Source organism: Podarcis liolepis (assembly GCF_965112155.1).
Source record: "Podarcis liolepis genome assembly, chromosome: 13".
In the NCBI taxonomy this organism is placed as follows: Eukaryota; Metazoa; Chordata; class Lepidosauria; order Squamata; family Lacertidae; genus Podarcis; species Podarcis liolepis.
In genome coordinates this window covers 2,348,670-2,630,582 of record NC_139573.1, presented here as the reverse complement: position 1 = coordinate 2,630,582, position 281,913 = coordinate 2,348,670, and the positions used below count along the sequence as shown (strand labels likewise).

Sequence of the window (281,913 nt, the reverse complement as noted above, 5' to 3'; positions counted from 1 at the left end):
TTGCGTGCTCAGAGGCACTCTTGACTTTACCATGGCCCCTGAATATTGGCTCAGTGGCCAACCTGACCGCAAACGAAATTATTTATTTGGTCAGCTTATTCCACATACATCTTGATTCGCTTACGCAGTGGTTAGACTATATTGGACTTTTGTCGAGCGCTACTGGGGTGTGCCTGCCTCTGCCTGGGAAAGCTTAAAAACAAAAAAAATTCTGTGAAATTCGAATGGATAGTGCAATTTTTAAATTCGGACGCACCGGAAAACAAAAGCGCCAAAGTCGCTTTTGGTTCAAAATGGCGCCTGGCGTTGACACGCCAACAAAATCTACCCCCTTGAGGAAAACTCGTTGGCGAGGATTTGGAGACGATATCTCAAGAGGCGGCCGAACTTATCCCAAAACAAGGGCCAAGTCACACCCAAGTGACGTTTGTCCACCATCTTGATTCAAAATGGCAGCCGGGCCAAAATACAGGAAAGCCGCTGTTCCAAAATATAGAGAAAACTGGATCCAATTTGTTTTGTTGGGCCATTATGTGAGCCTTAATCCCGATTTCCTGTGTGGGGTGTTCACACACAATCCCGTTCACCTCACGAGATATCCAGGAGTGTTATGAGAGAGCGAGAAAAAACTTTTCTCTACGCACTGAACACATTTCCTCCTCACTTCCTGAACAGCAAAAACCCCACACCAGTTTCTTTTTTTAAAAAAATGAATTTATTTAATCCACTTTAACTGCACACACTAAAAGTTTCTGGCGTGCGCTCAGACCCCTGGCGCAAAATGCGGCCATCCTATATCTCCGTCCCCCCGTTAACCGAATAATGGTGAATTATCCAGCCCGTTGGCCCCACAACCTCATTCAGAGACCCCTCTCTGCCCCACAGAACTTGTCGGGGGAAAATCCAGCCATTATGGAAGGTCAGCAGGCAGAAAAAGTGTGGCCGGCTTGGCGGCACTTTGCTCTCCTCCCCGTTGCCCCCTGGGTTATCTGGCCTGGCCAGCTGCAATCAGCCTCCTGTGGGTCAGCCGTGGGTCAGGAAACAGAAGGGGCACTGCTAGCCTACGAAGACCAGACACAAGCCATTTTTTTGGGGTAGAGATATCGCAATTGTTTCATGGGAACCAGAGGCGATTTAAAATAGCCAGCGGGGTGCTTCCTGCTGGAAAAAGGCACCGATTTTATAGAATTGTATGGCTGGGAGGGACCCTCAGAGGTCATCCATCCCAACCCTCCTCTTGCAATGGCAGGAATTTTTTACCCAATGTGATTCTCGAACCCAGGGCCCTGAGATTATTAAGAGCCAAAAGCAAAAATGTTCAGAGATTTGTTGGGTTAGAACGGGCTTCGCCGACCCGGCGCCACCCCAGAGGCTTCGTACTACAACTCCCAACCGAGGGGCGCCAGGTTGGCTAAGCCGGGATTAGAAAGAGGGTCGCATGACTCTGGAGACCGGATTTCCAAAACCCCCTTAGGAAGCGGAGAGGGGGTGCTGCTGCAATGATTTGCCCTGTGAAGGCAAAAGGGGTGCCGGGTTCTGGATTCGAGTCCTACGTAAGTTGCAGGGTGCCCGTTTTAAGAAGACATGTGGGGAAAAGGAGGGGTGTTTTTAGGCAGTTTTTAGGGGACGCAGTCTGATTTCGATCACATTATCTAGAATAGACCCCCCCTCTTCTTCTTCCTCACCCCCCAAGAGGGGCGGATGGGGGGGGGTGTTGTCCGCACTGACTTTCACCAGCCCATTCTCTCTCCCCCCTCGCACCCGGATCCATTTCCCTGCTCTCGAGAGTCTTAAATATCATCCCGGAGAAAAGATAAATGGAGATATTAAAAACACGCAGGGATGCTCGACAGATGAAGACCATCTGGGCCGGTGTGTTTGGGGGGGGTGGGCAAACACCCCCCTCCTCTCCATCCGGGATCCATTTCTTTTTCCTGCCCCCAACAAACCACCCCACACTTTTCCATCCCGTCAGCAGGCCTCTTTCCACCCCCCAAAAAAACCTCGCATGCAAAGGGGTTCGCTATCGGTACCCTTAAATCTTAATTGGGGGGTCTCCTTCCTCTTTTATCTCATGTCAGGAAGTGGGGTGGGGGTCCAGGGTCCCCTCCAAGTCCGGATGCGGGGTAGAAATTTATCGGGGTGATGTGGGGCAGAGTGGGGAGTGAGGCCAGCCTAATTCGAAACAGACTGTGTTTTTATGGAGCGCTCAGAACTAGCCAGTCGGAGACCGCCGTCTCCCCCCACCCTAAAAAAATTCCCCGAAAAACACTCAAACACCCCCCCACCTCCGCCTTTCCTGGACATCGCTGTCTGGAATCAATTTATGTCTCGAGTTATGAGGCCTACCCCGGTTTTCCCGGCGAAAGAGGCCTTAAAGGAAAATGGGGGGGTATTTAAATAAACGGCACCCCCCCAAATCTCTCCATTTGTGTAGGTGCCACCGGGATTGAGGGTTGCTAGGCGCTGGACGGCACAGAAACTGACTCGGTAGAGCGCGAGGATGAGGGTGGCGAGTTCGAATCCCACGCCGAGCCAAAGATTCCTGGCTTGCAGCGGGTTGGAATGGATGACCTTCAGGGGTCCCATTCCAACTCGACAGTCCTGTGACGCCAGGAGCTCGGATGGTGGCGGAATCCCCTTCGCTGGAGGTTTTCCGTTTTCAATTTATTTAACATGATTATTACAAAAGACAAGCAAAATACTGCAAATACATACATATGTATTTCAGACAAGCACACGCATATAAAAAAGAATAGAAAAGAAAAAAGGAAGAAAAGAAAGAAAGAAAGAAAAAATAAGGAGAAAAAGAAGAAGAAAAATTGGAAGAATTTCTTCCAAATTTCCTTTACAAATATCTCAACAATAAAATTTCATTGATTGACTTCCGTCGCATTCCAAATATACATTCTAAGCAAAATTCTATCTGTTATTCTGTATTTTCCCCAATCTCACACAAATATTCTAATCCAATAAATTTTCTAAATCTTTCACAAATCTATTCTAAACACAACCAATGCCTTACACTTAACCTTTGCCTACATAAATAACCATTGAAACATTTCCATCGTTTCCGGAGGTTTTTAAGCAGTGGGGTTGGAATAGATGACCGCGGGGTGTCCCTCCCTGAATTTGAGCTCCCCCGCCGCATCTCCTTTTGCCCCGCTGACCCTCTCCAAGAACCCAGGAGGCGCTTGGACCTTGTCTCCATCTTTAACTCGCTGGCTTTCGGCCCCTAAATCCTATTCCCTAACACAGTGTTTCCCAACCGGTGTTCCGCGGCACACTACTGTGCCGTGAGACATTGGCTGGTGTGCCGTGGGAGGAAGGCGGGCGAGTCGGGCGGTGAGAGGCGGCGGCGGCGGCGAGGATCCGCGTCGAGCCGGGGGCGGCTCCGCGGTGGTGGTGCCGAGCGGCGGGGCAGCGCGCGCAAAAGGGAGGAGCGCGAGACAGCGGAGGAGGAGGAGGCCGGCATGTCCGGGCAGCAGCAGCAACAACAGCAGCAGCAACTCCCGCCGCAGCCCCCTCCTCCGCCTGCTATCGCCGCCGCCGCCTCAGCTGCCCTCGCTCTGCTGCCTCCTCCCACCCCGGCAAGGGGGAGGGAAAAAACTTTCGCTTTTGTGCGTCCCTCCCGGCGTGACGCTGCGCGCTGACGTCACGGGGCGGGGCTTTAATGGTGGTGTGCCGCGAGATTTTTTTCCGGCTAACAGGTGTGCCGTTGCCCAAAAACGTTTGGGAAACACTGCCCTAACAGATGATCTCCGCAGACAACTGGATCAAGACGGGTCAGGGCTGCTGATTCTCTTAGATTTGTCAGCAGCCTTTGACATGGTCAGTCAATATCTTCTGAACCACCGCCTCACCGACACGGAGATACAGGGCATAGCCGAAAAATGGCTGTGGTCTTTTATCTCTGGTCAGGGACAGAGGGTGGCACTAGGGAGGGAAATGTCGTCGCGCCACTCCTTGGTGTGTGGAGTGCCGCAGGGCGCAATCTTCTCCCCGGTGCTTTTAAACATCTTTATGTGATGTATGGAAGTGAGAGCTGGACCATCAAGAAGGCTGATGGCCGAAGAATGGATGCTTTTGAATTATGGTGCTGGAGGAGACTCTTGAGAGTCCCATGGACTGCAAGAAGATCTAACCGATCCATTCATAGAATCCTAGAGTTGGAAGAGACCACAAGGGCCATCGAGTCCAACCCCCTGCCAAGCAGGAAACACTATCAGAGCACTCCTGACATATGGTTGTCAAGCCTCTGCTTAAAGACCTCCAAAGGAGGAGACTCCACCACACTCCTTGGCAGCAAATTCCACTGTCAAACAGCTCTTACTGTCAGGAAGTTCTTCCTAATGTTTAGGTGGAATCTTCTTTCTTGTAGTTTGGATCCATTGCTCCGTGTCCGCTTCTCTGGAGCAGCAGAAAACAACCTTTCTCCCTCCTCTATGTGACATCCTTTTATATATTTGAACATGGCTATCATATCACCCCTTAACCTCCTCTTCTCCAGGCTAAACATGCCCAGCTCCCTTAGCCGTTCCTCATAAGGCATCGTTTCCAGGCCTTTGACCATTTTGGTTGCCCTCCTCTGGACACGTTCCAGTTGGTCAGTGTCCTTCTTGAACTGTGGTGCCCAGAACTGGACACAGTACTCCAGGTGAGGTCTGACCAGAGCAGAAGACAGTGGCACTATTACTTCCCTTGATCTAGATGCTATACTCCTATTGATGCAGCCCAGAATTGCATTGGCTTTTTTAGCTGCCGCGTCACACTGTTGGCTCATGTCAAGTTTGTGGTCAACCAAGACTCCTAGATCCTTTTCACATGTACTGCTCTCAAGCCAGGTGTCCCCCATCTTGTATTTGTGCCTCTCATTTTTTTTGCCCAAGTGCAATACTTTACATTTCTCCCTGTTAAAGTTCATCTTGTTTGTTTTGGCCCAGTTCTCTAATCTGTCAAGGTCGTTTTGAAGTGTGATCCTGTCCTCTGGGGTGTTAGCCACCCCTCCCAGTTTGGTGTCATCTGCAAATTTGATCAGGATGCCCTTGAGTCCATCATCCAAGTCGTTGATAAAGATGTTGAATAAGACCGGGCCCAAGACAGAACCCTGTGGCACCCCACTAGTCACTCTTCTAGTCATTCTGAAGGAAATCAGCCCTGAGTGCTCACTGGAAGGACAGATCGTGAAGCTGAGGCTCCAAGACTTCATGAGAATCTCCATTCTTGTAACTTGAAGCCATGGATTCGAGTCCTGCTCTCCGGAGTAGCAGAAGAGACAAGTCCATCAACCCTTGCTGGCCAAGCAGGTGACCCTACGAAGACTGGAAGCAAAACCCAAGCATGAGGGGCAGCCCTCTCCCCATTTGTGATTGGAAAGGGCAAAAAGAGACCTTCGCACGGCGCCTAGTTAGACTGTGGAACTCCCTCCCACAAGAGGACATCAATTTGGATGGCTAGACTATAAGAGAGACAAATTTATGGGCTATTGATGGCTACTTGCCACAGCTGCTGTATACAACGACGACAATAATAATAATTAATAATTGTATTATTGATACCTCGGCCATCTGGCTGGGCTTCCCCAACCACTCTGGGTGGCTTACAGAATATATGAAACATAATAAAGCGTCAGAGGTAGTATACCTTTGAACACCAGTTACTGGAAATCACAGCTACTGGGGAGAGTGCTGTTCTCACACTCAGGTCCCAATTTTTGGATTTCCCGTCATGCGCATCTGGTCGGCCACTCTGGACAAGATGGAGCCCCTGGAATAAATATTGTAATATTAAAGCTATGTAATCACTTGAAAGGAACAATTAGGCCTAGGATAAAAATGGAGTTAAATTTATAAAAAAGAAAATGTACGATAAGGAAAGTTATGTAAGATGATTAGGACTGTGATATGGTCTTTTGAAACACTGATATTGGAAACTGCTAAATATAATTACTAAGAAATTCAGATGGAAGAGATATGAAGATACGGCTCCCAGTACGTTTCCGAGCACAATTCAAAGTGTTGGTGCTGACCTTGAAAGCCCTAAACGGCCTCAAAGGCCCAGTAGACCTGAAGGAGCGTCTCCACCCCCATTGTCCAGCCTGGAAACTGAGGTCCAGCTCCGAGGGCCTTCTGGCGGTTCCCTCACTGTGAGAAGCAAAGCTACAGGGAACCAGGCAGAGGGCCTTCTTGGTGGTGGCGCCCGCCCTGTGGAACTCCCTCCCACCAGATGTCAAAGCAATAAACAACTACCTGACATTCAGAAGACATCTTAAGGCAGCCCTGTTCAGGGAAGTTTTTAACGTGTGATATTTTACTGTATTTTTGGTTTCTATGGAAGCCACCCAGAGTGGCTGGGGAGGCCCAGCCAGATGGGCGGGGTATAAATAATAAATTATTATTATTGTTGTTATTATTATTATTATTATTATTATTATGAAGATGGATTGTACTTAATTTTAATTAATAAAGTGGTAATATGTTGTATGTATTTTTTTTCTTTTTTTGTGTGTGTCTTTATTATTGTTAATCTTTTCTTTTTTTACTATGTTCATTTACTGAAAATAATAAATATTATTTCGAAAAGGAAAAAAAAGATGGAGCCCCTCAGACCGGATCCAGCAGCCCAGGCTCTTATTATCATTAACATTTAGCTTTCCAAATAATAATAATAATAATAATAATAATAATAAATTGGATTAAAAACTCAAACCGTCTTCCCAAGAAGTGTTGCCATTTAAACCGCAAGTGCGGAGAAGGAACCCCAACAAAGAAAAGTGAAGGTGTAACCAGCCCTCTGCCCGATGGCTTTCCTTGTCTTCTAATTAATCTATACAAATCTGTCGCCGGCAAATCTTGTTATTGCTTCGTATCACTGGAGCCACACATTTCTTACCCGGGAGGCGGGTTATTGCTTTTTTCGTTTTTTTGCTCCTGTTTTTATTCCGCATTCTGTGTTTTTATCTCATATTTTTTACGCTGTGAGAACTCGGAACGAAGGGCGCTATGCAGATTTAATAAATAACAATAATAATTGCAGGGGTTGGACTAGATGACCGCTGGGGGTCTCATCTAACTCTGTGAATCTACGATTCTATGAAATATCCCAGCATATTCTAGTCTTTGCTCCTCCTGCTCTGAAAAAGGCCCAGAACTCCGCTTCCTCGAATTCAACCCTATGAACGTTTATGGGAAATAAACCCCATAGAAAAGATGGTTAGGATGAGACGGCAGGGATTTCAGCTCGGGGACAGAATTACCCGGATTTTTTGGCAATTTTGGAGAGTCCTGTCGCCCTTCCACAGGGGACCCAGGAGTCCGGAGACAGGAGACATAACATATACACTCAACCAAAAACAGAATTTTCTATCTCGGCTGCTGGCAGAAAGAGGGGAAGCCCTGTGCTATCATTTCTGACAGTCAGCAAAATCTATTATTTGGCTGCTTCCATTATATATCTCCCCTGCAGACCTCTCCCGTTCCCATCCACCCAGCGCTCAGGAAATTCCTGCACCCGCTGCCAGGCATTCATCCGCGGCGGGTTATTGTTCTGCCACCAACTGCAGCGGAAACCTTTATCACAGAGGAGAGGGCAGATCTATCCGTGCAAAAAAAAAAAAAATAGGGATATTTTCCAGAGGCTCTTCGGGCAAAGACTCAGCGCCGCTCGCCGCCGCTCATTGGATCTCCCCGCCTCCTGCGGCTGCGCCCATTTCACAGATGAAGGGGCCGGAAAACTGAGTCCGGCCGGCAGAGGGAACTCCAAGGCTTCAGTCGGAAGGGGTGCTTTGCCAGGGTCCTTGACTCCATGGGCATTGGCTGCATCTGCCAGCGGTTCTTCAGATCCCAGTCCCTGTGGATGATGGGAGTTGTAGTCCATCACCCTCTGTGGGTTCAAATTTGAGAAAGCCTCGCTTGTGAGGACATGGTAGTATTTTTCAAGGGCACCTTTTTCTAACCCGGCCATGGCCAATCTGGGGAGCTTCCTTTAAAATATATATATATATATAGAGAGAGAGAGAGAGAGAGAGAGATATTTTAACATATAAATTATAAAATGTACCACAAAACTTATCACTTATACAATCTTTTTGGACTTCCATCAGCACCTCTGATGACCCACCGTTTTAACCACTTCTTATGCATTTCTTAACCTTATATTGCTTTTACATCTCTTAACAAATCACCCTTCCCCTTCTCCATTTTTGCAATACTTCCAATAATACTCCTCACAAAACTTCTTGCAAACCTACAAACGCCGTCTGATCTTCACTAATACTTTTCAAATAGTCCGTAAATTTACTCCAGTCTTCCGTGAATTTCCGGTCCCGCCGGTTTTGAATCCTTCCTGTTAGTTTATCTAGTTCTGCATAGTCCATTAACTTCATCCGCCATTCTTCAATCATCGGTAATTCTTCTTGCTTCCATTTTGGGGCCAATAATATTCTTGCTGCTGTTATTGCATATAAAAAGAGCTTACATTCCTTTCTATTTATATCACTCCCAACAATGCCCAATAAGAATGCTTCTGGTATCTTTATAAATGTATATTTCAACATTTTTTTTCATCTCATTATATATCATCTCCCAGAATCATTTCACCTTTTTACATTCCCACCACATGTGATAAAATGTTCCCTCTTTTTCTTTACATTTCCAACATTTATTGCTGACTTTATACATTTTCGCTAACTTAACAGGTGTAATATACCATCTATAAATCATTTTCATCACATTTTCTTTTAGGGCATTGCATGCAGTAAATTTTATTTTTTTAAAAAAATATTTTTATTACATTTTTCAGATACAAACTCCAAAAATATAAGAAATATAAGAAAGAAGTAAGAAAAAAGAAAAGAAAAAAACCAACTTTCCAAAGCTTTTTTATACAACCTACTGGACTTCCCCACATCTTCCTCACCCTGCGTTCTTTACAATAAAAATATCAGCAAATTATTACCTTGTTTCATGTCTTATTTTGTACCTTTCAGATATTATGTTTTTGGATTTAAAATACTTTTTATCAATTACTTGTACCTTAAGTTAAACATAATATTACTTTAAATTTCAACCTTTTCTTACTTATAACTTAGTTTCCTGTTTCACCAAATCAAATTGCTGAAGCTAAAATTTCCAAATCGTGCAAATTCTTAACATTCATACAACTTATAATATTTTTGTAAATAGTCCTTAAATTTTTTCCAGTCCTCTTCCATTGTTTCTTCTCCCAAATCTCGGATTCTGCCAGTCATTTCAGCCAGTTCCATATAGTCCATCAATTGCGTCTGCCACTCTTCCAGTGTGGGTAGATCTTGTGTCTTCCAGTATGCATGCAGTAAATTTTAAACCTTCTTTCCCTAATCTTACCCAATCACTCAGCTGTATATTATACCCAAAATCTTTGGCCCAGTGAATCATAACCGACTTAACCTCCTCGTCCTTCAAATGCCAATCTGGGGGGCTTCCAGATGTGTTGGACTACAACTCCCACCAGCCCCTGAAATGCACTGATGGGAGTTGTAGTCCAACACATCTGGAGGGCGGCAGGCTGGCTTCCCCAGGGAGAGAATCTTGCACCAGGCAATAAATTGGCAATAAATTTCCTCATAGCTAAAAGCACAAACCCCTCTTGAATTTTGTTTTGTTTTTCCGGGGCCGGGGAGATTAAAAGGCAAGTGGTTTTCCACTGATAGCCTTATTACAGTTCTTCATTTTTTCCTTCTTAAATTTTTATTGATACAGCAAAAAGAAAAAAGAAAAAAACACATATACCAAATTACACGCAGGAATAACCATAGACACATAATTTTCTTAACAAACAAGAAAACATATATTGGTCTTCACACTAAAGACCCGACCTCCCGTCTATTCCGTATTTCGATTTCGTATTATTTATTGCCAATACACACTTTTATCATAATTAAAGTTTTTCTAAATAATATCTGATTTCTTATATCTGCCTTGCAACTATTACCGAAGTTCCTCGAATGCTGCAACAGAATTTAAACTACTATCGGGTTTCTGTTTGCTTTTAAAATAAACCTACTGCAGATTCAATAAATAAAATAAAATAAAATAAAATAAAAATTAGAACCACTGAATCATAGAACTTAAAAGTTGCAGTGGATTCAAATGGACACCTAGAACGGTTTTCTGAGCCTCCTGCAATTGTTATTAATAATTACTTTTATAATAATAGCTATGAATATTATTAATTATTTGTTATTTGTTATTATTAATATCTATGCCGAGAGCTGGTTTCGAACCCGCGGAGATGTGACTTTTTTGGCCGCCATCTTGCATTCAGAAAGAACCTGATGCGCAGGCGCAGCTTCCGCACCACCCTGATTAACCCAGAAGGCCGCTCTTGCCTCCCTCCCTCCCTTTCCCACCGCTCATTCTCTATATAGAGCGCTCCCAGCTCGGCCGCCATCTTCGATTCACAACGAGGCTACGCGCCAGCCCCCGCTCGGCCCCGCCCACAGCCCCGCCCCTCGGAGGTTACGCTTGCAAAGCCTCCTACCTTTCCATAGAGGGCGGGAGTGTTACGCCACGGGAATTGCCGGACTGGGCCTTGCTGCGCCGCGCGACTCTATGGTTCTCCATGGCTTTAGATAGGGCGTTTTCAGGACAGGCGCCATCTTGGACCGAAAACGAGGCTACTCGCTTCCTTTTGCACCGCCCGCTTCAACCGTCCCCAGATTCTTCCCCGCCGGAGGCAAAGAGTGGAGTTTAGACGAGGGAGAAGCCGAGAAGTGGAGGGGCTTGGAGATAAAAGGGGGTAAGGGGCCGGGTTGCACACTGGGGGGGGGGGAGGTGGGGTGCAAGGGGGAAAGGGGTGCAATGTGCAATTTGGGCTTTGCAGAAAATGTGCAAAGGCGGGAGGTTGCAAACTGGCAGGATCCTGCAAAATACTCCCCCCCTAAAACATCAAAAGATCCCTGCGGCATCCGGATTCGACCCAGGGCCGGACTAAGACTTTTGCAAGCACAGCAAAAATTTATGCTGTGAGGCTCCCCGCCCTCCTCCCAATATGTAATTCAAAATAAAAACAAAACAAAACACTAAACTTCCGCATGATGAATTCTGCATATCAGTTAAATAAGCAGGGAGACAATATACAGCCTTGCCGTACTCCTTTCCCAATTTTGAACCAATCAGTTGTTCCGTATCCAGTTCTAACTGTAGCTTCTTGTCCCACATCCTGCAAAATAAAAGATAAAGGGACCCCTGACTATTAGGTCCAGTCATGGCCGACTCTGGGGTTGCAGCGCTCATCTCGCTTTATTGGCTAAGGGAGCTGGCGTCCAGCTTCTGGGTCATGTGGCCAGCAGGACTAAGCTGCTTCTGGTGAACCAGAGCAGCGCACAGAAATGCTGTTTACCTTCCCGCTGGAGTGGTACCTATTTATCTACTTGCACTTGATGGGCTTTCGAACTGCTAGGTGGGCAGGAGCAGGGACCGAGCAACGGGAGCTCACACCGTCACGGGGATTCGAACCGCCAACCCTCTGATCGGCAAGTCCTAGGCTCTGTGGTTTAACCCACAGCGCCATCCTCATCCCCTCCTTCAAAATAAAAGGTAAAGGTACCCCTGCCCGTACGGGCCAGTCTTGACAGACTCTAGGGTTGTGCGCTCATCTCACTCTATAGGCCGGGAGCCAGCACTGTCCGCAGACACTTCCGGGTCACGTGGCCAGCGTGACAAGCTGCATCTGGCGAGCCAGCGCAGCACATGGAACGCCGTTTACCTTCCCGCTGGTAAGCGGTCCCTATTTATCTACTTGCACCCGGGGGTGCTTTCGAACTGCTAGGTTGGCAGGCGCTGGGACCGAACGACGGGAGCGCACCCCGCCGCGGGGATTCGAACCGCCGACCATGCGATCGGCAAGTCCTAGGTGCTGAGGTTTTACCCACAGCACCACCCGCGTCCCTACCTGCAAAATACTCCCCCTTAAAACATCCCAATATGTAATTCAAAATAAAAACAAAACAGAACACTAAACTCAGTGCTGTTTTCCAAAATGGCCCAAGGCTTACAAGTATGCTGAAACGGGCATGCATGGATGCCATGCGCAACGCTTGGCTGGATCTGATTTCCTCACATTATTTTGGTTTAATGTTAGGACACTGTCCATCCCACCCCCCTCCAGTTTAGGTGGGGATAAGGAATAAAAAGAGAGCAGTAAAATGGGTGAGGAGTGGAGGGTTAGGAAGTTTCTATCCAAATGCGATTTCGGTTTTAAACGCAGTGTAAGGTAGTCTCTCTGGGAGTAAATTGTATTTAATTATGGGGTATCAGAGTTTTTAGGGGGTTAACCAGGCCTGGATAGCAGGCTTGTTGGTTTTTGAATGTCTGGTGTAGATTTTTTCAATTTTGTTGTTCTGTATGGGACAATGACAATAAAGATTATCCTATCGTCTAACGAAGTCCTGATTTTCCCCTTGATGAATACTGGGATGCAGTACCAATATCAAATTCACAGAAATAAAAATCTCATTTTCCTCATGTCCCTGCTTTTCTGGTGCCCTAAACAAGCGACCATCACTACCAGGTGGGCGGGGTAGAAATAATAAATTATTATTATTTATTATGGCAGTGAATTCCGCAACTATCCATGAGGATGGGCTCCTTCCAATAAAAACAGGGGCGCTTATCTCTTCCTCCTGAAGCTCCTCTGCTATGTCCCCCCCCCCCAAAAAAAAGTAGAGTCCACTTCTCGGGCTTAGTTAGGACAGCCTGGTGAAATCCAGATGTTTTGGACTACAACTCCCATCAGCCCCAGAACCTAGTGCAAAACAAGCGGATAGCGCCAGGCTGGGGACTGTCTGCTCAGAGCAGACGTTTGGAAACAGCGCCCTCTGCTGGCGGGTTACTGGAAGTTTGCACTGCTGCCGCTTACATATTGCATCATTGGCTCCCAGAGTGTGCAGCAGCGCCCCCTGGGGGCCGGTGGGATTAATTGTGCATTTAATTGTGTTTTGAATGTCATTGCGTTACTTCTCTCCCTTAGCTGTTCTGCACAATGCTTTTTTTATAGGGTGGGGAGTTTATCGAACAAAGGGGCAGTAGAGTCGGCCCCACCTGGCCTCAAAAATTGGAAACCACTGGTTTGAATACTCTTTTCTCTTATCTACAGGTTGCATTCGTCCCATGATGGCTGCTGCCCCCACTCTCACCTGCAGCGATGACACAGACAGCCTCCCTTGCGCTGCACCCGTGCCCCTCCCACCCCCGACTCCCCAAGGCTTGGTCCCCAAGCCTGAGATGGTGCTCACCCCCGAGCGAGCCTGTGTGAGGAGGCCGGGGGGCGGGATCCTTCGGCGACCCCAGCAGGGGAAAGCACACCGTAGACAGGTAAGTGGGAGCTGGGAGCATGAGGAGGAAAGTGGAGAGGAGGTGGTTTGAAACTACCAAATCCGTCGCCAGATTTCCCATTAATTGGGAAATCTATGCAGGACGGCGGGACGCAGGTGGCGCTGGGGGTTAAATCACAGAGCCCAGGGCTTGCCGATTAGAAGGCCGACGGTTTGAATCCCCACGACGGGGTGAGCTCCCGTTGCTCAGTCCCTGCTCCTGCCAACCTAGCTGTTCGAAAGCACACCAGTGCAAGTAGATAAATAGGTACCACTCTGGTGGGAAGGTAAACGGTGTTTCCGTGCGCTGTTATGGCTTGCCAGAAGCAGCTTAGTCATGCTGGCCACATGACCCGGAAGCTGTACGCCGGCTCCCTTGGCCAATAAAGCGAGATGAGCGCCGCAACCCCAGAGTCGGCCACGACTGGACCTAATGGTCAGGGGTCCCTTTACCTTTATGCAGGAAGGCACAGAGGTAGGACTCGCCCACACCCTCTCCAGAGGGCAAGGGATGTAGATCAGTGGGAGAGCATCTGCCCTGCACCAGAAGGCCCCTCGTTGCACCCCAGAGAGGGAGGCCCAGGATAGGTGCTGCCAGTCAGTGTCAGCAGTATTGAGGTATAAGGACCTCCATGGTTTGGCTCATCTTTCCTGTCTTCCTGAGGTGTTTGCTGCACAGAACTGAGGTTCTTCTGGTGCTTTTAGGGCCTTTTTCCCCCAAGAGGGCCAGATTTGGTGAAGTGAGCATACGTGAGGGCCGACCAAAGTTGTTGACCTTTTTTTTTTTAAGGATTGAAGCTGTTGAGCTTTCAACAACAAAAGGATTTGGACTCCTTGGCAGGTTTTGAATAAACATCCTCAAATCTATTAGTAGAATATATGACAGATAAGGCAGTGATATGTACAATGTTTAACATGCAGAGAATAATACGTGCAAATACAGTGGTGCCCCGCAAGACGAATGCCTCGCAAGACGGAAAACTCGCTAGACGAAAGAGTTTTCCGTTTTGGAGGTGCTTCGCAAAACGAATTTCCTATGGGCTTGCTTTGCAAGACGACAATGTCTTGCGAGTTCCTGCTGGTTTTTTCCCCTCCCCCCTTTTTCTAAGCCGCTAAGCCGCTTATCAGCTGATCCGATAAGCCACTAATAGCGCTAATCCTCTAATCCGTCAATGGGCTTGCTTCGCAAGACGAAAAACCGCTAGACGAAGAGAATCACAGAACGGATTCTTTTCGTCTTGCGAGGCACCACTGTAAATCAGAGGGGGGAGCTGAGGGAAGTCCTTAGGGGGTGAGAGAAGGGGGGAAAGGGGGGGAAAATGTAACTGGTTATTTTGATTGATAATTAGTTTTGTTAAAATGGTTTAATAAAAATATATTTATTTTTAAAAAATATTTTTATTAGGAATTTAAACAACGCATATTATCTTAAAACATATCATCCTTAATTCCCCCCCATTTCCCCCTCTCCCCTCCGTAAAACAACCCCCCCTCCCCCCTGACTTCCCTCAGTTCCAATCTCTGGTTTCTCTATAGATGCTATTCTCTGCATGTTACAAAATTGTATAAATCCTTCATTTATCTGACTGATTATTATCTATAAAAAGTTTGTGAGTGTTTATTCAAAGCCTGCCAAGGAGTCCAGTTCACTTTGTTGCTTCTTTAAATACTTTGCAAAAGGTTCCCATTCATCTTTAAAGTCACAGTTATCCTTGTCCCGCAGTTTATGTGTCAATAATAAAAATATATTGAAAAAAGAAGTTGTTGAGCTTTTTTTTACAATTTCCCCCCAAAGCTATTGAGCTTATTGAGTTATGGAGCTTTTTTAAGGATTAGAGTTGTCGACCGCCTTTTAGGATTTGCCCCAGGAAATAAACAGCCACAGAGGCCGGAATAAACTGACCGGCAGGCCGGATTAGGCCCCCGAAATGGACTTTGGACATGCCTGGTCTTATGGATTTCCTCCTGGATTTCCTCCTGAGCCTTTTCTTCTGCGGAAGACGTTTCTCATTTTAGCAAGTTGTTCACAATTCACCTTTTCTTCCCCATCTCGACTGTCCATTTCCAGGTTCGTTTCAGGCTGGGATCCAAATCCGATGACATCGGGCCGGTCCCCTCAGATGCCCCACAGCCTGGAACGGAGGTTGCCGTTCCTGCGAGGCGGGGATCCCGGTCGGACGATGTCCAGATGGTCAGCTTCAACCCCCCCAAGCCCAGAGTGGAGGTGGTTCACAGCAGTGCAGGAGAAACTCCCATCACCATCACGCTGGCGAGAGAGCCCTTCCCGAGTCCGGCAGGGGAGGAGAAGGAGGAGGAGACAGAAGAGGGATCGTGTCCGCCCCACAACCTGCTGGCCGGCCCCGTTCCCCACAGCACTCTTGCCCTGGTGGCAGAAGTCCACGCCGTCCGGGAGCAGGGCTTTAATGCCCGGCAGGCGGCTGAGCAACTGGTGCAGCGCTCTTTCGTCGCTCGCTGCGCTGTGGAAGCCCGGGCTGGCGAGGGTGAGTATCGGGAGATGAGCGTTGGGAGGTTAAAAAAGAAAAAATCCCTTCTTTGTGTGGCGCAGGGTTAACCTATGGAACTCCCTGCCTCAGGAGGGTTATCAGTGGTCGCCGGCCAGGATTGCCTCCACATCTGGAGGAAGCAAGGCGGCTTAATTCCAGCTGCATAAACAGCCTCGGTCCAGTAGACCTGAAGGAGCGTCTCCACCCCCATTGTTCTGCCCGGACACGGAGGTCCAGCTCCGAGGGCCTTCTGGCGGTTTCTTCATCGCAAGAAGCCGAATTACAGGGAACCAGGCAGAGGGCCTTCTCAGTGGTGGCACCTGCCTTATGAAATGCCCTCCCACCAGATGTCAAGGAAATAAACAACCATTTGACTTTTAGAAGACATCTGAAGGCAGCCCTATTTAGGGAAGTTTATAAACTTTTCGATGTACCGTATTTTTCGCTCCACAAGACGCACCTAGTTTTTAGAGGGGGAATGCAAGAAAAAAAATATTCTTTAAAGGGAGCTCTGAGCAGAGGCTGTATGCGTCCCAGCCCGTCTTTAAAGGGAGCGCGGCTCTTGGGGGCTTTTCCGGGAGGTGGGGGAAGGGACAGAGGGGCTAAGCCAGAAGCTAGAACAGCAAGAGGGATCTCTGCGCAGTGAAAGCAGCAGTCCCTCTTGCTGTTCCGGCTTCTGGGATAGCTGCACAGTCTGCATTCGCTTCATAAGACGCACACACATTTCTCCTTACTTTTTAGGAGGGAAAAAGTGCGTCTTATAGAGCGAAAAATACGGCACTTTTAATCTTTGTTGGAAGCCGCCCAGAGTGGCTGGGGTACAAATAATGAATTTTAGTCCGTCTTCGAACATTCAGCTCCAGTGGATGGCCCAGGTTAGAGTGCGACGAGAGGAATGAGAACTTCTCTCTACATCCACTTTCTCCATGCCATTCCTCGTTTTATTTTTTTTAATATAATATTTTCTTAGGTTTTATCAACAGAAAAGTTCGAAAAAATACAAAAACAGAAAAATACAAAATTACAAAATACAAAAATACAAACATTAAACACAAAAAAGAAGAAACACATATAAAAGACAACAAAACTCCCTCTTTCTTAATTTCTCATCTGTAGTTAACTTATTTTCCTGACTTCCTCACGTCTCCCTTTTTTGTATCCCTTTTAAAAATTGGTTCAGCAAATTCATGTCCTATTAGTTCATCTATTATCAATCCCGTCTTACATTTTACCTTATTGCTAGAGCCCCTTCGATTCATTTCAATGTCATCAGCATTCAAAAATTTTGCAATGTTTCTGTAAATAAGCTTTAAATTGCCATTCCTCGTTTTATAAACTCCTCGCCTTTTCTCCCGACACACCTTTTGCAGGTATGAACATCCGTCGGGAGCAGCAACTCTATCAAGGCCTCGTCAGCCTGGAAGTGCCAGAAGTTGAATTGCTCAGCTCAGCTGTGCAGGAGAAACTCGCCCTCGTTCGGACCCGACCCGAACCCAGGAAGGTGAGCAGGGAAGGGGGGGGGGTGGCCTTGAGGATTCCCCAGAGCTGGAGGAGACAGGTGACTTTAAATTTTTTTTAACCATTTTTATTGATTTTCCAATTAAAAACATCCAGTTAATATATCCAATCATAATACTCCAATTAAAATAAAAAACTAAAATAAAAGAGACCGAATTCTAGTCCAAATTATAATTATTAATTTTTTGGAGCTCCCCATGGTCTGGATCTCTGAAGCATATCTCCACATCTCAGTCCTGCCTCTCCTCGTTGCTTCCATATTTTCCACATATAATAATAATAATTATAATAATTTATTTATACCCCGCCCATCTGGCTGAGTTTCCCCAGCCACTCTGGGCAGCTCCCAATCAAGTGTTAAAAACAGTACAGCGTTAAATATGAAAAAACTTCCCTGAACAGGGCTGCCTTCAGATGTCTTTTAAAGAGAGGATAGCTGCTTATTTCCTTCACATCTGCTGGGAGGGTGTTCCACAGGGCGGGAGCCACCACTGAGAAGGCCCTGTGCCAGGTTCCCTGTAACCTCACTTCTCGCAGGGAGGGAACTGCCAGAAGGCCCTCAGAGCTGGACCTTAGTGTCCGGGCAGAACAATGGGGGTGGAGATGCTCCTTCAGGTATACTGGACCGAGGCCGTTTAGGGCTTTCAAGTTCAGCACCAACACTTTGAATTGTGCTTGGAAACGTACTGGGAGCCAATGCAGATCTCTCAGAACCAGTGTTATGTGGTCCCAGTCACCAGTCTAGCTCTCACATTCTGGATTAATTGCAGTTTCCGGGTTACCTTCAAAGGTAGCCCCACGTAGAGCGTGTTGCAGTAGTCCAAGCGGGAGATAACCAGAGCATGTACCACTCTGGCGAGACAGTCTGCGGGCAGGGAGGGTCTCATCCTGCGTACCAGATGGAGCTGGTAGACAGCTGCCCTGGACACAGAACTGACCTGTGCCTCCATGGACAGCGGTGAGTCCAGAATGACTCCCAGGCTGCGCACCTGGTCCTTCAGGGACACAGTTGCCCCATTCAGGACCAGGGAGTCCCCCACACCTGCCCGGCTCCTGTCCCCCAAGAACAGTACTTCTGTCTTGTCAGGATTCAACCTCAATCTGTTAGCCGCCATCCATCCTCCAACCGCCTCCAGGCACTATTTTGACGCTTTATAATTCTCCGTCCCCGAGTCCACAATTCTCAATCATGTCAGACATCATATACTTTTTCATCGAGACAGCTGACTTTAACCCCACCCCCCAAATTTGGAAATAGCAGGTGGGGTGTCAAGCAATGGTCCGATGGGTTTACACGAGTGTTACGAGCGTCTCTCCAAGCTGAAGGTCCAGCAACGGGGGTGAATGTGCTGAGTGATGTCCTGTGGAAGACGGGAAGGAGCGCCCTTAAGATCATAATAATATTTTTTTATTTATACCCCGCTCATCTGGCTGGACTTCCCCAGCTACTCTGGGCGGCTTCCAACCAAATATTAAAATACAGTGGTGCCCCGCAAGACGAATGCCTTGCAAGACGGAAAACCCGCTAGACGAAAGGGTTTTCCGTTTTTGAGCTGCTTCGCAAGACGATTTTCCCTATGGGCTTGCTTTGCAAGACGAAAACGTCTTGCAAGTGTTCCGATTTTTTTCCGCTTTCCCCCCCTTTTTCTAAGCCGCTAATAGCCTTTTAGCTAATCCGCTAAGCCTTTAATAGCCGCTAAACCACTAATAGCGCTAATCCGCTAATAGGGTTGCTTCGCAAGACGAAAAAACCGCTAGACGAAGAGATGTTCACAAGGATGACTGCCTCTTGACACTACTGACGACAGCTCTCTCCTTCCAATAATTTGTCTAATCCTCCTTCGAAGTCCTCCTAGCGGTGCTGCAGTAAGATTGCCAGCACATTTGCAAAGCTAAGGTTGCAAATGGTTGGCGTTCCTGAATTGCAGGGGTTGGACCGGACGTCTGTTGGAGTCCCTCACGGCCTCCTGCAGGAGGGGGTTCCACAGTTTAATAATAAAAAATTTTATTTATACCCCGCCCTCTCCAGCCAGAGCTGGGCTCAGGGCAGCTAACACCAATAAATCACATTTAAAACGTAATAAGGGAAGGGGAAAACACACCAATTTAAAATACAGGTTAAAATGCAATTTAAAATGCAGCCTCATTTTAAAATAGCTGATAAATCAAGACCGTAAGGGGAGGGAAACATAAGGGTCAGACCGAGTCCAAACCAAAGGCCAAGCGGAACAGCTCTGTCTTGCAGGCCCTGCGGAAAGATGTCAAGTCCCGCAGGGCCCTAGTCTTTTGTGACAGAGCGTTCCACCACGTCGGGGCCAGTGCTGAAAAGGCCCTGGCCCTAGTTGAGACCAATCTAACCTCCTTGAGGCTCGGGACCACCAAAGTGTTGCTATTTGTGGATCTTAAGGTCCTCCATGGGGCATACCAGGAGAGGCAGTCCCGTAGGTACGTGGGTCCTTTAAAGGTCAAAGCCAGCACCTTAAACCTGACCCTGTACTCCACCGGGAGCCAGTGCAGTTGGTAAAGCATTGGATGACATTGTGCTTTATTAAGGACTTTAACATCACACTTCATTAAGGACTTTCCCTCCTAAGCAACCGTCCCGTCTCTTCTCTGCTAGGAGCTGGACTGCACAGGCCCCGACCTCCTGGCCTTCTACGACCCGGAGCAGCTGTTCACGGAGAGCCCCTTCCTGGAGGTGGAGGGTCTGCCCCCTTTGAAGCTGCAACCTCGAACTCGGGACCCAGCCACCACTTTCTTCATGTACCGGAAGCTGCGCCAGTGGGACAGTTAAAGGGCCTTAGGGGATGATGGCCGTCTGCCCCCCAAAACTGGACTCAAGACTGCTGTGTGGCGCAGGACTATTTATTCAAACAGGGCTCCCTTTTGCACCAGAGTTCGCTTTTCATACATAAAACTTAATTGGAAGCACATGTCCTCTCCAGTCTCCCAGTTATTGACCAACAGGGTGGCGTGTCTTCGCCAGAACGCCAACAGCCGCCCCAGAGTCTCTTTTAAAAAACCGCTCAGACCCTCTTTCCCCAAATGTGGAGTTTGGCCCAACCTGCACACAAAACACACAGATTGGTAATAATCTGTAGGCTTTTATTTATATATAGAATCAACTTTTTTTTTTAAAGAAAGAACTCCAGAGAAGGGGTCCCCTTCAGATACACCCCCCCCCCAAAAAGGCAGAACGGCTCCCCAGAAAGGTGATGTTTTCTTTGTGGGAAACAAGATGTTTTTGTTAAGAGTCGTCTCCCCGTCACACGCAAGGGCTGAAGGCATCAGACTTGACGAAGATGGGAAGGGTATGGCCGCAATCCAGGCATGTGTCTTCCTGTTGGCTGTGTGGGGGGAGAATCCTCGTTGCCCCAGGGACTCTGGAGTAGGGAGGCCTCAAACATCTACTGCTGGCCAAGGCAGGGAAGCCCCCCTCAGCTCCCCAATACAGATGTTAAAACACCCTTTGCAGGAGGTGGGTGGAAGCAGCAGCAAAAGGCTGGGTTTCCCTGTTCTTCCAACCCAACCTGAAGCTATCAAGGGACGATCGGACGCAGCCAACCCCTTTCTCCACCAGCTTTTGAATTCTCTCTCCCCGGCTGAGGTGCTGATGGGGGTTGTAGCATAGCAACGCCCAGAAGGCGCCCGCTGGGCTGTGGACGCCTCTTGAACAGGCAATGGCAAAAGGGACAGAGAAATAATTTCTTCTGCTGTGCTAAAACTCCCAGCCATCCGATCTCCCAGCTCCCCACCCTGCCTCTTCCCCCCAGATGTTGCTAAACTGTTGGCTTGAGCGACAGGGAGCTGAGCACCCAACATATTGGGGGGGAGCTGCAGCCCACATACACCCCCCCCGCTCCGGGGACTAAGAAAACGCCACCTCGGTGCAAACGCCACCCCCCTGGAGTGCACCCCATAACCTCTCAACGCCCCCCACCCCACCCCATAACAGTAGTCAAGGTCCTGCGCCAGGGCGAATCTCCGCTGCCCCACTGCAGTCTCTGGCTGTCTTTGAAGTCTGGCTTGCTCCAACCGGGAGGAAAGGCTCTCCCCTCCTGCCAGCAAAGTGTCCAACATTCATCCGTGGGGGGGTCGCGTTAGCCCCACCCCCCAGCCCCAGCAAGTGGCTGATTCGAAAAGGAGGGGGCGAGGCGTCGGCGGCAGAGACACTCTCAGTGGGCGCCAGGGCCGGCCTTGTGGAAGAGATAGATGGGTCGCTGGAATCCTGCGGGGAAGAGGAGAAGAGTTAAGGAGGAGGCAGAGGGTGCGTTGAGAAGCCCCCCACCCCTTGTAAAACCTCAGGAAGCCTGGAAAAGGGGCCTCTAGAGCAGTGTTTCCCAACCTTTTTTGGGCAAAGGCACACTTGTTTCATGAAAAAAATCTCGAGGCACACCACCATTACAGCCCCGTGACGTCAGCGCGCAGCGTCACGCCGGGAGGGACATGAATTGCTAGCAAATTACATAATCACCTCCTTGAGGGCTGGTTCATCTTCTCCGAAGGCAGAACCCCATTAATTAACAGCACAGACTCACACCATAGCCAAGACGAGGGGGGGGAACCTCAGTCATGCACAGTCATGCACATGTGGGGGCTAAATGAGGACGAAGACCGGGCAGAGAGCAGGGTTCAAATCACCCCACCTGGCCAGGACAATCCCTGGGTGCTCCCTTGGGCCACTCGCCTGACCCACCTCACAGGGCTGTTGTTGCGAGGATAACACGGGGAGAACCACGCGCGCCCCCGGGAGCTCCTTGGAGGAGAAAGCGGGCGATGAATGCAATGCACGAAATATATGAGAGGCGACCAGGTTTTGCAGGTGAGGGGCCCCTGCCAGCCTCCGCTTCCAACACCCGGCGCAACGACTACGAAGTTTCCCCCCGGGCTCGGCTCGGGGAGCAGCGCTGCTCCCCCCCGGCTCCCCTTTGCCCTCCCGGCTCTCTCTGCCGCCCACTGGGGACCCCCCTCACCTGCCAAGTCCGGAGCGCCGGTGGAAGTTGCATGCATGCATGCAGGGCGCCGCGTTGCCATTGCATTGCACTGCACTCCATGCAACGCCTGCACGCATGCATTGCCTTGCACGCCCGCCAAGGGGTCTCCCCGCGGTCCGATGCGTCCCCTCCGGCGCGGATGCAGCATTGCGAAAATAAAAAACCCCCGACGCAGCCCTACCTGGGGGGCAGCCTCCGCCGCTCCGCCTCCGCGGGGATCCCCGGGCTCCATCCTGCCGCCCGATCTCCGCGGGGGCGCAGGCAGGCTGCGCGGGGTCTGCGCGGAAGAGCCCCTGCCCGCCCGGCCGCCGCCGCCGCGCTCATTCCATGGCCGGGAGAAGAGCGCTTCAAACAAAACGCCCGGCCCGCCAGGCCACGCTGAGAAACGTAGTTCGCGCACCCCACGCGGGCGCGGAGCCCAAGGGCGAGGGGACTACGGATCCCGGCAGCCCCCACGCCGGGGACGGAGGGGGAGAGGCCGGGTGCAGGGATGGAGGGACGGGTGGGCGAGCGAGCGAGTGAGTGGCAGCCGCCAAGCCTTGGCCAAGAGCCAGGAAGGGCCTCCCCGGAGGAGGAGGCGGGAGGCGCAGAGCGGGAGGGAGGGAACCCCAGGGGTCATCTAGTGACGGCGCCCCAATCGAAAATTTGACTTTAAAAAAAAAAATCTTTCGAATTTTTTAATTTTTCCCGCGGCACACCAGGCAACATCTCGCGGCACACTAGTGTGCCGCGGAACAGTGGTTGGGAAACACTGCTCTAGAGCAGTGGTTCCCAAAGGGGGGGTGCTGCCCCCACATGGAGGGCGGTGGAATTAACTCCATGGCCTCTGGAGATCTCAGTGGCTTATCAAGACTTTGGAAAGCTGCTATCACTGGATGAAGCTCATCCATCCATTTTGTCGAATCGAACCCATTTAAGTTTTAACTGGGCTCTGAACGGACGTGGAATTAATTGCTACCGTTTTGAACTCAGCTGCGCCATTCGCTTCCTTAGTGGGCTGTGCAAACTGCCACTGCATAATGGGTTGGGTTTCATTGCAGGGTAATACAGTGGTACCTCGGGTTAAGTACTTAATTCGTTCCGAGGTCTGTTCTAATGGGGCCTCCTGCTGCCTTGCGATTTCTGTTCTCATCCTGAAGCAAAGTTCTTAACCTGAGGTAATATTTTTGGGTTAGCAGAGTCTGTAACCTGAAGCGTCTGTAACCTGAGGTACCACTGCAGTAATTTTATTATTTATACCCTGCCCATCGTGGCTGGGTCGGGGGGGCACTGCGGAGTACCGATGGAACCAAGGGGCCAAAATGGAGAAGGTGGAGTACAGGGTCTCATTGAGTTTTGTGTGCTCAAAATGGCACAATTTGGATGGGCATGGATAGGCCACAGCTCCCCCCCTTTCCCAAAGTGCCAGTCTTTCAGCAAAAGCTGTTCCCAAACATCATTTCCCCTCATTCAAATCATGTGCTGTGGTCTCTGTGCAGTGGTACCTCGGGTTAAGTACTTAATTCATTTCGGAGGTCTGTACTTAACCCGAAACTGTTCTTAACCTGAAGCAACACTTTAGCTAATGGGGCCTCCTGCTGCTGCCGCGGCGCTGGAGCATGATTTCTGTTCTCATCCTAGAGCAAAGTTCTTAACCTGAAGCACTATTTCTGGGTTAGCGGAGTCTGTAACCTGAAGCGTATGTAACCTGAAGTGTATGTAACCCAAGGTACCACTGTATTCCAGTGGTTACCCTCCACGCCCCCAAAATGCCGATTGTTTGCTTCCATTCTGTCCAATCTCACAATCTAGACCCCCCCTCCATTTCTCTCTCTTTTTGAAAACTCTGTTGCAATTCAGCTCAGAGCCAAGCCTAGCCCAGGATTTAAGAGGTTCTCTGGCAGCACAACTGAAGGCGGCAAACCTCACCCCTCCAGACCCTCGCCTTATAAACACGTGAGGTGGGGCTCCCCTTCTTCCCGCCCCCAGCCAGAGGTTGAATTCAGAGGCTTGATACCTTTCGATGTGTTCCTGGGTGTGGCCACCAATTCGTAGCTGCAGAAGCCCACTTCCGGCGAAGTCAGGTAAGAGGGGAACTGGTCTGGCTTCAGCTTGATCCGGTAGTAATGCCTGCATATTGTTTCCTGGGAAAGGAGGGCGGAGAAGAAATCAGTGCCGGCAGCGGCCGCAGCGTACGGCTGTATGATGCAGTAGGTGGTGTTGCAGGGATTTATGTATAGGTTGGGGGGGGGTTGCCCCTCCAGCAGATATCAGGCACCTGCAGCCCACTACCAAAACCAGCACAATCACTTTTGGGACTTTTGTGATTTGTCCCCACAAAACACTTCATCAGAGTTTCTTCTTGCCTGTTCAAAGGGCCTTTGCTGCACAATACCAAATGTAAGAATTCACTGATAAATGTACCTATGTACTGGCTCACTGGGAAAACTTCACAAATTCATCTAGACAGGTGAGCTCAGCTGCTCAGCAGCCCCTCTGCCTGAGTGATAATTCCTGGCCTCCTGATACCTGAGTGCCAGACAGGTAGCCATTCCAGAAAGAACAAACCCAGATGAAGACAAAAGGGTGTGATTAACTTGGCTGGGAAACAGGGAAATGTAAAGATCTCTTTTGTTCCACTTGATGGGTGTTTGGTGGAGGGCAAGGAGAACCATGGGGCAGGGTCCAGGATGCTCAGATTACTGCTGCCAGACCTCCCCTTTCATGATGTAGTTGGGGGGGTGTAACATGGGGATGAGCAGCTAATAAAAGTTTGGGGTCTCTTTTGTTTGGGGCTTCCATCTTGTTCCACCTGGTGGCAGGTGGGAGTCCTGTGGCGACAGTCTTCAATCAAGACCAAGCCGACTGGCTGCTGTTTTGCTCTGGGATTCCTGGCTGGTGTCCTTGTTTTTTGTCCAAGGGAGCCCTCAGATTTCTCCGTTAACAGTGGGGAGCCCCAAGCATGCGCAGAGTGCTCTGGCCCTTTACTCAAACAGAAAACACAACTGGCTCTGAACACGTTTGGGATGACACAGCAGAACTGGACCCTGGCAGCCCTCGTTTCGTATGGCATGAGGAAGGGCCTGCCGTGAATGCAGAAAAGTCCAAAGCTGCTTCCTTGCTCCTGTGTTGGGATCCTGACCGCATCCTCCCACAGGGAGGCCAAAAATGGAGAAGGGAAGAGGAACTTAGCAGCGGGAAGGGATTGTGCCACGTCAATCTCGCCTGCTCACTTGGCCCTGGGGCAACTGGCACGTACCTTATTTTTTTCTCTACAAGACTCACTTTTCCCCTCCTAAAAAGTAAGGGGAAATGTGTGTGCGCGTCTTATGGAGCGAATGCAGGCTGTGCAGCTATCCCAGAAGCCAGAACAGCAAGAGGGATCGCTGCTTTCACTGCGCACCGTGATCCCTCTTGCTGTTCTGGCTTCTGAGATTCAGAATATTTTTTTTTCTTGTTTTCCTCCTCCAAAAACTAGGTGCATCTTGTGGTCTGGTGAGTCTTACAGAGCGAAAAATACGGTAGTTAAGCTTGGCGACCTGTGCCTGTTGGGCACCGTGATCACTACCCCTCCACCCCCCCAAAGTTGGCTGCTCTCTTGAGCCCACCTCTGCCTCTCTCCTCCCTGCTATCTTTATTTCTCTCTGGCATTTTCGAACAGGCACAGCTGGCCATTTTGGCCTGGGCTGCCGAACTGCAGCAAGGCCTTCCGGGGTAGGAGCGATACGGTGATGTGAGAGCCATCTTCAGATATCTGAAGGGCCGTCACGTGGACGGTGCAGCAAGCTTGTTTTCTGCTGCCCTGGAAGGGGTGGGGGACGCAAAGCAACAGATCCGAAGGACGGGAAAGGAGGTTCCGCCTAAACAGCGGGAAGAACTTTCTGGGAGCTGTTCCTGGAGGAAGAACTCCGAGGGGAGAGACTCCATCAGGCAAGGCCTCCTTCCACCTGCCTTGCACCACACTGCTTCTCAATGTGTATTGTATTGTTTTATTGATTATAGTTTAGATATTATTGTAACAGTTGAGTGGGTTTCTGTTGAGCATATAACTTTTATATGTTGATATTATTATTTTATACTATTCCAATGACTGTTGAATGTTACTTTTTGATGGAGGTTGCCTATTTTAAAGTTATGTTTTATTACCACATTTTTGTATTGCATCAGATTGCTATAAGATGTACATTTTTTCTTTCTTTGGCTTGTAAACCGCATTGAGTATTGCAAGATAGAAAGGCGGTATACAAATTAAAAATGATGATGATGTCCTCGGAAGATGGCGCGCTCTCCTTCGTAGGTTTTTAAGCAGGGGGCCTGTCTGCCAAAGATGCTTTAGCTGCGATTACTGCATTGCAGGAGATAGGAGTGGATGGCCCTTGGAAGTCGCTTGCAATTTCAGGACTCGAGAGTCCTAAAATTCTAGTATTGGAAGGGATCCTGAAGGTCACCTAGGCCGGCCCCTTTGCACTGCAGAATCCTGCCCGCAGCCACCCCTGGGTGGGCTCGAACCACCAACCTTCTGGTTAACAGCCAGATGCACAGACACACTGTGCCGCCTGCACCCAATGCTGCTGCGATTTCCCTTGGCAGACAGGCCTGTATCTCAAGGAGGGCAGCAATGCCCGACTGCCCCACTAGGAACTGGCCACACTAAGCCACCTGCCTACAATAATAATTAATTTTTGTTGTTATTTATATCCCACAGGTCTGGGTGGGTTATGCCACATACAGTGGTACCTCTGGATACGAAAAGACCCTGATGTTGGGAAAGATGGAGGGCACAAGGAGAAGGGGACGGCAGAGGACGAGATGGTGGGACAGTGTTCTCGAAGCTACCAGCATGAGTTTGACCAAACTGCGGGAGGCAGTGGAAGACAGGAGTGCCTGGCGTGCTCTGGTCCAGGGGGTCACGAAGAGGCGGACACGACTAAACAACAACATGGCTGTACAAGAGATGAGGAGGCAGAGGAAGCCAAGCTCTCCGCCCCCCCCCCAGCCCAGCTGCAAACCTCTGGGCTCACCGTCAGGTTCTTCCTCTTGCCGTAGGAGGACCAGGCCTGGGGTTCGAGGATCAGGATTCCGCCCGGGTGCAGGTGGCGGTAGAACCGCTTGAAGAGGCGCTTGAGGCCCTCGTCGCCCCAGTTGAGGTGCACCCACTTGGTGAGGCTGAGGCACAGGATCACGTCGTACTCGGGCTTCTGGGCCTCCAGCAGCTCGTCCTGCTCCAACACGTAGTTGCCCTGCAAGGGGGAGTGTGGAAGAGAAAAAGTAGGGAGGGAGATCCATTAGAGAAGGCCAGCTGAAGACTAATCCATTAGATGCACATTCTGCTACCCAAAGGGCGGCCCACGTTGGCGACCCCTACCCAGCACGGTCCAAATGCAACCTGCCCCATCCCTCACCAAAATGAATAAAAATAAGAGAGCTGGTCTCCTTGCACAATCTCCACTGCACATGTTGAAAGTCTAAGGCAAGCTCTCCCAACAGGAGAAGGGCAGCAAGGCCACAGCCGCTCCTCAGCCGAGCAAATAAACAGACTCCAGAATATGGGTAAAGGTAAAGGGACCCCTGACCATTAGGTCCAGTCGTGGCCGACTCTGGGGTTGCGGCGCTCATCTCGCTTTACTGGCCGAGGGAGCCGGCGTACAGCTTCCGGGTCATGTGGCCAGCAGGACTAAGCCGCTTCTGGCGAACCAGAGCAGCGCATGGAAACCACGTTTACCTTCCCGCCGGAGTGTTACCTATTTATCTACTTGCACTGGTGTGCTTTCGAACTGCTAGGTTGGCAGGAGCAGGGACCGAGCAACGGGAGCTCACCCCGTCATTGCAGGGATTCGAACCGCTGACCTTCCGATCGGCAAGCCCTGGTCTCAGTGGTTTAACCCATAGCGCCACCCGCATCAGAACATGGGTAGCAGGGGAGAAAGTGCTATTCTGTGCCCCACCCCCTGCAAAACAAGCAAACAAACCTAAAACAATAGTCCCGTAAGAACACAGTGGTTCAGGCCAAAATGGGCCCCTGTAGTCCAGCATCCTATTCTCACTGTGGCCTACCAGATGCCCCAGAGTCTGCCAATTAAGCCACTTCCAACACCTTGGCTAGATAGCTCTGGAACTAGCCCTGGCAGAGAGGGGCAACCTCACCCAGAGAGAGAGAGAGGGGGGGGTGAATATTGTCTAGGCAAGTCCACTCTTCTGCTCCTGCTGGGACAGGGAAGAGGGCCAGGAACACAGCTAGGTTTTAATCACAAACGTTTGGGGGGAGTTTATTGGCTTGTTTTTATTTTATAGTGTTTTGTGCTCTCATTTTGTCTTTTTATGTTGTGAACCGCCCCTCTGATCTTTGGCAGTATACAAATTTAATAAACAATAGTAGTAATAATAACTCGGTCCTGTATACCTGAAGGAGCGTCTCCACCCCCATTGTTCTATCCGGACGCTGAGGTCCAGCTCCAAGGGCCTTCTGGCGGTTCCCTCCCTGCGAGAAGTGAGGTTGCAGGGAAATAGGCAGAAGGCCTTCTCGGTGGCGGCGCCCACCCTCCCATCAGATGTCAATGAAATAAACAACTATCTGACGCTTAGAAGACATCTGAAGGCAGCCCTGTTTCGGGAAGTTTTTAATGTTTAATGCTGTGTTGTTTTTAACACTCGATTGGGAGCTGCCCAGAGTGGCTGGGGAAACTCAGCCAGATGGGCGGGGTATAAATAATAATAATAATAATAATAATAATAATAATAATAATAATAAAAAATAATAATACAGTGGTACCTAGGATTATGAACTTCATTCGTTCTGGAGGTCCGTTCTTAACCTGAAGCACCACTTTAGCTAATGGGGCCTCCCACTGCCACGCGATTCCTGTTCTCATCCTGAAGCAAAGTTCTTAACCCAAGGTCCTATTTCTGAGTTAGTGGAGTGTGTAACTTGAAGCGTCTGTAACCTGAAGTTTTGTATTTTTTCTGTATGAAATATTTTTTCCAGAGTTGCAAGGGCCCCAAAATCAGACCACTACACACACACACACACACACACACACACACACACACACACACTGCTTTCCAGGGTTGAAAGTGTCTCTTCCACACGTCACCCTCGCTGGACCTGTCGGGTGGGTGGGAAGCCAGCCAGCCAGCCAGCCCCAATCAACCTCTGTATAGCTTTCCAGTGGGCAGAGCTAATCAGCAGCTTGGCTGCAGAAGGAGACAGCCAAGGGATCCTGCCCGCCCACCTATGTGCCAGAGGGCTGCTCAGCTCCCAGCTCCAACAGAGCTCCTTGCTCAGGGGGAATTGGGCTTGTTATTAGGCCAGATGAGGTGGGGACGACACTTGATCTCCCTTTTGAGCCCAGCGCATCAAAGGCTGAGGGCAGGCTGCAGTCACCACAGCACAGGGGAGGGTTTCTTTATCCAGCTGGCCCTATGAACAAGGTGCCTGGGGGAGACTTCAGCTGAGCTCTCCCTTTCCTGCATCCTTCCCCTCCCAATTTCTGCATCAAGGCCTTCCGGGCCTCACCTTGACTGCAACCCCGCTGCCAACACAACCAAGGATCCTCGTCTCTGTACATTTTCTCCCACACGGCTGCCGTCGGGCACCAGGGGGCCCTGTCATGCCAACGGTTTACACAGGAGGAGAAGCCATTAAGATGCACATGATTTGTGGCCTGTTCCACCCAGCGCCGCCGGGCTCCGGGTAAAGGGTGTCTCAGCTGTGGCATCCTGCTGCCCAGGATCCTTCAACTGGAGGTGCCAAGGGGTGACCGTGGACTCCCTTCCTCCCCAGGAAGTCCCACTGCCCGCTCAATGGGACAAACTTAAAAGAGTAACAAGGAAGCACCCCCCCAAAAAAAACCCCCAAGCAATTGTCAGGATATCCTTTCCCCTACCATCTCCATCCCTGGAGAAACATTCAACGAACAGGTCCAGTCAAGGAACTGAAGTTAAACTGCGGAACTCCCTCCCACATGGCCACCAGCCTGGATGGCATTAGAAGAGAACTAGGCAAATTCATGAAGGAGAGGGCTAGGCCCTATACGCCTAGGACCCTCGTACCTATGGGACCTCCTCTCCTGGTATGTCCCACAGAGGAACTTATGATCTTCAAACAAAAACATCTTGGAGGTCCCAGGCCACAGGGAGGTTAGGCTGGCCTCCACCAGAGCCAGGGCTTTTTCGGCTGTAGCTCCGATCTGGTGGAACGCTCTGTCACAAGAGACTAGGGCCCTGCGGGACTTGACATCTTTCCGCAGGGCCTGCAAGACGGAGCTGTTCCACCAGGCCTTTGGCCAGGGCACAGCCTGACCCCTTCCTTTGGCAATCCTCACAGAACGTCTAGCCCAATGGCTGCCATTAATTTGATTGGAATTAATTTTATAATGAAATGATTTTAAAATGTTTTATCGTTTTAGTGTTGTTAGCCGCTCTGAGCCCGGCTTCGGCTGGGGAGGGCGGGATATAAATAGAATTTATTATTATTATTGTTGTTGTTGTTATTATTATTATTATCGATGGCTACTTGTCACAATTGTCCACAGTCAGAGGCAGCAATGCGTCTGAATGTCAGCCGTTGGAAATCGCAAGCCACCATCAGCAACAGAGAGGGGAAAGGGAACTAAATCGCAAACTGCGCTGGGCATGAACGCAAGAACAGCCTGCTGGATAAGGCCAGTGGACCATCCACCTTGTTTTCACAGGGGCCAATTAGATGATTACAGGAAGCCCGAAAGCGGAATTCAAGTGCAAGAGCTCTCTCTCCCCTCCTGCGGCCTTGAGCAACCAGAATTCAGAGGATGATCTGTGCTATGGAAGCCGATCTGGCAACTGGATTTATTGCAGGCTGAAATAGTGATTGTTCTTAACGACCCAATTAACCGGAGGGGGGGGGAGAGAGACGTTCTACACCCCCACAACCACTACTCCTTAGAAGGAAGAAGCACATGGGTATTGGGTCTCACATACCTTACCCCAAATCCTCCCAAAGGCCCATTTCTTTATGTGGGGCCTTTGGGCTTTCCCCAAAGCAAAATCCTTTCTGCTGTTCCCAAACAGCTAAGCCAGATGCCTGGTCCAATCTTACCCACTCCCCCTCCTCCTGGACAGGAAGTTCCCTCCTAATTGTCCCACCCTTCCACCCCAATTGGGCCAATCGCGTCACTCTGCCGAGGTCGCCCAGTCAGAAGGAAAAACCTCATTGGCTCCTCCCTTCCGAAAGGTGGCCGACGCCTCCTCCCCATCCTTATTCCTTCACGGCATGCCTGCACATGTAGGAAAGCAACTGCCATGTGGAAACACCCCCCCCCCAAGTCTTGCAGGGGGTTGGGCTAGATGACCCCTGGTGAAATCTTCAAAGCCCACAATTCATTCTAAGCCCACCAGTCCTTGCACTGGGGAATGCTGGGAAACGGCAGTTCTAAGGAATGTTGGGAAAAGGAACTGTGACAAGGCAACTGGTGCCAAATCAACTCTAAACTGGCGTATTTTAAAGTTGCACCTTAAAAGGCAGAGCTGAAAAAGCCAGGTTTTCAGACCTCTTCCCTAGAGCTTCTACAAGCTGAGAAATCCTAATTTTGGAGGTCTCCTCTCTCGCCTTACCTTGACGAAAAACACGTTGTTGGGGAAGACCGTGGCGTCCACCCCGTCCTGGGGTACCCTCGGTGCAGCGATGGGCCCTCGGCTGGCCATGAGGGAGGCCGGGAAGGTTTTCTTGGCACGCCTGGCACCTTCGCTGCTGCTGCTGGGGCCACCACCATCGTGGTCCCGCTGCTGCTGCTGCATCTCCTCCGAAAGGTAGTGCCGGATGTTCTGGCGGGCCGAGTGGATGAGGGCGCCGTCAATGTCCACCCCCACTATTCTGGCGGGCCCCCACTTCTTGGCCACGCTCAGGGTGAGGTGCCCGACGTTGCAGCCCACGTCCAGAACCTCCTTGCCCTGGAACCACTCGGGTTTCATCACCCGCAGGCGCGGGTCTTCGCAGTTGGGGTTGCGGTAGCCGTAGTACTTGCAGTAGTTGCCGTACTGGAACTTGTGGCGCGGCGGCTGGCGCCGGACCGACTGGCCAGAAGCAGCTGCAGGGTGGCGGCCCCTCGGCACGCTGTGCCCCCGGTCCGGGCTGCTTCGGCAGGGCTGCTCGCCGGACGTGGAGGCCCCCGGATGCCGGCCTCCTCCTCCTCCTCCCTCTGACTTGCTACTAGTCCTGCGCCGCTTGCGGTGGTGGCGGCTGCTGCTGCTGCCCCCGGCCGCCCAGGAGGCCACAGAAGTGCCCGACGGCGTGGCGCCCCCAGAGGCCTGCTGCCCAGACTGAGCCTCCCCCGCGGCCGGCAGCAGGGGCGACACCACCTCGTCCCGGCAGTTGATGGCCGTGTTGAGTTCGTAGGGCTGCGGCGTGGCCCCGTTACACGTCTTCTGGCACGCTTTGCACGAGGCGGGCAGCGGGGGTTTGCCGCCGCTTCCTTCCAGCCCGGCCGCCCCCCTCTGCGCCCCCCGGTGCCGGTGCCGCTTCCGCCCGGGCTTGACAGGCGACGCCAGCACCGGGGGGTCCTCCTGGGCGTTGTTGAGGCTCAGCGGATCGGTGATGTCCTTGGGGATGAGGATCTCCACGGGGTCCCGTCCCTTGGCGGGCAGCGGCGAGGACTTGGGGGTCTCGGCGTTGACCGCCTGGTTGACGTCTTCGTCCAGGAGGCTGTTGAGGTTGAGCGGGTCGAAGATGTTGCCCCCCAGCAGGAACTCGGAGGGCAGCACCGGGTCGCACTCGGAGTTGACGCGCCGGCGGCGCTTGAAGGCCGGGTGCTTGAAGCCTCCGCCGCCGGCATTGCAGCTGCTGCGCCTCTTGCCCCCGCCGGGGGCCCGGGGCTGGTGGTGGGGCGGGGGCTGGAAGCCGTTGCGGGGCCGCTGCAGCTCGGAGACGCTGTCTTCCCCTTCCTCGGAGGCTGCTGCTGCGGAGAGACCCCCTCCTTTGGCTGGGGGTCTGCGCTGGGTGGAGGGTTGAGGGTCCTGGGGCCCCTGGTTCACCCTGGCAGAGGAGGGGCCCCTATGAGCAACTCCTCCTGCTGCTGCTGCTGGCTGGGCGTCCTCCTGGTGGAGCTCCGCCGGGGCGGCCCCCTGACGCAGCTGCACCAGGGGGACGTCCCCCCCTCCGGCCCCGCCCCCTCCTCCTCCTCGGGGCGGGGGTTTGAGGAGGGGCGGCGGCGGGGCCGGCACTAAGAAGGTCTCCTTGTCCGCCGCCATCTCGATCATGCCTTGCATGGGTTGGCGGAGGCGGCGGCGGCGGCGGCGGCGGGGAAAGGGTTAACGGGCCGGGAGCTCCTTCCTCGTCCGCCTCCCGCCGCACACTGAGCTCGAGGCTGCCGAGGCTCCTCCTCCCGCCCCGCGAGAGCCCCTCCTACGCCTGCGCCGTCGAGCTCGCCGCTCGTGCGCAGGCCCGGCGCGCGTGCGCAGTTCCCCCGGAATTTCAGGTCCCGGCGCGCACGAACAGACTCATCTCTCTCTATCTCCGTGTCCGCTCCGCCCCAAAGTCCCCAGCGCATGCGCAGCTCCGCAGCTAGCCAGAAGGAGAGCGCTCCGCGCCCGCTGCTTTCCTGCGATGGCCAGCTCCCCCTGCGCTCGGGGTTTATATGCGCGGAGGGCGGGTCCGCCCGAGGGCACGCCCCCTCACCGCAGAAAGGGCCAATCGGCGTTCGGAGCTGTCACAGCCCGCGTGGATTCTTGGCCAATCGGCGGCTTGGCCACAGGGCTCTCGAGGAGCCGCGGCTCCCCGCCTTCCTCCCGCCTTTTCGTTTCCCTGTGAGCCAATGAGGAAGCAAGGCCGGAGCGCCGGCGGCCAATCAAGGCGCAACACTCCAAGCTAATTTTTCTCCCGAACGTGGGTGAGGGTCCTCGTTTGCACGGGGCGGTCCTGGTCAAGCGCCTGCGGCAGCGTTACGTCAGGTTCCAAAGCCGGAAAAAGAAACGACCAACCTAGGCACATAATATTCCTGACAGATATTATTAATAAAAAAGTTCTCAGCGCAGGGCGAGTGCTGACAGCTGCGAAAAATATGCCCCCAAAATCTAGTCAGTGTTTTTTCCAGGCATTGATTTAGCCACCTAACCAAGCTCCCGGATCTTTTCCCCTCAGAAACATTGGCTCTTGCCAAGCGCTATGGACAGACTCCTCTTCAGTCTGAGGGGAAAGGCGCTTCGGAGTGTCAGCGCCTTTCGCCTTTGTGTATAATGAAACTCCACACAAACACAAGCAAAGAACGCTGTTTTGGGGTTTTTTAAGGATCCCAATATGGACAGTTGCCAAGGGTCACGTGGCCTCGCTTCCCTAGGACCCCGCCGCACGCAAAGCCCCCTGGGACTCGTAGTTTGGGCTCGGAGGCTGAGGCTTTCGCGCATGCGCAGGGGCGTATGCCCCCCTCACGAGCTCCTTTTATCTTCCGTGGAGAGCCATGAACGTGGGAACGGTGCTGCGCGCGCCCCTGAGTGTTAGTGACTTCACGGGAGTGTTGTTAACAGCCCTCGGCAATCTTGGCGTAGGACGCGCTCCTACTCCCGAGTAGGAAGCCGCCTCCTTTCGCTGCCATTCCTGCACTGAAGGGGGTTGGACTAGATGGCCTTTGGGGGGTCCCTTCCGACTCTGTTGATTGCGCTGGCTCGGTATTGCCAAGCACTGACTGGCAGCAGCAGCAGCAGCACTCCAGGGCCTCAGGCAGAGAAAGATCCCTTTCACATCACCTGTTACACAGAATTGTAGAGGTGAAAGGGAAGTCCCTCAAATATCACAGAGTTGTTGTTGAGTCGTTTAGTCGTGTCCGCCTCTTCGTGACCCCCTGGACCAGAGCATGCCAGGCCCTCCTGTCTTCCACTGCCTCCCAAACTTTGGTCAGACTCATGCTGGTCGCTTCAAGAACACTCTCCCACCATCTCGTCCTCTGTCGTCCCCTTCTCCTTGCGCCCTCCATCTTTCCCAACATCAGGGTCTTTTCCAGGGAGTCTTCTCTTCTCACGAGGTGGCCAAAGTATTGGAGCCTCAGCTTCAGGATCTGTCCTTCCAGTGAGCACTCAGGGCTGATTTCCTTCAGAATGGAGAGGTTTGATCTTCTTGCAGTCCATGGGACTCTCAAGAGTCTCTTCCAGCACCAGAATTCAAAAGCATCCATTCTTCGGCGATCAGCCTTCTTGATGGTCCAGCTCTCACTTCCATACATCACTACTGGGAAAACCAGAGCTTTAACTATACGGACCTTTGTTGGCAAGGTGGTGTCTCTGCTTTTTAAGATTTAAGATTTGTCACTGCTTTTCTCCCAAGAAGCAGGCGTCTTTTAATTTCGTGGCTGCTGTCACCATCTGCAGTGATCATGGAGCCCAAGAAAGTAAAATCCCTCACTGCCTCCATTTCTTCCCCTTCTATTTGCCAGGAGGTGATGGGACCTAGTTGCTAGACTGCAACTCCCATCAGGGGGGAGCCAAGGCCAATCTAGTCCACCCTGCTGCAAACACACATGTTCGGAGGCCGCCCAGCCCTCCGCTTGAAAGCCTGTATGGCAGGCATAGGCAAACTAAGCCCTCCAGATGTTTTGGGACTACAACTCCGATCATCCCTGACCACTGGTCCTGTTAGCTAGGGATGATGGGAGTTGTAGTGCCAAAACATCTGGAGGGTAGAGTTTACCTATAACTGCTGTATGGGAAGAGAGAGAGAGAGTCGTTCACCTCCTCCTCCTGAGGAAGCCTGTTCTGCAGTTGGAGCAGCTCGCTCAGTCTACCAACTCCACCTGGTATGCAGGCTGAGACTCTACCTGCCCGCGGACTGTCTGGCCAGAGTGGTGCATGCTCTGGTTATCTCCCACTTGGACTACTGCCATGCGCTCTACATGGGGCTACCTTTGAAGGTGACTCGGAAACTACAGCTAATCCAGAATGCGGCAGCTAGACTGGGGACTGGGGGCGGCCGCCGAGACCACATAACACCGGTCTTGAAAGACCTACGTTGGCTCCCAGTACGTTTCCAAGCACAATTCAAAGTGCTGGTGTTGACCTTTAAAGCCCTAAACGGCCTCGGTCCAGTATACCTGAAGGAGCGTCTCCACCCCCATCACTCTGCCCGGACGCTGAGGTCCAGCTCTGAGGGCCTTCTGGTGGTTCCCTCATTGCGAGAAGCAAAGCTACAGAGAACCAGGCAGAGGGCCTTTTCGGTAGTGGCGCCCGCCCTGTGGAACGCCCTCCCATCAGATGTCAAAACGATAAACAACTACCTGACATTCAGAAGACATCTTAAGGCAGCCCTGTTCAGGGAAGTTTTTAATGTATGATATTTTAGTGTTTTTTTTGGTTTCTATGGAAGCCGCCCAGAGTGGCTGGGGAAACCCAGCCAGATGGGCGGGGTACAAATAATAAATTATTATTATTATTATAGTCTGTGCTTCTTCGTAGCACGAATTCCCCCCCTTCTCATTTCAGCCCCTTGCTTTGGATCTGACCCTCTGGAGCAGCGGGGAATCAAATTTAGGCTAGGAGGCCGTCTCAAGTCAGGCCACCCGTCCAGCTAGCTCAATGCTGTTGGCGTATATCTGAAGATTGCGTTCGCATCCGATCGCCTCTTCAACAGGCTAGGCAGCCTTAGGGTTTGGTCTTCAGCACCCCTCTCCAACTTTGCCACCCTTCTGTCAATGCCCAGTATATTGATATTCTCACAGAATCATTGAGTTGCAAAAAGGTAAAGGGACCCCTGACCATTAGGTCCAGTCGTGGCCGACTCTGGGGTTGCGGTGCTCATCTCGCTTTACTGGCCGAGAGAGCCGGCGTCCAGCTTCCGGGTCATGTGGCCAGCAGGACTAAGCCGCTTCTGGCAAACCAGAGCAGCGCACGGAAACACTCCCACTCCTCATCCAGGTCCTAGTCTGACTACACTTGACTCTCACAGTGACTTTAGGCTGCTTTAAAAAAGGCCTGTCACAATTCAGTTGGGAGAGCATTAGAGTCTTAATCTCAGGCTTGTGGGTTTGAGCCCCAGTTTGATCCTCACAGCCCCTTCCAACTCCACAATTCAAATAACTGAAAGCCTCTCTTTAAAATGAAAAAAAAGCAGGTTAATTCGTAATTGAAAACAAAATCTTGTTTGCCAACCTTGGAGCAAGGACGCTGGAGGTGAGAGAGCGCCCGTTTTCGAAATAAGCAAATGAGCCGTCTTGTTTCCATGACGCTGTGATACAAACCAGAGTTAAAAGACACTACAGGAAGGGCTGTGTATAGAAGGTTTCTTTGAGGGTGTATGGAAACCAAGCCGTCTTCTGCTGCTTCTTAGCCTTTCCCCCAATGGGAAAACCCAACAGTGCATCTTCACTCAGCAATCAGGAAGTCTTACTGAAGTCCAGGGAGTTTTACTTAGGATCTGATTTCTTTTCACAGGGCCTGTAAGACAGAGTTGTTCCGCCTGGCCTTTGGCTTGGAATCAACTTGATCCCCTCCCTCTCTTTTCTTTTTCCTCCTGCGATGGAACTCCTATTTGGGGACTTCCCTGGCTTTTTTTCTGGCCCACATAGGACCAGTCTGGATAGTTGGCCTTGGTGAAGACGTGTCAATTTCACCCCCCCCCCCAAAAGTTTTTGATTTGAGTTTCTACTGAAATGAGGCTGCATTTTAATGCTGCGTTTTAATTTTGCTTTTAAGTTGTATTTTAATCAATTGTTTTTATACTTGGTTTTAGCTGCCCTGAGCCCGGTCTTGGCTGGGGAGGGCGGGATATAAAGAAAATTTATTATTATTGTTGTTGTTGTTATTACTCCCAAGTAAACCAGTGGTGTTACAGCAGTTACCCTGGTTGCCTTTTGACCTGGAAGAGGCCTGGGTTCAAATAATAATAATAATCCAGTCTGAATAGTTGGCCTTGGTGAAGATTTGACGTTTTCATCCCCAAAGTTTTTTTATTTAATGTTGTTTTTAAGTTGTATTTTAATCAATTGTTTTTATACTTGGTGTTAGCTGCCCTGAGCCCGGCCTTGGCTGGGGAGAGCGGGGTATAAATAAAATTTATTATTATTATTATTATTATTGTTGTTGTTGTTATTACTCCCAAGTAAGCCAGTGGTGCTGCAGCGGTTACCCTGGTTGCCTTCTGACCTGGAAGAGGCCTGAGTTCTAATAATAATAATAATAATAATAATAATAATAATAATAATAATAATAATAATAAATCCCCATTAAGTTCACTGGGGCGGCCTCACTATGAGCCTGCCTACCTCACAGGCAGGGATAAAATGGGGGGCACCATGTACATGCCCCCTTAAGCTCCTTATTTATTGCTCAATGCAATAAATAAATAAATGGCACAGAAATGAAAAAAAAAGTCTTCGCTGCAGGAAGGAGAGCAAAGCAACGTGGGTTTATTTTCAGCAGCGCCTCCCACTGCGCATGCGCGATGGATGGCGGCGCCCAGGCTCTTTCCGCCCGGCCCCGACGAATCTGAGCATGCGCGTGTTCCTTGAGGGCGAGCCGAGTCCTCCCTTCGCATTACCGCATTTCCAACTTCTCCCAGCGACGTGACCCGGATTGGGCTGCGGCGCGTGCGCAGTTCGGCTTCCTTTCCCCCTCCTCGCGAGCTCCGCTCGCTGGAGCGAGGGTTGGTTAAGGTGAGGCGCGTGCCTGTGCGCGTGCGCGCCGCGGAGGGTTTTTCTTTTTTCTTTTTCTTTTTTTTGTTTTGGCGCATGCGCGAGAGCGACCGGGGAGGCGTTGAGGGGGAAGGGGCGGGAAGGAAAAGGCGGCAAAATTCTAACCTGAAAAATCTGAAGCGCTTCCCCTCAGTCAGTTTCTGGTGAGGTAATTAAAAGGGAGGAAAAGCGCTACAGTTTGAGTCAAGGGGGAAAAAAAGCAGCAACCAGAGGCCTCTGATTACATATAAGAAGACTCATTTTGCCGGGGTCTTAGAATAAAAGACCTCGCTGAGGGGAGGAGAGCGCCTTTTCCTGATAGGTATTTGTGAGGAAAAAGGCAGTACCTCAGCATCCACTAATAATAATAATAATAATAATAATAATAATTTATTATTATTATGCTCCTCTGACTGGGTTTCCCCAGCCACTCTGGGCGGCTCCCAGCAAAATATTAAAAATAGAATCTAATAATAATAATAATAATAATAATATATTATGTATACCCTGCCCATCTGGCTGGGTTTCCCCAGCCACTCAGGGCGGCTTCCAACAAAACACTAAAATACAATAACCTATTAAACATTAAAAGCTTCCCCAAACAGGGCTGCCTTCAGATGTCTTCTAAAAGTCAGATAGTTGTTTATTTCCTTGACATCTGATGGCCCCCAGATTTTGACATCATCATTATAAAGCACAACAAGCAATAAATGAGGTTTATTTTACCTCATGAAATTCTCCTCAGCGGCTCCTGGCTGCTTCGTGTGAGCCGAAAATAATAGTGGCGATAGGCAGCAGAAATAGTAATAATTGCCAGTGCTGCAGATATCAAAACAGAGCCATTCAGAAAGGGGCTTTTATACTCAGTTGGAATAATTAATGTTTATTTCAAAACTGAACATTGCCTACCAGAAGCTTTATGTGTTTTGATCCTTAAACTCACTTGCCAGTTTAAAAAGGGATCCAATGGATCTATCTCTCTATACATGATTCTATGAGAAATTTGATGTTATCTTGTGTAGTATGCGAAAAAGGGCATCCAAATTTGGCTCAAAGGCAGCAAAATGGTGTCTTAGAAAAGAATTTAGGTTTATCCTTTGTGAGTACAATCCTGCCAACATTCGCACTTTTCCCATTTCCGTTTACTTTCTTGCGACCCTTCAGCTCATGCTTCAACTTCTCCCACTGGGGGAAAAAATGTATTGATTTCAGGTTACTTCATCCCAGCTTATTGCCAAAAGAGAAAAAAGTGCTTATGGACAATTAAAATAACAAAAAAAAACCCCATAAATACAAGTGTAACAAGTTCTAAACATCCGTAAAAACCAGCAATTGTCTGAAACAGGGAGATCTGGCAGCAAATACCAGTAAAATATAATTTAAAATAAAATAAAATGGTGGTAAAACAGTTGTACTGATAATATTTGAGGCCAGCTTTTGCCTGGTAACCACCACATGCCTAATTTTCAAAGATGGCGGATCTACAAGCAGATCTAATTTGGTGTGGGTATGAATGAATGAACTTTATTACGGTCTCAGACCAGGGTTAAAAAGCATATAGATAAAATAGCAGTTAGGATTTTTTTTTAACCGTTAAGGCATAGGATAAAACATCTGGATAAAATACAGGATTAGACACGGATGGTGGATGGATAAAAAACTGAGAATTAAAACAAATAAGAACTAAAAACAAACAAGGACACGCAGTTAAAACAACTGTGAGAGCAAAAGAACTAAAAGGTTTGCAGTTAAAACAACTATAAGGGGCTGCAGAGTGAAAGCCTCTTAAATAGAGGACACTCGCAACATTAAAAACGGCTGTGCAGATATGGTTAAAACAGACAGTTAAAACAATGCACAACACTAAATTTAGCAGCAATGTGCAACTGTAAACTGACCCAGGGTGTGGGTAGATTCCTATGGGAGAAGTTGATCCCTATAGATACGGCCAGCACTGCCACATCCTCCAACAGTTAGTTTCATCAGAATTTTTAGAAGGGGCTTATTTACAATCTCCATCAAGCCATGCACGTCTGTGGGCAGATCATCTCTCCCCTGGAGACACTCTTCATATCTGAATGTGCTTAATCTTACCTGAATCCTACCTAGTATATTTAAGAGTATTTTGGGTGCCCAAGTTGCGGCCCAAAGGATTCCCAAAAGCACCCAACATCCTTGTTAAAACCTGCCATGCAATCCTATAGGGAAGTAAAGCCCTGTTGGTCAGTGAGGCTTACTCTCAAGTAAGCGGGCGTTAGAGCTCTTATCTTTAACAATCATTCATTAAACCCATTTAACTGAATAGATTTAAAGGCACCGGATAACTTGATGTTGGATTGCGGCTTTCTTCAGACAGTCGTTTTTAGATCCTTATAAAATAGTTGGCTAAAGAGCTCAAGATTTTAGACACAAGAGATGTATTCAGGTCATTTTGTATTTTCACCACTGAGTTTGTAGCTAAAGAGAGTTTAATTATTATTATTATTTTCTTACAATATCCTGATTTGAGGTTTGGGTGGCAGGGCTGTGATGAAATTCTAGCTCTGTAAAAAAAAAAAACTCTCAATCCCACTTTTTATTTTTTATTTTATATTTTATTTATTTCTTGAGAGTTGTGTAATCAGAGAAGGAAATAAACACAACCCCACATTTATGATCACAATGAAGGGACAGAAGTCCCTTTTAAGCAAATCCAAATATGCTATTGAAAGAGGGGACCGACACATGTGGTTAAAAAAGAAAAGTGTGAGAGAAAACACATTTCACATCATAACTCCCAGACTCACCAGCTATAAAAACAAGCTCCTGCTTGTTCTGAAACCACAGAGTCTTTCAGTTTTTCCCCTTCGCAAAATTTAAATGGGTAATATTTGTTTCTCTGGGTTTCATGGAATTGGATCCAGACTATGTTACCAGATCTTGCAATTACATATTTCTCTGTAATTTGTAAAAGAAGTTAGTATAACTAGATTTGCATGTGGTTTAAGAACACAATTGCATTAAGAGCCCTGCTGAATTGCGCCAAAGGCCTGTGCAGTGGTGATCCTCAGGGTCCCTTCTAACTCTGCAGTTCTGTGATTCAATTTCTATTATTGTTTAGCTCTTGATCTACTCCCCTTCTCATTTGAATTAGATTGGAGTAGTCCACACCGGCGTGCATTTGAATTTGGGGAGCAACTTTGCTCTTCCCCATTCATTCCCAGGAGGCATTCCTACTTTGGGCTCCTTCACACTTCCGCTTGTCCTGCCTCTTCCCCCAGGGGAAGCCTGGCTTCAAGTTACAGAAAGGGAGATTGTGATTTAAAAACAAGGAATAACTTTCTGACCGCAAAAGCCATTCAACAGTGAAATGGTCTCCCTCTGGAAGTAGTGGACCTTCCTTCCTTGGAGGTTTTTAAGCAGAGGTTGGATAACCATCTGTCACTGATGCTTTAGCTGAGATTCCTGCATTGCAGGGGGTTGAACTAGATGACCCCCCAGGGGTCCCTTGAACTAGATGACCCCCAGGGGTCCCTTGAACTAGATGACCCCCCAGGGGTCCCTTCCAACTCTACAGTTCTTTGATTTCTATGAATCGGAACAAACACCAATTGGGCTTTCCATGAAATTGACATTTGATCCGATTCAGCGATAAAGAGTGGGCTTTCCTGGGGATGGGACGCGGGTGGCGCTGTGGGCTAAGCCACAGAGCCGGGGACTTGCCGATCAGAAGGTCAGCGGTTCGAATCCCCGCGACGGGGTGAGCTCCCGTTGCTCGGTCCCTGCTCCTACCAACCTAGCAGTTTGAAAGCACATCAAAGTGCAAGTAGATAAATAGGTACCGCTCTGGCGGGAAGGTAAAGGGCGTTTCCGTGCGCTGCTCTGGTTCGCCAGAAGCGGCTTAGTCCTGCTGGCCGCATGACCTGGAAGCTGTACGCCGGCTCCCGTGGCCAATAAAGCGAGAGGAGCGCCGCAACCCCAGAGTTTGTCACGACTGAACCTAGTGGTCAGGGGTCCCTTTATCTTTTACCTTCCTGGGGAAAGTGACAGAATGCCTCTCAGGCCTGTGCTTTCTAGACATGAGACAAGGGGAGATGTGGACAAGCTATGGGCATAGCCAAGGGGGGGGGCAGGGAGGGGCAGCTGCCCTCTCAAATCAATAAAAATAAATTGCTAACTGAGGTTCTGCCCACCCCAACAAAACGCCTGCCCCTCCAACTAAAATCCTGGCTACACCCCTGGGATGTAGCCCCTTAGTTGAGTTAGTTGATTCTGCAATGCTGATTAAGTACCAACAGGGCACGCACACAGATTTCCCTCTCTCTTTTTTTGGGAAAGAGAGTGCTGGAAAAACCGTATTTTTCTGTGTATAAGACGCCCCCTATTTTGGGGGACTCAAAATTAAGAAAATGGGGGGAGATTGCCCCCATGTATAAGACTACCCTCCTTTTTCCCGTCTTACATACGGAACAGTACAGTAATTCCAAGCACAGCCAGAAACTAAATGAAAGCATTGGGGAAGTAGTGGGCATGGAAAAGGACATAGCAGAAAGTGGTGACTGATATATCCACCTCAAAACACTGAAATAAATAGTTAAGAATCCTGAGTGGAGTGGTTTGGAGCCCAAGCCCCCTGCAATTCATTGGATTATGCTTGTTATAGCGTAAACTCCAATATACAGGGAGGAAGCGCTGAGATTTGTGTTGTTTGAGGGTAAAGTCAAGCAGACGATCCGAATGGGTTTTGTGAGAACTTTGCTGCTAGGGGTCAATATTCCCACATCTTTCTTTGCTTGTGCTTTGGGAGGGAAAGCCCAACTGTTAAACTTAGATTTCTTACACAGAAATGTATTTGGTGTAGAAAGCCTTGTTTCAGCCCCCATGCAAGTGATATCGGGGGTCCTATTATTCACCAGTTACTTCCGCCTCATGAGAACTAGAAACCTGTCTTTTTTTAAAGAAAACAAAAAAACCCTGACAATATGATTGCTGGGAAGGCAGAGAACGCCCAAGGCACTGGGAAGTGCTCAGAGCTAGTTGCTTCACCGGGCAACTTTTCCTGCTTTCTGATTCTGCGCTCCTCAGAATGCGAAGAAGAGACTCATTGTGTTATATGGAGACTCGGTGTTCTGAAATGAAGAGCAGGCCTCTGGAGTTTCAGGTTCAGAGGCAGCAATGCCGCCCAGGGGAATATCAGTTGCATCAGGAGAGATAGTGAGTGAGACAGCTATTGCCTCCGTGCTCTGCTCCTGGGCTTCCGGCTGGCTACTCTAGTAAGCAGAAACCTGTGTTGTGAATATCTATGTGCATTTTATTCATAACAGCTGGATTAAACAGGCCTTTGGTCTGAGCCAGCAGGGGTCTTCCACTGTTCTTAAAGACAAGGACTCCTTTGCACCTCTGCTATGTTCCTGAAAGATCACAGTCCCTTGAACTCACCGTACAAGAGGGTTGAACTTATTTGAGATCGCATAGAAGAATTGAAACCAGTCTGGCGTATGTACCGTATTTTTCGCTCTATAACACGCACTCGACCATAACACGCATGTAGTTTTTAGAGGAGGAAAATCTGTAGGCATGCCACCCATAGGCATTCCCTCCATAACACGCACAGACATTTCCCCTTACTTTTTAGGAGGAAAAAAGTGAGTGTTGTGGTGCAAAAAATACGGTAACTGTTGTAAAGCAGCACAGATTGTGATTACAGCTTTGTTTCTAATGGGATAACTGGTCAGACACCTACTGAAACATTTTTGGTGTGCAGAGTGAGCAGTGTTTAAACTAGTGAAGAGTAGATTTTGCTTGTAATCACATACAGTGGTACCTCAGGTTACATACGCTTCAGGTTACAGACTCTGCTAACCCAGAAATACTACCTCAGGTTAAGAACTTTGCTTCAGGATGAGAACAGAAATCGTGCTCTGGTGGTGCGGCGGCAGCGAGAGGCCCCATTAGCTAAAGTGCTTCAGGTTAAGAACAGTTTCAGGTTAAGAACGGACCTCCAGAACGAATTAAGTACTTAACCTGAGGTACCACTGTGCATAGAAAATAATGTACCGGTAAGTAAGAAAACTACAGTATTTACTGTAGGAAATACCTATCTTGGATAGAAAAATTAGCTCCTTTGCTTGCTCTTTTGTTTTCTCAGAGGGTAGATGACCTCTCATTTTGAAGTCCAAGAGAGAAGTGTGAGGAGGAAGAGAAGGAAATTGTAAAATAAGTCTGTCACTGAGATAGGAAGTCAGATCACGAAGTTAAAAGTCCAGGGGTAGTCTGGGATTCTGGAGATTCCTCACTCCGTTTCAACCCATGAAATACTACTCAAACTTCCACAGCATCCACTTTGATTTTTAAATAATAAATGAAAAGGCAGGGCTGATAGTCGTATTAAATAAATAAAACCAACTGTTCCTTCTTTTTCCTGCTAAGAAGTTTCTGACCACCTGACCAGCAGTATTCACTCTGCTTCCGGGGCCTTGATGTGTCCTGTATTTTTTTTGACAGGAATGAGGCAGCACTGGCGCCGTTTTAATGGAGAGAGGCCATTTGTCAACCACCGTATTTTTCGCTCTATAAGACGCACCAGACCATAAGACGCACCTAGTTTTTGGAGGAGGAAAACAAGAAAAAAAATATTCTGCCTGCATTCGCTCCATAAGACGCACACACATTTCCCCTTACTTTTTAGGAGGGAAAAAGTGAGTCATAGAGCAAAAAATACGGTTAATTTTTATTGATTATTATTGATTTAGGGGGGCAGCTGCCCCTCCCTGTCCCCCCCTTGGCTACGCCCATGGTCTCTGCTTTTTTCACAATAGGCAGAAATCAACAGGTGGTACCTCTGCAGTGAATCTGAATACCTTACCAACTGGTTTTTGGTTGCTGTGCAGTGCAATAATGAATGTAAGAATGTAAAAAGAGCCCGGCTGCTGGATCAGGCCAAAGGTCCATCTGTCCAGCATCCTTTTCTCACAGTCGCCAGACAGGTGCCCATTATGGGAAACCTGCAAGCAGGATTTGAACACAGCTGTGTTCTCCCCACTTGTGAATCTCAGTATCGGGTGTTCAAAGGTATCCTTAGACAGTTGAGGTCGAACATAGCCATCATTATTAACAGCATAAAGGTAAAGGGACCCCTGACCATTAGGTCCATTTGTGGCCGACTCTGGGGTTGCGGCGCTCATCTCGCTTAATTGGCCGAGGGAGCCAGCGTACAGCTTCCGGGTCATGTAGCCAGCATGACTAAGCCGCTTGTGGCAAACCAGAGCAGCGCACGGAAACGCCGTTTACCTTTCTGCCGGGGCGGTAGCTATTTATCTACTTGCACTTTGACGTGCTTTCGAACTGCTAGGTTGGCAGGAGCTGGGACCGAGCAACGGGAGCTCACCCCGTCGCGGGGATTCGAACCGCTGACCTTCTGATCGGCAAGTCCTAGGCTCTGTGGTTTAACCCGCAGCGCCACCCGCGTCCCATTAACAGCATAGATCCTCTCTATTTTTAAAAAAAATCAGTTGTACCAATGGAGGAAAGCTATAAGGTCCAATTTACATTTGAGAGAACGTTCGAAGATCACACTGTTTAATTTCAAATTAATATTGAACAGCACACTACACACACACACACACACACACACAATTCTGTAAATAATGCTTTGACTGCATTGAGAACAGCTCACAGATTTTAACTGTGGTTAGATTACGCAGTTGGGATTCCTATCTGAAGGTAGGGTTTAGGAAATGCAGGGAAATCCTGGGGGCGTCCCCCATCTTTTATCTTCTCAAAGAACATAACAACTCTTTAAAATGAAAAAAACAGCTAATCATGTATTTTTATTGCTTTCTCTTCCTTCCCCTTCCCTCTTGTTTCTTAAGTTAGACGAAAAACGCACACCTCCCGGTGTAGACACACCGCTGATACATAATGACAAGTCAGAACAATAAAGGCGGTAAGATCAGTGTGTGCTCCATTTATTTATTTTAAAGGAAGTACTGTGTGGTGTGGGCGTGTTTCTCAGGCGCAAGTAGTGCACGGGGGGGGGGGGAGCTGCTCCTGCTCCACACAGTGCTACAAAAAGCACCCCCCCCCCGGCTCTTTACCACCACCACTTTCTGCAAGCTCTTAAATAAATTGCAAAAACTGCTCCATTTTATCCTCCCAGGGGAGGGAAAGAAGTGTGTGTGTGTAAATTTCACTCTTGTCAAAAGTAGGGGTATGAGATTGACAAAGGTCACGGTATTTTCCCCTCTATAAGACGCACCAGACCACAAGAGTTTTTGGAGGAGGAAAACAAGAAAAAAAATATTCTGAATCTCAGAAGCTAGAACAGCAAGAGGGATTGCTGTGCAGTGAAAGCAGCAATCCTTCTTGCCGTTCTGGCTTCTGTGATAGCCGCGCAGCCTGCATTCGCCCCATAAGACGCACACACATTTCCCCTTACTTTTGAGGAGGGAAAAAGTGAGTCTTATAGAGCAAAAAATACGGTATTCTCTGCTTTGAGAGGGAGTATGAAGTCACACCACAGTCTTCCGATGCAGAAGTTTGCTCATATTCTGGAGCATTAAAATAAAAGAATGGCAGCAGTAACCATCATTTTTTTTAAAAAAACACAACCATTTTAAAAACAAACCATTTTTTTTAAAAAAAGACTAGAACAGGATTTAGAAGGCTTGAGCAGTGCCTTCCAGATGTTTTTAACACCACCTCCCATCAGCTCCAGCCTGCACAGCTGGAGACTTGACAGGTTGAGGAAGGCCTTGGGATTTTCTGTCTCAGGCAGCAAAATGCATTCTGTGATGTTACTATGTTACTAACCATATGTTATTATGTGCTAAACAACATGATGTGTTTTCTGCAACTTCAGAAGCTGGGAAAGTGCCCAAAAGAACGTTTGCTTCCCCAGTAGCTAAACCTCATGAGCTCTTTGCAAAAGGGGAACTGCTAGAGCTCCAGGACAAACAGGAAGGTGCTGAAACTAAAGGCATTCCTGCTCCTCTGCACCATGCCCATGCCCCACGTGACAGAATTGCAGCCAAGCCCCTCAAAACAACGAAAGCTCAAGATAAGAGGAAGAAAGGGAGCCCTCCTGCTAGGACTGTAAAGGAAGAAGACTGCAAGAAGGATCCAGGCATGGCCAGAAATGTAGGTGGTGGAAATGCAGATGATTATCATTATTTATTGAATTTATATACCACTATTTATACTTATATTTATATACCCCTATAGGACGGGGGTGGCGCTGTGGGTTAAACCACAGAGCCTAGGACTTGCTGATCAGAAGGTTGGCAGTTCGAATCCCCGCGACGGGGTGAGCTCCCGTCGCTCGGTCCCTGCTCCTGCCAACCTAGCAGTTTGAAAGCACATCAAAGTGCAAGTAGATAAATAGGTACCACTCTGGCGGGAAGGTAAACGACGTTTCCATGCGCTGCTCTGGTTCGCCAGAAGCGGCTTCGTCATGCTGCCACATGACCCGGAAGCTGTACATTGTCTCCCTCAGCCAGTAAAGCGAGATGAGCGCCGCAACCCCAGAGTCGGTCACGACTGGACCTAATGGTCAGGGGTCCCTTTACCTTTACCTATTTATTATATAGGTTTGCTCCATCAAGGGAGGATTTTTCCAAGTCAAATCTTCAGAGCTCTCTCCTTGGAAACTCTTGGTAGATAACAACTATTTTAAAATAGTTAACATCCCACGCCACAGAAGCCACTAAAAGTTTTGCCCTCGTTTTCAGAGGATGCTTAAGTTGAGGGTTGCTTGGCCTGTGGATAGAGGGCCTGCCCTGATTGAGGGAAAGACCCCTCTGCATATGTTCAGAAGCACCCTCATCTTTATTCTCCCACACGCCCCAGGGTTGATCCCTGGCAATGGATGAAAGCTTGTTAAATTTTGGCTCGGACTAAGCTATGAATGAGTCACATTTACGTCTGTACCGCTCGGGCACCGTGACGATACTTTGTGTTGCTGGGATGTAATCAACATACGTTAGAGACACACTGCTTCAGGGACCTTTTTCCTAGCTCAGAGTTTTCTGCTGTTGAGAAAACTTGGGAAATGTGGTGTTTGCAGTCAACAGCAAAGGCATCTCTTTCTCTGAGAAGGTGTAGGCTTAGGACTAATCTACACTGGTCGGTTATAACATTAAAAATGAGTTATAAAAATTTGACACCAGTGGGAGCTGCAGAGCTGCGAACTGCTGGCCATGGAAAAATACACTGAGCGATATATAACAATATTTAACATTGTTTTTACAGTCATACCTCGGGTTGAATACGCTTTGAGTTGAGTGCGTTCGAGTTGCGCTCCTCAGCAACCCGGAAGTAATGGAGCGCGTTACTTCCGGGTTTCGCCACTTGCACATGCGCAGATGCTCAAAATGACATCATGCGCAGAAGCGGCGAAAAGCGACATGCGCGTGCGCAGACGTGCCGTCGCTAGTTACGTTTACTTCTAGATGTGAACGGGGCTCTGGAACGGATCCCGTTCGTATCTAGAGGTACCACTGTAATAGTGTTTTTAAATATTATTGTAGATCCAGCCTTTAAAGCCCACATGAAATTTATATTCCTCCCCCCTCTTTTTTTCAGTTGGGGAATAGTTTGCCAGAGGTTATGATTTTCTTTGGCAGTTATTAAACATGGGCCCTGCTAACCTTACTTTTTATGCAAATTTCTTCCGAAGTTCAATAGTTCCTCTTCAGCAGGCCTTAAGCTATACTCACGAAAGGCAAGAGCACCACCCAGATGTGAATTAAAATGCGTGGAAATAACTTCAGGCAATGAGCAAGTGGTGCTGTGGGAAACAATTACCGGTAGATAAATTCCTGCATTGCAGGGGGTTGGACTAGATGGCCCTTGGGATGCCTTCCAGCTCTGATATTCTGTGATTCTATGAAAACTGTTCCCGCAGGAAGCAAGCTAAACCTCTCTGAGGGAAGGTGCAAAATCTTGCACTGAAGGAATCTCATTATACAGGCCTCATTTTGCAGCTCTGTTTTTCTGGGACGGAAGAGGGCTATGGTTACGACCATCAGGTGCTTTCTTACCATTCTTCCACCAGTAAATACTCAGACCAGTTAACAAACAAGGCCAAAACCCACCTATATAAATAATACATAATATTAAAGATTAAGACACATTAAAAACTATTTAAAACGTTCAACTAAAATAATAAAAAAACAGGGCTAAAGCTAGCGATTCAAAACTGGTTTGACTAAAAACGTTTTCCATTTCTGTCTAGAAGACAATGGAGGGAGAGCCGGGTGAATGACCGCAGGGAAGTCATTCCAAAGCCCCAGCCAGGTCCCTCGTGCTCATTTCCTGGGAAGCAGAGCCTGCAAGGCAGGTTTTAAAGTGGGGCAGGTTGACCTGGGAGCAGGTGGTCCATGTGGCAGCTGGGTCCAAGACCATTTAGGGTAGGGATTCCCAACACGGAGCCATGGTGCCCTCAGACATTGTTTTTAAAAACCGTTTTTTTAACCACCATGAGTTGGGCTGGGCTGGAAAATAAAGAGCAGGCACATCGACGACCTGCCCTTCCTCCAGAATGTTTCTGGGCCTCACATTTAATCATAGAAATGTTGTGCTGGAATAGACCTTCCGCAAGGGTCATCTAGTCCAACCAAAAATAATACATTTATTTATTCACAAAAGTTTTATTCTACTTGATTCTAAGCAGTTTGCAGTTGTGGGTATTTTGCCTGTATTTTTCTTTGGTTTTTGAGAGGGTTGCTTTGTTTTTGTTTGTTGGGGGGGGGGCGTTGCTTGTTTGGTTTTAGTGTTGCCTGCTTTTTATTTTTTTATTTGGTGTGTGTATGTCAGTGTTCTGCCTCATGCTTTTTTCGGAGGGGGTTTCTGAGAACTGGCAGTTTTTCTTTTGTGGTATTTTATAGTGACTGTAGCTATGCATAAGATACATAAATGGCCCTTGGTTTAAGGCTTTACACTAGCAAACGACCTTGAAAACAGAGCAGTAACAAAGAACTATGTAGAATGAATCCAGAGACAAATACATTCTGATCATTGGGGACCAAATAAAAGCCTGGCTGCCGCATTTTGGACCAGCCGATGTTTCAAAACTGTTTTAAAAGCCGCCCCTCTGCCAATGCTAGCCGGGGGCCTATGCTTACTATGCAGGGCGTGGTATTGTTGTTACATTTGCTCATCTTTTGGCAGGAAGAAGGTGGCCTCACCGATACACAGTTCGAGGAGATTGTCCAGAGTGCACTTCAGAAGCCTTTGCAGGAGTGTATGGGTATGTTGGTTGGGGTCGGGGAGAGACACAAGGGCAGAAAGATGTTGCTGTAACATAGACATGGCCACTAAAATCTGAGGCACTTCACACACAAACACTTGGTCTTAATTTCAGTTGGTTTTATTGCATGGTTCCCCTTGAGGGGGAAGGATGGAACGGACAAGGAGTGTTTAGTCCCCCCAAAGGCCCTCTGAATGACCCCTCCCCACAGCAGCAACATAATATTGTGTTAACAGAAAGGAGGAATGAAGGAGGCTAGAGACGGAGAGCTTCCCCCCCTTGGTTCCCGCAACTAGATGCTGCTTAAACTCTTGGAGTACTTGCTTTGCCGTCTGCCATGAGTTGTGCCACTACAGTTGCAATCATATTCCTACTTACCTGGAAGTAACCCCCTTGAATTCAGTCATACTTACATCTGAGAAGCTCTGTTAATGGCTGAAACTTTGGAAGCCTGTCAACTTTTGAAGATAATGTTTGGGAGCTGGCAGTGATTATCGCTCAAGCCAACATCAAACTATTTTATGAACTCATAATCCTCCAGGGCTTAGCTGTTTAAAGCTGTTTTGCTTTTTTATTTCCAGAAGACTCTGCGAAGAGAACCATTTCGGCAAAGCCTACTGAGAAACAAGATCTGGGAAGGTGAGTTGCACGGCTGCATATTCGGCCTCACTGCTGAAGGCGGGGCGCTCTTCACGTTCCCAGAGGCATTCCCAAGCCGTTCCTCAAAAACAATTTCTGTAATTTGCACCTTGAACGTTGTGGGCTTGTTCTTCGCTACTGCAGGGAAGGAGCTGACCGGAACCCAAAGTGCTGCAAGCAAGGTTACCCTAAAGCAGGGCCCAGAGAACCTTTTTCAACCCGAGCGCCACATTGCCTCCTAGAGAACCTACTGTGGCAGGGGAGTGTGTGTGTGTGTGTGTGTGTGTGTGTGTGTGTGTGTGTACCTGACAGTGGTGGACAGTGCCAGAGGCAAAAGCAGGCAGGGCAATGGATGCAGATTTTACCTTTGTACAGTTTCTACACATACTCTCACACCCTTCTCTATCCTCCATCCAGGCAAGCAAAGTGTTAAGTTGTGGGTGAACATCTCAGACGACACAGCGATTCTCCAAACAGCTCTTGTTTATTCACAGGTCTGAACAGAACTGAACTGAAGGGTTCAGCCAGCCTGCTTATATAGAGCTCCACTACAACGCAACTGTAACACTTTCTGTAACTATCCAATCACTGAACGTCACTTTCGATCCCTTATTTGCATATGTGGACCTGAACTATCTACAGTATCCCCCTGTTGGCCCAGGGTGAGAACTTCAGTACATAACGCAAAGGGCATTATCAGTGGTCAGGAACACATTCCAGCCAAGCACAAACACTCAAGGAGGGCGCAAAGCGGGGCCGTTGAGGGGTGTGTGGCCTGAGGAGAGTTCCAAGTCCCAGACAGAAATGCCTGTAGTGTTGCACTTGACTTCTAAACCTGACATTCCCCATTCCTGGGTGGACAAATCAGGCCTGTATTCCTCCTATCTTTGACATGGCGCGGTAACAAAGGCTATCAGATTTATGTACCTGACACTGTAAAGCAGGTTTGTTGAGCCTTTCCCCACCTGTGTCTTTAGCAGATATGTGACAAGCAGGAATTCAGGAGGTGGAGCAGTTCAGCTCTGGTGATGGAGGAAAAGGGTTGCCTGCTTGGTTGTGCTACTGGGAACTTTAGTTAGTCAGTATGAATTAGATAAGAAATGTGTGGCGATTTTCCAGCTAAAAGTGACATAGGAATGATAATGAGCGTCTTGTAACATCACAGGTAAATCTGAGAGCTTGGATGGTATGGTTTTATTAAGAGGGCAAGGGAAATTATCTCTTGCCAGAGGGAAGAAATGTGAAGGAGGCAGTAAACAAGTCTTGGTGTTGTGTTCCCATGAGGGCACACCAGCCCCAGCCAGTACAGCTATGTGGAGTTGTAGTCCAAACCATCTGGAGGGCACCAGGAAGGCTGACCTAAATTAATAAAAAAATCATAGATCTCTACCAGCAGTTTTATACTGCGAATTGCTAAACTTGCTCTGATACTCCCTCATACGGCCTATTTCAATTTATGGGAGTGTTCTGTGTAAGTTGTGTGTGAATGTTATCTATTGAAGGACATAATGTGAAAGGAATGACTGCTATCAGTGTGGGGTTTTCATTCACGTTTGCAAACCAGTGAAAGCAAAAGCTGATTTAAGCTTCAGTTGCGTAAAAAAAGCCCCGAGGCTGCCTACCTGGGCAATATTATTTAGAAAAGCAACGCAGGAATCTCCAGGCATGTGAAAATCATGCTTTGGCCTCAGGGTGGTGCCCAAGTACAGGAAATGTCTATGTAGCAGAGTTTAGTTTTAGTTGGTGTTCCCAGGCACCCTCCTTAGAATATTGTTAAAGAAAACCTCCAATGGGAGGATGTTTAGTGGAGAAACAAAGGCAGCAACAACTTTGGTTTCTTACCTTCCCTTTACCAAAAGGTTCATGGGCAACTTAAAATTCAGTTAAAAACAGTTTCAAACCAATTAAGGTCACAGGATTAGGGTAAGTCTTGAAAATATATAACAGTGGTACCTCGGGTTAAGTACTTAATTCATTCTGGAGGTCCGTTCTTAACCTGAAACTGTTCTTAACCTGAAGCACCACTTTAGCTGATGGGGCCTCCTGCTGTTGCTGTGCCGCTGGAGCACAATTTCTGTTCTCATCCTGAAGCAAAGTTCTTAACCCGAGGTACTATTTCTGGGTTAGTGGAGTCTGTAACCTGAAGCGTATGTAACCTGAAGCGTATGTAACCTGAAGCGTATGTAACCTGAAGCGTATGCAACCCGAGGTACCACTGTATCTCAAGTGTCACAGAGACCAAGGCAGGGGTGAAACTAGGATTTCTTTCACCAGGGTCAAAGACGTTGTTTGGCACGCACGCACGGGCGCACACACACCACACACTCATTTGCATACACATTCATACAAGCTGGGAGCCTCATTGTCACCCCTCTGCAGGGGTCACCAGGGCAAACCCCAGCCATGGCTCTGGCCAAGGTAAAGAGGTGTGTCTTCTGCAGAAGGGACGTGGCACTTAACCCTTTCTGCACATATCTTTTCTCTGCCCAAAGCAACTTCCTCTCTGTATCAGGGGGCTCTAAATGTAGCTAAATGTGCCATTTGGATACAGAGGGTAGACAATTAGAACCGAGAAACAGTAGCAGGGGAAGAATTAAACTTATTCTCTTAAAAAGCAAACTTTGGGGCTGAAAGAAGGTCCCTTATGTTTCTTGGGAGTGATGTAAAGTTCAGGGAAACCTTCACACAGCATCACTTCCCCTTGGATGAGGAGAGTGCACTCATCTCCATGTTTATTTAGCTACAAATTTTGGGGAATGATCCAGGAGGCTGAAGCCTGTTATGACCTAAGCTACAGCCTTCTCAGGTTCAAGTAGTGGTGGTGAGCAACATTGTTCCTTCCTCTAGGAATGGGGGAGACATTCAAACTCAGTTCTCATTTTAAGGTGAACCTAATTTGCCCTTTCTGAAACACTACGAGAACAAAGCCCCAGCTACCCCTCAAAATTCTCATTTCTCTGAATTTTGAAGTACAGTTCTTCAAGCCAAGTAATGCGTTCAAAAATGTACATAGTAGGTTAAAGTGTGTACAAACATGTGTGCATATTAGTGTAAATAGCATACAAAGGTATTACAGTTAGGGGAAATTGGTCTGCAAAATTATTGGTCAAAATTTTATACAAGCATGGGTATATTTGGAAAAACTAGCACTAAAATGCTGATGACTTTTCATGAGCACTTAAAAAATTCACAAAAATATGGACAACTGATCTTCCCACTAGAGAAATGAGAAACTGAGATTTGCTCACCCCTGTTGGAAACATATCAGTGAAACTTGTATCAATGTCCCCAAGCAGACTAGTTTTCAATATTCCACCCTACTGAAGTAGGCCCCAACTGTGTGCTTGTGCTCTTCAGGAAGACTTTGGGGGTCTCTCCAGTGGCGGAGGACGTTGTCTTTGGAAAGAAAAGTGAGGTGATTGTTTCAGAATTGGATCAGAAGCGGCATCTGCTAAAAAAAAAGAATCACGGAACACATTCTGTGAATAAGGACAGACAGGAGAAAAGTAAGCCTATGTACATATTACTATTTACTCTGGCTCTAGTACGCTCCCGCTGCTAGTGTTTGAAACTATGTACACATGGCTTTGGCACAATTCATATCCTGTGGTTTCTTGATAAACCCTGTTGTTCAAACTATCTTCCATCCAATTTGAAAAGGAAAGCCACATTCATTTTGCAGTTAAGCAGAGGTATGTATGCTTGAGTCAGCCACTGAGCATGCTCAGATGACAGTTTTGTGAGTAGGAGTTTTGTGGGGAGGGAATGCAGGCATGGAAAAACCAAACAGGTAATGTGCATCAGGTGAAGACACCCTTGCCCTCTCTTTGGTGTACACAGCAATGTGCAAATGCGATTTGAACCACAGTGGCAGAAACTACCTTGCTATGTTTTAAACCCCTAATGTGTACATAGCCTAAGTCTCTTGCATGAACAAACACTGAGCAAAACACACCAGGGATAAACCTCAGTTGAAATGAATGGGGGCTGTGCAAGATGGGAGCAGCAGGTGCCATTGGCCATGGGCTGAACATGTCCGGGTGGGTGGGAAGCCTGGCAAAGGGAAGTGACTCAGTACCAGTGCAGCCCTAGGGAGAGGGGCCACAAGCCCTGTGTAGGGCAGAGATCCACATTCTTTCCAGTGTTTCAAAACAAGTTGCTGCTCTTGACTGCTAGGCAGCTCACAGTTTCCTCCCCGCAGTCACCAGCTCCACTGCTGCCACCCCACCACCTCTCTCCCGGTGTTTTTGCAAAGCTTTGCAAACACGGGCGCGCACAACAACTTGTTTCTCTTTGTCTCCTGGCAGATGAGAAATCAGGAGGAGACAATGGAGGGCGTAAGGAAAACCGGAAAGGTGCGCCCAAGAAGAAAGTTCAAGGCAACACCCACGTCCGCCTTGACCAAGAGGAAATGCAGGAGAAGGAGGAGGCCGTCAGAGGAGGAAGTGGCTGCAGTGAGCTGAACCCTTCCTGCTGCTCCAGAGGGTTTTTAGGGAGGATGGGGGACAAATGGGGATGGGGGATCGAAGGCAGATCAGCCAGGCTGGCTTTGGAGCTCTGGTGGGCTGCAGTGCTCCTGCCGTTTTTTTTTTGTGCACAGTCCACAGGGGAAAGTCTTGGACGTTTGGTGGGGATTGATGCAACCTTAAATAACTTGCTGTAAGAACAAGAAAGCTGAATGGCCCACTGCTTAATCATAATAAAATGAAGTGCATTGCCTTGCATAACACCTACAAAGGAGGCTGCAGAGCTGTTGTTGTTAGATATTCCATTAATTATGGGGAAACTGCCAAGGGTCTTGTGGCACCATAAAGACTATGATGGCAGTAGCTTTCTTTCTTGGCTAGACTTCACCTGCATGAAATTGGCAGACCCATATAGTTGGGAGTATTGGAGGGTGGGGAGGGGGGTGTAGACAGTGGTCCAGAGGGCTGTGGAATATAAGGCTGTGTGACAATGCTTTTAAGCCAACCGTAAATGCAGGTAAGATGAGCACAGCGACCGCCATTCACAACAGCAGTACTAATAGGTGGCATTAGCACAACGATCACTTTGTGAGGTTATTTTACCACCTGTAGTGGGAGAGGAAGCCATTCTCCTGATTTCTAGTTCAGCAGTTTCATCCTGAAGTCTCCCTTTCGAGCTCCTTTGTTGAATAATGATATTTTGGACAGCCGCAGAGTGCCTTGGGAGATTCAGGACCTCTCTCCCACTGGTTTCTGAGTTGTTACTGTCTTGGATGACAGATTTGAGTCAATTTATTATTTTACATGGAGGTTGCCATGCAATAGAGGGGGGAAAGCATAGATATTGGTCCACAGGAGAAACAAAATCCAAAGTAGGACAACCAAAATGTCAGAAAATCATGAGCACTTTTAAGTTCTCCAGAACTTAAACATCCATCAGGCTGGATGTTGAGGAAAACAGCGGGGGCGGGTGTGTGTGTGAGAGAATTTGGCATGGTGTTGCAGCCACAAAGTATGCAGTTGGTCATTGTGGCTTTAACATCATACCAGCTTGCTTTCTCTCTCTCTCTCTCTCTCCACCCTCCTTCAGTTATCTTTAATATCCAGCCCTTCTAGCTATTTTCATTTTTGTTGTTTTTGTTCTGTGTACATGGGGAAAAGACATTGTTGGCAGGTGATAGCATCTATCGCATTCAACAATGAGCAGGTGAATGTTTTGACTTGTGTTCAGCAAGGACAGGCTTGCCACCTAGGGCACATGAGAAGGAAGTGCCATTGTCTAAACGGGCTGTAAAATCATTGCTGATACTTTGGAGTGGCTTTAATCAGGAGCTGTACATGACAGCAAGTGGAGTTGTGTTGCTTACTCTTCTGTGGTTGTCTTGGGCACAGCTGAAGCATCCTGCATTTCGGAATCGCTGAGTACCTTGGCTTGTGGAAGCCCCAAGGAACAACCACAGATGGACCCACATCTGAAGAGTTGAAAGCCCCAGTCTCCTCAGAAGATAGGAACACATATCTTCATATGGTAGCCCATAGCATAGCTACAATTCATATTAAGACAGATTGCTTTAATCCCCTCTAACAGAAGGATCCGCACACTTAGAGTTAGCCTGAGTGATGCTCATCTACTCCACCTGCACCTCCACCTTGTGCAGCTCCAAGCATGCTCCATAAAGCTGATGTCCACTTCTTTCATGATTTCCCCCTTTTCATCACTCTAGGCTGGTGCATGGCATGGGTCCAGTGCTCTTATCCAACCTGTGAGAAGTGGAGGCGGCTTAGCAGTGACATAGACCCATCGGTTCTTTCTGAGGACTGGACATGTAGCCAGAACCCAGGTAAAACAGAAGGGAAATGCAAGCCTTTTCCTGCAGGGGCTGACAGACATTTGGTGGTCTCTCCTCCCCTCAGTTAAATACGAAAAATTGTGACTGCTCAGGGTCCTGCAGAACCCCTGTCTGCCTGGGCAAGCTGTGGCTCTCCAGATGTTTTTAAGCTCCAGCTCCCGTCAGTCCCAGCCAGCATGGTCAGTAGTCTGGAAAGTTGTAGTCCATAAATCAGGTGAAGGGAAATACTACTTGAGAAGCTAGAGGGCTGCTGCCAGAACAGACCAGGCTTGGACAACAGCTCCCACCAGCCCTGGGCTGATAAAGAGTTCCAGCTCCAACATTTGGAAGGCACCAGGTTTGGGAATACTGGAGTATCAGTCTGACCTAGGTGGCCCAATGAACATGAGATTATAAGGCATCACCATCATCATTCATTCAACTTGTTTTTATTATTGCTTGTAAGCCGCTCTGAGCCCGGCCTTGGCTGGGGAGGGCGGGGTACAAATAAAAATTATTATTATTATTATTATATGCTCTTGACCATTGTAAAATCTACCCTTTCAAAACGAAGGCATCTTGTGGGAGTCTAGAACCTCTTCCAGTCACTGCAATGGGTTGCTTTTGGTGCCTTCTCTATGAGTTATTTTGTTTTGCTGCTGTCACTATGTATTGTACCTTATGCAGCCGTACAAAAGGAAGGGTCCCTGCCCCAAAGGGGCTAGTATTCAGTAAAGGGGAGGGAGAAGTGAAAAGGAGCCGGGGTAGAGAAAATGCATTTATTTCAATTACACAGACTTCCCAGATTCTTTTCAGCGCGGTATTTATTTTCCGTTGCAGATCCCGAGCACAACAGCTGCAGCATTCCAGAGGAAACATGGTCAGGGTCTGAAAACGAGGTGGTCTATGCTGTTTATATTCCTGGGTCAATCGTGTGGGCCAAGCAATATGGATACCCATGGTAGGGAAGGAACACACAACTCTCGGGTGCTTCTAGGCAGAGGTCTGATATCACAAATGAGTCATAGAGGCTGCGTACACACTGTACCTTTAAAGCACATTCAAAGCACATTATTTCCCTTAGAAAATTCTGGGCATGTACTTTTCCCTCCACAGAGTTACAGTTCCTGAAAGCACCCTTTGACAAACTACAGTGCCCAGAATTCTTTGAGTGGGGGAATGTATTTTAAAGGCATAGTGTGTACGCAGCCTCAGATACTGCAAACAGGCTGTTTTATAACATTTGATTTTCTGTGGATTAAGTGGGAAGAAATATGGGCTGGCATTTTGATGCTGATGAAGTTATGTAGACGCTGGAAGACACCTGCATAGATGAGCAGCAGCTCCCATCCCACAACAAACTATCATGCTTGTTACTATGTTTTTATCATGGGATGTTTTATAAAGTGTTTCTAATGTTGTACACTGCCCTGAGATCTTTCGGTAAAGAATGGTACTGTATATAAATTGAAATAATAATAATAATAATAATAATAATAATAATAATAATAATAATACTACAGTGGTACCTCTGGTTGCGAACAGGATTCGTTCCGGAGGTGCGTTCGCAATCTGAAAGGAACGCAACCCGCATCTGTGCGTGCTCAGGTCACAATCTGCCGCTTCTGCTCGTGCGTGTGATGTCATTTTGCACGTCTGCGCATGTGCGAGCAGCGAAACCCAGAAGTAAGCCTTTCTGGTACTTCCGGGTCGCATGGGATGCAACCTGAAAACACTCAACCTGAAGCAAACGTAACATGAGGTATGACTGTAATGATAAGTCCCCCTTTGCCCTTAACATAGGCAGAGATCCTCAACATGTGTTACAGGGATGCAAGTCCCATTGAAACGAATGAGAGTGCCAAATTAGAAAGAGGGAGCCATAAACACAGCAGGGTTTATTTTTTAAAAAACGGGCTTCAGGATATCGTGCAGTGCAGTGGCAAGCAAGTATTGATTGTGTGGGCAGCATACTACACTGTGCTAAACAAACCAGTTTTCCATTGCCAACTTATCGTCAGGCTTGGAGCACAAAACAATAGTCCCAGCACTAGTTAACCAACGCGCCCCCCCCCCACACACACACTCCAAGGCAAAAATACACCTGCCCAGGTCTCTCAGAGTGAAAACCCCCGTTTTGCTCTGCTGTACTTAAAATCTCAGCTCCTTAAAAACCTCAGTTCTCTGTGTCTTGATCCCTGCAGTTTTTTCAGCTGCTGACCCTCCTCGAAAGGCTTAGCCAAAATAGCCAATCTTTCTGAGCACCCTTGCCAGTACAGCAGCTGCAGTCTTTTGATAGAAAAACTGGCCAAGAATGGGGCCTCTAAGCCGCAGAAAGGGGAGCTCCCCAGAAACACAGCTTTACTTACATGCCCAGCGCATCTCTGGGCTTTATAGAATCATAGAATCTTAGAGTTGGAAGGGACCCTGAGGGTCATCCAGTCCAACCCCCTGCGATGCAGGAATCTCAGCTAAAGCGTCCATGACTGATGGCCATCCAACCTCTGTTTAAAAACCTCCAAGGAAGGAGAGTCCACCACTTCTCGTGGGGGTCTGCTCCACTGCTGAACAGCTCTTACTGTCAGAAAGTTTTTCCGAATGTTTAGTCAGAATCTCCTTTCTTGCAACTCGAAGCCATTGGTTCGAGTCCTACCCTCCAGAGCAGGAGAAAACAAGCATGCTCCCTCCTCCATGTGACAACCCTTAAGATATTTGAAGATGGCTTTCATATCTCCTCAGTCTCCTCTTTTCCAGGCTAAACTTACTCAGCTCCTTCAAGCGCTCCTTATAAGGTTTAATTTCCATACCCTTGATCATCTTGGTTGCCCTCCTCTGCATACGTTCCAGCTTATCAACATCCTTCTTAAATTGTGGTGCCCAGAATTGGACACTGTATTCCAGGTGTGGTCTGACTAAGGCAGAATAGAGTGGTACTATTACTTCCCTTGATCTGGACACTGTACTTCTGTTGATGCAGCCTAGAATAGCATTGGCCTTTTTTGCTTCTGCATCACACTGTTGCCTTATGTTCAGCTTGTGGTCCACCAAGACCCCTAGATCCTTTTCACATGTACTACTAGTAAGCCAGGTGTCCCCCATCCTATCCCCATCCCCATCTGGTTCTTCCTGCCTAAGTGCAGAACCTTACATTTGTCCCTTTTGAAATTCATTTTGTTAGCTAGCGCCCAGTTCTCCAATCTGTTAAGGTCATTTTGAATTCTGATTCTGTCTTCTGCGGCATTAGCTACCCCTCCCAGTTTGGTGTCATTTGCAAGTTTGATGAGCATCCCCTCAATTCCTTCATCCAAGTCATTTATAAAGGTGTTAAAACAACAAAGGGCCAGGACAAGAACCCTGTGGCACCCCACTTGTCACTTTTTTCCAGGATGATGAGGAACCATTAATGAGTACTATTTGTGCTATCCTCACAACAACCTTGTAAGGTACCTACCTAGACTGAGACATTGTGATTGGCCTAAGGCAGTGATGGCCAAACGTGGCCCTCCAGCTGTTTTGGGACTACAATTCCCATGATCCCACTGGTCCTGTTAGCTAGGGATGATGGGAGTTGTAGTCCCAAAATAGCTGGAGGGCCAAGTTTGGCCATTACTGGCCTAAGGTCACCCAATGACTAAGTGGCAATTTGAATCCAGGTCCTGCCACTTGTAGTCTTCCTCCATCCCATTCAGTTTTCCTCATGTATCATGTCTTTTTAGGATTTACTGATGGTTTTCGCAAGCCACATTGGGAGCCTTTTTGCCTAGAAAGTGGATTTAGAAATGCTTAAAATAAATAAAAAAGCAGCCTGACAATCTAACCACTAATTGCTCCTGGAATTGCCTCTTTTTGTTTTCCTCAGTGTCAAATTTTAGCTATCAAAAGAAAAACCAATGGAGCTGGGTAATCAAAGTCTCCCCACTCCCTATCAGAAACTAGCATTGGAGCAATTAAGGAAGGCTATTGAGAGGAGGCAATTAATAGGCTGTTCCTCACTAATCCCCCACTAATCAGGAAGCAATAAAACAGGCTGAACTTGCAAACAGGAAGCATTTAATTAAAGGCACAGAATCCCTGAAAAGCCTCAATAGCACTTGACCCACACAGGTCAGAGAGACACCACAATGATGTTTTATTGCAAAAACAATATGCGGCACCACAAACCATGTCTGAAAAAAACAAAGGAAAGCAACACAGAAAAATCCTGGTATGCAACAACCGACTGCTCCATAAAAAGTATGTGAGCGAAGGATGACAATTGTAGAGAGACAGATTACTGCAGAAGCAACCACTGTATGAGGTCACTGTACGCATCTCCTTTTGTTGACACTAGTCGTTTGCGGGTGTGATGAGAGAGAAGGGATGCACTTGCTAGTCCTGCTTCCTCCATGACAGCTGTATGTCCAGATTCACCACTTTCCTTGCATTGGAGGTGCAAGAGATTTGGGAGGCCTCTGCATGCACTTAGAGCCCTGATCCCACACCTCCATGGGAGCCTCTATGAGAACAGCAAACTCCTGGTTCAGACCTTTGCTCTCAGAGCATGCAGAGTGGCAGGTTCAGACATAGGGATGCAATGGATGCTAAGACCTCTGCTCTTCCTCAGGCAAGTTCAGTGGAACCTCGGGTTAAGGACTTAATTCGTTCTGAAGGTCCGTTCTTAACCTGAAACTGTTCTTAACCTGAAGCACCACTTTAGCTAATGGGGCCTCCCGCTGCCACCGCGCCGTCGGAGCACGATTTCTGTTCTCATCCTGAAGCAAAGTTCTTAACCCGAGGTACTATTTCTGGGTTAGCGGAGTCTGTAACCTGAAGCGTCTGTAACCTAAAGCGTCTGTAACCTGAGGCACCACTGTTCTGTGTGAAAACTGAATGGCTTCCCTGCAGAAGCCATGCTGATTGCTCCTTAGCAAGGCTTGTTCTTCTATAATATACGACCTGTATGCTTAACATTTTAAGCCTTCAAAATAACTTTCCACCAATTTACTTCTGGACCGAAATTGGTATTGCATATCTTGTCCTCCAGTCCTCCCAGAAGGGTAAAAGGTAAAAAAAAAGACCTTTAATAGTAACATTTGTTAGTTAAAAGATGAACAAATTGGCATTTGAGGTCTTCAAAAGCTCTTTTGGGGTCATATGGGCCATATAGAAGAAGTTGTTTGCTTTTTTTAACGGAGCTTCAAAACATTTCCCAGTCCTCTGTTAACAGCTAGCAGAAGCTAGGGTTGGCCTGGCGGTGTCTTCACAACAGTGTCTTTCTCTCTTTTCCAACCATGTGTTTATAGGTGGCCTGGGATTATAGAGGCTGATCCAGACATTGGAGAGTACTTCCTGTTCTCTTCTCAGGCAGATTCACTTCCTGTTAAGTATTATGTATATTTATATTATATTGTGCTTGCATGTCAGTGGGATAAATCTGACTTTATCCCTAAGTCAATTACTACTCAGCTCCAGCTGAAAGGTTCTTACCCACATTAGTCCTTATCTGAGATGTGTTCACACGCTCTCTCTCACAGGCATGGCCACCCACCACAACTGACACGCTCTCGGTTTCCATTCCCATTTCAGTGCAAGTACCATGTGACCTTCTTGGGCAGCTCTGTGACCCGGGCTTGGATCTCTGCCTCCATGCTGAGGAACTTTGAGGAATCTTATGTGAAGGGAAATGGTGTGGTAAGTGGGGCTTTTTGCTAATGGCGGCTTGTTCCCAAAATAAGGTGTCCCAGTCTCCATGAGGTTATGGGTTCTAAGAGGGTCCAATGAACAGGAGGTGCCTTTTGAAAGGGAGCAGGATCTAGAGGAAGTTCCAAACAATAGCTGAGAAAAGTGAATACTCCCCGATGCTTGCTCTTTTGCGGGTGGGATCCAGACCAGTCGCATTCGGGCATAAGAACCTAAGAAGAGCCTTCTGGATCAAGGCAATATGGCCCATTTAATCCAGGATGCTGTTCTCAGAGTTATCAGTCAGATGTACCAATGGCAAACCCACCAGCAGGATTCTAACACAAGAGCCCTCTTCCCCTCCTGTGGTTTCCAGCAACCAGTATTCAGAAATATTGCTGCCTCCAACTGTGGGGGCAAAGTCCTCTGGCTTTTTTCCGGCCCACCTAGGACCAGTCTGGATAGTTGGCCTTGGTGAAGATTTGACGTTTTCATCCCCCAAAAAGTTTTTGATTTGAGTTTCTACTGAAATGAGGCTGCATTTTAATGTTGTATTTTAATCTTGTTTTTAAGTTGTATTTTGATCAATTGTTTTTATACCTGGTGTTAGCCGCCCTGAGCCTGGTCTTGGCTGGGAAGAGCAGGGTATAAATAAAATTTATTATTATTAAAGCATAACCATCATGGTCAGTAACCATCAACATAGCCCTCTCCTTCATGAATTTGTCTGATCCTCTTTTAGAGCCAGCCAAGTTGGTGGCCATCGCTGCCTTCTGTGGGAGCAAGTTCCATAGTTCAATTATGTGCTGTGTGAAGTATTTCACTTTGCACGATTAAAGTGGAACGGGCACTCTGGTGCAACAAACCTGCTTCCCCCTCAAAAAAAAGCAGATGTTATGCAGTAAGGAAAATGACAGGAAAATGCACTGGAAATTATGGGGTAACAGTTGCCTGATACGACATTGTATATCCTCCCTGCAAACAAATCAAAATGAGTGCTCAGTAAACAGGTTGTCTGCAAGCTGCCAAAATCTGCTAGCAAAGCTGGTGTGTGATTTCTGCAAGCTTCTTAATCTTAAAATCAGAGGAGAACTTTGTCCCCGTCCCCCATTCCCTCCATCTGCAATCCAGCCCTGCAATTTGGAAAGACAGTGGCCTGATTAGGCCCCAGCTGCACAATGAACTTGGATTAATTTCAGAGCTGTCCAGCTATCATGACTTCCCCCAAGGCACCTTGGGAATTGTAGCTCTAGGAGGGTCAGTTTAGGCACAGTAGTGGCAGATCTGTGTATTTAAACTCAGATTTGCCCCAGACTTGTAGAAAGAGGAGCAAAAGTGGCATGCAGATAAGGAATTCAGAATTCCCCCCTCGTCTGTTTCTTACTTCCCCACAGCCACCTTTCCCAAGCATAGAGGAGAGAAGCTTTGGGAGTGACAGACTGGGGAGGTAAACCACACATGGGCCAAGTGTTTAGCAGACACCCCATTGATGTTAAGAAACAGCATCCATACTGTCCCTTTCTCCCTCACTTCTTAAATCATAGCTATGTTCTGTATTTTCTTTTTGAGGCCAAGCTAAAGAACAAAGGTGACAAGAGGGATTTTGAAGCTGCTGTGAAGATGGCAAATGAAGCAGAGCAATTAAGCATTCAGGTGTGACACAGGCAGGTTCCATGACTCCCCCCCCCCAATAAACCTAGGTTGGTTTCTCTCTGGAATAATTGCATCCTTTGCTTTCACACTTTTTGCAGAGGATGTTATTGGCAGATCATTGGGGCCCAATATCTTCTGTATTCCTGTATTTTCTCAGCCATGATCTGCGTAGCAATTTTTGTATGGAATGAAATGGAAACCTTATTGATTTATTTAGAACATCCCACTTTACAGCAAAGAAGAGCTATCAAAGCAACTTACAAAACATTCTTGCAATGGAAAATCCCATTCTAGTCTTTTATCAGAAATAGAAATAACATGAGATTCTTAAGGATGCATTTCCTGCCATCATACTTGATCTTCCCTGGTGTTGCCCTCTAACCTCTGCCTACTAGGCAGCAACGCCCATTGGGAACCTTGGAGGCAAGTGAGTGACTGAGCAGCTGGAGCTCGCTCAGATTTCAACATCATCCTGTCTGCTGTGGGGTAGCAAAGGTTATTGTGGGTCTTTAGAGCCACTGATTTTTTAAAAAAAGAATTAAAAAACTTCTCCCTTCCAGCTTTGGCCCGTCATTGTTTTCTGTTGTGGGATTCTTGGTACATTGCTCCTTAATTAGTCATTTTATGTTCCCTGTGACTAATGTTTGTGTGGGGGAACAACAAGGGGAGAGGACTTCCTTTCGTTATTTCGTTTCATTTCATTTTCTATCATCACTAGCAACTTGCAGCAGCTGAATAGCAGCCTCGCAAGCCCTTGTGCTAATGCACAGCTCCCCATTCACATCTGTGGGTGTTGCACGATGGTGTATTCTGTGAATCCCATTTTGAATGAGTGGAGGAAGTGCAATACTACTGCTTGCACAATTTTTTTGTTTTGTTCTAACTTTTAGAATGATCCCCTTATGAGCCTTGTTATGTACTGAGTTGAATAGGATCCAAAAGGCAGCAGTCTGATTGGTCCTAGAACAATAGGATTCAGAATGCAGCAGTCTGATTGGCCCTAGAACAATAGGATCCAGAATGCAGCAGTCTGATTGGTCCACAGGAGCCACCCAATCCAGCTCCAGGTGGAAGTGAATCCGCAACCTGATTGGCCTACAGGTGAATCCCGGAATTAGCCAATCACGTGGGGCCCATTGTGTAAATAATGTATATAAAGCAGACATTCTGGGGGAACTTCCATTCCTCCTCACCACTATGAGCTGAATAAAGAGCATGAAATCCGCTCTCGACTCCGAGTATATTTCAAGCCTTTTCTTTCCTCACCTAAAATCTGCCATGGTATAAAACGTGCGGCCACACGAGGTGAACTGCTGCTGTTACATGAGGAAGTTGTCTAGCTCCACTGTTGGTGTTGCATCCCTTCTCCTTGGATAAGACCACTATACAGCAGGGGCTGATAGTTTTGCCCTGGGTCTGGATTACTAATCTGCATGCATGTTCTTAACCCAGTCCAACCCAGATCAAATAGCAAGGAAGAAATGCACTCAGATGCATAGAATCATAGAACTGTATAGTTGGAAGGGACCCCAAGGGTCATCTAGTCCAACCCCCTGCAATGCAGGAATCTCAACTAGATCATGCATGTCAGATGGCCACCCAACCTCTGCTTCAAAACCTCCATGGAAGGAGAGTCCACCACCTCTCAGGGGCGTCTGTTCCACTGTCTAACACTTCTTCCTAAAGTTTAGTTGGACTCTCCTTTCTTGTAACTTGAATCCATTGGTTTGGGTCCTAGCCATGAATATATTATGTGTGGGGAAGAAAATCCTAGCTTAAGCCAACTGGGGCTTCTAGTTGAGAAGGGCTAGTTTATAATGCCAAAGCTGTGGTTTGGATTCTGTGGCATAAGAAGAGAGTGCTTGTCTCTTAGTTGCCATACATTTGGAGCTGGGGCAACTGACCTCCAGGGCAAAAGGCATGGCAGCCAGGAGCCCCAGCCTTTCTCTCGTATTAGAAATTGGGCACTAATTGAAGCATGTCAGTACTATAACACCTACTCTTCTCTTTCACCGCACCAGGAGAGAATAAGGATATTTGGATTCTATAGCCGATTCAGCGGGAGAGAGTCACCTAAAAACAACAGAGACTTGAAAGGTACCTTGACATGCAGGAATGGGGTCAGAAGTCAGAATATTGTCAGACGAGCTGAAAGACAGACCCCCCACCCTGCACTCTTTGTTTCTTTTTGCACTGTAGATCATGTACATGCTACCTGTAAGCCTCCTGCCAAGAGGATCCGAGAACCAAAGGGTGGGAAGAAAAATGTATCGGCATCAAACAAGAGCCAAGAAAAGGTTGGTTCAGTCTTTGCACTGTTAGAAATGTTTGGGCATCTCCCTGCTTTTAACAATCTGGCTACTACAGACAGCCCCGTCATATATTTTCCTAACAGTCCATTGTGATGTTATTGGTCTAGTGAAGTTTTAGTAGGTCCATCACGTTCTCTCTGTTAACATTAACTAATAGTATCTCTCTCCTAGCTTCTGCCTGAGACACCAGTGATGAAATCTGATGGAGATTTCAAAAAGAAAACCAACATAAAAGGTGAGGTTTTGACCAGTCACCCTCTCCAGCAACCTCAACCTCAGGCCTCCCTTCTCTTTTAAGCTATGTGCCATAACTATGAGTGCAAGCTAGCGTGGGCTACTGGCAGGATCAACTTGGGGTTTTTCCAAACTGGTGTGTGGTTTTTTTTGTGGGGGGGGGGGGCAGGGTGTATTCTGCAACATGTCGTCGATGCAATCAAGACTACAGTTTCCACTTTATTAATTGTTCTTCTGTGCTTCCCCAATGCTACCAGGTTGTTCCCATCTGTAGGGGCAACTTTTGTGCTACAGTAAAACAAAAACCGGGCAACAGCCACCCCGGAACATTTGTGTTTACTATTTATTTATGTATGCAAATATTTAGAAACTGCACTTTTGTAAAAAAGAAAGAAAGAGAGAGAGATACAAATCACAAGGTGGTATACAACCTGAAAACACAACATTGCAGTAAAAACAATTTTAAAATGTCAGGCACATCATTAAAAGCTGGTTGGCAAAGAATCTGAGGTTTGAAAGGCCCATTTAAATACAGTGGTACCTCAATTTACGGACTTAATCCGTTCCGGAAGTCCATTCTTAAACCAAAACCGTTCTTAAACCAAGGTGCACTTTCCCTAACGAGGCCTCCTGCCGCTGGTGCCCTTCCACCATACGGATTCCGTTCTTATATGAGGTAAAGTTCTCAAACCAAGACACTGTTTCCGGTTTTGCAGAGTTTGTAAACCAAATGGTTCTTAAACCGCACTGTTCTTAAACCGAGGTACCACTGTAATACAGTTTTTAGAAGACATCTGAAAACAAACAGGGATGACTCCTGATGAACCTCTACTAGCGAGGCGTTCCACCGGGCAGGGAGTTTCACAGGGCTCGGTCCCTGGTAAGGCCACCAGAACCTGAGGGGCATGTGGGGCCTCCAAAAGTGCCCATCAGAAGACCTTTGTGATTGAGACGTAGCATAAGGAACCAGGTGGTCCTTAGGGTACTTTAGGCCCAAGCTGTTTAGGGCTTTGGGAATTAACACAAATACCTTGAACCCAGCCCTCTGGCTAATTGCTAACCAGTGCAGTCTTCTCAGCAGCAGAGTGGTATGCTGTCAGTAGTCTGCTCCTGTGAGCTGTCTGGCCCCCACATTCTGCGCTAGCTGCATCTTCTGGACCAGCCTTTCTCAGCCTTGGGTCCCTGGATGTTGTACTACAACTCCCATCATCCCTGACCACTGGTCCTGCTAGCTAGAGGTGGTGGGAGTTGTAGTCCAACAACAACTGGGGACCCAAGGTTGAGAAAGGCTGTTCTGGGCCATATAGAAGGGCAGCCCCATGTAAAACATGTTGCAGTAATCACGTCTTTGGGGTTATCAGTACATGAACTCCTGGGGTCAGGCTTTCCTAGTCCAGGAGTGGTTGCCGCTGGCATACCAACAGAAACTGGTGGAAGGCACTCCTAGCCACAGAGGTCACTTGGGCCTCTAATCACAAAGATGGATTCAGGAATACCTCCAAGCTGCGAACCAGATCCTTTGTGGGAGGGGAATGCTACCCTGTCTAGAACAGGCAGTTGACCTTTACCCTGGACACAGGAGCCACCCATCCACAAGGCCCCCGTATTTCTAAGTGTCAAGGTCAGCTTGTTGGCCCGCATCCAGTCCACCACTGCATCCAGGCACCGGTCCAGGGCTTGCACAGCGTCTCCTGACTCAGGTGTAATGGAGAAACAGAGCTCAGTGTCATCAGTATACAGATGACACCTGGCACCACGCGTCCTAATGACTACTCCCCATGGCTTCAAATAGGTGTTGTGTAGCATTGGGGGGAAAGAGGTGCCCTTTGGCACTTCACAGGGTAAGCACCAGGGCCCCCAAAGAGCATTCTCTCTACTTGGGGCATGATCCTGCAGGGTAGGAAGAGAGGCACTGTGGCACAGTGCCACCAGTTCCCATCCCGCAGAGTCAGCCCAGAAGGATACTGTGGTCAATGGTATCAAAAACTGCTGAGAGATTGAGCAGGGCTGCACTCTCCCTGTTCTTTTCTCTATAAAGGTCATCCATCAGGGCAATCAAGGCTGATTTGGTCCTGAACCCAGGTCTGAGCCCAGACTGGGATGGATCTAGTTCAGTGTTTTTCAACCACTGTTCCGCGGCACACTAGTGTGCCGCGAGATGTTGCCTGGTGTGCCGTGAGATGTTGCCTGGAGGGAGGCGGGCGAGTCGGGCAGCGAGAGGCGGGGCGGCGGCGGCGAGGAGAGGCCGCCCAGCGCGGGGCTCTCGCCGTCTGCCTGCCTGGCTGCCTGCGAGCTCGGCGGGCAGCGCCTCCATCCACAGCGCCCGCCTCGCAGCTCTCATTCCTTGCCCCAAAGCTCACCCAGCCAAGCCGCGCTCTCCTTCCTGCCTCGCTTTGCTGCCTCCTCCCCCCCCACCCCCAAAGCTTGGAGGTTCCCCGGCGCCGACCCGCAGGTTTGACCCCCTTCTCACACCTGTTCGCGCTCCTTGCACGGAATGGGGAGGAACGGGGCTCGCCGCTGCCTCCGCTCGCCCTCCCCCCCTCCGCCGGTGGTCCCGCGATTCTTGGCTTTTTGGCGGTTGGCACAGAAGGAAGGCAAGGGGGAGGGGAAAAAGTGAAACTTACACTTTCATGCATCCCTCCCAGCGTGACGCTGCGCGCTGACGTCACGGGGCTGTAATGGTGGTGTGCCTCGAGATTTTTTTCATGAAACAAGTGTGCCTTTGCCCAAAAAAGGTTGGGAAACACTGATCTAGTTGATCAGTCTCATCCAGGAACGTTTGCAGTTGTTTCGCCACAACCCTCTCTATCGCCTTCCCTAAAATGGGGATATTTGTGACCAAGATAGTTGTCAATTGGGTCCATAACCAGCTTCTTTAGTAGTGGCAGCACTGTCACCCCCTTTAAAGGGGCAGGCACCTCTCCCTCACACAGTGAAACATTCACTACATCTTGGACCCACCCGATCAAGCCCCCACAGCTTATTTTCACTCGCCCTCAAAAGCAGAGATCCATAGGGCATGTAGTCGGGCACATACCTGCCGGAACCTTGAAACGTTATGAAAAGTTATAGGATTTTAGCAGGAAGGTATGGGGCATACACCAGTTGCAAATAAAGCAGAGTGACCTCCCTGAAACTTCTGAAACCTGGAGCGGCCCCAGGTTAACCTTAAATCCATCAAAAGGAAGAAGGAAAGTAGTATATATACAACTTGTTCATACAGGGGCAAAAAAAGGCAAGTCATCAACTGAAGGTACCCCACTTTCGTCAAAGAGGAGCAGGAAAGAGATGGCAGTCCCCAAAGCTGCTGCTGTGCCGAAAGGATCTGTCCAAACGAAGGCACGTTGGGATGCTCAAAAAGGTAAGAGAGAGCTCCTTGCTCTGCATGTGAGAACATAGCTGTCAACCTTCCCTTTTTTCTGGGAAATTCCCTTATTCCAGCGCTGCTTCCTGCTGCTATCCCGGATTGTTAGATATCCCGTAGACTGTCCCCGGGACAGGTGAGGCTGCTGATCCCTTATTTTCAAATCTGAAAGTTGACAGCTATGATGTGAGAAACCTATAATGTTTGCTGCTATGTCAGCCCAGAAGCACAACTGGGAATGAAATCCCAAGTTGTGAAGCCTTTTTGTTATAGTTCAGTAGTTGTCTGACAATCTATTTAGCACCCGGCAAAGGAAGGCGGTAGAAGGGACTGTTTTGCTCTGGCGAGACGGGTTGTTCTACGCCCTTAGATACGGGAGAAGATATCATTCTCCTCATGCAGTAGAACTCTCTGGGGAGATCTTCACTGGCTTTTGTGTTCCTCTCAAGGTTCTAAGAGCTCGTTCGCTGCTCCATTGTCTAAGCGTGCCACAGCTGAGCAACTCAGCTCTTGCAGATACGGCAGCAGCCCTCCCTTAATGCCCTCCAGTTATCCAAGCAAGGAAGACAGTATGAGCAAGGCTGATGTCTCCCCAGTGGCAGAAAGTGAACTGATGTTGAACAGGGGTGTTGTGGGCCTTGAGGAGTCAAGTGAAGCCGTGGCCCAGGAGAAAGAAGAAGATGAAACCTTCAGCAGCCAGGAGATGGCTGTCTTTGCTGAGGAGAAGAATTACTCTTCTGATGAATTTTCATTGGTCTTGTTTGAAGAGTAGCCTTTCAGAAAGGGGTGTGTCCTGACCTCAAGTGTAAAGGGTGGATAATTTCTTCATCTAGATAAGCCTTCCCCACCCAGCCTGGTGCCTTCTAGGTGTTGTGGACTACAACATAGTCGTGAGTTTGAGAGCACTGATGAAAAGTAGACATACTAAGCATAGAAGGATGTGTGGAAAAGGTTCTTGCAGCTTTGATTCTTGAGTTTAATCCACCTAGGAAGTTTGTGACAGCTTGTTTTTAAACAGGGCTGTGAAAATCCCCCTTTCCCGTTCCTCGGTTAAACAGGCAACTGGAATCACAGCTATAAACAAGGCAAGGAAAGTAAATTCACCCTTTAATAAATCTGATTGACTTGTTTAGAACTTAGTGCAAAAGAGAAACCAGGTGAAATGGCAATCAAAATTTAGGAGTTGTTTTCCACCTATTTGGAAGGTTACAAAAGATCTTGTCTGTGTTTAAAGATGTACAACATTTCCCCCAGTTGTTTATAATTACAATTCAGCAAAGCTCTATTAAAATCTGGTTTTGGATCTAACCCAGTGTCCTCCTGTTTTACTGATATCATAAATGCTAGAAGCATGGTTGCACACTCGTACGGAGACTGATAAAATGTACAGTGAGAGCCAGCGTGGTGTAGTGGTTAAGAGCGGGAGTCTCGTAATCTGGGAAACCGGGTTCGCGTCTCCGCTCCTCCACCTGCAGCTGCTGGGTGACCTTGGGCTAGTCACAGTTCTCTGAAGTCTCTCAGCCCCACTCACCTCACAGAGTGTTTGTTGTGGGGGAGGAAGGGAAAGGAGAGTGTTAGCCGCTTTGAGACTCCCTAGGGTAGTGATAAAGCAGGATATCAAATCCAAACTCTTCTTCCTCTTCTACAACACACACACAGCTACCCCAGTTGGGAGGAATAATTAAAGCCACTCATTCACAAAAACATAGACTATGGAGTGATAGGCTGTTGTCTGCAACAAAGGCACCAACAAGTTTGTATCAGAAAGCTTTGCATTTAACTTCTGAGCAACAGCCTGATCTTATTAAAGTTTTATTCAAGGTACAACGGCACATGGACAGCAGACCAGGGCTGGGGAATCTGCGGCTTTCTCAGTGTTGTGGGAAAATAGTTCCCATCATTCCTCACCATTAGCCTTCAGCAGGGGCTGAAGTCGTCCCACAATATTTGGTCACAGGTTTCCCTGCCATACACAACCAATCTTGAAAGAATCTTGTTCTGTCACTTCTCACTTGGCTCACTAAACAGCTATCTAATGTGTTCATGTCAGCCCTATATACTTCTTTCAAATCCATTAGCCTGCTTGTCTCCCTGCCTCATTCAAGCTCAGTGCATGAAAGATAGGGACGCGGGTGGCGCCGTGGGTAAAACCTCAGTGCCTAGGGCTTGCCGATTGCATGGTCGGCGGTTCGAATCCCCGTGGCGGGGTGAGCTCCCGTCTTTCGGTCCCAGCTCCTGTCCACCTAGCAGTTAGAAAGCACCCCCAAGTGCAAGTAGATAAAAAGGCACCACTCCGGCGGGAAGGTAAACGGCGTTTCTGTGTGCTGTGCTGGTGCCGGCTCGCCAGAGCAGCTTCGTCACGCTGGCCACGTGACCTGGAAGTGTCTCCGGACAGCGCTGGCCCCCGGCCTCTTAAGTGAGATGGGCGCACAACCCTAGAGTCGGACATGACTGGCCCGTACGGGCAGGGGTACCTTTACCTTTTACACTGAAGTGTGCATTGCATTGTTGTTCTTCTACCTGTTTGTTCTTTTAACTTTGCTGTAAGAAATCGAAAGAGAGAAACTCTGGGCTGTAGGAAGAGGAAGAGGATAATTAGAAACTATAGTTTCCTTGAGATACGCACTGTATACACATATTCTTCAATTTCCCCTTCGTTCTCATTTATAGAGCTCAGAGCAATGTGGTAGAGTGGTTAGAGTGTGGTCTGGAACCAGCCCGGCTGTAGGCAACCCAGACACAAATTGCCATTCAGCCCTGTAGTTCACTGGGCGGCCTTGATTCAGACTGCCTCACAGGTTTCCTTTGGAGATAAAATACGGGAGAACAATGATCAATTTAAGTCCTGGGAGGGAGGCTAGGGTAAAAGGCAATAGAAATACAATGGTAGTAGCAGTAACGACAAAAATTAATTTAAAAATAAAAGCACCCGAACAGCTTGTTCAGCAATGGAATTTACCATTAAATGGAATCCTCTATTCTCTGAACTCGCTGAACATCATTCTAGCTAGTAGAGAGGAAAGGTTGGAAGGAACAATCAATGTGCTAATAGCTTCACACCTCTCCTCTATAGCTTCACAGTGGGGTGGCACTAGCCATGTGCCAAGATTCAGAACTCCACCTGCTTCTAGCTGTCACTTAACAGCTGATAGAAAGTTCCAGAATCCAAGTGTGGTTTAAGTGGTCCAGGTACATGTAGCTAGTGAGCCATATCTTGATCAGTTTTGCTGCATAAGTAACTCCTTCATTTATTCTCCTTTCACCCAGTGATTGGAATTTAAGGAAGGCCCTGCTGGATTAGACCTGAGAACTCGGGAGAGGCAGAGCTAGCCAAAGAGCAGTGCGCACGTGAGACCAGTGGCGTAGCGTGGGTTGTCAGCACCCGGGGCAAGGCAAGTAATTTGCGCCCCCTAACCCATGGATTTGCGCCCCCTAACCTGTGGATTTGCGCCCCCTAACCCATGGATTTGCCCTAACCCCAGATGTTGTGCCCGGTGCGGCCGGCCCCCCCTGCACCCCCCACGCTACGCCACTGGGTTGGCCAGTTGGTGTTAAAAAAAGATAGAACTTTTTTTATGTATGCTACAACAGCAGCAAGAATACTCATTGCAAAGTATTGGAAGACGCAAGATTTACCCACACAGGAAGAATGGCAGATGAAGTTGATTGACTGCATGGGATTGGCAGAAATGACTGGCAGAATCCGCAACCAGGGAGAAGAGTCGGCAGAAGAAGATTGGAAGAAATTTAAGGACTATTTACAGAAATACTGCAATATTAAGGAATGTTGAATGATGTTGGATTGAAATTAAGTGGTTTCTAGCTGTAATGGTATAAAAGGTTATGAAAAAATGGTTTTTTAAAGTAAAAGTTTAAGTTTCAAGAACTTGGATAGAAAATAAGGTGTTATTTAGCGGTAATGCTATGAGATAAGGATTTGCTGAACAAATAATTTGAACTAGAAAACAAGAAGGGGAGGTATGAGGAGGTCAGGGAAATATGTTATTGAAAAATAAGTTGTGAATTTTATGTGTTTTTAATATATATATTTTCTATTTTTTTGCATTTTTCTCTTTGTATAAAATTGAAAACTTTAATAAATATCTTATTAAAAAAAGGAATTTATTAAATTTATTATTTGTGGAGCCCCCGCGGGCCGAGGCAGCCGAAGCCCCCTCCCCTTGGGCGCCCGGCGGAGGAAGGAATCACGGCCCGCCGGGCGGCCAACGGCCTCTCTCCCGGTGCTGGGGGTGCACGGAGGCGGCGGCAGCGGCAGCGGCAGCGGCGGCTTCTCCTCCTCCTCCTACGGAGGCTGCCCCAAGGTGAGCCCGAGCCTTTCTCCCTGCTCCGCGTCTGGCTGCCTTGCTCTGCCGCGGGGGCGACAGGGGGTGTGTGTGTTGTGCGTTGCGTTCTGCCTCCCGGGGCGGGAGGGAGCATCCCGGAGCCGCCTCCTCCTCCTCCTGCGCGGGGCATGTGCCAGAGGAGGCTCCCCGGGAAATGGCCCTGGGCGCTGGGGGGTCTGGGCGCTGGGGGGTCTGGGCGCTGGGGGGTCTGGGCGGCATCCGCGGCGGCGGCGCTGAGCGAGGCGAGGAGGGGAAGCTGCCGGCGGGCGAGGGATGCGCGGGCTGAGCGAGGGGCGTTCCCCTTCCCTCTGGACTCGCGCCCCCCCCAGAAGTTGCGCCCGGTGCGGCCGGCACCCCTGGCACCCCCCACGCTACGCCACTGCGTGAGACAAACATTTGTTTGAGTCAGCGTCCTTCCCCAAAAAGCACTGTGACTAGGGATTCCTGATAAAATAATTGCCTCTGATTAAAAGTTAGACCTGTCAGTCACCTTGGACGATTCCTCCCTCTCAACCAAGGGTGCATTCTGTAAGCTTGGTTTTGCTTTTTGCAAAAAATAGCAGGGTTTCTTTGTTGTGACTGAGCGAGCAAAGCACCACAAGGTTTCAGAGGGAGGGAGCGTTCCCTACTTCAGCTTGCGGGGGCCTCATAGAGATCCCTCCACGTGGAAGCACCAAAACACTCCTGATTCAGCTTGGGGTTTGTTTCTACTCCTCTTTGCTTTCGAGAACACCTTCCGAGTTTCTCCATGTCTTTCCGCTCTTCCTTCCTCGAGTCTTCCTTGCAAAAAGGGGATAATCAGATCATTTGAAAATGTCTCACTGACGTTGGCTAAAAGTATGGAAAAACTAAGCCGCTCGCTTAATTTGCATAATTTATTCAGATCAGGGAATGTGACTTTCCTGCTGTTTTGCAGACTTGGGGCATTTATTCTTGGTGGAGATTATAAGATATTTATTAAAATTTTCAAAGTATTACAAAGTAAAAAAAAATAAAAAAATACAAAATACAAAATAAAAATGGTTAAAAACAACTCATTCTTTCCATTACTTATTTTTCATTAGCTTATTTCCCGGACCTCCTCACGCCTCCCTTTTTTGTATTCCAGTTCAGTTTGTTGGTTCAGCAAATCCTTACCCTCTTTGTTTATCCTAATCATTGATCTTAAAATATTGTAAGGTTAAATTTTTGCCTATTAATAATCCATTTTTCATATTCCCTTATAGTATTACAGCTGAAAACCACTTAATTTCTATCCAACATCATTCTAACATTCATTAATTTTACAATATTTCTGTAGATAGTCTTTAAATTTCTTCCAATCTTCTTCCACCGACTCTTCTCCCTGGTCTTGGATTCTGCCAGTCATTTCTGCCAGTTCCATGTAGTCCATCACCTTCATCTGCCATTCTTCCAGGGTGGGTAGATCTTGTGTCTTCCAATACTTTGCAATGAGTATTCTTGCTGCTGTTGTAGCATACATAAAAAAAGTTCTGTCCTTCTTTGGCACCAATTGGCCGACTATGCCTAGGAGAAAGGCCTCTGGTTTCTTCAAGAAGGTATATTTAAATACCTTTTTCAGTTCATTATATATCATCTCCCAGAAAGCCTTAATCCTTGGGCACGTCCACCAAAGGTGAAAGAATGTACCTTCAGTTTCTTTACATTTCCAACATTTATTATCGGGCAAATGATAGATTTTTGCAAGCTTGACTGGGGTCATAGAATCATAGAATCCTAGAGTTGGAAGAGACCCCAAGGGCCATCGAGTCCAACCCCCTGCCAAGCAGGAAACCCCATCAGAGCACTCCTGACATCTGGTTGTCAAGCCTCTGCTTAAAGACCTCCAAAGTAGGAGACTCCACCACACTCCTTGGCAGCAAATTCCACTGTCAAACAGCTCTTACTGTCAGGAAGTTCTTCCTAATGTTTAGGTGGAATCTTCTTTCTTGTAGTTTGGATCCATTGCTCCGTGTCCGCTTCTCTGGAGCAGCAGAAAACAACCTTTCTCCCTCCTCTATGTGACATCCTTTGATATATTTGAACATGGCTATCATGTACCACCTGTCTACCATTTTCATAATATTCTCTCTTATTCTTGGTGGAGATTACACGGTGCATGGAGCATAATTAAGATCCCTGCCCCCACAGCATATATTCTCTCTTTGGATTAGTTTATCAGTACCTTTCAGTTAAATTGGCTGTGGCCTGGAGTGCCACAGGGTGTGCCTGTGTCGTGGGACCGAATGACAGATGAACGGCAGGTGGGCGGGCCGCCGCTCAAGTCTTTCTTTGGCGTGGCTTCCTGTCTCTGGACTCTTGCTTCTTGCCCGCCCAGTGGCTTCTGGAGGAGAGTGGCTAAGTTTTTTTGACCCGAGGAGGAGCCACCAGCTCTTTGCTGCCTCCATCCACCCCTTTGTCTCTCTCGGCTGCCTCTTCGTGCCCTTGAAGGCTTTCGCCTGAGACGCTGGGAGAGGAAGAGGCAAACCACAGTGCTGAGGGAAGTGGCGTCTTGCCCAAGGTCACCTATGACAGAGACAGGAATAGAAAGGGGGAAGGGGAGCCACTTCCTGGCTTCCCATCCCACGCATGCCGTGGCTCAGAAATAGGAAGTTGGCATGGGATTCTCACACTGATTTAATATACATGACTGGGCACAACATGCTTTTTTGGCTAGGAGGCAAGAACTTGAAAGTGACTTCTACAAAAGAGACACCCAAAATATTTAGCTTAACAGGACCTGCCTTCTCTCTCTCTCCCCCCCCCCTTCTATTCATCTTCCTCCGTCTCCCCTCTTTCCTTTAACTATGTCAAATATCTTGGATAAATTGCTGAGGCATTTTATTCTCAAAGAACAAAAAGGATTCTTTCGATTTGTGAAAGGGAAAAAAGGCAGGCCCTGATTTGGGGAGGGGGTTGTGGGGGAAGGATATTTCTTTTTCTCTCTTTTCTCTTTAATTTTTTTTAACCCAATAGCTTGAAGTTCATGCAGCATTTTTAGGGGGTGACTCAGCGTTTGGCTCCAGCCACTTGTGTGTTCCAGACAGATGCCCTGGTCTAGATGTTGAGAAATGCTTGTTTTCGTGGCCGGCTGCCTTGAATGAGGCCAGTCCATCCCTGCAGCATTCCGCTTCTCCCCCCCCCCCCCATTTTCTTTTCCATATGGTAATGAGCATTGGTCTTGTGCATGAGGATTTATTTATTAATGTGAGGTATTCAGACAGACCTGGACTTCTGTCTTTATTTGGGTGTTTTTTTTAAAAAAAAAGTTCTTCCCCACCTTTTCCACTTCAAACAAAAGCACCCATCGTGGCAACAAACAACTGGGATTGAAACAAAATTTGAAACGTCACCGCACAATCCAAAACCGGCAGGCTGATGCCTAAATTATGGAGAGGGAGACAAAATCAAGCAAGGGCCAGACCAGGCAAAGAAAAATGTCTTAAGAGGGCAGAAAATCAGCAATGAGATGGATTCGATGGATTCTGAATACAGTGGTACCTCGGGTTACACACGCTTCAGGTTACAGACTCTGCTAACACAGAAATACTGCTTCAGGTTAAGAACTTTGCTTCAGGATGAGAACAGTAATCGTGCTCCGTCAGCAGCAGGAGGCCCCATTAGCTAAAGTGGTGCTTCAGGTTAAGAACAGTTTCAGGTTAAGAATGGACCTCCAGAACGAATTAAGTTCTTAACCCAAGGTACATCTTAAAATCTTAGATCTGTTGCATTGGAAGGAACCATCTAATAGTCCAACTTCCTGCAATGCAAGAATCACTGCTAAAGAATCGCTGGCAGACGGCCATCCAACCTCTGTTGAAAAACCTCCAGTGGAGGAGAGCCCACCAACTTATGAGGGAACCCCTTCCAGTGCTGAAGGGCTCCTACTGCCAGGAAGTTCCTCCTAATGTTTAGTCGGGATTTCCTTTCTTGTCATTTGAATCCATTGTTCTGGGTCTTCCCCTCCAGAGCAGCGGAAGGCAAGCTTTCTCCATCATCCATGTCACAGCCCTTCAGATGGCTCACTTCTCAGTCTCCTCTTCTCCAGGTTTCTCCTCCAGCTTGCCAATACCCTCCTTAGACACATCCAGCTTTATTCTGCACATTCCCCCCTGCCCCCCATGCCTTGATTGCAGCCTTCTCCAACCATGTGCCCTCCAGCTGGTTTGGACAACTCCCATCAAACACCAGTGTGTGATTGCCGGGAGTTGCCATCTAAAACATCTGGCAGGCACCATGTTGAACCAATTGGGGCCTGCGTGGGTTGGCTGGAGCAGAATGAAACACACATGCAGTTCATTATCAGACAAGGGAGAGTTAACATCATCATCATCATCATCATCATCATACTTTTTCTTCTTTGGCAGTTACAGATAGGTAGCCGTGTTGGTTTGCCATAGTCAAAAAAAAAAAAAAAAAATTTCAGTAGCACCTTAAAGACCAACTAAGTTAGTTCTTGGTATGAGCTTTCGTGTGCATGCACACTTCTTCAGATACCTAATTTTCAGATACACTGAAACAGAAGTTGCCAGAGCCTTCTATATAGTGAGAAGGTGGGGAGGGGTATTACTCAGAAGGGTGGTGGGAATGGGAGATTGGCAAATAGCTGAGATGAGCCTGTTGACGACTCTTAATGACTGCAATAGGTCTTATAGGAAAAGGCAAGGGGTGAGAAGGTGAGACATGGCTTAGTCATGTATAATGAGATAAGAATCCAATGTCTTTGTTCAAACCAGGTCTCTCCATGGTTTTAAGTTTGGTAATGAGTTGCAATTTAGCAGCTTCTCTTTCCAGTCTCTTTCCAGGTATCTGAAGAAGTGTGCATGCACACGAAAGCTCATACCAAGAACTAACTTAGTTGGTCTTTAAGGTGCTACTGAAAAAAAAAATTATTTCTTCTTTGGCAATCACTCGTAGCTGAGTAATATTGTCTTCCATAAACACGGTTTTAACAATGAGTCCGTAAGTGACTGTGGAGGCCAATTCTGGACCCACACATCCTTCCACAGTGGGGACATTGGTTTCCGGGCAGCAGTTGATCACGTTGTGGATTTGCCAAGCGTGCCTTCCTCGTAGCACGTTTCTCCCTTGCGTCCTGAGTCCGAGTGTCTTCAAAGCCCACGACACCTCTGGTAAAGGCTGTTCTCCAACTGGAGCGTTCGCAGGCCAGTGTTTCCCAGTTGTTGGTGTTTATACTACAATGCTGAGGTTAAACCAACACTCCCATCCCTTTTCTCCTTTGCTTTGGAATATAAGGGTTATGCCCAGGGCTGGGGTCCCAGTCATTGGAGGCTGGACCATTCAGGCCAAGGAAGCACTGCCCCACTAACCTCAGCCTGCCCCAGCCTGCCTGCCTGCCTTCTTATTTACACCCAGCAAGGGCGTAATTGACGCAGGTGGCGCTGTGGGTTAAACCACAGAGCCTAGGACTTGCCGATCAGAAGGTCGGCAGTTTGAATCCCCGCGACGGGGTGAGCTCCCGTTGCTCGGTCCCTGCTCCTGCCAACCTAGCAGTTCGAAAGCACATCAAAGTGCAAGTAGATAAATAGGTACCACTCTGGTGGGAAGGTAAACGGCGTTTCCGTGCACTGCTCTGGTTTGCCAGAAGCAGCTTAGTCCTGCTGGCCGCATGACCCGGAAGCTGTACGCCAGCTCCCTCGGCCAATAAAGCGCCGCAACCCCAGAGTCGGCCACGACCGGACCTAACGGTCAGGGGTCCCTTTACCTTTACTTTTTAAGGGGGTAGTTTGGGCTGTCAATGGCTTTAGCGCCACCTACTGTTGGGCTCCCTGCCTCCCACCCTACCAGCCTCAATGGGCACCAGCCACCACGGCCTGGTACCTGCCACATCTTTACAACCACAGCTGCAAAACTTGCAGGGAAAGGCCACAGCTAGGTGGCAGCTTCCCCAACAGCATCTCCAGGAAGGGCTGCCTCCTGAAAGAGTGTTAGAAATTAGCACTTTTCTTTTTCTTTTTTTGTAAAAAAAAAACCCCTCAAAATCATTTTATAATGCATACGAAACAGAGAGAACAAAGCTATAACGACAGATGAACATTGAAAGAAGAAAAACAAAACCTGTAACACGAAAAGCACTTAGAATGAGTACAGTTGCGCGTCAGTTAAAATAACAAAGCCCAAGTAAAGAACATTAGCATTATCTGATTCTTAAGTGTCGTTACAGATTTGCCAGGATTGTGTCTTGAGAATTGTCCTTCTGCTGTCTATGTAATAAAGGAATGCCGGATCATATAAGAAGCACCTGGAGGTTCTGGTCCTTGTGGACATCTCAAGTTCAGCCCCCTCATGTCACCATCACAACCCCCCCTGGGTGGTAGGTGAGTCTGAGAGGTAGCAACCGTCCAAGGCTGCTCCAGGGGAATGAAGGCGGATTTGATCTTGCCTGGGGTTAGACCTGATGAATGATGCTGGGATCAGTGGCGTAGCGTGGGTTGTCAGCACCCGGGGCAAGGCAAGTAATTTGCGCCCCCTAACCTGTGGATTTGCGCCCCCTAACCCAAACCCCCAGATGTTGCGCCCGGTGCGGCCGGCCTCCCCTGCACCCCCCACGCTACGCCACTGGCTGGGATGGCAACAGATGGCTGCGTTTGCCAACCTGGTGCCTCCAGATGTGCTGGGAATGGTGGTCCTGCACATCTGGAGGTTGACAAAGGATGCCATACCAACGAACGTTCCAGGAAATCTCTCCCCGTCTGAGCTTTGCACGCGACGCCCAAATTAGTATCTCAAAACATACTGCGGAATCACACACAAACACCCCCCTACCACCACCACCACAACTGAGCCCCTTTTGTGCAAACGTCTGTATCAATTTACGCAAGCGGCGATGATTCCATTTTCTCCTTGCTCTCTCCCCTCTCCCCACATTTTCCTATCTTTAGGGCAGGTTTAAAAAATTGCAGCCATCCTTTTCCTCTCTCATTCATTCCCCCCACCACCTTTCCTGGAAAGAAAGGGGGGGAATAAACACACACACACCCCTCCATCTCCCCAAAAATTGTCCCTTCCTGGCTGACATTGGGATGAATGGGGGTGTTGGATGGGGGGGGGGGAGATGCCCCCTCTTTGCTGCTGGAATTCGGGTGTTGCAAGAGGTGGGTTTAAAAAATATATATTTTAGGTAACCAATTCTCTCTCCCTTTCCCCCGTTCCCCTCCCAGCTGTGTGAGAAACCCCGGATCCAACGGAAATCCGTGCTTTTCCATGCCGGATACGCGGCTTGCAAAAGCTCTCTCTGGCCGCTGGAAAGGGGGAGGCGGGGGAGAGAGGAATGGGACCCGATGGTCACAGCAGTAGGGGAGGGAGAAGGATCTTTCGCGGTGGGGGGGTGGGGTGGGCTGGGGAAGGAGGAAGAGCCCCTGCATCCTTCAAAACCAAGACCTAACCTTGCCTTCTCTTCTGATTCAAGGATCCGGAGACACGTAAGTCGCTTTCTTTTGTTACAAACCCCCTTTTCCAGTGGTGGGGATAACGTAGACCAAGTTGCCGGCGGCGGAGGGGGGGGGGGAGGAAAAGGAATATATTGATGGGGGCTACCTGCTTCGTTCCTTTGGGGACTCCAGCTGGCAAAAGCGAGGAGGGTTCGGGTTTTTATTTTCCTGTCTTCACTAGGAAATATCCAAACCCACCCCCCCTTTGCCAAAGCATGCGTCAAACCCAACCACAACAGCAGCACCCCACTTCCTTTCTAGAATCTAGACACAGAACCGTTTCCTTGAGTTTATGGGGGCTGGAGGGGGGGGGTTTGCTCTTGGAAAGGTGGGGGTGTCTCACCCCACCAGATGTTTCAGATACACATTTAGATGTTTCAGATATGATGGGGGGGGAATATTCATCCTGTCTCTCCCCCCCCCCATTCAAGAGCCTTCCTTCCCTTAGAGTCTCTTTGATTATGATTAATTCTATTTTTTTATTATTTTTTGCAACAGTTTTTGACTGCAGGAAGGGAGGAAAATGGTTGGCTGGCATAGAAGAGAGACAGCCATGAGGCTCAGACCAGCCGACAACGGAAGCCTTGCAATGAATTCCTAAGGAAACTGTTGGATCCTTACACACACACACACACACACACACACCCGGAAAAAAAAACACCCCACATTTGCACAAGGGGGAGAAAAGAACCCTGAAAACCCTCAACCCCACCGATTTCCTACCCGTTGCTCTAGAGTAAGCAGCCTCAAGGGGGTGATGACGCACATGGGGGGGTGGCAGGATCTTTGGAAGGGATGCGCTTAAAAGACTCACCTCCATGGACCTGGGGGGAAAAAATGGGTTTGATGGCTATTGACCGGGCTTGGGGTGTGTGGGGTTTTCTTTTTTTAATTGGAGGGGGTGGGGAGACTCTTGTCTGGAAAGCTGAATGATCAGATTTGCTCTCGGAGAACTGGACGGTGTAGAATTTTCGTAGCAGCATTCTTCTAAAGTGTCACTGTCTTTGTATAATGTAAGGTCGGATGTGTCTGTGTGTTTATATGTATATTTGTGTGTGTAATGCTATGGAATACAGTTGTGTGAGGGAGAGAGATTTATCATATGCAAACCTCTTGGGAATGACTTGTGCAAGAAAGCTGGTATTCTTGCTTCCTCCAACCTGGTGCCCCCCCAGCTGCTTTGGGCTACACCTCCCACCCAGCATCTGGGAAGGCTGAAGAGAGTTGTAGAGCAAAGCGGCTTGGACTGGAGGTCTCCAAAGCAACGTTGCCCACCTTTGCCGCTTCACAACAACAGAATCTCCTTTTGGAGATTCACCAAAGTCCCGCTCTGAACATTTTCCGGGAGCATTGCAGGGATTTGTTTATTTAAGTTGTGGCAGGGAGTTAATCTTCTCAGGGTCAGATTTAACCTGGCTGTATTTTAAAACACGTTTTGTTTTTTTTAATACGTCCTCCCAGAGGTTGCGCATTTTAATAAACCTGTGGTATTACCTTGCTAGCACAGAATCATAGAATTGTTGAGGAAGAGAAAGGCCAAGGAAGGGCCATCTAGCGCGGCCCCTGCAATGCAGAAATCGTGGCTAAAGAATCTGATGAATGACCATCCAACATCTCTGTAAAATATCTTCTAAGGAAGGTTGAGTATTGCACATTTGAACGGATGCATAAAGCGCTGCTAGATCAGGCAGTTTCTTTTTGTTTTAGTCCAGCATTGTGTGTGTGTGTGTGTGTGAGAGAGAGAGAGAGAGAGAGAGAGACTCAGAATTGCAGAGTTCCCAAGGATCATGTAGTCCAACCCCCTGCAATGCAGAAATCTCAGCTAAAGCATCCATGGCAGATTTGCCATCCAACGCAGTCTCCATGCTGCTAAAACAAAACCCAGAGACTTGCTTCTAGCCAAGGCTTTGCTGGAAGTCATGAACCTTGTTGGCTCTGGAAACCTGTGAATCTGTTTGCTGGTGTCGTCAGGCAAGAGTGGGCGGGTGCGTGGGCCAGATCAGTTCCCCAAACTGGGGAAAGGGTTACCATCTGAGTCAAATGGTGAATCCGCAAGGTGCCATCTTTTCAGTGCAGTAGGCAGAGACCTTACAGGCTGAAACCCTCTTTCGCGGGGCTGCATCTATATAATCTTGGGTGGCCAATAGCAAGGGGAGGGGTGTGTCAGTGGGTGGGGCATGTGAAGCCCAGCCTCCCACTGGGGAGGAGCCAGCCAATCCTAACCCTCCTCTCTCTGTGTGTGTCTTCCCCATCTCCAGGCGGACAAGATGCTTTAGCCTCCTGACTCTAGCACCGTGTCGCGCTCCTCCTCCCCCTTCGCAGCCATGCCGCCGCGCCCCTCGTCCGGGGAGCTGTGGGGGCTCCACCTCATGCCCCCGCGGATCATGGTGGACTGCTGCCTCCCCAACGGCATGATCGTCACACTGGAGTGCCTGCGCGAAGCCACGCTCCTGGGCATCAAGCACGACCTTTTCAAGGAGGCCAGGAAATACCCCCTTTTCCACTTGCTGCAGGTGAGCCGACCCTGGGCAGCTAAGACAACGGAGGCTGGGAGAGGGAAAGCTTCAACCCACTCTGCAGGAGAGGGATTTAGTGAGCCAGGAGCAAGGACCTCTGGCTTAAAATGAGTTGCCAGTGTGATGCAGCAGCAAAAAAGGCTGATTCAATTCTAGGTGGCATCAACAGAAGTCCAGTGTCCAAGTGAAGTAATTGTTGTTGTTGTTTAGTCGCTTAGTCGTGTCCGCCTCTTCGTGACCCCCTGGACCAGAACACGCCAGGCACTCCTGTCTTCCACTGCCTCCCGCAGTTTGGTCAAACTCATGCTGGTAGCTTCGAGAACACTGTCCCACCATCTCGTCCTCCGTCGTCCCCTTCTCCTTGTGCCCTCCATCTTTCCCAACATCAGGGTCTTTTCCAGGGAGTCTTCTCTTCTCATGAGGTGGCCAAAGTCTTGGAGCCTCAGCTTCACGATCTGTCCTTCCAGTGAGCACTCAGGGCTGATTTCCTTGAGAATGGAGAGGTTGGATCTTCTTGCAGTCCATGGGACTCTCAAGAGTCTCCTCCAGCACCAGAATTCAAAAGCATCCATTCTTTGGCCATCAGCCTTCTTTATGGTTCAGCTCTCACTTCCATACATCACTAAGTGAAGTAATAGTTTCACTCTATTCTGCCTTGGTCAGACCACACTGGGAGTGCTGTATGCAATTCTGGGCCCCTCAGTTTAAGAACAATATTGACAAGCTGGAAGGTGTGCAGAGGAGGGTGACCAAGATGATCAAAGGTCTGGAAACCAGGCCTGATGAGGAACGGTTGAGGGAGCTGGGTGTGTTTAGAAGGGAGAAGACTGAGAGATAATAGGATAGCCATCTCTAAATACCTGAAGGGTTGTCACATGGAAGATGGAGCAAACTTGTTTTCTGCTGCTCTGGAGGGCAGGACCCGAACCAACGGATTCAAGTTATAAGCGAAGGCTGGGAGAGACTCTCAATAAACAATAAACACACAAGACGTAACTGGCTGTACGTTTGAAAAAATAATATATACTATTCATTGTATTGAATTGTAGATTTCAACAGAAGTAACTCAAAGTTCAACGAAAAAAGTAGAAGCCCAGTGGATCAGTTCATTCTCTAACCAGTTTATGCATAAGGTCCATATATGTGAAAGTGTCTGTTCCACCTGTCTGTTCATAAAGTCCAACAATCCACACGAAAGGTTGTTGCAGTTCCACAGAATCCTTTCACAGAGTCTAAGACGAGGATTTCCGGATTATTGGCCTTGTTTTCGCCATCTTGGGCTTCATCAGTAGTACAAACTCTTAAGTAATGCAAATAAATACAATACTGTATAGTAATCTCATATATTTTAAAGCAAAATTAATATAAAAACCGTCAACAACCGTACATACCATATATGATATCACAGGACAGTTGTTCTTATAGCATAGTAGTAGCTGCTGTAAGCAGCAGCTTTTACAGAGTAGGGTTATATGGACAAGCACAATATTGATTCAAGTAACTTTTGGGTGAGACTCTCTGCTTGAGCCACTTCTGCCACTCAGTGTAGACCAGATTGAGCTAGATGGACCAAGGGTCTGACTAAGGAGAAGGCATCTTCCTATGTTTCCCTATATCATCCATCAGTTTCCTTTCGAAACTATCCAAGCCCATTGCCACACCTTGTGGCAATGAGTTCCGTAAGCCAGTGGTGCGTTCTGTGTGGCCAAGTTACTTCCTTCTGCTCTTCCTGAACCTATCCCCACATCAATACCATTGGGCGACCCTGCATTCTAGCATTATGAGCGAGGAAGGAAGGAAGACATAGAATGGCAGAATCATACAATCACAGAATTGTAGAGTTGGAAGGGACCCCCAAGGGCCATCTAGTCTAACCCCCGACGATGTATCTGGGAAACGATTGGGTTAGGGAAGGCATGGGAAGTGCATGGGAAGATGGGTCTCTGCGAGGTGTTCAGTGTCTGCCTTTGCTTCCCTACCCAGGAGGAATCTTCCTACATCTTCGTAGGGGTGACGCAGGAAGCCGAGAGGGAAGAATTCTTCGACGAGTCCCGGCGCCTTTGCGACCTCCGTCTCTTCCAGCCCATCCTGAAGGTCATTGAGCCGGTGGGAAACCGGGAGGAAAAGATCCTCAACCGGGAAATTGGTGAGTCCGAGGCCAAACTAGACAAGGGGGGGGGTCAGTCGAGTGGTACCCAGAAGGCTTGATGGTCAAGTGTCCCTACTTTGCTCCCAGGGTTTGCGATCGGGATGCCTATCTGCGAATTCGAGCTGGTCAAGGACCCCGAGGTGCAGGAATTTCGGCGGAACATCCTGTCGGTTTGCCGCGAAGCCGTGGAGACCCGTGGATCTGCGGGGCCCCCGAGTCAGGCTCTGTATGTCTACCCCCCTAATGTGGAATCCAGCCCAGAGTTGCCCAAACACGTGTACAGCAAACTGGACAAAGGTAAACAGGGGCTTTATTAGGGCCAGAGGGACAGGAATTGGGTGTTTTTCTAGAGCATGCATTTAATTTTTACGATGGAGGGGCGAAATGTTTTGGCGAGGAGGCATTGTTGTGTGTTTTTAAAATCTGGAGAAAGGAGAAATGTGGCTGGAGGAGAGATACCCCTTTCCCCCTGAGTGAACCCGATTAGATTAATTTCCTGATGGCTTCCCTACAAAGCCATTTTGGACCATTATAGGTTCAGGTCAAATCAAATAGATTTTTATTGCATTAGCCGTGAGGCCATAGCATGATATACATTGAGATAACAACATAAAATAGGGGTGGGGAGATAAAGGTAGATATCGTCCTAGGCGATTACTTAAAGAAAGAAAAAAAAACAACTGCTGAGGCTGGAGGAGGACCGTTAAAGGGTCCTTCAGCTCCTCAGATATGTCCTAACTCTATTGTCCTTGTACAATAAGGCTACTTGGAACTTCGTTTGGTTGTGCGGCGTATTGACTGCAGCTGTGGTGTTAAGGAAGAAGTTAGTGCTGCTTCAGGTCTTTGTGACCTGTTTCTGCTGTTAGTATCTGTGAGAACGGAAGTTCAGTTATAAGAGAAAGGATATGCCCGGGGTCCATTTTTCCTCGCCGGATGTCCCCTTGTGATGGGTTGCGCACAAGACACATCATATGGGGACTTTTGGCGAGGAAAAATGGCAGGCGCCACAGCAGCGAGCAGCTCCTGAAGCCAGCCAGAGCCAACTGCGCTACCAGGTTGGCTCCGGGCTGCTGAGGCTGTTGCTATCACGTTTCCTGGGGACAGATTTGCAAATCTGGGGACGGGATTTGTCCAGGGACAAATTTGCAAATCCAAGGATGGGATTTGTCCAGGGACAAATTTGCAAATCCGGGGATGTCTGGTATCCCTACTATAGAGTAGGCCAGGCTGAGATATAGTGACTTCGCCAGAGGGTCCTCCCATTCCCTCTCCCCCCCGCCTCCCCCCACCCTGGCCACGCTGACCATGCGCTCTCTCTCTCTCTCTCTCCGCCGCACCATACCAGCTCACCCGAATGACAGTTCCTTGTCCTGCTTTTCCCCCCCACCCTCCTTCCGTCTCCTGAAGGTCGGATCATAGTTACCATTTGGGTTATTGTGTCTCCAAACAACGACAAACAGAAATACACCCTCAAGACCCCCCACGACGCGCTGCCGGAGCAGGTGATCGCCGAGGCCATCCGGAAGAAGACGCGGAGCATGCACCTGTCGCCGGAGCAGCTGCGCCTGTGCGTGCAGGAGTACCAGGGGAAGTACCTCCTCAAGGTGTGCGGCTGCGACGAGTACTTGCTGGAGAAATACCCGCTCAGCCAGTACAAGGTGAGGTGGCCCTTCCTGCCTACAGCCCTGCCTCCCTCCCTTCCACACCCCACGCCACTCACTGCCTCCCCTCTCCCTGCCTCCCCAGTACATGAGGAACTGCATCACCATCGGCCGCCTGCCCCACCTGATGCTCATGAGCAAAGAGAGCCTCTACAGCCAGCTGCCGGCCAATGTCTTTGTGCTGCCCTCCTACGCCCGCCGCTCGGCCACCTCTTCCCACGTCAACGGAGACGTCCCCACCAAGTCGCTCTGGTCCATCAACAGCCTCCTGCGCATCAAGATCCTGTGCGCCACCTACGTCAACGTCAACATCCGGGATATCGATAAGGTTGTGGGGGGGAAGGAGCAAGTGAAGCCAGGCATCCAAGTTTCTCCTGGGAGGGAGTAGGGGGGCCATACAACTCGCATTGCACAGACCAACTCCCTGTTTATTTATTATATTTTGTTGCATTTATATACAAAGCAAAACAAAGGGTGGCAAATTTTGCTAAATTTATTCTGTGGGAGGGTGGCTCCTTGGAGAGGAAGGGGCCAGTGGTGTTAAGAGCAGGAGACCCCCGGACTCTTTTCTCTCTTCCTCTTAGGACTCATAGAAGGGACCTTGAGAGTCACCTAGTCTGAAATATACTCTGAGTCGAGAGTGGATTTCATGCTCTTTATTCATCTCATAGTGGTGAGGAGGAATGAATGTCCCCTCAAAGTATCTGCTTTATATACATTATTTACACAATGGGCTGCACGTGATTGGCTAATTCCGGAATTCTCCTGTAGGCCAATCAGGTTGTGGATTCACTTCCACCTGGAGCTGGATTGGGCGACTCCTGCAGACCAATCATACTGCTGCATTGTTCTAGGGCCAATCAGACTGCTGCATTTTGGATCCTATTCACTCAGTACATAACATAGTCCAAACCCCCTGCACTTCTGGAATCTCAGCCATAGCATCCCTGATTCAGATAGCCACCCAACCTCTGCTTAAAAACATCCGAGAAAGGAGATTCCACAACCTTCTGAGGGAGTCCATTCCACAGTCCATACCGTCAGAAAGTTCTTCCCAGTGTTTAGTCGGCATCGCCTTTCTTGTAACTTGAATCCATTGAATCCCTTTCCAGATCTACGTCCGGACGGGGATTTTCCACGGCGGGGAGCCCCTCTGCGACAACGTCAACACGCAGCGCGTTCCGTGTTCCAACCCTCGGTAACTGTGGCATAACTAACGGGGAGCTGCCTTATACTGACCCAGGGTGTTGGGGGTCCACCTCACTCAGAACGGCCTTCATTGAGATCTGTGGCTTTCAGAATTTCAGGCGGGGGGGGGGTCTTTCCCAACCCTGCCTAGAGATGCCATTGAGGATTCGACCTGGGACCCCTTTTTGCATGCAAAGCTTAAACTGCCCTTCTCTGGTGGGGGAAGGAGAAAAGTATGGGGACGAGGGGATCCGGCGCCCTGAAGAGGGTGGTGGGGGTGAGTTTCCTCTGCAGCCCCCCTGTACTGACACCCCACTCCCCCTCTTCCTCACTGGCAGGTGGAATGAGTGGCTGTCCTACGACATCTATCTCACCGACTTGCCCCGGGCTGCCCGACTCTGCGTTTCCATCTGCTCAGTGAAAGGCCGGAAAGGGGCCAAGGAGGTGAGCCGGGATTTGGGATTTCCCCGTGGTTTAATTCAAGGGTCAGCTGAGACCTGTAGAAAGCTGGTTTGTCCTGAGTCAGAGCATTAGTCCATTCAGCTCAATACAGTGGTACCTCGGGTTAAGTACTTAATTCGTTCCGGAGGTCCGTCATTAACCTGAAACTGTTCTTAATCTGAAGCACCACTTTAGCTAATGGGGCCTCCCGCTGCTGCCGCGCCGCAGGAGCACGATTTCTGTTCTCAACCTGAAGCAAAGTTCTTAACCTGAAGCACTATTTCTGGGTTAGCGGAGTCTGTAATCTGAAGCGTATGTAACCTGAAGCATGTGTAACCCAAGGTACCACTGTATTAAATACAACAATGACAGGCAGCGGTTCTCCAGGGTTTCAGACATTCGTCTCTCAGCCCTGCCTGGGACTGAACCTGGGACCCTGCGAACCAGGTGCTCTCCCACTGAGCTGTGGCCCTGCCTTAATCCTTGAATGTGTAAAAGGGTGGTGAAGAAGAGAGCACAGCCGAGGCTGTGCACAAGCCCTAGGCCGTGGGTAGGCAAACTAAGGCCTGGGGGCCGGATCCGGCCCAATCGCCTTCTCAATCCGGTCCGTGGACGGTCCGGGAATCAGCGTGTTTTTACATGAGTAGAATGTGTGATTTTATATAAAATGCATCTCTGGGTTATTTGTGGGGCATAGGAATTTGTTCATTTCCCCCCCAAAAGTATAGTCTGGCCCCCACAAGGTCTGAGGGACAGTGGACCGCCCCCCTGCTGAAAATGTTTGCTGATCCCTGCGGGCCTAGGCCTTCCTCCAAACTGCAGCTACAGGTTAGGGGTCAGGCGGTTTCAGGAGCCCCAGCACCTCTTTTCTTTTGGGGAAATTAAGTTCAGCCTGCAAACCAAGACACCTGGATTGTCTGTGATGGGGAATCTGGGGAAGGGCAAGGTCTTCAACCGGCTGGTTGGGACACATGACAGAGTTCCGGCCCGATTCAAGGCGGGTCGCGGCAGCAGCCCTCCTGCCGTGCAAATAAATGTTTTTTAAAAGTAAGAAGTGGTTCTCCAAATACATGTTTGGGTTAAAGGTGGGTCCCCTGTCTAAAAAAGACTGCTGTTTGAGGGCCCGCTAGCTTAAGGGACGGAGGCACTCCTTCTGCGCTCTGACTCAGCCCCCCATGGTCTCTCTGCCCCCTTGCCTAACAGGAGCACTGCCCCCTGGCCTGGGGCAACGTCAACCTCTTTGATTACAAAGACACGCTGGTGGCTGGGAAAATGGCTCTGAACCTTTGGCCCGTTCCCCATGGCCTGGAGGATTTGCTGAACCCCATTGGAGTGGGGGGGTCCAACCCCAATAAAGTGAGTCTGCGAGTCAGCTTTGCAATACCGTTGTTGTTGTTGTTTTGTTACTGCATTGCTTTTTGTCCAAGCTAGGTTTTATTACTGTTTGTAGCCAGGGGCCATTACAATATGGACATAAAACACGTATGTGCAAAACACACATCACCAAACCAATTAGAATACAAATAAGCTGGATTTAAAATAATAATAATAATAATAATAATAATAATAATAATAATAATAATTTATTATTTATTCCCCACCCATCTGGCTGGGCCTCCCCAGCCACTCTGGGCGGCTTCCATAAAAACCAAAAATACAGTAAAATATCACACGTTAAAAACTTCCCTGAACAGGGCTGCCTTAAGATGTCTTCTGAATGTCAGGTAGTTGTTTATCGCTTTGACATCTGATGGGAGGGCGTTCCACAGGGCGGGCGCCACTACCGAGAAGGCCCTCTGCCTGGTTCCCTGTAGCTTTGCTTCTTGCAATGAGGGAACCGCCAGAAGGCCCTCGGCGCTGGACCTCAGCGTCTGGGCAGAATGATGGGGTGGAGATGCTCCTTCAGGTATACTGGACCGAGGCCGTTTAGGGCTTTGAAGGTCAGCACCAACACTTTGAATTGTGCTCGGAAACGTACTGCTCCATTGTGTTAAAAACTTCCCTTAACGTGTAGCACTGATCTGAGTGAGAAAGGCCTCTCTTTATCTTTTTTGCTGCTAGTGCAAATAAAGCGGCCTTTAACTAATGCCTGTTTCTGCATCAGCCTGCAGCCACCTTATCTTAAAACCATCTGGTTGGTCTTCCAAGAAAGTCTGAAAAGGGAGAATAAAGGCTTGTCCCGCTTTTTCCAGGCACAAGTCCACGCTTAAAAGCTTTGTGTCTGAGCGTTTTGGGGTTTCTTTTGCCCTTTCAAAAACCCACTCTTTAGCGCTCAATCGGAACAATAGCCGATTTGTGTTTTCCATGGATCGTCGTTGGCTCCGATTAAGCTTTAAAGGGTGGGTTTTCTCAGGGAAAGCTCTGGGGCAGAAAATAGGTGCTCAGACAAGGAGCTTTAAAGCACAGACCATGCCTGGAAAGAGCAGAGGAAGTGTGGATAAGCTCTAAACAGAACCCTTGGTGGATTTATAAATAATAATATAAGATATAGTGCACCACATCTGAAATATACGCAGAGTCGAAAGTGGATTTCATGCTCTTTATTCATCTCATAGTGGTGAGGAGGAATGAAACTCCCCTCAAAGTATCCGCTTTATCTACAGTGGTGCCTCGCAAGACGAAATTAATTCGTTCCGCAAGTTTTTTCGTCTAGCGAATTTTTCGTCTTGCGAAGCACGGTGTGGGAAAAGTTTTGGAAAAGCTTCAAAAATCACCAAAAACCTCAAAAAAGGCTACCACACCGCGTTCTATGAGTTGCTCCTCGAAGTCAAGTTGCAACTGTATTAACGGTGTTAAGAAAAAGGAAACAAACTTGCAAGACGTTTTCGTCTTGCGAAGCAAGCCCATAGGGAAAATCGTCTTGCGAAGCAGCTCAAAAACCGCAAAACCCTTTCGTCTAGCGAGTTTTTCGTCTTGCGAGGCATTCGTCTTGCGGGGCACCACTGTACATTATTTACACAATGGGCCCCACGTGATTGGCTAATTCGGGGATTCTCCTGTAGGCCAATCAGGTTGTGGATTCACTTCCACCTGGAGCCGGATTGGGTGGCTCCTGCGGACCAATCATACTGCTGCATTGTTCTAGGACCAATCAGACTGCTGCATTTTGGATCCTATTCAACTCAGTACATAACAACATCTTCAATTTGTTCTCCATAAGAGTACATATGTATGCAGAAACATTCCTTTACTAGCTTCTTATAAAATCTGCTTTGGGCCCCTCCACGCATCCTTTTTATTCTGCATTCACAACGACTTGTGCTCATCATGGTGTCAGGGTAGTTATACACAAATTCGCTTTCAATATCATTTGCTCCCGCAAAAGGTTTCCGAGTTAGTGAACACCTTCGTTGCCAATTGGCACAGGTCCCCCCATAACTTCCTGCTAAAATCCTGCAACTTTTCATCCTGGAAACATTAAAGAGGACCCTGTACTTGCCCTACATCTGTAGTAATAATAATAATAATAATAATAATAATAATAATAATAATAATAATAATAATAATTTATTATTTATACCCCGCCCATCTGGCTGGGCCTCCCCAGCCACTCTGGGCGGCTTCCATAAAAACCAAAAATACAGTAAAATATCACACGTTAAAAACTTCCCTGAACAGGGCTGCCTTAAGATGTCTTCTGAATGTCAGGTAGTTGTTTATTGCTTTGACATCTGCTGGAAGGGCGTTCCACAGGGCGGGCGCCACTACCGAGAAGGCCCTCTGCCTGGTTCCCTGTAGCTTTGCTTCTCGCAATGAGGGAACCGCCAGAAGGCCCTCGGCGCTGGACCTCAGCGTCCGGGCAGAATGATGGCGGTGGAGACGCTCCTTCAGGTATACTGGACCGAGGCTGTTTAGGGCTTTAAAGGTCAGCACCAACACTTTGAATTGTGCTCGGAAACGTACTGGGAGCCAATGTAGGTCTTTCAAGACCGGTGTTATATGGTCTTGGTGGCTGCTCCCAGTCACCAGTCTAGCTGCTGCATTCTGGATTAGTTGCAGTTTCCGAGTCACCTTCAAAGGTAGCCCCACGTAGAGTGCATGGCAGTAGTCCAAGCGGGAGATAACCAGAGCATGCGCCACTCTGGTGAGGCAGTCCGCAGGCAGGTAGGGTCTCAGCCTACGTACCAGATGGAGCTGGTAAACAGCTGCCCTGGACACAGATTTGACCTGTGCCTCCATGGACAGCTGTGAGTCCAAAATGACTCCCAGGCTGCGCACCTGGTCCTTCCTGTAAGATTCGGGACGGATAAAAGAAGGCCTTCATGCAGCGCATAGTTAAAAGTATGGAGGCACCGGAGGCCGCCAGGGCCACCAACTTGGATGGCCTTAGAGGAGGCTTTTGGTTTTCCCTTTGGGGCATCTGCGTGGCCACTGAGAGAACAGGATGCTAGGCTAGAAGGGCCATGGGCCTGATCCTGCAGGCTATTCTTAGGTTCTTACACACCTGCGACCTTATCGCCTTTGCTTTCCCCTCCGTAGGAGACCCCGTGCCTTGAGCTGGAATTCACTTGGTACAGCCACACCGTCAAATTTGCTGACGCCACCGAGATAGAGGAGCACGCCAACTGGGCCATGTCCCGGGAGCTTGGGCTCAACTACTGTATGGTGGGACTGGTAAGAGACCCAACTCCATCGTAGGACTTTGCTGCGTGAAGCAGAGGCGTCTGTTGGGGAGGAGAAACTGCTCTCGGGGGCAGAAAGAAAGGGGCGTCTGACTTACTCAGGCAGGTCTTCCTGTTCCACTGCACTCACTTTCCTAGGCTTGGGGTGAGAAGACAAGGCAATGCCACAGGACACAATTGAGTGCCGTCTGAATGTTGTTGGACTACAACTCCCATCAGCCACAGTCTAGGGCTGATGGGAGTTGTAGTCCTCAGCATCCAGAACAGTGGGCAGTAGTGCCCCTTGGGGGGGGGCGTTACTTAGGCACTAGGAGGCACGTGGGCAGCAGGAGGGCGCTGGAGATGGAAATGACTACAGGGTCTGAAAAGCTGGTATCGCCGGATCCAGCTCATCCATTTTGCTGAATTAATTAAGCTACATGTTTTTAACTGGATTTTGAATAAACGTGCAATTCATTGTTACTGTTTTGAATTTTACGGTGTCATACTCTCCCTTAGGAGGTTGTGCAAACCGCAATACTGAATAGTGCCTTTTGTAGGGTAGAGGGCAAGGGGGATGAGCTTTTATAGGGCCAAGGCTAGTTTGGAAACCACTGGTCTGGAGGGCACCAGGTTGGGGAAGGCTGGGAAACACATTAAGGCTTCTCCTTCTTCTTGTCAGATAAAAAAAAAAGACAATGCTGCAAGAGAAAACGAGAGAGAAAAGTTCCCTCGTTTCCATAGTGAAACCTTTCCTAGTCAAGAGAGTAGATCTATATATATTTAGCTGAAGCGCCTGGCAGGGAAACCAAATGTAGGACACATGGATACAAGGCCTCGGTTTTGCAGCTCAGTTTGTTAACTTGCCAGGGATTGTTCCACTGCATAGGAAGCATCTCTGAGGCTACACATCACTGATCTGGGAAGGGCTGGCCGGCCAAGTGATCGAGGGAGGGATGGGAAGGAGCCAAACTGCAGGTTCTGAACTGGGCGTGATAACCTTCTTCTTCTGTTGCCTTCTTTTCCCAGAGCAACCGCCTGGCCCGGGACAGCTCCCTGGATGAGAGTGAGCTGGAGCAGCTGCGAAGCATCTGCAACCGAGACCCCCTTTCGGAGATCACGGAGCAAGAGAAGGACTTCCTGTGGCGACACCGGTGGGTGGGCGCCGGGGATCCTGGGTGATCTCTGTAGCGGGAGAGGGCCTCCTGCCAGATTTCTCCACCTCCCTGCTAGATGAGATTTGCACATTCAAAGGGAGGGGTGACTTATTTGTTTAAACAAAGAATAAATGACACTGGGCCGTCTTAAGGCAATGGGTGCCCGTCTCTGATGAAGAGAGCACAGCAGAGGTTATATTTTCTGAGAATCCTCCGGAAAAACAATCTCTCAAAGAAGCTGTTGGTGGCATTTTACCATTGCACTGTGGAGAGTGTATTAACTTATGGTCTGTGTGTGTGGTTTGGGAGCTGCACGGTCAGGGGAAAAACAACGCTGACCAGGGTTGTAAAGACTGCGGAGAGAATAACTGGGTGCCCTAAGAAAGCTGCAGAGATAGCGCAGGATAGTGCGCACCCCGGAAATGATCTCTTTCAGCTTCTGCCTTCTGGAAGAAGGTCCAGGGTTATAAAGACCAGGATTAGCCGCCTGAGAAACAGTTTCTACGCAAATGCAATTCTGGTTCTAAACGCAGCATAAGGAGTCTCTATAGTATATTGTATTTTAAAATGGGGTTTCAGAGTTTTTAGGGGTTTTTGAATGTTTTATGTAGATTTTCAATTTCATTGTTCTGTATGGGACAAGGACAATAAAGATATCGTATATCGTAAAGGCAGGCTGGCATTAAGACTGCACCTGTTAGCAGAATTAGTTTCAGTGGGTTAGCGCAGCAGATGGGATATGGGGCTGGACTCCGGGGTTTGTGAGCGGTGAGAACAGGAGGTCTGGGTCCTGTCTATCCCTCAGGGGTTCTTTAGCTGTGATTCCTCTACTGCAGGGGGGTTGGACTAAATGATCCTTTGGCCCCCTTCTGACTCTACAGACCTATGATTCTCCCCCCCCTTTCCAGGCACTACTGTGTCAACATCCCGGAGACCCTCCCTAAATTACTGCTGTCTGTCAAGTGGAATTCGCGGGACGAGGTGGCTCAGGTAAGACTAAGAACTTTCTTGGGTGTCTCGTCAGAGACACAGGCCACCTTCCCCCTCAAAGCTCCTGGCTGGGATTGGATAATAATAATAATAATAATAATAATAATAATAATAATAATAATTATTATTATTAATACCCCACCCATCTGGCTGGGCTTCCCCAGCCACTCTGGGCGGCTTCCAACAAAACACTAAAATACAATAACCTATTAAACATTAAAAGCTTCAGCTGTCTTCTAAAAGTTTGGTAGTTATTTTTCTCTTTGACATCTGGTGGGAGGGCATTCCACAGGGCGGGTGCCACCACCAAGAAGGCCCTCTGCCTGGTTCCCTGTGATGATTTCCTGCAAATCATTTCCCTTGTAATTCCCAACCTGCCTCTTCCTTCTCCCTCCGCAGATGTACTGCCTCCTCCGGGAATGGCCGCTGATTAAACCTGAGCTCTCCATGGAACTCCTCGACTGCAATTTCCCAGATCCGGTGGTGAGGGAGTTTGCTCTGAAATGCCTTGTGAAGGGCCTCACGGACGACAAGCTTTCCCAGTATCTCATCCAGCTGGTGCAGGTAACCACCTCTGGTGTTATTGACTGTTATGTACTGAGTTGAATAGGATCCAAAAGGCAGCAGTCTGATTGGTCCTAGAACAATAGGATTCAGAATGCAGCAGTCTGATTGGTCCTAGAACAATAGGATTCAGAATGCAGCAGTCTGATTGGCCCTAGAACAATAGGATTCAGAATGCAGCAGTCTGATTGGTCCTCAGGAGCCACCCAATCCAGCTCCAGGTAGAAGTGAATCCACAACCAGATTGGCCTACAGGTGAATCCTGGAATTAGCCAATCACGTGGGGCCCATTGTGTAAATAATGTATATAAAGCAGACATTCTGGGGGAACTTCTATTCCTCCTCACCACTATGAGCTGAATAAAGAGCATGAAATTCGCTCTCGACTCCGAGTATATTTCATTGACCATGGTTGGCATTTTAAAATTATTATTCTATTCCTCGTAAGTTCGCCTTAAATGCATGCTAAACAGAAAGAGGGACATGAGTTGATAAACTCAATTAGACTTTGCCAACCTTGTGCCCTCTAGGCGCTTTGGACCGCAATTCCCACCAGCCCTAGCTAGCATGGCCGTGCAGAGATACAACAATGGGGATTTCTGCCTCTTGTGCACTTTTTGTCCTGGCAGGACCAACACGGCGACAGGGCAAGCTGCACTCCTTCCGTGGCTCTTTCTCTTTTGCATGGCACGGCACGGCACCCACAAGCTAGAAATAAGCACACACACACACACACACACACACACACACACACACACACACCCTTTGACACCTTTGACTCTCCCCCTTGAAGGTTCTCAAGTACGAGCAATACCTGGACAACCCCTTGGCTCGCTTCCTGACCATGAAAGCCCTGACCAACCAGCGGATTGGGCATTTTTACTTCTGGCATCTCAAGTAAGTGCCGGGATGAGAGATGTGGAACTGATGGGTGTGGTGGGATTAATAGAAGCGGAGCTGAGAAGGAAGTTTGCAAGTGTTTGGGTTGGGACTTGGGGCAGGACCTTTGTCTACGCTGTGTACACACCATGCATTTAAAGCATCAAAACAATGCAACGTGCTGCGACATTTCATCGCAGCTCCCACTTGTGCGCTGTCACCGTTATCGTCACCATCGCCAGCTCATTTGCACGCATGCTGCTTTTCTGTGTTAGAGCCCAGCTACGTGCAGAATAAACGTTAGCAACATTTCGTGATGCTGTGTTAATGGTTTCAAAGCAGAATGCAGTTTAAACAAGAATCATAGAGTTGGAATAGACCAAAAGGGCCATCGAGTCCAACCCCCTGCCAAGCAGGAAACAGTCGCACTAATATCAATCAATAGGGCAAAGAAACATTGAAGCAATGCCTACCAATAAAATAAAAAAATTAAATCACAGCAGCAACAATATCCAAGGCAGGTGGAGACACTTGTCCTTGATGGTTCCAGCAGACTCCCCAGTAGCAATGTGCTGTAGGAGGGTACTGTAGTTCCATTGAGCTACTATCCCTCCCCAGCCCTAGAAACATATAATAATAATAATAATAATAATAATAATAATAATAATATATTTATACCCTGCCTATCTGGCTGGGTTTCCCCGGCCACTCTGGGCGGCTTCCAATGGAATATTAAAATACAATAACCTATCAAACATCAAAAGCTTCCATAAACATGGCTGCCTTCAGATGTCTTCTAAAAGTCTGGTAGTTGTTTTTCTCTCTGACATCTGCTGGGAGGGCGTTCCACAGGGCGGGCGCCACCACCAAGAAGGCCCTCTGCCTGGTTCCCTGTAACTTGGTTTCTCGCAGGGAGGGAACTGCCAGACGGCCCTTGGAGCTGGACCTCAGTGTCTGGGCAGAATGATGGGGGTGGAGACGCTCCTTCAGGTATACTGGATTGAGGCCGTTTTGGGCTTTAAAGGTCAGCAGCAACATTTTGAATTGTGCTCGGAAACGTACATAGAATTGTATGGTTGTCCATCTCCCTGCAGTGCTGGAACCACAACTAAATATTCCATGGCTGATGGTCATCCAAGGAAAGAGAGCCCTGCAAGGGAGTCCAAGGGAGTTTCAGTGCGACGGTCCCAGGAATCAAGCTGTTGTGGGTCTTTCAGAATGGGCTGGGTTGCGGGTAATGGGCTCTGAGTCGGAACTTTGTTGCCTCCCGCAGGTCAGAGATGCACAGCAAGCCCGTCTCTCAGCGCTTTGGGCTGATGCTGGAGGCCTTTTGCCGGGGCTGCGGGATGTACCTCAAGCACCTGAACAGGCAGGTGGAGGCCATGGAGAAACTCATCAACCTCACCGACATCCTCAAGCAGGAGAAGAAAGACGAGACGCAGAAGGTACCTGCCTTGGACCCCCAAGTTCCCCTCCAAGCCGCGCTGCTGCTCATTGCCTCCACAACGAGAAAGCCAAATACAGTGGTGCCTCGCAAGACGAAATTAATTCGTTCCGCAAGTTTTTTCTTCTTGCGAGTTTTTCGTCTTGCGAAGCACGGTTTCCCATAGGAATGCATTGAAAATCAATCAATGCGTTCCTATGGAAACCGCCTTCAGACCAGGTCCGGGGACAGTCTGTCCCCGGACCTCTTCTGAAGGCTGGGGGGGGGGGCAAGGGCTTTTCTTCCTACCGTCAGCCTTCAGAAGGCCGTTCTGAAGGCTGGCGGTGGGAAGAAACGCCCTTCTCCCCACCTCCCGCCCCGCAAGCTCCGGGGACAGGAGCGCTTTGCTGCCGACCGCCAGCATTTTAAAAGCCCCCGCTGTCCTGGGGCGATCTTAAAATGCTGGCGGGCGGCAGCAAAGCCTCCGCTGTCCCGGGGCGATTTTAAAATGCTGGCGGGCAGCAGCGAAGGCTTTGCTGCCGCCCGCCAGCATTTTAAGATCGTCCGGGACAGCGGAGAAGTCTCCGCTGTCCCAGGAAGGCAGGCGGGGGGGGGAGCAAAGACTTTTGCCCCCCGCCGGCCTTCAGAAGAGGTCCAGGACCTCTTCTGAAGGCCGGCAGTGGGCAAAAGTCTTTGCTCCCGACCGCCAGCTTTTTAAAAGAGGTCCCCGGAGATTTCCCTATGGGCTTTCTTCTTGCGAAGCAAGCCCATAGGGAAATTCGTCTTGCGGAACGACTCAAAAATGGAAAACTCTTTCGTCTTGCGAGTTTTTCGTTTTGCGAGGCGTTCGTCTTGCGAGGCACCACTGTAGAGCCCAACGCACACACACTTGTTCAGAGGGGTTAAGTCCAGGGCTTGCGTTCTGGGGGAGAAGGTGGAGGAGGGTGGGTGCAATGAAATCTACACACCTCACGCCCCACTTTTGGCCAAATAACCCTGCTCCACCTGCCTGTAGCCTTCTAAAAACTGCCTAAAGAGGCTGTCACAAAAGCCACGGAGGGCGTCCTAAAAGCCCTCTCTGCTTCCCTGCTGTAACTCAAGCCCTGGGCCAGACTGCTCTCCTCTATTCTGAGCATAGCTGCCAACGTTTCCCTTTTTTAAAGGGAAATTCCCTTGTTCCGAATAGGATTCCTTGCAAGAAAAGGGAAAAGTTGACAGCTATGATCCTGAGTAGGCAGACCAAGGAGAAAACCCCAGGACTCAAAAGAAACCAGGAAATCTTAAACCGCAACAATATTTGTGGCACCTTGAAAGTTTTAACATATTTCATTACAGCCATAAATTTTTGGGGCTTCGTCCATGAAAGGTTATTCTGTAATACTGCTGTAATAATACACCGATGTTGGAAGATTCAGGGCAAAGCAAAGAAAAGGCCTTCCTGCAGCCCGTAGTTAAACTATGGAGATTGCAGGACAGGAGAATTGCTTGTGTGCTCAGGTCCTGCTAATAATAATAATAATAATAATAATTTATACCCCACCCTCCCTGGCCAAAACCGGGCTCAGAGCGGCTAACATCAAGTATATAACACATTAACATAAAATCAGGCAATTAATTAAAATACATCCTAAAATCAGAATAAAATCCAATCAGATGGCAACCCACCGATTAGGGTTGGGAACCTTAAATGCTTAAATGTAGAGCTAAGTCTTCCCTTTTCACTTGCTACACACAATCCTCCCTAATGGGCGCAGGTTAGAAAAGGGTGCGGGGTGTGTGTGTGACGATTGTACCACAGCAGGCCCAATAGGAACCTCATGAACACAGCTGTCTTCCTGCCACCATCCTGGGTTTCTGCTGGAGCAGAACTGTGGAGAAGGGCCAAAAAGGTATTTGTTCCATCAACAAAACATAAACACATAACACATCGTATTTTTCGCTCCATAAGACGCACCTGACCATAAGACGCACCTAGTTTTTAGAGGGGGAATGCAAGGGGGAAAATATTCTTTAAAGGGAGTGCTGAGCAGAGACTGTATGCATCCCAGGCTCTGCTCAGCGCTCCCTTTCACGAGCCCCGTGGAGCGTGTGTGCGGCGCTTGCAGGCTTTTCCCCAAGGAGGGACGAGGGCAGCCCATCACTGACGGGCTGCCCTTCTCCCTCCTTGGGGAAAAGCCCCCAAGCGCCGCATACACGCTCTTTAAACGGAGCGCAGCTCTTGGGGGCTTTTGCAGGAGGGGGAAGGGACAGAGCCATGCGCTCTGTCCCTTCCCCCACCTCCCGCAAGAGCCGCGTGCTCTTTAAAGGGAGCGCAGCTCTTGGGGGCAGCGATCCCTCTTGCTGTCCTGGCTTATGGGATAGCCGCACGCAGCCTCTCCCGGGCAGCGGGATGAAGGCTCCCCCAAGAGCCGCGCTCCCTTTAAAGAGCGCATGGAGCGTGTGTGCGGCTCTTGGGGGCTTTCCCCGAGGAGGACGAAGGGCAGCCCGTCAGTGATGGGCTGGCCTTCTCACTCCTCGGGGAAAAGCCCTCAAGAACCACATACACGCTCCATGCGGCTCTTTAAAAGGAGCGCTGAGCAGAGCCTCCTGCCTGCATTCGCTCCATAAGACGCACACACATTTCCCCTTACTTTTTAGGAGGGGGAAAGTGTGTCTTATAGAGCGAAAAATACTGTACTATTGCTGTAGAAAAGTGCCCATACCTATTGTGGGTTTCCCATTGGGGCACCTGGGTGGCCACTGTGAGAAACAGGACGCTGGACTAGATGGGCCATAGACCTCATCCAGCAGGGCTGTTTTCGTGTTCTTAAGTCTTCAAGGTGCCGCAAGACCCGTTTTGGCTGCAGCAGATTAACCCAGCTCCCCGTTTAAGAAAGCTCGGCTGTGGTTAATTTTCCAAACAGAAGAGGTTCTGGGGCTCAGGCCTGCGTGGAAGCAGACCCGCTTCCCGTTGTGTGTGAGTGGCTGGGCTTAACTGCAGCTGTGTATGGAGACGCTTTGCAGAAGCTCAGGGGCTCTTTCTCTTCCTCTCTCTGTCCCCACTCTCCTCTCCTCCTCCCAAGATGCAGATGAAGTTCCTGGTGGAGCAGATGAGGAGGCCCGATTACATGGAGGCGCTTCAGGGCTTCATCTGTCCCCTCAACCCTGTGCACCAACTGGGCAACCTCCGGTGAGACCAAGGGGAAGGTTTTGGCCATTTAAAGCAGCGGGGGTTGGGAAGGAGGGGGCAGGAAAGGGACTCGGACTCCTGGGTTCCCCGGAAGAGGGCTGGTGGCAGGGGAACAGCTCAAAGCAGCCTCCGAGCACACAGCTGGGACCAGATGTTCCCTCTTCTCCAGGTTGGACGAGTGCCGGATCATGTCTTCAGCCAAGCGCCCCTTGTGGCTCAACTGGGAGAATCCCGACATCATGTCCGAGCTGCTCTTCACGAACCACGAGATCATTTTTAAAAATGGAGATGGTGAGTGGGAAGGGAGCTCAGGGATGGATGAGGGGGAGAGAGAAGAGCCGGGAGCATTGCTTGCAGCAGAGGGGTGGGGAACCCTTTTCATCCCGAGGGCCACACCTCCCAAGGGCCACATGCAAGTTGTGGACGGGGCCAGAAAGTGGGTGGAGCAATCAATGTAAATTTTACCTTCATACCATGGATTTGTTTCTACACAAACTCACACACCCCTCTCTATCCTCCATCCAGGCAATCCAGAGGCATTGCTAGAGTTCAGTGTCACATCCAGCCAGGCAGAAATTGTTGTTGTTTAGTCGTTTAGTCATGTCCGCCTCTTCGTGACCCCCTGGACCAGAGCACGCCAGGCACTCCTGTCTTCCACTGCCTCCCGCAGTTTGGTCAAACTCATGCTGGTCTCTTTGAGAACACTGTCCCACCATCTCGTCCTCCGTCGTCCCCTTCTCCTTGTGCCCTCCATCTTTCCCAACCTCAGGGTCTTTTCCAGGGAGTCTTCTCTTCTCCTGAGATGGCCAAAGTCTTGGAGCCTCAGCTTCAGGACCTGTCCTTCCAGTGAGCACTCAGGGCTGATTTCCTTCAGAATGGAGAGGTTTGATCTTCTTGCAGTCCATGGGACTCTCAAGAGTCTCCTCCAGCACCAGAATTCAAAAGCATCAATTCTTCGGTGATCAGCCTTCTTTATGGTCCAGCTCTCACTTCCATACATCACTACTGGGAAAACCAGAGCTTTTACTATACGGACCTTTGTTGGCAAGGTGATGTCTCTGCTTTTGAAGATGCTGTCTAGGTTTGTCATTGCTTTTCTCCCAAGGAGCAGGCGTCTTTTAATTTCGTGACTGCTGTCACCATCTGCGGTGATCATGGAGCCCAAGAAAGTAAAATCTCTCACTGCCTCCATTTCTTCCCCTTCAGTTTGCCAGGAGGTGATGGGCCCAGTGGCCATGATCTTCGTTTTTTTGATGTTGAGCTTCAGACCATATTTTGTGCTCTCCTCTTTCACCCTCATTCAAAGGTTCTTTAATTCCTCCTCACTTTCTGCCATCAAGGTTGTGTCATCTGCATATCTGAGGTTGTTGATAGTTTTCCTGCAATCCTAATTCCAGCCTGGGATTCATCCAGCCCAGCCTTTCCAGGCAGAAATACTTGGGGGCAAACAAGGAGCAATGAGGGAGTTGGGAGAGGGCAGATAAGAGTGGTTTGGAGGGCCACATTCAGCCCTTAGGCCCACGGTTCCTGAACCCCTTTGCTCCTTCAGATTGCACCCATTCAGTTATCCCCCAGAGGGGCTTGTATGGAGCATGATGGGAAAATCCATTACTGGATGTGATTCCACTGCCCACAACATCTTGCAGCCAGGCACTTAGGCAGATCTTTTCTCCATCTGTTTATACATCCTTAAAAAAACCCCAAACCATCAGGTAACACCTAGTGGCAGAGAGTTACTTCCAGTGCAAGTTTTGGCATTTTATTTATTTATTTCATACATTTATACGTGGTTTGATGCCAAAACGGTCTCTAAGCAGTTTGCAAACTGTATAGAAAACCGTCGACGAAACTGGAAAACTACAGTAATAACGAGAACAATAAAATCCCCACAAAGCAAAAAGCACTTTTTTTTTTTGGAGGGAAGACTCTTAAGAGTCAGGGATCCGTTCCCTCTTCACACACCTTTCTTTCTTGCCAAGGCCCAGCCCAGACAGCCATCTGACTCTCACCCAGGTTGCTACCTCCTGCCCAAGACTCTCACCCACCCAAGGAAACACCCCTCTGTGGTACTGCTTCCCAAGCTTCGCCAAGCTCAAAAATAACACTCAAAATTGATATACACAAATATACATATACCGTATTTTCTGCTCCATAAGATGCACTTTTTTCTTCCTAAAAAGTAAGGGGAAATGTCTGTGTGTCTTATGGAGCGAATGTGTGGTCCCTGGAGCTGAATTGCCCAGGGGCAAAAAGCAGATCATGCTTTTTTTTTTGAAAGAGGGAAGGGGGTGTTGAAAGGAATCAGCTGATCGGAAAGCGATCGGGGAGGGAGATAAGGGACGCTAGAGATAAAGGAGGCTGCCTGGGAGGGGGGGAGGTAAAAGCCCAAGGATCCTCAGGATTTTTGCATTGGGTCACCCCAAATTCACCATCAGATCACATAGCATGTCCATGGCTATAGCCTGCACCACAAAAATCATACACCCACTGTTTCGTTCAGAATATTTTTTTTCTTGTTTTCCTCCTCTAAAAACTAGGTGCATCTTATGGTCAGGTGCGTCTTATGGAGCGAAAAATACGGTACCTAATATACACAAAAATAAGAACCTAACTTGAAGTGGGGTGGGACGTTCTCAGCCTTGCTTCCACCCCAAAGGATTCTATTTTGTGTCTTGTCGTGTCCCTTTGTTCCTTTCTGGAGTTTCCCATTCCATTTTAAGGAAGAGACACACTAGGACTCTCTCCTCGGCTATTTTTCCTCCCCGCATCAGCACCGAATCTCACACCCACACACCCAGCCTCTCAGCCCATCAGGGGACAACTCACTCCTGACCACTCCAGTCCCCTCTTTATTTTAATCGTCTCTTCTGTAATTCCCCAGACCTCCGGCAAGATATGTTGACTCTGCAGATCATCCGGATCATGGAGAGCATGTGGCAGAACCAAGGACTGGATCTCAGGTAGCGTTAAGGCAACGTGTCGTGGGGTGGGACTTTTGCCTGCTCTTTCATCCTCCTTTGACCTTTGCTTTGAAAACAAGTGAATTCTCTTTTGCTGGAGAACACACACACTGCCCCAAGCCCAGAAGTGTCTCGGTGTGTTCCAGAAGTGCTGTTTTCAGAGGCGAGGTTGCAGACTTTTCATGGGTTGGTTTTAAATAAAGTCGGGGTTCCAGACTATAAACAGCTGCACTCTCCCTGCCACCAAGAAGGCGTCCAGCGAGAAATCCTTATCAAAACAGCAACCATTGGGGCTGTGGGTGGGTATGAAATACAGTGGTGCCCCGCAAGACGAATGCCTTGCAAAACGGAAAACTTGCTAGACGAAAGAGTTTTCCATTTTGGAGGTGCTTCGCAAAACGAATCTCCTATGGGCTTGCTTCGCAAGACGAAAATGTATTGCGAGTTCCTGCAGGTTTTTTCCCCTTTCCTCCCCTTTTTCTAAGCCGCTAAGACGCTTATCAGCTGATCCGATAAGCCGATAAGCCGCTAAAAGCCGCTAATAGCGCTAATCCGCTGATCCGTCAATGGGCTTGCTTCGCAAGACGAAAAATCCGCTAGATGAAGAGAATCACAGAACGGATTCTTTTCGTCTTGCGAGGCACCACTGTAATCCCTGTTGCGGGGATTCGAACTGCCGACCTTCTGATCGGCAAGCTCTAGGCTCTGTGGTTTAACCCACAGCGCCACCTGCGTCCCTTAGAGGTAGGCTGTCCCTAAACCTGGAGGCTCCATTTAGACTTTCCGACCTTCCATGACTACAGTGGTACCTCGGGTTAAGAACTTAATTCGTTCTGGAGGTCCGTTCTTAACCTGAAACTGTTCTTAACCTGAAGCACCACTTTAGCTAATGGGGCCTCCCGCTGCTGCCGCGCCGCCAGAGCACGTTTTCTGTTCTCATCCTGAAGCAAAGTTCTTAACCCGAGGTACTATATCTGGGTTAGCAGAGTCTGTAACCTGAAGCGTCTGTAACCCAAAGTACCACTGTATGCCTAATCCCCTGTTTCCCCCCAAGCCTGCTCAGTCTTCTGTCTTCCTCCCGGTCCTTTGCAGGATGCTGCCCTACGGCTGCCTCTCCATCGGGGACTGCGTGGGCCTCATCGAGGTGGTGAAGAGCTCCCACACCATCATGCAGATCCAGTGCAAGGGCGGCCTCAAGGGGGCGCTGCAGTTCAACAGCAACGCTCTGCACCACTGGCTGAAGGACAAGAACAAGGGAGAGGGGTCCGTGACTATTATTTGCTCCATTCCTTCCCTCCCCTCACCATGGGGTCCCAGGCTGGGTTGCAGCCATTTTGTAAGAAGCAGCACTAAACTCAGTTCCAAGCAAACGACGGCCACGGGTCCTAAAAATATGCGCATCTTGCATGCTGAAGGCCTGGGCAAAATGGTGCGTCCTCAGCAGACGAGGAAAGCTGTCCAGCGAAGGTGCCAGGCGCCTCTCTGTGGGGAGGGAGTTCCACAGCCGAGGGCTCACCACAGAGAATGCCTGGCTGTAGCTGCGTGCCAGAGCACCTGCTTGGCCTGCAGAAGGTGTGGGTTCAACCCCCAAGGGCATCTCCAGGGAGGACTGAGAGAGGCTCCCCTTTCTGAAACTCTGGAGAGCCGCTGCTGCCAGTCAGGGTGGACAATATTGAGGTAGATGGACCCCTCCACATGGTATGGCACAGTATAAAGGCAGCTTCCTTCATTCTGGGCCAAAAATTCTGGGCCAAGAAGGGATGCGGGTGGCACTGTGGGTTAAACCACAGAGCCTAGGACTTGCCGATCAGAAGGTCGGTGGTTCGAATCCCCGCGACGGGGTGAGCTCCCGTTGCTCAGTCCCTGCTCCTGCCAACCTAGCAGTTCGAAAGCACGTCAAAGTGCAAGTAGATAAATAGGTACCGCTCCGGCGGGAAGGTAAACGGCGTTTCTGTGCGCTGCTCTGGTTTGCCAGAAGCGGCTTAGTCATACTGGCCACATGACCCAGAAGCTGTACGCCGGCTCCCTTGGCCAATAAAGCGAGATGAGCGCCACAACCCCAGAGTTGGCCACGACTGGACCGAATGGACCTTTACCTTTACCTAGAACTGCCAAGAGAGCCCGCTCTGCTGATATTAACACTTGAGAGGGTCTGCAGGGAAGGAGAAGGGGGGTGCCTTTCAGCTTTTGGGGGCCTGAGTCACTTTGGGCTTTAAACGTGAGCACCAGGACCGGGCCCACAAACAAACCAGCAACCAGCAGGGTGGCGGCGGCGGCCAGCTGTGGGTCAGGAAGAAGTGGGGGCTTTTGTGGGTCTTGCTCACCCTCTGGGAAGGGAAGGACTGGGAGGTTTGATGGCACAGGACAAAGTTGTCAACGTTCCAGGAGTTGTGGGGAGAATTTGCTAAAAGGGCTTTGGGATCAACTAGAGGCATGAGGCATGGATACCAGAGGAGTTATGGGGTCTGCTGCTGCAGAGACTGGGGTGAGGTGATGAGGAAGGGCTGCCGTAGCTCATAGCTTCTGCGCGCAGAAAGTTGTAGCTTCCATCCCTGGCATCTCCGCATAGGGCTGGGAAGGATTCCCTGGAGAGCCACAGCTGCCAGTCAGGGTAGACAGCAATGAACAAGACGGACCAGTGGTCTTACCAGGCGGCTTCCCTTGCTGCTAATCCTGGTGTGTGCAGAGTTCAGCAAGGCCCTTCGTGCTAACATTTCCCTCCTTCCTGGATCCAGCTATGACGCTGCCATTGACCTCTTCACGCGTTCCTGCGCCGGTTACTGCGTCGCCACCTTTATCCTGGGCATCGGGGACCGCCACAACAGCAACATCATGGTCAAGGACGATGGGCAGGTGAGTGGTTTCCTGTACTCGCTGCGAGAAGCCAAGTTACAGGGAACCAGGCAGAAGGCCTTCTCGGTGGTGGCCCCCGCCCTGCAGAACGCCCTCCTACCAGATGTCAAAGAGAGAAAAACAACTACCTGACTTTTAGAAGACATCTGAAGGCAGCCCTGTTTAGGGAAGCTTTTAATGTTTAATAGACTGTTGTATTTGAATATTCTGTTGGAAGCTGCCCAGAGTGGCTGGGGAAACCCAGCCAGATGGGCAGGGTATTAATAATAATAATAATAATAATAATAAGTACACAAATGCGCACACTTCCCTCCCACCCACGGGCTTTGTCCCAGGAAAACAAGCAACAGTGAAAAATTCCCCCCCTTCTCTCTCTCTGAGAGCCAGTGTGGTGCAGTGATTAAGAGCGGTAGTCTTGTAATCTGGGGAACCGGGTTCGCGTCTCCACTCCTCCACATGCAGCTGCTGGGTGACCTTGGGCCAGTCATACTTCTTTGAAGTCTCTCAGCCTCACAGAGTGTTTGTTGTGGGGGAGGAAGGGAAAGGAGAATGTGAGCCGCTTTGAGACTCCTTAAAGGGAGTGAAAGGCGGGATATCAAATCCAAACTCCTCCTCTTTTTCTTCTTCTCTCTCTTTCTGTGCCACCTTGCTGCCTTCCCCACCAGCTGTTCCACATTGACTTTGGCCATTTCCTGGACCACAAGAAGAAGAAGTTTGGCTACAAGCGGGAGCGAGTCCCCTTCGTCCTCACGCAGGACTTCCTCATCGTCATCAGCAAAGGGGTGCAGGAATGTACCAAGACCAAAGAGTTCGAGAGGTAAGAGATGGGCAGCCTTCAGCCACACGTCTCCTTTTTTTTTGTTAAATCATTTTTTAATAATTTTCCAATAAAAAACATCCAATTAACATATCAAATCATAATCCAATTAAAATAAAGGACTAAAAAAGACCAAATTATCATCCAAATTAGAATTATTAATTTTTCGGGACTTCCCATAGTCTGGACCTTAAAGCAGAGCTCCAAATCTCAATCCTGCCTCTCCTCGTTGTTTCCATATTTCCACATCTCAATTTTAACGCTTTAAAGTTCTCCGTTTCTGGCTCTTTGATTCTCAATCATGTCAGATGTCATATAATCTTTCATCCATCGAGTACAGCTTTATTTGTAAGGCCACACGTCTCCTGCATAGCTGTCAACTTTCAGATTTGAAAGTTGACAATCAGCAGCCTCGAAAATAAGGGATCAGCAGCCTCACCTGTCCCGGGGACAGTCTACGGGATATCTAACAGCGGAAAGCAGCGGAAAACAGTGCTGGAATAAGGGAATTTCCCGCAAAAAAAGGGAAGGTTGACAGTTATGGTCTCCTGATAACTTGCTGGGAAACCCTTCACTTCCCCACCACCCGAAAACAACACAAACTAGGCATCCTTCGCCCACAGCATCCCTCAAAATCCAGGAATCTGGCTTCTCCACACTCCCTTCCCCCAAACCACAGAGACAAGGACTCCCTCCCCCAATTGTTTGTTGTTTAGTCGTGTCCGACTCTTCGTGACCCCATGGACCAGAGCACGCCAGGCACGCCTGTCTTCCTCCCCCAATTACACCCGCCTTTTCAAGAACTGCAGCGTTCAGTTGTGTACAGGAGCCACACACACACACACACACACACACACACACACACACACACTATGAACTGGGACTTCACACTTCAAATGACACACCCACCTGCCTTTGCAGCAAACACTGGTTTTCCTCCCCAGTTTGCTCCTCCCTTCTACTTTCCCCCTTGCACGCTCATACACTTGATCTGAGAACGCAAGAGCCTGGCTGCTGGATCAGGCCCAAGGGACCCCATCCAGTCCAGCATCCTGTTCTTGCAGCGGCCAGCCAGATTCTCCAACGGGAAGCCCGCATTCGGGACCTCACAGCCACAGGGACACTCTCCCTGCTTGTGATTCCTAGAGCTATCCTGCCTCTGACCGTGGCAGGAGAAGATAGCCATTGTGGTTAACAGCACAGATGAATGAATGAATTTTATTACAGTGGTGCCTCGCAAGACGAAAAGAATCCGTTCTGTGATTCTCTTCGTCTAGCGGTTTTTTCGTCTTGCGAAGCAAGCCCATTGACAGATTTGCGGATTAGCACTTTTAGCGGCTTTTAGCGGCTTATCTCCTGATCGGATCAGCTGATAAGCGGCTTAGCGGCTTAGAAAAAGGGGGGGGGAGGAAAAAAAACCAGCAGAAACTGACAAGACATTGTCGTCTTGCGAAGCAAGCCCATAGGAAATTCGTTTTGCGAAGCACCTCCAAAACAGAAAACTCTTTCGTCTAGCGGGTTTTCCGTCTTGCGAGGCATTCGTCTTGCGGGGCACCACTGTATTACGGTCACAGACCAGTTCCGGGTCACTTACAATATCAGGAAAATCGTAAAACACAACAGGGATACATTGAATTGCAATTGGGTACAACAGAGACAATTCAGATATAGCGACAGTTTTTTATTTATATATATATATATATATATATATATATATATATATATATATATATATATGCAGGTTTTGGTGTCTTCGGGTGTCTTCCCGTGTAAGAGTTGGGGTGTCTAGGCGACGTTTCGACGAGGTCTCACTCGTCATCTTCAGGCTGGTGCTTTCGGCTTCTTGTTCCTGGAACAGAACACACCGAAGACACCAAAACCTGCATTCCTGTACCCGTGAAAATCTGCTTTCGTAGATTTTCACGGGTACAGGAATGCAGGTTTTGGTGTCTTCGGGTGTCTTCCCGTGTAAGAGTTGGGGTGTCTAGGCGACGTTTCGACGAGGTCTCACTCGTCATCTTCAGGCTGGTGCTTTCGGCTTCTTGTTACTGGAACAGAGCAGGATCTCAGTGTTTGAGTTCCTATAAATACTGTTGAGGGGGTGTGGTGTATAGCCTCCAACGTTCTGGGCAGATAGGAAGTTCCCAGGTTAGTGTGCCTTTTCTTCTTTTGTTCCTTAATTACTTGAGGGATATCTTGAGTGATTTCTTGAGTGATATTCTGAGTACCACTTAGGTGGGTCATTAAGTGTGGATTAGTTGCTAAAGCTTTCGTGTCTTGACCTCTTGAGCTTGTGAAGAGTTTTTCTGAGAAGATGGCTGTACTGCACTTAGTTGTGCTCTGGCTTGGCTTCGTGTATAGGGGCGAGCTGTGGTTTTGTGCCCTGTGCCAGCCAGATCTGTGTAGGGATTGCAGGGGGGTGCAGCATCCGGAGGTGCCACTATGGTTTGGCTACTGGATGGTGTCTGTAATTTATCTGTGGAGAGGGTCTGGGTTTGGGTCTGGTGTGGTTGATTGGTGATGGCGTTCTGTGTGCCTCTGGTTCTGGTGTCGGTTTTTGTGGGGAGGGCTAATTTCCAGATGTCTGGCAGGCGGGACGTGTCGTCACGCTTGTTCATGTTGTGAGGGTGTTTCTCTATCTCGATGGCTTCCATGATTATTCTCTTGTGGTGATGTTCCATGTTAAAGAGCAATTTGGAATCTGCAAAATTAATTTCGTTAAGTCTGCCCAGCCACGTACATTGGACAAACAAACAGACGAATAAATGCACGTATCGCAGAACACAAGAATGCCGTCAAAAAAGAAGAAAAAACTTCCTCTCTTTTCCAACACATGAAAGAAACAGGACACGAAATTAATTTTGCAGATTCCAAATTGCTCTTTAACATGGAACATCACCACAAGAGAATAATCATGGAAGCCATCGAGATAGAGAAACACCCTCACAACATGAACAAGCGTGACGACACGTCCCGCCTGCCAGACATCTGGAAATTAGCCCTCCCCACAAAAACCGACACCAGAACCAGAGGCACACAGAACGCCATCACCAATCAACCACACCAGACCCAAACCCAGACCCTCTCCACAGATAAATTACAGACACCATCCAGTAGCCAAACCATAGTGGCACCTCCGGATGCTGCACCCCCCTGCAATCCCTACACAGATCTGGCTGGCACAGGGCACAAAACCACAGCTCGCCCCTATACACGAAGCCAAGCCAGAGCACAACTAAGTGCAGTACAGCCATCTTCTCAGAAAAACTCTTCACAAGCTCAAGAGGTCAAGACACGAAAGCTTTAGCAACTAATCCACACTTAATGACCCACCTAAGTGGTACTCAGAATATCACTCAAGAAATCACTCAAGATATCCCTCAAGTAATTAAGGAACAAAAGAAGAAAAGGCACACTAACCTGGGAACTTCCTATCTGCCCAGAACGTTGGAGGCTATACACCACACCCCCTCAACAGTATTTATAGGAACTCAAACACTGAGATCCTGCTCTGTTCCAGTAACAAGAAGCCGAAAGCACCAGCCTGAAGATGACGAGTGAGACCTCGTCGAAACGTCGCCTAGACACCCCAACTCTTACACGGGAAGACACCCGAAGACACCAAAACCTGCATATATATATATATATATATATATATATATATATATATATATATATATATTTGCTTTCGTAGATTTTCACGGGTACAGGAATGCAGGTTTTGGTGTCTTCGGGTGTCTTCCCGTGTAAGAGACACCCCAACTCTTACACGGGAAGACACCCGAAGACACCAAAACCTGCATATATATATATACACACACACACACACACACACACACACACACACACACACACACACACAGTGGTACCTTGGGTTACATACGCTTCAGGTTACATACGCTTCAGGTTACAGACTCCGCTAACCCAGAAATAGTACCTTGGGTTAAGAACTTTGCTTCAGGATGAGAACAGAAATTGTGCTCTGGTGGTGCAGCAGCAGCAGGAGGCCCCATTAGCTAAAGTGGTGCTTCAGGTTAAGAACAGTTTCAGGTTAAGAACGGACCTCCGGAACGAATTAAGTACAGTGGTGCCTCGCAAGACGAAATTAATCCGTTCTGCGAGTTTCTTCGCCTTGCGGATTTTTTCGTCTTGCGAAGCACGGATGCACCCTGGTACTATATTATAATGGGATAGCGGGCAAAGCACAAAGCGGGTCGCTCCCCAGCAGGAGGAGTTTCCCCAGCCTGGAGGTTCTGTTGCCGGGAAGAGGCAAAGACACCCCCTCCCACCTCCCCACGAAAACAGCCCCCCTTCCTCTGTCGCCAAGCCTTGCCGCGTCTTCGCTCGGCCAAACCGCGTCCCACATCAAAGCCCCAGCCCGCTCCTCTCCCTCTCTCTCCACGAGGTGCCAAAGGAAGTTCGAGCCCAGGAACCGAGGGCGGACGCACGAAGCGCCTGGCGCGGACTCTCTCTTGCTCCCCCCGTTACCTTGCGCCACGCCGCCGGGCTCCCCACAGTCTTGGCAGCTGCTCCCGGCTTCTTCCCACCCCCGTAAAGGCGCCTTCGCGGCGGCCCAAGCGCAGTGGATGCCTCCTCCTCCTTGGTCCCCCTCCTCCTGCCTTCACGCAGTTAGGGCAAAATGGAGCAGCCACGTGGGGAGGGGGAGAGAGAGAGAGAGGCAGAGGCGGCGGCGGCGCAGAGACCCAGCCAGATCCGCTGGATCCCAGCCCACCTGCCTCCTCTGTGCCCTCTCCAGAAGAGGATCCCTCTGGAAAAGGTAGCTCGCTCCCTGCCAGCCCAGTTCCCGCTTCAAAAGGAAACAAACTCGCAAGACGTTTTGTCTTGCGAAGCAAGCCCATAGGGAAATTCGTCTTACGAAGCACCTCAAAAAACAAAAAACTCTTTCGTCTTGCGAGTTTTTCGTCTTCCGAGGCATTCGTCTTGCGAGGTACCACTGTACTTAACCCGAGGTACCTCTATCTATCTATCTATCTATCTATCTATCTATCTATCTATATCACTAAACTATAACCTAAAATTATCATTTAAAATTAAATTTATTGAAAAATGATTTTTGGTAACAGACAGTAATTTTTTTTTTTAACATACAAATATTGCCAAACACTGTTTATTACACATATGGCAAACACAAGGCATTAACTTTTTTAAAAAACTTTTCTGACTAGATGGCTGACATCCTTTTCCCGAGGTCAGTCCATCGATGTCTGGCGTTAGGTCTTGTGCTGTAGCAATCCGCAAAACAGCATGGAGGTTATCATCAGTGATGCGTGATCTGAGCTTGGTCTTGTTCAGATTCATGACTGAAAACATCTGAAAGCATGCGCTGAAGAGGCGGCTTTCTTGTGTCAAAAAAAAAAAAGCGAGAATAAAAGGTGAAGGCTGGCGGCCGGCGGCGGCTACACGGGCCACATGACAAGGTCTGGCGGGCCGGATTCGGCCCGCGGGCCTTGTGTTTGACACCCGTGACCTAGAGGGGAAAGCTATAAGTTCCAATCTACATTTGAGAGAACGTTCAAAGATCACATCTTTTAATTCCAAATGAATCTTGAACAACACAGTAGAGCAGAGCTTTCCGAACGCCATGTTAGTGTGTCGGCTGCAGCGTGCAGGTTTGTCTCGCGAACGCTCCCTGCACTCCCCCTGGGGCTGGAAAGGGGTTAGTTTAACCTCCGGTTTGCTAGTAAATCTGAATCATTGTGTCGTGAAATGATTCACATCTAAAAAGTGTGTCACAAACATGAAGAGTTCGGAAAGCTCTGTGCCAGACGCACATGTGTACACGCAAACTTCAGAAATATTCCAAAGCATCCTGCCTCCAACAGTGGAGGCATCTTGCCTAGAGGCCATCAATAGCCTCCTCCTCCTCCATGAATTAGTCTAACCCTCTTTTAAAGCCATGTAAGTCTGTAACTGGGACACGGGTGGCGCTGTGGGTTAAACCACAGAGCCTAGGACTTGCTGATCAGAAGGTTGGTGATTCGAATCTCCGCAAAAGGGTGAGCTCCCGTTGCTCGGTCCCTGCTCCTGCCCACCTAGCAGTTCGAAAGCACATCAAAGTGCAAGTAGATAAATAGGTACCACTCCGGCAGGAAGGTTAACGGTGTTTCCGTGCGCTGCTCTGGTTCGCCAGAAGCGGCTTAGTCCTGCTGGCCACATGACCCGGAAGCTGTACGCCGGCTCCCTCGGCCAATAAAGCGAGATGAGCGCCGCAACCCCAGAGTCGGCCACGACTGGACCTAATGGTCAGGGGTCCCTTTACCTTTAAGCTGGTAACCCTCGTTGCCTCCAGTGGCAGGGAGTTCCATAGTTGTGACGACATCTGCCCCGAATCTCCCCACATGTCAAGTCCCTCCTCCCTCCGCTTCTCCCTCCCAGGTTCCAGGAGATGTGCTACAAGGCCTACCTGACCATCCGCCAACACGCCAACCTCCTCATCAACCTCTTCTCCATGATGCTGGGCTCGGGGATGCCGGAGCTGCAGTCCTTTGACGACGTGGCCTACCTGCGCAAGACCCTGGCGCTGGACAAGTCGGAGCAGGAGGCGCTGGAGTACTTCACCAAGCAGATGAACGAGGCCCACCACGGCGGCTGGACCACCAAGATGGACTGGATCTTCCACACCATCCGCCACATGCCCCTCAGCGAGGCCGGCCACGACTGACAAGGACCCTCCGCCACCGGGGGGAGAGAGGAAGCGCCGGCCCTCCAGAGCGGCAGGGAGAGGATCCGGGACCGCTGTCGGAGCTACCAAGGCAAGGGGGCGGGGAGCCCCGTGTGAACTCGGGCAACCGGGTTCCTGATCCCCTCTCGGGACCGGCAGGGAGAGGATCCAGGAGCGCTGGTGTGCCTTGCAGGACGCGAGGAAGGGAGGGGAGAGGGTCGCCCAGCCCCCTGCACAGGGGTAAGGGGTCTTGAGGTTGAGAGAGGTTGGGGGGCAGGAAGCGGGGACCAGTTGCCTTCTGCGGGTGGGAGAGATGTAGGCATGGAAACGGACCCTTTTCCCTCCCGGAAGTGTGTATGCGTGTTTCCCCCACCCTTTCACCCAATTTGAAATTCTCTTCCCCACTTTTCACATCGGGGGCTAAAACAGGAGACACCCATTGGCTCTGCCCTCCAGGCAGGTTTATACTTGAATTGCCCCCACTGCCCTTCTCTCCCCCTCCTTGGCAGAAAACGGGGAGAGGGAGGTGGAGAGGGGAGCGTGGTCGAGGGGAGGGGGTTTTACTGTGGGGGAAATGGGCAGAAAGTGGCAATACTTGAAAAAAAAAATATGTCCAGGGTTGGAAAGGAAACAAACAAAAAAATGGTTATTTTCTCTTTTTTTTTTCAAATAAAATTTTGAAAAAGAGAGTATTGGTTGGAAATGGAGAACGAGAATAGCAGTGATTCCAACTTGGATTACAAAGGCTTTAGGAATTGCCTTGTGTGAAGCAGTTCATTGGGTTAATTCTGTGCGAAAGAGGACGCAGTTCTTTCTGTCTGCCCCAAACCACCTGCCTGTCGATCTCACGGCACGACCCCCAAGTTAATCTGCAATTAATCCAGAATGCGGCAGCTAGACTGGGGACTGGGAGCGGTTGCCAAGACCACGTTACACCAGTCCTGAAAGACCTACATTGGCTCTCAGGACGTTTCCAAGCACAATTCAAAGTGTTGGTGTTGACCTTGAAAGCCCTAAACGGCCTCAAAGGCCCAGTAGACCTGAAGGAGCGTCTCCACCTCCATCATCCATCACTGACACTGAGGTCCAGCTCCGAGGGCCTTCTGGCGGTTCCCTCCCTGCGAGAAGCCATGTTACAGGGAACCAGGCAGAGGGCCTTCTCTGTGGTGGCACCCGTGCTATGGAACGCCCTCCCTTCAGATGTCAAGGAAAGAAACAACTATCTGACTTTTAGAAGACATCTTAAGGCAGCCCTATTTAGGGAAGTTTTTAATGTTTGATGCTGTGTTGTTTTTAATATTCGGTTGGAATAATAATAATAATAATAATAATTTATTATTTATACCCCGCCCATCTGGCTGGGTTTCCTCAGCTACTCTGGGCGGCTTCCAACAAAACACTAAAATACAATAACCTATTGGAAGTCGTCCAGAGTGGCTGGGGAAACCCAGCTATATGGGCGGGGTCTAAATAATAAATTATTACTATGACTATTATGAGAGGGGGCAGGAAAACCACCTCTCTCCGCACCACAAATGATGTCCAGAGCATGTGCTGTCTGGGGCTGATGGGAGTTGTAGTCCAAAATATCTGGAGGGCTCCTGGTCGGCAAATACTGTGTCAGCAGGACGGGCAGACCGAGAGCACAAATGTGTCGGCGTGTTTGTGCGTTTGAGAAGGAAGCACTGACCCTGCAAGGACAGCGGAGGAAAGGAGCTTGAGGAACTCTTTTTGAGCACCATCTTCTAAAAGCGCAATCTGGAGAATTTTCCTCTCTTTCGCTGACGGTGTGGGTAAGTGGCAGCAGGAAATGTATTTAGTGCCAAAGGAAAATGTGTTCCGTACTATTTCTCACCCACCCTGATGGCGCTGCACAACTTTACACACGCTTTTGCAACATGCCCACCCCCTTGACTCCAGCTCCTGCCCCCTCTTGTGCTTCAGCCTTTGGGGGGGGGGTCTCCAAAGAGACAGTCGCGCCATCTAGGGGCCCTGACACCCTCTCCTAGCCCACTTCCCCCAAAACCTCCTTGGGTGACTAGGCATCAGGGCTGCTAACTTAAACTCACCACACTTTGCTCTGTAACTATGAGCAGGTAGTATAAAATTTAGCGCTGAGCCCCCCAAAGCAGCCCATTAAATCTTCTCAGACACAGGAGCTCAACAGCCTGGTCCCCCCCCCTTGGCAACAGGTATAGTGGGATAACTAGTCTCTAAATTCACAAATAGGCTGGAGCTGATGGGAGTTGTAGTCTTAAAATGCGGGTTTGCAAAGGCTGAACAAGAGTCTTGGCAAGATCAGGAAAAGCTCAGCTCTTTCTCATAGTGACAGAGGGCTGCTTATTTCTGGTGGGTGGGATTCTGGGATCTTTGGAGAAATGCAATGAGCTGCTGATGACACGGCATTTGTCAGGAATCGGGAGTATGGTTGAGGGACACTGAGATTCCTAAAAACTGGTCTTCATATCTCAGAATAACGACCATAAAGTAACATTTGTCCCATTTTCAAACTTGCCTCTGATCCTCTTCCTGCCTGTCATCAAACAGGAATTCTTTAGTTGTGATTCCCGCAGTTGGACTAGATGAGCAATTCTACGATTGTACGACTCAATTCCATCCGTGTGTTTGTCCACTTGATGAGCTGGACAATAAAGTCGCTGGACAAAGAACCATGCAAACGTAACAAGAAATAATTTATAGTGATCTTTGCCACTGATAAATTAACAAGGCTTTGGTTCTTATTCATGAGGTAGGGCGGATTTTCATCGTATCGCATAGCAATAAACATTTATGGCAGCCTTCAGGAAACCCAGCGCTCTTAAGCAGACGTTTTGGACTACAACTCCCATCAGGCTCGGCACCGCACAGGCAGGGCTGATGGGAGTTGTAGTGCCAAAAATCTGGCGGGCGCCAAGTTGGGAAAGGCTGACATAGTCATCAGTGCAACTGATAAATATTGAAGCGAGGGAGCTGGGAGTCAGCAAAGGGGCACTGAAGAAACCGGAATACGGGGAACAATTAAAACAGGTGCCGGGTAAAGGGTGACTGTGAAGCGCAGGATTTCGCTCTATTACATAGCAATAAATCAATTAAATTTATAGCAGACACTGCTGCTGATAAATTAGAAGGAGGGGAAGGGAGGGGAAAGGAACAAGGGTGTAAGTCGGGCAATTAAGTCAGGAAAACACAGCCTCCTCTCCACTTGTGTGGCAGGACGTGGGCAATTTACTGTATTTTTCGCTCTATAAGACTCACTTTTTCCCTCCTTAAAAGTAAGGGGAAATGTGTGTGTGTGTCTTATGGAGTGAATGCAGGCTGCGCAGCTATCCCAGAAGCCAGAACAGCAAGAGGGATTACAGCTTTCACTGCGCAGAGATCCCTCTTGCTGTTCTGGCTTCTGAGATTCAGAATATATTTTTTTCTTGCTTTCCTCCTCCAAAAACCAGGTGCGTCTTATAGAGCGAAAAATACGGTATAGTGAGCCTTTGCCACCGATAAATTCAGAGCAGGCAAGGAGAAGATCAAGCTGTGATTCCTGCATTGCAGGAGGGGGCTGGATTAGATGACCCTCAGGGCCCCCCCAACTCGGTAATTCTGTGATTCCAGTGGAGAAGAGAATAAAAGGAGGTAGAGCTGAAACAAATTTTGGCTGCGCGGGACTAGAATCCGCTGGCCCAAATTAAAATGCGCTTTCTGCATAACTGAAGTCTGTCGCAACATTCCCAATTACGGATGCTGGTGGATTCTAGACAATTCTTCAGGGGTGGGGATTTCATGGCTCAGATTACATTTTTTCACTTTTTGGAAATGCATTCAAAAAGTTTGTTTCAGCTCTGGGGATGAGAGGGCCCCCCCTTTTTACGTGTTTAGAAATTGTTGTCGATGTTCCAGACGTCTCCACTCAGGGCATTGGCCGCCCCCTGGAGCGTCCAAGTGACGAATGCCAGCTGGCGGCGGAAGAGGACCTCGTCGAAGCTCTGGGGGGCCTCCCGCAAGAGGCTGACGTGCTCCAGCAGGGCCTTGACGGTGTGGGCACCCCGGCCGTGCAAGATGTGCCGGAAAGGGGTCTCCGTCACCGCCACGTACTGGGAGAGGAAGTAGAATTCCACCTGGGGCAGAGAGGGGGAGCCATTAGTGGAGTAAAGATACCCAAAGTCCACAGCAGTCCCCAAAAAACTAGCAGAACCCCATCTGTACCAGGCAGGAGCTGGTGAATCGGGGAGGAAGAACAGAGGGCATGGAAGCATCATCTGCAAAAGGCTGCTCCTTTGATTCCAGGTTAACTAGGTAAAGGTAAAGGGACCCCCGACCATTAGGTCCAGTCGTGGCCGACTCCGGGGTTGCGGCGCTCATCTCGCTTTACCGGCCGAGGGAGCCGGCGTACAGCTTCCAAGTCATGTGGCCAGCATGACTAAGCCGCTTCTGGCGCACCAGAGCAGCGCACGGAAACGCCGTTTACCTTCCCGTCGGAACGGGGCCTATTTATCTACTTGCACTTTGATGTGCTTTCGAACTGCTAGGTTGGCAGGAGCTGGGACCGAGCAACGGGAGCTCACCCCGACGCGGGGATTCAAACTGCCGACCTTCTGATCGGCAAGCCTTAGGCTCTGTGGTTTAACCACCCACAGCGCCACCCGCGTCCCTCTCCAGGTTAACTAATAATAACTAATAACTAAAACTCTGCAATCCCACACAAGAGAGCTTCCCGCAAACCACCCTGGTGGCAAGAAAGAAAGGGAAGCTTTGGTGCATCGAGGGGGCAATTGTGCCAGGAATCATTTTCAGGCCGAGGGCCGCATTCCCTTCTGCACAACCTTCCAGGCAGCGCCAGGGGCAGAACAGTAACTCGTACGGTTTCTACAGACATGCCATCCAGGCGAGCTCAAGGACACATCTTAGCCAGGCAGAAACACTCAAGGAGGGGCAAAAGCAAGGCTAGGGACGGGGAGTGGTGGCCCCGAGAGAGATCCGAGGGCCAGACGGTGAGACCTGGGTTGCTGGGCTTTCCCTTCCTTTCTCTAGGTTACTAATCATGGGCCATATGCAGGGAATAAAGGGACGCAGGTGGCGCTGTGGGTTAAACCACAGAGCCTAGGACTTGCCAATAGAAGGTCGGCGGTTCGAATCCCCGCGACGGGGTGAGCTCCCGTTGCTCAGTCCCTGCTCCTGCCAACCTAGCAGTTCGAAAGCACACCAGTGCAAGTAGATAAATAGGTAGTAGATAAATAGGAAGGTAAACGGCGTTTCCGTGCGCTGCTCTGGTTCGCCAGAAGCGGCTTAGTCATGCTGGCCACGTGACCCGGAAGCGAGATGAGCGCCGCAACCCCAGAGTCGGCCACGACTGGACCTAACGGTCAGGGGTCCCTTTACCTCCTTTACACAGAGAATATCCATGCTATCAGGGTGGGTGGGGGAGAGATTAGGACAAATAGCAGCCCCCTTGCCGTCCGCCCCACGCCTCTGCCTCGCCTCACCCGCATTATGCGGACGTTATACATGCGCAGGAGCCTCTCGTTCTGCTCCTCGGAGCTGTAGATGTCCTTGCGTAGCTTGTCCGCCGCGCGCATGTAATCGCCTCTGGCCGAGTACATCCATTGCAGGGTCAGCCCTCGGCTCTGGCGGAAGCAAGCGGGGAGGTTGAAACCTTTGAAAAGACGGGGTGTTTGTTTTTCCCGGGGAGGGGCGCAAGGCAGGCTTTACCTTCAGCAGCGCCGTGTATTCGTTGAAGCGAGCGATGTGCTCCAAGAGGACGTCCCCGTAGCACCAGTAGTCGAGGGGCAGGAGATGGTCGTGCGTCAGCTTGATGAGCAAGTGGCCCACCACCTCGGCCACCGTCTTGGCCACGGCCGGCAGGCGCCCGTGGAGAGCCCGGTTGAGGTTGTCGTATGTGTCCGCCATGGTGTTGAGGAACGGGTAGCGGCGGGAGTCCTGCGGGTAGAGAACCAGTTTGAGATTGAGGGGTGTCGGTGAAGCTCCAGGAAGTGGGGTAATGGGGGGGGACGCTACTGCGTTTGTGGGGGGGGGTGCATGTGTGTCCGCAGCCTTTCTCAACCTGTGGGTCCCCAGATGTTGTTGTTGTTGTTTTTTAACTGTTTTATTAAATTTTCTTAGTAACGTAACATTATTATATATATTCTATAAACAAAGAATACAGAACACAATTCATTCATACTACAGTGCATACCTACATAGCATTAATATATATAGTTTCTGAAAAAGGGCTTACATAACAAAATCCATTCAAAATACCATCCGGTTTCCTTTTTTTCTTCCCCCCCCCGCCCCCCAGTCATGCCTTCCTTCTTCATATCTTTATCCATGTACACAGTCTGTTCATTCGAGCTTGTATGTTAGGGTTGGCTTCCCCTCTTTCTATCCAGTTCCTGTAAAATGCCCATTTATTTGTGATTCTTTGGCATTTGTTTTCCCATCTATCCTCTACCACTATCTGTGCAAATATTTCCAATTGTACGTATTCAAAAACATAACCATTCCATTTTTCCATATTCCATTTGGCCTTTTCTTTCCATCCCAAAGCACTAGCTGCCATTCCAGCTAGAATCATAATCTTGTACAACTCTTGCTTATTACTTTTTACTTTGTTATTTCCCAATATTCCCGAAAATAACAAATCACTATTAACGTCTATGTTTATTTGAAATAATCCAGAAATTACCTTTATAATCTTTTGCCAATATTCCTTAGGTCCCCAGATATTGTTGGACTACAACTCCCATCACCCCTAGCTAGCAAGGCCAGAGCTCAGGGATGATGGGAGTTGTAGTCCAACAACAACTGGGGACCCACAGGTTGAGCCGCTGGTCTAGGGGCATAAGAGGGTGGCGAGATTTCTCTTGCAAATATGCAGTCAGTGGCATTAAGGAATAAGAAGAACCATGTTCCATGTCACCTCGCCTCCCTATTTTTAGAGGTCCTTTTTATTCCGCAATCATGCCAACTTGTGTTCATTATGTTAATGGGGCAGTTAGACCACAACTCTTGTTTTCAATGCTGTTTGTAACTGTGGACATTTTGGGGGTTCGTTTCCAATTGGCATTTCCTCCTGAAATCCTGTAACTTTTCTGAAGATTCTTTTATCTGTCCCGAATCTTCCAACATTTCAGATTCACTGGGTTTCTGTGAGTCTGAAAAAGGATTACTGTAATGCTCGCCATTTCCTTCCACACCACTGTGTTCCCTCCAAGTTCCCAAGCAGCCAGTTGTTCCTCCCCACTAAAATGAACGCTGGACTGAGACAAAATGGGTTGGGACCCTCACCTCAGCAAAGGAGAATTCCACAGCAGGGACCCCCCCAAAGGAGGTGAAGGCGAAGGCGCTGCTGTCCATGGGAAGGGGGCGGATTCTGACATAAAGGAGAGCATAATAAGAAAGCTGTTAAAAGAGTAAATAAGAGGAGAAGGGAAATGAAGGGATACGGTATATTGTATGGAGATGTAGTACCCCTTTGTGCATTTCTTCCCATCGCCTTTAAGGCAGCCATCTTTTTTTTGACAGCCACATTGTTATTTGACTCTCAGCGTGGCTCATACAAAGTCAAAACTTGGTGGTAGGGTTGCTCAGAGGCACTAACTTTCTCTTTTTAAATAATCATTACTTGCAGCTTTCTAGATGCTAGACTGAAATATACTCGGAGTCGAGAGTGGATTTCATGCTCTTTATCCAGCTCATAGTGGTGAGGAGGAATGGAAGTTCCCCCAGAATGTCTGCTTTATATACATTGTATACACAATGGGCCCCACGTGATTGGCTAATTCCGGGATTCTCCTGTAGGCCAATCAGGTTGCGGATTCATTTCCACCTGGAACTGGATTGGGTGGTTTCTGCGGACCAATCAGACTGCTGCATTGTTCTAGGACCAATCAGACTGATGCATTCTGAATCCTGTTGTTCTGGGACCAATCAGACTGCTGCATTCTGAATCCTGTTGTTCTGGGACCAATCAGACTGCTGCATTCTGAATCCTGTTGTTCTGGGACCAATCAGACTGCTGCATTCTGGACCCTATTGTTCTAGGACCAATCAGACTGCTGCATTCTGGACCCTATTGTTCTAGGACCAATCAGACTGCTGCCTTTTGGATCCTATTCAACTCAGTACATAACATAGACCCAACCGTTAAGACAGATTTCAGGGCTCAGCCCCAGCTCAGCTGGGAAGAAGCTCAGAGGAGCAGCTGGAGGGGCAGACCCGGTTTCGACTCCCCCCCTCTAGGCTATGAAGCTCACTGAGTGTGACCTAAGGGGCCAATCCCTCACCCTCAGCTTGACCTCCCTTACAGGGTGGTTGTGAGGATTACGTGACATAAGCCACCTTGAGCACCGTGGAGGAAAATGTGAGGTATCAATGCAATAAGTAGGTAAATAAACAGCAAGAAGGGTTGGAAGGGGAAGTCAAAGACTAAGACTGTGAGCTCTTACACCTCCGTCTCCCAGCGCTGACCCTGTTCGGTCACCTGGCCGAAGATGCTTTGACCACTGCGGCTGGGACTGTCCACCTGCAGGAGAGAGAGAAAGAGACCAGGAGGCAAAGGGTCAACCCTGCCTTCCTCCGAACCTGTAGATTAGAAAATTTTTCGCTCCATAAGATGCACCTGACCATAAGGCGCACCTAGTTTTTAGAGGAAAACAAGAAAAAAAAATATTCTGAACGAAACAGTGGATGTATGGTTTTTGTGGTTCATGCTGTGGCCACAGACATGTGATCGGATGGTGAATTTGGGGTGACCCAGTGTGAAAATCCTGAGGATCCATGGGCTTTTACCTCCCCCCTTAGCTCTCTCCCGATCCCACCGATCAGCTGTTTCCTTTCAACACTCCCTTCCCTCTGGTTTGCCTTAGTGTCTTTTCCTTAGATGGAGCAGTTTTTTGCTCCTCCTTTTCTTCTAACTTCTCTCCTTATTGCTTTGGTCTTCCTGTTTCCCCCCTTTGCAAGTTTGCTGCCTTTACCTCCCCCCTCCCAGGCAGCCTCCTTTATCTCTAGCCTCCCTTATCTCTCTCCCCGATCGCTTTCTGATCAGCAGCTTCCTTTCAACACCCCCTTCCCTCTTTCTAAAAAAAGAGCATGATCTGCTTTTTGCCCCTGGGCAATTTGGCTCCAGGGACCACGCATTCGCTCCATAAGACGCACAGCCAGCCCAGCATCCTGTTCTCACAGGGCCAGCCAGGTGCCCTTTATGGGAAGCCTGCAGACAGGATCCAAGCACAAGAGACCTCTTCTCTCTTGTGGTTTCCAGCAACTGGGATTCAGAAACATCGCGTCCTTGAAGGCAGAGCACAGCACAGCCATCCTGGCTAGTAGCCCTTGCTAGCCCTCTCCTCCTCCATGCATTTGCCCAATCCTCTTTCAAATCCTGTGGGAGGGAGTTCCACTGTCTAACTGTGTGCTGCGTGCAGAAGGACTTCCTTTTTAAAAAAGGCATCTTTATTAATTTAAAATAAATACATTTATGAGAAAACAGATGTACATACAATTAAACAAATAAGAGAAAAATCAAACAAACCGCCACACTATAAGGTGCAAGAAGATTAATATAATTATCATACGTGCTCCTGATACTGAACACAATTATAAAACTTATAGAGAAGAAATTTAAAACTGACTTCCAATTAATCTCGCAGAAGGACTTCCTTTTACCTGCCCTGAATCTTCCAATGCTCAACTCCACTGGGTGCCCACAGTGCTACTTTATAAATCTTAAACTCAGGAGTCTAGGCTCCCTACCACCTTCCCATCCCAGGCACCCCATAACTCATCTGCCGTGCCCCCCTCCTCGTCTTGCCCCCCTCCCTGGGAACCCTGGAGCCCCCTCCCTCCAGATCCAGCTGCTTCAGACCCCAGAGTCCTGGCAGGGTGGGGGGAGCTGGGCTTACCTGCTTAATGATGCTTTCGATGAGGCCGACAAGTGCAGGGCTGGTCTTGGCGAAGAATTTGTCGTCTCCTGGAGGGTGGGAGAGAGGACAGAGGCTGAGCACCGGCATCAAGACTCTCCTCCCCATATCTCTGCCCCGCTTATCTCCCCAGCCCCCTTCTCCTTTCTTCAAATGCCCCCTTGCAAAAGGCCAGATCCTCTCTGCTCCCTCGTAGCTCAGCAGCAGCTCCTGCCCAGGCTCAGTCCAGGGTTGGCGTCTCCAAGTAGCAGACCCCTGCGTCAAACCATGGAGAGTCGCTGCTGCCAGTCTGAGTAGGCATTACTGAGCTAGATGGGCCTCAGTCAGTGATCTCGTTTAGATGGACCTCAATGGTCTCATTTAGAGAAAAGTCCCAAACGCTGCAATATTTCCTCACGAGGGACTTTTCCCATCCCCTTGACCAGGGGTCAGCAACCTTCTTCAGCCGTGGGCCGGTCCACCGCCCCTCAGACCATGTGGGGGGCCGGACTATATTTTGAAGAAAAAAATGAACAAATTCCTATGCCCCACAAATAACCCAGAGGTGCATTTTAAATAAAAGCACAAATTCTACTCCTGTAAAAATACGCCGATTCCTGGACCGTCCAGGGCCGGAATGAGAAGGCGATTGGGCTGCATCCGGCCCCCAGGCCTTAGTTTCCCTACCCCTGCCCTTGACTGTTTTGGTTGCCCTTTTCTGAACTTCTCCCAACTCTGCAACATCCCTTTTAAGGTGAGGCGACCGGAACTGTACACAGAAGAAGAGTTTGGATTTTATATCCCGCCTTTCACTCCCCTTCAGGAGTCTCAAAGCGGCTAACATTCTCCTTTCCCTTCCTGCCCCACAACAAACACTCTGTGAGGTGAGTGGGGCTGAGAGACTTCAGAGAAGTGTGACTGGCCCAAGGTCACCCAGCAGCTGCAGGTGGAGGAGCAGAGACACAAACCCGGTTCCCCAGATTACGAGTCTACCACTCTTAGCCACTACACCACACTGGCTCTCTTATACACAGTTATTCCAAACGCGCCATGGATTTGTATAATGGTGTTATGGATGCTGCTGGATTCCTTCCCACAACGCCCCCTCCTTTACCCACTCACCCAGGACCACGTTGTCCAGGCTGATATAGGCAGCGGCCTTAAGGTGCAGCATCGTCAGATAGCCCTGGGAAAGAAAGGAGCAGGATTTGTGAATAAGACCACTCAGCCGCAAGAGGGACAAGGCATTGGGGAGGGGGGGGTCGCCTTCCAACTCTATGATTCTGTGAAAAACGTCTTCGACATCTCCCTTTCCATGGAGGCGCAGATTGCAGCTATAACAAAGGCGGCATTTTTCCATCTCCGCCAAGCTAAGCAGTTGGCTCCTTACCTCTCTCGCCCTGAGCTAGCCACTGTGATCCACGTGACGGTCACCTCCAGACTAGATTACTGTAACTCACTCTGCATGGGGCTGCCCTTGAGACTGACCCAGAAACTCCAGCGGGTGCAGAATGCCGCGGCAAGACTCCTTAAGGTGTCCTTGCCACGGGATCACATTCACCCGGTGCTATACCAGCTACACTGGCTCCCGGTGGAGTACAGGGTCAGGTTTAAGGTCCAGGTTTTAGCCTTTAAAGTCCTATACGGCCTAGGACCCTCGTACCTACGGGACTGCCTTTCCTGGTATGTCCCACAGAGGACCTTACGGTCTTCAAACAAAAGCATCTTGGAGGTCCCAGGCCACAGGGAGGTTAGGCTGGCCTCAACCCGAGCTAGAGCTTTTTCGGCTGTGGCCCCGACTTGGTGCAACGCTTTGCCACAAGAGACTAGGGCCCTGCGGGATTTGACATCTTTCCGCAGGGCCTGCAAGACGGAGCTGTTCCAGCAAGCCTTTGGCCAAGGCACAGCCTGACTCCCTCCTTTGGCAATCTTCACAGAACTCTACCCAATGGTTGCCATCAATTTGATCTGAATTAATTTTATACTGAAATGATTTTAGAATGTTGTATTATTTTATTGTTGTTAGCCACGTCTGGGGAGGGCGGGATATAAATAAAAAATTATTATTATTATTATTATTGCTTGCCACTCTTCCTTCTATGACAGGAAGGGATCTTAGCTGGGACACTGGAGCCCTCCCCTGAACTGGGTTGGGAAGGGGAGATGGGGGTGGGGTGGGGTGGGGGACTTGTCTCACTTCCTTTCACGCTGCATTTCTAGCCAAAGGTCCGGGTTTTAAAGCTCCCATTCAAAGTGCTTTTTTTTCTTTTTTTGTCGCTTTCCCTGGGGAAAATGTGCATTTTACTGCTGGATTTGGAGCCTCGAAAGCACAGCACAAAATAAAGTCTGGCTGAACCCAGCTGAGAGATGTGCCCCCCCTTCTCCAAGCTCAAAAGGAAAAGCTTCCCAGAATTTTAAAAATGTGAATTCTTGGACCTTTATTCCAGCCACGTTCCATTGCAGTGTGCTATGTGCAAGATTTCTGAATAATAATAATAATTTTTTATTATTTATACCCCGCCCTTCCCGGTTCAGAAAACCGGGCTCAGGGCAGCTAGCAACAAATTTAAAACACTTAATTGATGCAACAAAAAACAGCATAAAATACAGTATAAAAGGTGAAAAACAATAAATTCAGGACTCAAAAATCAATTTTGGGGGGAAATCCATCCAATTCTGCCCTCCAGCCCCCAAAACCCCACCCCAGGTGCCTGCACCCCCTTTTCTGTTTAAAAGCCCCAGTTCATTCATGTGTCCTGCTCACCTCAAGCCACTCGGTGGAGCCCACGCTGCCAAAATCACCAGCATCCCAACTTGCAAACAGCAAACTTCTCCGGAGCTGGAATCCTAAAGTGATGGAGGAAGAACAGGGATGGCGATTCACTTACCGTTTGTTTCATAAAGTCCATACGCCGCTTGATTGTAAAACAACCACAGCAACAACCCTCAAAGTGGGTTAAAACAATAAAGTTATCATTTATTTATGCGACCACAGCTGTGTGGGTGTTATTGGCCCAGAGATGGAAAGAAGATAAAGTCCTGACCAGAGAAGAAGGGCAGATAAAGTACCGTATTTTTCGTTCTATAAGACGCACCAGACCACAAGACGCACCTAGTTTTGGAGGAGGGAAACAAGAAAAAAAATATATTCTGAATCCCAGAAGCCAGAACAGCAAGAGGGATCGCTGCGCAGTGAAAGCAGCAATCCCTCTTGCTGTTCTGGCTTCTGGGATAGCCGCGCAGCCTGCCTTCGCTCCGTAAGACGCACACACATTTCCCCTTACTTTTGAGGAGGGAAAAAGTGAGTCTTACAGAGCAAAAAATACGGTAGATGGATTATGCCGAAATGGCTAAAATGGCAGGAAGAATCACAAATCAGGAAGGCCAAAATGTTAATAAGGAATGGGGGAAATCTATAACTTATCTTAAAGACCATTGTAAACAGTTAAAATCGTTAGTAGGATTGGAATATCACTTGGAGTTTAGTGGTGAATTTTGGATACAATGGAGAGGTAAAAGATCTGGATTCTTCTAAAAGATACAGGAGAAAATGATTAACATAGGACCCACAAAGGGGAGGAGGGAAGGCCAAAAGATTCCTCGGAATCTTGTTTTTATGTTGTATGTTGGATACGTGAATGTAAAATTTTAATCTGAAAAACCAAATAAATAATTTTTAAAAACCACAATAGAATTATCAGGAAAGATAACTCTTGGAAACGTTCAAAAGATGAAAGCAGCAATAATAAATAATAAAAAACTTTTATTTATATCCCGCCCTCCCCAGCCAAAGTCGGGCTCAGGGCAGCTAACATCAAATATATAGTCTAAAATCAAACAATAATTAAATTACCTCCTAAACACAGGTCAAAATCAAATTGAAATCTAATTAGATGGTTTTCCGCAGGGTTAGGGTTGGGAAGAGTAAGTGCTCATTGGCCCAACTGTTTATGCTGATCTTATATGGGCCTGTGAGAATGCTAGGAGGCCTCTTTCATATTAATTCTTAATACAAAAAGTAAAGGGGAGTCAGGCTGAGCCCTGGCCAAAGGCCAGGTGGAACAGCTCCGTCTTGCAGGCTCTGTGGAAAGATGTCAAATCCCGCAGGGCCCTGATCTCTTGTGGCAGAGCGTTCCACCAGCCGGGGCCAGGACCGAAAAGGCCCTGTCCCTGGTCGAGGCCAGCCTAATCTCTCTGAGGCCCGGGATCTCCAAGGTGTTATTATTTGTAGACCGTTAAGGTCCTCCGTGGGGTGTACCAGGAGATCAAATCACTTATTTTATTTTAATAAATTTTATTAGTATTTTCCACACAACAACAACAACACGAAAGGTATCTAAAAATAACAACACACAAAAATCAACATTCAAAAACGAAAGAAAGCAACAACAAAAACAAAAAACCCCAAATCCATATCTTACAAGTTAATATTATAAACACTAAAACAACAAGAAGAAGACTTTGACTCAAATCACATATTGACCATCGCGCCACTCCTGTCTGCCATCCCGGGCCACTCTTGCGAGGCCAAGCTGTTCTCACTCCTGGCCGACCAGAATGGCTCGACAACAGAGAAGGTTGCCAGATTTGTCGAGAGAGCAATGAGACTGAGAGCTGCTACCTGAGTGACATTAGCGTCGTCGCCCAGATTCATCTCCTAGGATCTTACTATTATTATCGTTATGTTTTGTTACTATTATTTTGTCATCCCCTAAAATGTATTTTATATAATTGACTTTTTAGTTTTATTCTTTGTGTGTCATATTGTTGTTTTATTGCTATGGCCGATGGCTGACGCAAATAAAGATTAATTAATTCATTCATTCACATATTGACATCCAATATGTCTAGGTGGGCTTGTCTAAACAAAAATGTTTCTAGCAGGAGCCAAAAAGAACCCAGCAAAGGCACTTGCCTGATTTCAATAGGCAGGGAGTTCCATAGACTCCTTCCTCAAAGCCATGTATTTTCTTTCACCTCTCAAGGCAGCCATCTTTTCCTAACAGCCACTGGCTATTCCATGCACTTCCCATTACCACTCCTCCCTCCTGCAGCCTGTCCTACTCACCATTTCTCACCATAGCTGTGAAAGTGCGCGCCAGCTCCAGCAGGATGGCTGTGCCCACGCCGGAACGGGCGGCCCCTGGACCCAGAGAATCCCGCTGGGCCCCCACAATGACATAATGATCTAGCAAAACAAGGCATGTGAAATATACTCCGAGTCCAGTGTGGATTTCATGCTCTTTATTCAGCTCATAGGAGTGAGGAATGAAAGTTCCCCCAAAATATCTGCTTTATATGCATTATTTACACAATGGGCCCCACGTGATTGGCTAATTCTGGGATTCTCCGGTAGGCCAATCAGGTTGCGGATTCACTTCCACCTGGAACTGGATTGGGTGGTTTCTGCGGACCAATCAGACTGCTGCATTGTTCTGGGACCAATCAGACTGCTGCATTCTGAATCCTATTGTTCTTGGACCAATCAGACTGCTGCATTCTGAATCCTATTGTTCTTGGACCAATCAGACTGCTGCATTCTGGACCCTATTGTTCTAGGACCAATCAGACTGCTGCATTTTGGATCCTATTGTTCTAGGACCAATCAGACTGCTACCTTTTGGATCCTATTCAACTTAGTACATAACAGCATTGATGGATGTGAAAAGGAAAAGCTCCCTTCGTGTGAGACCCGCAGTTCACCCTCCCCAAATACCATTTCCCCTTTCGGAAAAAATGGGAGTTCTGAGCACCCTACGCCTTAACACCCGACCCCCCCCCCCCATCCGCAAAATTCTTGCCTGGGGAAGCTGGGAACCACATACCGGGTTCGAATCTACCCTCGATGCACCCGAAGATGTTGTTGATCATCACGGACTGCTTCTGGTTCTGAACTCCCAGCTGCAGCTGGAAGTCGGGCCCCCCGGGTCCGAGCCGGTATGGGACATCGGGAAGGCGCCCCTTCCAGGCTTGCGGGGCAACGGGGCCTGTCAGCTGCCTGCGAGGAGAACCCTTGTGAATCCACAGGCCGATCTTTCAAGGGAGGGCCGGGGCAGCTGGCCTCCCCCTGCCCATGTTGCGCCCTGCAGGACCCCAGGCTGAGTCTGGAGACCATCACAGAATCAGGATTGTAGTGTTCGAAGGGACCCCCAGGGGCCATCTAGTCCAACCTGCTGCAATGCAGGAATCCCAGCTAAGGAATCCCTGGCAGATGGCCAAACTACCCCAGAAGGAGCATGACATGTCCCTCACCAGAGGTAGCACCCCCTGCCCCATAAAAAAAGGTAAAGGGACCCTTGGCCATTAGGTCCAGTCTTGGCCGACTCTGGGGTTGCGGCGCTCATCTCGCTTTACTGGCCGAGGGAGCTGGCGTCCAGCTTCCGGGTCATGTGGCCAGCATGACTAAGCCGCTTCTGGCAAACCAGAGCAGCGCACGGAAACGCCGTTTACCTTCCCGCCGGAGCGGTACCTATTTATCTACTTGCACTTTGAGGTGCTTTCGAACTGCTAGATTGGCAGGAGCAGGGACCGAGCAACGGGAGCTCACCCCGTCACGGGGATTTGAACCGCCGACCTTCTGATCGGCAAGCCCTAGCCTCTGTGGTTTAACCCACAGCGCCACCTGTGTCCCTATAATGCCCCATATACTCCATGCCAAATATTTCTTTGTCCCCAACCCTTTACACCCACACTCCATTCCAACCTTCACCTAGGCAGGAAAGTAGCATGTTCACAGCAAAAGCACTTGAGCAGGGGGCGGGGCAAATCTGGGGAAGGGGCGTGGCCTGGGCCTAGGGGCGTGGCCCGAGGGCCGGGTAGAGAGGCCCCAGAGGACTGCATTCACCCCTTCCCCAGCCCTGTCCTCCAATTTGCTTCCCATCGCACCCCACCCCTCGAGGAACCCTCCGCCCAACTCACCTGAGCAGGCGGGCGGCCACGTTGGCGCTGACCGGGTGTGTGGAGATGGAGGGGAGTCCCGAGGACTGAATCGGAGGGAACTGGGTGTGGTTGAATGAAGGGAAGCCGGGGCTGTAGGGGTCTCCGGCCCCCATGTGGACCTGCGAGTGCGAGAGATCTAGATCAAGGGAAGTAATAGTGCCACTGTATTCTGCTCTGGTCAGACCTCACCTGGAGTACTGTGTCCAGTTCTGGGCACCACAGTTCAAGAAGGACACTGACAAACTGGAACATGTCCAGAGGAGGGCAACCAAAATGGTCAAAGGCCTGGAAACGATGCCTTATGAGGAACGGCTAAGGGAGCTGGGCATGTTTAGCCTGGAGAAGAGGAGGTTAAGGGGTGATATGATAGCCATGTTCAAATATATAAAAGGATGTCACATAGAGGAGGGAGAAAGGTTGTTTTCTGCTGCTCCAGAGAAGCGGACACGGAGCAATGGATCCAAACTACAAGAAAGAAGATTCCACCTAAACATTAGGAAGAACTTCCTGACAGTAAGAGCTGTTGGACAGTGGAATTTGCTGCCAAGGAGTGTGGTGGAGTCTCCTACTTTGGAGGTCTTTAAGCAGAGGCTTGACAGCCATATGTCAGGAGTGCTCTGATGGTGTTTCCTGCTTGGCAGGGGGTTGGACTCGATGGCCCTTGGGGTCTCTTCCAACTCTAGGATTCTATGAGAAGGATTGGGAACCCTGAAGGGGAGCCTCCACACTGAGGAGCAGTCTATCCCCGGTATCCTAGCTGCTGGGGAACAGCGATGGGAGAGGGCTGCTGCTTTCAAAGGGCTGTTTTAATTTTGCAAAACTGACCTGTAGAATCCGAAATCAGGAGGAAGCAAAATTCCAAAAAGATTGGAGTACATTTATGGAGCATATAAATAATAACTAGAAATTTGAAGACTCTGGCAGGACTGAAATAAATCTTACGGTGTAGATAGGATGGGATACAATAAGAAACTGTGGGAAAGTAACTGACATAAGAAAAGCTGTTGAAGGGAGGGAAGGAAGTCAATGCTCAGCAGAGTGTGTGTGGGGGAAATGTGGGTAAATGATTGTTGGATTTTACTGTATTTTGTTTGTTTGTATTAAATGAAGCACCAATGAAAAGCATTTAAAAGAACAACAACAAAGGGCTGTTGAAATGGCAATTGAGTAGATTGGAAGTCTAACACAAAGGTGGGGTGAGGGGGGGTGGATGGTGATGGGAAAAGGAATTATTTGTGGGATTGAGTGTAAGTACCATATTTTTCGCCCTATAGGACGCAATTTTTCCCCTCCAAAAATGAAGTCCCGCCCCGCTCCGGATGGCCGCGCAGAGCTGCCTGCAGTCCCAGGATCAGCGCACTTCTCCCCATAGCCAGCCCCACAAGCTCGGGGGACAGCGGGGAGGCAGAGCGCGCCTTCCCGCTGTTCCCCGACCTGTTTCTTCCAGCCCCGCACCTGGGGGGGAAATAAAAATTTTTTTCTTTATTTCCCCCCCAAAAAAACTAGGTGCGTCCTATGGGCCGGAGCGTCCTATGGGGCGCAAAATACGGTATGTTTGAACACTTTTAAGGATTGTATGAAATTATGTTTGTAAGCTTGTATATCTGTAATACATGTGTATTAATGATGAACTATTTTAACAATAAAAAATAAAATTAAAAATAAAATAAAATAAAAGAACAACAACGAAGGGATGTTTTAGGCTTCCTGGCTGGGAAAGATGGTCCAAAACCACAGGTAGGGTCTCTCTACATAAGCCCCCAACCCTTTTCTCTCTCTCTCTCTCTCTCTCTCTCTCTCTCTCTCTCTCTCTCTCTCCCTCTCTCTCTGTCTTTGTCCCAGTGAAGGCTGTACTCACATGCCCGTAAATGCTTGTGTTTGGGGACAGCCCCAGCTTGCGGGGGTCTTGTGGGACATCAGCGGGGTCCGGGTAGATGAGAACTCCCTTGGCTTGCGAAGCCTCCGCGTTGGCCACCTGGGACAAAGAGAAGCTGGGAGCTCCAGAACCATGGGCGCCTCTTTGATTTCTCGCACAGCAATCCCTCTCGACCCTTGAAGAAAACGGATGCCCACGCTCCCAGACCACGTTGCTCTGATTCACCTCTCCCAAGCCCCCACAACGGCGCCATCATTTCCTTTCCCTTCAAGGCAGCCATCTTTTTTGACAGCCGCGTTAATATTTAGGGAAACTGCGCCTTCCATGGCATCCGTCAGCGCTCAATACCTCCCCTTCCATCAGTACCACAAAGGTCTGCCCTACAAGCTGGAAGGTGTGCGGAGGAGGGCAACCAAGATGATCAGGGGTCTGGAAACCAAGCCTGATGAGGAATGGTTGAGGGAGTTGGGGATTCTTAGCCTGGAACAGAGGAGACTGAGAGATATAGGATTGCCATCTTCAGGTATCTAAGGGGCTGCCCCACAGAATATGGAGCAAGCTTGCTTTCTGCTGCCCTGGGGTGCAGGGCCCGAACCAATGGATTCAAAGAACAAGAGAGACGATTCCGGCTCAATATCAGGAACAGACTCTCTCAGAAGATGGTGGACTCCCCTTCATTGTTGTTGTTTAGTCATTTAGTCGTGGCCCCCTGGACCAGAGCACGCCAGGCCCTCCTGTCTTCCACTGCCTCCTGCAGTTTGGTCAAACTCATGCTGGTAGCTTCCACAACACTGTCCCACCATCTCATCCTCCGTCGTCCCCTTCTCCTTGTGCCCTCCATCTTTCCCAACATCAGGGTCTTTTCCAGGCAGTCTTCTCTTCTCCTGAGGTGGCCAAAGTCCTGGAGCCTCAGCTTCAGGATCTGTCCTTCCAGTGAGCACTCAGGGCTGATTTCCTTCAGAATGGAGAGGTCTGATCTCCTTGCAGTCCATGGGACTCTCAAGAGTCTCCTCCAGCACCAGAATTCAAAAGCATCCATTCTTCGGCAATCAGCCATCTTGATGGTCCAGCTCTCACTTCCATACATCACAACTGGGAAAACCAGAGCTTTAACTATGCAGGCCTTCATTAGAGGTTTTTAAACCGAGGTCAGATGGCCACCTGTCAGGGATTCTTCAGCTGTGCATTCCAGTGGGTTCAATTAGATGGCCTTTTCCAACTCTACAATTCCATGATTCTACTCCTTGTGAATCCTGTCTCCCCATCCACCCTTCTTGCCCTTCAATCTGGAGGACACTGTCCTGAAATCTGGTGTTTCCAGGTGGCCCCCCACCAAGGTTTCTGGAACCAGACATCTTGGAATATTGGCCATGCTGCCTGCTTGGGCTACGGGAACTGTAGTCCAAGCAGATCTGGAGGGCCGCAGATGATACTCCCTGCCCATGGCCTCAACCCTTTTGCAGAGGGTCACATTCAGGAGCCTAGCCTCACCTTCTCGGCGTAGCTGATCTCCCCGATCCGGACGATGACGAGGTGGCCTTGGGGGTTCACTCCGTGCTGCTTCAGCGCCGCAAAGTCCTCCCGGCGCCCGTAGTTGGCAAAGACCAGGCCCCCCTGCAGACAGACAGCGGGGTGGAAAGGAAAGGCTGGGGCACAGCTTGTCCAAAGGGCCACATCCTCCCCTAAGAACCTGCCCTGAGATTTTCTGGGGAAGCCCTTCTCTCGGTCCTGCCACCCGCACAGACCCGCTTGGCGGGGGTAGGGTCTTCTCGGTGGTGGCTGCTGCCAGACAACTTTGGAACACCCTCCCTAGAGAAGCCAGATTGGTTCCCTCCTGGCTGGTGGGACACAGCCAAAGTTGTTCTCCACACAGCGCAGAGTAAAACTATGGAACGGTGTGAGAACAGGAGGCTGGGCTAGGTGGACTAGAGTGGCCTCATCCTGCAAGGCATTTGCTACGTTCTTAAATTGGTTGGAGGTCGCAACGTATAAATATTTTTTTTAAAACCCCAAATGTTTGTATTTTTTAACTTCCTTCCCTTTTAAGAGCAAGCATCTTTTTTGACAGGCGTATTGATATTCTGGGTTGCTGGTTGAAACAGAATTAAAACTATCCACCTGCCCTGTCTCCTTCATCTATCTCAGGCAGAGAAAAAGTGTTACCAACTGGGAAGACCAGTGTTGAACAGGGGTTAGAGCAGGAGTCTGCAAACTTTTTCAGCAGGGGGCCGGTCCACTGTCCCTCAGACCTTGTGGGGGGCTGGACTATATTTTTTTTTGTGGGGGGGAATGAACGAATTCCTTTGCCCCACAAATAACCCAGAGATGCATTTTAAATAAAAGCACACATTCTACTCATGTAAAAACATGCTGATTCCCAGGCCGTCCACGGGCCGGATTTAGATGGAGTTTGGGCTGGATCCGGCCCCCGGGCCTTAGTTTGCCTACCCGTGGGTTAGAGCGTCAGACTAGGACCTGGGAGAGACCTGGGAGGGTTCAAATCCCCTTGGATGAATCACTGCCTGTCAGCCTAACCTACCCTACACGGTTGTTGTGGGGATTAAATGAGGAAGGGGGGAGATTATGTACACGCCACCTTGAGCCCTTGGAGAAAAAGGTGGGGTATAAATGCAATAAATAATAAAGAAATGATTGTACCGTGACGGTGCCGGAAGCGCTGTAGGGGCAGTAGACCTCCGGGTCCTCCAGCGGCAGTTTCTCCACCACGACCCCATTGGTGTCCACCCGCTGCAGGAAATTGGGGCGCAGGCTGCGGGAGAAGGACAGAGGGCGCTGAAAGGGCTGCCCCTGCCAAACAACCCCGCCCCAGGGCCCTTCACTGACCGGTCCGGGCGCTGCAGCCCCACATAATGGCTGTCGGTCCAGCTGTGGTCCAGGCCGTAGGAGCCGAAGGCACTGAGGACGTGGCGGGAGAGGGTGTCCAGGCGAGGGGAGCCCGGCGGGTGCGGGGATTCGCTCATCATTCTGCGCAGAGAGAAGGGAGAGAAATGTTGCCTAAGAGCAGAGCCAGTGGCCCATCAAGCCCAGAATCCTGTCTTGACAGTGGCCAGGCGCCTGTGGGAAACCCGCAAGCAGGATTCGAACGCAAGACTGACACTCTCCCCTCCTGTGGTTTCCAGCAACTGGTAGCCAGGAGCGTTGCTGCCCCTGATATTCCTTGTTCTGCACTGCGTGAACAAGGACTTTCTTTTATCTATCCAGAATCTCCCAACATTCAACTTCAGGGGTTGTTCATGAGTTCTGGGGTTACGAGAGGAAGGAAAGAGTTTCTCTCTCTGCTTTCTCCCTGCCAGGCATTATGTTATACGTAAACTTCTATCGCCTCGCTTCCTACACGCCTTTTCCCTAAGCTAAAATGACTTTCAGAAGATGTCTGGAGGCAGCCCTGTATCTGGAAGTTTTGTAATGTTTGAAGTTTTACTGTATTTTATATATGCTGTAATCTATCCAGAGTGGCTGGGGATGGGCAGGGTAAAATAATAATAATAATAATAATAATAATAATAATATTCCAAAATGGTGCAATGGTGCAATAATAATCCAAAATGGTGCAACCTGTCTTCACAGCAGGGTGATACCATCCCCTTGATCATTTGAGCTGTCCTTCTCCATATCCTTAGGTAAAGGTAAAGGACCCCTGGACAGCCAAACTTGACTATGGCGTGTGACATTCATCTCTACTTTCAGGCAGTTTGTCTGCAGACAGATTTCCAGGTTATGTGGCCAGCATGACTAAACCGCTTCTGGCGCATGGAGGACTGTGATGGAAGCCAGAGCGCACAGAAACGCCATTTACCTTCCCGTCACAGTGGTACTTATGTATCTACTTGCACTGGCACGCTTTTGAACTGCTAGGTTGGCAGGAGCAGGGGCCGAGCAACGGGAGCTCACCCTGTCGCGGGGATTTGAACCGCTGACCTTACAATCAACAAGCTCAAGAGCCTCGGGAACCCAGAGACAGGGACCTAGGCTGCATCCAAACCATACATTTAAAGCACATGGCTTCTCCCAAAAGAATCCTGGGGACTGTAGTTGGTTAAGTTTGGAAGCAGGCTGGAAGCTGGCGACCCAGAGACCTGCCTGCTCTGTGCTGGACCCAGAGCTGCGACGAATGGAGAAGCGAGATCTTTGAGGGGGTTTCTTGCTGTGAGCCCCTCCACCCTATGCTCAGGTTGTATATATGTGTCAATAAAACAACATATCCCAAGGACACCATAGTTTCTGATGACTTTCGTTCCAAGGAAACCAAACCCTAGATAAGCGCTTGAAGGAACCCCCCCCCAGTCTCTCACAGCTCAGAGACTGAGGTGGCGTGTAACACTGTGTTATTCACCTTGCTATATGGCACTGTGCTCCAAACCACTGAGCCTCTTGGGCTTGCCGATCAGAAGGTCGGCGGTTCGAATCCCTGTGACGGGGGTGAGATCCTGTTGCTCTGTCCCAGCTCCTGCCAACCTAGCAGTTCGAAAGCACACCAGTGCAAGTAGATAAATAGATACCGCTGTGGCAGGAAGGCAAACAGCGTTTCCGTGCACTCTGTTTTCCATCACGGTGTCCCGTTGCGCCAGAAGCGGTTTAGTCCTGCTGGCCACATGACCCGGAAAGCTGTCTGTGGACAAACGCCGGCTCCTTCGGCCTGAAAGCGAGATGCGCGCCGCAACCCCATAGTTGCCTTTGACTGTACTTAACCGTCCAGGGGTCCTTTACCTTTACCCATGTTATAGCAGAAACAAATGTACAGTGGTACCTCGGGTTACAGACGCTTCAGGTTACAGATGCTTCAGGTTACAGACTCCGCTAACCCAGAAATAGTACCTGGGGTTAAGAACTTTATCTCAGAATGAGAACAGAAATTGTGCTAAAGTGGTACCTCAGGTTAAGAAAGCTAAAGTGGTACCTCAGGTTAAGAACGGTTTCAGGTTAAGAACGGACCTCCAAAACGAATTAAGTTCTTAACCCGAGGTACCACTGTAATTAATTGTGTGATTCACAATTAACTTCAAAGCATTTCAGTGGAAGGGAAACGTCAGAAACAGCCCAGAAAATAACTATCTACGTAACATCCACCACCAAGAGCAAAAAAAGGGATAGCGGCTGTCACTTGTATTCGCCAGCATGGTTTCCGATCCTCTACTTGGGCAAACACGCAAATGGTGGATGTACAGTAATTCCTGCTCCTGTTTCTGATGGAAACTCCGTCGTCCCTGGAGTCCCGTGGCCCCACGACACCCCCATCAGTTTGTTCCACGTCCTTCCCACAATTCTGGGGCGAGGGGAAAGGACCTCACCTGATGGTCCCTTCAATCTTCTCCTCATTGAGGTACTTCTGGAACATCTCCCGCAAGTCAGCCCAGTAGAGCGGGGCTCCCCTCTGGCCGTCTTCCGCCTCGGGGGGGCTCTCGTCATTCACCACGGCCAGGTAGTCTCCGCAGACCATGCAGGAAGACCCTCGGGACAAGACGTACCCCAGGAGGAAGGCTGAGGAGAGCAGAGGACAGAGGGGGGGGGGCAGTCAGGCTTTAAAGCAGAGGGTTAGTAGGGTCACAGGGCAAAAGGTGAGCCAATCACCCAAATTTAAACCCGGAAGTTTCCCCATAGCCTAAAATGTAGGGATACCTGGAGGCCTTACTAGAAGCTGGATATGTTAGGACTCATCCACATGTACCTTTCTGTGTCCAAGCGCTCCCCCCCCCCACTGCTTTCCCCAGGGAAACCCACTCTTTAACTCTGACTCGGAACAAACAGCAATTCGGGTTTTCTGTGAATTGCTGTTTGCTCCACTGAGCTGTAAAGAACAGGTTTCTGTAGAGAAAGTGGAAGGGGGGAAGAACTTGGACGGGGACCTGTGCCTAGAAATTCAGAGGAAAGGTAAATGTTGTTGACCCCCAGATATGACTGGGGGTCATATCTTCAAAATGCACCCAAGCCAGCAGTGCTTCATGTGGCTGTAAGTTCCATAGGTTAACCGTGCATCAAGCCTTCCTTCCCCTTGCCCTGACTTCTTCTTAAACCTGCTGGGTTTAAGTCCTATGAGAGAGCGAGAGAGCTCTTTCTCTAGGAATCCTGGATCAGGCCAAAGGGAACTAACCTAGTCCAGTACCCTGTTCTCACAGTGGCCGACCAGATGCCCCAGGGGAAAACCTGCAAGGAGGATATATGAATATGAGAAGAGACCTGTCCAATCAGGCCAGGACATGGGCTTCTTGGCTCAGAAAGGAACAGAATGAGTGTCTAATAGCTGAGTGCAAAGGGCTCAACGGCCAGGAGAGGAATCTCTGGGCGGGATTTCTACCTGGGTGGAGCTCAGGGCAATTGGGAGGAAGGCCAGCTGGAGCCACTGCCAGGTAGAGTGGGATTTGTGGTGGGTGGGCAGAGCTACCCAACCCTGGGTGGGGTCTATGGAGGAGTCAGAGGCAGAGAGACCACTTGGACCTTGGGGGAGAAGGAGTTGCATAGCCTTCCTTCCTTCACCTCCCCACCCCACCCCTTAGGAAGGGTTGTGTAGCTCAGCTGGTAGAGCGGCTGCTGGGCATGCAGAAGGTCGCAGCTGATAGGAAGTCCTCCCTCTGATTTCTTCCAGAGGTGCTGCCAGTCAGTGTCTGGCTAGATGGCCCAGTGCAACGGTTCTCAACCTGTGGGTCCCCAGATGTTGTTGGACTACAACTCCCATCATCCCTGAGCTCTGGCCTTGCTAGCTAGGGGTGATGGGAGTTGTAGTTCAACAACATCTGGGGACCCACAGGTTGAGAAAGGCTGGCCCAGTGGGTCTGATGGGCAGAACATGGTTAATCTGTGGAACTACCTCCCACAGGAGTCAGTGGTGGCCAACGGCTAGAATAGCTCTCAAAGAGGATTAGACAAATTGGCTTGAGAGCAGTACATGTGAAAAGGATCTAGGAGTCTTGGTTGACCACAAACTTGACATGAGCCAACAGTGTGACGCGGCAGCTAAAAAAGCCAATGCAATTCTGGGCTGCATCAATAGGAGTATAGCATCTAGATCAAGGGAAGTAATAGTGCCACTGTATTCTGCTCTGGTCAGATCTCACCTGGAGTACTGTGTCCAGTTCTGGGCACCACAATTCAAGAAGGACACTGACAAACTGGAACGTGTCCAGAGGAGGGCAACCAAAATGGTCAAAGGCCTGGAAACGATGCCTTATGAGGAACGGCTAAGGGAGCTGGGCATGTTTAGCCTGGAGAAGAGGAGGTTAAGGGGTGATATGATAGCCATGTTCAAAGATATCAAAGGATGTCACATAGAGGAGGGAGAAAGGTTGTTTTCTGCTGCTCCAGAGAAGCGGACACGGAGCTAGGGATCCAAACTACAAGAAAGAAGATTCCACCTAAACATTAGGAAGAACTTCCTGACAGTAAGAGCTGTTCGACAGTGGAATTTGCTGCCAAGGAGTGTGGTGGAGTCTCCTACTTTGGAGGTCTTTAAGCAGAGGCTTGACAACCATATGTCAGGAGTGCTCTGATGGTGTTTCCTGCTTGGCAGGGGGTTGGACTCGATGGCCCTTGGGGTCTCTTCCAACTCTAGGATTCTATGAAATTCACAGAGAGGACCATCATTGTCTCCTAGCCAGGATGGTTATGTTCTGCCTCCAGAGTTGGAGGCAGAGATACTTCTGAATAGGACTTGCTGGAAACTGCAGGAGGGGAGCAGACTCTTGGCCTCTGTGGCTGCTGTGACAAAGGGATGCGGCACCATAAGGTCCATGGGCCGGATCCAGCAGGCTCTCCTTGTGTTCTTATGATTCAGGATGCATACACACCATAAGGACATCTGTCAGGAGTGCGTGCAGGAGCTGGGCCCTGTGACCAATAGGGCTTTGCAGGACTGGGGCCTTCCTAAGTTTGCTCTGAAGAGGCAAGGCGCGGCCACACAGGTGAGGCCGACTGGTAACTCACAGCACCTGGTGGCAAGAGCCGGGAAGGGATATAAGGTCAGCATTTGCCTTCGGCTCTTTGCCACAGCAACACGTTCCCTGCTTTGCTGCGTTTGGCTTCTCGCTTCCCGATCCTTGAACCTTGGCTTCTAGACTCCCTGCTTCTTGATCCTCGGACCCCTGATTTTGTGACTCCCTGCTTCTTGATCCTCGACCCCTGATTTCATGACTCCCTGCTTCTTGATCCTCGGACCCCTGATTTCGTGACTCCCTCCTTCTTGATCCTCGGACCCCTGATTTCGTGACTCCCTGCTTCTTGATCCTTGGACCCCTGACTTCATTACTCCTTACTTCCTGACCCTCGGACTCTTGGCTCCCTGACTCCTAGCTTCTGGACTCCCGTTCCTGCTCCCACCCCGCCATCTTGCCCCCGGTCCTGATGTCCCCAGCCAGGACTTCGATCGCCCGTGAACCGGACCATGACAACATCATAAGAGCCCTGACAGATCAGGCTAGTGGCCCACAAGAAACCCACAAGCAGGACTCGAACACAAGAGCAACTCTTCTCTCTTACGGTTTCCAGCAACCGTTCAATCACATGGCTTCCCCCAAAGAATCCTGGGAACTGTAGTTTGTTAACGGTGCTGGGAACTGTACCCCTGTCTAGGGTAAAATTACAGTATTCCGGCTTCTTTGTGGAGACCATGTGCTTGAAATGTATAAGACAGCTTCCTTGTTGACTCTTCAGTGAAATACAGTGGTACCTCGGGTTAAGAACTTAATTTGTTCCAGAGGTCCGTTCTTAATCTGAAACTGTTCTTAACCTGAAGCACCACTTTAGCTAATGGGGCCTCCTGCTGCTGCCACACGATTTCTGTTCTCATCCTGAAGCAAAGTTCTTAACCCAAGGTACTATTTCCGGGTTAGCGAAGTCTGTAACCTGAAGTGTCTGTAACCTGAGGTACAGGTTACATGAGAAGCTTGGCTCCCAGTGAGATGAACCTGCCCTTTTGTGTAAGGCACCCATGGATGGTACTATATAATTCCTAATACAGTGGTACCTCAGGTTAGATACGCTTCAGGTTACAGACTCCGCTAACCCAGAAATAGTGCTTCAGGTTAAGCAGCAGCAGCAGCAGCAGCAGGAGGCCCCATTAGCTAAAGTGGTGCTTCAGGTTAAGAACAGTTTCAGGTTAAGAACAGAACTCCGGAACGAATTAAGTACTTAACCCGAGGTACCACTGTATTTTACTATTTATATTTATATAACAAATCCTTATAATCGCAATAGGGACACAGAGCCTCTGCACAAGGGAAGCCCAGGCAGGGATCAGCCCCGTGGCCAGATCTGGGGTCCAGACCCGATTCCTCTCACCCACAATGAAGACCAGGAGTCCCACGAGCACGAGGCAGACCAGGGCTTTCCAGCGATCCTTCCACAGGCACTGCGCCGTGTCTCCTGCCTTCTCGCCGCCCCGGGTGGTCCCGGGCCCCTCAGCCTCCACCACCTTCATCTGCAGTCCTTCGGGGTCTCCGTCGCCCTCGGGCATCTTGCGGTAGATGGAGTAGGATCGCCGAGGCAGCTTCTTGTTCCTCTGGCAAGGGGGTGAGGAGGAAGGAAATGGGGAGTCGGTAAAGAGGGGGAGTCAGGGCGGAGGCCACAGCCCTCGGACCCAGCCAGGTCGCCAATATCGCAGCCTTACCGCGTCCCGTAGCCGGGATCTCCAGAAATCCATGCCGTCCGGTTTTGCGCGGTTCCCGCCCTGCGGAGAGGCAGATGTTTGGCAGCTTCCAAGAACGTGAAACGAGATTTCCGCCAACCCCACCCGCCGCTTATCAGGATTATCACTGCCACCATGCTATCCATCCCTCCCTCCCAGAAACATAGGGGGAAATGGGTGGTTTTGCAGACGTGACTAACCGATGGGGCCTTATTATCGGGGACGCTGCCTCGGGGACTCTTATCAGGCCCTGCACAGGCAGGCAGCCCACCCAGCTGGCCCGGCGGAGGCACCTGTCGTGCACGTACCACTTCCTCCGTTCTCGGGGCCAGGGTCAAATTTGCTTATTTCATTAGAACAGGAAGGCTGCAAGCATCATGTAAAGAAAAAGAAGGTACCTTCTATCATATGTGGTGGACCTGTTCCAAGGTAAAGGACTTCTGGGGGAAAAATTATAATGAATTTAAGAAAATGATGAAATATACATTTATTAAGAAACCAGAGGCCTTTCTCCTTGGGATAGTAGGTACTGAATTGCCAAAAAAAGATGTGAAAGAACTTTTGTATGCCACAACAGCTGCTAGGATTTTACTAGCCAGAAAATGGAAAACACAAGAATTACCAACGGTAGAAGAATGGCAGATGAAGATGATGGAATTTATGGAGCTGGCTGATCTCACCGGGAGAATCTGCAATCAGAAAGAAGAGGACTACCAAGAAGGCTGGAAGAAATTCAAAGAATATTTGAACAAATATTCTAATATTAAAGATATGTAACCACTTGAAAGAACCAATCAGGCCTAGGATTAAATTAGGCTTAAATATATAAATAATAAAATGTACTATAAGAAAGGTAAAGAAATTGGAATACGACTGTAATATTGTTTTAGGAAATAATGATATTGGAAACTGCTACATTCAAATTAAGAGGAAATTCAGATGGAGGAGATTAGAGGAAGTCAAGCAAAATGTTTATGAAAATGGATTTTAATTAACTAACTGAGTTTCTTTTTTCCTGTTTATGTATTTTAAGTCTGTTATTTTTTCTTCTTCTTTTTCACCTTTTTATTGTGTTGTTGTATATTTCTTTTTTCTTTTGTTTTGTTATGTCTATTGATGAAAATTAATAAATATTATTGGCAAAAAAAAGAAAAAGGAAGGAAGGCTGCATGCATCAGCCCCTGCGGTGTGGGAATCCCTTGCAGGCGACCGCAGGGTCTGGAGAAAGGCAGCCGGGTTATGCAGCCACAGCAGTGACCGGAGGAGGAATGACCCCTGGGAGGAGCAAAGGGAGAAGAGACAGCATGGGGCAGCTGCAGCAGCGCAGCTGGACGCCTTCATCTGCCCCAGCTGCAACAAGACATGTCTCTCCACAGCAGGCAATACAGTGGTACCTCGGGTTAAGTACTTAATTCGTTCCGGAGGTCCGTTCTTAACCTGAATGGGGCCTCCTGCTGCCGCCGTGCCGCTGAAGCACGATTTCTGTTCTCATCCTGGAGCAAAGTTCTTAACCTGAAGCACTATTTCTGGGTTAGCGGAGCCTGTAACCTGAAGCGAATGTAACCTGAAGCGTATGTAACCTGAGGTACCACTATATTCAGGGAAGTTCAGGGACAATAGGAATAGAATAGCTAGCTATCATTTTGTGTCCCAAATAATGAAAGGGAGAAGATTCCTGGATCTTTTCTGGAGCAATTTTCAAACCATAAAGCGACAAACAATTTATCAAATCACGTTTTCAGTGGGGGGGGGGAGGCGTGGCCCACTCAGAAGCACGTCATCTGTGTAATGGAAAATCACACACTCACACACATATACATCTATTGGTGAGGGATGCTCCATCCAGCTCAATATCACCTACACTGACTGGCAGGGTTTCAGGCAGGGGGTCCCCCTAGAGATACCATTGGAAATTGAACATGGGACCTTATGCATGCAAGGCTCTGTTGCTGAGCAGTGGTTCTTTCCTTAAAATAAAGCCAAGATGCTACTCCTCACTGAACAATGGGAGCTGCCTTTGGCTCAGTATTGTCTACACTGAGTGGCAGCAGCGATACCTCTACGTATCAGACAGGTTATCTCTCCCAGTCCTACCTGACGATGCCGTCAGGGGTTGAACCTGAAACCTTCCGCATGCCGTGCTATCTGCCACTGAACTACAGCCACATTCTCCACTATGCCTGATTCTGGCTGCCCCTATCCCCACCAGTCGTCCCTTCCTAAACCCAGAATGACCTGCCTTGGAGGAAGGGAAATGGAAGAACAGGAGCAATGAAAAAGAAAGTTTATTTTGCTTATTTTTTTTATTTGTATCCCACTTCATCCTCCAAGGAGTTCAGGGTGGTGATGGGAGCTCTCTGCCACCCACACCCATCTAAACCCCCAAATTACAGAGTGTTTCATGGCTGAGTGGGAGGATTCGAACCCTGGGCTCTTTGGTCCCAGTCCAGTGCTGTAGCCACTACACCAGATTGCCTCTCTCTTTGGGGCAGCCCCTGGCTTCTCTGGGGCAAAGATTCTCCTCCAATGAACGCCCTCTTTCTCTCTCTCACACACACACAAAGAGCAGGTTAAATATTAGCTCCTGTGTGTGGTGAGTCAGGAATTCAGCTCTGTTGCCTCAAATATATATATTCACGCCTCCTCCCAGCAAAACTCAAGAGTCCCGGATCTTGGCCTTGCAAACTGAACCCCCATAAATCCTATTTCCTTTTGGGGGGACCAAGGAATCCTGATATTTAAAGCACCTTTAACCAGCTGGGACCTGCTCCCAATCAGGCAGGAAGTTCAGGAGTTCTGGATCTGAGTCCCCCAGAAATTACCCCTTATTTGGGGGGAGAGGGGTCCCCAGTTTTTACTCCATGACCTTCCAGACTGTGCCTCTGGTGTTTCCTGGACTTTGAGGCTCTCTCCTTGCCCACCTCCTGCATCCTGCTTTCACAAAGGTGGAGGTAAAAGTTATCTTATGAATAAAAAATAAAAACCCTTCATTTGCCGGATTTTTATTTCCCCTCGCACCAGGATCCCCACATCCCAGCACAAAAGTGGCAAAGTCTAATCCAGAAGTTGTAGGTGAAGTCTGGCCAGATAGGAATTAGATCAGCTGGTGGGAGCTGTAGCCTGAAACAGCAAGAGACAGTGTGGAGCAGTGGTTAGACCATGGGTAGACAAACTAAGGCCCCGGGGCCGGATGCGGCCCAATCGCCTTCTCAATCCGGCCCGCGGATGGTCCGGGAATCAGCGTGTTTTTACATGAGTAGACTGTCCTTTTATTTAAAATGCAACTCTGGGTTATTTGTGGGGTGTAGGAATTCATTTATTCCCCCCCAAAAAATATAGTCCGCCCCCCCACAAGGTCTGAGGGACAGTGGACCGGCGCCCTGCTGGAAAAGTTTGCTGACCCCTAGGTTAGACTTTTGAACCAGGACCTGGGAAAGATCAGGGTTCAAATCCCCCCCCCCACTCGGCCGTGAAACACACTGAGAGACCTTGGGGGCCAGTCACCGTCTCGCTCAGCCTAGCCTACTTCACGGGACGGTTGTGAAGATCAAATGGTAAGGAGGAGAACCTTGAGCCCCTTGGAGGAAAAAGTGGGGTACAAACAGATATGGGGGGCACCAGGTTGGGGAAGGCTGAATTAAAGTAGGGGGGAGAGAGATTGGGTGTGAGATATGCCAAAGCGATCCCCTGACGTGGCACTTGATTGAGATCCCAACCTTTAACCCTAAGCCCTTCCCCTGAAACAAACAGACCAGAGAACCCTGCCGCCGCTCACTCCCTTCCATGCCCAAAGCCCTTCCCCTCCATCCACCCATCACCCCAAAGACTCACTGGTTCTTGGGGAGGCCTGGCTTTGTGGAGGCGTTTTGGGTCTCCTGTCGAACTCAGCGCCTGCCCCTCTTTTGCTCCCTTGCTGAGTTGCTCCTCCTCCCTCCGTCCCTCGTGGGCCAAACGTCCAGGTCACTCAACCCAGCCCCAGAGAGGAGAGTCTGACCTCCCTCTAGCCAGGGGTGGGGTGGAGGCAGGGAGGGTGTGCTTGTGTACATGTGCCGGGGTGTGCCCACGCAGCCCCACCTCCCTGACCCCCCTCCCCACTTTTGCCTTTTGCAGATTTGCCTTTAATAATAATAATAATAATTTTCCCCGTAATGATGTATGGAAGTGAGAGCTGGACCATCAAGAAGGCTGATCGCCGAAGAATGGATGCTTTTGAATTATGATGTTGGAGGAGACTCTGGAGAGTCCCGTGGACTGCAAGAAGATCCAACCTCTCCGTTCTGAAGGAAATCAGCCCTGAGTGCTCACTGGAAGGACAGATCCTGAAGCTGAGGCTCCAAGACTTTGGCCACCTCAGGAGAAGAGAAGACTCCCTGGAAAAGACCCTGATGTTGGGAAAGATGGAGAGCGCAAGGAGAAGGGGACGACGGAGGACGAGATGGTGGGACAGTGTTCTGGAAGAGACCAGCATGAGTTTGACCAAACTGCGGGAGGCAGTGGAAGACAGGAGGGCCTGGCGTGCTCTGGTCCAGGGGGCCACGAAGAGGCGGACACCACTAAACGACTAAACAACAACAACAACAACAACAACAACAACAACAACAACAACAACAACAACAACAACAACAACATAATGATGATGATGATAATAATAATAAATTTTATTTATACCCCGCCCTCCCAGGCCAGAATCGGGCTCAGGGCAGCTAACACCAATAAAATCACAGTAAAAACATAATAGGCGACGGGGGGGGGGGGGGAGGGACCAATTTAAAATACAGGTTAAAATGCACTTTAAAATGCAGCCTCATTTTAAAAGTAGCCGATAGTTCAAGACCATAAGGGGAAGGAAACATAAGGGTCAGACTGAGTCCAAACCAAAGGCCAGGCGGAACAGCTCTGTCTTGCAGGCCCTGCGGAAAGATGTCAAGTCCTGCAGGGCCCTAGTCTCTTGGGACAGAGCGTTCCACCAAGTCGGGGCCAGTGCTGAAAAGGCCCTGGCCCTAGTTGAGACCAATCTAACCACCTTGCGACTTGGGACCTGAAAAATGTTGCCATTTGTGGACCTTAAGGTCCTCCGTGGGGCGTACCAGGAGAGGCAGTACCGTAGGTACGTGGGTCCTAGGCCGTGGGTCCTTTATTAACGTTTAGTGACACGAATGAAGGCCGCATTAAGAAGCAAGCGACTAAATCAAATATTGGCATGTTGGAACTGCATCGCACAGCTAATGATGCTGATGAGTGTTGGGCGGATAAAAGAAAGTCCCTCTTCACGCAGATCACAGTGTTAACCTGTGGAACTCGCTCCTGCAGGAGGCAGTAATGGCTGGCTTCAGAGGAGGACTGGACATATTCCTAGAGGAAAATAAGGCTGTCGATGGCTGCTAGCCAGAAGGGCTCTGCTCTGACCTCCAGAGTTGAAGGCAGCGAGGCTTCTGATACCCCTTGCTGGAAACAACAGTGAGAGATGCTTGCTGCTTTCCCATAATGGGCACCTGGCTGGAAACTGGGAGAACAGGATTCAGGCTTAGGCGGGCCATTGGCCTGATCCAGCCAGGCTCTTATCTTTAAAGATAGAAGATGCATTCCTAGCAAGACAGTGTGAGCGAGGGATTTGAACAAGACTAGCAAACACCGGTTGTGCGACGTTTTTGAAAAGACAATGTTTTATAGCTGTGGCTCTGGAAAGGGTTTCTATGGAACCAGTTGTAGGCTTGGTGGGGAGCCAAAAAGGACCGTCTGGTCCAAACCCCTGCAATTCATGGATACTGTGAGCTGAGTGTGTTGACCACACTGAGCCAGATTATGGGCCCCTGGTCTGAGTCGGTATAAAGCAGCTTTCTATGCTCCAAAGTGAAAAGGATCTAGTGAAAGTCCAAGTGAGAAGGATCTAGAAGTCTTAGTAGAGCAGAAGCTGAACGTGAGTCCGCAGTGTGATGCAGCAGCAAAAAAGGCAAATACTATTCTCGGCTGCATCCACAGAAGTCTAGTGTCCAGGTCATAGTATCACTCTATTCTGCCCTGGTCAGACCACACCTGGAGTGCTGTGTCCAGTTCTGGGCACCACAATTTAAGACGGATATTGACACGCTAGAGTGTGTGCAGGGGAGGCCGACCAAGATGAACAAGGGTCGCGAAACCAAGCTGTATGAAGAATGGTTGAAGGAACTGGGTATGTTTAGCCTGGTAGTAATAATAATAATAATAATAAAATTTATTTATACCCCAACCTCCCCAGCCAAGACCGGGCTCAGGGCGGCTAACAACCAATAATAAAAACAAGTTGATTAAAATACAACTTAAAAAATAAGATTAAAGTACAACATTAAAACATTAAGATGCAGCCTCTTCACAGGAGGAGAAAGGAAAAAAGAAAGAGGGGGAGGGAATCAAATTGATTCTAAGCCAAAGGCCAGGCGGAACAACTCTGCCTTACAGGCCCTGCGGAAAGAAATCAGATCCTGCGGGGCCCTGGTCTCATGAGACAGAGCGTTCCACCAGGCTGGAGCCAGTGTTGAAAAGGCCCTGCCTCTGGTTGAGGCTAATTAACTTCCTTAGGGTCCGGGACCTCCAAGATGTTTTTGTTTGAAGACCGTAAGGCCCTCCGTGGGGCATACCGGGAGAGGCGGTCCCGTACGTACGAGGGTCCTAGGCCGTGAAGGGCTTTAAAAGTCAAAAACAGCACCTTAAATCTGACCCTGTACTCCACTGGGAGCCAATGCAGCTGGAAAAGCACTGGGTGAATATGCTCCCATGGCAGAGACCCCGTGAGGAGCCTCGCTGCAGCATTCTGCACCCGCTGGAGTTTCTGGGACAGCTTCAAGGGCAGCCCCGCGTAGAGCGAATTACAGTAGTCAAGCTTGGAGATGACTGTCGCATGGATCACTGTGGCCAGGTCGGGGCGGGAAAGATAAGGGACCAACAGCTTGGTAAAAAGGAGACTGGGAGGAGATATGTTAGCATCTTCAAATATATATATAGGGCTGTCCCATGGAAGATGGAGCAAGCTAGTTTTCTTGTTTTCCCCTCCTACCAGGTAAGAAGGGGTGAGTGAAGTTCAGCACTGGGGACAACGCAGGGAATCACATCAATATTATCCAATGGCTGAACTGGGAATAAAAGGCTGCCGCTGGGGGAGGGGAAGGGGCCCACTCTGAATTAGGCCTGGTGGGTGCAGAGTCCAGGGGACCCCAGAATAAGGTTACGAGATTTTTTTCAGTGAATCCGGGGACACTTTTCAACTTCAGTAGGAATGATAGGATTTTGTCAGGGGACTGATTTGTAAATCCGGGGACTGTCCCCGGGTAATGGGGACGTCTGGTAGCCTTACCCCAGAAGCCAGCCCCCACCATTCCCTTCCCAGGGGTGGGAGACCACCAGTGCCTCCTATTCTCCAACAGGCAACATTGCGGGGAGGTTGCCAAAGAGGGTGCAGATCCAGCCTCCAAGGAGCACACAGCAGCACGCGATACATTCCTTGGAGGCGGAATCTATGGCCCTTGTGGATCCTGCCGCCCGAGGCAGTCATCTCTCGCCTTGCCTAATGGGTGGGCTGGCCCTGTTCCAACTCTACAATTCTATGGCTGTTATGTACTGAGTTGAATAGGATCCAAACTGCAGCAGTCTGATTGGTCCTAGAACAATAGGATCCAAACTGCAGCAGTATGATTGGTCCTAGAACAATAGGATCCAAATTACAGCAGTCTGATTGGTCCTAGAACAATAGGATTCAGAATGAAGCAGTCTGATTGGTCCTAGAACAATAGGATCCAAATTACAGCAGTCTGATTGGTCCTAGAACAATAGGATTCAGAATGAAGCAGTCTGATTGGTCCTAGAACAATGCAGCAGTATGATTGGTTGGCAGGAACCACCCAATCATGCTCCAGATATAAGTGAATCCACAACCTGATTGGCTTACAGTAGAATTCCAGAATTAGCCAATCATGTGCAGCCCATTGTGTAAATAATGTATATAAAGCAGATACTGTGAGGGGACTTTCATTCATTCCTCCTCACCACTATGAGCTGAATAAAGAGCATGAAATCACTTTGCGACTCTGAGTATATTTCAATGGCTTTGTGAATTCAGAGTAAATTCAGCCGATTTTGGACAGAGCAGAATCTTGTAAGCGGAGAGGGCGAGAGTTGGATGGTGATTAGGTTTGGGGTGTTGTGACTGTGTTCCTATTTTCACCATTGTTGTGTTGCAGAATAGGCAGGTAAGGGGGGGGCGGGTTCCCAGCCCAGTTGCCTCCAAACTACACCTGCTGTCAGTCCCAAGACAATATGCCCGTGCTGGCTGGGACTGATGTGATTTGTAGTCCAAAACATCTTGAGATCACTAGGTTTGGATTTGCTGTAGTAAGGACTTTGCAATGTGCATTTATGTTAATTCCCCATCTGCCCTGAAGGGGGCAGAGCAGCACCCGGCTAAGACAGCCGTCTTCATTCAAGGCACATCAGCACACTTTAATGCTTTCTAAGAAACTATAACGGAAGGAGGGCAGATTGTGCAAGGCAAAAGGGAAGGGGGAGGCAAGAGGTGTGAATGGCTGTGTGTCAATTTGAACTTTTCCTGTGGTTTATTACTGTAGATCATGGCACGAGTAAAATCAGGTTGGCTTAATACGACAAGAGACCCTCCATTATTAACTTTCTCAAGGAACCAATATAGGTGCACTTCTGTCTAAGGACAGGTATATGTCATTTTTTGGCTGGCTCTTAATGTGGGTTCTGTGGCAAAATTCTCACACTCGCTTTCTGCAGGGTTTTGAGAATGGTTGGGGATTCTTCCACTCTTTAGATCAAGGTGTGTGTGTGTGTGGTAGGATTTGCTGGCTGCTTAAACTGTAATTTTGCTGCCCGAAGTAGCATTTATATATTCTGTCACTTTCGTTTCACATAATAAACCAAGCTTTCTTTATTCCTTCTCTGTGAGAACGTCTTGTGGGTGTAAGGTTAAGGGTCAACGTGTGTCCATAAGGGTAACATGCATGGTAACTCTGGCCCAAGTTCCCAAGCCATACACTCGTGTGTATGAATTCACGTGAGTGCCGGGCACGCTGGGGGGTTCAGACACATACTTGTGACAGAGGGGTGAGCACACACACCCTCACCCTCCTGCCATGCTATCGTAGAAGGGTAACATGCGTCGCTGTGGGTCAGTTTCATGGGCCCCTCTGGAAACATGGCAGGTCCCAGGGGAGCTCTTGGGTGTGAGACGTTTTGCCAAAATCCCTGTTCCCATGACACCTCTTCCCAACCCCAAGAACATAAGAAGAGATCTTGTATAGAACGTCCTGGGAGACTGAAGTGTTCTCCTACTGGTTTCTCTGTCTTGTGGTTCCTGATATGGAGGCAGTGGTGGCCACCAAGCTTTCAAGATAGGACAAACTACTGGAGAAGAGGGCCTTCAATGGTGAATAGCCAGCATGGCTCAGGCAGCGATGCCTCCAGATGTTAGTTGCTGGAAACTGCAGAGGGGGAGAAGGCTCTTGTTCAACGCTGGAAACAGCGCTGTCAGATTTGCTACGCAGTTGCCGGAGCTGATGCAAGACCTGGCTGGTTTCCGAGAGCAAGCAGCGTGCCAGGCAGGATCCCAGAATAGGCTGGCAAACGCTGCGCGCCCCCTAGCGCTGCCCCGATGAGGGCACTAGGGTCAGAGAAGCTGTTTGCATTGCACAAGAAGCAGGAAGAGATAAAGAACTACCAGGGCTAAGCTGTCAGACTTTGCGGCATCCAGGAAGGCGTGGCCAAAGAAGGGCACGCCCCCTTGGGCTTGTAAGCCCAACCCTCTTTTAACTCTTCACTCCCTCCCACTCCATCTCTGGGTATATATTTACAGCCTATTATATCACTTGTTATATCTCCCAAGTCTGGAGAGGGAGATGCTCAGAGCCCATAAAGTCGTCGTTGTTTAAAAGAGGTTAATTTGAGCCTAGGTTTATCACAGGCAAAATGATCTCTGTTTATTTCATCGAACCGAGTTAGGCTGGTGTATGCCAGCCTTCGAGCTCCACAGAACTCTTCATCCAGGGGCAATGTTGACAAAGAGTTCTGTGAAAGTCAAAAGACTGCAGGGTGCTCTACTGATCTAAGCCAGCCCAAGTTGTGTTTTCTTAAGGGGAGGATTTAAGGAAGGGAATTTCAAAGACAGAACTGAAGCCACGTCTGAAACATTCTGGTCAGTGAGGAGGGAAATGGCCGCTGGACTGAATGCCTGGCTTTCATAGGATTGTAGAGTTCGAAGGGACCACCAAGGGTCATCTAGTCCAACCCCCTGCAGTGCAGAGATCACAGCTAAATCATAGCTTTGAGCCATTTAATTCTGTCTTACCCAACCAGGTGCCCTCCATATGTTTTAGACTACAACTCCTACAAGCTCCAAGCCAGCATAGCCATATTATTCCACAACTGGGGGCAACTGCCGAGAAGGCCCTGTTTTCGTACCGCCACTGCCTGTTAGATTTTATTTATTTTACGTAGGCCATCTTTTAGCGTGAGGCCCTCCCAGGGCAGCTCAGATCTAAGGAGTAATTTCAACAGAATGCAGTCAATATCACTGCATTTCAAAAGTCGGCACTATAACTCAAATAGGATTAATTTAGAGACCCAAAAATTCCTAGATGTTTGTAGGTGGGCAGTGGTTAGTCAGCTCCGATTCCTGCACTGCAGAAAGTTGGGACTGGCTGGCCCTTAGAGTCCTCCAGAATTCTGTTATTCTACTGGTAAGAGAAAGGAACTCTGTGCATGCTTAGAAACCCTTGGCTGTTGCTGCAGCTAGCCCAGAGAGGTCCTGCTTTAGGTGGAGGCAGGGACTTCCCACCAGGCCTGGCTGCTCCAGAATTCTGTGTGCAATTTCCCAGATCCATCTCCTTGCAACACCCCTGCCGGGATCTATTTGTGTGTTATCCCTGACACATGATAACCCACCTTCCCATTTTCCTAGATTTCCAGGAGGTTTTCTCAGAAGTCACGTGACTGACAATGTCTCAGGGCTTGCTGGCGCAAGCCGCATTTCTGGGTCCTGAATGCGGAGCAGGACGTACAGGCTGGAATTCCTGCTGTGCAATTTATTTTTCAATTTCTTTTACACCCTGGGCTGCGACCCCAGCACTGTGAGAGCCACAGTGTGGTGCAGTGGTTAGAGTATCGTTCAGGAAGCTCACTGGATGGCCCTAGGCCAGTCACTGCCTCTCTCTGGGCCTACCTCACACGGCTGTTGTGGGAATTAAATGTGCCAGTCCTCTTCTGAAGCCATCTAAGTCGGTTGCCATCACAGACTCCTGTGGGAGGGAGTTCCGTAGTTTAGCTCTGCGCTGCACGAAGAAGGGCTTCCTTTTCAGCGGCCTGAATCTTCTATACACACACAGAATATCGAAGTTAAACTAAGCTACGCCACCCCCCCGGAGGTTGTCAGCTCCTGCGTGAACATTTTGCAATCCTCAGCTCCCTGAGAATGCATATGCAATGCATTGTGTTCAACAATTCTTCTCATAATCATTAAGAACAAGATGGTACATGGGTAGGCAAATTAAGGCCAGGGGGCCAGATCCGGCCCAATCGCCTTCTCAATCCGGCCCGCGGACGGTCCAGGAATGAGCATGTTTTTACATGAGTAGAATGTGTGCTTTTATTTAAAATGCATCTCTGGGTTATTTGTGGGGCATAGGAATTTATTCATCCCCCCAAAAAAATATAGTCCGGCCCCCCACAAGGTCTGAGGGACAATGGACCGGCCCCCTGCTGAAAAAGTTTGCTGACCCCTGATATAGTGCTTTAGCATATACTGTGCTTACAGTTTATTTTGTTCCCACAACGACCTTGTAAGGTTGGCATTGTGACTATCCCCATGTAGCAGGTGGAGGTTAAGGGGTGATATGATAGCCATGTTCAAATATATAAAAGGATGTCACATAGAGGAGGGAGAAAGGTTGTTTTCTGCTGCTCCAGAGAAGCGGACACGGAGCAATGGATCCAAACTACAAGAAAGAAGATTCCACCTAAACATGAGGAAGAACTTCCTGACAGTAAGAGCTGTTCGACAGTGGAATTTGCTGCCAAGGAGTGTGGTGGAGTCTCCTCCTTTGGAGGTCTTTAAGCAGAGGCTTGACAACCATATGTCAGGAGTGCTCTGATGGTGTTTCCTGCTTGGCAGGGGGTTGGACTCGATGGCCCTTGGGGTCTCTTCCAACTCTAGGATTCTAGGATTCTATGATTCTAAGACCTGAAGAGAGGAGTCGTGCGCCTCTCATTCAGTGTTACCCAACCCCATTCATTCAGGGAGCTTGTCCAGGAGAAGCAATAATGGTGGAGTCACAGAGTTGCAAGGGACCCAAAGAGATCATCCAGCCCAACCCCCTGCAACGTAGGAATCACAGCTCAGAAAACCCTCAGTGGACCGTGGACGCCCGCGCTGCCGCCAAAGGGAGAGATGCCTGCAATTTTTGTAGTACAGTGGTACCTCGGGTTACATACGCTTCAGGTTACAGACTCCGCTAACCCAGAAATAGTGCTTCAGGTTAAGAACTTTGCTTCAGAATGATAGCAGAAATTGTGCTCCCGCGGTGCGGCAGCAGCAGGAGACCCCGTTAGCTAAAGTGGTGCTTCAGGTTAAGAACAGTTTCAGGTTAAGTACGGACCTCCGGAACGAATTAAGTACTTAACCCGAGGTACCACTGTAATGCACCTCCATCTCTCATGGGGTGCGAGGCCTAACAGCGACCCCCCACCCCTTATGCGCATCACAGGACCATAGCAAATGTCCTTTCAAAACCTCCTTCTAAACTGAGAAAAGCAAAACTGAAAATCAAGCTGGATAAACATGGGTTTTCCTTCATCACGAGCGCCCGCTTGTTAGGGCTTTAAACCTGGGTTTCGTTTTTGTTTTTTATCTAATTGCCTTGAGACAGGAGGCAATTAATAAACTGATAATAGTAATAAAAAGCCATAAGTCGGGAGGAAGAAGGCGGGATTTGGCAACAGAGGGAGGCCAAAGACTCTGGCAGGAAGAGGCTCCCCGCTCCCCACACCTGCTGTGACCACTGGTCCCCGCTCCCATTCTCTGGAGGCTCCTCTGGGAAGGCCGATGGCCAAAGGTCAGAGGTCTCCCTTCCCGCCTGGCCTGGTTGATCTGTCACCGTCGCTGGCGCCGCCAGGCCTCATCCCCTGTTTGGAGACGCGGCCAGGATCGATGGAGCCGCCCGCCTGGGTCGGCGGATCAAGGCTTCCTCGGCGTGTGCAGGCCGGCACGTATGAGGAGCCGGGAGCCACTGGGAGCTCTGGCCAGGGGCCCAGCAGCGCCACACACAGGGTGGGGAGGGCAGCGGAGGAGCAAGTGGGGGTGGGGGTGGCCAGGACTCCTGGGTCCCATTCAGAGCCTGGAAGAGAGGGGAGGGAGGGGCCCGGACACCTGGGTTCTCCTGGGCACCTATTGCAAGGAAAAGAAACCTAATGTGGGGTGGGGGAGATCAGGGATAGCTGCTCTGCAGGCAGGAATTCAACCAATGCAGCTTTTTCCTCTAGAGAGGGAGGAAGCTGTACCTCTTTGATTTCTGCCTGTTCTGCAGCTGTTTAAAAGTCTGGAGGGGGGAGCCGGGGGAGCGGCAAACCAAACTTGGGCAGAATGGATGTGAAGTAGGACTCCTGGGTTCTCTGGGGAGAGAGGGGTTTCCTCCTAGCAGTCAGGACACCTGGGTCCCCTGAGGCAGGAAGTTCGTTCTGGCTTCAGAGCAGTGACAGGGCGGATCCAGAATTCCTGATTTCTTCCCCTCGCCTGCTGGCAAATGGATGTATCTGAAGAAGTGTGCATGCACACGAAAGCTCATACCTATAACAAACTTAGCTGGTCTCTAAGGTGCCACTGGAAGGATTTTTTTATTTTATTTTGTGAGAGCTAGTGGTTTGGCCCAGCCTTGAATATGGGAGCACAGGAGGGCTCTGAGTTCAAAAGCTCCTCTGACAGATATGGCCAGACCTGCACTGGCTGGGCAGACTTTGCCAGCAAACACTCGGCACCAGTTCTCCACCTGCAATGTTGCCCCTGAACATTCGGCCTCAGTTTGCTATCTGTGAAATGGGCCCAATCAAGACGTAATTGAAACCGTAACACTATTTCCTCCATGAGGGCTACGTGAAGCCTTAACGGCAGGAAGTATGTGAGAGGGATGGTCTCTTGGCTTCTCTAGAAAACTAGTAAACGGTATAACAGAAGGGGAGGCGGACAGGGTAAGAGGCTCCAGCTCTGGGCAATTCGAGTTCAGTCAAGAGGAGCCTGGGAAAAACTGGGAGCCAGGACTCCTGGGTTGTCAAAGTGGGAGAGAGTGGGAAGGGAGTTAGACAGGGATATGGGGCTGGGAGCCAGGACTTCCGAGTCCCCCTTGGTTCATGGCTCTGCCCCACCTCCCCTGCAACCAGCCCCCCTTCCTCGGTGGCGTGTGTGATGTGAAGCGACCCCACGGAGCGTTGGACTCGTTGCACGTACGCACACCAGGCAAGGTGGCCCAGGCACGGACCGTCGCATCTGCAGCCGTCAGAAAGTGGTCCCCGGGGGCCCCATAAATCGGCACGGCGGCATCTTGTCGCCAAGTAAATGAAAGCGGCTTTCCCACCACTTCTTAGTGGGAGGAAGCCTCATAACAATGGGGATGTGCGATCAGACAGCCTGGCTGGCTGTGGCCTGTTTCTCTCGGTGTGTGTATGAAAGAGAATTTTTTTTAACCACATCACATGGGCCTGTGACCCGCTTTCGGAAAAGCAGAGGCTATTTACCTTAGAGTCGGAATGGATCACAGCTCAAGAATCCCTTTTCCTAGTTGTGGAGGGGAGTCTTGTTTCACTCACCAGATAGAAGTGGTTTTGCCTATAGAGAAGGCCAGGGAAGGGCTTCACAGCCTCTCCTCACAAACACACATTCGTCGCTTTCTCGCTGTATACCACCAGTGGAACTCACCGCTTCATGATTACGAGATGGCCACTAGCAGTGGCTGGTGGCTACGATTAGGGAATGGTGGTGGTGGGGCGTTTGATTTTGTTTGCGTCTTAATAAGAAACTAAATACTTTGCGTTTTCTGAAGCAAAACCACAACTATCCTTTGAAAGCCACGCTTCTCTGAATTTTGCGATGGTGTTTGCCAACCAAACAGTGTGTGCGAACATGCATATGCTGGGGAAATGTATAGTGTCCTGAAAATAACGTACAAAAATGCATTGTGGCAGGGGACAGGCATCTGTTGCTCAAAACAGCATACAAGAATGTGTATTCTAGGAGAAATTGGCACCAAAATGCTGATGAATCTATATGAGGATTTAAAAAAGTTAATAAACCATCATTTGCTACCGAAACACACAGAGAACCGGATTTAGGATTGGGAAGATGAGAAACTGAAACCGACCTAGTCATAGATTCCCTAGTCCTGACACCTGAAATCTGAAGGCTGCGTGTCTCGGGGGAGTGCCCTGTGCGGATCCTGAAACCGTGCTGTGCAAACACAGAGCTGGGCAGAACGTCCTGTCCTGAGGACCTCAGGATTCTCTCTCGCTACCTTCCGAAATGCAAGCCTCCCCATCAGCCGTGCTGAGAGACCATGTTTGGAAGATCCAGGGCAGGCAAAATGAAGCCCTTCTGTGCATCCCAGGAGGCTGGGACAGACAGAGGACTGGACAGATTCATCGGCGGTCAAGCTAGCCAGGGCTGCTAGCTACAATGGCTCTGCAGAGAGTAGTGTGACTATTTTGGCCGCACTGGTCCCTGGGAGACGAGGTGGGGCCCCTTTGGCCTGATCCAGCAGGCTCTTCTTATACCCTTTTGTTCCAAAGTACTGGGCAAGGCAGACCAGCAGCCTGGCCCCTCTGTAGCTCTCTGCGTGCTTCCCATGACTCAGCAGAGAGAGAAAGCGTCTCGCTCCTCTGCCCTGCTCAGGAATGTGAACTTCCCTCTGAAGGAAAGGAGCCGCTGGGAGACCATAAGGGCAGCTGGATTGCTCTGTGCTGTCCGCAATGAAAAGCAGCGGCACAGCGATCAGCCTACTCCAACCTGGTGCCCTCCAGATGTTTTGGACTACAACTGCCATCAGCTGTGCTGCCTGGGGCTGAGGGCAATTGTAGGCCCAAACATGGGGGAGGCTGAACCAGAGGAAGACCCTTCTCCTAAAATTTAATGTTATAATATATTAAGATCAAAGATCAGGATAATAAGGAGGGAAAGAAATTGCTGAATTAACTAATTGAATTGGAACACAAAAAAGGGAGGTATGAGGAGGTCAGGGAAATAAGGATATGAATGTAAGGTATGGAAAGATTGATTTATTATTTTTTCTTTTTTCCTTTTCTTTGTAAGTGTTTTTACTTTTTTATTCTGTATTTTTCTTGTATTTTTATTTTTGTCTTTTATTTTTTGTACTTCTTGTTTTTATGTAATTCTTTTTTCTGAAATTTTAATAAATATTATTTTTTTAAAAAAGGAAGACCCTTCTCCTTCCCCCCCCCTGCCCCGGCTGATGCCCCTTTGCCCCCTTTCTGCTTAAGAGCTCAGTCAGTAGAGCACGAGACTCTTACTCTCAGGGTAGTGCTTGCTAAGAATTGGAAAACGCAAGAACTACCGACAGTGGAAGATTGGCAGGTGAAGACGATGGACTTTTCGGAGCTAGCTGACCTGACTGGAAGAATCCGCGACCGGAAAGAAGAGGAGTTTCAAGAGGACTGGAGGAAATTTAAGGACTATTTGAATAAATATTGTAATATAAAAAAATTAGAAATTACTTGAAGGAAAAAATAGGCCTAGGATTAAACTAAGTTATAATTAAATAAATGGGATTTAGAATATTAAGAAATGTGAATAAGATGGACTATAATTGGAGATGGTTTTAGTTTAATAACGATATTGGAAAGCTGTTACTTTCAACTACAAGGAAACTCAGAAGGGAGGGACTAGGGGAAGTCAACCAAGATGTTTAAAAGGTTGGATTTGTAAAGAATTAAGTTTGTTGTTATTGTTTATCTCTTTATTGTTCCTTTTTTCTTCTTTTATTCATTGCTGTATTTTTCTTTGTTTTTGTGTGTCATTCTGCTTTGTGGTTTTTGTTATTATTGTGGAAAATCTAATACATTTTTATTAAAATAAAAATAATAAATCTCAGGGTTGAGGGTTGAAGCCCCGCATTGGGCAAAAGGTTCCTGCCTTCCAGGGGGTTGGAATAGATGACCCTCGTGGGTCCCTTCCAACTCTACAATTCTATGATTCTACGTGGGTTGGGGGTTCCAGAAAAAGGGATGCCAGGCCGCTCTTGGCAGCTTTGGGGTTTGCTCAGTGATAGCAGGGAACACGGAGCGCCTGCAGCTGAGCCGAGGGCGAGAGGCTTGGCCGACATTTCGGCTTAGATAGCGCCAGGCGTCATCCAGGGGTGAGCCAAAAGCAGCTGCGGGCTGCCCATGCCAAGATGGAAGGGGGCTTCTTCTGGGGCAGAGGTGAGGCGGCTAGGAGAGGAGGCAGGATTCAGCCCCAGAAACCTATGTCCAGAGCATCGGCTCCAGTGCCACAAGGGCACACCTGGGATTCTTTAGCTGCAGTTCCTGCGTTGCAGGACGGGGGTGGGCTAGATGACCCCCTGGTCCCCTTCCAGCTCCACAATTCCATGTTCCATCAGTAGCAAGAAGCCACATCTGGGGAAGGGACGCTGTTGCGCCTGCTTGGCATGCAGAATGTCCCAGGTTAAATCCCCAGCAGCATCTAGTATAAGGTTCCTGCCTGAGACCCTGGAGAGCCACTGCTGCCAGCCAGTGCAAGCAATATGGGGCTGGATGGGCCAAGGGTGTGACTCTGTGCAAGACAGCTCCCCACACGTCTGTGATTGGAGGGCAGGGATTCCACACATGGAAGCGGGTTGCCGCCTAGCAAGAGAGGAAGATGCCGTACAGCGAGTCAGGCCTTTGGTCTATTGTATTGTCTACACTGACTGGCAGCAGCTCTTCAAGGTTGGAGCCCGTTCTGTTGAAAGATACCATTGGAGGCTGAAGCTGGACTCTTCCGCTGAGCAGCAGTCCTTGTTCACAGGGACAGGATCCTGCGCCCTTAACAGCTGCAATCAGGTGAAGCAGAACGGGACAGAACAGACAACTCTTTAATAAGAATGTAAGAAAGTCCTGCTGGATCTGATGGGGGAGAGGTGTCTGTGGTTGCTCTGCAGCTCTACTGCCTCTGCTTATGGAGATTCCATTGGGATGCGGGTGGTGCTGTGGGTTAAACCACAGAGCCTAGGACTTGCCGATCAAAAGGTCGGCAGTTCGAATCCCCGTGACGGGGTGAGCTCCCGTTGCTCGGTCCCTGCTCCTGCCAACCTAGCAGTTCAAAAGCACGTCAAAGTGCAAGTAGATAAATAGGTACCACTCCGGCGGGAAGGTAAACGGTGTTTCCGTGCGCTGCTCTGGTTCGCCAGAAGCGGCTTAGTCCTGCTGGCCACATGACCCGGAAGCTGTACGCCGGCTCCCTTGGCCAATAAAGCGAGATGAGCGCCGCAACCCCAGAGTCGGTCACGACTGGACCTAATGGTCAGGGGCCCCTTTACCTTTAATAGCCACTGACAGACAACCCACCCCCTCCTCAATGGATTTGTCTAATCCTCTTGTAAAGCCATTCAAGTTGGCAGCCATCGCTTCCTCCTGTGGGAGTGAGTTCCACAGGTTAACAGAGCACACCACATGACAAAGTCCTTCCTTTCCCCTGTCCTGAATCTTCCAACATTCAGCTTCACTAGATGCCCCTCCCCTGAATGGTTTTGGACGCCCTTTTCTGAACCTTTCCCAGCTCTGAAGAGGCAACCAGAACTGTACTCAGTACAGTATTTCAATCTTGAGCATGGAATGTGCCCTTATCACATAACACCCTCCTCCCGCAAATAAAACGTTGGTATCTGAAGCTCCCGCAATAATGAACATTCTAACAATAATATAGCATGGAAAGCTAATGCAGCCTGATTAAAAAAAAAAAAAAAACCTTTCAAGAGAGCGAAAGCCAATAATGGGGGCAAGCTTTACCTGTTGCATTACTGCCTGCCATGCAGGTCTTTTTTGGCGGGCGCAGGAGAACTGGTGGCAAGCCTTAAGCTGCAAGGTGGATGTGGGGGCTTTGGAGCCAGGAGAAAATACCCAGAACTCAGCTATGGGGCATTTGGGGTCTGATATTCAGAACCAAACCAAGTCCTTCTTCAGGCCGCACATAGTTAAACTGCAGAACTCACCACCGCAGGAGGCAGTGATAACTTTAAGACAGGATTAGACAAATCCATGGAGCAAGAGAGGGCTATTGATGGCTATTAGCCGCCGTGATGGCTATGCTCTGCCCTCTATGGTCAGAGGCAGTAATGCTTCTAGTTGCTGGAAACCACAGGAAGGGAGAGTGGCTCTTGCGGTCAAATCCTGCCTGGGGGTTTCCCATAATAGGCATCTGGCCCCTGTGAGGACAGGACGTGCTGGACTAGTTGCTCTAGGGTCTCTGCCTAAAAGGCTTTTGGGGGGCTGAGGGGGAGCTGTTTCTAAAGAGCCAGATTTGAAGCATCCGAGTTCCAAGAGGTTAAGTGGGACAATGCGCTAACTCTGCATAAAGTGCATCTTTTATAGGAACAGAGTTGGCTCGATTGAAAGCAGTAAATTGTGTAAGCAAGGACGCCTGGGTTGTTTGCACCCACGTGGGCAAAGGGTTATTATGCCTATAAGTTCAGGCCTGAAGCTTGGAGTCTCTAGGAGAGGGAGCTGGGTCTCTTTAGCTTGGAGAAGAGAAGACTTGAGACGTGGTAAGATAGTCAGCTTCACACATCTGAAGGCTTCTCACATAGAAGAATTTTTAAGGCTCCGGAGGGCAGGACAAGAACCAACGAATTCAAACCACAAGAAAGGAGGTTCTGTCTAAACATCGGGAAGAACTTTCTGACGGCAAGAGGCGATCGACAGAGGAACGGACTCCCTTGGAAGGTCGTGGGCTCTCTCCTTCCTTGGAGGTTTCTAAACAGAGGTCATACCTGCCAGCTGTGATTCCTGCCTTGCAGGGGGTTGGGATAGATGGCCCTTGGGGGTCCCAGGCAACTCTATGATTTTAGGGGAGGGGGCAGCTGAAAGTCAGGTGCCAGGGTGCCTTGGAGCAGGAGGAGAGCCACGGATGCTGGGATCCGGCAGGACACCCGGGTGCATCATCGGTGGAGGAGAAGGCGTCACCAGCCGAGGAGCGTCACTCTGGCCAGACGTGAGTCAGGGGTGCTCCTCCTCACGCCTTTTTTTTGGCACACCAAGGCTCCCTGGATGGCGGCCTGCCAAGGCAGTGACCTTATCCACCTTGACGCCTTAACCTGTGTCTGGCCTGCGGCCAGGGGCAGACGTGTCTGGTCCTGCATGGGCCTTCCTCCTTGAAGGGAAAAAAGCCCCCTTTGGCTTCCGGCCGGCAGAGGGAAATTGTCCATCTCCCTCCTGGCCTGTCCAGTGACATTCTTGCACTCAGGGAAGGAAGGGAGCGTGGTGGAGGTCGGGGTGGGGGGGAGAGACAGAGCGGGAGAAAAGCCACATCGGGCAGAGAGCAGAGGGATCAGGCGGATGAAACATTAACTGCGCCTCGTGCGTCCGGTGGCACAGCTTTCGCGAGATCTGGGGTCTGCAGAGGAAGGGGAAAGGGGGTCGCTTTCCCCCACTCCTCCGAGCAAACATCAGTGGGGAATTTGTGTGTGTGTGTGCAAAAATGCAAGCCGGTGACCGGCGCTGCTAGGAGCAGATCCTCCAAAAAGAGAAGAAATCAGGTTCTTCAGGTGGCAATTGGGATCCAGAGAGAGAAAGAGAGCAGGGCACTGGAGCAGCCGACCACGTTCTTGAGAAGTTAGGCTTACCGGTCAAAAGGTGAAGAGGGCGCCACCGTTTCGGACAAGGTCCTTTGCAAACTCACCTTGGCGTGTGCGGATTGTGACCTCTTCCTCTTCGCTGAGCCAAACCAGCTGGACTTTTGCGTGATCTGGAGAGAGAAAGGAGGGAAATATAAGCTGCTGGACGTCTCTCGCGTGGAGCTGCCGCGGTCGACCTGCTCAGCCGCCACCCCCACCCCGGAATGTCGGTCCATGGCTAGCCATGGGGCAGAAGGGGTCCGCTAGTCTCTAGGACCATGAAGTTTTGGCTATGGGGATACCTGGTGAGTAGCGTCCGTCCGCTCCGGCGGTTGCCAAGGGGGAGGTCAGGGGGACGGTGCCAGCTGCGGCAATCGATTGAGTTGGGCCCCTGCCAAAGGGAATTGGCTGAGCATAGCAAGGTGGCTAGAGGAAGCTGCTGGAGGCCAGGCCATTTGCCTCTCACAGCCCAGCCCTGACTGGCAGCAGCGACAGCAGCAGTAGCTGCCCTCCCTCTGGAGTAGTCTCAGGTAGAGAGAGGGGCTCCTTTCCTCCATGGCCTGCTCCTTGATGCTGGGGTGCCTGGGAGGACTGAAGCAGGGACCTTCTGCACTCCACGCAGATGCTTTGCTGCTGGGTGACTTTACACCCACCCTCTCCCTTGACTCTCTCAAAGTTTGGGAAACGGAGGTTGTAAAATCAGTCAAGGCAGGGGTCCGCTGAGGTTATGAAATCCTCCTCCGGCAGGCTGTTAGATAATAGGCAGGAGGTGGCAGCAGGCAGGTGCCTTGCGGGGGTGGAGTGCCTTGCAGGGATGGAGTGGGGGCTCTGGAAACCCAAATGTCCTAGGCTAGGTAGCCCTGGGCCTCTTTATTGTCAAGAAGGGCAATTTGGAAGCCACTCAGCTGTGTTCTTATGGGGGCATAGGTGACTTGATGCCTGATAAGGAGGGGATACTGGGATTGCAGCCCTAAGGTTTCGTTCTATTTGGTCAGTTGCAAATGGAGCCTCTAGGATTTGTGCAGCAGCCTTGAGAGACACCTGGATCCTCTGGAAGAGAGGAGCCGGAGGGGAAGGGGACTTCTCAGCAGTGGGGAAACCAGAGCATTTTCTCAGGCCAAAGGTCAACCCTCCCAGGCAGGCCAGTCTTTGCATCCCCTTTTGGCACTGGGGAGCTTAGGGGGCAGGTGAGGCTTGTCAAAAGCCAATGAATCAGTTTGCGGCAGAGAACTGAGAGTTTTGAACCGAGGGTCCACCCACGCAGTGCACTCTGAGCTGTTTGGCCGCACCAGGTAGAAGATCGGGGCTATGTGGGTTTCCTTCTGAACAGCTACATTTCTGGGGACTCGGAGGTCTCTGGGAATTTCTCTCTGTTTTGTGTGTCAGGAGAATGTCGGGGAAATCTCATGCATATTCCCAGGCTGGACTGTGGTATGTGGGGGGGGGGGGGGAGAGAAACTGTATGAGTTGAAGCACGGAGAAGTGGAAGGTGCTGATAAGGGCTCTGTCGACGCCACGAGCTGATAAAAGGGAGCTTGAAGTGGGATCTGCAGTGCCGAATTTGGAGTTTGGAATTGCAACATTGCAAACATCACTAAGCAACTCGCCTGAAATGCAAAACGCTGATGGAAAGAAACCGTGCGCGCACACCCAGCACGGATCGATGGTCTTGAAAACTATACTGTGGACACGAGGAGGCAGCTGGGGAGGAATGGGAGAGGAGGGGGCATTTCATATTCCTGCCTGCCCGGCAGTTATTGAAGGACAGGAGCCCTGACAGAAGGGGGTGGGGAAGATGGGGACCCAAAGAATGTCTCTTCCCTCCCTGAGATTTACAGCTGCATTTGGAGCTGTCTAAACCTCTAAAAGCCATACCTGAAATTTCCGGCATTCCATCCTGCTTGTAGGATTCCGGAGGCAGGCAAGATTAAATGTCTGGCGCTTGTGGTTTCTGCAGTGCAGGGGGTTGGGCTGGATGACCCCCTGGGGTCTCTTCCAACTCTGCAATTCTATGATTCTGTGAAAGGAAGGTTGTGATAAGACACTTTGGGTTGCATTGACTAAAAAAAAGAAAAAGCCACTAATAAGATAATAATAATAATAATAATAATAATAATAATAGTGGATTACATTCATATCTTTTGGAACTGATGTAAATATTTTGGAAATCAGGATAATATTTCTGATAAGTTAGGATATCATATACTCTTAGAACCTAAAATATTTCTGCTTGCTTATCTGAAGGATGTTATCAGTCAGATGGGCAGCATATAAATCATAAATTATTATTATTATCATCCCAGAAAAGTGATCGAGAATTAAGTGTTCAATCTTATAACTGCTGCTAAGTTTATGGGGAGAAGATACATCTCCTACTGAACATGAACGGATTGGAAAAAAACCAAAAGATTAAATTAATTAATTATACATATAAATCGGCCTAATGGGTTTCTGGGGAAATGGGTATTTTGGAAATAGTTTTGTTTTTGTTTACTTCGTTGAATTTTAATATTTGATATGGTGATGGGGGGGTGGGTGGGCTGGTGGACAGACAAAACCACCACTAGGCTACAGTTGTACCTTGGATCGCGAATGCCCTAGAACTCGTACGTTTTGGCTCTCGAACATTCTTTTGGAACTCGAACGTCTGGCGGGGCTTCTGCAGCTTCTGATTGGTGACAGGAGCTTCTTGCAGCCAACCGGAAACCGCGATTTAGTTTTTGAACATTTTGGAAGCTAAACGGACTTCTGGAACGGATTCCGTTCATCCTTCCAAGGTATGACTGTAGTTGTGATGGGCAGATGGATGACGTGCGCATGACGATGCAAAGCAGCTCTGCCAAAGATCTAAGGGGGACCTCACCTTTTATTCTCCAGGGCTGACTCCTCTCCTGTTAATGTTGGGATTCCTGGCCCCGGTGCTCCTTACGACCCCCGAGCCCATGTGCGACCAGCGTGTCATGAACAAGTACATCCAAGATGTCAGCAAGGCTGAGAGTGAAATCGTATGTCTGCTTGCCCTCTTTTCTTGCTCTGCTCCCTTCCCAGTCTTTATTTCCTTCCTGTACACACACACAGGACATAAGGTTTAGTCATTCGCTTATTCAAATACATTTATACCCCCACCTTCTTCTCCAAGGAGCTCAAGGTGGCGCGTTCATGGTTTTCTCCACAACAACAACAACCCTGTGAGGTGGGTGAGGCTGAGAGAAGGCAACAACTGGCCCCCCAAAGTCACACCTGGGGAGCTTCATGGCCGCTGAGTGGGGATTTGAACCCGGATCTCTCCCAAGTCCTAGCCCGACACTCTAAGCACTAGTTAAAACTATTACAGATAGGTAGCCGTGTTGGTCTGCCATAGTCAAAATAAAAAAAATTCCTTCCTGTAGCACCTTAAAGACCAACTAAGTTAGTTCTTGGTATGAGCTTTCGTGTGCATGCACACTTCTTCAGATACACTGAAACAGAAGTTGCCAGATCCAATCCACATTGGATTCTTATCTCATTATACATGACTAAGCCATTTCTCACCTTCTCACCCCTTGCCTTTTCCTGTAAGACCTATTGCAGTCGTTAAGAGTCGTCAACAGGCTCATCTCAGCTATCTGCCAATCTCCCATTCCCACCACCCTTCTGAGTAATACCCCTCCCCACCTTCTCACTATATAGAAGGATCTGGCAACTTCTGTTTCAGTGTATCTGAAGAAATGTGCATGCACACGAAAGCTCATACCAAGAACTAACTTAGTTGGTCTTGAAGGTGCTACTGGAAGGAATTTTTTTAGTTAAAACTATGGCATTTGCTCTGACAAGCTGCAGTGGTGGACACCGGCCTGGGTGGCTTTCAAAGGGCTTTTGGAAAATAAATGAAGATGTGTCCCTCTCAGAGGAGACCCACTGAAATGAACAGGCCCTAGTCACCATGTCCACGTCTGACATCATGTCCACTCTGCTTGGGTCATCTGTTTGGCCGCTGTGAGAACAGGATTCTGGACCAGACAGGGCCCCATTGGCCTGGCCCAGCAGAAAAAGCTTTATGCCAAAAAAAGGGGGGTGTTTATTTCAACAAGCATACAGTGCTCTGAAGCATTTTGCTGGTTTTTATCCGGGTAGCACTGGTAATCATTTTATATTGTTTTGTGTACGTTGCTCAGAGGGCTGTTGTTGTTTATAAATATTTTCTTAATAAACAAGTATATGACAAAATATAGGCTAAATGGTGCATCTGTGCACTGTTCGACAGTGGAACGGACTCCCCTGGAATGCGGTCGACTTTCCTTCCTTGTAGGTTTTTAGCAGAAATTGGATGGCCACCTGTCATGGGTGCTTTAGCTGAGATTGTGGGGGTTGGACTAGATGACATTCAGGGTCCCTCCCGACTCTACAGTTCTATGAATCTATGATTCTATATCTACTGGGCCAAGCTCAAGGTTTTGCTTTTGGTATGCAAAACCCTTACCACAACCTGGGACCAATTTACCTGTGAGATCACCTTACTCCAATGTGCCTCCTTGGCTGCTTAGATCTGCAGAACTGGCACTCCTACATGGGCCACATAATATAAGGTTGCCATGCGTCTGGAATTTCCCGGACATAGCTGGAATACTGCAGTCAGAATCAGTGTCCAGGTAGAAATTGCTAAAAATGTCCAGGAAACTCTGGGTGTACGGTGACCCGTGTTGGCAGTGTCGTTTTTGACAATTTTGACAAACATGGCAAATAATACCCATTTTGCATTTGTAAGAACTGGGTATTTTACACGCTGGAACTCCCTGCCTATTGATACCAGGTAGTCACCCTCATCCAGCAGGCATCCTGCTAAAAGCATTTTTGTTTAGACAAACCTACCCAGATTTTTTAGTAAGCCCGTGCAGATTTTAATCTGTTTTTACTGTTATTTTAACTTTTTGAAAGTCTTAAATGATCATTGTTCATTCTTCTTATTGATAATTTTATTGCTTTATCCTTTTTTTGTAAACCACTTTGAGGTGGATTTTTTGTGTGTTACAATCCAACGGTGTATGAATTTTACGAAGTAAATAAATATCCTATTGCCCTATAACTTCCCTGCAGGAAGGACCCCTCTGGATACCAGTCACTGGGGAAGCAAGTCCCAAAGTGCCAGGAAGCTTGTGGGCTTCTTGTTGGCAACTGGTTGAGCTGGGCCAATGTGGGAACAGGATACAGGATGAGGCAGACTTTTGGTCTGATCCAGCTGCAGGGCTCACCTAAGGGTCTTAAAACTACAGCTCCCAGAATTCCTTGTGCCAACTAAGCCACATCTCAAAGCAGTTTAGATCTGTAGCATAGATGTGAATGGACTCTGATTTCTCTACAGGTAGAACTTTGTAGAACTTCCTGCAACCTGCCTGAACCTGTCATGGTGCTGGACACCGGAGTCAACATACGTAGCTGGAGAAAAATGAATGTAAGTTTCATCTGGGGTAGGGAAGGGGGTTGCTGAGAGTAGGGTGGGGGACTGATGCAATTCACTGTGGGGCCTGCTCAGCACCGGGGCTGGGGGAGAAATTAAATTCTGTCTGCATTTTAATGAGAAATAAACCAATAGGAGAACTGAAACAAAGGCTTTCTCCTAACATCACACTTCTCTGAATTTTGCAATGCAATTCTCCAACCAATGAGTGTAAAAATAAAAAAAACTTATCTGCTAGGGGAAAGCAGGCATAAGAATGCACATATTGGTGAAACCCTCTCACAAAAAATGCATTATTACTATTTATTTGCTACCTGCCCTTTAGCCTCACATTATTATTATTATTATTATTATTATTATTATTATTATTATTTTGCGAGCTGTCCAGAGTGGCTGGGGAAACCCAACCAGATGGGTGGGGCAATAATAATAATAATAATAATAATAATAATAATAATAATAATAATAATAATTTGTTGTTGTTTTAGTAGTAGATAGGTATATCTAGGTATACCTAGGTATATCTAGATAGGTATATAGGTGTTGGTCTGCCATAGTCAAAATAAAAAAATTCCTTCCAGTAGCACCTTAAAGACCAACTAAGTTAGTTCTTGGTATGAGCTTTCGTGTGCATGCACACTTGGTATCTGAAGAAGTGTGCATGCACACGAAAGCTCATACCAAGAACTAACTTAGTTGGTCTTTAAGGTGCTACTGGAAGGAATTTTTTTATTTTGTTGTTGTTTTGTTGTTCTTGTTGTTACTACTACTACTAAGGCCCCTATTAGGGGAAATTCATTGCAAAAATGTGTCTATTAGGAAGAAATTTGCCCTTAATTACCGATGAACTTTCACGGGGATTTGTCTTTTAAATGAAAATTGCTGCAGAAACGTAGAGAAGAGAGTTTAAGACGGGGGGAAATTGAGAAACTGAGAGTAAGTGGAACGGACGTATATGCCCACCCCTGTAACTTCACTAATGGACTTATTCTCCCCACCCCGCTCTGCTAGAGGACGAGGCAGGCGTCCGAGGTGTGGAGAGGCCAGACCCTCCTTTCGAGGGCCATCCGCCAAGTCCAAAGGCATCATTCGGCCATGCAGCCCTTTGTCCGCCAGCTGGAAGTGATGGAGAGCTGCCTGCGGAGCATCAGAAACATCTTGCGCGGCCACGGAGCCCAGGTGAGAGCGAAGCACCAGATTTGTGGGGAGGGAGTGCTGGTTGGCGAGGAGGCTGGAGTTCATTGCTCAGAAGGACAGAATTGGAAAGGGACCCTCAATGGTCATCTAGTCCAACCCGCTCTATTGCTGGCATCACGACAAATCACAGCCCTGCTCCTTAACTCCAGGTGGCTTTTAGGATGAGAGAAACGCCTTTGCACATGTGCTCAGCAGCGCTTTGTTGTAACGGAGACATCTCGGGAGCATGCACATTGGCACTTTGCACGTGCGCAGAGGAAGTCTTCCACTCCTGCTGGCCAGTATGTGCAGAGAGAGAGAGAGAAGCAGTTTCCTCGGAGCGCATGGACGAAGCGCAGTAGAGGCGGTTCGACTCTTCTTAGTAACAAAGCGGGAGAAGGAAGACAGAATCACCAAAGCAGCCGTTCTGCGAATTCAGATTTGCCTGCAAAGTTTTTTTAAAAAAGCAGAATTTCCCCGATTTGAAATAGCATTAGACTGGACCAGCAGAGAGTTGGTCTCCTCTACAGGAGAGCAAAATACCCTATATTTCTGTTAGCGTGGCGGTGCAAATATTGCTACCTCTTTGCAGGCCGTGTGGAAATAATAATAATAATAATAATAATAATAATAATAATAATAATAATAATTTATTTATACCCCGCCCATCTGGCTGGGCTTCCCCAGCCACTCTGGGCGGCTTCCAACAAAACACTAAAATACAATAACCTATTAAAGATTAAAAGCTTCCCTAAACAGGGCTGCCTTCAGGTGTCTTAATAGGAGAGCGAACCCTGACTCTCCTGGGCCAGTTTCCTTTCCGGCGGCAACCAGAACCAGCTAGTAATTTTCCAGGCCTCCTTTCCCCACCCTTCTGCCTCCTCCTGAGGCAGCTTTTGCAAATCCCAAGGGCTCCCCTTCACGCCCTGGAAATATGGCCCGAGTTAAGCCCCTCGGATCGCCCTCACCAGAAGGCAGATTCCCTCACGGAGTGGGAATGCACAGCAAAGGCCTTGATCACTTGTGACCTTGTAAAGAGGGAGGGAAAGGTGGAGGGAAGAGAGTTTCATTTGAAAAAAAAGGCTAGCCTTAATGGCAGGGCAGGGCGATGAGAGTTGTGAGGGGAGACCTCCTTATTCCCCTCACGGAGTGCACTTTGAGACCACCCTGAACAGTCATGGCTTCCCCCAGAGGATTCTGGGAGCTGTGGCTTGTTATGGGTGCTGAGTTCTGAGGAGACCCCTTTGTTCTCCTCACAGAGAGGACTATGGTGCTCTTTTGAACAGTCATGGCTTCTCTCAAAGTATTCTGGGAGCTGTGGCTTGTTCAGAGTTCTGAGATTTCTAGGAGAGAGCACTATATAGTGCTGTTTTTCTAGAAAAAAAGAGGCGCTGGAACTCGCCAAGAACACCTCCCTTGTTCTCTCAAGGATGGCAATGGCGCCTACATGAGAGATGCCAGAACTGATTTCCAGCAAGTTCCGTGTGAAAAAGAAGCCCTGGATATATCTAGGCAGTCATGGCTTCCCTCAAGGGATTCTGGGAGCTGAAGTTTGTGAAGGGAGCTGAGAGTTGTGAGGAGTCCCCTTTATTCCCCTCACAGAGAACATTATTGCCCCATTGAACAATCATGGCTTCCCCCAAAGGATTCTGGGAGCTGTGGCTTGTTCAGAGTGCTGAGATTTCTGAGGAGACCCCTTTATTCCCCTCACACAAAGCACTATATAGTGCTGTTTTTCTAGTAAAAAAGAGGCGCTGGAACTTGCCAAGAACACCTCCCTTGTTCTCTCAAGGATGGCAATGGCGCCTACATGAGAGGGGCCAGAACTGATTTCCGGCAAGTTCCATGTGAAAAAGAAGCCCTGGATACATCTATGCAGTCACGGCTTCCCCCAAAGGATTCTGGGAGCTGTGGCTTGTTCAGAGCATAGCTGTCAACTTTTCCCTTTTCTTGCGAGGAATCCCATTCAGAATAAGGGAATTTCCCTTAAAAAAAGCGAAACGTTGACAGCCTTGTTTCAGAGTGCTGAGATTTCTGAGGAGAGACCCCTTTATTCCCCTCACAGAGAACACTATGGTGCCCCTTTGAACAACCATGGCTTTCCCCAAAGGATTCTGGGAGCTGTGGCTTTTTACAGGCGCTGAGATTTCTGAGGAGACCCCTATTCCCCTCACAGAGAGCACTATGATGCCCCTTTGAACAGTCATGGCTTCTTCTGAAGGAAGAGACCCCTAGTCCCATCACAGAGCTCACTGTGATACCACTTTAAATGGTCATGGCGTCCCACAAAGTATTCTGGGAGCTATACTTTGTTAAAGATGCTGAACGTTGTGAGGAGACCCGCTATTCCCCTCACAAAAGCGTACTACAGTATACCACTTTAAACAGTCATGGCTTCCCCCCAAAGGATTCTGGGAGCTGAAGTTTGTGAAGGGAGCCGAGAGTTGTGAGGAGACCCCCTTCTTCCCCTCACAGAGAACACTATGGTGCCCCATTGAACAGTCATGGCTTCCCCCAAAGGATTCTGGGAGCTGTGACTTGTTCAGATTGCTGAGATTTCTGAGGAGATCCCTATATTCCCCTCACAGAGAGCACTATGATGCTCCTTTGAACAGTCATGGCTTCCCCTGAAGGAAGAGACCCCTAGTCCCATCACAGAGCTCACTGTGATACCACTTTCAATGGTCCTGGCGTCCCACAAAGTATTCTGGGAGCTGTACTTTGTTAAAGATGCTGAACGTTGTGAGGAGACCTGCTATTTCCCTCACAAAAGTGTACTACAGTATACCACTTTAAACAGTCATGGCTTCCCCCCAAAGGATTCTGGGAGCTGAAGTTTGTGAAGGGAGCCAAGAGTTGTGAGGAGACCCCCTTATTCTCCTCACAGAGCACACTATAATACTAGTTTGAACAGTCATGGCTTCCCCCAAAGGATTCTGGGAGCTGAAGTTTGTGAAGGGAGCCAAGAGTTGTGAGGAGACCCCCTTATTCTCCTCACAGAGAACACTATAATACTAGTTTGAACAGTCATGGCTTCCCCCAAAGGATTCTGGGAGCTGTGGCTTTTTCTTTCAAGGATGGCAATGAGAGGTGCCAGAACTGATTTCCGGCGAGTTCCGTGTGGGGAAAAAAGAGATTTCTGGGAGCTATGGCTTGTTACGGGTGCTGAGGGTTGTTAGGGCTACAATTCCCTGAGTTCCCTTGCGAAGGGGGATGATTAAACCATTCTGGAATAGTAGCTCTATGAGGGGAATGGAGGGAGCGTTTCAACTCTCAGCACCCCTAACAAACTACAACTCCCAGAATCCTTTGGGACAAGCCACGGCTGTTTAAAGCAGCATCATAGTTGAAATATATGGTCTGAATGCGGCCTATGGCTGCCATCTGACCCTAGCTGATGCTGATGGGAGTGGTAGTCCAGGACACCCAGGGAGGCTGACTTGGCCAGAGGCCTTTTTTATGATGCTTATGGCACCCCGGCTTGCTGGGATTTGTAGTCCAAAACACCCAGTGGGCGCCAGCTCGGGGACACTGTTCCAGTGAAAGATACCCCTTAACACACTTTCCGAAAGAAACCAGAAGCATTTTTGCTAGGGATAACAGGGGATGAATTAAAAAAGGAAGATTACAAACTATTCACGTACGCAACGGCCGCCGCTAGAATCTTAGTGGCTCAGAAATGGAAATCCCAAGAAATCCCAACTTTAATGGAGTGGCAGACAAAAACGTTTGAATACACAGAATTGGCGAAATTTGATTCGGAACTGAAAAGAAGCAAAGTTCGAAAAGGATTGGAGTAAATTTGTTGAATGTATACGGAGCAATTGTAAGAATTTAAAAACTGTAGCAGGATTCATGCAAATCTTGTGATGTGGATGGAGTGTAAATAAGAAACTGTAAGAAAAGATTTGAGATATGAAAACCGTTGAAGGGATGGAAGGAAGTCCGGGCGCAATAAGGCGCAGGGTAAATAAGAAAACATACAATTTTTTGAATGCAAGAGTATTTATTTGTTGTTGTTACAAAAAAGCAATAAAAAGTATTTGGGGGGAAATAAAAAAATAAAACCTGAAAGGCAAAAAAAGAAAGGAAAAGAAAGATACCCGTTAAGTAAACAGACACCTCTCTTGCAGGAAGCCCCCCAAGATGACGTCTCGACCCGCACCCTGAGCGTCCAGACCATGAAAAAGCTGTTCAGCGTTTACTCGAGTTTCATCCGGGGGAAAGTCAGTCTGTACATTACAGAGGCCTGTGCCAGGTGACGGAGGGAGACTGGCGCCACCAACGCATACCACTCCGCATGCTGCTGCCACCCCCAACCGCCCACTGCTGGAGGGGATGGGTGCCCCTGCGTTGCCCGCTGAGTGACAGCTTGATTTGATTGGCAGGTGTCAACCACACGCACATACGCACGCATGCATGTGCACACCCGGGTTCCGTGCGGACTGCCTTTCTCAGCCGGGGGGGGGGGGACTTTTGACTCGCTTGCCCAGGAGCTGGTGACACTCATCCCTGCACATTCACACACACACACACTGCCCTCTGTGGTTCCTGACCCTGCCCGACAGAGCTGGGTTTATGGAAGGTCTGGTGCGTTGTCTGCAAACAGGTAGCAAGGCCGCTCCCTGGGTTTTCGAAGGGAGCAGTGGTGGTCCACCTTGGAGGAGGATGGTTCTGTCGTCAGGAAAGTGGAGCTTTTTCAGCCATCGACTTTGGAGGAGAAAAGAAAAAGAGAGGGAATGAGAGGAACGGAGGAGAGGAAGTCTGCCAAGCCAAGATGGGAAGAATTTCGAACCCAAGACGCTGAGTTTTCCCAAAGGGGCCCGAGCTGAGCGGCGCAGGGCCCACGATCCCTCTGTTGTGGGGCAAAGGAGGTGGGCGGCAGAAAAATCTCGGACAAGGTGGTCTCCGCGGGGGCCTGTGGCTGCTTGACCAACGGTGCCCTCTCTCCCAGTGACGGACAGTGTTTGGGCTGTAAAGATGTGGGGGCTGGTTAGGAGGGACGAGAGAAATGTCGCACGGAGGAGAGGCAGAGGTTTGATGGGGAAGGAATGGAAAGGAGGTTTGGCGGGCAGCAAAATGAAAGGATTTGGTGGGCAACTGATATCACCTTCAGCAAAGGAAGATCCACGGCCACCAGGAAACCACCAAGAGCGGCCTTATATTGAGCTAGGGCCCAAGGCTAATACCGGTGCCCTTCCAGAGCTGGTTTCTGGGGGCCGGCACATTAGCAAGTCAGAAAGCATGCAAGTTTTGGGGTTCCACTTCCATCATTTTCACAGTCTGGTCTGGGTATTTGCGGGGCTCTCTCTGCTGTGAATGTGGAAAGCGGGAGTCGGAAGTCGTTTCTCGAAAGCCGCAGCTTGGGAGTGAAGAACGCCTTGAATTTAGTGGGGTTTACTTCTGAGTAAACGTGCATAAGTTGAGGCTGCATGGTTTCAAAGCATCACTTGTAGGGAGCATTTGAGAAGGGAACAGATGCTCCGAAGAGGTGCGGGTGATTGGCAGGTGTCCTTCAAAGCATACCTAACTTGGGAAATAAAGAACTGCGAAAATGTTTGATGCGCCTGGAGGGGAGCGAGATCTATCTACCCTGTACCACTGGAGGCCATAAAAGACTTGATTGGCAGGTGTCAATCTTTTCAGGGCCACCTTATTTTTGCAAGTGTCTTCTGTAATCTTGACACAATAGCAGTGCATTAGTAATGGATTTATTCAGCTTTATTAGTTGTTCCGTGATGCTTCCCACATTATTGATTGGGGGTGGCTGTAGCGCCACCAAAGGCTGTCCCTCCATTTGTGGTATGTAAAACGTTACAGGATTTCAGCAGGAAGGACAGGATATGAAAGGATTGGGAACGAAAAAGTGTGTCTACCCCAAAACATTTACAGGCACAAAGAATATCGAAGGCAGGGCAGAAATATAATCATGGGCGCAAATCATTGCCAATTCTCAATGAAAAGGGCATTTCTGAAGGGGCTCGTAGTCTTAGAATCACAGACCTGCAAGGAGACCCAGGGGTCATCTAGTCCAACCCCCCTTCTTGTCAAGAAAGAAGCCGATTTATCAAAATGCCTGCTGTAATAACAGTTGAGATGATCTCCATGGATGCGAGTCCCTTCGCTCTCCTCTCCAAAGCGTTAAAAGTTGCTGCTTCCGCTATTTCTGTAAAGCGAAGGTGAAGATTTGACGGCTCCAGGTTCGACTCCTTGCGAGGAGAGGGATAAAGGGCTTCGGTGCCACAGAGGATATACACCTATGTAAAGTTTTTGTTCTAAGGGACTTTATGAGAGTTTATATTTGATACTAAGTTAAACATGTACAGTTTTCCTGTATATTTATCTTGTTGACTTCAGAGAGCAGCTGGTTTGTATACTGGGTTTGGGAAAGGAAGATTTCCTGGTGGACGGGATTTTTTTTTTTAAAGTAGTTCTGTTTTATCTTTATTAAAGGTTGTCGTGCTTCCCAGAATATCTAGAGTTTCAATTTCTAAACCAGAGCATTCAGGCTTGCAAGGGCGTCTTGAATAACCTTCCCACTGCATAGTCTCTCAGTTACGTGTGAGAATCTGCAATGGCAAGGGAAAGGCACTCTGCATATGCCCAGTGGCACACCTTTCTCTGTCACCATTGACTTCAAATTTTCCAGAGACGAGCTTGGACAGTAGAAGCAAATTATGAAGCACCTAGAGGTCATCCAGTCCAACCCCACCCTGCTCAGGGCAGGAAAATCCAGCGCTTCACCACTACCCCAAAAGGGACTTCAAGAAGTCTGCTTGAAGACTTCCATCCCAGGGCAGACCACCACCCTTTAAAGCCATTTTAACCCATTGTCCCGGCAGCTCTTACCATCAAAACCTCTCTCCTAACGTCCACCCAAAACCTACCCTTTTGTGACTGAAACCCTCTGCCCTCTGGGGGGGCAGAAAAAATAATAATCCTTGTCCTCTTCTCTCTATTGACGTTTTGATGGAAGAGAAGCTCTCAATGGCTACTAGCCGCAATGGCTACATTCCACCTCCACAATTGGGAGGCAGTAATGTTTCTGAGGGATGTGGGTGGCAATGTGGGTTAAACCACAGAGCCAAGGACTTGCTGATCAGAAGGTTGGTGGTTCGAATCCCCGCGACGGGGTGAGCTCCCGTTGCTCGGTCCCTGCTCCTGCCAACCTAGCAGTTCGAAAGCACATCAAAGTGCAAGTAGATAAATAGGTACCGCTCCGGCGGGAAGGTAAATGGTGTTTCCGTGCACTGGTCTGGTTCGCCAGAAGCGGCTTCGTCCTGCTGGCCACATGACCCGGAGGCTGTACGCCGGCTCCCTCGGCCAGTAAAGCGAGATGAGTGCGCAACCCCAGAGTCAGTCACGACTGGACCTAATGGTCAGGGGTCCCTTTAGCTCTACATTTCTGAGTGCCAGCTGCTGGAAACCACAGGACGGGAGAGTGGCTCTCATGCTCGGATCCTGCAAGTGGATTTCTCATTGGGGCAATTGTTTGGCCCCGTGAGAACAGGACTCTGGAATAGGTGGGGCACTTGCATGATCCAGCAGGGATTTGAAGACTGGTTTCGTACCCCCTTCCCCCATCATTCTTTTCCTCTCCAGGTTAAACATTCCCAGTTCGTAATTGAATTGTAGAAGGGGCCACGGGGGTCATCAATAATAATAATAATTTATTATTTGTACCCCGCCCATCTGGCTGGGCTTCCCCAGCCACTCTGGGCGGCTTCCAACAAAGATTAAAAATACATTATAATGGCACACATTAAAAACTTCCCTGAACGGGGCTGCCTTCACTTGTCTTCTAAATGTTAGGTTTATCTCTTTGACATCTGATGGGAGGGCATTCCACAGGGCGGGCGCCACCACCGAGAAGGCCCTCTGCCTGGTTCCCTGTAGCTTTGCTTCTCACAGCGAGGGAACCGCCAGAAGGCCCTTGGCACTGGACCTCAGCGTCCGGGCTGAACGATGGGGGTGGAGATGCTCCTTCAAGGATACTGGGCCTTTGAGGCCGTTTAGGGCTTTCAAGGTCAACACCAACACTTTGAATTGTGCTCGGAAACATACTGGGAGCCAATCTAGTTCAACTCCCTGCAATGCAGGGCTCGAACTCACAGCCCTGAGATTAAGAGTCTCATGCTCCACCGACTGAGCTAGTTCCTTCAGCCTTTTCCCACAAGGCTAGCTTTCCTTGCCACGGACTATCTCAGTTGCCCCTCTCCCAAATCCTTTTCCAGCGGGTCAACGTCCTCCTTACACTGCAGCCCCCAGAACTGAACGCACAACTCGCAGGTGAGGTGCAACTGGTCCAGAACCAAGCGGAACAGTGACTTCCTGTCACTTGGAAGCAATCGAGAAGCTACGTGCCCACGCTCTTGTTGCCATCCCAGATTGCCAGCCTTGACCTTCCCGCGGAGCCAGCGAGGTCACTGACTGCACACAGACACACACGGCTTGCAAAGTGGAGGTGGCTGAAATGGGCTGGCTCCTTCCCCAGTCCCCAATTCACGTGGCTCCCCCGCTGCCAAGCAAAACAGAAAACAGAACTCGCCTCCGGAGTTGCCAGGCTGCTCTTTTGGGCTCTGTCATCTGCAAGAGTCAGGACTTTGCAAACTGTTGGGAGGGCCGCCCGAGAATTTAGACAAAATCATGGAGGAGGGGGCTGACTATGGCTCCAGTGGAGAATATGTTCTGGCTCCAGAGCCCTTTCCTTGTTCAATCCTCTTTTAAAATTCGGTGGCCATCGCTGCGTCCTCTTGGCAGGCAGTTCCATAGTTTAACTCTGCCCTATATGGCCTAGGAAGGACACAGGTGGCACTGCGGGTTAAACCACAGAGCCTAGGACTTGCCGATCAGAAGGTCAGCGGTTCAAATCCCCGCGACAGGGTGAGCTCCCGTTGCTCGGTCCCTGCTCCTGCCCACCTAGCAGTTTGAAAGCACATCATAGTGCAAGTAGATAAATAGGTACCACTCCGGCAGGAAGGTAAACGGCGTTTCCGTGCGCTGCTCTGGTTCGCCAGAAGCGGCTTAGTCCTGCTGGCCACATGATCCAGAAGCTGTACGCCGGCTCCCTTGGCCAGTAAAGCGAGATGAGCACCGCAACCCCAGAGTCGGTCACGACTAGACCTAATGGTCAGGGGTCCATTTACCTTTATACGGCCTAGGACCCCTGTACCTACGGGACCCCCTCTCCTGGTATGTCCCACGGAGGACCTTACGGTCTTCAAACAAAAACATCTTGAAGGTCCCAGGCCACAGAGAGGTTAGGCTGGCCTCAACCAGAGCTAGAGCTTTTTCGGCTGTGGCTCCGATCTGGTGGAACGCTCTGTCACAAGAGACTAGGGCCCTGCGGGATTTGACATCTTTCTGCAGGGCCTGCAAGACGGAGCTGTTCCACCAGGCCTTTGGCAAGGGCACAGCCTGACTCCCTCCTTTGGTATTCCTCACAGAACCGTAGCCCAATTGGTTGCCATTAATCTGATTTGAATTAATTTGATTTTAGAATGTGTATCATATTATTGTTGTTAGCCGCTCTGAGCCCAGCTTCGGCTGGGGAGGGTAGGATATAAATAATAATAATGAGGAGGACTTGATTTTCTCTTTCCTGAATCTTCCCACATGCAGCTTCATGTTCAGAATCCAGTTCGAGAATGAATTGCGGGTACGGTCTAAAATAAACTGTTATCAGTGTATGTCTGGGTTTCACATCTTCAAGAAGCTGCAGAAGGAATCAGGTGTTTGGCTAGAGCTGAGTTCCCCAACCTGGTGCTCTCCGGATCTCGCTGGGGATGACAAGAGCTGGGAGCCCCACAGCCTCGCAGGGGTGCCAGCCCTGTCTTATCAGCAGCTTGCGTCCGGGGTTAACGCAGGCGCCCTGACTCTTGTTGAGCAGCGTGAGAATGCCAGCATGGTGGTGGTGGAAAAAGAGTTATTTCCGACCTGGTCCTGATAAGCCGTCTCCCAACACACAGCTGCGACGACAGGACAGCAGAGACTCTCTCTGGGTTGAAGAGGGGAGGCTGCAGGGCTCCAAAGATAGATCTCTTGCCCCCTGAGCCTCCCCCCCCCCCCAAATCAAGAAAAGAACAGCAGCGACTGAGAGAATCCCCATTTTGCAAAATTCATTGCCCTTTGGACAACTCAGGAACATCCAGGCTAGCAGACAAGAAAGGGGCGTCATGATAACTAAACACAGCTTCACCATCGCTTGACATCAGGGGGGATAAATAGGATATTCTCTCCCCCTGTCCATTTTCTGCAGCTATTTAGAGCTGGAAGGGGCAATTCTGATCACTGAAGCAGAGATGGGGAGACTCCCCTACGAAGGAAGGTTGGGTTTTTTTTTAATAATAATAATAATAATAATAATTTATTTATACCCTGCCTATCTGGCTGGGTCTCCCCAGCCACTCTGGGCAGCTTCCATCCAAATATCAAAAATAATACAGTGTCAGAGATTAAGAACTTCCTTAAACAGGTGTTGCTTAAAAGTAAAATACAGTGGTACCTCTGGTTACGTACTTAATTCGTTCCGGAGGTCCGTTCTTAACCTGAAACTGTTCTCATCCTAGAGCCAAGTTCTTAACCCGAGGTACTATTTCTGGGTTAGTGGAGTCTGTAACCTGAAGCATATGTAACCCAAGGTACCACTGTAGGTTTTCTTGCCTTGACATCTGCTGGGAGGGCGTTCCACAGGGCGGGCGCCACCACCGAGAAGGCCCTCTGCCTGGTTCCCTGTAACCTTGCTTCTCACAGGGAGGGAACCGCCAAAAGGCTCTCAGAGCTGGACCTCAGTCTCTGGGTTGGACAGTGGGGGTGGAGATGCTCCGTCAGGTCTATTGGGCCTATGAGGCCGTTTGTGTGAGTGCCTGGAGGTGGGTGGAGGTTGGATGGCAGCTAACAGATTGAGGTTGAATCCTGACAAGACAGAAGTACTGTTTTTGGGGGACAGGAGGCAGGCAGGTGTGGAGGACTCCCTGGTCCTGAATGGGGTAACTGTGTCCCTGAAGGACCAGGTGCGCAGCCTGGGAGCTCCATCTGGTACGCAGGATGAGACCCTCCCTGCCCGCAGACTATCTGGCCAGAGTGGTGCATGCTCTGGTTATCTCCCACTTGGACTACTGCAATGCGCTCTTCGTGGGGCTACCTTTGAAGGTGACCCGGAAACTACAACTAATCCAGAATGCGGCAGCCAGACTGATGACGGAGTGGCTGCCGAGACCACATAACACCGGTCCTTAAAGACCTGCATTGGCTCCCAGTACGTTTCCAAGCACAATTCAAAGTGTTGGTGCTGACTTTTCTATCCCTCAAAGGCTCAGTAGACCTGAAGGAGCGTCTCCACCCCCATCGTTCAGCCCGGACACTGAGGTCCAGCTCTGAGGGCCTTCTGGCAGTTCCCTCCCTGTGAGAAGTGAGTTTACAGGGAACCAGGCAGAGGGCCTTCTCGGTAGTGGCGCCCTCCCTGTGAAACACCCTCCCACCAGATGTCAAAGAGAACAACAACTACCAGACTTTTAGAAGACATCTGAAGGCAGCCCTGTTTAGGGATGCTTTTAATGTTTGATGTATTACAGTATTTTAATATTTTTTGGGAAGCCGCCCGGAGTGGCTGGGGCAGCCCAGCCAGATGGGCGGGGTATAAATAATAAATTATTATTATTATTATTTAGGGCTTTAAAGGTCAGCACCAACACTTTGAATTGTGCTCGGAAACGTACTGGGAGCCATAATAGGAATAGGAGAGTGAGGGGGAACAATGATAAAAGACAGTGGATGGAACGTTTTTCTGCCTCTTGTGGACGTCCAGTGGAGCTGGGTGTCAGAAGATACAGGGCACAGACAGCGCCAGGCAGCCCTGCTGCCCTCCCTGAGCCCCAAGCTGTGGTCCAAAGCTCCTGGAGGGCACCGGGTTGGGGAACCAAACAAGGGGACGTTGCAACGAGGCCTCCATGGGGCTCTGCAAAACCTAACACACATAAAATAAGCGATGTTCCCATCTCTTTAAAGCTGAACCTTTTCGCAGCTGTAGCCTCAAGCACAGGTCAATATGGGTGGCAAGGATCCAACCTGCTTGCTAAAGACAACAAACCCTCGTTTTTGGCCCGTGGGTTGTGCTGTGTTGATCTTCCTGGAGGCCTGCTGGACGCAAACAATGAGGAGGACTCCATCCCAGAAGCCCTTCCTGTCACGGCCGCCTCACCAAGAGATCGGCACAGACTGTTTACCGGGACCTCCCTGGAGGGGAGCCAGCTGCCATTGTTGTCTGTGAGGTTACGTAACAACATCTGGGCTCAAGTCGAGGGAGGCGAGGCTGATTTGCATGGAGATCTGACGTCACACCAACTTTAAGAGGTCTCCCTGCAAAGAGAGAGAGAGAGAATATCTCCAGAGCAGAATGGAGCTGAAGCAGCACTAATAATAATAATAATAATAATAATAATTTATAACTTATACCCCACCCATCTGGCTGGGTTTCCCCAGCCACTCTGGGCGGCTTCCAACCGAATACTAAATACAATACAGAATCAAACATTAAAAACTTCCCCAAACAGGGCCACCTTCAGTTGTCTTTTAAAAGCAAAATACAGTGGTACCTTGGGTTACAGACGCTTCAGGTTACAGACTCCGCTAACCGAGAAATAGTAACTTGGGTTGAGAACTTTGCTTCAGGATGAGAACAGAAATCGTGCTCCCGCGGCACGGCAGCAACAGGAGGCCCCAGTAGCTAAAGTGGTGTCTCAGGTTAAGAACAGTTTCAGGTTAAGAACGGACCTCCGGAACGAATGAAGTACTTAACCCGAGGTACCACTGTAGTTGTTGTTTATTGCCTTGACATCTGGTGGGAGGGCGTTCCACAGGGCAGGCGCCACCACCGAGAAGACCCTCTGCCTGGTTCCCTGTAACCTCACTTCTCGCAGGGAGGGAACAGCCAGAAGGCTCTCGGAGCTGGACCTCAGTGTCTGGGCTGAATGATGGGGGTATACCCTCCTTCAGGTATACAGGATCAAGGCTGTTTAGGGCTTTCAAGGAAACGTACTGGGAGCCAATGCAGATCTCTCAGGACCGGTGTTATATGGTCTCGGCAGCCACTCCCAGTCCCCAGTCCAGCTGCCGCATTCTGGATTAATTGGCAGTTTCCGGGTCACCTTCAAAGGTAGCCCCACGTAGAGCGCATTGCAGTAGTCCAAGCGGGAGATAACCAGAGCATGCACCACTCTGGAGAGACAGTCTGTGGGCAGGGAGGGTCTCATCCTGCGTACCAGATGGAGCTGCCCTGGACACAGAATTAACCTGCGCCTCCATAGACAGGCAAAATGCAAAATGCCAAAGCCACTACAGAATCTTTTACAAAACCGTAACCACAAGTCAGAGGGAGAATGAAAAGCCCCGGCTGGTCAGTCAGGCTCATGAGAGCAGAGGTATGGGAATACACCTTCCATATCAGCCCCTTCACGATGGGTGTAGTGGATTGTAAGGCACCATATGGAGGAAAGATTGCACCATTTGGGACCTTTTAGTTTAGAGAGTCCCATGGACTGCAAGAAGATCCAACCTCTCCATTCTGAAGGAAATCAGCCCTGAGTGCTCACTGGAAGGACAGATCCTGAAGCTGAGGCTCCAAGACTTTGGCCACCTCATGAGAAGAGAAGACTCCCTGGAAAAGACCCTGGTGCTGGGAAAGATGGAGGGCGCAAGGAGAAGGGGACAACGGAGGACAAGATGGTGGGACAGTGTTCTCGAAGCTACCAGCATGAGTTTGACCAAACTGCGGGAGGCAGTGGAAGACAGGAGGGCCTGGCGTGCTCTGGTCCAGGGGTCACGAAGAGGCGGACACCACTAAACAACAAGTAGTTTAGAGAGGAGGTGAGCAGGAGGCGACACGATGGAAGTTTATAACATCGTGCTTGGCATGGAGACATTGGACAGAGAAAAGTCTTCCTCCCCTTGTCACAGTGCAACTTGTGGAAGTCCAATGAAGTTGAATGTCGGGAGATTCAGCACAATTCAAAGCATTGGTGCTGACCTTGAAGCCCTAAACGGCCTCAAAGGCCCAGTAGACCTGAAGGAGCGTCTCCACCCCCATCGTCCAGCCCGGACACTGAGGTCCAGCTCCGAGGGCCTTCTGGCGGTTCCCTCCTTGCGAGAAGCAAAGCTACAGGGAACCATGCAGAGGGCCTTCTCGGTAGTGGCACCTGCCCTGTGGAACGCCCTCCCACCAGATGTCAAAGAGATAAACAACTACCTGACTTTTAGAAGACATCTGAAGGCAGCCCTGTTCAGGGAAGTTTTTAATGTGTGACATTTTAATGTATTTTTCATCTTTGTTGGAAGCCGCCCAGAGTGGCTGGGGAAACCCAGCCAGATGGGCAGGGTACAAATAATAAATTATTATTATTATTATTATTATGGATGGGAAGTCCTTCTTCCCGCAGCACGTAGTTAAAGCTACAGAACTCCTTTCTGCAGGAGTCAGTGATGGCCACCGATTTGTACCGGGCAAATTTATGGAGGAGACGTCTATCAGCATAGGGTTGCCATATTTCAAACAGTGAAAATCTGGACAGAAAGGGTTTGGTTTTTTTTAGTTTTGCCCAAAGCTCTTTTGGGCAACATCACACACAAAAATGCCGTTTTTGAGCTATTTTAAGGGGAAATCAGCAAAATCGGCACTGCTGTCATAGGCTGCCATATCGTCCGGATTTTCCCAGACATTTGGCTAATTTCCACCCAGATGCTTCTGCTGAAAATGGTATTTGAGATATGTCCAGGAAATTCCAGGCGTATGGCAACCCTATTATCTGCAGCTACTAGCCACAATGGCTATACTCTGATGCTTCTGAATGCTGTTTGCTGGACTGGGAATCACAGGAGGGGAGAACGTTGCTCTTGTGTTCGAATCCTACCGGCTGGTTTCCCACAGGTTGGCCACTGCGAGAACATCGTGCTGGACCAGATGTTGCCGTTTTTCAATCTTGCTGAATTTGGGGGGTTTGTCTGTTCTTATCAGCATTTTACGCAAAACACTCAAGCGATCTTTCTGCTTCGATTGAGGCCTCTACGTTTTGCTAAATAATGCAATCTTACCTTGCCCCTTGGAAAACTGAGAAAAGGCTCTCTTCTCTCCCTCCTGGTAAAACAAGGGTTTATTCCCCAGATCCAAGCAAAAAATACACTCCAAAACGCCACAAGACACACATACACACCGAAACGTTTGGAAGAAACACCCTGCAGACGTCACAGCATTAAGGAAGTCAGCCTGCAATGCCAGGCCTCTACGGATCTTTCTTGCGAACAAGTGAAAAGGCAAGCCCCACTTAGGTAACAATTTGGTTTTCAGGCCAGGGGGAAAACCGACTGTGTCCACTGCAGGTCCCTCTTCTGCTGTAGGGTGGTTCCGATTCCCACAGAGAAAAGTCCACACTCGGCCAAGGCCAGCAACATTTGTCCTGCAAAATGGTGTTCCAATTTAGCCAGAAAAGGGGGAGAAACGAGCCTCTAATTCAGCGCTGGCGTTTTGTCACGCGAGATGGGAGAATGGTGCGTTCCGTGTACAGAGAAACTGCAAACCTGGTGCCCAGTCCAGCCAGCAAAGACAAAACCAGTTTGGGAAGGCAGGGATCCCCCACTCGCCCAGCCACTCCTACACAACACAGGACCCCGGGATTCGACGGAGTCGTTTCGTGGAAGCAAAGGCGCTCTTCCTCACCCAGGGACACCGAGGTTTCCACTGGCGGCTACTCCGGGGTGACGCGGCAGACCCGGATGTGGATGGCCGAGTTGTTCCGGGTCCTGGCCAGCGGTTCGTCGCTGTCCCCTTCCGGCTCGGCCACGTCGGCCAGCTCCACGGTGGACGTGTTGGCAGCCAGGCACAGGGACCCGCTGCCGGTGGCCTCTAATTGCAGGGCGATGTTGATGGCGCGGTTGATGGCCAGCCCCAGTCCGTGGATGCAGATTTCAGGACAGCCGCTGCCGGGCGCAAGCAGCTTCTGGCAGCGGCTTAGCTGCGCTTTGAAATCCGTCTTCATGTTGATGTAGATGTCGCTGCGCCGGCGAGGGAGGCGGCGCGGCAAGCGCCGGCGCAGGGCGTACTCCGTCTGCGTGGGGGGGCCCGGCTCAGACATGCGGTCCTGGGGAAGAGAGAGGCGATGGGTGGGAGGTATAGTGGTTAGGATATAATATACAGTGGTGCCCCGCAAGACGAATGCCTCGCAAGACGGAAAACTCGCTAGACGAAAGAGTTTTCCGTTTTGGAGGTGCTTCGCAAAACGAATCTCCTATGGGCTTGCTTCGCAAGACGAAAATGTCTTGCGAGTTCCTGCGGGGTTTTTTCCCTCCCCCCCCTTTTCTAAGCCGCTAAGCAGCTGATCCGATAAGCAGATAAGCCGCTAAAAGCTGCTAATAGCGCTAATCCGCTAATCCGTCAATGGGCTTGCTTCGCAAGACGAAAAAACCGCTAGACGAAGAGAATCAAAGAACGGATTCTTTTCGTCTTGCGAGGCACCACTGTACAACCGAGTGACTGGGTGAAATTATGGAAAGAAGGTTTAAAGTTTACTGCATGTAATGCATTAAAAGAAAATGTGATGGAAATGATGTATAGATGGTATATCACTCCTGTTAAGTTAGCGGAAATGTATAAAACTAGCAATAAATGTTGGAAATGTAAAGAAAAAGAGGGAACATTCCATCACATGTGGTGGGAATGTAAAAAGGTGAAATATTTTTGGGAGATGATATGTAACGAGTTGAAAAAAAATGTTGAAATATACATTTACAAAGAAACCAGAAGCATTTCTATTGGGAATGGTGGGAAGGGATATAAATAGAAAAGAATGTAAGCTTTTTTTATATGCAGTAACAGCAGCCAGAATACTATTAGCCCAGAAATGGAAGCAAGAAGAATTGCCAACGATTGAAGAATGGAGGATGAAGTTGATGGACTATGAAGAATTAGACAAATTAACAGGAAGGATCCGAAAACCAGTGGGACCAGAAATTTACCGAAGACTGGAGTAAATTTACGAACTATATGAAAAGTATTTGTGATGATCAGACGACGTTTGCAGGTTTGCACAAAGTTCTGTGAGGAGTATTGTTGGAAATATTGTAAAAATGGAGAAGGGGAGATGACAAGTTAAGAGAGGTAAAGACAATATAAAATTAAGTAATGCATAAAAAGAGGTTAAGATGGAAGGTCATTGGAGGTGCTGATGGAAGTCCAAAAAAAGTGTATTTGTAATAATTTGTGTGGTACGTTTTATAATTTGTATGTTAAAATTAATAAAAATGTAATTTTTTTAAAAAAGGAGGTATAGTGGTTAGCGTTGGACTAGGACGGGGGTTTCAAACTTTTTTCTCTGAGCCACACTTTCAGAATAAAAATCGCAGAGGTGTTTTTTAAATGGATAAGGAATATATGGAGAAATAAACAAGTCCCAGCTGTGCTTGATTTATCACACAGAACACAACTGCTTTATAATATTATTGTGGAACATCCAGAAAGTATAAGACAATGCAGCTATACAAGAACAAAATACATGTGGAATGATAATTTTTTAAACCAGCAACTGTAGAAATAATGTTTTATTTGATTATATTACTAATGGACGTAGTTGGGGCTGGTTTTTTTTTGGGGGGGGGAACTGTATTTGATTGCTTGTGTTTGATTATATATTGTTCTTATATTCAACTAATAAAGTATTTTTTTTAAAAAAAGAAGAAAATATAATTATACACGAGCTTCTTACATATGTATGCATGCAAACTCGATGAGAGGTATGAGCTTGTTTTTGCCAGGTAATCTCATTTATATTAGGTCTAATTTGAGACAAGCAAATTCTCATCTCCTCATCAACACTAAGAAGCCTTGCTCTTGCTATCATTTTGAAAAGTTATCTACCCATTATTCAAATAATAATAATAATAATAATAATAATAATAATTTTATTATTTATTTATACCCTGTCCATCTGGCTGGGTTTCCCCAGCCACTCTGGGAGGCTTACAGCACTTATAAAAAGCCACACGCAAAACCCTTTGAGAACCACTGGACCTGGGAGGGACCTGTGTTCGAATCCAGCGTTCGAAAGATCACTGGGTGTGACCTTTGTGGCCAGTCCTGCCTCCTCTCTGCCTACCCTGCCTCAAAGGGATTTTGCAGAGATTAATGGAGGAGGTGGAGACCCCCGTACACACCACCCCAAACTCCCTGGAGAGAGAAAAAGGGGAGGGAATAAACACACAATAAAGATATACATGCAAGGAAGTAGTAGACTGCGTGTACATGAAATGACTGGCAGAATCCGAGACCAGGGGAAAGAGACGGCGGAAGAAGATTGGAAGAAATTTAAAATTTATCTTAAGAAATCCTGTAAAATTAATGAGGGCTAAAATGTTGAAGTTACAGAAAATAGGGGATTACAGCTGTGGAAGATTAAGTAAAAGAAAAGAACAAGGGAAAATTAGATAAAATTAAGGGGGAGGATTTGCTGAAATAAATTTGGGAATTGGGATGCAGAAAGGGGAGGTACGGGGAAGTCGGCGAAGTAAGGTTTAAGAAAAAAGGATTTGAAATTATACATGTTTGTTTATGTCTTTGTATGTTTGTATTGTGTATTGTTTGTGTTTATATAAATTGTGAAAAACCAATAAAAAAATTATATAAAAAAAAGACTGCGTGTACAAGACTGAACACAAGTCTCGAAGCAGAAATAAACTTCCCCTTAACCACACTTTCCTATTATTTCCCCCTGACATTATTTATTACCGCAATTAATAATAATAATAATAATTTTTTATTTATATCCCGCCCTCCCTAGCCGAAGCCGGGCTCAGAGCAGCTCACAACCGTAAAAATAACACAGTTTACATAAAATCGCAATCAATTAATTGAAACACATTCTAAAATCAAATTAATGGCAACCATTTACTCAGAAGTAAGCCTCGCTGTGTCTAAGGGAGCTTTCAGCATAAGGCTGTTAAATGGGGATAAAATGGGGGGGGGCAGGAGAATCTTGAGTTCTTTGAAGGGAAAAGCTGGGTTATAAACCTAATAATAAATAAAAATAATAAAATATAAAAGGTTTGGGCGGGCGCCATAGTCAGCAGCAGGGTGAAGGCGCCTGCCTAAAAAAAATCAGTGGCAGGGAGTTCCGAAGGACATCGGTTCCTTGCAAGCACGTTAATGAGCAATGCATGTTGCAAATATGATGAGGTCCCTTGATGCACCCCCAGTTATTCCTTCCGCACCCAAAAACCTCCCCTGCCCCACATCTCTGCGCGCACCCCTCTTTTTGCACCCCACCCTGCGCCCCCTTCCTTCCTTCCTTCCTTCCCTCCCTTACTCCTTGCACCCTTTCCTCACCTTTCCAAGCGGGTCTCCCCAACAAGGCAGCTGCAGGGGGGAATAGAGCAAGCGCGCGCGCACGCACAAGCACGCGCACGCTCTCGCTTTCTCCGCACGCTTCCGGTTTCCGCTTGGAACGCTCGCGTGGAACGTTCATACAGCAATGGAACGTTCATACAGCAATGGAACGTCCCGGGGACGCGCCTGGGAAAACATTCGCACTTACACTTTCGGATAGATAGATGCGCGGGGCGCGCGACTCACCGGGGGGGGGGGGGAAATCCAACCCCAAACTAAGAATTATTATTTTTTTTGCCCTTTTGGAAAGATCCGTCGCTGTGCTCGGGGAACAAAAGGAGTTCATGCAAAAAGAAGAGAGGCCTTGCCTTATTTTATGGCGCATTTCCCACCATATATATATCTTAATCAGGAGTGCCTGGCGTGCTCTGGTCCAGGGGGTCACGAAGAGTCGGACAACACGACTAAACAACAACAAATATATTTACGGTATATATAAATATATATAAATTACTTTTTATATATTTATTTATATATAATTTATATATATTTATATATAAATTATAAATATATATATAAATATATAAATATGTTGTTGTTTAGTTGTTTAGTCGTGTCCATCTACATTTTACATTTAAGGGCCATGTGAGCTAGAGTTTCCACCAGGTGGGCATCACCAGATCCTATCTCTTGCCAACCCCACAAACCTACCCCAAAGGAGGTTAGAAGGATTAGAATTGAACCTAGCCAGCGAAAAGGCCTTCTTTCTTGCGGGTTAAACAAAAATTGTAAATTGTTGTCGTTTAGTCGTGTCCGCCTCTTCGTGACCCCCTGGACCAGAGCACGCCAGGCACTCCTGTCTTCCACTGCCTCCCGCAGTTTGGTCAAACTCATGCTGGTAGCTCCAAGAACACTGTCCCACCATCTCGTCCTCCGTCGTCCCCTTCTCCTTGTGCCCTCCATCTTTCCCAACATCAGGGTCTTTTCCAGGGAGTCTTCTCTTCTCATGAGGTGGCCAAAGTCTTGGAGCCTCAGCTTCAGGATCTGTCCTTCCAGTGAGCACTCAGGGCTGGTTTCCTTCAGAATGGAGAGGTTTGATCTTCTTGCAGTCCATGGGACTCTCAAGAGTCTCCTCCAGCATCAGAATTCAAAAGCATCCATTCTTCAGCGATCAGCCTTCTTTATGGTCCAGCTCTCACTTCCATACATCACTACTGGGAAAACCATAGCTTTAACTATACGGACCTTTGTTGGCAAGGTGATGTCTCTGCTTTTTAAGAGTGATCCATGAACGGGAAATGTTCATAACTGCTTATATAAACAACATGTCTGAAACCCCACAGAAAAAGTCCTGAAACCATTTTGTCCCTCCCAAATTGACCTCAAATATATGTCTGCAAGGTCAAAGAAAAATGGAAAATCCTCCCCATTGTCTTTTCCTTCACAAATCCTGTCTTATGGGTATGTCTGTGTTTGAATAGGGTGTGAGCCTGTGACCTGGCTCAGGAACTAAGTATTTGTCATTACAAAAGACTGGCCAGGCTCCCCAGGGTATCCAGTCAAGTGACCATTAACAGGTAACCTGCCAGACAGGAGGTAAACACAGACAGGAGACAAACAATGCGCTCAGATTTCTGTTGTAGACCACCCCTTTCTGTGATGTAGGTATGATGTTTCTGGGGGTGGTCTTGGACTTCAGGGCGGGCAATTTAAAATGTCTATATAAGGGCAGGCACACCTGGGTTCGGGGTCCTCCTCCGTCTCCTGCGTGTAAGGGGAGCACCCTGTTGCAACAGGTGCTTTGCTTCTCAATATTCTCTGGTTGGCCTCTGTTATTTCTCCAACCGATGGAGAACCTGCAAAGGACTCTATAAGGGCTCTTGTGTCCCCCGTAAGGGAATACGGGCAGACTTTTGTTTATTACTGGTGCCCAAAGGGATTATCTTGCTGGGTGGAAAAGTCATCTCTCCATAGACAGGTCCAGGCGGGTGTGTGCTGTGAGATTTTTCCATGGAAAATCCGGGTGTCTCCCCCACCCAGCTCAATACGCTCTGTTCCTCAACTCACAGTGGAAGGAATGCCCTATCTTCAGCCTCTTCACGCCCCAGTTTTGGGGACTTTCCACCAGGAAAGCAACTTGCAAGTCCGGTTGGGAACCACTGCTCTAACCACTACACCACACTGTCCCGCGGCTTTTTCTCTCTCCCTCACAGAAGAAGAGCCTTATAGCTGGATCATTCCAAGGGCCTGCCTAGCTCAGCACCCTGTCCTTACAGGGGACAGCCATATGCCCCAACGGTTAACTAGCAAGCGGAATTCGAACCCGTGCCCACTCCCTTCCTGTGGTTTCCAACACCTGAGATTCAAAAGCATTGCAGCCTGCCAACTGTGGAGGGCAGAGCACAGCCGCCATGCCTTAATCCTCCGTAAATTGCCTTCTCCTCCCTGGCGCAAGAAGGGTGCGTAGGATCAGGGCCCTCTGGCAACCATCGATAGCCCTCTCCTCTTCCATGGATTTGCCCGGTCCTTTTAAAGCCATCCGAGTTGGTGGCTGTCGCCTCCTGTGGCAGGGAGTTCCGCAGTTTATGTGCTGCGTGAAGAAGGATGTGGTGGGATTGCAGAGGAAATTTTTAAAAAATGGGAAATGATATGTAATGAGTTGAAGAAAATGTTCAAATTAACACTTGTAAAAAAATCCTGGAGCATTTTTGTTAGGGGTTGTAGGAAAAGACCTGCCAAGGAAAATGAAGAACATATTTTATGTATGCAACAACAGTCTTAATAGCACAAGGATGGAAGAATGAAGAAACCCTGACAAAAGAACAGTGGCAAGGGATATTGATGGACTACGCGGAACCGTCAAAATTGATGAACAAACTACGCGATAAAGGACAACTGTGAGTTCAAAGAAGAATGGGTACCTTTTACAAAGTACCTAAAGAAAGAACAAAACGAATTGGGACTCCTTGGCAGGTTTTGAATAAACAGACACAAATTTGTCTTTAATATAATAGACGGATAACTTAGAGATTTTTACATTTTTATAACAGGCAGAGAACAATATGTGTTAATAAATCAGAAAGAGGGGGGTGGGAGGGGGGAAATACAATTGTTGGAATAACTTGTTATGTGAAAATAGCCAATAAATAAATAAAGGACCGCTGTTTTATCTGCCCTGAATTTGAGGGATTTCCGCAAGTTACGGGGGAGCCTATCAATTTCGTCTGTCCACTCCAGAAATCTTTTTTCGTAAACTTCTTACCATTTCTCTAAGCTAAAAAACAGTACCAAACCTTGTTGCTTTCCTTTGTCGCTCCATCCCTTTGATCCATGCTGGCTGCCCCCCCCCCTGTTTCCACCTGTCCGTCTCTGCTCACCTGTCCTCCCCGCCCCACAGCAGATCCGACCAGCCTTACAGGTGGGTCGTTGTCTGACTCGCCCCACCCCCAGCCCTGACCCAGCCCCTCTCCCCCCCCCCCCCGGTTGGTGCTTTATAACCAGGGGGGCAGGGAGAGAGCCCCGCTTGCACTATGGGGCTCTGGAACTGCAGGAAGAGGTGCCCTAAGGACAAGGACCCCGAATTCGGACCCCAAGGGCAGACCCCCACAGGGGTAGCTGAGAAAGAGCCCTTGGAGGAGTCGTTGGAGAAGGTCTGGAAGGAACGGGAGCCCGGAAAGCGATGTTCCCAGAGGATTCGGGGGGCTTTGAAACGTAAGAGGAGCCACGGGCAAGGGTTGCGGCGTTGGGGGGGCAGAAATGACCAGCTGAGGGGGGGGGGACTTTGCGGGTGAAAGGAAAGCTGAGCCATGCCTCTGGAGTTTCAACCTGGTACTCTTCAGACTTGGGTTTCCAGCTGTTCTTGGACTACCGTTCCCATAATCCCTGACCACTGGTCTTGCTGGCTAGGGGTGATGGGAGTTGTAGTCCCAAAACAGCTGGAGACCCAAGACGATTTGGACCACAACAGCCAGGCACGCTGGCTGAGGCTGATGTGAAAAGGATCTAGGGGTCTTGTTGTTTAGTCGTGTCCGCCTCTTCGTGGCCCCCTGGACCAGAGCACGCCAGGCACTCCTGTCTTCCACTGCCTCCCGCAGTTTGGTCAAACTCATGCTGGTAGCTTCGAGAACACTGTCCAGCCATCTCGTCCTCTGTCGTCCCCTTCTCCTTGTGCCCTCCATCTTTCCCAGCATCAGGGTCTTTTCCAGGGAGTCTTCTCTTCTCATGAGAAGGCCAAAGTCTTGGAGCCTCAGCTTCAGGATCTGTCCTTCCAGTGGGCACTCAGGGCTGATTTCCTTCAGAATGGACAGGTTTGATCTTCTTGCAGTCCGTGGGACTCTCAAGAGTCTCCTCCAGCAACATAATTCAAAAGCATCCATTCTTTGGCCATCAGCCTTCTGGAGATGGTGGGACAGTGTTCTTGAAGCTACCAGCATGAGTTTGACCAAACTGTGGGAGGCAGTGGAAGACTGGAGTGCCTGGCGTGCTCTGGTCCATGGGGCCACAAAGAGGCGGACATGACTAAACGACTAAACAACAACAAGGGTGGCTACCTGCCAGGGATTCTTCACCTGTGATTCCTGCATCACAGGGGGTCAGAATAGATGGCCTTTGGGGGTCCCTTCCACCTCTGCAATTCTACCATTCCCAGCTGCAACTCCCATCTTCACCAGCTGAGGTTGTGCAAAAATATCTGGAGAGTGCCAGGTTGGGGGGGGAGGTTGGTGCGGTGGGTTAAATCCTTGGCAGGGCTTTATCCAGCGTGGGAGGGAAAGTGGGGGGTCCACGTTGGGGGTGTCGGGCTTGAGGGGGGACCCCAGGAACTCTTGTCGGTTGGAGGATGGGTGGCGGCTAACAGATTGAGGTTGAATCCTGACAAGACAGAAGTACTGTTTTGGGGGGACGGGGCGGGCGGGTGTGGAGGACTCCCTGGTCCTGAATGGGACAACTGCGCCCCCGAAGGACCAGGTGCGCAGCCTGGGAGTCATTGTGGACTCACCGCTGTCTATGGAGGCACAGGTCAATTCTGTGTCCAGGGCGGCTGTTTACAGCTCCATCTGGTATGCAGGATGAGACCCTCCCTGCCCGCAGACTGTCTCACCAGAGTGGCGCATGCTCTGGTTATCTCCCACTTGGATTACTGCAATGTGCTCTATGTGGGGCTACCTTTGAAGGTGACCCGGAAACTGCCATTAATCCAGAATGCGGCAGCTAGAGTGGTGACTGGGAGTGGCCGCCGGGACCACATAACACCGGTCCTGAGAGATCTGCATTGGCTCCCAGGACGTTTCTGAGCACAATTCAAAGTGTTGGTGCTGACCTTGAAAGCCCTAAACAGCCTCAAAGGCCCAGTACCTGAAGGAGCATCTCCACCCCCATTGTTCTGCCCGGACACTGAGGTCCAGCTCCGAGGGCCTTCTGGCGGTTCCCTCGTTGCGAGAAGCTACAGGGAACCAGGCAGAGGGCCTTCTCGGTGGTGGCACCCGCCCTGTGGAACGCCCTCCCTTCAGATGTGAAGGAAATAAGCAGCTATCCCATCTTTAAAAGACAACTGAAGGCAGCCCTCTTTAGGGAAGTTTGTAATATTTAATGCTGTACTGTTTTTAACACTTGATTGGGAGCCGCCCAGAGCGGCTGGGGAAACTCAGCCAGATGGGCGAGGTATAAATAATAAATTGTTGTTGTTGTCTCCTTCCAGCTCTCGGGCTCTGCATCCGCTCTCAGATCCTCAAGTTCGGCGAAGACTGGCTCTTCCTCTTCCTCCTCGGTATCTGCATGGCGACGGTCAGTTTTGGCCTGGATGTCACCGTATCGAAATTCCAGCAAGGTGAGCTTCTCCGCCTTCTGCCCTCCCCGCTGCTGTGTCCCTCCTGCCGTCCAATCCTCCGCTGGATTGAAAAACCCTGCTAAGTCCTTGTTTTCCAGTTAATTTTGCCCTTTCAGCGTATTCCCTCAATTTTTCTTGCTATTCTTTCTTTCGTTGGTATCTTCTTGTCTTTCCATTTTGGGCTGGTAATATCCTAGCCGGGATGCGAGTGGCGCTGTGGGTTAAACCACAGAGCCTAGGACTTGCCGATCGGAAGGTCGGCGGTTCAAATCCCCGCGACGGGGTGAGCTCCCGTTGCTCGGTCCCTTCTCCTGCCCACCTAGCAGTTCGAAAGCATACCAGTGCAAGTAGATCAATAGGTACCACTCCGGCGGGAAGGTAAACGGCGTTTCCATGCGCAGCTCTGGTTCGCCAGAAGCAGCTTAGTCCTGCTGGCCACATGACCCGGAAGCTATACGCTGGCTCCCTCGGTCAATAAAGCGAGATGAGCGCCGCAACCCCAGGGTCGGTCACGACTGGACCTAATGGTCAGGGGTCCCTTTACCTTTACCTTTAATATCCTAGCCGCTGTTGTAGTGCACATAAATACAGTCGTACCTCGGGTTACAGACGCTTCAGGTTGTGGTTTTTTTTGGGTTACGGACCTGCCAAAACCAGGAAGTACTGGAACAGTTTACTTCTGGGAATTATAAGGGTAAAACTACCTAAACAGTACAGAAATCTATTCATATATGTGACTACAGTGGCAAGAATGTTACTTGCCCAAAAATGGAAGGAAGCAGAAGTCCCAGCAAAGGAAGAATGGATACAAAAACTTATGGGATATGCAGAAATGGCGAAACTTACCGGAAGAATAAGAAATCAAGACAACAGACTTTTTATAAAAGAGTGGAAATGGTTTATAGAATATTTACAGATAAATTGCCAACAGATAAAAAACATTGGTGGGATTATTGCGATAACCTGCCATTTCGTAAGAGTATATATTTAAAGCAAATGAATAAACGAGCGAAAGGCAATAAATCTGCATATGCAGAAGAGATCCAAAAACAAATTTAAGGAGCCGCAGAGGGAGGGGGAAGGGAGTCAGACTTTGAAATGTTAAACTGACTGTGAAACTAATGAAATGTATAAAGTGTAAATAAAAACTTTTAAGTAAATAAAAAGACAAGAGTGAGCCAGGCCCAAGGGTTCTGATTCGGTATAAGGCAGATTCCTGAGTTCCTAAGTGGGGCTGTGGGAGTTGTAGTTCAAAGCAGCTGCCGGGCGCCTCAATGAGATGTTGAAATGAGATGTTGCAACTGGACTTCTCCGCGACCCTTCCCCTCTGCAGGGAGGTGGGACCGATTCGGATGGTCCGCCCCCGCCACTTATCTCCCGCTTGGACTACTGCAACGTGCTCTACGTGGGGCTACCTTTGAAGGTGACCCGGAAACTGCAATTAATCCAGAATGCGGCAGCTAGACTGGTGACTGGGAGTGGCCGCCGGGACCACATAACACCGGTTCTGAGAGATCTGCATTGGCTCCTAGTACGTTTCCGAGCACAATTCAAAGTGTTGGTGCTGACCTTTAAAGCCCTAAATTACCTTGGTCCTGTATCCCTGAAGGAGCGTCTCCACCCCCATCCTTCAGCCCGGACACTGAGATCCAGCACCGAGGGCCTTCTGGCGGTTCCCTCATTGCGAGAAGTAAGGTTACAGGGAACCAGGCAGAGGGCCTTCTCGGTGGTGGCGCCCGCCCTGTGGAACGCCCTCCCAGCAGATGTCAAAGCAATAAACAACTATTTTACTTTTAAAAGTCATCTGAAGGCAGCCCTCTTTAGGGAAGTTTTTAATGTTTGATGCTGTACTGTTTTTAATATTCAGTTGGAAGCCGCCCAGAGTGGCTGGGGAAACCCAGCCAGATGGGCGGGGTATAAATAATAAATTATTATTATTATTATTATTATTTATTATTATTATTATTATTATTGAACCACTGATGTTTGGCTCCTGCCTCCACGCAGCTCACCTGTGGGTTTACGACGGGCTGGCGGACTCTGGTTACCTGCAGTTCTTCTCCTGGACTTCCTACCACGTGGTTCTGATGATGGTCTCTGCCGCCGCGGCCAAATACATATCTCCCCAAGCTGCCGGTGAGTGAGGCTTGCCTTGGTTGGTGGAGGGACCTATAGAGACAGATTTGTGGCGCAGTTACTTATCATGGAATTGTTGTTGTTTTTTTAGTTTTTTTAATTCAAAATTATAACAAGACATATTATCCAAAAACATATCATCCTTGTTCCCCCAACCATTTCCCCTCCCTCCCCCCTCCCCCCTCCCACACAAAACCCCACCCCACCCCCCGACTTCCCTCAGTTCCAGTCTTTGGTTTCTCTAAGAATGCTGTTTTCTGCATGTTACAAAGTTGTAAAGGTAAAGGGACCCCTGACCATTAGGTCCAGTCGTGGCTGACTTTGGGGTTGCGGCGCTCATCTCGCTTTACTGGCCGAGGGAGCCGGCGTACAGCTTCCGGGTCATGTAGCCAGCAGGACTGAGCCGCTTCTGGCGAACCAGAGCAGCGCACGGAAACGCCGTTTACCTTCCCGCCGGAGTGGTACCTATTGATCTACTTGCACTGGTGTGCTTTCGAACTACTAGGTTGGCAGGAGCAGGGACTGAGCAATGGGAGCTCACCCCGTCGCAGGGATTCAAACCGCCAACCTTCTGATCGGCAAGTCCTAGGCTCTGAGGTTTAACCCACAGTGCCACCTGCGTCCTATACAAAGTTGTATAGATCCTCAAACTATTTAGCTGATTATTATCAGTAAAAGGTTTGTGAATGTTTATTCAAAACCTGCCAAGGAGTCCAGTTCGCTTTGTTGCGTCTTCAGATGCTTTGTAAAGGGTTCCCATTCATCCTTAAAATCACAGTTATCCTTGTCCCGTAGCTTATATGTCAGTTTTGCCAGTTCTGCATAGTCCATCAATTTTTCTGGCCATGATTCTTTAGTTGGGGTTTCTTCAGTCTTCCATCCTTGTGCTACCAGAACTCTCGCTGCCGTTGTCGCATACATGAAGATGTTTTTCAACTTTTTTGGCAGGTCTTTCCCTACAATCCCCAACAAAATGCCTTGGGGGTTTTTAAACAAATGTTAAATGGAACATTTTCTTCAAACTTATCATGGAATTGTAGTGTTGGTGCTGACCTTGAAAGCCTTAAACAGAGAAATTTGAGGGCTCCCTTGGACAAAAAACAAGGACACCAGCCAGGAAAACTGGACCAAAACAGCAGCCAGTAGGCTTGGTCTTTACTGAAGACTGTCGCCACAGGACTCCCACCTGCCACAAGGTGGAACAAGATGGAAGCCCCAAACAAAAGAGAACCCAAACTTTTATTAGCTTCTAATCCCCATGTTGGTGGGACGCGGGTAGCGCTGTGGGTTAAACCACAGAGCCTAGGACTTGCCGATCGGAAGGTTGGCGGTTTGGGGTGAGCTCCTGTTGCTTGGTCCCTGCTCCTGCCCACCTAGAAGTTTGAAAGCACGTCAAAGTGCAAGTAGATAAATAGGTATCGCTCCGGCGGAAAGGTAAACGGCGTTTCCGTGCGCTGCTCTAGTTCGCCAGAAGCAGCTTAGTCATGCTGGCCACATGACCCAGAAGCTGTACGCCGGCTCCCTCGGCCAGTAAAGCGAGATGAGCGCCGCAACCCCAAAGTCAGCCACGACTGGACCTAATGGTCAGGGGTCCCTTTACCTTTAATCCCCATGTTACACCCCCCAAATTACATCACTGATACATCACGGTTACATCATGAAAGGGGAGGTCTGGTGGCCGTAATCTGAGCATCCTGGACCCTGCCCCATGGTTCTCCTTGCCCTCCACCAAACACCCATCAAGTGGAACAAAAGAGATATTTACCGTACATTTTCCTGTTTCCCAGCCAAGTTCATCCCACCCTTTTGTCTCCATCTGGGTTTGTTATTTCTGGAATGCTACCTGTCTGGCACTCAGGTATCAGGATGCCAGGGATTATCCCTCAGGCAGAGGGGCTGCTGAGGAGCTGAGCTCACCTGTCTATATGAATTTCTGAAGTTTCCCAGTGAACCAGTACAGAGATCCATTGATCAGTGAATTCTTGCATTTGGTATCGTGCAGCAAAGGCCATTTGAATAGACAGGAAGAAACTGTGATGAAGTGTTTTGTGGGGACAAATCACAAAAGTCACAAAAGCGATGGTGCTGATTTTGGTAGTGGGCTGCAGGTGCCTGATATCTGCTGGAGGGGCAACCCCCCCCAACCTATGTATAAATTCCTGCAACAACCTGAAGGAGCGTCTCCACCCCCATCGTTCTGCCCGGACACTGAGGTCCAGCTCCGAGGGCCTTCTGGCGGTTCCCTCCCTGCGAGAAGTGAGGTTACAGGGAACCAGACAGAGGGCCTTCTCAGTGGTGGTGCCCGCCCTGTGGAACGCCCTCCCATCAGCTGTCAATAAAAAACTATCTGACTTTTAGAAGACATCTGAAGGCAGCTCTGTTTAGGGACGCTTTTAATACCTGATGAATTATTGTATTTTAATGTTTTGTTGGAAGCCGCCCAGAGTGGAAACCCAGCCAGATGGGCGGGGTATAAATAAATAATAACAATTATAATATTATTATTGATCATATTCTTGCGTTGGACTAGATGACCCTCAGGTCCCTTCCAGTTCTATGATTTCGTGGTTCTGATTGGCGTTTTCTGGACTCTTTCCCCACAGGCTCTGGGATCCCTGAGCTGAAGGTGGCTCTTCGTGGGGTCGTGCTGCGTGAATTCTTCACCTTTCGGACGTTGGTGGCCAAGTTGGTGGGGGTGCTTTGCACCTTAGCGGCTGGGAGCACCATCTTTCTCGGGAAAGTGGTGAGTTCGAATGGCGCGGGTGCCTCCATTTCGGGGGGGGGGGCGGGAATTCTCTGCATGACAGAGGAGGAAGTCTTAGGGAGGTTGCTGGATATGTCTGGTGCTGTGTGCTATTTTCCACCCAGTACTGCACATATACAAGAGCCTTTAAAAATTGGGCCTCATGAGGACTAGAGCCTAACCCTTTAAACAAACAAACAAACCAACATTTGGTCTAATTTTTTAATGCCACATATGGATTGGGATCTGTATACAGTGGCGCCTTGGTTCTCAAACTTAATCCGTTCCAAAACCAAAGCGTTCCAAAACCAAGGTGCGCTTTCCCATAGAAAGCAATGCAAAACGGATTAATCCGTTCCAGACTTTTAAAAACAACCTCGAAAACACCCATTTAATAATAATTTTGCTATCTAAGGAGACCATGGATCCATAAAATGAAAGCAATAAACAATGTACTGCAGTCACACAATCAGTCAGTCGGTAGCTGAACTGGGTTCCACACAGTCACAAAAACGAAACGAAAAAGAGCCGCAAAAACAGAAAACGCAAAATCATAGAATCATAGAATCCTAGAGTTGGAAGAGACCACAAGGGCCATCGAGTCCAACCCCCTGCCAAGCAGGAAACAAACAAATAAATAGCAAAAGCAGGCAGACCTCAGCGTAACACTCAAAACGGAGCACGTTCAGCTTCCGAAAAAGATTTGCAAAGCGGAACACTTACTTCCGGCTTTGCAGTGTTTGGGTTCTGAGTTGTTTGAGTACCAAGGCGTTTGAGAACCAAGGCACCACTGTACTTGGGAGGTGATTACAATTCAGGTGTAGTGGTATGGAGTTACTCGTGTGTAAACTGTCCCCTTTTGGAGCTTGGCTGCCTGGGTTAAACCGTCCTGACTGCACAGCCCATCTCAGCGTGGCTGCCTCAGTCGCTCGCAGAATCTGTCTGTGGGCGTCTCTTAAACCGTTGCCAGCATAAGAGTTGTTTGACTCCCAATCGTCTCCGCCTCTCATTGCGCGGGAGTCTCCTGCGCAAGGAGGGCGTGGGCAGTGGAGGACCAGGGCTCTCCTCACTGACTTCCAAGGAAGAATCCAGGAGCCCTTCCACCTCTTCTCCCATTTGCTCTCCTGGATCCTTGGTGTTACGCTGATTTCCTTCCCCCTCCATCAAGCTGCGTCTCCCCCTAGTGCTTGTACCTTCCCCTGCAGAATCGGAGAGCCTCTCCTTCGCCTGTTGCTCTGATGTCAGTTCCCTGACACCAGGCAACTGTGTTCCCAATTTATATTTCAATTGCACTCTCATCTATAAGATAAGAATTGAAAACCCCAGAAGGGAGAGAGCGGGCCACTGCTTTGGATTCCGCCGCCTGTACACATCCAAGAATTACCGTATTTTTCGCTCTATAGGACACACCAGACCACAAGACGCACCTAGTTTTTGGAGGAGAAAAACAAGGGAAAAAATATTCTGAATCTCAGAAGCCAGAAGAGCAAGAGAGATCGCTGTGCATTGAAAGCAGAAATCCCTCTTGCTGTTCTGGCTTCTGGGATAGCTGCGCAGCCTGCATTCGCTCCATAAGACGCACACACATTTCCCCTTACTTTTTAGGAGGGGAAAAGTGAGTCTTATAGAGCAAAAAATACGGTATTTCATCAATTTTAAGATGCGTCGGTGTTGCGTCTTGCTTTCCTGGGGCCCGAGGTCGCGAGAGAGAGAACTGGAGCATTAAAACACGACGAAGTTGCTGCTGCGCTGGTGCCATGAGTCTTTCTGCCCCCCATTGCCCCCATAACCTTGACCTTCCTCTTCTCACAGGGCCCTTTTGTCCACATGGCCTCCATTCTGGCTTCAATGCTGGGCAAAGTCATGGTCAGATTTGCAGGTTCTGCTGAGGTAAGTGCCACTGAGCCGCCCCATCCCAAAGCAGACAAAAGGTGTTCCTGCGCTGATAATGCACACATGGAGCAACACAATACGGCGCGGGCGTCCAGTAGGGCCCCTTTTCCTGAGATTGTGACGATAGGTAGGAGGTTGCCAGGAGGGATAGCCCAGGAGGAATTGGTCGGGATTTGGCAGAGTGGAAAGGAACCCCAAGATTTGGAATAGGAAATAAGGAAAGGAAATAAGAAGGCCTGGAAACGATGCCTTATGAGGAACGGCTAAGGGAGCTGGGCATGTTTAGCCTGGAGAAGAGGAGGTTAAGGGGCGATATGATAGCCATGTTCAAATATATCAAAGGATGTCACATAGAGGAGGGAGAAAGGTTGTTTTCTGCTGCTCCAGAGAAGCGGACACGGAGCAATGGATCCAAACTACAAGAAAGAAGATTCCACCTAAACATTAGGAAGAACTTCCTGACAGTAAGAGCTGTTCGACAGTGGAATTTGCTGCCAAGGAGTGTGGTGGAGTCTCCTACTTTGGAGGTCTTTAAGCAGAGGCTTGACAACCATATGTCAGGAGTGCTCTGATGGTGTTTCCTGCTTGGCAGGGGGTTGGACTCGATGGCCCTTGTGGTCTCTTCCAACGCTATGATTCTATGAGATTCTATAGCATTGTACAGTTGGAAGGGACCTGTGGGTAATCTAGTCCAACCCCCGAAAATCCACGAATTTCAGCTAAAGCGTCCGGCAAAGATGGCCACCAAGTCTCTGCTTTATTTTATTTATTTATTTTTATTCAAAATTAAAACAAAACATATTATCCAGAAACATATCATCCTTATTCCCCCCCCCCATTTTCCCTCCCTCCCCCCCACCCTCCCACACAACCCTCCACCCCACCCCCGGCTTCCCTCTGTTCCAGTCTTTGATTCCTCTGAGAATGCTGTTTTCGGCATGTTGCATAGATCCTCAAACTATTTACTGGTAGCTGATTCTTATCAATAAAAAGTTTGTGAATGTTTTAAAATAAAAAAAAAAGTTTAATCACATCAGTTAACAAACATGGATACATATGCTATAATGTTATTGCTTCAGTTAAATAAGTTGTTTAAATTGTTATAAAGAAAATGATTATTTTTCTCTTTCCAATAAAGTACAGCAGAAACGTTGTCCAAATAGAAAGTTAACTTCACAATAATTTCATCGTTATCTGTCTATGTATTTCCAAACAGTATAACCAAATACTAAGTAAATTTTTGTATATAACTGTAAAAACTACTCTGAGAATTGACTATTCCTAAAATGAAACCTTCATCGGGTTGTAAATACTAAGATTATACCAGCCATAATTTTATAATAAAGTGCTTTAAAGTGATTTAAATTTGTTGTTAGCTGCCCTGAGCCCGGTTTTTGAACTGGGAAGGGCGGGGTATATAAATAAAAAACTATTATTATTATTATTATTATTATTATTATTATGAGTCTTTCTGTAGGAAAAAAGAGAGATTTAGATCAGGTCTTACTAACTAGTGATTTAAATCGTGATCTAAATCGTGGTTTGCACGGAACCTCACATCCTCCGTTGCTTCTCTGCAGAACCCGGGGCGCAAATATGAGCTGCTGGTGGCTGGGACGGCTGCAGGAGTCGCTTGCTGTTTCGTGGCTCCTGTGGGAGGTAACTAAGGGCATTACTCAATAAACACCCAAGACGTAACCGGCTGTACTTTTGAATAAATAAGGTATACTATTCACTGTATCAAATTGTAGATTTCAATGGAAGTCTCATAAAGTTCAACGAAGACCCAGTGGATCCGTTCGTTCTCCAATCAGTTCATGCATAAAGTCCATACCTGTATAAGTGTCTATTCCTAGACTCCATCAGTAGACTAGGCTCTAGGTAATGCAAATAAATACAATATCGTAATCTCACACATTTTTACAGCAAAATTAATATAAAAAACCATAAACAACTGTACTTACCATATGTAATATTACAGGATAGTAGATCTTATAGCATAGTAGTGATAGCAGTAAGCAGCGACTGTTACAAAGCAAGATTATATGGACGAGCACAATAAATAGACTTCCGCCGAAATCTACAGTTTGATGCAATGAATAGTATACCTTATTTATTCAAAAGTACAGCCAGTTACGTCTTGTATATTAATGGACTGGTTGCGTGGCAACATGGGCAAATGGCTTCAGATACCTATGAGGTCCATAAATTACCATATAGCATATGTTGTTATTGTTGTTTAGTCATGTCCGACTCTTCGCCTGCTCACCTGCTCCCTAAAATATCCCTGGTTTGCTCCTTTCTATATACAGCGGTACCTCGGGTTAAGTACTTAATTCGTTCCGGAGGTCCGTACTTCACCTGAAGCTGTTCTTAACCTGAAGCACCACTTTAGCTAATGGGGCCTCCTGCTGCTGCCGCACGATTTCTGTTCTCATCCTGAAGCAAAGTTCTTAACCTGAAGCACTATTTCTGGGTTAGCGGAGTGTCTAACCTGAAGCGCATGTAACCCGAGGTACCACTGTATAGGGTGCCTACATTCTGCATGGACTACTTGCGTGGCAACATGGGCAAATGGCATGAGATACCTATGAGGTCCATCAATTACCATATAGCATATGTTGTTATTGTTGTTGTTTAGTCATGTCCGACTCTTCGCCTGCTCCCTAAAATATCACTGGTTTGCTCCTTTCTATATACAGTGGTGCCTCGCAAGACGAAAAGAATCCGTTCTGTGATTCTCTTCGTCTAGCGGTTTTTTCGTCTTGCGAAGCAAGCCCATTGACGGATTAGCGCTATAGCGGCTTTTAGCGGCTTATCTGCTGATCGAATCAGCTGATAAGCGGCTTAGCGGCTTAGAAAAAGGGGGGGAGGAAAAAAACCCAGCAGGAACTCGCAAGACATTTTCGTCTTGCGAAGCAAGCCCATAGGAAATTCGTTTTGCGAAGCACCTCCAAAACGGAAAACTCTTTCGTCTAGCGAGTTTTCCGTCTTGCGAGGCATTCGTCTTGCGGGGCACCACTGTATAGGGTGCCAACATTCTGCATGGACTGGTTGTGCGGCAACATGGGCAAATGGCTTGAGATACCTATGAGGTCCATAAATGACCACATAGCATATATTCAGCCCAAAAAACAGTGACAAATTGTTGTTGACAAAAGACAGCTGGACATAGAAAGGGCCACCATTACCTTCAGTAGCTTAGGGTCTCATCAAACCTAAATCCGGCCTTGCGTCTCGTCCCCTTTTCACAATAGCTCTCTCTCCCCGCAGGAGTGCTGTTTGGGGTGGAGGCCACGGGCACCCACTTTGCCGTCCGCGATTACTGGCGGGGATTCTTCGCTGCGACCTGCGCGGCCCTCACTTTCCGCTTGCTAGCTGTGCTCAACAACACAAGAGGTAAATGCGGAAGACATGGCAGGAAGTGAAAAGGAGGGAGAGTCAATTGGGGGGGTGGGGACAGTTTCCCTGATGGGATAATGTGTCTTTAACAGCTGCATCATCATCACCATCACCATCATCATCATCATAATTTATTATTTATACCCCGTCCATCTGGCTGAGTCTCCCCAGCCACTTTGGGCGGCTCCCAATCAAGTGTTAAAAACAATACAGCATTAAATATTAAAAACCTCCCTAAACAGGGCTGCCTTCAGATGTCTTTTAAAGAGAAGATAGCTGCTTATTTCCTTCACATCTGAAGGGAGGGCGTTCCACAGGGCGGGCGCCACCACTGAGAAGGCCCTCTGCCTGGTTCCCTGTAACCTCACTTCTCGCAAGGAGGGAACCGCCAGAAGGCCCTCAGAGCTGGACCTCAGAGTCCGGGCAGAACGATGGGGGTGGAGACGCTCCTTCAGGTCTACTGGGCCTTTGAGGTCATTTAGGGCTTTCAAGGTCAGCACCAAAACTTTGAATTGTGCTCGGAAATGTACTGGGAGCCAGTGTAGGTCTTTCAGGACCAGTGTTATGTGGTCTCGGCGGCTGCTCCCAGTCACCAGTCTGGCTGCCGCATTCTGGATTAATTGCGATTTCCGGGTCACCGGAATTGCCAGTGTACTGGAAGAAGCAAAGATCACCTGTGTCAAAGTGATGGTTCTTCAACATCCACTTCATTGGACTGGTCATGTTGTGCGGATGCCTGATTGTCGTCTTCCAAAGCAACTCCTCTATTCCAAACTTAGAAATGGAAAGCGTAATGTTGGTGGTCAACAAAAGAGGTTTTAAGACTGTCTCAAGGCAAATCTTAAAAAATGTAGTATAAACGCCGACAATTGGGAAACACTGGCCTGCGAGCGCTGCAGTTGGAGAACAGCCTTTACCAAAGGTGTCACGGGCTTTGAAGACACTCGAACTCAGGACGCAAGGGAAAAGCGTGCTAAGAGGAAGGCACGCTGGGCAAATCCACACCGTGATCAGCTCCCACCCAGAAACCAATGTCCCCACTGTGGAAGGACATGTGGATCCAGAATTGGCCTCCACAGTCACTTACGGACTCGCTGTTAAGACCGTGTTCATGGAAGACAATCTTACTCGGCTACGAGTGATCGCCAAAAAGAAGATATAAAGAAACGTTGATGCATAGACATGCATGAAGCAATCCAGAAGCTAGGATACGAGGAGGTGCCAAAGGAGTTGCCTTGAGATTCCGTATGGGAAAAACGCAGAATAATAATAATAATAATAATAATAATAATAATAATAATAGCCACTGAGGCTTCCTGCAAAGATTCGCAGAGCTTGCTGCCTCCCCATGTAGGATGCCAGTGAATGCGCCATTCCCGGCTTAATCCCAAAAGTGTTTTCATTGGTCTCTGCCATGAGAGCACAGGCAGTTGAGGGAGCCACCACTCTGGAGCCACCACCGATAAGGCCCCGCTTTTGGTCGGAGCTGTTTGGCTCTTGCCTCTTGAATTTCCTCACCTGTCTACAACTGAGTTAGAGGTGCTGGCAGGGGCTGTTGGGTGGGAAACCAAGGCCCATTTTAACCACTGGCTGTTCACCCTCTTCTCCCCCCAACCCAATACCCTCCAGAAACCGTGGCCATTCTGTTCCAGACCAGTTGGCGCGTCGAGTTCCCCTACGACCTCCCGGAACTTCTCTCCTATGCCATCTTGGGGTGAGTACCGGAATATCGAGAATGTACATAGTAAAAGTATAACGATATTAAATGGCGTTTATGGTGTGTTTCTGTTGTGTATGGTGTGTACTGTGTGTATTGTCTAAGGTAAATTGTTGCATAACAAAGGTTATATTTAAAAAAAGGAAATTGAGTGGACGTCGCTAGGTTTTGCCTCTGCTTCCTCCCCGGACACCTGGGTCCCTTGTTGTCAGGGAACTGACATCGGAGCGAGAGGCGAAGGGGAGGCTCCCAGATGATGCTGGCGAAGGACCCAGCAGCAGGGGGAGAAACAGCTCAGTAGAGGGGGAAGCCAATCAGCGCAACACCAGGGATAAAGGGGGGCAGACGGGGGAATTGGAGAGAGGGCTCCAGGACTCTTCACTGGAAATCAGTGAGGAGAGCCCAGGTCCTCCGCTACCCATGCCTTCCCTGCGCAGAAGACTCCCGCGCAGTGAGAGGAGGAGGAGACTGGGTGTCAAACAACTTTTATGCTGGAAGAGGTTCAAGAAACGCCCACTGACGGATTCTGCCAGTGACTGAGGCAGCCACGATGAGAAGGGGCTGTGCAGTCAGAAAGGTTTAACAAGGGAAATTAACTGAGAAAGGCACCAGTTTACGCACGAGTAACTCATACCTATTACACTTGTGTTTCTGTTTTCCTCCCCCAGAGTCCTCTGTGGCGGCATCGCCTGCCTCTTCCTCTTCTGCCACCGGAACCTTCTCGACCTTCTCCAGAACCGGCTGAGAATCAAACGTTTTATGGCGAACAAGTAAGGCTCTCCCCACACCCTCGCCCCGAATCCTTGTTTGCTGTTTGGGGCGGAGAGGGGCGGGTGGGCTAAGTCAGAGAAGAGGAAAGCCTTGCGCTGCGCAGAACGGTTCGGAGCTCCAGGAGTGGGGAGAAAACCTCATTTCTCCCCAACACAGAGATATAAGACATAGGAAAAGGGCTCCCCCAGTATTACACTTTTCGGCAACCTTCGGTGGAGTTTTGTGGGGTCAGAAGAAGCACGGCTGAGGAAGTGGGTGTTCGTTTCCAAGGTTGTTCCGAAGGATCAACACTGTACCCATGTACAGAAACTGGGTTTGCACTGAGATTGTACTGACACGCTGCCCAGTGGTGTTCACAGAAAGGGGGAGGACTCCTGCTTGGAGTCACAGGACTCTGTTTACATTCCAGAGACCTTCCAGGCTGTTGGAAATCTCACAGGAGACGAGAGACGGATGTGACGTTACTGGTTTCCTGTTCCATTGTTCCTTTGTTGTTCAGTTGCTCTCTGCTTTCATAGAGAGAGGATGTATTTCTGAGAGCCAGTGTGGTGTAGTGGTTAAGAGCGGTAGTCCCATAATCTGGGGAACCGGGTTCGCGTCTCCGCTCCTCCACCTGCAGCTGCTGGGTGACCTTGGGCCAGTCACACTTCTCTGAAGTCTCTCAGCCCCACTCACCTCACAGAGTGTTTGTTGTGGGGGAGGAAGGGAAAGGAGAATGTGAGCCGCTTTGAGACTCCTTAAAGGGAGTGAAAGGCGGGATATCAAATCCAAACTCCTCTTCTTCTTCTTCTATTTTTCTTTGTTGTCTGCGTAGGAGATAATAAAACTCTTTAGCCATGTAGCTCATACTACAATGGTACCTCGGGTTACATACACTTCGGGTTACATATGCTTCAGGTTACAGACTCCGCTAGCCCAGAAATAGTGCTTCAGGTTAAGAACTTTGCTTCAGGATGAGAACAGAAATCGTGCTCTGGCGGCGTGGCAACAGCAGGAGGCCCCATTAGCTAAAGTGGTGCTTCAGGTTAAGAACGGTTTCAGCTTAAGTACAGACCTCCGGAACAAATTAAGTACTTAACCCGAGGTACCACTGTGTCTTATCCTTCTGCATGCTGCTGGAAACTCTGTTGGATGGGGGAACGTGGCTTGGAGCCTCAGCAAAGGCTCAGGTCGTTAATTATTCGTCGGGAGGGTGATTCCGAAAGATCAACTTTATCAGCTTGGCCGAGCGGAGATCCAGACAGTGGGGTCAGGGAAACTGGAGTAATATACAGTTAAATGTTCTGGAAAGGGGTCCGTTTGGATGGTATCTGTGGGTCCCTTCCAGGCCTGTGGTTCTGTATGCAGCGAGCTTCAGCATCTAGTAGAAGAAGCTGCTAAACCGATCAAACCAGGTTTTCTTTCTGCAAGATACAGTCGTACCTCGGATTACAGAAGCTTCAGCTTGCGTTTTTTTGGGGTTACGGACGCCGCGAAACCCGGAAGTACTCCGGAATGGATTATTTCCAGGTTTTGGCGGTTGCATAACCACCGAATCGCAACCAGCACATGCGCAGACGCGGCGCTGCGGGCTGCAAACACCGCGGGTTGCGAATGTGCCTCCCGCAGAGATCACGTTCGCAACCCGAGCGTCCATTGTACTTAAGGTAAAGGTAAAGGGACCCCTGACCATTAGGTCCAGTCGTGGCCGACTCTGGGGTTGTGGCGCTCATCTCGCTTTATTGGCCGAGGGAGCCGGCGTACAGCTTCCGGGTCATGTGGCCAGCAGGACTAAGCCGCTTCTGGCGAACCAGAGCAGCACACGGAAACGCCGTTTACCTTCCCGCCAGAGTGGTACCTATTTATCTACTTGCACTTTTGACGTGCTTTCGAACTGCTAGGTGGGCAGGAGCAGGGACCGAGCAACGGGAGCTCACCCCATCGCGGGGATTCGAACCACCAACCTTCTGATCGGCAAGTCCTAGGCTCGGTGGTTTAGACCACAGCGCCACCAAATATCTTAAAGACCTTCATTCCAAAGAAACGGAACTCTGAGTCTGTATTGAGACCCCTGGAGTCTCTCACCACTCAGAGATGGGGAGAGGGGAGTTCCCACTAGGGATCACAGCCATCTGCATATATATATATTTCCTGGGGGGGGCAGCATAAAACACTGAAAGGGGGAGCAGGCAGAATTTGGATGCTGGGAAATTCAGGGCTGGTAAAAGAAAGTCCTTCGAGCAGCACGTGGTTAGACTGCGGAACTCCCTGCCACAGGAGACAGTGAATACCAGTTGTTGGAAACCACAGTGGCTCTTGTGTTCGACTCCTGCTTGCGGGGTTTCCCAAACCCAGCCACTGTTGGGCCACTGTGAGAACAGGATGCTGGACTTATAGTTTAATTAAAAAAACAACAACAATAAGAACAGTGCGCCTGCTAATAGATTCCTGCATTGCAATGGGGTCAGACTAGATGAGTCTTGTGGTTCCTTCTAGGTGTACATTTCCCCTCATATCCCATGCTCTACAAATTCTAGATATTTAAAACGAAAGCAGAGAATCTGGAGATAATGGGTTATTTGGGGGGTGCCTCCTTCACCCTTTTAATGTCTGGTGTTTTATTATATTTTTAATATTTTGTTGGAAGCTGCCCAGAGTGGCTGGGGAAACCCAACCAGATGAGTGGAGTATTATTATTATTATTATTATTATTATTATTATTATTATTATTATTATTATTATTCCTCTGTGGACCCCCTTGCCCCCCCAAAGACAACATCTAAACAAAACCAACCCACATAGTGTCTCTTCTCTCTGCAGCAAAATTTTGTACGCTGGGTTCGTCTCCCTGCTGCTATCGAGTATCACATTCCCCCATGGTTCGGGGCAGTATATTGGCTCAAAAGTAAGTGTGCAAACTCTTGGGACAGAGGGATTGTACCCTCTCCTCTGTGCTCAGCTGTCCGGTTTTATTTTATTATTTTTATTAGAGTTATCTAAGAATTATAATAAAAGGAACTCAAAGCAGTTCGGAAGATCGAAATGCAAGATTAAAAGCACAATGTTGTTGTTGTTTAGTCGTTTAGTGGCGTCCGCCTCTTCGTGACCCCCTGGACCAGAGCACGCCAGGCCCTCCTGTCTTCCACTGCCTCCCGCAGTTTGGTCAGACTCATGCTGGTCCCTTCGAGAACACTGTCCCACCATCTCGTCCTCCGTCGTCCCCTTCTCCTTGCGCCCTCCATCTTTCCCAACACCAGGGTCTTTTCCAGGGAGTCTTCTCTTCTCAGGAGGTGGCCAAAGTCTTGGAGCCTCAGCTTCAGGATCTGTCCTTCCAGTGAGCACTCAGGGCTGATTTCCTTCAGAATGGAGAGGTTTGATCTTCTTGTAGTCCATGGGACTCTCAAGAGTCTCCTCCAGCACCATAATTCAAAAGCATCCATTCTTCCGCGATCAGCCTTCTTTATGGTCCAGCTCTCACTTCCATACATCACCATGGAAAACCATGGCTTTCACTATACGGACCTTTGTTGGCAAGGTGATGTCTCTGCTTTTTAAGATGCTGTCTAGGTTTGTCATTGCTTTTCTCCCAAGGAGCAGGCGTCTTTTAATTTCGTGACTGCTGTCACCATCCTCGGTGATCATGGAGCCCCAGAAAGTAAAATCTCTCACTGCCTCCATTTCTTCCCCTTCTATTTGCCAGGAGGTGATGGGACCAGTGGCCATGATCTTCGGTTTTTTTTTATGTTGAGCTTCAGATCATATTTTGCGCTCTCCTCTTTCACCCTCATTAAAAGGTTCTTTAATTAAAAGCACAATAGTAATAACCAATTGAGGGTTGGGGGACTAGATTAGTGTTTGCGGTTCCAATTCTCAGCGCCTTTTGGATGAGGCCGTTCCAGCCATCCTTGGAACTCCCTGCCTATTGACACAAGGGAAGAGCCGCAACTGTGCTCTTTTCGGTGCCTGCTAACAACACATTGAAAGGGTTTTTCAATCATTGGAGGCTTTTTATGCAGGCGTTGGTCAGGGATTCTTCAGCTGCGACTCCTTCATTGCAGGGGGTCAGTCTGGATGACCCTTGGGAAACCCTCTGCACCGAGTTTTCTGCTCTTCTGCCTTGGTGAAGATTTGACGTCAAATCAAAGTTTTTGATTTGAGTTTCTACTGAAATGAGGCTGCATTTTAATGTTGTATTTTAATCTTGTTTTTAAGTCGTATTTTAATCAATTGTTTTATAGCTGGTGTTAGCCACCCTGAGCCTGGTCTTGGCTGGGGAGGGCGGGGTATAAATAAAATTATTATTCAGCTGCAAGAATTCTCATTGCAAAGTATTGGAAGACACAAGATCTACCCACTTTGGAAGAATGGCAGATGAAGGTGATAGACTATATGGAATTGGCAGAAATGACTGGCAGAATCCGAGACCAGGGAGAAGAGTCGGTGGAAGAAGATTGGAAGAAATTTAAAGATTATTTACAGAAATATTGTAAAATTAATGAATGTTAGAATAATGTTGGATAGAAATTAAGTGGTTTCTAGCTGTAATGCTTTAAGAGAATATGAAAAAAAGGCTTATAAATGGGTAAAAGCTTAATGGTAAGGATTTGCTGAACTAATAAATTTAAGTGGAATACAAAGAAGGGAGATATGAGGAGGTCCGGGGAAATAAGCTTAAGGAAAATAAGAAACGGAAAATTAATGTGTTTTTAACTGTTTTTATTTTGTATTTTTCTTTTTCTTTTTCCATTTTTATTGTAATATGTTAAAAAAATCTTAATAAATATCTTATAAAAATAAAATAAAATAATAATAATAATAATAATAATAATAATTATTATTATTATTATTATTATTATTATTATTATTATTAATTTTTCTTTTCTCAAGCTCTCCATGAAGCAACTTCTGGAGACCTTCTTCAACAACCTGACCTGGGGCCTGGAGGAGTCTCCCCTGGGCAGCAACAGCACCCGCCCGCCCCCCAACCAGACCCACGATTTCAGCTGGCTCCAGTGGACCCACCCAGCTCTCTCCTCCCTAGAGATGGTCTCCTTCTTTCTCATTGCTAAGGTGGGGGTCTTGCCTGGGGGTGGCAGGAGGGGGTGGACTGTGGGGGTGGGGAGCTGGCCCCCTTGGCAGAATCCCCTTTGCACATGCAATTCTGGAAGGGGGTTTTCGCCTACGAACACTAAAGCCGTGGGGAATGTGTGCGTGCCAGTGTTAAATTATTGTTACAGCGTCGTGAGGGGTCAGTTTGGATGATATCCAGGTGTCCCTTATAGCCCTGTGAGTCTGTATTAAGGACCAGTGGCAGGTTTCAGGCCGTGTGGGCAGTTCTTACGCATAGGGCACCAAGCTGGGGTAAATAATAATAATAATAATAATAATAATAATAATACCTATATTTATATGGGTACCTACTGAGATGATAGGGACACGGGTGGCGCTGTGGGTTAAACCACAGAGCCTAGGGCTTGCCGATCAGAAGGTCAGCGGTTCGAATCCTGGCGACGGGGTGAGCTCCCGTTGCTCGGTCCCTGCTCCTGCCCACCTAGAAGTTTGAAAGCACGTCAAAGTGCAAGTAGATAAATAGGTACCACTCTGGCGGGAAGGTAAACGGCATTTCCGTGCGCTGCTCTGGTTCGCCAGAAGCGGCTTAGTCCTGCTGGCCACATGACCCGGAAGCTCCCTCGGCCCCTAAAGCGAGATGAGCGCTGCAACCCCAGAGTCGGCCACGACTGGACCTAACGGTCAGGGGTTCCTTTACCTTTACCTTACTGAGAAGATCCATACAAAAGCAACCATACCAAAAGGAATTATTGCGAATGTAAAAAAATATTGGGGGGGGGGGAGCCAATTTTTGTGCTAACTCAGGGCGACATATTACCAAAGTCCACCTCTGCAAGGATGCTTAATATAAGGTTACCAGACGTCCCCGTTTCCCGGGGACAGTCCCCAGATTTACAAATCAGTCCCCATACAAAACCCATTGAAGTTGAAAAGTGTCCCCGGATTCATTGGGGGGGGGGGAAATCTGGTAACCTTAATATGTAGGACAGGGTGGTCCATTCCATGGCCTGCGTGCGGCCCACCAGAACCCTTTCGGTGGCCCTCGGCAATGTTCAAGAAAAAAAACTTAAAGTCTTAACAAATTACCTTTTGTGTCACGCGTGGTTAATGAAAGAGCACGCATTTGTCCGTGCGTTAAATTTGTTTAATAATTAAATCGATTGCATGTCAAGTCGTATATACCGTATTTTTCGCTCTATAAGACGCACCAGACCACAAGACACACGTAATTTTTGGAGGATGAAAACAAGAAAAAAAATATTCTGAATCTCAGAAGCCAGAACAGCAAGAGGGATCACGGTGTGCAGTGAAAGCAGCAATCCCTCTTGCTGTTCTGGCTTCTGAGATAGCTGCGCAGCCTGCCTTCGCTCCATAAGACGCACACACATTTCCCCTTACTTTTTAGGAGGGAAAAAGTGAGTCTTATAGAGCAAAAAATACGGTATTTCGTTAAATCTATTAATTGTGTGTTCAGGTGTATATATTAAATAAAACCCGTCAATTGTGTGTATTGCACAGTATGAAGAACACAGCAAACACTTTAATTTCCGATATGGAAATTTAACTCGGGGTGTGGCCCGGGGTTCTGTGTTCAAGGATTCCCGCGCTCCGCTCAGTACAAAACATAGCTATCAACTTTCCCCTTTTCTTTCGAGGAATCCTATTCGGAATAATGCAATTTCCCTTAAAAAAAGGGAAACGTTGACAGCTATGGTGCAAAACGTTGTGCCACCCTGAGCTAGTGGAAGAGGCCGCCGAACCGCTCAGACCAAGATAACAAACGGCCTTAGCTGGCCCGTTTTGTACTGCCATTTACATGTCGAAAGAGGTGGCTCTGTTGCCATGGAGACAAATGGGTGAGTCTTTTCCTAACCCACCTGGCTGAAGGCCACATCGTGATGCAGAGCTTTGCGGCTGATGATGGACACAATCCCAGGTGTGCCTTCCTTCCTGATGCAGCAACTCAGACCTCACTCTTCCTCCTTGACCAGCTCCCTCCTTCCTTGCCCAAACATCACTCCGATGACCCTCTCACTGCTGCCCCCTCTTCCTCAACAGTTCTTCATGGTGCTTTTGGCTACGACCATGATCATCCCGGCAGGATTTTTCCTCCCTGTCTTCGTTTATGGTAAGAACCTCAGCCACCGCCCCTTGCCGCAGAGGCGTACGAAGGTCAGGTGGTACCCGGTGAAAAAAAATTCTTGTCAACCCCCCCCCCCACATTGATATATATATATATTGCCTGCAAAAATTGTTATAGTTTAGTTGTTTAGTCGTGTCCGCCTCTTCGTGACCCCCTGGACCAGAGCACGCCAGGCCCTCCTGTCTTCCACTGCCTCCTGCAGTTTGGTCAAACTCATGCTGGTCGCTTCGAGAACACTGTCCCACCATCTTGTCCTCCATCGTCCCCTTCTCCTTGCGCCCTCCATCTTTCCCAACATCAGGGTCTTTCCCAGGGAGTCTTCTCTTCTCCTGAGGTGGCCAAAGTCTTGGAGTCTCAGCTCCAGGATCTGTCCTTCCAGTGAGCACTCAGGGCTGATTTCCTTCAGAATGGAGAGGTTGGATCTTCTTGCAGTCCATGGGACTCTCAAGAGTCTCCACCAGCACCAGAATTCAAAAGCATCCATTCTTCGCCGATCAGCCTTCTTTGTGGTCCAGCTCTCACTTCCATACATCACTAAAATAGTTTTATGTTATTTCATATTTTCTTAGAAAGGAATGTGGATTATGGGCCTCTGATAACAAGGAGGCAACTGTGGACAAGATACTTAAATCTACAGGATGGATTGCGTTTCGGCTTCACTGAATTGAAATTTCAGCCTTCACGACATATGAAAACGGCCAAGTACAGTGGATGCGTGGGTTGCAATTCAGTGCCTCTGCACATGCGCAAAGCGTGATTTGGTGTTTCAGCGCATGCGCGACCGCCGAAAGCCGGAAGTAACCTGTTCCAGTACTTCCAGGTTTTGGCGGTCCATAACTTGAAAAAACACAACCTGAAGCGTCTGTAACCCGAGGTATGACTTTAAACAGTTATTTTTGTGGAGGAGGGTCAAGATATTAACTGATATGTATGAAATTTCTGATGTAGCTATACAGTCATACCTCAGGTTAAAGTCGTTTTAGGTTCAGCATTTTCAGGTTTCCTTCTGCGACGACCCGGAAGTAACGGAACGGGTTACTTCCGGGTTGCGCCTCTCGCGCATGCGCAGACACTCAAAATGATGTCGCGCGCATGTGCAGAAGCGACGAATTGCGACCCATGCACACGCAGAGGCACAGACATGGGTTGCGTTCTGTTCAGGATGCGAATGGGGCTCCAGAACGGATCCTGTTCACATCCAGAGGTACCACTGTATAATCCCTAGTGTCGTAAGATAAGATCTTTGGAGCAGGCAATTTTTTAAAAAAAGTTTTTTATGAACCACCCTAGTAGGGCAGTAATTGTTCCTTTTTGACACCCCCCCCCCTCCATGATGGAAACCAGGGCGGCCCACCCTCCTTCCTACGCCCCTGCCTCCCCGATCCCTTACCAGGGAACCCAGGTGTCCGGGCTCGAGAGCTGGGACCCCTTTGGCCCAATGGCCTCCGCTATGTTCCAGCAGTGATCCTGTCCGCCTCTTCTGCCAACAGGAGCCGCCCTCGGCCGACTGTACGGCGAAGTCATGGCCAAGATTTTCCCGGACGGCATCGTCTCCGAAGGGATCCACATGCGGATCGTGCCCGCTGGCTACGCCCTGGCAGGTGAGGCTCCACCTGCTCACCCACCGGCCCGTTCTGTCCTCTGCCGAGCTAGTGGCGGGCAGTTCCGCCGGCCGCGTGCTAAGAAATGTCTCCCCCTTGCAGGCGCGGCGGCGTACTCCGGGGCCGTGACCCAGACCCTCTCGACTGCCCTGCTGACCTTTGAGCTGACCGGCCAGATGTCCCACATCCTGCCGGTCTTGGTGGCTGTGCTTAGTGCCAACGCCATCAGCCAGCGCTCGCAGCCTTCCTTCTTCGATGGCATCATCAGCGTCAAGAAGCTGCCTTTCCTGCCCAAGCTGGCTGTGGGCAAGAGTGGGTAAGGACATAAATAGAACATGCTGGATCAGACCAGCATTTTAGTCCATGTGAGAGTCTGGAGGCGGTTGGAGGATGGATGGTGGCTAACAGATTGAGGTTGAATCCTCACAAGACAGAAGTACTGTTTTGGGGGGACAGGAGGCGGGCGGGTGTGGAGGATTCCCTGGTCCTGAATGGGGCAACTGTGCCCCTGAAGGTGCGCAGCCTGGGAGTCATTCTGGACTCACTGCTGTCCATGGAGGCACAGGTCACTTCTGTGTCCAGGGCAGCTGTTTTCCAGCTCCATCTGGTGCGCAGGATGAGATCCTCCCTGCCCGCAGACTGTCTTGCCAGAGTGGTGCATGCTCTGGTTATCTCCCGCTTGGACTACTGCAATGCGCTCTACGTGGGGCTACCTTTGAAGGTGACCCGGAAACTACAACTAATCCAGAATGCGGCAGCCAGACTGGGACTGGGAGTGGCCGCTGAGACCACATAACACCGGTCCTCAAAGACCTACATTGGCTCCCAGTACGTTTCTGAGCACAATTCAAAGCGTTGGTGCTGAACTTTAAAGCCCTAAACAGCCTCAAAGGTCCAATATACCTGAAGGAGCGTCTCTAAGGTCCAGTAGACCTGAAGGAGCGTCTCCACCCCCATCATTCAGCCCGGACACTGAGGTCCAGCTCCGAGGGCCTTCTGGCGGTTCCCTCACTGCAAAAAGTGAGGTTACAGGGAACCAGGCACAGGGCCTTCTCGGTGGTGGCACCCACCCTGTGGAACTCCCTCCCATTAGATGCGAAGGAAATAAGCAGCTACAGTGGTACCCCGCAAGACGAATGCCTCGCGAGACGAAAAACTCGCAAAACGAAAGGTTTTTTCGTTTTCGAGTTGCCTTGCAAGACGAATTTCCCTATGGGCTTGCTTCGCAAAACGAAGCTTGCCCCGGGGACAGCGGGTCTTCTCTTTTGAAGCAAGGGGCTGCGGGGAGATCGCTTCTCCCCACCGCCCCTTGCTTCAAAAGAGGTCCGGGGGCAGCGCGAAGCTAAGCGCTTCTTCCCCGCTGCCCCCCCCCACGTCTTTTGCAGCAAGGGGCTGCAGGGAGATCGCTATCTCCCCGCAGCCCCTTGCTTCAAAAGAGGTCCGGGGGCAGCGCGAAGCTAAGCGCTTCTTCCCCGCTGCCCCCCGACGTCTTTTGCAGCAAGGGGCTGTGGGGAGATCGCTTCTCCCGGTGCTCCGAAGCCGGGCGGGGGGCAGGGGACACCTCCCGCCGCTGCAGGGACACCTTTTGAAGGCAGGCGGGGGGGAGCAAAGACTTTCGCCCCCTGCCCGCCTTCAGAAGAGGTCCAGGACCTCTTCTGAAGGCTGGCGGGGGGCAAAAGTCTTTGTCCCCCCTGCCTGCCTTCCCAGGGGCTTTTAAATCGCCCCGGACAGCGGAGAAGTCCTCCGCTGCCTGGGGCGATTTTAAAATGCCGCCCGCCAGCATTTTAAGATCGCCCGGACAGCGAAGAAGTCCTCCGCTGTCCAGGGTTTTTTTAAAATGCTGGGGGTGGGAAGAAAAGCCCTTGTCCCCCCCCCCCCATCCTTCAGAAGAGGTCCGGGGACAGTCTGTCTGAAGGCGGTTTCCCTAGGAACGCATTAATTGATTTTCAATGCATTCCTATGGGAAACCGTGCATCGCAAGACGAAAAAACCGCAAGACGAAGAGAATTGCGGAACGAATTAATTTCGTCTTGCGAGGCACCACTGTATCTTATCTTTAAGAGACATCTGAAGGCAGCCCTCTTTAGGGAAGTTTATAATATTTAATGCTGTGTTATTTTTTAACACTCGATTGGGAGCCGCCCAGAGTGGCTGGGGAAACTCAGCCAGATGGGCGGGGCATAAATAATATATTATTATTATTATTATTATTATTATTATTATTATTATTATTATTATTATTATTATTATTATTCTCCCAGTGGCCAAAACCAGATGCCCATTATGGGAAGCCCGTGACCAGGATTCGAACTCCCGCAGCCTTCTCCCTTCCTGCAGTTTTCAGCAACAGGCATTCGGAATCATGGCTGCCTTATTTGCGGCCAGTAGCCATTGCTAGCTTTGTCACAGAATCCTAGAGTTGAAAGGGACCCCTAAAGTAATCTAGTCCAACCCCCTGCAATGTGGGAATATTTTGCCCACCGTGAAACTCGAACCCACAACCTTGAGATTCTCGTGCTCAACTGCAGTGTTTCTCAAATTTTTTTATTTTGTTCTGAGCCGCACTTTCAGAATAAAAATTTGCTTGCTCCTGGACTATGTGGAATTGGACAAATTAACTGGAAGGATTCGAAACCCACGGGATCAGAGATTCTTAGGAGACTTGAGTAAATATATGAACTATTTGAAAAGTAATAGTAATGAGCAGATTACGCTAGTAGGACTGCAAGAAGTTTTGTAAGGAGAACGATATTAAATATCGCAAGAAAGACTGTGAGAGAATTATTAGTTGGCGATAATTAAGAGTAACAGATATATTAAGAAATGCAGAATAAGTGATAAAAGATGGAAAATCATCAGAGGTGTTGACGGAAGTCAAAAGCAATGTATAAGATAAGAAGGTATGTTATGTGATTGTTGGAAATGATATGTTTTTTAAAAAAACTATATATATATCTCCAGTGTATAAGACGACCCCCGACTTTTTAGAGGATTTTCCAGGGTTAAAAAGTCATCTTATATGCCAGAATCTACAGTATATAAAAAGAGGCAAAACTAAAAAAGAAAATTTGCTTGCGCCACACCAAATATATATATTTTTGGATAAGAAGTGCATTGGAAAACAAAAAGACTCAGCTCCAATAAGTGCTTGATTTATAACGTAGTAGAACATGGTCGTGCTTTATAATACAATCCTGGGACTATCCCTAAAGTATTAAGTATTGCAGTTGCATAAGAACACCTTGTCCTGGAATCTTCCAGCCAAACCCTTTGAGAACCACTGGCCTGTTGATTGAGCCATCCCAGCTGTCCTCTGTGAATTTGTCCAATCCTCCAGCCGTCCAGCTTGGTGGCTGTGGCAGCCTCCTGCAGCAGGGAGTTCCACCGTTTAAACTATGAGCCGCTTTTTAAACTTTTCATTAAATGAAATAAACCAAAAATAAAGAGCTGAAAGAAATACCGTTATGGCAGGCTGAAATCAGATTGAACGTGACCTCTGAGCCTGTCGTTCCGAAACATCGCAAACAAAACACCCATTTTTCGGGGTAGAAAGTAGGCACGGACAGGGCCTGCTGACTCCAGTGGCGGAGAGTTCCGCAGGGCACTAAAGGCTCGGAGCTTCGGAACCAGACCCACATAGAGCGCATTGCAGTAGTCCAACTTTGAGGAGCCTTGGAGAAGCAGAATGTGGATGGAGGGAGATTTTCCTTCACCCCCGAACCCTCCAACCCACCTTTCCACTCCCTCCTTTTCTCCCCCAGAGGCCACGACATCTACGCCGAAGACTTTATGGTGACCGATCTCAAATACCTGTCCCAGGAGAGTAAATACAAAGACCTGCGCAAGCTGCTCAGGATCTCTACCCTCAAGCAGTTCCCCTTAGTGGACTCTCAAGGTAAACCGTCTCTCGTTCTTCAGTGTCAGCTTTCCTTCAGCAACAATCTGCGGAACTCCCCGCCACTTGACTCTTCGCTCGTACGCTTTCCGGCTCCAGCGAAAAACATTTTTTATTTAGACAAGTGTTTTGATTTGTTTTAGTTTCTTTTCTGATTTTTTAATTTTTCAAGTATTTTGCATTTGTGCTTTTTTTACTGTTTTATTCTCTTTGTAAGAGAATTCTCTTCGTAAGAGAATAAAGGGCAGAGGGCCTTCTCGGTGGTGGCGCCCACCCTGTGAAACACCCTTCTATCAGATGTCAAAGAAATAAACAACTATATGACATTTAGAAGACATCTGAAGGCAATTTTTAATGCGTGATGTTTTATTGTGTTTTTAACCTTCTGTTGGAAGCTGCCCAGAGTGGCTAGGGAAACCCAGCCAGATGGGCAGGGTAGAAATAATAATAATAATAATTATTATTATTATTATTACTACTACTACTACTACCACTATTACTATTATTATTATTATTATTAATGGCTTTGAGGCTTTCCCTACCTGCTTTCTTACAGAACATTTTCCAGAACAAAATTAAGTACTTTTAATTTTACGTCATAAAATTTACACACACCGCTGGATTGGGGTTTCTGTTTTTGTTTGAATCCCCCCGATAAGCAAGAAAATGTGACGTTCAGCTGCTTCGAACTAGAACTCCCATGGGAGTTGTAGCGCAGAACAGCTAGCCAGGCTGGAGGAGGCGAGTCCTTTGTTGTGGGGCCAGATCCCCTAACTGGGAGAAGAAGCCCCAACCCCCCCTTCTCTTTCTCTCCCCTCCTCAAAGAGTCTCGCGTCTTGTTGGGGTCCGTTCGGAGGAAGCATCTCTCCAAGCTTCTGTCGGCCCACCTTGGCCCAGAGAAGAGATTCCAATACATTCTCAGCCAGTCGGACCAGGCGGCCCCAAACCAAGACGAACCGGGTAAGAGCTTCCGCCAGCTTGCGTCAGGGAGGAGGGCAGGAGAGGGCATTGCAAGGGATTGGACTCATGGCCCCTGGTGGTCACCAAAGTGTTGGTGCTGACCTTTAAAGCCCTAAATGGCCTCGGTCTAGTATATCCTTCAGTATATCTGAAGGAGCATCTCCACCCCCATCGTTCAGCCCTTCTGGCGGTTCCCTCCCTGCAAGAAGCCAGGTTACAGGGAACTAGGCAGAGGGCCTTCTTGGTGGTGGCCCCTACCCTGTGGAACTCCCTCCCACCAGATGTCAAAGAGAACAACAACTACCACACTTTTAGAAGACATCTGAAGGCAGCCCTGTTCAGGGAAGCTTTTGATGACCACAAACTTGTTGACCACCAACTTGACATGAGCCAACAGTGTGACGCGGCAGCTAAAAAAGCCAATGCAATTCTGGCCTGCATCAATAGGAGTATAGCATCTAGATCAAGGGAAGTAATAGTGCCACTGTATTCTGCTCTGGTCAGACCTCAGCTGGAGTACTGTGTCCAGTTCTGGGCACCACAGTTCAAGAAGGACACTGACCAACTGGAACGTGTCCAGAGGAGGGCAACCAAAATGGTCAAAGGCCTGGAAACGATGCCTTATGAGGAACGGCTAAGGGAGCTGGGCATGTTTAGCCTGGAGAAGAGGAGGTTAAGGGGTGATATGATAGCCATGTTCAAAGATATAAAAGGATGTCACATAGAGGAGGGAGAAAGGTTGTTTTCTGCTGCTCCAGAGAAGCGGACACGGAGCAATGGATCCAAACTACAAGAAAGAAGATTCCACCTAAACCTTAGGAAGAACTTCCTGACAGTAAGAGCTGTTTGACAGTGGAATTTGCTGCCAAGGAGTGTGGTGGAGTCTCCTCCTTTGGAGGTCTTTAAACAGAGGCTTGACAACCATATGTCAGGAGTGCTCTGATGGTGTTTCCTGCTTGGCAGGGGGTTGGACTCGATGGCCCTTGTGGTCTCTTCCAACTCTAGGATTCTATGATTCTATGATTCTATGAATCTAGGTAGGCGGTGAGCCTGTGGTGTCTCCCATACACAGCCCAGCACTTTTCTGCTTTCTTTTAAATTTAAAATCCCCGCATGTAGAGGTTTAGCATGCCAGAGAGTGTTTCAGCGTAGCACTACCTGAAGAAGCTAGATGTCTTTGAAAGGGGAGATCTTTGTGTATGGCAGGGATGATTCAAGACTCCCCACTTGCAGGCAGAAGTGACGCAGGCTAATCCCTTCAGGAAGAACTAAAACAAACCATTTCCCACCCGTGTTGAAGGGGGTCGGGCTGTATGACCTCTGGAGTCCCTCTCAACCATACAATTCCGTGATTTGAACGTGGCAGCTTTCTCCAGCTGTTTCGGACCACAACTCTCACTCCGAACCTCTGGAGAGCACCAATTGATGCGAACGTCTCCATAAGAAATTGAAGAAAAAGTTTAAAAGAACATTACACCCAAAAAACCAGAGTCTTTTCTGTTGGGGATAATTCAGACTGAAATTCCCAGGTGTCAAAAAAGGTTATTTATGTGTGCCAATACTGCGGCCCGTGTTTCGTTAGCCCAAAAATGGAAAACAAGCGAGGTCTATGGGAATATATTGTATTTAATTATGGGGTATCAGAGTTTTTAGGGGGTTAACCAGGCTGCGATAGCAGGCTTGTTGGTTTTTGAATGTCTGATGCAGATTTTTTCAGTTTCGTTGTTCTGTAAGGGAAAATGACAATAAAGAGATTATCGTATCAACTTAAGTTGACGGAATATGCACAACTCGCAGACTTAACTTATAGAACAAGAGAACAAGAAGATACGTTTAGAGAAGACTGGAAAACAGTTATTGAATATAGGGGAAATATTTGTGTACAGCTGAAAACGCCGGCAGCATTAAGATAAAATCAGCAGTGTAAACAAGTTTTGATGGGTGCAATAATGGAATACTGAATGGTGTCATTTTTGTAAAATAACGCAGGGATGTATGATATGTAAAATGAACTATGGAAAGAGAAAAGAAGGAAGTCATTGATACCTTAAGGATGTAAAACGAGTATTTTAAATTGTAGAACAGAAAATTTAATTATGTAAAAAATTAGGATAAAAAATAAACTTCTCCAGAGTAAACCCCTTCCTTGCTTCTTACGCAGACTCGCCCAAGGAAACGGAGAATGGGCCTTGCGATGCCCAGGAAAGTTGGGCGGAAGAGATTGTGGAGGGAGAGGAAGAGGAGGAGAAAAAGGTAGGAGGCAGGTGGACCTGTGGAGGCAGAGATATCCCCCTTCCCCTCTTTAGCCTTGGCTTCGAATCATAGTCATAGAACTCTATGGAAGGGACCCCAGGGGTCATCCATAGTGCCTAGAGGCGGTTGGAGGATGGATGGCGGCTAACAGATTGAGGTTGAATCCTGACAAGAAAGAAGGACTGTTTTGGGGGGACAGGAGGCGGGCAGGTGTGGAAGACTCCCTGGTCCTGAATGGGGTAACTGTGCCCCTGAAGGACCAGTTGTGCAGCCTGGGAGTCATTTTGGACTCACCGCTGTCCATGGAGGCACAGGTCAAATCTGTGTCCAGGGCAGCTGTCTACCAGCTCCATCTGGTGCGCAGGATGAGACCCTCCCTGCCCACGGACTCTCTCTCCAGAGTGGTGCATGCTCTGGTTATCTCCCACTTGGACTACTGCAATGTGCTCTACGTGGGGCTACCTTTGCAGGTGACCCAGACACTACAACTAATCCAGAATGTGGCATCTAGACTGGGGACTGGGGGCGGCTGCCGGGACCATATGACACCGGTCTTGAAAGACTTACATTGGCTCCCAGTACGTTTCTGAGCACAATTCAAAGTGTTGGTGCTGACCTTGAAAGCCCTAAACGGCCTCGGTCCAGAATACCTGAAGGAGCGTCTCCACCCCCATCATTCTGCCCGGACGCTGAAGTCCAGCTCCGAGGGCCTTTTGGTGGTTCCCTCACTGCGAGAAGCCAAGTTACAGGGAACCAGGCAGAGGGCCTTCTCGGTGGTGGCGCCCTTCCTGTGGAACACCCCCCCACCAGATGTGAAGGAAATAAGCAGCTATCTTCTCTTTAAAAGACATCTGAAGGCAGCCCTGTATAGGGAAGTTTTTAATATTTAATGCTGTACTGTTTTTAACACTTGATTGGGAGCCGCCCAGAGTGGCTGGGGAAACTCAGCCAGATGGGCGGGGTACAAATAATAAATTATTATTATATTATTATTATAGCCAGCCCAACCCACCGCAATGACTTTTTTCTGATTTCAGCCCTCCAAGGCCGTTCCGACGAGCACCGATTCTCTCCCCCCGCGAGAAGAGCACGGGCAACATCGCCACATGGTACGTTATGCGCTGAGACGCCAGGGTGCTTGAGGCGGGGAGAGGGGGCCACAAGGAGGGTCTGGGAGGAGGCTGGGGGTCCAGGACGCGTGGGTCCCTTGAGCAGAGAGGTTCGTTCCTTGGGGTTGATGGGAGCTGTAGTTTATGCCCTGTGCCCTTTAAAAATGATTATTTGGGGGTGGCTATTGGGTTCTTAATTTTATTTTTACAGTGTTAGGTATTTTGCGATTTTATATCTTGGTTTTATTCTGAGACCCCCGGGTATAGGGCAGTCTATAAATTCAATAGAGAGGCGAATTTAATGGACTATGCATAATTAGACAAGATGACAGGAAGGATTCGAAACCTGCGGTATCAGAGATTCTCAGAGGACTGGAGTAAATCTGTGAAGTATTTGAAAAGCAATTGTAATCCACAGATTACGCTGGTAGGATTGGAAGAAGTTTTGTAAGGAGGACTGTGTGAAATATTTCAGAGAAAAGTATGAAGTGAACTATTAGTGAAGGACTATTAAAAGTAATAGGGAAATCAATGAAATGCAGATTAAGTGATAAACATTGAAAAATCTTCAGATGTGGTTGGTGGAAGTCCAAAATGCTGAATAAGATGAGAAAATATGTTGTATGTTGTTTTTTGAAATTTCATATAAATATATATATATATGCAGGTTTTGGTGTCTTCGGGTGTCTTCCCGTGTAAAAGTTGGGGTGTCTAGGCGACGTTTCGACGAGGTCTCACTCGTCATCTTCAGGCTGGTGCTTTCGGCTTCTTGTTACTGGAACAGAGCGGGATCTCAGTGTTTGAGTTCCTATAAATACTGTAGAGGGGTGTGGTGTATTGCCTCAAAAGTTCTGGGCAGAGGGGAAGTTCCCAGGCTAGTGTTCTTTTCTTCTTTTGTTCCTTAATTACTTGAGGGATATCTTGAGTGATTACTTGAGTGATATTCTGAGTACCACTTAGGTGGGTCATTAGGTGTGGATTAGTTGCTAAAGCCTTCGTGTCTTGACCTCTTGAATTTGTGAAGAGTTTTTCTGGGAAGATGGCTGTACTGCACTTAGTTGTGCTTTGGCTTGGCTTCGTGTATAGGGGCGAGCTGTGGTTTTGTGCCCTGTGCCAGCCAGATCTGTGTAGGGATTGCAGGGGGGTGCAGCATCCGGAGGTGCCACTATGGTTTGGTTACTGGATGGTGTCTGTAATTTATCTGTGGAGAGGGTCTGGGTTTGGGTCTGGTGTGGTTGATTGGTGGTGGCGTTCTGTGTGCCTCTGGATCTGGTGTCGGTTTTTGTGGGGAGGGCTAATTTCCAGATGTCTGGCAGGCGGGACGTGTCGTCACGCTTGTTCATGTTGTGAGGGTGTTTCTCTATCTCGATGGCTTCCATGATTATTCTCTTGTGGTGATGTTCCATGTTAAAGAGCAATTTGGAATCTGCAAAATTAATTTCGTGTCCTGTTTCTTTCATGTGTTGGAAAAGAGAGGAAGATTTTTCTTCTTTTTTGACGGCATTCTTGTGTTCTGCGATACGTGCATTTATTCGTCTGTTTGTTTGTCCAATGTACGTGGCTGGGCAGACTTTGCAGGGTATTTCATAGACCCCTTGGTTTTCCAACTGGATTTTATCTTTGGGGTTTCTGAGGATATTGGCTATTTTTTGGTTGGTGCAAAAGGCTGTTTTGATATTGTGTTTATGGAGGATTTTGCTAATTTTATCTGTAGTGCCCTTGATATAAGGAAGGAGGGCCATGCCATTGTTTTCTTCCGTGTCTTGGTTTTTGGGGGGTGTTTCTTTTTGGATTAGCTTCTTAACCCTGTTTTGCTGGTATCCATTGGCGATTAACACATTTGAGAGATTCTGTAACTCAGTTGTCAAGTGGTCTTTGTCAGCCAGGCGTTTGGTTCTGGAGATGAGAGTCTTGGCTACGGAGTTTATTTGTGCAGGGTGGTGGTGTGATTGAGCATGTAAGTAGCGGTTGGTGTGTGTTTTTTTTCCGGTAGATAGTGTGTCCTAGGGAGCCATCAGGTTTTTTGTAGATTAGGACGTCAAGGAAGGGAAGCTGGTTGTTGGCTTCTATTTCCATAGTGAATTGTATTTTGGGGTGTAGGCTGTTGAGATGTGTGAGGAAGCTATCTAGTTTTTCTTTCCCGTGTGGCCAAATTACAAAGGTGTCGTCAACATATCTGAGCCAAAGTTTGGGTTTGTGTTCTGACTTGTCTAAAGCATTGGTTTCAAAGTGTTCCATGTACAGATTTGCGATGACCGGTGAGAGGGGTGATCCCATAGGTGCTCCTTCTATCTGTTTGTATCTTTGTCCATTGTGGATGAAGTACGTGTTGGTTAGGCAGTGGTTGGTCAGGTCCAGGATGTATTCGGGGGGATTGTATTTGTTTTGAATGGCTGTCAAGGCTTCATTAATGGGCACTTGTGTGAAGAGAGATACAACATCGAAGCTCACAAGTAGGTCATCGGGATGTAGGTTTTGCTTCTTTATTGTTTCTATGAACTGGAAGGAGTTTGTAACGTGTGAAGAGATGGATTCTGCATAGGGCTGAAGTTGCTTAGCGAGAAATTTAGCGAGATTTTGTAGAGGTGAGCCTATGGAGCTGACTATTGGTCTGAGTGGTGTTCCTTCTTTGTGTATCTTGGGGAGGCCGTAGAGTTTGGGGCATCTGGATGATTTTTCTCTGGGGATGATTCTTAGCTGGATTTCTTCACTGATAGGAGAGGCTTTTATTTTGGATTTGGTGGTTTTTTCCAGATAGGTGGTGGGATCTGTTTTTATAGGTTGGTAGGTAGGGTCTTGGAGTAGATTTGATAGTTTTGCTTGGTAGTCCGATGTGTTCATCACAACAGTGGCATTACCTTTGTCTGCTGGGAGAATGATTATGTTGTTGTCTTTCCTCAGGTTGGTGAGTGCTTTCTGTTCTTCTTTGTGTAAATTGCTTCTGGGTGGTTTGCTGGAGCAGAGGATGTTGGTGACTTCAAGTCTGATTTTATTGGCTTCATCTGGGTCGATTTTGGTTAGGCTAGCTTCGACTCCGCATATGATGTTTTCCGTGGGGATGCGTCTCGGGGCGACTGCAAAGTTGAAACCTTTGGAGAGTACTTTGGTTTCAGTTGGGGTGAGGATCCTGTCTGATATGTTATGTACTGTTTGTTTCATGGGTTGTTGTGGAGGGTGGCTGGGCTTCTGGCGTTTCTCTAGTTTGTGGAGTTTGTTGGTGTGTCTGTCTGTCTTATGTGAGGTCTCAGTTTCAGCTCTCCAGACGGCTAGTTGTTTGCATTTGTCCCAGAGTGCAGGGTGGATTTTGTTACAAAGTTTGAGGTGAAGAGTGAGCAGATCTTTGTTGGTTTGGTTTAGTAGGTATCTTTTCTTATGTAGTTCGTTTCTGATTAGGGATAGTTCAGTTCGTTTCAGGATCCTTTCGGTAGCTGGGGTTTTAGAGTGGAATTTAAGTTGGAAGCATGTGGGAATTAAGTTGTTGTCTCGGCAGTTGCGTAGGAACAAGAGATCACATAAGATGGTGGCTCTTCGGATTTCTAGTTTCTCGTAGGTTCTTGTCAGCTGGAAGGTTTCCTCCCCGTAGAGGTGAGAAATTTGTTTTCGTAGATTTTCACGGGTACAGGAATGCAGGTTTTGGTGTCTTCGGGTGTCTTCCCGTGTAAAAGTTGGGGTGTCTAGGCGACGTTTCGACGAGGTCTCACTCGTCATCTTCAGGCTGGTGCTTTCGGCTTCTTGTTACTGGAACAGAGCGGGATATATATATATATATATATATATATATGTTTTCGTAGATTTTCACGGGTACAGGAATGCAGGTTTTGGTGTCCTCGGGTGTCTTCCCGTGTAAAAGTTGGGGTGTCTAGGCGACGTTTCGACGAGGTCGCACTCGTCATCTTCAGGCTGGTGCTTTCGGCTTCTTGTTACTGGAACAGAGCCTGCCTGAAGAGTTATTTCCCAACTCTTACACGGGAAGACACCCGAAGACACCAAAACCTGCATTCCTGTACCCGTGAAAATCTACGAAAGCATATATATATATATATATATATACACACACACACACACACGCCGTATTTTGCGCCCCATAGGACGCTCCGGCCCATAGGACGCACCTAGTTTTTTGGGGGGGAAATAAAGAATTTTTTTTTATTCCCCCCCCCCCCCCAGGTGCGGGGCTGGAAGGTTGGGGAACAGTGGGAAGGCACGCTCTGCCTCCCCGCTGTCCCCCGAGCTTGTGGGGCTGGTGATGGGGAGAAGTGCGCTGATCCCAGGACGGCAGGCAGCTCTGCGCTGCCATCCGGAGCGGGGCGGGACTTAGCGCCCCGCTCCCGATGGCCGTGCAGAGCTGCGCTGATCCCGGGACTGCAGACAGCTGTGCGCAACCCTCGGAGCCCGTCTCCCGAGGGTTGCGGATGTCTTCCTGAAGCCTGGAGAGTGAGAGGGGTCGGTGCGCACTGACCCCTCTCGCTCTCCAGGCTTCAGCGAAAGCCTGCATTCGCCCCATAGGACGCACCCAGATTTCCCCTTCATTTTTGGAGGGGGAAAAGTGCATCCTATGGGGCGAAAAATACGGTATTCAGTAGAGAGGAGGAGGAAAAAGAAGAGGAGGAGGAGGAGATGGTCCTTCGTGCCTAGATCCTGGATCTATTTATTTATTTACTTGTTAATTAAAATATTTGTATACCAGCATCGCAGAGAAAATATCAAAGCGCTTTGCAGCAATAAAGCCATAACCAAGCCCTTAAAAGAGTTGCAAACAGGTATCAGTTAAACCATTGCAGAAGTATTTACTGATATACTTCCTTGCTTGGCAGAATTTATTTAGCGCTTGACCGTCGAAACCCTCAAAGCAGTTTGCAACAGGAACAAACGAGAGGGTTGTTAATAATAATAACAATTAACGAAATGATTGAAAACACCAGCAGGGCAGCGTTTCAAATATCTGGGTTGGCTGCAGTCTTAACGGCCTACCTAAGGGCCAGTGGAAAATGCAAAAGTATGCAGCAGGCACTGAAGGCGCCTCCGGCCGAATCTCCAGTGGCGGAGAGTTCCACCAGGCTGGGCCAGAAAAAAAAGCTTGTTGTTGCACAACACAAAGGTGTTGGCCTGTGGAACTCCCTGCCACATGGTGGCCGCTGTCTCGGAGGGCTTTTGGAAGTGGGACCACAGATTTATTGCCTTTTACAGTCTATGGGGGGCTTCCGAGAATGAGCCAGTTGGGGGAAACGGGAATCTGGGCAAGATGGAGTCCATTCCCTGCCTCTTTCTATCCCCATGGCGGATGCAGGTTGAGGAATGGGAATGCCGGCAGCTCCAGGAAACCCTCCGCCTGGCCGACGTACCCATCGACCCGGCCCCTTATCGCCTCTTGGAGAAGGAAACCCTCTACCAGGTCAGTCCTCCGAGGCCCCTTCATCCCTCATTCCTTCAGGAAGTGAAGAAACAGGACCTTCCGGCCCACAAACTCACTGATCTCCCCCGGCCATATTCTTATTTCTCTGGGAAATGGGGCGCATTGCAGAATGTCTGCTTTATATACATTATTTACACAATGGGCCCCACGTGATTGGCTAATTCCGGGATTCTCCTGTAGGCCAATCATGTTGCGGATTCACTTCCACCTGGAGCAGGATTGGGTGGCTCCTGTGGACCAATCAGACTGCTGCATTCTGAATCCTATTGTTCTAGGGCCAATCAGACTGCTGCATTCTGGGTCCTATTGTTCTAGGGCCAATCAGACTGCTGCATTCTGGAGCCTATTGTTCTAGGGCCAATCAGACTGCTGCATTCTGAATCCTATTGTTCTAGGACCAATTGCTGCTGTGGACCAATCAGACAGCCGCATTCTGGACCCTATTGTTCTAGGGCCAATCAGACTGCTGCATTCTGAATCCTATTGTTCTAGGGCCAATCAGACTGCTGCATTCTGGGTCCTATTGTTCTACGGCCTATCAGACTGCTGCATTTTAGATCCTATTGAACTCAGTACATAACACCTCAGGTTGAGCAAGGAAAATTCACAGGGATGATTCGCACCCTGGCCGGCACTTTCTTGATCTCCTGCCCTCAGGCAGAAGATATAGAATCATGATTAGTCGCGCCAACAGGGTAAAGAACAGCTTCTATCTGTGGGCTGTTAGTCTGCTAAATGAAAAGATAACAACAGGGCAACTGACTTTCGGGTTTGGTGGGTGTGCGTCAGTAAACGAGGCGAATTAAGACTAAGAGAGCTGAGTGGAGGGTGCTCGTGTAATCTCACTGTATACAAGTTGTAAAGTAAAGGTAAAGGGACCCCTGACCATTAGGTCCAGTTGTGGCCGACTCTGGGGCTGTGGCGCTCATCTCGCTTTACTGGCCGAGGGAGCCGGTGTACAGCTTCCGGGTCATGTGACCAGCAGGACTAAGCCGCTTCTGGCGAACCTGAGGAGCACGCGGAAATGCCGTTTACCTTCCCGCCAGAGTGGTACCTATTGATCTACTTGCACTTTGATGTGCTTTCGAACTGCTAGGTTGGCAGGAGCAGGAACCGAGCAACGGGAGCTCACCCCGTCATTGCGGGGATTCGAACCGCCGACCTTCTGATCGGCAAGTCCTAGGCTCTGTGGTTTAACCCACAGTGCCACCCGCGTCCCTGTACAAGCGACAATAAAAGTATTTCCATTTCAATATTTTTCCTGCCCACCCCCCTCCAGTGCTACGACCTCTTCAACCTTTTGGGTCTCCGCACGGCTTACGTGACCAACATGGGGCGCTTGGTTGGAGTGGTGAGTCTCAAGGAGGTAAGTGTCTGTCCGGGTTGGAGGGTTCGCAGCTAGAGCAGGGGTCCCTAAACTAAGGCCTGCGGGCTGGATAAGGCCCGAGGGACTCGTTTATCCAGCCCGCGACGATGCCCGCTGCCGCCGCCGCCTGCTCTTAATGGCACTGCCCACTTCCAGGTCGGAGGAGCACCGGAAATATCTTGTGCGCATGTGCATTATTTCAGAGCAGGTGAAAGATAGTCCTGTCAACATCTCTCCGGTGAAAACAGGGACGTCGTATTCTGCAATAATATTTTTAAATATTATTACCCCGCGCACCCGACTGGGTTTCCCCAGCCGCTCTGGCTGGCTTCCAACATACCGTATTTTTCGCTCTATAAGATGCACTTCTTCCCTCCTAAAAAGTAAGGGGAAATGTGTGTGTGTCTTATGGAGCGAATGCAGGCTGTGCAGCTATCCCAGAAGCCAGAACAGCAAGAGGGATTGCTGCTTTCGCTGCGCAGCGATCCCTCTTGCTGTTCTGGCTTCTGCGATTCATAATATTTTTTTCTTGTTTTTCTCCTCCAAAAACTAGGTGCATCTTATGGTCTGGTGCCTTATAGAGCGAAAAATATGGTATATAAAAATGTAATGATCAAACATTTTTTTTAAAAACCACCTTCAGATTTCTCTGGGCTCGGATCACTCCATACGTACCCTCCAACATTTCTCTGATTTAAACAGGGACCTGCTAAGGCAGGCATAGGCAAACTCCTCCCTCCAGATGTTTTGGGACTACAGCTCCCATCATCCCTAGCTAAGAGGCTCAGTGGTTATGGTTTTGATCTATGGGCTACTTTTAAAATGAGGCTGCATTTTAAATTGCATTTTAACCTGTATTTTTTAAAAAAAATCCTATTATGTTTTTACTGTAATTTTACTGGCATTAGCCACCCTGAGCCTGGCTCTGGCCGGGTATGAATAAAATTTATTATTATTATTATTAATGGGAGTTGTAGTCTCGAAACATCTGGGGGGCCGATTTTCCTATGCCTGCTCTAAGGAAAAGCAGGGCGTTCCAGGATCAGATCGGAAAGTGGGACGCATAGCTGTCAACCGTCCCTTATTTGGCGGGACAGTCCCTGATCCCAGTGCCGTGTCCCGCTGCTGTCCCTTATTGATGATGTCCCTTAAATTTCCCGGGTTTCAAAGGAAGCAGCTCCTCTCCCTCCCTCTCTGCCGGCCAGGGAGGAGGGAGGCTCCAGCTGTGTTGCTTGGCTGCGTTGCTCACCCAATAAGGAGTCTGAGAACGACTGGGGGGTGGAGCTTGCATGCCTTGTGCCAATCAAATCAGCCGCGTTGCCTGGGGACTCGCCTTTGCTCAGCGCTTCCCAGCGGAGAGGGGACGGTGGTTTTCCTTGCTGCATCCCCTTTGCCGGGTTGCTGCGCTGTGGGAACCACTGCTTGAGGCTTCATTTGGCTGCTGGCTGGGCTTTCTGCCTTTGGCTCGGTGGGGGCTCAGAAGTCGAACATACCTGTGTTCAGAAAATCCCTCATTTTGGCTGCTGATCCCTTATTTTCGAGGCTGCTGGTCCCTTATTTTCAAATCTGCAAGGTGACAGCTATGGCAGGACGGCTTCTGTAAATCTGGAAAATAGGGGCACTTAGGGGGGTGTCGTGTCAAGAGGGACGTGCAGAAATTAGCCCAGTGGACCTGAATGCTGGAGATTCAGGACAGATGAAACCAGTGCAGGGTGGAACTGTGGAACTCCCTGCCACAGGAGTGGCCACTAACCTGAATGGCTTCAAAAGGGCAAATACATGGAGGAGGCTATCTTTGATCTGTCGTTAGGGAGGGCTGGGGGATGCCTCCCTTTCTGAAGCCCTCAGGTGCTGAGTTTTTTGGGGGGTCTTCTTGACACCCTCTCTCACTCTTTCCACAGCTCAAGGCCGCAGTCGAAGGGTGTGTCAAAGGCACCTTTGCGGGCCAGGCCACCCGCCACCAACGCCGGGATCCGTGCAGGCCTGACGACCAGGAGCAAAAACCATCTGGAGAGAATGAACCCAAGAGCCCCATGGCATAGGGCCATTTCTTGAGGGTGCCAATGTGGACCCGCCTCGCCCCAGGCGCCATTTATTTAACTCTGCAAGCAGACAACAGATTTATTTCTGTTGTAAAAGCTATATATTCGCTTGCTTGCGAGAAGAGGCCCTGTCGGTGCACGCCGTGGTTTCGTGGGGTTTTCAACCGCCCCGGCGGAAGGATCCTGGGAGTTGTAGTTCGGAAAGGTTTTTATTTTTACGTCGGAGATCCCGTAATCCTCTTCGGAAGAGGGAACAGCTGTTTTAAGCTCGTGTGCGGCTAAGATGTGACCCCACCGAATCCTCTGGGACGAGACGAATCGTTCACAGCCGGCCGCTCTGGGCTGCGTTGCTGGAGACACAATGTGATACCTGCATCTTTTGTGTTCAATGGGTCTTACCATCAGTTTGGGAAGGGACACCCATCCCACAGAAGTTTCCCAGGCACAAACTGAATACAGGATCATGTCCCACCCTCCTGAACCAGAGTGAAAAAGGATGTTTGGAGAGCATCCCCAAATATCATAAACACTACTGTGACAGGCAAGAGAATAACAGGGTTTTGGGGTTTTTTTTTACAAAAACACAACCTCACACGTTTATTATTTTTCCGACACCAAAATAAAAATAAAATGAAATGAAAGGAGAATAATCCATGTCAATTCATGTCAGTCCATCGAATAAATAGATCCACCCAGGTTTACATATAAAACAGCAACAGGGGAGGTGAAGAGGGAGAAGCACGGCACACGCCCAGGACGACTTCCAAACCCCTCTTGACAAAGAGAACTGTAGCGTTGGGAGGGACCCCCGAAGGTCATCCATCCCAACCCCCTGTGATGCAGGAGAAGGAGAGACCGTCCTTCAGGACCAGAAACCTTCCCGTCTCTCCAGCGATTCAGCAGCTTGACATCTGCCCTCCTTCGTCTCCTGGGTTCTTCGGTGTTGGCGCAAGCGTCGGTGGGCGCAGGGCTCCTGGGTTCTTCTCAGGAGCGGGGGGCAAACGGGGGGTTTGGAAGGACACCCGAGTTCTTTGGAGAGGGGAGAAGGTGCCTCGGTTGCAGAGGGGCAAGTCCGGGGTGCGTTTCGAAGGGAGGGAGTCGCCGGGAGGGGTTGCGGGATCCACGAGGCGGTGGTCTCCTGGGGGGGGGAGGGCGAAAGGGGAGGTGGGCTGCCCGCCCGGTTCAGGGACATTTCCTCTCCACGCACTGTTTGCCCCCTTCCTCGTATTCCTGTTTGGAGATCCACATCTGCTGGAAGGTGCCCTGCGGACGAGAAGGAGAGGAAGGAGACGAGGAAACAAAGCCAGGCGTCCGGGTCTTCCCTCCCAGGCCCCCAACCCAAAACTCAGAGACCCCTGAGCTACACACACCAGCGTCTGGGATCCCAGTTCCCTAGGCTGGATTAGACACTGAGCATAATAATAATAATAATAATAATAATAATAATAATAATAATAAGTGGTATTGGTAAAAAGATTTTCAAGAAAATGTAAATAGGGATTGATAAAGGATAAATGCTAGAGGATAAGGATTTGCTGAATTTAATATCTGAACTGGAATACAAAATGGGAGGTGTGAGGAGGTCAAGAAACTAGTGAATGAAGTATAAGATATGAAAATACTAATCTATTTTCTGTTTTGTTATTTGGTTTTTCTTTCTTAATTCCTTTTTTCCTTCCCTTCTTTTGCTAACTGTTTTCTATTGTGTATTTTTTATGTGTTTTGTTTTTGTATTTTGTATTTTTGTAGTTTTTCTTATGTTTAAATTTTGAAACTTTTTATTGTTTGTGAAACTTTAATAAATATTATTAAAAAAACAAAATAATAATAATAATAATAATTTTATTTATATTATATAATTATTATATAATTATTTATATTTATAATTTTTATTTATTCCCTGCCCTCAGGGCACTAAAACCAATAAATCACAGTAAAAACATAATGGGAGGGGGACCAATTTAAAATACCGGTTAAAATGCAATTTAAAATGCAGCCCCTGTTTGGGGTATCAAAGGAAGGGGGTATTATGTATTCAGTGGGTCTGTGTTTGCCTGAGCTTGAGTCTCTGGACTAAGGATTCTGAGCTCCTGATTCGATACACATCATCCAATCACAGAACATTTCAGGATTTGGGCCTCTGCCATTGGCCCTTGAACTCTTGAGTCGTGATTCGCAGTTTGGAACTTTAGATAGCCAATCACATTGGGAGTGGGAGTGGCCCAGGCTTTCGGAAATGTCCATGGACCATATCATGGGCGTAGCGTTTGGGGCAGCTGCCCCCTAACCTTAACCCTAACCCATGGACCATATAGAGCAGCTGAATCACGTTCTCCCCCCCCCCCCAACAAAGGCCCCACAATAGATGAAATGAGGGAGGGAGAGAGAGAGAGAGAGAGAGAGAGAGAGAAAGGAAGGAAGGAAGGAAGGAAGGAAGGAAGGAAGGGAAAGAAAGAAAGGAAGGGGAAGGAAGGAAGGAAGAAAGGAAGGAAGGAAGGAAGGAAGGAAGGAAGGAAGGAAAGAAGGGAGGGAGGGAAAGAAAGAAAGGAAGGAAGGAAGGAAGGAAGGAAGGAAGGAAGGAAGAAAAAGAAAGGGAGGGAGGGAGGAAGGAAGGAAGGAAGGAAGGAAGGAAGGAAGGAAGGAAGGAAGGAAGGGAAAGAAAGAAAAAGAAAGGAAGGGAAAGGAAGGAAGGAAGGGAAAGAAAGAAAGAAAAAGAAAGGAAGCGAGGGAGGGAGGGAGGGAAAGAAAGAAAAAAAATAAAGGAAGGGAAAGGAAGGAAGGAAGAGGAAGGAAGGAAGGAAGAGGAAGGAAGGAAGGAAGGAAAAATAATAGTGATTAATGATATACAAAACTGTCGGTTTTGTTTCATCTTGAAAAATAAAATTTTATTCTACCGTCCATTGTTGTTTATATTCTGAATTAAATATATACGGGGGCACCAAAATCTTTTCAGTGCTTAGGGCCTCTGAAGGTCCTCCAGAGAACCCAGGAGTCCTGGCTCCCAGTCCCCCTCCCCCTTTCCCCACCCTCCTCTTCCTCTGACCCACGGCAGCCTCCAGGGCCCCAGACTCACGAGAGAGGCCAGGATGGAGCCCCCAATCCAGGGACTGAACCTCCTTTCCATGGTGCTGTTGCTGGCGATCAGCTTCAAGCGCATGCTCTGCACAATGCGGAGAGAGAAAAGAGGGGATTGCATTATTATTATTATTATTATTAATATTATTAATATTATTATTATTATTATTATTATTTTTAATTTATACCCCGCTCATCTGGCTGGGCAGGTGTCAAAACAGGCTTGTCCTGCCCTCTGCAAACTAACCGGTGTTATAACACTTCTAAGGTGCGCACACAGAGCAGGCCACAGGCAGCCGATCCTTCAAAATTAGGAAATATTCAGTGAAAAAACCAGGCACTTTGTTTTAGTACACAGAACAATCCTGAAGCCATCTTGGCTCTCTTAAGGACCCCAAATATTTCTCTCTCTCTCTCTAATTTTTATTAGATTTTCTGTTTTACAATTTAGAATGCTCATTTAAACATCCTGAAAATATCAACTTTAGGATAGCTTTGGAAGTGGATATAGGCTGTAGCGTTAGAAGTAGAAGATTTTACTTTCTTGGGCTCCATGATCACTTCAGATGGTGACAGCAGTCACGAAATGAAAAGATGCCTGCTTCTTGGGAGAAAAGCAATGACAAATCTAGACAGCATCTTAAAAAGCAGAGACATCACCTTGCCAACAAAGATCCGTATAGTTAAAGCTCTGGTTTTCCCAGTAGTGATGTATGGAAGTGAGAGCTGGACCATAAAGAAGGCTGATCGCCGAAGAATGGATGCTTTTGAATTCTGGTGCTGGAGGAGACTCTTGAGAGTCCCATGGACTGCAAGAAGATCCAACCTCTCCATTCAGAAGGAAATCAGCCCTGAGTGCTCACTGGAAGGACAGATCCTGAAGCGGAGGCTCCAAGACTTTGGCCACCTCATGAGAAGAGAAGGCTCCCTGGAAAAGACCCTGATGCTGGGAAAGATGGAGGGCACAAGGAGCAGGGGACGACAGAGGAGGACGAGATGGTGGGACAGTGTTCTCGAAGCGACCAGCATGAGTTTGACGAAACTGCGGGAGGCAGTGGAAGACAGGAGGGCCTGGCGTGCTCAGGTCCAGGGGGTCACGAAGAATTGGACAACAACAACAGTTTAACAAGAAGGTACAGCAACTCGGGCTGTCAGTGGAACTTTTGCGATCAATGTCCCTACCATCTGCCAAGGCTATAATAAAAACTAGGTTGTGGCATACTGAACGCCAAGAACTAACAGTAGCAGCAGAGAAAACATGTTCCCCTCTTTATTTTCAACTTTCTTGGGCACATGAAACTAACCACAATATCCTTGAATTTCTGCTTAACCCTCAAGAAAGAAGGGCATTTTCGCTGGCCAGGTATAATTCAAATCCATCAAACCTCCTTTGGGGAAGGTTCTCGGACAGGGTGGAAGGAGAAAGAACTTGCCCATGTGAAGACCACCTGGTGGAAACCCTTACACATATGGTTCTTAATTGTAAACTATATGGTGATCTCCGCCAGCAATTTCTAGATCAACTCTGTATCCCCAAATGGAAACCAGAGTCAAAGGTCATACATTTTCTATTACTGGGGAACGATCAGGAGCTCACCAAGTTAGTGGCTAAATATCTCTATTTGGTTTTTTGTCATTGAAATACACTGCAGACGTCTGACTTCCCTGGAGACCAAGAGATGTGACGATAGACTGCTCTGCCTCCTTTTTTCTTTTAGCAAATGTTTTTTGCCACTGGGGAAGTGGTAATTCTGTATTGATTTGTTTTGGATGTGATGCCAATAAAGGTTTTACGATACGATACGAGGTGAGATCTCCGAGCAAAAAGCAATCGACACCATGGAGTCTCCCCTCTTAACCGAATGGGCCAGGACATTCCCCGCTCCCTGAACTTGGTTTAGGCTGGATGACCCTTTGGGTCTGTTATGTACTGAGTTGAATAGGATTCAGAATGCAGCAGTCTGATTGGTCCTAGAACAAAAGGATTCAGAATGCAGCAGTCTGATTGGTCCTAGAACAAAAGGATTCAAAATGCAGCAGTCTGATTGGTCCTAGAACAAAAGGATTCAGAATGCAGCAGTCTGATTGGTCCTAGAACAAAAGGATTCAGAATGCAGCAGTCTGATTGGTCCTAGAACAATAGGGTCCAGAATGCAGCAGTCTGATTGGTCCGCAGGAGCCACCCAATCCAGCTCCAGGTGGAAGTGAATCCGCAACCTGATTGGCCTACAGGAGAATCCCAGAATTAGCCAATCACGTGGGGCCCATTGTGTAAATAATGTATAGAAAGCAGACATTCTGGGGGAACTTCCATTCCTCCTCACCACTATGAGCTGAACAAAGAGCATGAAATCCACACTCGACTCTGAGTATATTTCAGGGTCCCACCAGACTCTGCGGTTCTGTGACTCCATGTTGCCTGCTGAAGAGCCCTGCGTGACCCCAAAGTCCCTCATTCTCTCTCTCTCTTACGCACAGAAACTCACCGGTGGCGTTTTCTGAGAGAGTTCCCGGTTGAGGCGGTCCGTGAAGCCTTGCAGCAAAGTGTTTCCCCCTGTGACGATGACACTCCCATAGAGACCCTTCGGAGAAAGGATAGGTGTTATATTAGCAGCCATTTTGGTGGGGGTGGTTCCACCTTCGAGTTCCTTTAACTGGGAGGAATCTGCCCTTTTGCAACCATCCTGTTGTGGGTCTCCGGTCAACAACTCCCCTGCCATTTCCCCCACATTAACCCCCTAGAGCAGGGGGTCCCAAAGTGGGTCAAATCGCCCCCTGGGGGGGCAGTGGGATGACCTAGGGGGTGCCAAGAGGCAAGAGGGACTAGCAGGGGTATTGTTACAGGTGTAAAAGGCTGTCACTAGAGGCAGCCCGCCCATTCTGTTGAATTAACTTAAAGAGTTTTAATTGGATTTTGAATAAATGCGCAATTCATTCTTGCTGTTTTGAATTTTATTGCTTTATTATTTTTCTTTGGGGGTCGTGCAAAGCACTTTTATTTTTTTTTAAACTTTCTAAACGTCTTTTTCCATGCTAAGGGGAGAGGGGATATCTGAAAGGTCTGACAGCCTATATTTCCATGCTTCGCTTTGACTCAGCATGTTTTGTGACTATAAATATCTACTCGGGTTCCCTCACGGAAAAGTACATGCCCTAAACTTGAATCTCGGCACCCAGGAATTCTCCTTTCTATGTTTTCGGTTGGGACGTTGGCGCTGTGGGTTAAACCACAGAGCCTAGGACTTGCCAATCAGAAGGTCGGCGGTTCGAATCCCCGTGACGGGGTGAGCTCCCGTTGCTCGGTCCCTGCTCCTGCCCACCTAGTAGTTCAAAAGCACGTCAAAGTGCAAGTAGATAAATAGGTACCACTCCGGCGGGAAGGTAAACAGCGTTTCCTTGCGCTGCTCTGGTTTGCCAGAAGCGGCTTCGTCCTGCTGGCCACATGACCCGGAAGCTGAACGCCGGCTCCCTTGTCCAGTAAAGCGAGATGAACGCCGCAACCCCAGAGTCGTCCACGACTGGACCTAACGGTCAGGGGTCCCTTTACCCTTTACCTTTACCTATGTTTTCGGTTTGGTTTTGCTTTTGCAATGGCGGAATATACCGGAAGTGTTCTGAACCGAAGCAAAAATAAAGGTGGTGGGCTGGTTTTGTGCATTCCCTGGCCAGCTCCCCTTGCCTCAGAAACCCACAACTACCTGGCCCCAGACCGGAAACCCTAGCAGGGGGCAAGGTGAAAGGTAAAGGACCCCTCGACAGTTAAGTCCAGTCAAAGGCGACTATGGGGTTGCGGTGCTCATCTCCTTTCAGGCCAAGGGAGCCGGCGTTTGTCCACAGACAGCTTTCCGGGTCATGTGGCCAGCAGGACTAAACCGCTTCTGGCGCAACGGGACTCCATGATGGAAACCAGAGCGCACGGAAACACTGTTTACCTTCCCGCCGCAGCGGTACCTATTTATCTACTTGCACCGGTGTGCTTTCGAACTGCTAGGTTGGCAGGAGCAGGGACCGAGCAACGGGAGCTCACTCCGTCGCAGGGATTCGAACCGCCGACTTTCCGATGTGGTTCAGACCACAGCGCCACCCGCGTCCCCTACTAGGAGGGGGCAGAGTTAAGGTGAGGGGACACAACTCACTGGCCGGATATCGATGTCACACATCCCGATGCTGGTCGTGACCACGTGGCCAACCCCCAACATTGTGTTCCCAGACAGGCCCTAGAGAGAGAGAGAGAGGCAGAGATTGAGAGAGTTTGGGGTGTTTAGCTTGGAGGAGACTGAGAGGGGGTAGGATAGCCCCCCCCCCGAATGTAGGAGTGCAGATATCCAGAGTGTGGGGGTCAGATGGGATTCCTATGAGGAATTATAAAATATGCATCAAGCCATTGTGTCCACGATGAATGCATTGCGTTGACTGGGTTTGATTCATTGACAATAATTTCTGATCAAATCCCACAAGCCTCTCCACCTCTGGCAATTGCTTTCTCTACGCCTGACAGGCACGTAAAAGCATTCTGAGACACAGGCCAGTTGCTTCACCAGGCATCCTGGGTCATGAAGATAGAAGGTAGCTTTGATGTAGTTTGCTAATCGTTCACAAGGAGATGGTAAATACCATATTTTTCGCTCCACAACACACACTTTTTTCCTCCTAGAAAGTAAGGGGAAATGTCTGTGCGTGTTATGGAGCGAATGCCTACGGATGGTGAGGGGATCTGCTGCAGTCGTGAGCAGAGGATCCATTGTTCCCCTTCCTTGCCTCCTCCGTGGCTCGCTTTGAAACAGCAAAGCGGGAGAGGAGCTGCTTACACAGGTGTAAGCAGCTCCTGTCTGGTTGGCTGCTTTAAAGTGAGTGTGCTCTCTGTCCCTCTGTCCTCCCCACTCAGCTCGCTAAATCGCAGCAAAGTTTTTCAGCTCGCTAAGCCGGGGATGAGCAGGGAGGAGGGAGAAAAGCAGAGCCTGCTTGCTTTAAAGGAGCAAAGCGGGAGAGGAGAGAAGTCTTCTCCCCTTATACCCCTCTTCTGCATTATTAGCAGCATCCTTCTCCACCCACCCCATGCGTGCTCCTTGTCCCTTGAGTGCTTTTCCTTCCCTCCCCACTTAAAACGTGATCCACATGGATCCTCAGGATTTTTGCATTGGGCTACCCCAAACTTACCATCAGATTACATGTCTGTGGCCACAGAATGAACCACAAAAATCATACATCCACTGTTTCATTTAGAATATTTTTTTCCTTGTTTTCCTCCTCTAAAAACTACGTGCGTGTTATGGTCAGGTGTGTGTTATAGAGCGAAAAATACGGTACTACTTATCCTTCTTCTCCTGTTTATGACCTCCAGAGTTTCCTAAAAGCATTCCTCCTCGCTTCCTCTTTTATTTACTCTGAATTACGTATGCATGCTCAAGTAGGAATTAGCTCTTTGTAGTTTTAACTTTTAACTTTGTCCCATTTTTTGAAATGCTCAGAGGAAATCTGATTGGTTCTTACGAACACTGTGTAAAACGTTCTTTTGTGAATAAAACGACCTGGGCCAAGGGGTGGAGAGGGAATTATTATACGCACTCCTCCCAGAGTCTTGCTGGTCAAGCCTCTGTGTATTTTATTAATCAGAGTCCAATCCTTCCTTGCTTTGGGAACGCCACCTCCGAATATCTGAAGGGATGTCCCAGGGTAGATGGAGGAAGCTTGTTATCTCCTGCTCCAGAGGGTAGGACTCGAACTCATGGCTTCAAGTGACAAGAAAGGAGATTCTGACTAAACATAAGAACTTTCTGACCATAAGAACCGTTTGACAGTGAAACAGATTTCTTCGGAAGGTGGCGGACTCCCCTTCCTTGGAGGCCTTTAAGCAGAGTTTGGGTGGACATCTGTCAGGGATTGTAGGGGGTTGGACTAGATGGCCCTTGGATGTCCCTTTCAACCCTACTAGCATTGGTGCCTGCTGAAAACATATTTGTTTGGGCGAGGCCGTCTGGATGTTTAGGAAGCCGACGCAGTTTTTAATCTATTTTAACTTTCCAAAAGTCCTACAGATCTGTTCTGACTACAGATAATCCTAGTGCAAATTATCAGCTTGCTTTTTCACTTTTCTGCAAACCGCTCTGATTTCCAGCACACACCCCCACAAATAAATTTAATTCTGAATAAGCAATAAATGTTTTCTGAGGCTACAGGGAAGCAGGCAGAGGGCCTTCTCGGTAGTGGCGCCCGCCCTGTGGAACGCCCTCCCATCAGATGTCAAAGAGATAAATAATTACCTGACATTCAGAAGACATCTTAAGGCAGCCCTGTTCAGGGAAGTTTTTAATATGTAACGCTGTACTGTTTTTAACACTGATTGGGAGCCGCCCAGAGTGGCTGGGGAAACTCAGCCAGATGGGCGGGGTATAAATAATAAATTATTATTATTATTATTATTATTATTATTATTATTATTATTACACCCCTCCCTGCGCCCCCTTACCTGGCAGAAACACCCCCCTTGATTTCAACGGTAATCGCTTCCAAGTCACTGCGTTTGGGATTGCACCGTTCATCAGTCAGAACTCTGCGCATGCTCCAAGCCTCTGTGTACATTGAGGAGTTTTTTTGTTTTGCAATCAAGCGGTGTGCCGATTTTTCGAAAGCATATCAATCAGTAGAAGTGGGCGCAAACTCCCCACCCTTGCCTTGATCCTTATTTCATCGTCTGGCCCCCTGCCCGCTCACCTTCACGTTGGAGGGGTCGAAAAGCCCCTCGGGGATACGAAGCCTCTCCGCCCCGTAGTCTGTGTTGTAGCCGTTGGGCATTTCGTAGTGGACGGTGGGCATCTGCGCGGCCACCCTGCTCGGGACAAGAGGGCGAGGGCACAGCCGGATTTACATATAAGCTAAACAAGCTATGAAATGACAAACCTAGACAGCATCTTAAAAAGCAGAGGCACCACCTTGCCAACAAAGGTCCGTATAGTTAAAGCTCTGGTTTTCCCAGTAGTGATGTATGGAAGTGAGAGCTGGACCATAAAGAAGGCTGATCACCGAAGAATGGATGCTTTGAATTCTGATGCTGGAGGAGACTTTGAGAGTCCCATGGACTGCAAGAAGATCCAACCTCTCCATTCTGAAGGAAATCAGCCCTGAGTGCTCACTGGAAGGACAGATCCTGAAGCTGAGGCTCCAAGACTTTGGCCACCTCATGAGAAGAGAAGACTCCCTGGCAAAGACCCTGATGTTGGGAAAGATGGAGGGCCCAAGGAGAAGGGGAGGACGGAGGACGAGATGGTGGGACAGTGTTCTCGAAGCTACCAGCATGCGTTTGACCAAACTGCGGGAGGCAGTGGAAGACAGGAGGGCCTGGCGTGCTCTGGTCCAGGGGGCCACGAAGAGTCGGACACGACTAAATGACTAAACAACAACAAACAAGCTATAGCTTAGGGCCCCACTCTCTTGGGGCCCCCCAAAAAACTTAAAGGAAAATAAACTGGATGTACATTTCCAAAATATAAGATAAAAAACAAATAAAATAAGACCGACAAACAGCGACAGTGTTTTCTGTTGTGTAGGCTCCTATTTGTTAGGTGCAAATAGCTTTAGATACCGTATCTTTTGCTCTATAAGACTCACTTTTCCCTCCTAAAAAGTAAGGGGAAATGTGTGGGCGTCTTATGGAGCGAATGCAGGCTGCGCAGCTATCCCAGAAGCCAGAACAGCAAGAGGGATTGCTGCTTTCACTGCGCAGCGATCCCTCTTGCTGTTCTGGCTTCTGAGATTCAGAATATTTTTTTTCTTGTTTTCCTCCTCCAAAAACTAGGTGCGTCTTGTGGTCTGGTGCGTCTTATAGAGCGAAAAATACGGTACCTATTAGGTCCATAAATGACCATATAGCATACATTCAACACGGAAAAACAGCAACTATTTGTTGTTGACAAAGGACAGCTGGACATATAAAGGGCCTTCAGTAGCTTAAAGGTAAAGGGACCCCTAACCATTAGGTCCAGTCGTGACCGACTCTGGGGTTGCGGCGCTCATCTTGCTTTATTGGCTGAGGGAGCCGGCATACAGCTTCTGGGTCATGTGGCCAGCAGGACTAAGCCGCTTCTGGGGAACCAGAGCAGCGCACGGAAACGCTGTTTACCTTCCCGCTGGAGCGGTACCTATTTATCTACTTGCACTTTGACGTGCTTTCGAACTGCTAGGTGGGCAGGAGCAGGGACTGAGCAACGGGAGCTCACCCCGTCAGGGGATTAGGGCCTCATCTAACCTAAATCCGGCCCTGTGCACAGCATGCTTGGATAGAGAGAATTTTTCTTCCCTCTCTCCTAACACTGGACATCCAACAAAGATGAATGTCGGAAGATATATTTTTTTTTAAAGTCATTCATAACACAGCACACAGATGGACTGTGGAACTCCTTGCCTCAGTACGCAGTGACGGCCACCCACTCGGATGGCTTTAAAAGGGGAATGGGACAAATTCATGGAGGAGGAGATGGCTATGACAGCTACTAGCCATGACGGTTCTCTTCTGCTTTCACATCAACGCTCCTGGATGTGGGATGAATCAGCTTGCTTAACTCTACTGCACGCATGAAGGGGTTAAAACCATAGAGAAAGCCACGCTATTTCAGCGCCTTCTGGAAACATTATTGTTTAGACAGGCCTGTCCAGATCTTGAGCATCACAGAAATGTAGAGCTGAAAGGGACCCAAGGGTCATCTAGCCCAACCTGCTTTTGCCCAATGCGGGACTCGAACCCACGACCTTGAGGTTAAGAGTCTCGTGAGTCTCTTGGTCTACCAACTGAGCTGGCACAAGTTTCAATCTGTTGAGATTTCTTTTTGCCTATTGTTCTTTTAACTTTTTCAAAAGTCTTATATTATTACATTGTTAATTTTTCTCACTGTTGAATTTCATTGGGGTTTTTTTTGGGGGGGGGGGAGTTCCCCATAAGCCAGCCTCCCCTAACCTGGCTACTTCCAGCTGCTTCGGACTACAACTCCCATGAGCCTCAGCCATGGAGGTCACCTTGTTAAGGATGGCCGGCATGATCTTTCCTGGACTCGAGTTCAAATTCTTTAGCTGAGGTTCGAGGGTTGGACTGGATGACCCTTGGGTACCCCTTCCAATTCTACGAGTCTGTGATTCATGAGATCTGGGAAACTGGGTGCTTAGTCCCAGAAAGATGCTGCTGTGTCAGTCTCCCAAGTAGTACGGGACGCTCTGTCGTTCTTGACACCTGGCTGCCAGTTTTTACTTTCGCTGAGTTTCCACAGGAGAAACATGACTCCCCATCGTGATGCAAATCTATTTCTGTCCTGTAGCGTCCGCACTGAAGGGTCACCTCCACTTTGTCCCCCAAATTGCCGTCCTTTTGCCTCCCTCAAATCTAAACCTTCCCCTGACACGAGCGAGTCAGCTGTATTCTGACTTTCTATGCAGTGGTACCTTGGCTCTCAAAATTAATCCGTTCCGGAAGTCCGCTCCAAAACCAAAGCGTTCGAAAACCGAGGTGCGCTTTCCCATAGAAAGCAATGCAAAACGGATTAATACCAGACTTTGGAAAACAACCCCTGAAACAGCCATTTAACATGAATTTTACTATCTAACGAGACCATGGATCCATAAAATGAAAGCAATAAACAATGTACTGAAGTCACACAATCAATCCATCAGTAGCAGAACTGAGTTCCGCACGGTCACAAAACCAAAACAAAAAGAGCTGCAAAAGCAAAAACGCAAAATAAATAGCAAAAACAGGCAGACCTCAGCGTAAGACTCAAAACAGAAGCGTAACACTCAAAACGGAGCATGTTCGGCTTCCGAAAAAGGTTCACAAACCGGAACGCTTACTTCCGGGTTTGCAGTGTTTGGGTTCCAAGTTGTTTGAGTACCAAAGCGCTTGAGAACCAAGGCAGCACTGTATGCCACATTTGTTTTACAGACCTCCTTGCTGCATTGTAAAATCACTCCAGCGTGCTTCACAGGGAGCAATAGCCGGCTAGCTAGGCAGCTAGTCGTATATTCATCTTTATAAAAATAATTATTGCACTTCGGAACTCTCTGCCTCTTGATATAAGGGCAGGCATCTTCACTGCACTCCTTTTGGCACTGGCTAAAAACATTACCATTTAGACCAGCCTACCCATGTGTTGAAAGGGACACGGGTGGCGCTGTGGGTTAAACCACAGAGCCTAGGACTTGCCGATCAGAAGGTCGGCAGTTCAAATCCCTGCAATGGGGTGAGCTCCTGTTGTTCAGTCCCTGCTCCTGCCAACCTAGCAGTTCGAAAGCACGTCAAAGTGCAAGTAGATAAATAGGTACCACTCCAGCAGGAAGGTGAACAGTGTTTCCGTGCGCTGCTCTGGTTCGCCAGAAGCGGCTTAGTCCTGCTGGCCACATGACTGAAAGCTGTACGCCGGCTCCCTCGGCCAATAAAGCGAGATGAGCGCTGCAACCCCAGAGTTGTCCATGACTGGACCTAATGGTCAGGGGTCCCTTTACCTTTACCCATGTGCTTAGCAATCTCGTGCACGTTTTAATCTAGCGTTACTCCCCCCCCCCTTAAAGCTTTATATTGTTTTTTCACCTTCCATAATCTTCTTGCTTCGTCTTTTTTTTGGAAAAACCACTCTGATGTTCTCTTTTCGCGAAAAGGCGGTGTGTAAATTTTACGGAATAAATCAATAAGTATTCCGAGGCCTCTGAGTCTGGGGAGGAGCCAAAGAGGGTTCCCAAAAGGTCGAATGGAGCAGATTATGAAGAGTTTGGCCACCAAGGAAACGGTGGGGTTCCTGTGCTGCAGGAGTGGGGTGGGCTGGATGATTCTTGGGGGTCCCTTACAACTCTACAACGATTCTACGGAAACTACAACTAATCCAGAATGCGGCAGCTAGACTGGTGACTGGGAGACCACATAACACCATTCTTCAAAGACCTACATTGGTTCCCAGTACGTTTCAGAGCACAATTCAAAGTGTTGGTGCTGACCTTGAAAGCCCTAAATGGCCTCAAAGGCCCACTAGACTTGAAGGAGCGTCTCCACCCCCTTTGTCCAGCCCGGACACTGAGGTCCAGCTCCAAGGGCCTTCTGGTGGTTCCCTCCCTGCGAGAAGTGAGGTTACAGGGAACCAGGCAGAGGGCCTTCTCGGTGGTGGCGCCCGCCCTGTGGAACACCCTCCCACCAGATGTCAAGGAAATAAACAACTATCTGACTTTTAGAAGACACCTGAAGGCAGCCCTGCTTAGGGAAGTTTTTAATGTTTGATGTTTAATAATAATAATAATTTATTATTTATACCCCGCCCATCTGGCTGAGTTTCCCCAGCCACTCTGGGCGGCTCCCAATTGAGTGTTAAAAACAATACAGCATTATTGGGAGCCGCACAGAGTGGCTGGGGAAACCAAGCCAGGTGGGCAGGGTATGAATGAATGAATGAGTGAATGAATGAATGAATGAATGAATGGGTTGCCGACAAAGGTCTGTATAATTCAAGCTATAGTTTTCCCAGTAGTGATGTATGGAAGTGAGAGCTGGACCATCAAGAAGGCTGATCGCCAAAGAATTGATGCTTTTGAATTCTGGTGCTGGAGGAGACTCTGGAGAGTCCCATGGACTGCAAGAAGATCCAACCTCTCCATTCTGAAGGAAATCAGCCCTGAGCGCTCACTGGAAGGACAGATCCTGAAGCTGAGGCTCCAAGACTTTGGCCTCCTCATGAGAAGAGAAGACTCCCTGGAAAAGACCCTGATGTTGGGAAAGATGGAGGGCCCAAGGAGAAGGGGACGACAGAGGATGAGATGGTGGGACAGTGTTCTCGAAGCGACCAGAATGAGTCTGACCAAACTGCGGGAGGCAGTGGAAGACAGGAGGGCCTGGCTTGCTCTGGTCCATGGGGTCACGAAGAGGCAGACACGACTAAACGACTAAACAGCAACAAATAAATGGTGATGATGATGATGATGATGATGATGATGATGATGAAAGGAAAGAGTCGCCCCAGCCAAGTTGGACAGAGGCAACGGATTCTCCGAGGTGGACACCCAAATTTACGCCCTCTCTGCCCCACAACACACACAAACCCCGGTCACCAAACCCATTCCAGCTACTCACTGTTCGTCGTAAGGAGAATCTGAAACTTGCAGCACAGAGGCCTGGAAATCTTGGATGACTTCCTGGTGGAGGTGAAGGTTTAGCAAGGAAATAAAGAAAGATGACGTATTATTCATTTAAACCCTTTTCTCCCGGGTTCTAGTCCTAGCTTTCGGACATGCAGGTCCTCTTTTTGGGCACCGGGCTGTCATCTCTTAACACCTCCTGCCGCCCCCAAAACACACACAAACCCTCAGACGTCCCAGATCCCAGAATTGTGCCCCCTCCCCCTCCCTCTAGGGACCCAGGCGTCCTGACTCCCCAGCTCTCGGTCTTCTCCCAAGGAACCCCGGAGTCCAACGAGGTCTCTTACATTGCACATGTAATTGTGCCACGATTTGCTGACTTGAGGCAACTTTTCCTTCTTCTTCCAGTTTGGGGGTGCACCTTCGCGGACCGGCTCCTGCAGGGAACCAAATTGGGGAGAGAGAATTAAAAAGAGAGGGAGTTGGCTACCGACGAAAGAAGAATTGCAGAGAAAATTAACGGACTGCGCAGAACTGGATAAAATGACAGGAAGGATTCGACACCTGCAGGACCAGAGATTTACAGAAGATTGGGAGGAAGATACGAATTATTTGAAGAGCAACTGTAATCAACATGTTACGCTAGTAGGGCTACAGGAAGTTTCGTAAGGAGAAATATATGAAATATTGCGAAGAAGAGAAAGAAAGGAGGTATTATAGATTTGAAAATAATAGTGAAAATAAGAAATGTAAATTAAGTGAATAGATTGGAAAATTTTCAGATGTGATTGATGGAAGTCAAAAATTGTATAAGATGTAAAAGTATGTTTAATTATTGTTGAAAATGATATGTTATATATATATATATATATATATGTTTTCGTAGATTTTCACGGGTACAGGAATGCAGGTTTTGGTGTCCTCGGGTGTCTTCCCGTGTAAAAGTTGGGGTGTCTAGGCGACGTTTCGACGAGGTCTCACTCGTCATCTTCAGGCTGGTGCTTTCGGCTTCTTGTTACTGGAACAGAGCGGGATCTCAGTGTTTGAGTTCCTATAAATACTGTAGAGGGGTGTGGTGTATTGCCTCAAAAGTTCTGGGCAGAGGGGAAGTTCCCAGGCTAGTGTTCTTTTCTTCTTTTGTTCCTTAATTACTTGAGGGATATCTTGAGTGATTTCTTGTACTCAGAATATCACTCAAGAAATCACTCAAGATATCCCTCAAGTAATTAAGGAACAAAAGAAGAAAAGAACACTAGCCTGGGAACTTCCCCTCTGCCCAGAACTTTTGAGGCAATACACCACACCCCTCTACAGTATTTATAGGAACTCAAACACTGAGATCCCGCTCTGTTCCAGTAACAAGAAGCCGAAAGCACCAGCCTGAAGATGACGAGTGAGACCTCGTCGAAACGTCGCCTAGACACCCCAACTTTTACACGGGAAGACACCCGAGGACACCAAAACCTGCATATATATATATATATATATATATATATATATGGGAGTTGGCAGACTTTTATTCATGACTGTTTCTTTTTATCTTAAGGGCTGCCCCATGGAAGACAGGGCAAGTTTGTGAAATAAAAAATTTAAGGTCTTATATATAAAATAAATGTTCATAAATGTACCAAGCAAACATGTGCATAAATATATAAACCACATGTCTGAAGCAGCACAGGAAAACAGCCCTGAAACCATTTTTGATTCCCAAACTGACCAAATGATTTCTCTGCAAGGGCGAAGGAAAATGGAAAAACCTCCCCATTGTCTTTTCCTTCACAAATCCTGTCTTAAGGGTATGTCTGTGTATGAATAGGGTGTGAGCCTGTGACCTGGCTCAGGAACGAAGTATTTGTCATTACAAAAGACTGGCCAGGCTCCCCAGGGTATCCAATCAAGTGAGCATTAACAGGTAACCTGCCAGATGGGAGATAAACAACGCACTCAGATTTCTGCTGTAGACCGCCCTTTCTGTGATGTACATATGATGTAATTGGGGGGTGGTCTTGAGCTACACCCCTTCTGTGATGTATGTATGATGTTTCTGGGGGTGGTCTTGGACTCCAGGGCGGGCATCTTAAAATGTCTATATAAGGGCAGGCATACCTTGGTTCTGGGTCCTCCTCCTTTCCTGCGTGTGAGGGGAGCACCCTGTCGCAACAGTTCAATAAAGATCAGGCTTACGAGCTGCTTTGCTTCTCAATATTTTCTAGTTGGCCTCTGTTCTTTTCTCCTAACCTGCAAAGGACTCTACAGTGGTGCCCCGCAAGACGAATGCCTCGCAAGACGACAAACTCGCTAGACGAAAGGGTTTTGCGGTTTTTGAGCTGCTTCGCAAGACGATTTTCCCTATGGGCTTGCTTCGCATGACGAAAACGTCTTGCAAGTTTGTTTCCTTTTTCTTAACACCGTTAATACAGTTGCGACTTGACTTCGAGGAGCAACACATAGAACGCGGTGTGGTAGCCTTTTTTGAGGTTTTTGGCAATTTTTGAAGCTTTTCCAAAACTTTTCCGACACCATGCTTCGCAAGACGAAAAATTCGCTAGGCGAAAAAACTTGCGGAACGAATTAATTTTGTCTTGCGAGGCACCACTGTATAAGGGCTCTTGTGTCCCCCATAAGGGAAGAAGGGCAGATTTTTGTTTACAACAGAGTCCACTGTAGGCGACAGGAAATGTTGTATTTGACTGCTTCAGCGATGATAACATCCCACAACCACTTGGGAGCTCAGGGCTTTTTAAACTGGGAAGGTTGCTTGTCTGAACGAAGAAGACGAAGATGCACGCCTGACCAACAGATTCAAATGACAAGGAAAGAGATTCTGGCTAAACGTTGGTAAGAACTTTCTGAGGGTAAGAGCCATTTGACAGAGGAAGGGGGTTTATTAAGCAGAGGTCGGATAAACATCTGTCAGGGATTTTTAAAGCTGTGATTATTGTGTTGAGGGGGGTTGGGATAGATGACCTTTGGGGGGTCCCTTCCAACTCTATAATTCAATGACTGTATGTGTTAGATGAGCACTTCCATGAGCCTTAACCCTAGGTCTGATTTTACCTGCATAAGCCAAGTGGAAGGTGTTGCAGAAATTTATGTATAGGCTAGGGGTGGGGGTTGCCCCTCCAGCAGATAGCATGCACATGCAGCCCACTACCAAAATCAGCACAATCACTTTTGTGACTTTTGTGATTTGTCCCCACAAAACACTTCACAGTTTCTTCCTGCCTACTCAAAGGGCTTTTGCTGCACGATACCAAATGTAAGAATTCACTGATCAATGTATCTCTGTACTGGCTCACTGGGAAAACTTCAGAAATTCATATAGACAGGTGAGCTCAGCTCCTCAGCAGCCCCTCTGCCTGAGTGATAATCCCTGGCATCCTGATACCTGAGTGCCAGACAGGTAGCCATTCCAGAAATAACAAAAGGGCGCTATTAACTTGGCTGGGAAACAGGGAAATGTAAAGATCTCTTTTCTTACACTTGATGGGTGTTTGGTGGAGGGCAAGGGGAACCATGGGGCAGGGTCCAGGATGCTCAGATTACGGCCACCAGACCTCTCCTTTTATGATGTAACCATGATGTAGTTTGGGGGGGGTGTAACATGGGGATTAGCAACTAATAAAAGTTTGGGTTCCCTTTTGTTCGGGGCTTCCATCTTGTTCCACCTGGTGGCAGGTGGGAGTCCTGTCGCGACAGTCTTCAATCAAGACCAAGCTGACTGGCTACTGTTTTGCTCTGGTATTCCTGGCTGGGGTCCTTGTTTTTTGTCCAAGGGAGGCCTCAGATTTCTCCGTTAACAAAGGAGGAACTCTTTTAACTGGACAAATTTGGATAGGTGCAAGCTTCAGAGATACAGAGAGCTCCTCATCGGAGAGGCTGGTTTGTTCTTAGCGAGAGAGCAAGCAAAAACTAAGACAGGATTCTTTCCTCTGGTCTAGATCAGGGCCTAAAGTTTCACTCCAGGGTGCACCAGGTTTGTAACCCATATACTTATAAATTTATAAGCCAGGCTTCCTCAAGTTGGTGCCTTGTTTAGGACTACTTGGTCTCTGCCCCCGTCACCTCGCCAAGGCCTCCATTTCCTGCTCTCCTGCGTCCTGGGGACACTGACAGGAATTGTGCATAAGGAGCCTTCTCAAAGCCAATCGGATGCCGCAGCTAAGCCCTGGGTCCCCGTCCCCGACTCTGGTTAGTGACGGAACAGGAAGGGGGCAATACCACCTTGGCAGCGATCATGTAGGGAGGGACGATCTCGATGTTCATCTCCTGGAAAAGTTCCCGGCACTGCATGGAGATGAAGTCTCCGGCCAGAGGGGATTTCACGATTCCTGAAAGGGGAAGGGAGGGAGGGAAAGAAGGAAGGAATGAAGCGAGGGGGAGAGCTGTGAGCTTCCTGTTCCTGCGGATCACGACCCCTTGGCTCCTCTTCCATCCCCTCCTCTCTGCATCCTCTTCCCAGACCACAGAACCACCTCGCTGTTTCTTCAGACCCAAGAGGTCTGGACTTCCGCCTCCCAGAATCCTTTGCGCTCATGCATCACTCCTTCTCAACCCACCCTTATTAATATCGTTACTCTTATTAATAGTAACAGGTCTACTGCCATGAACTCTACGTGGGGCTACCTTTGAAGGTGACCCCGAAACTGCAACTAATCCAGAATGCAGCAGCTAGACTGGTGACGGGGGGCAGCCGCCGAGACCACATAACACTGGTCCTGAAAGACCTACATTGGCTCCCAGTACGTTTCCAAGCACAATTCAAAGTGTTGGTGCTGACCTTGAAAGCCCTAAACGACCTCAAAGGCCCAGTAGACCTGAAAGAGCGTCTCCGCCTCCATCGTTCGGCCCGGACACGGAGGTCCAGCTCCGAGGGCCTTCTGGCAGTTCCCTCCCTGCGAGAAGTGATGTTATAGGGAACCAGGCACAGGGCCTTCTCGGTAGTGGCGCCCTCCCATCAGATGTCAAGGAAATAAACAACTATCTGACTTTTAGAAGACACCTGAAGGCAGCCCTGCTTAGGGAAGCTTTTAATGCTTGGTGTCTTATTGTGTTTTTATACTTTGTTCCCCAGAGTGGCTGGGGAAACCCAGTACGGATAAGGCCCTTTACACAGGTAAACTGGTTCCAAGTTTTTAAGGGCTTTGCATAACAATAACAACACCCTGAACTTGCCTGGTAGCAAACAGGCAAGCAGTGCAGATCTCTGAGCACAGGTGTCATATGCCGACAAATGCAACTTTTAAAAAGCTTTTCCTAAAAAACGTACAGCTACAAAAATAAAAAGGCAATCACACACACACACAAAAAGCTATCCCTTCTCCGACCTTGTTGCAGGATGTAACCGTCATGAACTGGGATGGCGGTCGTGTGTGTGGCTCCACTGTCCAGAACGAGTCCAGTGCTCCGTCCGTTTGCAAAACTGGGGGTCTGGAGTCAAGGCTTCAGCAAGTCAGACTGTGTGGGTGTGGGGTTTTGGGGGGGGGGGGAGGAGAGCTAATTTGCATGCAGAAGGTCGCAGGTTCAATTCCCAATGGTATCTCCAAGTAGCAGTAAGAAAGATTCCCTGCCTGGAATCTTGGACAGCTGCTACTGCACGAATTTTTGCACCCTTGATTTCAGGAAGGGGAAGAATAATAATAATAATAATAATAATAATAATAATAATAATAATAGGTAAAGGTAAAAGACCCCTGACAGTTAAATCCAGTTGCCAATGACTCTGGGGTTGCGGCGCTCACCTCACTTTACTGGCCGAGGGAGCCGGCGTACAGCTTCCGGGTCAAGTGGCCAGCAGGACTAAGCCGCTTCTGCCGAACCAGAGCAGCACACGTAAACGCCGTTTACCTTCCCGCTGGAGCGGTACCTGTTTATCTACTTTCACTTTGACGTGCTTTTGAACTGCTAGTTTGGCAGGAGCAGGGACTGAGCAACGGGAGCTCACCTCATCGCGGGGATTCGAACCGCCGACCTTCCGATCGCCAAGCCCAAGAGGCTCAGTGGTTTAGACCACAGCGCCACATGCGTCCCTTTTAATAATACAGTGGACGCTCGGGTTGCGAACATGATCCGTGTGGGTTTTGGTGCGTCCGTAACCTGAAAAAACGCAACCTGAAGCATCTGTACCCCGAGGTATAACTGAAAGAAGAAGAAGAAGAAGAAGAAGAAGAAGAAGAAGAAGAAGAAGAAGAAGAAGAAGAAGAAGTTGTTAACTGTTGGAACTACCCGCCACTGGATATTTTGGAGTAGCAGAGAGGGGCTGGAAGAGTAATCTGTTTTGTTGTTAGACTCAGGCGGGGAGGTAAAGCGACCGAGCCTCGCTTCCCGTTAGGATACGCGGTGAGGACGGCCGTCTTGCAGAGGAAGAACGCCGGGATGCTATAGTGCTCGAACATCAGTTCCGTCAGCTTCTCACGCTTGGCCCTCGTGTTCCACTGCAAGAGAGGGGAGGGGGCAAAGCATGAGGGAAACAGAGGCAGGAGGCGTCACATTGCACAAGAGCAGGGGATTTATGCAACTGGGATTCCTGCAATCCAGGGGGATGGTCTAGATGACTTTGGGGGTCTCTTCCAACTCTATGATTCTTTGATTTGGGGGAGCAGGGCATGGCAGGATACGTACCGGGGCCTCGGACATAAGCACCGGGTGGAGGTTCGGCTCCGATTTGATGTGTTTGTTGTAGGTGTGGTCCAGAATGGCTTGAAAGCAGTCCCAGTCTTCAACTGGGGTAGAAAGGAGAATTCGGACAGTGTCAGGAATGGACCCGCCAACAACAGCCTTTTCAACAGTTCTCCGTCGTTTCAGGGACTTCCCACTAGAGGGCGCCGTCCACTGAATCAGACGTTACAGTGCAGTTTAGTGGGGGAATAGCGACACCTGTGGCTGTTAAAGGAATAGCCAGCCAATGCGCTTCAATGCACATTAGCGGTTTCCAAGTAACTCCAACGCACTGGGGGTGCAGCTCAACTGAAGCTGTCTGCCTGGCGACGTCTTGATGTTTATGGGGAAGGTGGGCTTTTATGGGGGGGGGTCTTCACGGCTAAGAGGGACAGATTCTGCAGTGCATAAGAGCAAAAGTGGGGACAAACTGTTGTGCACTTAAACCAGTTTCACCCCTGTTTCAACGACTCCCAAACAGGGGTACTCTCAGTTTCTCATTTCTACCAACCTTAAATTCAGTCCTCCTGATTTTCTACTTCAGTTTGCAACTGTTCAAAGGAAAATGTGCTCAGGGAAATTCGCCCGTAATTAAGGGCGAATTTCTGCTAACAAACCCATTCGCCGTATTTGTATGCGGTTTGGAGTAACGTACGCATTTCCTGAAACAATTTCCCCTAACATAACAAATATCTGCAGGTGGTTTTTCACGAATATAGTCCTTTCCCCTAAGCTATGCATTTCTGTAACCGCTGGCCGGTTGGAGAAGCAGATTGCAAAATACAGGGACTTGCAGATTCCAAAGGCTAGTTTTATTTTATTTATTTTTAGAGTGAGATGATAGATTTGCCTTTAAACATGAGCTGAATTGAAATCCTTCTCCCATTCCTATAAATTATCCCAATTAAACATAATAGACCATAATAAGAGGCGGCTGAATCAGGCCATTGGCCCATATAGTCCAGCATCTCACAAAAGCCAACCAGATGCCCATTCTGCGAAACTAGCAAGCAGGATTCGAACACAAGAGCAACACCATGAATTTCTCTTTCAAAGCTAGCCAGGTTGGTGGCCTCCAGTGGCGGGGAGTTCCAAAGATTAACCTGCAGGAAGAGGGACTTTCCTCGCTCTGTCCTGAACTCTGGGAATTGTAGAGCATCCAGGCCAATTGTTCCAATGGCCTGGTTCGTGTGCCACGTCAAGGACCCCTCCCCAAACCCTTCGCCCTCCCCATAGCTGCCATGCCCCATACTCATTCCGTTCTTGAGGGGCGAGATGACCTCCGTGTTCTCCCGGGGGACGTGCAAGGAGTTGGTGTCGATATAATAGACCTTCCCGGATTTTTTCTCCTTGTCCCCATCCAGCTCCATCGCCGATTCGTCGTGAGAGAGTAGCCCCACAGTGGTGGGGAAATCTGCCTGCAAAGAGAGAGGTGGGGTGGTTTTTTGGGGGGGCGGAGCGTCACCCCTCCAGCCACCCTCTGTTCCTCCCTTTTTCCATAAAATTTGATTTTATGAGGTCCAGCGCCAAGGGCCTTCTGGCGGTTCCCTCGCTGCGAGAAGCCAAGTTTCAGGGAACCAGGCACAGGGCCTTCTCGGTGGTGGCGCCCGCCCTGTGGAACGCCCTCCCACCAGATGTCAAAGAGAAAAACAACTACCAGACTTTTAGAAGACATCTGAAGGCAGCCCTGTTTAGGGAAGCTTTTAATGTTTAATAGGTTATTGTACTTTAGTGTTTTGTTGGAAGCCGCCCAAAGTGGCTGGGGAAACCCAGCCAGATGGGCAGGGTATACATAATAAATTATTATTATTATTATTATTATTATTATTATTATTATTATTGGTTTCATAAAACAATAATAAACTAAACAAAAACGGAAAGAGAAAAGAAAATGCAGAGCCTTCTCTCAAAGGTAGCTCTTAACTCTTATTTCACACAGAAATGGGGTCTCACCTGGGACCGCCCTTTTCACAATTTCTCCGGTGAAAATAGGGCCATCCCATTCCATCATGATAATTTTACTATTTATACCCCGCACACATCTTACTGGGTAGTCCCAGCCACTCTGGGCAGCTTCCAACATTAATAATAATAATCATCATCATCATCTTGAGAAGAGAAGACTCCCTGGAAAAGACCCTGATGTTGGGAAAGATGGAGGGCGCAAGGAGAAGGGGACGACGGAGGACGAGATGGTGGGACAGTGTTCTCAAAGCTACAAACATGAGTCTGACCAAACTGCGGGAGGCAGTGGAAGACAGGAGGGCCTGGCGTGCTCTGGTCCAGGGGGTCAGAAAGAGGCGGACACGACTAAACGACTCAACAACAACAATAATAATAATTTATTTATACCCCACCCATCTGGCTGAGTTTCCCCAGCCACTCTGGGCAGCTCCCAATCGAGTGTTAAAAACAATACAGCAACAAAAAATAATAATAAAACATTAAGTATTTTTTAAAAAAACAAAAACCCTTCCCTATACAGCAGGCATGGCCAAATTTGGCCCTCCAGCTGTTTTGGGACTACAATTCCCATCATCCATGATTGCTGGGCCTGCTAGCTAGGGATGATGGGAGATGTAGTCCCAAAACCGCTGGAGGGTCGAGTCTGGCCATGCCTGCTATTATAGGATTGACTATATAGGACGGCTCGGGAGTCAGATAACCATACGCTCCAACGTTTCTCCAGTGAAATTCTCCCAATTCTACCAATACTTTCCCAATATTCAGTCCCAAAATATGTCAAATCCACTCATTTTTTGCGAAGGGGTAAAGGTGAGCATTCACCTCCACAGACACATACCTCCACATGTGGCGGGAGTGCCCCAAAATCCAACCATTCTGGACAACCATGCGAGAAATAAGTAAAATAACCAAGCAAGTATTAGAAACCACTCCAGAATTGGCCTTACTAAGCATCTTCCAAGACAACAATGCCCACTTACAACACAAAGAACTCATAACCCACCTACTTTCAGCAGCCAGAAGCATCATAGCCAGACACTGGAGAGACCTGTCAGGAGTAAGCCTGGACCAATGGTACCAAATAGTATGGGAAACAGCCCCACTAGAAAAGTTAACCAATAAACTGAAACTGTAAAGGTAAAGGGACCCCTGACCATTAGGTCCAGTCGTGGCCGACTCTGGGGTTGTGGCGCTCATCTCGCTTTATTGGCCGAGGGAGCCGGCGTACAGCTTCCGGGTCATGTGACCAGCGTAACTAAGCCACTTCTGGCGAACCAGAGCAGCGCACGGAAACGCCGTTTACCTTCCCCCCAGAGCGGTACCTATTTATCTACTTGCACTGGTGTGCTTTCGAACTGCTAGGTTGGCAGGAGCCGGGACCGAGCAACGGGAGCTCACCCCGTTGCGGGGATTCGAACCACTGACCTTCTGATCAGCAAGCCCAAGAGGCTCGGTGGTTTAACCCACAGCGCCACCCGCGTCCCTTAAACTGAAACTGACACGGGGAGAAATAGAAGAAGGCAAAAGGTTAAAGGAGGGAGGGGGAGGCTGAAGGGGTGGGGTATTTTGGGGTGCCCCCGGGCATTGTACCTTAGGGCAGTCTTCGCCAGCATAGCCAGCCCGGACTGAGAACGAGCCAATGTCGAAGACCAGAGCTCCAACCTCATCTACGGAGGAATCAAAGGTTAAATTCAGGGATTTGGGGAGGAATTTGTGACATGCCACCCCCCCCCCCCCAAGGAGACTTGCAAAGTGCCCAGTTTGCTATATTTTCTGTGCCCAATGAGGATTATCCACTGATTAGGATAAATAGGGAACTGATTTACCAATAAGAAGGTGAAATATTGAAGGTAAAAAAGTGATCAAAGAAATGCTAAGAATTTAGTAAGATGTATGGATGTCGGAAAGAGGGAGGGAAGGAGGCCGATGCTCTGTTAGAGCAATGTATTAGGATATGGAATTATGTAACAAAATGTGAATATTTTAAAAATGGAAAACTTAATAAAAATTATCATGGGGGGAAATAGGATAAATGGAACAATTTATGCACTGTACAAATCTCTGCCAGCAACTACAGTGGTACCTTGGCTCTCAAACTTAATCCGTTCCGGAAGTCTGTTCCGAAACCAAAGCGCATTCCAAAACCAAGGCACGCTTTCCCATAGAAAGGAATGCAAAACGAATTAATCCGTTCCAGACTTTTAAAAACAACCCCTAAAACAGCCATTTAACATTTATTTTATTTTATTTTTTAATATGATATTTATTAAAAATTTTGAAATTGCAAAGAAAAAACAAAGCAGAAAAGGAAAATAGAAAAAACAAAGAAAAAAAACAAACCACATTCAAAAAACAAAAATACACTGCAGACCAACAAAAATAAATCCATCATTCTCAAATCCTCAAGTCTCATTACCTTCTTTCTTTGACCTCCTCCTCCTCCCTTTTTTTGTATCCTGGTTATTAATTATGCAGCAAATCCTTTCCATATTTCATAGTATTCTGTCATTACATTACCTTAATCTATTTTCATCTTATCTTATAGAAAACCTTAAAAACTTAAAACTTAAATCTTATTTTTACCAACTTCTCACAACCATAATATTCTTGCCTAATTCTTTAAACGTTTTTGCTAGAGCCAAATAATTTCATTCCAACATTTTTCTAACATTCATCAATTTTATAAAACAATCCTGGTAATAAAAAAAGAAATAAAAACAATCCAATCTTCATCCAGCGTCCCTTCCTCCTGGTCCCGGGTTTTGTCAGTCCTTTTTATCCCATCGATCTGGCGCATTAACCTGGCAACCTTACATCCGAGGCCCTTAAATCTCTTCCATGTCCCTTCCGCAGCTCTTCTTCATATTCTCCTTTCACTCGTGGGAACTCCAGCTTGATGATGTTTTTGACCCTTTTCAACAAATCAGCCCCTTTCCATAGTCCAGACTCAACTCCATGTGGTATTTAAGAAGATGCTTCAGAATCCCTCCAAAATTGAGAGCCCCCACAGCTCCAAACATCTCACGGCCCATTGCCAGACTCGGAAAGTCCAAACATCCTTGCATAGGGGGGTCTATCCAACCCCCCATTTCCAAACCAATCCAAACTTTATCTTTCCAAATCTGGCTTTTTCCAAGTTCATTTGTCAAGTCCAAAAGCTCTTGTTCCTGTGAGGCCGCAGCTCCCTCCATCTCTGGCGCCCAAGATTCAGCAACGTCCTCTTATCTCATCTGCTCTGTCAGGACACACTCCTGATCTAATTCCTGGGTGGGCTCCACATAGTTTCCCACCGCCTGTTCAAAAATTCTGGCCGCATTAGTCATCAATTCCATCTTCTCACTTTACTGTTCCAGTAGGGCACTTGTTTTACAGAGAGCACACAGCAGAGCCTCTGGATACAGTGTCCCACAAGGTCACAAGTCCTTTCCCACGATTGTAATCTGAGGCAGCTGCAAGCTCCCTGGAATTAGTTACAGTTTCACAGTCTCCCTCTAGGGGGAGAACTTCTATTTGTTCTTGCAACAAAGTATCTTTTTTGAGATATTTTGTCAATATTTGTTCATTTAAAATGTGAAAGGAAACAGTGGAATCACTATGTTTCTCTTCCTTTAACTATCTGTCAAAAACGTTTGTCTCTGGTCAATGAGCTTCAAAACGTCAGTCCTGACACCCCGCTCCAGGATCAGGACGGAGGAAAGTTATTTTGCTTTAAACTCACTTCTGCAGGTTTAAACAGTCCAAAAAAGATCCCCCTTCTTCTCCTGCTACCAAAGGGGGGTTCAACAGTTTTAAATGATGAAAGCCAATCCTTTAGAAGCGATTTTCTGAGCTCTAGTTTACGTTGTCTTTGCTTTATTCTGTCTACAAAGAAACGGAAGGCTGACTTCCTGTTTAGACCTTCCCGTTCCAGTACCAAATTAACATAAAATTTTAAGTCCAATTCCTTTCTTCTCGCAAGTCCTTATTTAAAGTCCGATTGTTCAAAGTTTAAGTACTCACGGGTGCTTATTTTAGAAGCCAAATTGTCCCAGGAAAAAGGCAGCGCCCTCTGGCAACGGCTGTGCGGCTTCGCTCCACAGAAATAGCAGTTGACTCACAGCACCACGCCACTTCCCCCTCTTCACTTCGGAGCCCGTTAGTGGGTTCCTTTGCGGGTTGGGGGGGCGCTAAGGGTGCCCGCCAAGTCCCATGGTCACAGGCTTCATCCGCCTGTGATTTTTAGCAGGGTCCCCGCTTCGCCGTAGCGGAAAAGACCCGTTTCACGCAGAGCTAGTCCCTCCAGTTCAGAGGGAGTCCGCCATTGCTGATGGTGCCACCCCGGAAGTCCGATTTAACATTAATTTTCCTATCTAACGAGACCATTGGTCTATAAAATGGAAGTAATAGTCAATGCACTGTACTATAAAATAAATAAGACAGTATTGTCGTTGATAAAAATGAAAATTTTTTTTTTTCTTCCCTACACCGATGATAGTCACTGTTTGGATGGGGGGCTTTTATCCATTTCTGCAGTCACACATCAATCAATCAATCAATCAGTAGCTGAACTGGGTTCCACACAGTCGCAAAAACAAATTAACCAAAAAAGCCTCAAAAACAAACATGCAAAATAAATAGCAAAAACAAAAGAGCCAAACTTAAGTCCGTTTCAAAATAAAAAAAATTCCTTCCAGTAGCACCTTAAAGACCAACTAAGTTAGTTCTTGGTATGAACATAAATCTGACATCAAGAATCACAAAACAGAGAAACCAGTAGGAGAACACTTCAATCTCCCAGGACATTCTATACAAGATCTCAAAGTAGCTGTTTTACTACAAAGGAATTTCAGAAATAGACTGGAAAGAGAAGTTGCTGAATTGCAACTCATTACCAAACTTAAAACCATGGAGAGACTTGGTCTGAACAGAGACATTGGATTCTTATCTCATTATACATGACTAAGCCATTTCTCACCTTCTCACCCCTTGCCTTTTCCTGTAAGACCTATTACAGTCGTTAAGAGTCGTCAACAGGCTCATCTCAGCTATCTGCCAATCTCCCATTCCCACCACCCTTCTGAGTAATACCCCTCCCCACCTTTTCACTATATAGAAGGATCTGGCAACTTCTGTTTCAGTGTATCTGAAGAAGTGTGCATGCACACGAAAGCTCATACCAAGAACTAACTTAGTTGGTCTTTAAGGTGCTACTGGAAGGAATTTTTTTATTTTGACTATGGCAGACCAACACGGCTACCTATCTGTAACTTAAGTCCGTTTGACTTCCGAAATGTTCGAAAACCAAGGCGCAGCTTCTGATTGGTGCAGGCGCTCCAGAAACAATAGCCGACAGCAGCATTGGACGTTCGGCTTCCGAAAAATGTTTGAAAACCGGAACACTCACTTCCGGGTTTTCGGAGTTTGAGAACCAAAGCGTTTGAAAACCAAGGTACCACTGTACTAGGGAACGTTCACTAAAAGCTGTGCATTGATGGTGTTTAACACTGAGGTGCCTATCATATATGAAGCCTGATGATGTCTTGTTATGTTGGGAAAGGATGCAAAATTATAGGTACATACGAACATATGTGGTGGGAATGCCCGCAAATAGAACAATTTCGGAAGCCTGTTTTTTAAAGAGATATCTCTGCTTACAGCTCAGACAATCCCAATAACCCTAACATTAGCCTTATATATATATATATATACTTCAGATATGGACCGATTAAGAAGGAATTAGTAACACATTGATTAACAGCTGCTAGAAAAGGAATAACAATTGGTGAATATTGATCACTGGTATAATATTGTCTAGCAAATAGCCATACTGGAAATGTTGTCACAATAATTTAGGGTGGTAAGGCGAGAGAGCAAAACGTGTTACATTTTACATTTTATGGTGTGAGTTTATTAAATATGCAAATGAAACAGCACACTGATGAAAAAGACCTACAATATATATCGCAATATGACGTGGTTAAGCACGCAATACTCTTGATCTCGCTCCTATTATACTGCGTTTTCCAAACTGATTTACTGAAGAACTCATTTAACTGGTTTACTGGAACCATCTCATTATTACGTGATATAAAGTAATATATTTACTATATATATTTACTATTTACTAAGTAATATATTTACTATTTTGCCCCCCTAGTGACACATATTAACAGTCATGTCACATTTTATGATTTATGTGTGTACAATTTTGTAACCAGAAAAAAAGAATAATAATTATTATTATTATGTGTCCTTAAAAAAAAGAATTCAAGATTTAAAATCGAGGAAGCTGAGATTCCTGCATTGCAGGGGATTGGGCTAAATGACCTCAGGATCCCTTAAAACTCTACAATTCTATCATTCTAAGCAAAGTTGGATGAGAATACATACATTTTCTTTGAGTAGTTTTTAAATATATATATATATATTGTATATAAAACAGGCAGAACTATTATAGCAACTGATGAAAATTTGAAGATGAAAAACAAAACTAAAATAGCAACACCCAATAATGACCCTCAGCTTTATCAGATTATCGAGTCTAACTCCAAATTTGCCTGGTTTGTGATGAGAATGCTGATTGATAACCCAAGACAGATCAGAAAACAATTTACCAAAGACTTTCCAGACTTATATCGAGCTGGACCAGAAGATAAAATAGAAATGGGAAGATATATAAGACAAAATAAATTGCCAAGAATTCCAAATGAAAAGTTGAATACTTTAAATGCACCAGTTAATAGATCAGAAATCTCAAATGCCATTAAACAAGCAAAAACAGGGAAAGTACCAGACGGAGATGGATTAACTGCAAAATATTATAAAAAATTTAATTCAACCATTACAAAATGTAATGAATGAAATATTAAAGGTATGGGAAATAGTAAGACTTGGAAAGAGGCTTTTATTACTCTGATTCCAAAACAAGAAATGGAAGTTAAAAATTATAGACCTATTTCACTATTAAACAGTGATTATAAATTGTATGCAAACATATTAGCTAATAGAATGAAATATATATTATTAGAAATAATACATCAAGATCAAACAGGATTTTTGCCAGGAAGACATATGAAAGATCATATAAGGAATGTAGTCGATATTGTTGAATATCTGGAAGTAAGGAATGAAAAACAGGCAGCAATGATGTTTGTACATGCGGAAAAAGCATTTGATAACGTTTCGTGGACCTTTATGTTAAAGGTCCTAGAAGAAATTAACGTCCCTTGTCACCTTCATTGTTTATTTTAGTCTTAGAGGTGCTGGTGAGAGACATAAAAGCAGATGATATTAGAGGAATAACCGTAGGAAATAAGTCATATAAATTAAAGGCATTTGCGGATGATTTAGCGATCACAGTAGAAGACCTGATCAATTCATTAGTAAAAGTATTAGAAAAAATACAAAAATTTGGACAGGCAACAGGCTTTAAATTGAATAAAAATAAAACAAACATCCAAAAAAATTATTCCAGAACAAAATAAAAAAGAGGTACAGCAGGTGACAGAAATAATTATACATAAAAAAGTGAAATATTTGGGAATATGGTTAACAGCCAAAAAAGATTAACATATTTAAAGATAATTATGAAAAAAATGTGGAAATAAATAAAAAGAAATTTGGGGAAGAATGAATTTATCTCTGTTAGGAAGGATAGTGGTAATTAAGATGAATGTATTGCCAAAAATGATATTCCTAACTGAATCAATCCTAACCCTAACCCTAACCCCGCCCCCAAAAGCTTGCAATTTATATAATCTGACTCAAGGGGGGCAGTGAAGGAAGGGGAGATAAAGGCCTGAAAGCAAGTAGGGTTTTTCCAACCTACACTGCAGAGGCCTAGCTATAGCAGGCATAGGCACACTCGGCCCTCCAGATGTTTTGAGACTACAATTCCCATCATCCCTGACCACTGGTCCTGTTAGCTAGGGATGATGGGAGTTGTAGTCCCAAAACATCTGGAGGGCTGAGTTTGCCTATATGCCTGATCTATAGCAGCCTTGACAGGCTGACACCCACCCAGCCAGCTGTTTGGGACTACAACTCCCATCACTGGCTGGGGATGATGGGAGCTGTAGTCCAAAAGAAGTGGGGAGCACCAGCACATCAAGGGAGGCCTTGTAAGTGCAACTATCTTCACTCAGCAGAGCAGAAGCAGGAAAACGACCTTTTGGCGCCCCGTTAAACTAACACCCGAGGAACCAGGCGGCTCAAATAAGCGAGCCAAGTCACATTCAGCAGGGACAATAAAAAAAGAGATGGATCTGACTCAAGACCAAGTTGGCACCTGAGTTGGACTATGCATAAGGACCCTCGAGGTTGCTGGACCAGGCCGGGGCCCCCCTAGCCCAACATCTTCTTCTCCCAGTGGCCAACCGGATGCCTCATTGACCAAACCAGCAAGCAAGGCTTTGCGCGCAAGAGCGCATCTCTCCGCTCCTTGCGGCCGGTAGCCGCCGCTAGGCTTCTCCTCCGTGAATTTCCCCTCTCCTCCGGCTTGGTGGTCCCCGCTGCTTCCTGTGGGGGTGAGTTCCGCAGTTTCCCTGCCCTCCTGGCTGGCTGGGAGGAAGCCCCCAGCTGGGAGCGATGAGCAGGGTGGGCGCGCGGGCGCAACACCCTCTCCAGCCGCCCTAGCCAAGTGCAGGAATGCAGCTGTTGCTGGGGTGCAGGCGGACCGAGATGCTGGCGGCGAAGGGTCTCCTCGGGGTGCCCCGCGACCAAATGCATGCAGGGCCCAGATCTGGGGGGCTGGGAGCTGCCGGGACCCCCCCTCCCCAAGCCGAACAGCTGCAACGCCGATGGCAACCCAGCCTTTACCTCCTCCGTAGACCCCTCCGCTCATCGCGGCTCCCAGGCAGCGCCAGCGCCCCTTTGCAATGCTCCGGGTTGGGTGGGTGGGTAGGTAGGTGGGTGGCTGTGTGGGTGTCTGAGAGCCCCCGGGCTCTGGCTGGGGGGGTCTCGCCACGGACGGGGCAGGGCTGGTTGGGAAAATTCAGCACCCAGGCCAGTGGACAGCGACCCGGGGAGGGGAGGGGGCTGCGGAGGGAGGGAGGGAGGGAGAGATCAAGGTGGAAGGGGGGTGGGGGGGAGTAAGGGATGCGTCATAGCCAATCAGAGCTCCGCACCCCCCCCCCCCGACCAGCGGAATCCCTGATTGGCTGCCATTGGAGACAATGAGAAGAGAGAACAGCTGCATTCTTAAAGGAGCCAAGGCGGTGAGGGCAGCTGAAATCCAGGGAGACTGGGGTGGGGTCTGCCAGTGGCGTAGCGTGGGGGATGCAGGGGGGGCCGGCCGCACCGGGCGCAACATCTGGGGGTTAGGGATAGGGGGCGCAAATCCACGGGTTAGGGGGCGCAAATCCACGGGTTAGGGGGCGCAAATCCATGGGTTAGGGGGCGCAAATTACTTGCCTTGCCCCGGGTGCTGACAACCCACGCTACGCCACTGGGTGCTGCCATCCCTTTACAGTGTTGGGAGGGGGGCAAAAGGCAGAGTGAGACCCTTAAGGCACATAGGAAGAAGAAGAAGAAGAGTCCTGTTGGATCAGGCGGCTGGCGCCTTGAGCCCACCATCATTTGCACATTGGCCAGCCAATTTCTCCCCATAGGAAGTCATCGTCCCCAGCAGGATTCGAACTGGTGTTCGGAAGCATTAGTGCCTCTGACAGTGCAGAGCCATCGTGGCTAGCAGACGCTTATTGCGCTCTCCTTCTCTATGGAGTTGTCCCAGTTTTTTGGGTTTTTTTTAACTAACATATTCGTTTTTGTTTTACTACAGGTGAAACTTAGAAAATTAGAACATCGTGGGAGAGTTCATTTACCGTGGTACCTCTGGTTACATACGCTTCAGGTTACATACACTTCAGGTTACAGACTCCACTAACCCACTAACTCGGGTTAAGAACTTTGCTTCAGGATGAGAACAGAAATTGTGCTCCAGCGGCGCGGCAGCAGGAGGAGGCACCATTAGCTAAAGTGGTACCTCAGGTTAAGAACAGTTTCAGGTTAAGAACGGACCTCCAGAACGAATTGAGTACTTAACCCGAGGTACCACTGTATTTCAGTAATTCAGCTTAAAAGGTGAGAGTTGGACCATAAAGAAGGCTGATCACCGAAGAATGGATGCTTTTGAATTCTGGTGCTGGGGGAGACTCTTGAGAGTCCCATGGACTGCAAGAAGATCCAACCTCTCCATTCTGAAGGAAATCAGCCCTGAGTGCTCACTGGAAGGACAGATCCTGAAGCTGAGGCTCCAAGACTTTGGCCACCTCATGAAAAGAGAAGACTCCCTGGAAAAGGCCCTGATGTTGGGAAAGATGGAGGGCACAAGGAGAAGGGGACGACAGAGGATGAGATGGTGGGACAGTGTTCTCGAAGCTACTAGCATGAGTTTGACCAAAGTGCGGGTGTCAGTGGAAGACAGGAGGGCCTGGCATGCTCTGGTCCAGGGGGCCACGAAGAGGTGGACACGACTAAACAACTAAACAACAACACCCCTTGCCTTTTCCTGTAAGACCTATTACAGTCGTTAAGAGTCGTCAACAGGCTCATCTCAGCTATCTGCCAATCTCCCATTCCCACCACCCTTCTGAGTAATACCCCTCCCCACCTTCTCACTATATAGAAGGATCTGGCAACTTCTGTTTCAGTGTATCTGAAGAAGTGTGCATGCACACGAAATATCATACCAAGAACTAACTTAGTTGGTCTTTAAGGTGCTACTGGAAGGAATTTTTTTATTTTAACAATATATGAGATAGACTCATGACATGCAAAGCGAGATATGTCAAGCCTTTATTTGTTATAATCGCGATGATTAGAATATTAAATGAAATCAGCAAAATAAGGACTGCAAATAGAGCAAATCTCTTTTTTGATGAGAGCAGCTTTTGCATCTCAGTTGGAAACCAAGGACCCAGAGTCTGGAGGAAGAACAGGGAGGCACACAATGCCAGATGCTTGAAGTCCAGGGTGAAGTTTCCACAGTCTGTGTTGATTTGGGGAGCCACGTCATCAGTTGGTGTTGGTCCACTGTGCTTCCTTAAGTCCAGGGTCAACGCAGATTTTGGAGATTTTGGAGCACTTCCTGCTTCCTTCCACAGACGAGCTTTATGGGGATGCTGACTTCATTTTCCAGCAGGACTTTGGCACCTGCCCACACTGCCCAGAGTACCAAAACCTGGTTCAATGCCCATGGGATTACTGTGCTTGATTGGCCAGCAAACTCGCCTGACCTGAGCCCCATAGAGAATCTATGGGGCATTGCCAAGAGAAAGGTGAGAGACATGAGACCGAGCAATGCAGAAGAGCTGAAGGCTGCTATTGAAGCTTCCTGGTCTTCCATAACACCTCAGCAGTGCCACAGGCTGATAGCATCCAGGCCACACCGCATTGAGGCAGTAATTGATGCAAAAGGAGCCCAAACCACGTCCTGAGTATATATGCATGCTTCTACTTCTCAGAGGTCCAGTATTGCTCTATTTGCAATCCTCGTTTTGCTGATTTCATTTAATATTCTAATTTTCTGAGATGGTTAATTTGGGGTTTTCATCAGCTGTACGCCATGATCATCACAATTATAACAAATAAAGGCTTGACATATCTCGCTTTGCATGTCGTGAGTCTATCTCATATACTAGTTTCACCTTTTAAGTTGAATTACTGAAATAAATGAACTTTCCCACGATATTCTAATTTTCCGAGTTTCACTTGTAAGTCTAAAACCGGCTACTTGTCCAAATTCCTCAATCCTGTCCAGTGCTTTAGGTCCACTGGACAGGGGTTCTGCTACCGTTATTACAAAATCGTCAGCAAACGCTTTTCGATTTATATTCTTTGGATCCAACTCTAATTCCTTTTACATTTTCATTCACTCTTATATTTCTCGACTTCAAGGACTGTTATAAATAATAGTGGTGACAACGGACACCCCTGTCTTGTTCCTTTTGTGATTTCAAAGTTATCTGTGAATACATTATTCGCTATTAATCTAGCTTTCTGTTCCGAATATATACCGGTAGCTCCTATACCCTTGAGAAAATATTGTCCCATATCCATTAACTCCAAATTCTTTTTCATAAGATCCCATGACATATTATCAAAGGCCTTCTCTGCCCAATCTCTTCCAAAGCCATTCCTGTTGTGGCCCACTGCTGTCTCCTGTGGCAGGGAGTTCCACAGTTTAACTATTCGCTGCATGAAGAAGGGCTTCTTTTTATCTGTTCTGAATCTTTCAGCTTTCAGCTTCAGTGGATATCCACGAGATGCAGTCTTAGAAGAGAATGATAAAAACTTTTCTCTGCCCACTTTGTTTATTTTATTTTATATGATCTTCAGTTATATACATTTCAATAGTTTGCCAGTCATTTTAACATTTCAAATCTTGACTTCCTTCCTCCTCTTTCTGCAGTTCCTTAAATTTTTGGAAAAAATGGGATAGATATAAGATAGATGTTCAAAAATACAGTGAAGGTTCACTATCTATGCTGGCATTTGATTGACGTTGGAGAGAAATTGAATTGAGAAATAAGATTAAGGGTACAATTTGATATACGAATGTATTAGATAAAATGCAAAGAAATATACAATAATAAGAGTACATTCACTTGTAAAAAAAAAGGATTATACAACGTGATTGCCAGGAAGTCTGTGGTGTTGGTACATATATGATCTGGGAATACGTAGTGTTGTGTTTTTCTTTTTAGGTATATAAATTTTGTATATAAACTTTGTATACATGTTGGAAGTTATGCTGTAATAAGATATGCAATGTAATATGAGAATGTATACAGATGTAACATAAGAATAAACTGTTAAAAAATAAAAAAGGTTTTTATCGTTTCCTGCATATTCTAAACTAACTTAATCTTTTATTCATCTACTTTAAGTATTTACTGTTATGAAACACTTATGAAATACATTTTACAATAATCCTGCCAATGTCCTTATCTGTTTACAATTTATGTGTACATCAGTGGCGTAGTGTGGGTTGTCAGCACCCGGGGCAAGGCAAGTAATTTGCGCCCCCTAACCCGTGGATTTGCGCCCCCTAACCTGTGGATTTGCACCCCCTAACCCTAAGCCCCAGATGTTGCGCCCGGTGCGGCCGGCCCCCCCTGCACCCCCCACGCTACGCCACTGGTGTACATATTCAATAAACCATTTCCATTCTTTTATAAAAAGTTTGTTATTTTGATTTCTTATTTTTCTGGTAAGTTCCGCCATTTCAGCATGGTCCATAAGTTTTTGTATTTATTCTTCTTCCGTCGGGACTTCTTCTTGTTACCATTTTGGGGCAAAAAATATTCTTGCCGCTATAGTCACATACATGAATAGATTTCTATACTGTTTAGCTAGTTCTGTCCCTATAATTCCCAAGAGAAAGGCTGCTGGGTGTTTTTTTATATAGAAATGTTATTTTAAACATCTTTTTCAATTCATTATATATCATTTCCCAGGAAGCTTTAACTTTACTGCAAGACCACCACATATGATAGAAAGTACTCTTTGCATTTCCAGCGCTTACTCGATTTTGATTTATACACTTGCCAGTTTATTCGGTGCTAGATACCATCTATATAACATTTTCATATAGTTTTCTCTTAAACCATTTGTTGTTGTTTAGTCGTGTCCGCCTCTTTGTGACCCCCTGGATCAGAGCACGCCAGACACTCCTGTCTTCCACTGCCTCCCGCAGTTTGGTCAAACTCATGCTGGTAGCTTCGAGAACACTGTCCCACCATCTCGTCCTCTGTCGTCCCCTTCTCCTTGTGCCCTCCATCTTTCCCAACACCAGGGTCTTTTCCAGGGAGTCTTCTCTTCTCATGAGGTGGCCAAAGTATTGGAGCCTCAGCTTCAGGATCCGTCCTTCCGGTGAGCACTCAGGGCTGATTTCCTTCAGAATGGAGAGGTTGGATCTTCTTGCAGTCCATGGGACTCTCAAGAGTCTCCTCCAGCACCAGAATTCAAAAGCATCCATTCTTCAGCGATCAGCCTTCTTTATGGTCCAGCTCTCACTTCCATACATCACTACTGGGAAAACCATAGCTTTAACTATACGGACCTTTGTTGGCAAGGTGATGTCTCTACTTTTTTAGATGCTCAGAGAAGCTATGAACTATGCCATGCAGGGCCACCTAAGATGGACAGGTCGTAGTGGAGAGTTTTGACCAAACGTGATCCACCTGGAGCAGGAACCGGCAAGCCACTCCAGTATCCCTGCCAAGAAAACTCCATGGACAAAGACTTAACCAGTTACGGATCCACAAAAGGACCTCTCCTCTTATTCCATGATGGCTAAGCTTATTCACGAGTGTTTGGGATGGTACCTTATCGAAAGCTTTTTGGAAGTCCAACCACACTGTGTCAACCAGATCACCTCAATCTAAACCCTTGTTGACACTCTCAAAGAACTCAAATAGGTTTGTGAGACATGAGCTTTCCTTGGAAAAGTCATGCTGGCTGTGCAAGGCTTGTTCTTCTATGGGCTTGGTTATTTTATCTTTAACGATACTTTCCACCAGTTTTCCTGAGACATATGTTAAGCTACGTGGCCTGAAAATTCCAGGATCACCCCCAGATCCCTTTTTTAAAAAATGGTGTTGTGAGAGTGAAACGCACAAGAAAATCACTGTGTTTCAATCAAACTGGTATAGCTTTCTTACATATATGCAATGTCAACTGACATTATAGTTATAGGCCTCTGACGACACATAGCAACTTGTGGAAATATACATTTGTTTAAAATGTTTTTAAAAGGTTGATTGCTGCTTGTCTAGATAAGTGAGGGGAAATACATTTTTTTTTAAAAAAAAGTGTTTTATTGTCTACTCAAGGCTGATCTGAGGGACACATTACATATTTTTGGTAGAAGATCAGCAATTTTTGTTTCCTGAGAACTCTCACGAGGACCTGGCGATTTCTCAATTTTTATTTTGTTTATTAGGCCCAGAACTTCCATCTCTTGTAACTCCTAACCACCTCAGTTCCTCGGACGCCTTTCCTGCACGTTATGTACTGAAGTTCTCACCCTGGGCCAGCAGGGGGATACCATAGATAGTTTTCACTCAGGTCCGCATATGCAAATAAGGAATTGAAAGTGACGTTCAGTGATTGGATGCTTACAGAAAGTGGTTACTGTTGCGTTGTAGTGGAGCTCTATATAACCAGGCTGGCTGAACCCTTCAGTTCAGTTCTGTTCTGGCCTGTGAATAAACAAGAGCTGTCTGAAGAATCGCTGTGTTGTCTGATATGTTCACCCACAACTTAACACTGCAAAAGTTAGTTTAGGCACCGGGACCTTCCTATATGTTCCGTCGTAAAGGGCAGACGCAAATAATTAATTCAGCTTCTTTGCAATCTCCTTATCCTCCTTTAACACTCCTTTGACTCCCTTGTCATCCAAAAGTCCAATTGCCTCCAGAGACATCACCTTGCCAACAAAGGTCCATATAGTTAAAGCTATGGTTTTCCCAGTAGTGATGTATGGAAGTGAGAGCTGGACCATCAAGAAGGCTGATCGCCGAAGAATGGATGCTTTTGAATTCTGGTGCTGGAGGAGACTCTTGATAGTCCCATGGAGTGCAAGAAGATCAAACCTCTCCATTCTGAAGGAAATCAGCCCTGAGTGCTCACTGGAAGGACAGATCCTGAAGCTGAGGCTCCAAGACTTTGGCCGCCTCCTGAGAAGAGAAGACTCCCTGGAAAAGACCCTGATGTTGGGAAAGATTGAGAGGACAAGGAGAAGGGATGACAGAGGATGAGATGGTTGGACAGTGTTTTCGAAGCTACCAGCATGAGTTTGACCAAACTGCGGGAGGCAGTGGAAGACAGGAGTGCCTGCCGTGCTCTGGTCCAGGGGGCCACAAAGAGTCGGACACGACTAAATGACTAAACAACAACAACAATATATTTAAAATAACTTCCTGTTGGTAGCCTTCATGTTTCTAGCGATGTGTTCCTCTGGTTCTTTCCCCCCATCCCTTACTGTCTGCTCACGTTTATTTTTGCCAGAATTTGTGTTCCTTTCAGATCTCTTCATTTCTGCAAGGCACCCGCTTTTTCCTCTTTTCTTTCGGTATATCTTTATTCATGTATGCCAGTACAGCAGCAAGAATACTGATTGCACAAAACTGGAAGACTGGAGAAATACCACCGAAAGAGCAATGGCAAGAGAAGTTGATGGACTATGCAGAACTGGCAAAAATGGCAGGCAGACTAAGAGAAAAAGGCAGCAGTGACTTTGAAAAAGAATGGGAACCATTTATATTATACTTGCAGAAACAAAGGAAGTCTGTAGACTTGATGGCAGGATTTAAATAAACGTCCACGTTATTAGTATTAGAAAATGTGTAGAAGACAGAGAAACAATATGGTGTATTCATTGTTATTTTTATGTTTTTAGGTTTGATGTTATTGTATAAATATTTTATTAGTAGTTGTTTTCTTTTAGGAGGTAGCAAAGAAGGTGAAAGGAGAAATAAATTAGAAGCGGAAGTTGGGGGAAGCCCAGGAGGGGAGCAAGGGAGGAATACATAGTAAATGTTATTAATATGAGATGAGATATCATTTGCAGATGATACAACGGTGGTTGGTTTAATCATGGCTGGAGAGGGGGAGGCGGCCTCTAAGAAGGAAGTTGAGCAGTTGGGGAAACTTACTCCTTAACTTAAAGAAAACAAAAGAGATCATTGTGGACTTTAGGAAATGTAAATTGAATATTCAGCCACTCATTATGGAGGGGAAGTGCGTGGAACAGGTCTCGGGGTCTCGATTTCTGGGAATGGAGTTTGAGAGACGACCTAACCTGGGAAGAAAACAGTAAAGACCTGATGAAGAGAGCACCGCAGAGGTTATATTTTCTGAGAATCCTCTGGAAAAATAATCTCTCAAAGGACCTGTTGGTGGCATTTTACCATTGCACTGTGGAGAGCGTATTAACTTATGGTCTGTGTGTGTGGTTTGGGAGCTGCAGTCAGGGGAAAAACCAATGCTGTCCAGGATTGCAAAGATTGCGGAGAGAATAATTGGGTGCACTCTTCCCACCTTGGATCAAATCTATGCTTCCAGGTGCCATAAGAAAGCTGCAGAGATAGCGCAGGATAGTGCGCACCCCGGAAATGATCTCTTTCAGCTTCTGCCTTCTGGAAGAAGGTACAGGGTTCTCAGACTAGCCCCCTGAGAAACAGTTTCTACGCAAATGCAATTCTGGTTCTAAATGCAGCATAAGGGGTCTCTATAGTATAGTGTATTTAAAAATGGGGTTTCAGAGTTTTTAGGGGGGTTTGAATGTTTTATGTAGTTTTTCATTTTCATTGTTCTGCATGGGACAATAACAATAAAAATATCATATATCGTATATGTAATGGATGAAAAAGGGAAATGAATATTTTTATTTTTAAAGACATCCACTTTTTCGAAAGAAGCCTTCTGGCCTCTGAAAGCTTCTCTGACTCTGCTCATTAACCACACTTCCCAGACCTGCAGCCCAAACTCCAGTTGAGTTTCTAATACTGTATAGTGTCCTTAAAGAAGTCCCAAGCATTTTGGAGTGATCTGACCCGTCTGACTTTCAACTTCCTTTTTACCAACCTCCTCATTCGGGGGAAGTTTCTTCTTTTGAAACCCAGTGCGACGTGCTGGATTTTCTTAGAAATCGGACATTTGCGCGGATGTGCAATCCAACAGCATGATGTTCACTGCTCCCAGTGGAGTCGACAACACTGACATGTTGCACCCGGGCGAAAGGTCACCACTCAAAATGGAGTCCACGGTTGCTGCCCCTCAGGTCAGTTCCACAAACAGCTCTTCTAGGGCACAGCCATTTAGGGCATCACCATCAAACCTTTATTGGCATCACATACAAACATTCAGAATAAATAGGCCAGTAAGATCTCGTCGCCATTTCAACAGTACAGTCATTTGCCAAAGGGAAGAAGAAGAGGCGAGCAATATATTTCATCTCTGTGGGTCTCCAGCAAGGGCAGGATCCTGTAGCGTACAAAAAAAACCAAATAGAGGAACTTAGCAACTGTCTTGGTGAGTTCCTGGTCTCTCCCCTGTAATAAGAAGCGTATAACCTCAGTCTCTGGTTTCCATGTTGGGATACATAGATGGTCTAAAAATTGTTGACAGAGATCATCATACGTTTTACATTTAAGGGCCATGTGAGCTGGAGTTTCCACCAGGTGGGCATCGCATGGGCAGATCCTGTCTCCTTCTGCCAAACCCACAAACCTATCCCAAATAATAATAATAATAATTTATTATTTGTACCCTGCCCATCTGGCTGGGTTTCCCCAGCCACTCTGGGCAGCTTCCACAAAGACCAAAAATTAAAATGTCACCCATTAAAAACTTCCCTGAACAGGGCTGCCTTAAGATGTCTTCTGAATGTCAGGTAGTTTTTTATCGCTTTGACATCTGATGGGAGGGCGTTCCACAGGGCGGGTGCCACCACCGAGAAGGCCCTCTGCCTGGTTCCCTGTAGCTTTGCTTCTCACAATGAGGGAACTGCCAGAAGGCCCTCAGAGCTGGACCTCAGCATCTGGGCAGAAGAGTTTAGAAGGATTAGAATTGAACCTAGCCAGCGAAAAAGCCCTTCTTTCTTGCAGGTTAAACAAAAATTATAAATTGTTGCTGTTGAGTCGTTTAGTCATGTCCACCTCTTCGTGACCCCCTGGGCCAGAGCACGCCAGGCACTCCTGTCTTCCACTGCCTCCCGCAGTTTGGTCAAACTCATGTTCGTAGCTTCAAGAACACTGTCCCACCATCTCGTCCTCCGTCGTCCCCTTCTCCTTGTGCCCTCCGTCTTTCCCAACATCAGGGTCTTTTCCAGGGAGTCTTCTCTTCTCCTGAGGTGGCCAAAGTCTTGGAGCCTCAGCTTCAGGATCTGTCCTTCCAGTGAGCACTCAGGGCTGATTTCCTTTTGAATGGATAGGTTTGATCTTCTTGCAGTCCATGGGACTCTCCAGAGTCTCCTCCAGCACCAGAATTCAAAAGCATCAATTCTTTGGCGATCAGCCTTCTTTATGGTCCAGCTCTCACTTCCATACATCACTACTGGGAAAACCAGAGCTTTAACTATATGGGCCTTTGTTGGCAAGGTGATGTCTCTGCTTTTCAAGATGCTGTCTAGGTTTGTCATTGCTTTTCTCCCAAGAAGCAGGCATCTTTTAATTTCGTGGCTGCTGTCACCATCTGCAGTGGCCATGGAGCCCAAGAAGGTAAAATCTCTCACTGCCTCCATTTCTTCCCCTTCTATTTGCCAGGAGGTGATGGGACCAGTGGCCATGATCTTCGTTTTTTTGATGTTGAGCTTCAGACCATATTTTGCGCTCTCCTCTTTCACCTTCATTAAAAGGTTCTTTAATTCCTCCTTACTTTCTGCCATCAAGGTTGTGTCATCTGCATATCTGAGGCTGTTGATATTTCTTCTGGCAATCTTAATTCTGGCTTGGGATTCATAAGTAAGGTTAAATTCCTGCGCCCAAGAGAGTCGAAAATAAAGAGGGGAACATGTTTTTTCCGCAGCTGAGATTAGTTCCTGGCGATCCATGTCCCCCTTTGTTATGACCAAAATGCATAGTCTGTGGGGTGCTAGTTGAAATCACCCATACAACATCTCTTTCAGATATTTTCTTGAATTGGGAGTTGGGAGTAGGGGCGGGAATAGCGTGGGGAGGGCTAGCCTGGGCCCTTGGGCCCCACAGCTGTCAACTTACAGATTTGAAAATAAGGGACCAGCAGCCTTGAAAATAAGGGATCAGCAGCCAAAATAAGGGATTTTCAGAGCACAGGTATGTTCAACTTCTGAGCCCCTCCGAGCCAAAGGCAGAAAGCCCAGCCAGCAGCCAAACGAAGCCTCAAGCGGTGGTTCCCACAGCACAGCAACCAGGCAAAGGGGATGCAGCCAGGAAAACCACCATCCCCTCTCCGCTGGGAAGCGCTGAGCAAAGGCGAGTCCCCAGGCAACGCGGCCGATTTGATTGGCACAAGGCATGCAAGCTCCACCCCCCAGTCGTTTTCAGAATCCTTATTGGGTGAGCAACGCAGCTAAGCAACACAGCTGGAGCCTCTCTCCTCCCTGGCCGGCAGGGAGGGAGGGAGAGGAGCTGCTTCCTTTGAAACCCGGGAAATTTAAGGGACATCATCAATAAGGGACAGGAGCGGGACATGGCGCTGGGATCAGGGACTGTCCCGCCAAATAAGGGACGGTTGACAGCTATGTTGGGCCCCTTCCAACTCTAAGATTTGAATGCTTTTACTGGGAATCAAAAGCGGTAGCTAACCCTTCTTTCATTGCACCCTAACTTTTGAAACACTCTCTCTCCCATAATAAAAAGCAGTGTACTTTTTAACCCCAAATTTGTCTGAAAATTCAGGGGTCTTCTTCTGCAAGTCCCCCTTTGCTCTTTAGTTTTCCCTCCCCCAGGGCTTCAATTGTTGTTGTTTTTCTTCTTTAAAAAAAATACTATTATTTTGTTTTCCTGACAGGGGTCCTGGAGTTTTCAGGAGCTGAACAACGGGCAGAAATCCGGCAGGTACATCCTTTCCAAGGCGGCTGTGGATTTTGACATTTGAGGGCACAAGAGACTCTTTTAAGAGCTGGAGAACAGGAAAGCAATCAACAGGTGACCGTTTTATCCTGAATCATAGAATCCTAGAGTTGGAAGAGACCACCAGGGCCATCGAGTCCAACCCCCTGCCAAGCAGGAAACACCATCAGAGCACTCCTGACATATGGTTGTCAAGCCTCTGCTTAAAGACCTCCAAAGGAGGAGACTCCGCCACACTCCTTGGCAGCAAATTCCACTGTCAAACAGCTCTTACTGTCAGGAAGTTCTTCCTAATGTTTAGGTGGAATCTTCTTTCTTGTAGTTTGGATCCATTGCTCCGTGTCCGCTTCTCTGGAGCAGCAGAAAACAACCTTTCTCCCTCCTCTATGTGACATCCTTTTCTATATTTGAACATGGCTATCATATCACCCCTTAACCTCCTCTTCTCCAGGCTAAACATGCCCAGCTCCCTTAGCCGTTCCTCATAAGGCATCGTTTCCAGGCCTTTGACCATTTTGGTTGCCCTCCTCTGGACACGTTCCAGTTGGTCAGTGTCCTTCTTGAACTGTGGTGCCCAGAACTGGACACAGTACTCCAGGTGAGGTCTGACCAGAGCGGAATACAGTGGCACTATTACTTCCCTTGATCTAGATGCTATACTCCTATTGATGCAGCCCAGAATTGCATCCTGGACTGGAAGCCCCTTCCTGTTGATTTTCTGCCTGCCGTGTAGGCGCTTTGGGGCTCCAAACCAGCCCCTCAAAAGGTCTGGTTTCTCTTCACCTCCCACAGTGCTTTTCAGCCTTTCCAAACCACCGCTTTAAGAAATGGAAGGGGATTTCCTCTCTCTCCCCCACCCACACGAATTTCCTCTTTTTTCACCCCCTCGATGATGTTTTTCCTTCCTCAGGCAGA

General features: G+C 48.4%; 9 protein-coding genes and 2 long non-coding RNA genes across 29 annotated transcripts; 5 read left to right on the top strand and 6 right to left on the bottom strand.

Moving 5' to 3' along the window:
• The first annotated feature begins 10,623 nt into the window (after positions 1-10,623).
• PPP1R35 (protein phosphatase 1 regulatory subunit 35) lies at positions 10,624-20,306 on the top strand. The gene is made up of 5 exons (XM_083472829.1): positions 10,624-10,776; positions 13,135-13,352; positions 15,420-15,852; positions 17,226-17,356; positions 19,994-20,306. Exons 2-5 carry the CDS (start codon positions 13,149-13,151, stop codon positions 20,165-20,167), a joined length of 942 nt encoding a protein of 313 aa, XP_083328955.1. The 5' UTR covers positions 10,624-10,776; positions 13,135-13,148; the 3' UTR covers positions 20,168-20,306.
• A 151-nt stretch (positions 20,307-20,457) lies between these two features.
• Positions 20,458-33,935, bottom strand: MEPCE (methylphosphate capping enzyme). The gene is made up of 4 exons (XM_083472618.1): positions 31,935-33,935; positions 27,368-27,586; positions 24,364-24,490; positions 20,458-21,601 (listed from the first exon to the last, which is right to left on the bottom strand). Exons 1-4 carry the CDS (start codon positions 33,582-33,584, stop codon positions 21,549-21,551), a joined length of 2,049 nt encoding a protein of 682 aa, XP_083328744.1. The 5' UTR covers positions 33,585-33,935; the 3' UTR covers positions 20,458-21,548.
• A 5,075-nt stretch (positions 33,936-39,010) lies between these two features.
• ZCWPW1 (zinc finger CW-type and PWWP domain containing 1) lies at positions 39,011-72,657 on the top strand. Of its 8 annotated transcripts, none has more exons than XM_083472647.1 (17): positions 39,011-39,290; positions 46,819-46,892; positions 47,808-48,085; positions 51,116-51,194; positions 51,779-51,833; positions 55,191-55,339; positions 56,141-56,287; positions 58,024-58,140; positions 58,969-59,089; positions 63,411-63,486; positions 63,694-63,798; positions 65,356-65,439; positions 67,461-67,536; positions 67,639-67,736; positions 67,923-67,986; positions 71,209-71,346; positions 71,799-72,657. In XM_083472647.1, exons 2-17 carry the CDS (start codon positions 46,868-46,870, stop codon positions 72,119-72,121), a joined length of 1,935 nt encoding a protein of 644 aa, XP_083328773.1. In that variant the 5' UTR covers positions 39,011-39,290; positions 46,819-46,867; the 3' UTR covers positions 72,122-72,657. The 8 variants fall into 8 exon arrangements, with proteins under 8 accessions (XP_083328773.1, XP_083328766.1, XP_083328767.1 ...); XM_083472640.1 differs by having other exon boundaries at positions 39,022-39,137; positions 51,776-51,833; XM_083472641.1 differs by having other exon boundaries at positions 39,032-39,290; positions 51,776-51,833.
• On the bottom strand, positions 60,518-63,403 carry LOC310692271. The gene is made up of 2 exons (XR_014518701.1): positions 61,723-63,403; positions 60,518-61,603 (listed from the first exon to the last, which is right to left on the bottom strand). It is a non-coding gene; the product is annotated as an uncharacterized lncRNA (long non-coding RNA).
• A 1,265-nt stretch (positions 72,658-73,922) lies between the features above and the next one.
• Positions 73,923-74,698, bottom strand: LOC310692257. Its single transcript, XR_014518687.1, has 2 exons — positions 74,279-74,698; positions 73,923-74,152 (listed from the first exon to the last, which is right to left on the bottom strand). It is a non-coding gene; the product is annotated as an uncharacterized lncRNA (long non-coding RNA).
• A 6,660-nt stretch (positions 74,699-81,358) lies between these two features.
• On the top strand, positions 81,359-117,878 carry LOC310692066 (phosphatidylinositol 4,5-bisphosphate 3-kinase catalytic subunit alpha isoform-like). Of its 5 annotated transcripts, none has more exons than XM_083472528.1 (23): positions 81,359-82,030; positions 83,642-83,879; positions 85,402-85,656; positions 87,643-87,805; positions 87,896-88,105; positions 89,216-89,466; positions 89,555-89,797; positions 90,582-90,667; positions 90,996-91,101; positions 92,302-92,454; positions 95,578-95,712; positions 96,729-96,853; positions 97,765-97,846; positions 98,246-98,410; positions 99,204-99,307; positions 100,563-100,734; positions 103,775-103,881; positions 104,051-104,172; positions 106,763-106,841; positions 107,934-108,104; positions 109,577-109,694; positions 110,360-110,511; positions 116,908-117,878. In XM_083472528.1, exons 3-23 carry the CDS (start codon positions 85,468-85,470, stop codon positions 117,191-117,193), a joined length of 3,219 nt encoding a protein of 1,072 aa, XP_083328654.1. In that variant the 5' UTR covers positions 81,359-82,030; positions 83,642-83,879; positions 85,402-85,467; the 3' UTR covers positions 117,194-117,878. The 5 variants fall into 5 exon arrangements, with proteins under 5 accessions (XP_083328654.1, XP_083328656.1, XP_083328653.1 ...); XM_083472530.1 differs by lacking the exon at positions 81,359-82,030 and adding an exon at positions 82,967-83,134 and having other exon boundaries at positions 103,781-103,881; XM_083472527.1 differs by lacking the exon at positions 81,359-82,030 and adding an exon at positions 82,967-83,134.
• A 1,995-nt stretch (positions 117,879-119,873) lies between these two features.
• On the bottom strand, positions 119,874-169,379 carry TFR2 (transferrin receptor 2). Of its 7 annotated transcripts, none has more exons than XM_083472571.1 (22): positions 169,245-169,379; positions 168,257-168,398; positions 166,447-166,512; positions 145,512-145,571; positions 145,184-145,403; positions 141,205-141,394; positions 138,740-138,880; positions 138,554-138,665; positions 137,387-137,509; positions 135,878-135,994; positions 133,999-134,138; positions 132,906-133,078; positions 132,149-132,268; positions 129,845-129,927; positions 128,203-128,266; positions 127,084-127,151; positions 125,632-125,708; positions 124,472-124,556; positions 122,894-123,121; positions 122,668-122,808; positions 120,665-121,302; positions 119,874-120,421 (listed from the first exon to the last, which is right to left on the bottom strand). In XM_083472571.1, the coding sequence occupies exons 2-21, from the start codon at positions 168,275-168,277 to the stop codon at positions 121,060-121,062; spliced, it is 2,472 nt and encodes an 823-aa protein (XP_083328697.1). In that variant the 5' UTR covers positions 168,278-168,398; positions 169,245-169,379; the 3' UTR covers positions 119,874-120,421; positions 120,665-121,059. The 7 variants fall into 7 exon arrangements, with proteins under 7 accessions (XP_083328697.1, XP_083328699.1, XP_083328702.1 ...); XM_083472573.1 differs by lacking the exons at positions 166,447-166,512; positions 168,257-168,398; positions 169,245-169,379 and adding exons at positions 145,928-145,969; positions 146,152-146,218; positions 149,361-149,517; XM_083472576.1 differs by lacking the exons at positions 166,447-166,512; positions 168,257-168,398; positions 169,245-169,379 and adding exons at positions 146,152-146,251; positions 149,361-149,517.
• Positions 169,169-179,463, top strand: EPO (erythropoietin). The gene is given in 5 exon segments (XM_083472895.1): positions 169,169-169,235; positions 169,238-169,386; positions 171,720-171,809; positions 172,827-172,994; positions 177,125-179,463. Coding segments are annotated over 5 exon segments (588 nt in total). The 5' UTR covers positions 169,169-169,183; the 3' UTR covers positions 177,254-179,463.
• Positions 179,464-188,116: 8,653 nt separating this feature from the next.
• POP7 (POP7 homolog, ribonuclease P/MRP subunit) lies at positions 188,117-192,453 on the bottom strand. Its single transcript, XM_083472937.1, has 2 exons — positions 192,355-192,453; positions 188,117-189,118 (listed from the first exon to the last, which is right to left on the bottom strand). Exon 2 carries the CDS (start codon positions 189,110-189,112, stop codon positions 188,726-188,728), a length of 387 nt encoding a protein of 128 aa, XP_083329063.1. The 5' UTR covers positions 189,113-189,118; positions 192,355-192,453; the 3' UTR covers positions 188,117-188,725.
• Positions 192,454-195,828: 3,375 nt separating this feature from the next.
• LOC310692080 (chloride channel protein ClC-Kb-like) lies at positions 195,829-237,312 on the top strand. Of its 2 annotated transcripts, XM_083472587.1 has the most exons (21): positions 195,829-196,065; positions 198,050-198,178; positions 200,186-200,314; positions 202,918-203,057; positions 204,870-204,947; positions 206,531-206,609; positions 208,224-208,349; positions 209,982-210,066; positions 210,738-210,839; positions 213,640-213,724; positions 215,707-215,889; positions 217,948-218,017; positions 219,523-219,633; positions 219,736-219,949; positions 223,395-223,528; positions 224,354-224,488; positions 226,650-226,741; positions 227,779-227,850; positions 233,138-233,242; positions 234,543-234,629; positions 236,531-237,312. In XM_083472587.1, the coding sequence occupies exons 1-21, from the start codon at positions 195,885-195,887 to the stop codon at positions 236,669-236,671; spliced, it is 2,478 nt and encodes an 825-aa protein (XP_083328713.1). In that variant the 5' UTR covers positions 195,829-195,884; the 3' UTR covers positions 236,672-237,312. The 2 variants fall into 2 exon arrangements, with proteins under 2 accessions (XP_083328713.1, XP_083328714.1); XM_083472588.1 differs by lacking the exon at positions 204,870-204,947.
• ACTL6B (actin like 6B) lies at positions 237,284-269,500 on the bottom strand. The gene is made up of 14 exons (XM_083472749.1): positions 269,261-269,500; positions 262,055-262,131; positions 259,752-259,917; positions 258,464-258,564; positions 258,179-258,276; positions 257,170-257,264; positions 256,067-256,173; positions 252,190-252,279; positions 251,838-251,899; positions 246,458-246,572; positions 243,883-243,963; positions 242,233-242,328; positions 239,745-239,831; positions 237,284-237,934 (listed from the first exon to the last, which is right to left on the bottom strand). Exons 1-14 carry the CDS (start codon positions 269,283-269,285, stop codon positions 237,854-237,856), a joined length of 1,281 nt encoding a protein of 426 aa, XP_083328875.1. The 5' UTR covers positions 269,286-269,500; the 3' UTR covers positions 237,284-237,853.
• Positions 269,501-281,913: the final 12,413 nt, after the last annotated feature.

What these genes read in the sequence shown, in the direction of transcription:
- LOC310692080 (XM_083472587.1), top strand. Translation starts at nt 195,885, where the DNA reads ATGGGGCTCTGGAACTGCAGGAAGAGGTGCCCTAAGGACAAGGACCCC. An exon ending in TGTGCTCAACAACACAAGAG is followed by an intron (nt 208,350 to 209,981) that starts GTAAATGCGGAA and finishes AATACCCTCCAG; the next exon opens with AAACCGTGGCCATTCTGTTC. An exon ending in CGCTGGCTACGCCCTGGCAG is followed by an intron (nt 219,634 to 219,735) that starts GTGAGGCTCCAC and finishes TCCCCCTTGCAG; the next exon opens with GCGCGGCGGCGTACTCCGGG.
- LOC310692066 (XM_083472528.1), top strand. Translation starts at nt 85,468, where the DNA reads ATGCCGCCGCGCCCCTCGTCCGGGGAGCTGTGGGGGCTCCACCTCATG. An exon ending in ACATCCGGGATATCGATAAG is followed by an intron (nt 89,798 to 90,581) that starts GTTGTGGGGGGG and finishes ATCCCTTTCCAG; the next exon opens with ATCTACGTCCGGACGGGGAT. An exon ending in GGGGGTCCAACCCCAATAAA is followed by an intron (nt 92,455 to 95,577) that starts GTGAGTCTGCGA and finishes TCCCCTCCGTAG; the next exon opens with GAGACCCCGTGCCTTGAGCT.
- TFR2 (XM_083472570.1), bottom strand. Translation starts at nt 166,617, where the DNA reads ATGGACCGACATTCCGGGGTGGGGGTGGCGGCTGAGCAGGTCGACCGC. An exon ending in TGGAATTCTCCTTTGCTGAG is followed by an intron (nt 123,122 to 124,471) that starts GTGAGGGTCCCA and finishes CTCTACCCGCAG; the next exon opens with GACTCCCGCCGCTACCCGTT. An exon ending in AATACACGGCGCTGCTGAAG is followed by an intron (nt 122,809 to 122,893) that starts GTAAAGCCTGCC and finishes TGCTTCCGCCAG; the next exon opens with AGCCGAGGGCTGACCCTGCA.
- ACTL6B (XM_083472749.1), bottom strand. Translation starts at nt 269,285, where the DNA reads ATGAGCGGAGGGGTCTACGGAGGAG. An exon ending in CCTACATGATCGCTGCCAAG is followed by an intron (nt 252,280 to 256,066) that starts GTGGTATTGCCC and finishes GGTTCCCTGCAG; the next exon opens with GAGCCGGTCCGCGAAGGTGC. An exon ending in GTGACATCGATATCCGGCCA is followed by an intron (nt 242,329 to 243,882) that starts GTGAGTTGTGTC and finishes CTTTCTCCGAAG; the next exon opens with GGTCTCTATGGGAGTGTCAT.
- ZCWPW1 (XM_083472640.1), top strand. Translation starts at nt 46,868, where the DNA reads ATGACAAGTCAGAACAATAAAGGCG. An exon ending in GCCTTTGCAGGAGTGTATGG is followed by an intron (nt 51,195 to 51,775) that starts GTATGTTGGTTG and finishes TTTTATTTCCAG; the next exon opens with AAGACTCTGCGAAGAGAACC. An exon ending in ATGTGAAGGGAAATGGTGTG is followed by an intron (nt 63,799 to 65,355) that starts GTAAGTGGGGCT and finishes TTTCTTTTTGAG; the next exon opens with GCCAAGCTAAAGAACAAAGG.
- MEPCE (XM_083472618.1), bottom strand. Translation starts at nt 33,584, where the DNA reads ATGCAAGGCATGATCGAGATGGCGGCGGACAAGGAGACCTTCTTAGTG. An exon ending in ACAACGTGTTTTTCGTCAAG is followed by an intron (nt 27,587 to 31,934) that starts GTAAGGCGAGAG and finishes TCCCCCTTGCAG; the next exon opens with GGCAACTACGTGTTGGAGCA. An exon ending in GCAAGAGGAAGAACCTGACG is followed by an intron (nt 24,491 to 27,367) that starts GTGAGCCCAGAG and finishes CTCCTTTCCCAG; the next exon opens with GAAACAATATGCAGGCATTA.
- POP7 (XM_083472937.1), bottom strand. Translation starts at nt 189,112, where the DNA reads ATGTCTGAGCCGGGCCCCCCCACGCAGACGGAGTACGCCCTGCGCCGG.
- PPP1R35 (XM_083472829.1), top strand. Translation starts at nt 13,149, where the DNA reads ATGATGGCTGCTGCCCCCACTCTCACCTGCAGCGATGACACAGACAGC. An exon ending in GGAAAGCACACCGTAGACAG is followed by an intron (nt 13,353 to 15,419) that starts GTAAGTGGGAGC and finishes GTCCATTTCCAG; the next exon opens with GTTCGTTTCAGGCTGGGATC. An exon ending in GGAAGCCCGGGCTGGCGAGG is followed by an intron (nt 15,853 to 17,225) that starts GTGAGTATCGGG and finishes CACCTTTTGCAG; the next exon opens with GTATGAACATCCGTCGGGAG.